Source organism: Suncus etruscus, chromosome 8 (genome assembly GCF_024139225.1).
Source record: "Suncus etruscus isolate mSunEtr1 chromosome 8, mSunEtr1.pri.cur, whole genome shotgun sequence".
In the NCBI taxonomy this organism is placed as follows: Eukaryota; Metazoa; Chordata; class Mammalia; order Eulipotyphla; family Soricidae; genus Suncus; species Suncus etruscus.
In genome coordinates this window covers 60,247,217-60,535,574 of record NC_064855.1, presented here as the reverse complement: position 1 = coordinate 60,535,574, position 288,358 = coordinate 60,247,217, and the positions used below count along the sequence as shown (strand labels likewise).

General features: G+C 37.3%; 3 protein-coding genes and 3 non-coding genes across 7 annotated transcripts; 4 read left to right on the top strand and 2 right to left on the bottom strand.

The window, feature by feature from the left end:
- Positions 1-53,488: 53,488 nt before the first annotated feature.
- RCBTB2 (RCC1 and BTB domain containing protein 2) lies at positions 53,489-110,380 on the top strand. The gene is made up of 13 exons (XM_049778790.1): positions 53,489-53,628; positions 63,897-63,992; positions 75,406-75,561; positions 75,814-75,964; positions 78,042-78,208; positions 79,073-79,231; positions 79,370-79,477; positions 83,417-83,559; positions 90,042-90,232; positions 91,230-91,356; positions 96,906-97,045; positions 103,432-103,562; positions 109,886-110,380. The coding sequence occupies exons 3-13, from the start codon at positions 75,436-75,438 to the stop codon at positions 110,024-110,026; spliced, it is 1,584 nt and encodes a 527-aa protein (XP_049634747.1). The 5' UTR covers positions 53,489-53,628; positions 63,897-63,992; positions 75,406-75,435; the 3' UTR covers positions 110,027-110,380.
- Positions 110,381-113,759: 3,379 nt separating this feature from the next.
- Positions 113,760-264,077, bottom strand: RB1 (RB transcriptional corepressor 1). 2 transcript variants are annotated; one of them, XM_049778764.1, is made up of 27 exons: positions 263,959-264,077; positions 258,276-258,402; positions 229,851-229,966; positions 227,310-227,429; positions 223,561-223,599; positions 223,131-223,198; positions 221,006-221,116; positions 219,040-219,182; positions 215,016-215,093; positions 213,851-213,960; positions 212,786-212,863; positions 203,652-203,739; positions 195,291-195,407; positions 193,743-193,799; positions 193,625-193,656; positions 193,466-193,542; positions 191,809-192,005; positions 140,231-140,349; positions 133,664-133,809; positions 130,362-130,507; positions 125,962-126,066; positions 125,054-125,167; positions 124,793-124,956; positions 122,218-122,248; positions 118,169-118,311; positions 117,485-117,534; positions 113,760-115,632 (listed from the first exon to the last, which is right to left on the bottom strand). In XM_049778764.1, exons 1-27 carry the CDS (start codon positions 264,075-264,077, stop codon positions 115,574-115,576), a joined length of 2,754 nt encoding a protein of 917 aa, XP_049634721.1. In that variant the 3' UTR covers positions 113,760-115,573. The 2 variants fall into 2 exon arrangements, with proteins under 2 accessions (XP_049634721.1, XP_049634719.1); XM_049778762.1 differs by having other exon boundaries at positions 113,760-115,613.
- On the bottom strand, positions 126,229-126,393 carry LOC126017114 (U1 spliceosomal RNA). Its single transcript, XR_007498785.1, has one exon. It is a non-coding gene; the product is annotated as a U1 spliceosomal RNA (small nuclear RNA).
- LPAR6 (lysophosphatidic acid receptor 6) lies at positions 166,261-168,139 on the top strand. The gene is given in 4 exon segments (XM_049778820.1): positions 166,261-167,344; positions 167,347-167,400; positions 167,403-167,467; positions 167,469-168,139. Coding segments are annotated over 4 exon segments (1,029 nt in total). The 5' UTR covers positions 166,261-166,917; the 3' UTR covers positions 167,952-168,139.
- On the top strand, positions 210,981-211,108 carry LOC126016479 (small Cajal body-specific RNA 4). The gene has a single exon (XR_007498276.1). It is a non-coding gene; the product is annotated as a small Cajal body-specific RNA 4 (non-coding RNA).
- LOC126017017 (U6 spliceosomal RNA) lies at positions 259,952-260,058 on the top strand. The gene has a single exon (XR_007498695.1). It is a non-coding gene; the product is annotated as a U6 spliceosomal RNA (small nuclear RNA).
- Positions 264,078-288,358: the final 24,281 nt, after the last annotated feature.

The following is a 288,358-nucleotide window of genomic DNA, read 5'->3' as shown; positions in this document are numbered from 1 at the left end:
GCCAGGAGTAACCCCTGAGCACCACTGCAGGGTGTGGCCCAAAAATAAAATAGAACAAATGCAAGTACAGGCCTGTAAAAGAAGCATCCCAACAAAGACTCCTGGGCACTGGTGGACCCATTTGCACCCTGTTTACACCATTCTGACTAAGCAGCTCAGGTTTGTCACCAACTGGGTCCAATCTGGAGACCTTGCTGGGCCTGTTTTCTCTTTTGTGAAATGAGTAAATGAAGAACTCAATGGTTGTGTGCTGAGAGCCCTTTTCAGGTCAGATATTCTCTCACCTCTGGGTCAACTATAAAACCTCAGTCAACTGATCTGCAACATTAAGTCAGTCTCTTTCATGTGGGACTGCTATATAGGTGGAGTGAAAAAAATCTATATCAATTTCCAATTGCTGCTTTAGCAAACTGCCACCAAGATTGGTGACTTAAAATTACACCCATCCTTTCTCAGGCCTTGCCTGCAACACATGATCAGTGGTGTCAGTCTGACCTTTCAGTAATAGAACAACAGTACTAGGGAGCTATCAGAGCTACAAATGGTAATGCTTGGAAACCATGCAATGTCGGGGCTCAAACTCAGGGTATCTGCATGCCAGGCATGTGCTTTAGCCCTCTGACCTCTCTCCAAACATTTTGCAGTTGCTTTATTTTTTTTGGGGGGGGGGTTGTTTTTGTTTTGTTTTTGGGTCACACCCGGCAGCGCTCAGGGGTTACTCCTGGCTCTATGCTCAGAAATCGCCCCTGGTAGGCACAGGGGACCATATGGGATGCCGAGATTCAAACCACCATCCTTCTGCTTGAAAGGCAAATGCCTTACCTCCATGCTATCTCTCTGGCCCCCATTTTCGATTGTTGTCATTCGTATTGTAGTTAGGAGATCTCAGGAGGTCATTCCTGACAATACTAACCTAACCAAAAGGGACAGTTCAGTAAATCTGAAAATGCATTGCTACTTGCACCCTATGGTGTCAGGGACACCAATGATGCTCAATGGCCTACACTCAGCCATATTTCAGGGACTGTGTGAAGCTGATATTCAAAAGGGCCCCACACATGGCAAGTATGTATATTAAGATATTCCTCATGATCCCTCATAGACATTTTTTGTTCTACAATTTTTCAGGTCAGACATCTACAATGGGTTTTCCTAAACAAACATTAAAGTGTCAACAGCTCTAGAGGATAATTCACTTGCTTGCTTGCTTCTACCTTCTACTCCTGGAGCATATGCCTTACTATCTTCTAAAAGCAGCAATAAGTGGTCAAGTCTTCATCTTGCATCATTATAGCCTCTGTGTCTGTCATCATATTTCCTTCTCAAGCTGACTTATTCTTTCACTTATAAAGTTTTCTGTGATTACATTGGGGCCACCAGATAATCCAGAATAATCTCCCCTTCTCACAGTCAGCTGCCTAGTAACCTTACTTCTATCTGTAGCGTAAATTGTCCATTACTTCTAATATAACAGTCATTGGCTTCACAGCCAGTGACAAGATATTCTTACATTGTTGTGTCTTTTAGCAGAAAGGGGTTATTGCTGTGCCTGGCAAGTAATCAGCTCCCAAATGTTAACTGATTTTATCCTGGTTAGAGACTGAAAATAGACTGTGTAGGAACTGAGCCATAGTCGGATAAATGTTGTGTGATGAAATGATTCTGATATTTTTCTGTAGAAGTTTTCTGGTTTTGCTTGTTTTATCCTTCACAGCTTTGACCCCAGGATTAGGACACACCTTACTGGCCAGGGAGTATCCCACATACTGACATGCAAAAATAGTGACCTACCCACCACCATCTCCCATCTAATGCTTGAGAACTTATATGCATGGGTGATTAAATGACAACCTTACAATGTGGTTACCCAATCCTCTGAAGCCGCGCTGCTGACTTCTCTCTCAAACATTACCTTCCTTTATCTCATTCACATACAGGTTCATTCAGTAAATGCTGAGCACCACTCCTGCACATTCAAGCTTGGGAACACAAAGATGGGTACTTCTCTGTGTCTTGGTGGAGTCCCAGCTTCCTGCAGAAGTTCTCCAAGCCTCACTTCTACAAAGCAACTAAAATTATTTCTGATTTGTACTCTGAGTTTCTGGATAATATTTTTGTTTGAGGGGCCGGAGAGATAGCATGGAGGTAAGGCGTTTGCCTTTCATGCAGGAGGTCATCAGTTCGAATCCCAGTGTCCCATATGGTCCCCCGTGCCTGCCAGGAGCAATTTCTGAGCATAGAGCCAGTAATAACTCCTGAGCACTGCCGGGTGTGATCCAAAAACCACAAAAAAAAAATTTTTTTTTGTTTGAAAGCAGAGTCCTCACCACTGGCAGGCTGTGTATAATCACAGAAGAAAAAGAACATAAATATCTAGGGATCTGAAAGCCTATAGTCTAGGAGATGTAATGCCTATAGCAATGTCTACATTGTCTACAGATTTGGACTATAGGTTAGGAGCTTCCCTGGCCCTTCACTCCTAAGCTGAGAAACCAGTTCACTCCTTACCCTCAGTGATGCAGCCTTATATGCTGACAGAGCATCTGCCTTTCCTCAGCCTTTTCTACATCCACTTTTTCTTTCTTTCCACTATTGGTCAATCTCTGGGATTTTCTGGAGCACTTTCTTGGCTCATACTACCATCATTTTGTCACCTTCACTAAATTCCTAGTTTATTATCAGTTGCATTCTCAAAACTCCTATGAAATGCCTTGGTTTTCCCCTTTAATCAGATGTGAAGAATGCACTGCAGAGGCCCTGCCCTGTATCCCCCTCACCACAGGGCAATAAAAATATTTAACACTCTCACCCAACTCTACTCACCTGGGGGCATTTGAAATTAGTCACATTAAGCTGCCTCATCATTTACTTTCAACCATTTCTAATAACACCCTATAGTTATAGTTCTTTAGAGTTCACAAAGCTCTTTGACTTTATCACACTTAATTTGAGCCTCAAACGCCTCAATGAGGTAAGCAAGGCGGTGACTTCTAGTTTTGTTTTGCAGAGAAGAAAACAGCTCAGAGAAGACCATGCTTTGCCCAAGGCCATGTAGCCCAAAGCCGCAAAACCAGCCGCAAGTGGAGATTTTGCCAAGCCTAGCATTTTCTCTGCACTGAGTGATGTCCTTACTTCCAAAGTTTATGAAAGTCCAGGGCCAGCTTCTTTTTCTTCTTCTTTTTTTCTTTTAGGTCTCAGGAATGGGTTTGGCAAGAGAACAAGGCAGTACAGTAAATCCTGGCACAGCTGCTGGAAAATGGACTATGTCCTCATCTTAGCTGGGAGCTGAATTTGGAACCTCAAACAAAAGGAGGCAAAAGGAAGACAAAAGAGGGCTTCTGTGCACACTTCATTTTGGTTTCTCCCCCTTTTTTTAATAGAGAAGAAAGAAGTAGGAACATGCATTTTTGTCATTGTTTTAGTCACATTAATTATGCAAAGTCCCTTGAAAATTAAGCTTGCTTTGTTACAAAAAACAATTCTCCTTTGATGAAATAAAGCCTATAAAGACACAAAGTTCAGTTACATTTTAGATAGCACACCCTTGACCTAAAAGGGAATAAAAATATCATGAATATGTTTTTATATTCACTATCTGGTATCAGAAATACAACTTACTCTCCCTGTTTCAGGAAACCAGATTTAGAAATATAAATGGAGGCAATTAGGTAGCCAGAGTCAGCCAACTTGATTTTGCTTTCTTCATCTCTGCTCTCCTTGGAAAAGATGATACAGTTTGATTGTCCTCAGAATCTTAAAGTAATTTGGGATTTGGGAATGTTTTCTTTTTTAAAAGTTTTCAAAGAAATAACAGATTGCATCTTCAGATCCAGGCAAAGGAGTCATGCATGAACTCCTTGAGAAAAGTAGTCACCCATTTCAAATGCCTTCAAATTGGTTTCATCCCTCACTCAAGAGCAGAATAAACAATTCCAAACTTGAATACAAACAAGAAACACTCCTCATGAGGTGACACTGATTTAAGTTAATGAACACACAATCCTTTTCTATTGAAATAACATTGTGGCTTTGGATTAGGAACAGAGAATTCAGCATGATTCAGCCATGATTTAAATAAACATGTTGGTGGCAAACCTAATAGAGCAAGCAAATATGTTGATTTATATATGCTATATATCTGGTGTTATAAACTAATATTACATTAATAAAAAGCTTATCATAGATTTATATAAACTCTATAACATAGAATTATATAATATGGAATATTATTAATATAATTTATATTATACTAAAAGGCCTAGCAACAATAAGTATACCTTTTATATAGATATTGGTTTCTATATCCCTTTCCATTGGTATCCTTGAGAAAAGCAAATGTTTTAGGACTTGGAGAAAAAAAGTACAAGATGAGAAAATATTCTATCAGAAATCAAAGGAAAACTCAAAAACATATGTGAAAATAAAATAGTTCTTCCAGAGATGAAACACTGAGACATGATTGGTAGAGGAACACTGACATTGTGAATATGGAGTTGGAACATCATATGCCTGAAACTCAAACAATAACACATAGATGGACTCCTCCCACTTCTTTGGGGTTTTTTTCTTTTTTCTTTTCCTTTTTATCTCCAACAGAACCACATAACTTGAATCATCTTATTCAGCCTCATAAATTGAGGGGGGAAAGACCAGGCAGTCGTATGAACTTTTAGTGGAAATAAAAAATGATCAGACTTGAACACCAAACCTAAAATCAACGATAACAGAATTGATACCCAATCTACAATAAGCTGTACCAGTGGGAACCAGTTACATTAGCTTCTGGGGGATAAAGGAGGGAGATATGAGATGCATGCTAGGAACAGGGGTGGAGGGAGGACAACACTGGTGGAATTGCCCATAATTTATTGTCACTATGTACCTTAAATATCACTGTGAAAAATTTGTAATTCACTTTGGCCACAATAAAAATTTTTTTTAATTGGAAAGAAATGTTTTCTCAATAAAATAGTTCTTCAAAGACACAAGTCTTACATGCATCTTTCTATATGAACAGAGTCAGTCTTAAAGGCCTATATAGCATCTGGTTCCATTTATATGACATTCTAGAAAGGCAAAACTATAAAGATCTGAAAGAAAAATAGTAGCCAAAAATTTGGGATAGGGAAGAGGAGTAAAAATCTAAAATGCAGTTGTTATCTTTTTAGGGATTAATAGTGGCTTCATTACAGAGGCATTTGTCAAAATTCATGCAACTTTTTTATCACATAATATAGACCTTAATGATGAAACTTTCTAGAAAAATATTTCTTAAACTTAAGAATATTTTTTAAAACTTTCTAGAAAAACAAATTCTTAAACAGTGCTCAGGAAGCTTAGAGAGCCACACCTGTGATTCTTAGTCAACCTAGTAGGGGGTTCAATGCAAGAGCCCAAGGATGTGATGTTGTTCAAGCTCCATCATACTGGGAATACAAACCTTGACAATGTTAGGGAGCCGCAAAACTACATCCAGTACTACCCTGGGACCGTATAGTGCCAAGACTCAAACCCTGGTCATATGCTTTTCATGCACCTCACCGCTGTACTATCTCCTTCTAAAACTATGCAAATTAAAAATAATTTAAAAGTTAGAGAATGCCAGAGTAGAATGTAGAATGCAACTCTAATCTAATTATATTATACACATATAGAACAACTTCTTTTAAGTTAGGACAGAACAAAGTTTCTACAAGTTAAAGTAATTTCAGAATTAGTTGTAAGATTCTTCCCCCAAGATCCTTATCTAGCCCCAGTAGTACTCAGGAGTAAGGCCTGAACACTGCTGGTATTAGCTCCTTTCCCCTCAAAGGAACAGTAATCTAGGACACTAATCTTTAGCTTTTTTTAATCTATGAACTGGCCTCATCCAAAGTGATTAAAAACCACTGTGTTGAGCCTCCATGACTTTCTCAAAAACCAGCAGAAGATGCTGTAGACTGAAACTGCTGCATGATGGAGCTATTAAAAATCACTACTCTAGGGGCCGGAGAGATAGCATGAAGGTAAGGCGTTTGCCTTTCATGCAGAAGGTCATCAGTTCGAATCCGGCTTCCCATATGGTCCCCCGTGCCTGCCAGGAGCAATTTCTGAGCATGGAGCCAGGAGCTTCCCCTGAGCACTGCCGGGTGTGACCCAAAAACCACACACACACACACACACACACACACAAAAATCACTACTCTACATAATAAAACTGTTTCCCAAATATAAGCTAACAATTCTGGACCATTATACACATAAATTGAAATAAAACAAGTAAATTCTGGCTGTAGGTTGGTGCCAAGTTTCTCACTGTTGTAGTAAGAGGTTTATCTGTTACAGATTAGCAAGGTGAGAAGCATAGAATGATTTGTGAGTGATGAGCTCAAGTTGGCAACATTAATATAAACTCATGTTTAGCATAATATAGGGGCAAACACAAAAATATACATGCAAATATACAAGATAATTATTGTTCACATGCTTTATTTTCCTCTGGAAATTGAAAGGGACCAGGAGCAATAATGCCAAAATAGCTGTGACCATACCTAGTACCCAGATTTTGGTTTCTAAAACTATTCTGCAATTATAAGGAGCTAGGGTTATATGGAGAAATGGCTGTTTCTAGGTTTGATGCAGGCAATATAAAAAATGTAATAATATATACATTATAATATCTTAAATTTTCTTTTCTCCTATCTCAAAATCTCTACTAACAGGCCGCAAGCATCCCATTTAGGTGACCTGAGACACTGATGTGATCATATTATTTCCTGTCATAAGCTCCCATTTCTTTCCTCCTCTGACTGTGCCCTTGTCACATTCAAATGCATCAATAGAATACCCTTGAGTCTGTCCTTTTAGACCATGACCTTCAATAAAGACACTTGCTCTCTTCCTTTCTTTATTCTCCACCTGTTCTAACACCCCTCATGTGACCCCTTGCAGCATGCCATCACTTACTCCCTAGGACCTAAATTATCTTTATTTGTTCCTGATTCTCTCTGGTGTCCATATCTGATGGATCACCACACACACACACACACACACACACACACACACACACACGTGCTCGTGCGAAAGTGCTCAAAACAAAACAAACAACAAAATACCCAATAATAATGAAGTATGACAATAGGAGACAGTAGTAAATGAAAAAACGTCTGGTGGCTAGAGATAGATGGGTTGGAACACTAAAATACATAATAGGATTAGAATAGAATTCAAAGGGAGCTCGCAATTGGACCCAGCAGAACGCACATGCCAGGAAAGCCATCCCTTTGTTTCTCTGGTATGTTAGGGTCGCTGGTCGGACAGCGGGCCACAGATCTCCTGGGCTGAACACTTGGTCCAGGAGACTGGGACACCCCCCCCCCCCCACATCAGGCGGGTCTTCATGGCTGGCCCTGGCAACTCGGGCCCTGGGGGGTGGGTGGAGGAGGGAAACTCCTCCTTTTCAATTTTCAAACTGGAGAGGGAGCTCACAATTGGACCCAGCAGAGCGCACATGCCAGGAAAGCCGTCCCTTTGTTTCTCTGGTATGTTAGGGTCGCTGGTAGGACAGCTGGCCACAGATCTCCTGAGCTGAACACTTGGTCCAGGAGACTGGGACCCCCCACGCCAGGCGGGTCTTCATGGCTGGCCCTGGCAACTCAGGCCGTGGGGGGCAGCTGGAGGAGGAAAACCCCTTCCCTAGGTATATTGGACCCCCTGTTTTGCTTGCTAGTAATATTATTTTTCTTTTTTTTTTTAATGCATAATTTTTTTTATTTAAACACCTTGATTACATACATGATTGTGTTTGGGTTTCAGTCATAAAAGGAACACCACCCATCACCAGTGCAACATTCCCATCACCCAAGTCCCAAATCTCCCTCCTCCCCACCCAACCCCCGCCTGTACCCTAAACAGGCTCTCCATTTCCCTCATACATTCTCAATATTAGGACAGTTCAAAATGTAGTTATTTCTCTAACTAAACTCATCACTCTTTGTGGTGAGCTTCCTGAGGTGAGCTGGAACTTCCAGCTCTTTTCTCTTTTGTGTCTGAAAATTATTATTACAAGGGTGTCTTTCATTTTTCTTAAAACCCATAGATGAGTGAGACCATTCTGCGTTTTTCTCTCTCTCTCTGACTTATTTCACTCAGCATAATAGATTCCATGTACATCCATGTATAGGAAAATTTCATGACTTCATCTCTCCTGACAGCTGCATAATATTCCATTGTGTATATGTACCACAGTTTCTTTAGCCATTCGTCTGTTGAAGGGCATCTTGGTTGTTTCCAGAGTCTTGCTATGGTGAATAGAGCTGCAATGAATATAGGTGTAAGGAAGGGGTTTTTGTATTGTATTTTTGTGTTCCTAGGGTATATTCCTAGGAGTGGTATAGCTGGATCATATGGGAGCTCGATTTCCAGTTTTTGGAGGAATCTCCATATCGCTTTCCATAAAGGTTGAACTAGACAGCATTCCCACCAGCAGTGGATAAGAGTTCCTTTCTCTCCACATCCCCGCCAACACTGTTTATTCTCATTCTTTGTGATGTGTGCCATTCTCTGGGGTGTGAGGTGGTATCTCATCGTTGTTTTGATTTGCATCTCCCTGATGATTAGTGATGTGGAACATTTTTTCATGTGTCTTTTGGCCATGCGTATTTCTTCTTTGTCAAAGTGTCTGTTCATTTCTTCTCCCCATTTTTTGATGGGGTTAGATGTTTTTTTCTTGTAAAGTTCTGTCAGTGCCTTGTATATTTTGGAGATTAGCCCCTTATCTGATGGGTATTGGGTGAATAGTTTCTCCCACTCAGTGGGTGGCTCTTGTATCCTGGGCAATATTTCCTTTGAGGTGCAGAAGCTTCTCAGCTTAATATATTCCCATCTGTTAATCTCTGCTTTCACTTGCTTGGAGAGTGCAGTTTCCTCCTTGAAGATGCCTGTAATGTCCTGTAGTGTTTTGCCTATGTGCTGTTCTATATATCTTATGGTTTTGGGGCTGATATCGAGGTCTTTAATCCATTTGGATTTTACCTTTGTACATGATGTTAGCTGGGGGTCTAAGTTTAATTTTTTGCAAGTGGCTATCCAATTGTGCCAACACCACTTGTTGAAGAGGCTTTCCCTGCTCCATTTAGGATTTCCTGCTCCTTTATCAAAAATTAGATGGTTGTATCTCTGGGGAACATTTTCTGAGTATTCAAGCCTATTCCACTGATCTGAGGACCTATCCTTATTCCAATACCATGCTGTTTTGATAACTGTTGCTTTGTAGTACAGTTTAAAGTTGGGAAAAGTAATTCCTCCCATATTCTTTTTCCCAATGATTGCTTTAGCTATTCGAGGGTGTTTATTGTTCCAAATGAATTTCAAAAGTGTCTGATCCACTTCTTTGAAGAATGTCATGGGTATCTTTAGAGGGATGGCATTAAATCTGTATAATGCCTTGGGGAGTATTGACATTTTGATGATGTTAATCCTGCCAATCCATGAGCAGGGTATGTGTTTCCATTTCCGTGTGTCCTCTCTTATTTCTTGGAGCAGAGTTTTATAGTTTTCTTTGTATAGGTCCTTCACATATTTAGTCAAGTTGATTCCAAGATATTTGAGTTTGTGTGGTACTATTGTGAATGGGGTTGTTTTCTTAATGTCCATTTCATCCTTATTACTATTGGTATATAGAAAGGCCATTGATTTTTGTGTGTTAATTTTGTAGCCTGCCACCTTGCTATATGAGTCTATTGTTTCTAGAAGCTTTTTGATAGAGTCTTTAGGGTTTTCTAAGTAGAGTATCATGTCATCTGCAAACAGTGAGAGCTTGACTTCTTCCTTTCCTATCTGGATTCCCTTGATATCCTTTTCTTGCCTAATCGCTATAGCAAGTACTTCCAGTGCTATGTTGAATAGGAGTGGTGAGAGAGGACAGCCTTGTCTTGTGCCAGAATTTTGAGGGAAGGCTTTCAGTTTTTCTCCATTGAGGATAATATTTGCCACTGGCTTGTGGTAGATGGCCTTCACTATATTGAGAAAGGTTCCCTCCATTCCCATCTTGCTGAGAGTTTTGATCAAGAATGGGTGTTGGACCTTATCAAATGCTTTCTCTGCATCTATTGATATGATCATGTGGTTTTTATTTTTCTTGTTGTTGATGTTGTGTATTATGTTGATAGATTTACGGATGTTAAACCAGCCTTGCATTCCTGGGATGAAACCTACTTGATCGTAGTGGATGATCTTCTTAACGAGGCATTGAATCCTATTTGCCAGGATTTTGTTGAGGATCTTTGCATCTGCATTCATCAGTGATATTGGTCTGTAATTTTCTTTTTTGGTAGCGTCTCTGTCTGGTTTAGGTATCAAGGTGATGTTGGCTTCATAAAAGCTATTTGGAAGTGTTTCTGTTTGTTCAATTTCATGAAAGAGTCTTGCCAAGATTGGCAGTAGTTCCTCTTGGAAAGTTTGATAGAATTCATTAGTGAATCCATCTGGACCTGGGCTTTTGTTTTTCGGCAGACATTTGATTACTGTTTTAATTTCATCAATGGTGATGGGGGTGTTTAGATATGCTACATCCTCTTCCTTCAACCGTGGAAGATTATAAGAGTCCAAGAATTTATCCATTTCTTCCAGGTTCTCATTTTTAGTGGCGTAGAGTTTTTCAAAGTAGTTTCTGATTACCCTTTGAATCTCTGTCATATCAGTAGTGATCTCTCCTTTTTCATTCCTGATACGAGTTATCAAGTTTCTCTCTCTCTCTTTCTTTGTTAGGTTTGCCAGTGGTCTATCGATCTTGTTTATTTTTTCAAAGAACCAACTTCTGCTTTCGTTGATCTTTCGGATTGTTTTTTGAGTTTCCACTTCGTTGATTTCTGCTCTCAGCTTTGTTATTTCCTTCTGTCTTCCTATTCTTGGGTCCTTTTGTTGAGCATTTTCTAGTTCTTTTAGCTGTGTCATTAAGCTACTCAGGTAAGCTCCTTCTTCCTTCCTGATGTAAAAGCTATAAATTTTCCTCTCAGTACTGCTTTTGCTGTGTCCCATAAGTTCTGATAGTTTGTGTCTTTATTGTCATTTGTTTCCAGGAACCTTTTGATTTCCTCCTTGATTTCATCTCAGACCCACTGGTTATTGAGCATGAGGCTGTTTAACTTCCAGGTGTTAAAGTGTTTCTTCTGAGTCCCTTTGGAGTTCACAAATAATTTCAGAGCCTTGTGGTCAGCGAACGTAGTCTGCAAAATTTCTATCCTCTTGATCTTATGGAGGTATGTTTTATGTGCCAGCATGTAGTCTATCCTGGAGAATGTCCCATGTACATTGGAGAAGAATGTGTATCCAGGTTTCTGGGGATGGAGTGTCCTATATATATCCACTAGGCCTCTTTCTTCCATTTCTCTCCTCAGGTCTAGTATATTCTTGTTGGGTTTCAGTCTGGTTGACCTGTCCAGTGTTGACAAAGCCGTGTTAAGGTCCCCCACAATTATTGTGTTGTTGTTGATATTATTTTTCAGATTTGTCAACAGTTGTATTAAATATTTTGCTGGCCCCTCATTCGGTGCATATATGTTTAGGAGAGTGAATTCTTCCTGCTCTACGTACCCCTTGATTAATATAAAATGTCCGTCTTTGTCCCTTACAACCTTCCTGAGTATAAAGTTTGCATTATCTGATATTAGTATGGCCACTCCAGCTTTTTTATGGGTGTTGTTTGCTTGGATAACTTTTCTCCAGCCTTTTATTTTGAGTCTATGTTTGTTCTGACTATTCAGGTGCGTTTCTTGTAGGCAGCAGAAGGTTGGATTGAGTTTTTTGATCCATTTAGCCACTCTGTGTCTCTTAACTGGTGCATTTAGTCCATTGACGTTGAGAGAAAGAATTGTCCTGGGATTTAACGCCATCTTTATTTCAAAATTTGGTGTGTCTTTTGGGTAGTCTTGTCTTAGATTAGGTCTTTCAGTTTTTCTCTTAAGACTGGTTTTGTGTCTGTGAAGTTTCTGAGCTGTTTTTTGTCTGTGAAACCATGTATTCTTCCATCAAACCGGAAAGTGAGTTTTGCTGGGTATAGTATTCTGGGTGAAGCATTCATTTCATTCAGTCTTGTCATAATATCCCACCACTGCTTTCTGGCATTGAGCGTTTCTGGTGACAGGTCTGCTGTAAATCTCAGGGAAGCTTGCTTGAACATGATTTCCCCTTTTGATCTTGCTGTTTTCAGAATTCTGTCTCTATCTGTGGGATTTGTCATTGTGACTAGGATGTGTCTTGGGGTGGTTTTTCTGGGGTCTCTTTTGGCTGGTACTCTTCGGGCATGCAGGATTTGATCACATATATTCTTTAGCTCTGGGAGTTTCTCTTTAATGATGTTCTTGACCATTGATTCTTCCTGGAAATTTTCTTCCTGGGTCTCTGGGATTCCAATGATTCTTAAGTTGTTTCTGTTGATCTTATCATAGACTTCTATTTTCGTCTGTTCCCATTCTTTGACTAATTTTTCCATTGTCTGCTCATTTGCTTTAAGTTTTTTGTCCAATCTCTCCTGCTGTATGGAATTGTTATGTATCTCATCTTCCACAGCACCAAGTCTATTCTCAGCTTCTGATACCCTGTCCCAGAGCTTATCCATTTTGTCATTCACTTCGTTTACTGACTTTTTCAGTCCTGTTAGTTGACATGTTATTTCAGTTTGGAGTTTTGTGATTTCTGCCTTCATATTTTCTTGGTTCTTATTAGTGTTCTGTTCAACTCGATCCATGGTTTCTTGGAGTCTGTTGAGCACCTTCCATATTGCTAGTCTAAAGTCCTTATCTGAGAGGTTGATTAGTTGTTCAGTCATTATCTGGTCCTCAGAATTGTCATCTTCATTCTCTATGTCTGATGCTGGCCTGCGTTGTTTCCCCATTGTCACACTTGTATTGTGGGTTTTTCTACGTGTTGTGGTGGTATTCATTGTCTATATGATGTAGGCAGCACACTCCTCTGGCTCCTCCCTTTCTGGATGGGCTGACTTGCCTCTAAGGGAGGGGAGTCCTCCGTGGATGAAACCTCACACTGGGTCAAATCTTAGGCCCGAGCATGCAACAGAGAAGACAGTCCAGAGAGAAATGTTTGCTTCTGTGATATAGCGCCGTTCTTAGTGTGATTTTTCCTTCTTGTTGCAATGGAGTTCTTTCCTTAGAAAGAGTGCACGGCCGCGTAGCGAAGCGGAGCGGCCGTGCTCCTCTGAGCCTCTTTTTGCCCCACTCGCAAGAGTTTCACGCAAGAGGACAGTAGACAGACATAGACAGGTCACACAGTCTTTCACAGCTGAGCCCCACTGGGCCGGTGTACTTTCGCGGATTTTCCCCGCCTGGTGTCACACACAGGGAGCCAGCTTTTGCAAAGGTTAGCCGGTTTTTATGCTCTGAAGTCCCTCCCTGAAAATGGCGTCTGGGCGAGCGAGGTTTCTGGAGGCTCTTTTTGCCCCACTCGCAAGAGTTTCACGCAAGAGGACAGTAGACAGACATAGACAGGTCACACTCACAGTCTTTCACAGCTGAGCCCCACTGGGCCGGTGTACTTTCGCGGATTTTCCCCGCCTGGTGTCACACACAGGGAGCCAGCTTTTGCAAAGGTTAGCCGGTTTTTATGCTCTGAAGTCCCTCCCTGAAAATGGCGTCTGGGCGAGCGAGGTTTCTGGAGGCTCTTTTTGCCCCACTCGCAAGAGTTTCACGCAAGAGGACAGTAGACAGACATAGACAGGTCACACTCACAGTCTTTCGCAGCTGAGCCCCACTGGGCCGGTGTACTTTCGCGGATTTTCCCCGCCTGGTGTCACCAGTAATATTATTTTTCAAAGGCAGGCGCATGCGCTTGCGCGACAAATATAATTTTTAATCATTATCCAAAAAACGTTCCTGATCCTAGATTGCTCCTAGGAATAGAATCAGGATGCTCAAGATTCTGACAAAACACTCAAATTGACCTTTATTGTTTAGTCTTTTATGTATTGCCTCTCCCTTCACCCCTTTGTCTCTCCTACCTCCTCATACCCAAACCCTGAACCATTACCTTCCCCTTATTCAACCCTCCTTATCCTAAGTTCCTAATTTGGTAGACACCAAGACTGACCTTCTGCCCAAACACCACCATCCAGCTCCTCATTGAATGACACCCTCTCGGTCCCCAGCTCATGCCTACGTAAACAACTACGACCAACACGCCTGTTGACCCATGCTTGGTGGCCCCTGATGTCACCATCAAACTCGACTGTTGCATGATACCGGAATCAGTTTCAGCATAACCCCTAGTTCAAGGACAATATAGGGCTCCGTAATGCTGCAAAACATGTCTCAAACTCAACTATCACCTGTTGTCTTCAAATACCCTTGTTTTTTTTCTCTTTTTAAAACATAAAAGGGTTACATGTATCTCTATTGTATATCTCAGATGTATTCCCTTAACATCTATAACTCTTTTAAAATATCCTCACTTGTGACAATTTTGCCCACTAGAGTAGTTATTTGATTGCTTGATTTTCCCCCTATGAGATCTGTTTTATACTGGTAGAAGAGTAACTCTGTATAGATTTCACGTTTATACCAAGTTACGGGAAATGTTGGAATTTATTCGTTGGCCCCCAGATGCACCAACAATATCTTGTGGCATTGCTTCTCCTTTGCATAGGTGCAACCCTCGGTGGGGGACCCCCGGCCCACGGGGGTGTGGGAATGAGGGTCACTAGTAATTTGTGGGTTTACTCAAGCAGGTCCGGTCTGTGAAGAAAACTTGAGAAGTTAGTAAGAAAGATCCTCAAGACAACTCTCGCTGTTCAAAAGGGGTTTATTGCCCGGGGAGATTAGCTTTTAAGGGCGAAATACGTCAGGGGGTGTTACAGTTTTCCACCAATTACAATTGCAAGCACTCATTAGCATAAGCTGGGGGCAGGTAATAGGGAGGGGTAAAGAGGTAGACCTGAGCACATGTTTATACCAAAAGCACAAGATCCAAACAGGGTCTTATAAATCTTACTCAGCAAGCATAAATAAAACATCAGCTGTAAACCTAATAATCTTTTGCTAACACAAAGGCAAGTTGCTCTATAATTTTCTTTCTGGCTGGATGTATTGGGCTGCTTTGAATTTACTTTAGTGTTTGTCTATTTCCTTTGTCCTCAGGGCATGGGTGCCTCTGGTCACGTGGGTAACAAGGTCAGGGATTTCTGAGGCACCTTTGCTCTAGGTTCCATTAGTTTGGCTCCCCACACATAGGCACATTAAAATGGGAAAATAATACATATACAAACAAGTTCTTATCTAATAGAGATGGGAACACAAATTTGGTAATGTAATTAGGCCTTTTACCCTGAACATTGGCATAATGATTTGGCTCAGGCCTCAGAAGAATGGGCATCACCCACACACACCTGAACTATGGAAACAACCACAATTGTCTTTAACATTCCCAGGATCCAAGCCTCTACCAGAGAATACTTACCACTGCTTTGGCATTGACTTACTCCAAAGAGTACTCCCAACACCCAGGTGACTCAGCAACAGTCTGCATGCAGAGCAGATCGCTCTGCATTTAATGATATGCTGAAACTAGAGGATGCTCCACATCAGCCTGACATCAACGAAAGAAATGCACAGAATCCAGAGTCTTTAAATATAAAAGTCTGATACCAACTATAGCTAAAGTATGAAAAAGTTTCACCGGGACCTTGAGAATGATTGGAGTTGGATAGACTGGTATGCCTGGAACCCAGAGTCTGTCTTATGCCAATAAACTTCTGGGGTGAGGCCTTTTTGTAATCAGGTCAAGGATTTTTTTCTCCCATTTTTTCCATTTTTATGGACCTATGAAAACATTGGCGATTGCCACTATCACACCTTTACTATATTTTTTTACTTTTATCCTTTAAGGAAAAAAAATACAACTTACTGAACTTAAAAACAAACTACTGTAGTAGAATGCCTGTCTCGAATACAGGCAGGGGATGGGAAGGGGGGAGGGGGTAGTGTTGCACTGCTGAAGTGGGTGTTCTGGTTATGACTGTAACCCAAATATGATCATGTTACTTAAATAAAAAATATATTTAATAAAAAAAGAAAATGAAAGAAATATAGCCAATAAACCTCACATCTTACCTAAAAAAAAAAAAGAATAGAATTCAAAGAATAGAATAAATATAAATTCATAGTAATTGCAGACTAAAAAATTAATGAGGAGATAGAAAATTTATCTATGGATAAAATTGCTAATCATTTATGTAATCTACTGTTAAAGAAGAGGGAAGTCTGGAGAGAGAGATCAAGGCTGAGTGCATGCCTTGCATGTGGAATGCTGTGTTCAGTGCCAAAACATGTTACTCAACCACTACCGGAAGTGAGTCCTCAGTACTAAGCTGAGAGTAGATTTCAGTGCCATCAGGTATTAGCCTCCTAAATATCAATAAAGAAAGGAATGACTCCATTTATTAGGTGTGAGCCATACATAGAAGGGAAGAATAACTTTCTTTTGGAAATCTCTCACAAATGTTAGCTGAAGCACCTTGTGTTAATGATAAGTAATACAACATTATGTCTCAGTATGAAATTATGAGAAAAGTATTTTTGACTTTGTGATCTTTCTTACAAACTACCATAACCTATTCTAACCATGAGATAAATAAACAAATTAATTCCAACCGAAGGGCATTCTAGAATATATCTGATCAATGTACTTTAAAATATAGCTAGGACAGTGGTCAGCAACCTGTGGCTCGCGAGCCACATGCTGCTCTTTACACTTTTAATTTGGCTCTTCTGTGTGCCAGTACACGCCCTGTGTGCAGCCCCAGCGGCTGGCTCCAAGATGATACCCAGTATCACCTAAACAAAGGTGTTCCCCCAATGTCATCCTTTCTTAAATCTCTTCCTTTGATATGTAAAAGCCCACTAAATATATACTTTTGTCTCTCTCTCTTGACCTGAAGCCTCCTGGTATTGGGAATTGGTTTTAATAAAGAGGTGTTCTAGCTTTTTGGGCTGGAGGCAGAAAGTACAAGGTAAAACGCCATGGACTCCATGATCATCCTTTCCTGGCTAGCTTGGTTTATTATTTCTTTCCTGCTACCCTGCTTCTTCACACCAGGTTGGGGGGGGGGTTAGAAATACCTGGAGTGATCTTAAAACGCATATTTTATTTTGCACAAGAGTGGGAATCTTCCATGAAGGGATTCTCAACCCAGAGTTTTCTTTTCCATGGATTCTTATGTTCAGGGTACTCATGATTAAAGTTGTGAGCTAATGCCCTTAAATGCAGTTTTTCATATTGATTATGACTTTTTGCATAATATAAGTGCCCATCAGAATTTTTTTGCAAGAGTGGAAACATTTCAATATCTCCTTCTCAGACACAGCTATCCCAGAATCAGATTCTTTTTTGAACACATCCATCTTATGTCTCACTGTAAAAACTACTTGTGAAACTCCCCTGCAGAGAAATATTAAATTCATAGAGAAAATGAACAATGTCTGCCAAATAAATACACAAGCTTAGCTACCCATTCCTTGTCCAACTGGGGATGTACAAAGTCAGAGTTCTGCTCTCACAGGAACTGCACTACTTCTTCCCTCTTGCCAACAAGGTGAAAGAGCACCCTTCCCCTGAACGGCCACTTCACTTCTTTATGGAGAAGATGCTAGTAGTGGGCATCCATACTCTCACCCAGCGTGGTGAATAGCCTGGATTTGATCACAATTGTGAATTTCACAAATTATCTTTACTGTGTCATTTGTCACAGAGTTTACTTCAACAGGGAGTTTTTTGAATTCAGTCTATCATACAATGAGTGGGTACAATGTACGGGTGTGCAACTTCTATTTCTTGTGACTACACAAAAACACTGAGCCATGCACAGTGCATCATCTGTGCATACATCAACACATCAGATTATTATTCTGAGTGAAATGAGTCATAAGGAGAGGTGTAACACGGAATAATCATTTGTGGCATATAAGAATAATAAATGGCAATATGGTAACAATATCTAGAGAAAATAGGGATGAGGGACAGGAGGACTAGTCCATGATAGAAAACTTGCCATAAAAAGTGGTGAGTTTGGGCCCGGAGAGATAGCACAGTGGCATTTGCCTTGCAAGCAGCCGATCCAAGACCAAAGGTGGTTGGTTCAAATCCTGGTGTCCCATATGGTCCCCCGTGCCTGCCAGGAGCTATTTCTGAGCAGACAGCCAGGAGTAACCCCTGAGCACCACCGGGTGTGGCCCAAAAACAAAACAAAAAACAAACAAACAAACAAAAAGTGGTGAGTTCAGTTAGAATAGAGAAAGGTATTGGGGCCAGTGAGGTGGCGCTAGAGGTAAGGTGTCTGCCTTACAAGCGCTAGCCAAGGAAAGACTGCGGTTTGATTGCCCGGCGTCCCATGTGGTCCCCCCAAGCCAGAGGCGATTTCTGAGTGCTTAGCCAGGAGTAACCCCTGAGCATCAAACGAGTGTGGCCAAAAAAAAGAATAGAGAAAGGTACATTATGACATTGATAGTTGGAACATATCACTCTGGACAAGAACTGGATGCTGAAAAAGGGTAAGTGACATGCATGGTACCCTTTAATTAACAATATTGCAAACCACGGTGTCATAAAGGAAGAGAAAGATAGAGAGAAAAAAGCAAAATGCCTGCCCCTGACATAGGCAGAGGAGGGTGAAGAGGAAGGAAACAAGGGACATTGGTGGTAGGAAAAGTGCACTGGTGAAGGGTGGTGTACATTCTATGATTGAAACTCAAGTATGAATAATTTTGTAACAAATATACTTAAATAAAAAATTATTTTTAAAATGTTTCATACCATAATTCCTTTATGATATATCATATGCCTTTAACAAAGTGCCGTTTTAGTTTTTGTGTATTTTAGTTTGGTTTCTTGCAGCACACACTAAAATGTCAATAGATTTTTTTCCTTTCAGTGAAATCACTACTTTTCTCTGGAACAGTGTCCTTGCTTTCAAAGATTGTTAAAAGGTTTTTCTCTTTTACCTGTTTCATCTCCATATTGTGGGTTTCAAATTTTCAGCACATTTTGGTTATCAAGAGGAAACGTTTTGCTTACTTATTATCAAAAATCAAAGCATTTTTTTTTTCGAGAAGGGTGTTCACTATCCAGAAAAGGAACAGTGGATTCAAAAACTGTATTTCATGGTGGAAATACTTCACATCTAAATCAGCTTAATCATAACTACAGGGGAAAGGAAACACAATTTTTCAATGTTAGAAGTTATTTCATTTGAAAGCAAATTATTTGTTTTTGCTCAAGATTTTGACAGAGAAACTTTGATTCACTTTTCAAGCCTGTTGAAACATTGCCAAGAAAATAATTCTGATATTGACATTACCTATTTTAAAACAGCACTTTTAAATATGAGGGAAGCTTTTCTCAAGAGGTTTTAGGATTTCAGAAACATCAAAGAGATGTTGGCCTTTGTTAAAAAAAAAAAAACCTCTGGATGCCACTGTAACGGAATTAAATTTTTCTCCCTTTAATATCAACATTGGCAACTTTGAAATGCAATTTCTGGATTAGAAAACTAAGAACTGTGGAGCTCGAAATTTGAACATCTTTGTGCTAATTTAGAAAGATTGGAGAAACACAAATGTGAACTTAGTCACAGCACAAGTGGTCTGCTTTGAAAGATCTGGAGAAGGAAGCTATGTTGATTTTTAACACCTGGAATAGTATTCCTAACTTATATAATCAACTAAAAAAGCTAGCGTTTGCTGTTCTTTCCTTGTTAGGGTCTACATACTTATGCGAACAATCATTTTCAAGCATGAATCTTATCAAGAGTAAATTGAGAAATCGTCTCATCGATGAGAACCTGGAATCGTGCCTAAAATTAAAAACAACATACAAACCTGACTTATTCAAACTATCCAAGGAAATGTAATGTTCACATTAGTGTTTGTGACTTTGTCAGTCATTATCAGGATGTAATTTTCTCTACATTGTAAGAAAAATTTTATAGAATTTAACATTATCAATAAATATCGTTCTAAAGTTTTTGTTTTATTAGTTGTGTTATTTGTTTCCTCCTGACCTATTTGAATACTTGCATGCAGAATATTCTCAATAAAAACTTATTGAAACTAAAAACAGTGTACCATCCTATGTATTTTCGGTTTTAAAAATATGGCTCTTGGAGCCGGAGAGATAGCATGGAGGTAAGGTGTTTGCCTCTCATGCAGAAGGTCGGTGGTTCGAATCATGGCATCCCATATGGTCCCCTGAGCCTGCCAGGAGCGATTTCTGAGCATAGAGCCAGGAGTAACCCCTGAATGCTGCCAAAAACAAACAAACAAAAAAAACAACAAAAAATACCCCAAAACTAAAAAAAAAAATATGTGGCTCTCAAAATAAATATCAATCGTGGTTTTGGCAAACTTTGGCTCAGTTGAAAAAAAAGGTTGCCAACCACTGTGCTAGGACATCAAAAACAAAGTGATCCTGAGAAATAGTCAAATAAGAGGAGTCCATCATGTTTCTTTAAAAATGATCAAAGATAGTACAGCTGGTAGGGCATTTGCCTTGCAAGTGGTCAATCCAGGTTTGATCTACAGTACCCCATCTCATCCCCAGAGCCTATCAGAAGTAATCTTTGAGTCAGAGCCAGGATTAATCTGGGTATGTCCCTCCCTCAAAAAAAAAGATAAATAAACACATAATGCCTAAATGATATCTTGGAACAGAAAAAAAAAAAGGAAATCTGATTCATGTAAAAATCTGATTGGAGTATGGATTTGAATGAATAAAGTGTATTGACAGTGAGGGTATTTTTTTATTGTAACAAATGATTAGGTTAATAAAAGATGGTAAAAATAGGAAAATTACAAAAAAAAAAAAAAAGGGGGGCCCGGCGGTGGCGCTGGAGGTAAGGTGCCTGCCTTGCCTGCGCTAGCCTAGGACGGACCGCGGTTCGATCCCCCGGCGTCCCATATGGTCCCCCAAGAAGCCTGGAGCAACTTCTGAGCGCATAGCCAGGAGTAACCCCTGAGCGTCACAGGGTGTGGCCCAAAAACCAAAAAAAAAAAAAAAAAAAGAATAGGAAAATTAGGCATGGGATATAGATATATTTCTATATCATCTTTGTGATATTTCTACAATTAAAATATTTTAAAATTAAATTTTCTCTTTTTGAAAAAGAAGTAAGAGCCAATATGAGTAGAGCTTCCAATGGACAGTAATTAATGGCAGAGGTACATGGTAGTATTTTGAATTTTTGAAAACATATTAGCTCAAACTAATCATTGAAAAACTGAAAGTATATAAAAGTATATATATTTATATATATGAATATATACTTATAATAATATAATATATTATATACTTAAAATTACATATAAGTATATAATTATATACTTATAATAATATAATATATACTTATAAAGTATATATATAAAGTATATATTTAGAGAGTGTAATAAAGCAAAAATTAAAGAGTACCAATTAATAAATATGATGATAGTGGTAAATATAGAAAAGTAATCATTTTAGAGTCACAAAAGTAATCATTGATTCCAGTAAGAATGATTATTGATGCTAAAACTATTCAGTGATGTAAATCAGAAACTGAAAACCTTTTCAAAAGCTAAAATTATACAACCAAAGCAAATGAACTAACAGAGCACACACACAAAAATAACTTAATAGTTGAAAAAAACTAGATGGGGTGATAAAGGGCAGGGAGTAGGGGGAAAGGTTAGATGGGATATTAGAACTTTGGGGTGTGGGGAGGAATATACATATATAGAAAGAAAAAGTGCAGCACCCAGTAAATTTTATTATAGCATTATACATGTTATAAATTTATGTAGTATTGATATAATTATAAATGAATGTTAAAAGTATCACATTAATGACAAATCAATAGTTTTAATTTGTACAAGAAATAAAACTGTTCTATAAAAACCTATTGAGAAAAGGACATTCATATCAGCCAAAAAGTCCATTCATAGATCACTTGATGATTTTAAAACAGAACCCACTTGACCCATGAGGAGCAACCAGTCAACTCTGTATTGAAGAAGACTTCATCAAAAACTAGGTGACACGATGCTTGAGGATTTCCCTTCTGGGCCCAGTCTGGCAGCCACTGGTCATGCATATGGGCTCAGGTGCAAGGCCTAGCAGCCCTGCGCAGCTAAAGAGCTCCTTTGCTGGTTCCAGAAGTCTAAAGTTCCAGAAGTCTAAAGCACTTAGCAAGGTACACCACCGAAGTTATCAATCCTCACCAAAAGTTCTTTACTCTTTTTTCTTTTTGGTTTTGGGGGTTTGGTCAGACTTGATGGTGCTCAGGACTTAATCCTGTCAGGGACCTGGGGACATATGATTGAAGTTGGATGGGGTGTCTTACTGCCATAAGTTGGATGGGGTGTCTTACATCCCTTTACTAGCCCTTTTCTCTCTGACAATGTTCTTTCACTTATCTTTATAATGTTCTATTACCTATGACATTACCTACACTAGTCTATCTACATTTTATACTTAGCAGTTATCTATAGGATCATAAAACAGGAGTCAACTATTTAAAAATTAAAAACAACTATTTTGCTACTGTAACAATATTAGCCATGGATATTTACTTCATTAAATTATATTTCTATTCTTTTATAAATATATCAGGCCAAAATTTTTGATAACTTCAAGTTTCAGGGTCAATAATTATAAAACCTCTAAAAGAGCCACTTATCAGTGCCATGAGGGCCCAGTGGTCCTCAAACTATGGCCCGCGGGCCACATATTGTATTTGTATTTGTTTTATTTCTTCATTGCAAAATAAGATATATGCAGTGTGCATAAGAATTCGTTCATAAGTTTTGTTTTTTTACTATAGTCAGACCCTCCAATGGTCTGAGGGACAGTGAACTGGCCCCCTGTTTAAAGAGTTTGAGGACCCCCCAATAAATCAAAAGTCCTAAGAGGGAGAGACAAGGAAAGATGGCCTTTGTAAACTGAGAAACATCTTTCTTTGCCATGATCTCTTGTAATCACTTTGACTTTGCTACAATAGCATAAACATCTGGTCTTATTTGCCAAATACCTAGAAATTGTCTAACACCAATTACTTATTTGTTATTTCCTACACATAAAAGCTTGAGGACATTAAGTTACTTTTGCTTTTACAGTGCTAACTATCTTTTCAATCGGTCTAAGATGCTTATTGGCAAATATCATATCATAACCTCTCTCTTACCAACAAGCAGTCTAAAACACAAACAGAATCTATTGCTTTTTTCCTTCCTGATGAGTCACACAGCTTATTAAAAAACATATCAAAGCCATCACAAGATTAGATGACTTGATAGTTGATGAAATAGACACAGGAAGTTTGTTTAATTAAATGAAGTTTCACATGGACTTATGTTAAAGTTCTTTGTACACAAAGCTTTGTACTTCAAACACATACTTTAAATGCAATAATTATCCTGAAATCAGTCAAGCAATTCAAATTTTCTCACAAAGCACCAGAAATGGAGTCAACCATTGAAAAGTTTATTAAAGAAGTGGGGGAAGGTTTACTGTATCATGATACTCTGCAAAATGGGCAATATTAGAACAAGAGGGAACATTGGGAACTAGTCCAATTTGTTTTATTTTACAAATAAGGAAGCTGTATTTTAATTACTAATCTAAGTCCAGCAGTGCTCTGAGGAACAGAGTAGTCTTGTTTTGATACTTTTCTCATTAAATCACTATCTTTATATTAAAGGCATGGGACATGTGGCCGGAGAGATAGCATGGAGGTAAGGCGTTTGCCTTGCATGCAGAAGGTTGGTGGTTCAACTCCTCGCATCCCATATGGTCCCCTGTGCCTGCCAGGAGCGATTTCTGAGCATAAAGTCAGGAGTGACCCCTGAGTGCTGCCAGGTGTGACCCAAAAACCAAAAACAACAAAAAAATTAAAATTAAATAAAGGCATGAGACAATAAATAAATATTAATGTAATTGCATCCTAATTACAACTGTAGTGCTAGTATCCTCCCCAAAAAAGAAGTTAAGAAGTTTGCAATGCAGAAATGTTGACAGAATAAGGCTGGACTCCTAAAATACTACTTTCTGGGAATATTTAGCTATTAGAAACACGTAAGTTTAGTAATAATTAATTAGAAGATAACTTCTATGTCTTTTGATTTAACTGAAGAATAAATTGCAATTGAAATCTTGTTAGTGAACTAGATAGGGAGTTAGATTTTTCTGAGAATATTTATCTGGTAGTTTGTTGTTCTTGGTTTTGGCAATAATTTTGCTTTATTTTGTTTATGTATTTATTATTGTTTAGGAAGTTACAATAGTGTTAAAAATATATGCAATTGACATACAAACTTACAACATCACACACACACACACACACACACACACACACACACACACACCCCAAAGTGCCCACAACCTTCCACTATTGGTTTTAGGAATCTTGATTCAAGTTACCACTGAGGAGTTCAAATGGAAAGAAATAAACCATTGTGAATGAAAGAACTATCTTAGAGATGTCATTGGCACTCCCTAATATCTAAGTTACTTTAGTTTAAAGAAATAGTGGACAGAAGATTCCTTTCTGCACCTCTCATTTTCCAGTTCCAATAAAAATCACCATACAATTAGCCTTACTTTCCTTCACCCACATTGCACCACTCACAATAGGTTCTCTCTCCCATTGATGCAGGTAAGGAATGACTTTTGTGGATGTGAATATTTAAAATTTCTTAATATTTAAATATTTAAAATTTCTTAATATTTAGTTGTCCCCAGCCTACTTTAAAACATGTTTTTCTTACTCTCAATCTTTCTTTTCTTTTCTTTTCAGTTAATAGTTTAAGTATCATTATTATAATAATTTCAACACTTAAAATTTTTATAAAATTACTGTACAAAAGTTACTGTACCTTCAACACCACTAAGTATCAAAGACTTTCCATTACTCTCCTAAGGTCACACCTAGTCCATCTCTTCACTCACCCTAATTATCTTCTTTCTGTTATCTTAGTTTTGTAATTTAAGGCTAAGAGTTTGTCATCCTTCAATATTGTCTATTTCCTTGTTTTATTTGTCTCTTTACCACAAATAAGTGAGATCATACAGTATTTGTCCTTCTCCTTCTGATTTAATTTTTACTTAACATCATACCCCCAGTTTCATTCAAATTGCAGCAAACCACAAGATTTTTATATCTTATATATTTATATATAAAACATTTTATATCTTATATATTTTATATATATACAAAACATATTCTTCATTAATCTGTCATTGCTTATACTAGCTCTTGTACTAGCTCTAATACATAGCACTGCAGTGAACAGAGGTATGCATATACCCTTTCAAATTAAGAGTTCATGGGCATGGGGCCTGAGAGATAGCACCGCGGTAGGTATTCAGCCAACCCAGGACTGACAGTGGTTCCCAGCATCCCATGTGGTCCCCTGAGCCTGCCAGGAGCAATTTCTGAGTGCAGAGCCAGGAGTAACCCTGAGCATCCTTGAGTGTGACCCAAAAAAAAAAACAAAAAGAAAAAAGACAGAGTTCATGGGCAAAGATAAAAACAAAACTAAACAAATGGAGCTGCATCATATTAAAAATAGTTTGCATGAATGGGGCCAAAGCAATGGGACAACTGGGCATTTGCCTTGCACATGACAAACCAGCATTTGCTCCCTAGCATACTATATGGTTCTCTGAATCTTCCAGGAGTGATTCCTGAGCACAGTCAGGAGTAATGCTTGAGCACCGCTAGTTATGGTCCAAAAAACAAAAACAAAATAAGGTTTTTCATGCAAAAGAAAATAGGAATAAAATAAGAAGATAACATACCTAAAGGAAGAAAATATTCTCCTACCATATAATAGATAAAGAGCTAATATACAAATTATTAGCTTAATAATATATATATGCTGATATACAAAATAACACACAACTATCAGCAAAAAAGTAACCCCACCAGAAACTGGAGAAAGGAAATAAGTGAACAGATACTTCCCTGTAGATAACATATTGACAACTATCAGGCATATGGGAAGGTATCCATAATCATTTGTGGTATCATGGAAATGCAAATCAAAATACAATGAGATATCATCCCATACAAATGAGAATGGCTTACACCAAAAAAGACTGAAAACAACCCATGTTGGGCATGAAGTGAAAAAGGAAACCTCACTCACTGTACTGAGCGAGAATGTTGGTAGGAATGTTGTTTGGTTCAGCATCTGTGGAAAACAGTAAGCACGCTTTTCAAAAGCAGAATAGAGTTTCCATCCATATGATCCCAGCCATCACTTCTTGGTATTTACCCTAAAAACATAAAGAACCATTTTAAAAAAGTTGTCCTCCTTTTACTTTGTCTATGTTTTTGATGTAGTAAACTCTTAATTTTGATATTATATTTTTAAGTTGATATGAATTATTTAGTTGATTTGAAGAATTTATTTCGAATTTGTGCCTGCAGCTTGTGACCATGAGGTCTATGGCAGAACAGAAACCCAGACTGTTGAAATGTGAAGCCACACTGCTGAATAATTACAACTGTGGCTGAGACTTAATTCTCACTGCCTCTTAGCAGATCTTTCTCGTGACATTTCTTCTTCCTGTTTCTCTGAGGCCAGTGGTGCTTCCTGTAGATAAGTAAGATACTAAATATATCACTTGCTCTATGAAGGTAACACTTAGCAAAGGCGATAATGGTCAACATAAACTCTATTACATTAGAATTGTTTTCTGATGTATCAGCAACAGCAGTGTAGATTGTTTGTTACCCCAGATTTGTGAGTACTTTGGGTCTATGAATGCATGTCAGTGCACATTTGCTGAACACTTTCACTAAATTTACTAGTCTGTCAAAAAACTATACAAAATATGATCTTTTGGGCAATGGCACCTATTTTATTTAACCTGGTCTATAACTGTATTTAGGTGTATTTTTTGTAAATTGCTTAATTACTTTCCTTTTCTCAAAAACATCAGAGCAGTAGATAGTGCTGTTAATACTTATTTCGATTTTTATGCACTTTATTCTCTGTTCAAGAGTATGACCTGAGATATAGTATGGGGATTAAGGCACTTACCTTGTATCTGTAGATCCTTATAGAAATCCCCAGTACCATAAATGCTCGTAACACCAGCACCACCAGGGGTCACCTCTAAACAGAGAACTAGAAATTCAGACTGGCTACAGGTCTGTGTTACATAATTTTAAAAAATAAACTTGAAAAAAGTAGTATCAATATTAATCAACATTTAATTGATGCAGCCCTACCTTGTTAAGATTTTCAAAATACTGGAAAGGAAAGATTACTATAAACAATGGAATTACAAAAACTTGAACCTTGGGATTAGATTTTTGAAGTTTAAAGGCTATCAGCATGTATCTTTAAAAACTCAAGGTATCTGGAGAAGAGCCAATAGTATAATGAGTTTGAAGCAAATTATCAAATTAATCCTTGTTGATGCAATGGCTGTCCTAACTTGTGAAGCCACCTGTCTCCATTTGAAGATGTCAACATCAAAAGCGAAACATTACCTGGTGCTCACAATGCTCCAGGCAGTGAGGAGGAAATCAAATGAAAAGCCTCACCCCAATGAGCTTATAATTACAGGGGAAGTAATGGGGAGGGTATTTTAAGGGAGCAATAAATAGAAACAACAAGATAATAGTGAGCAAGAAAAAAATTAAGATGAGCTCAGGAAAATAATTCCTATCAAACTTCTCAGGATAATCACTAGAGCCATTATACTGTATAATTTTGTTGGGGCTATTAGTATTAATAATGGTAATCAACATTTATTATGAGTGCAGCAAAGAGAACAATTCTGCAATAGTAGAAAGATAGCTAGATATACTTGAAGAGATAAGTCTCATTGCCATGAGGCTGTGGAAAATCAGAACTCCAAGAAAAAGTATCCAAACTACTTTTGTATAAAAACACTGATGTCTAAAGATATATTCTTTTAAACTTTTTAGGTCACACATGGCAGTTCAGAGGACCATGCAGTGCTGGGGATAGAACCCAAATCTCCCATATGTAAGTCATTTGTTCAACCTACTGAACTCCCTCTCCTCTCTCCCTGCCCACCCCCCTTGCCTTAATAATGTTTTGTTTTGGTTTTGGTTTTCTGGTTTGTTTGTTTGTTTGTTTGTTTTGGTTTTTGGGTCACATACAGCAGCTCTCAGAGGTTACTCCTGACAGGCTTAGGGACCACATGGGATGCTGGGATTGGAACCACCGTCCTTCTGCATGCAAGGCAAACGCCCTACCTCCATGCTATCTCTCCGGCCCCCTTCATAATGTCTTTTATCCTGGCCACAACCAAAGCAAATGTCTATTTTACAACTTAATTCTATGTATTAAAAAAGATGATTAGCATAGTCTATTTATTGGTTTATTTATTTGTGGACAAAATGCTTATCCATCTTATTCACTTATTTTCTCCTTAAGAAGCAACCCAGGAGCCAGAAATATAGCTTAAGGGTGAATGTCCTGCATGCTCAAGACTCTGAATTCAAAACCAGCACTTCATGTTCGCCGAGGACTGCCAGATGTGGCCCTGAAGGTTCCTGAGCACTGCCAAGTGTTCTGGGTACCAAGCATTGAAATATCTGACCCTGTTGGCTGACCCTAGCCTATCTCTGATATCCTGAATACTGTTTGTATCCCATCCTCCAAAAATAAGGCTATCTTCAAAATATATGTATCTAACAGTTATTTTCAAAAAGTGGGTAAACATTTTTAAAAAATTAATAGTATTTAGTAAAAAAGCATTTGGGGCAGGGGATATTGTTTAAGTTGTACCCAGGAGGCCTAGGATCCCCTCTCAGCAATTCTCAGCCAGCAGAATAATTTCTCAGGCCCTATTGCGCCAAAGATCAAACCCAGATCAGCTGCACGCAAGACAAGTTTTTTATTCCCCTATACTATCTCTCCAGCCATGCTACTGTATTTTTTTAAGCCATTCTAGTGAGTGCACATCTTATTGTGGTCTTGGGTATCCACTATATCATAAAACACCTTTCTTTTATTTCCATTAAGTTCTTTCTTACTAATAACTTTAAACACAATGGTTACAGGGTTGTTCATAATGTTTTTTAAAAATACAAAATTATGGGCCGGAGAGATAGCATGGAGGTAAGGCATTTGCCTTGCATGCAGAAGGTCAGTGATTTGAATCCCAGCATCCCATTTGGTCCCCTGAGCCTGCCAGGAGCGATTTCTGAGCATAGAGCCAGGAGTTACCCCTGAGTGCTGCAGATGTGGCCCAAAAGCCAAAAAATATGCAAAATTATTCATAATTGAGTTTCAGTCATACAAAGTATGCCATTCACCAGTGTACATTTCCTACAACCAATGTCCCAGTTTTTCTCCCACCCTCTTCTCTGCCTGTCTCTAAAGTAAGCCTCTCTCTCTCTCCTCTCTCTATCTATTTTACTTTTTTTTTTTTTCTCAAAACTGTGGTTTTCAATATTGTTACTGAGGAGTATCGTGCCTATCACTTTCTGGCCTTTCAGCACCCAATTCTTGTCCAGAATGATAATTTCCAACTATCATTGTCATAGTGGTTCCTTCTCTGCCCTAACTGCACTTTTCCACTATTTGTGGCAAGCTTTCTGCCATAGACTGTTCGCCCTGGCCCTGTTTTGTCTTTGGATACTATTACCATACTATCTTATTTTTTATCTCCAAAATGAGTGCAATTATTCTATGTCTATCCATCTCCCTCTGACTCATTTTGCTCAGCATAAGACTTTTCATACCATTCCATGTATAAGCAAATTTCACTACTTCATTTTTCCTAACAACTCTCTAGTATTCCATTGTGTAGATGTACCATAGTTTTTTTTAGCCACTCATCTATTCTTGGCACTTGGGTTGTTTCCAGATTCTGGCTATTGAAAATAGTGCTGCAATGAACATAGGAATGCAGAGGGTTTTTCTGCATGGTGTTTTTGGATTCCTAGGGTATATCCCTAGGAGTGGTATTGCTGGATCATAATGAAGCTCAATTTCTAGTTTGTTAAGGAATATCCATATTGTTTTCCAGAAAGGCTGGACCAGTCAACATCCCTACCAACAGTGAATGAGACTCCCTTTCTCCCTGCATCTGTGCTAGCACTGATTATTCTTGTTCTTTCTGGTATGCGCCAGTCTCTCTGAAGTGAGATGATATCTCATTGTTGATTTGATTTGCATCTCCCTAATGATTAATAATATGGAACATTTTTTCATGTGTCTTGGTCATCTGAATCTCTTCTTTGAGGAAATGTCTATTCATATTTTTCTCCCAGTTTTTCATTTATTTCTTATTAGGTTGATGATACAGATATTATTAATTAAAAGGAAAGAGAGTTGAAGTAAATAATTTACACACAAAAAAAAAACAATAAATCTAAAGAGCTAAAAAAAAGTGTTATAAATGTATAGGTAAATATTCAGAAACTGGAGAGTAAGGTGTCTTCCTTAAACTCTGCCATGCAGTTTTGGCTTCCCAGTTCCAGGGACCCTCAGAGGATCACCAGGAGCAATTTGTGAATGTTAAATCAGAGATAATCCCTCAACATTTCAGGATGTGGCTCCAAAACTGCAACAAAACAAAAGCAAGTATTTCATATATATGTATATATACAACATATGTAATAATTTTTTAAGACATTAGAAATGGCAAACTTATTTCTATTGTTTTCCTTTTCCCTTACTCATATGGCTTGTGCTAGTATATGCAATATTTTTTTTTTTTGTGATTTTTTGGGTCACACCCGGCAGTGCTCAGGGGTCATTTCTGGCTCCAGGCTCAGAAATTGCTCCTGGCAGCCACAGGGGACCATATGGGGCGCCGGGATTCGAACCGATGACCACCTGCATGAAAGGCAAAAGCCTTACCTCCATGCTATCTCTCCGGCCCCGTATGCAATATTTTTAATTGTGCTACAGTTTTTACTGCTATAAAGGGGAAAAAGCATTACTACGATGTCAATGATTTTTACCTTACCATTTTTCTTCCCTATACTTTGTTTCATATTATATAAAGAAAGCAATCTAAACTTCTTAAATTGGATTTCAAGACCTTTTCAATATGCCTTCAATATAGCAGATAAGAACATTACCAAATATCAGTTAAAGTAAATTAAGCTACAATAAGCAGATAACTCATGTCTTCTTTACATATGCTAGTATAATAATTCTGCAGTCATTAGAAACTCTAGGTCCTACCTGTTGCTCTTCCATTCTCAATAGCCAGTTTCCATCTCATGGTACTAGAGTCTTTCCTAGTTGTTTCTTAATCTTTTCCTGACCACTACCCCTTTCCAACTTTGTTTCCCCTAACATACCAGTTTCCCCACTTGACCTATGCCATTGTCCCCATCCACACAATTTTCATCTATGGCTTAATCCCCTGGAATATTTTAGTAAATGTCTCAACCATCTGTCCCCTGACTTTCAGACCAGTTTTCTACCAGTTCTCCATAAGATCCTGCAGTCATAGTCAGATGAGAAGGGGATGAAGGTATATCTCAAATATCTGGACATTTCAAGGAAAAGGTACATATCATCTTATGATTGCATTCACTTGTACAGAACTTAGCTACATGCTACACTTAGCTTCAAGCACAGCTGCTAGGTATGTTTTTTTTAGTCTAGAAGATCAGTGTCTAGGCTAAATGTGGGAATTTCTATTAATGAGGAAGGAAAGAACCAGTACTAAAGGAACCATGAGTAGCTGCTGCCACATCATCTTTCACCCTTCCTCTTTTTGATAACCTTTTTTTTTCTTTTACTTTAACACCCTTCCTCTTCTCCAAATGAGGGGGATACTCATTAAATGTCAGAATATTAACTGGATTGTGTTTATTCATGAACAGAAGCACTGTGTAGTGATTTTTCTCCTACATGGCTATATGAATGTAGCAATTTCTTAGATGTTTTGCTTTTTTTTTCTTGTATGCAATTGGTGAACATATCCAAATTTGACCTATTGGAGAATCCAAGCATCTTTGCCTTTGGTCCTTGCCATTGGTCTCTTTCTCTTTGAGTATATTGATTGCACTCAATATCACAGTTAGCTTTTGGTTTCTCTGGGGCCTAGTTTGCATGGGGTACACACAGTGGAATGAGAGTGAATCAGATACTAGATTTCATCTTGCCAGAAAGTTCTTCCTTTAGGGACTAGAAGCCTTAGATAAGGTAATACCTAAAATAAAATAATTGTATTAGTTTTCTAAAGAAAAAATACTTCAAATGGAAGTCAGAATCTCCAGGGAATGGCGAAATGATCACAGATAGAAGTAGAAGAGAAGGAAGCAGAGACCAGAGGCTGTGAAATAGAAGATATAAAAGAAAATCACTTTCAGTGAAAAGTCCAATAGAAATTCTTGAATAATTCACTGATAATAAGTCTTTTAATCTTCTTTTTTCCTCTTCTATAAAATTCTCACTTATTTTTACATTGTTCACAATATAAAATGCTTCAGATTCAAATATTCCTGGTTCAGCAACCCCAAGATAAAAGCAATTGCCTCCTCACATTTATGTGTTATTGTTTCCAGAGTCTGGCTATTCTAAATAGCACTGCAATAAATATAGGTTTGAGAAAGAGATTTTTGAATTGTATTTTTGTATTCCTAGGATATATCTCTAGGAGTGATATAGCTGGATCATATGGGAGCTCAATGTCCAGTTTTTTGAGGAATCTCCATATTGTTTCCATAAAGGCTGGACTAGATGGCATTCCCACAAACAGTAAATGAGAGTTCCTTTCTCTCCACATCCTTTCCAGCACTGATTGTGTTTTTTCTTTGTGATGTGTGTCAGTCACTCTGGCTTGAGATGGTACCTCATAGTTGTTTTGATTTGCATCTTCCTGATAATTAGTGATGTGGAGTATTTTTCATGTGCCTTTTGGCCATTTGTATTTCTTCTTTGAGAAATTGATTATTTCTTCTCCCCATTTTTGGATGAGGTTAAATGTGTTTTTCTTGTGAAATTCTGTCAGTACTTTGTATATTTTCAATATTAGCCCCATATCTGATGGGTATTGAGTGAATATTTTCTCTAATACTGTGGGTGGATTTTGTATCCTAGGCACTATTTCCTTTGAAGTACAGAAACTTCTCAGCTTAATATAGTCCCATCTCGGCCGGAGAGATAGCATGGAGGTAAGGCATTTGCCTTGCCTGCAGAAGGATGGTGGTTCGAATCCCAGCATCCCATATAATGAGCCTGCCAGGAGCGATTTCTGAGCATAGAGCCAGGAATAACTCCTGAGCGCTGCTGGGTGTGACCCAAAAACTAAAAATATATATATAGTTCCATCTCTGCCTCCACTTGTTTGGACAGTGCTGTTTCCTCTCTTGAAGATGTCTTTAGTCTCAATGTCATGGAGTCTTTTGCCTATGTGCTGTTCTATATACCTTATGGTTTCGAGTCTGATATCCAAGTCTTTAATCCATTTGCATTTGGCTTTTCTGCATGGTGTTAGATGGAGGTCAGAGTTTGCTTCTTTGCAAGTGACTGACCCATTGTACCAACACCACTTGTTGAAAAGGCTTTCCTTGCTCCATTTTGCATTTCTTACCCCTTTATCCAAGATTAGTTGATTTTATGTCTGGGGAACATTCTCTGAATACTCAAGTAATGCCACTGATCTGAGAGTCTGTCTTTATTCCAAAACCATGCTGTTTTAATATCTATAGGTTTGTAATACAATTTAAAATTGGGGAAAGTGATGGGCAGGATGAGATTTTAAATAGGCATGAGGAAGTTCTGTCAGGTAATAATATGCTCATTATATTGATTATGGTGATAGTTAAAAGAGTAGATACCACATCAAAATTGATCAGATTGTGATTTGGACAGATAGTATAATAGGTAATGTACTTGCTTTGCACGTTGCCACCAGAGTTCAATCACCAGTCCCCTGTCTCATCCTCTAAGCAATGTCAGGAATAATCTCTGAACACCATTAGGTGTGGCCTAAAAATAAACAAAAAACAAACAAACAAACAAGTCTAATAGTGTTTTGATACACTTTAAATAAATGTAATTATTATTGTTTGCCATTAAAGCAATACCTATATTATATGATACTATTTACATATAGCTATTTAATATCATTACAATGTCTTAATAAAGCCGTTTATATGTTTAATCAATATGTAACTATAAATTTTAATGCTTGTGCAGAAAAGATTGTTTAAGAGTTAAGGAATTTGTGTTATATGCATTCAACCCCAGTTTTATCTTTGAGCACAGGATCAAATGTAGTTCCTGAGCACCAATAGGAATGACTCAAAACTTGTCCCCCTCCCTCTGCCAAAATGAAAGTTTACTGTGTACCATGTAATCTTCTGTTGTTTGTTGGACATTCATCAGTGCTAACCAAATTCCCAACCTTCCAACCTCAAAGTTCCTACTTTCCTTATAGTGGGAAGATATTACCCACCTGCAGTAGAAGTAAAGTTACTTTAACATAATATAGAAATCAATGTTCCTACAATGAAGAACATAAATAAGAATGGCAAAATTAGTGTATTAGTAAAATTAGTATATTAGTAGTAAAATTAGTATCATTACTTTTTATAATTCCTAAAACCATATTATTACTTAAGTGTTACACTACTCAAGACTATATGAGATTAAGTATTACCTCCCTAGAATGTATTTATTTAAACTTCTGACTGTCTCTGATATAGCAAAGAAATCAGAATTCAAATCATATAAATTATAAAAATAAGTACAATGTCAAAATTACATTCAGACAAGAAACTATAGCTTTAAATCCAGGTAGTTTCACAGATGCAATAGAATATAAATGATATTAGTCATTGACTTAAGAATATAAATAATAATAAAATTAATTTAGGTAAAATTAAAGAATCGATCAACAACTATGAAAATAAAAAAACTAAGAAAAACATAATTTGACTGATAATACCAAAATCTTATTATTTTGAATTGATAATAACAAACTCATAAGAGGTCTAGTAATAAAAACAAAAATTAAAATACAGAACTTGTTAAGTCAGACAAACCTTGTTCTGAAATCCAGTTTATCTTGAACAAGTTGCTCAACCTTGTTAAGCTTAAGTTTCTCATTCATAAAATGAGGACAATAATATAGTAGGATTGTATCATGGGGTTGTCAGAAGGTTTAAATTAGGTCATATGTAAGGGCTTAGCATAATGCCTTACACATCATATGCATATAATAAATATAGTCAACATTACTATGATTAAATGTGCTGAGTACCTGTTACATAAATGTTATAAATAAATGTTACTTTCTCTTTAAAAGAATTTCTTGTTGCAAAGTGTCTGGTCCACACACTTAATTTATGCATATGTTTTATAATTATATAGAAAGTCAAATCAGGGGCCAGAGAGATAGCATGGAGGTAAGGCATTTGCCTTTCATGCAGAAGGTCATTGGTTCGAATCCCGGCGTCCCATATGGTCTCCCGTGCTTGCCAGGAGCGACTTCTGAGCCTGGAGCCAGGAGTAACTCCTGAGCACTGCTGGGTGAGACCCAAAAACCAAAAAAAAGAAAAAAGAAAAAAAAACAAGAAAAAAAAAAGAAAGAAAGAAAGAAAGAAAGAAAGAAAGAAAGAAAGAAAGAAAGAAAGAAAGAAAGAAAGAAAGAAAGAAGAAAGAAAGAAAGAAAGAAAGAAAGAAAGAAAGAAGAAAGAAAGAAAGAAAGAAAGAAAGAAATAAAGAAACAAAGAAAGAAAGAAAGAAATAAAGAAAGAAAGAAAGAAAGAAAGAAAGAAAGAAAGAAAGAAAGAAAGAAAGAAGAAAGAAAGAAAGAAAGAAAGAAGAAAGAAGAAAGAAAGAAAGAAGAAAGAAGAAAGAAAGAGAAAGAAAGAAAGAAAGAAAGAAAGAAAGAAAGAAAGAAAGAAAGAAAGAAAGAAAGAAAGAAAGAAAGAAAGAAAGAAAGAAAGAAAGAAAGAAAGAAAGAAAGAAAGAAAGAAAGAAAGAAAGAAAGAAAGAAAGAAAGAAAGAAAGAAAGAAAGAAAGAAAGAAAGAAAGAAAGAAAGAAAGAAAGTCAAATCAACTAAAGACAAAGGAGATACACCAAGACAGTGATTCAGGGAATAAAGCTGAAAACATGAATGAATCTAAAAATAGTTTTGATAGAAGGTTACATACTTTATTTATGGACAGGAAAGAATAACTCAACTTAGTGGCTTCAGCTTTGTCTCATTACCACAAAAACATAACTCTGCAAAGTATAAAGCCAGAAGTCCACACACTTATATCTCTGATGAGTGCTGAAGAGTATCCTGGGCATCAGTATAATAAACTAAAAATCCCAATCATGAAAAACAAAATAGTCAGTGGATCTGTCTATTTGGGACAGAAATTTCTCTGAGATTTTAGGGAGATTTTAGGAGGTATATGAGCTTAAGCTAATTTTCCCCAATGGAAAAGGCAGGAGCATTTGAAATCATGGGAACCAAGAAAGTTGGTTACACTATAGGCTTAACATTTTGATAAATTATGTAGAATGAATATCTTAAAAACATTGAACCAGAGATGAGAAACTGTCAAATTTTAAAACATAGGGAAGACCCAAAAAAGTTTGATCAAGTCCTGTAAAACAGTAGAACTAAAAGTGAATTGAGAAATTTGGAGGACTCACAACTTCCTTTTTTTTTTTTTTTTTTTTTTTTTGATAATATTTGTCCTATTTTACAACCTTTTTACAAACCTCTGGTTATTCTTTTTTTTTTTTTTTTTTTTGGTTTTTGGTTTTTGGGCCACACCCGGCAGTGCTCAGGGGTTACTCCTGGCTGTCTGCTCAGAAATAGCTCCTGGCAGGCACGGTGGACCATATGGGACACCGGGATTCGAACCAACCACCTTTGAACCTAGATTGGCTGCTTGCAAGGCAAACATCTCTGTGCTATCTTTCCAGACAAACCTCTGGTTATTATACCAAGTAAGCCTGAGTCTTACTATTCATTTTTCTAAAGGAAAACAAAAAAAAACAAAAAAACAAAAACAAAAAAAAAACCAAAACCATAGCCATGTGGGTGGTGATGTTAGGATAAGGGATTAGTACAAACTAAGTAGTTCCAGGGAATAGGGCCAGCACTTTTGTCCTGGCTGCCTTCTAATTTAATTTTGGAAACCCTGAAGCTAATCTTTTCTCAATCCATTCATTACACAGGTTATTATTTCAATGTACACAAGAGTGGAAGTTTCATTTGTTCCTTATTTTATTGTAATAATGTGAGTTTATCAACATATTATTCTATTGACTTCTAGACACATTTTATCAGACCTTGCAACTTAAAACAATGAACTGGTTTCCAATAGGGTCTGAAGTACCAAACCCTAGTTAGGAACTAGCACACCAGATTAAAAGGAGATAATTAAATATCCTGATACTAAATAATAGATCCTAATGACGTTTATTCTAGGTAAAACTTTCTGATGGATGCATTCCTTGCATTTTAATCAGCTAAGATCAGCTGTTACGATCCAAAGCAGCCCTGTGATCCTAAGTCTTGAGCAGTTTTATTGAGAAATAATTCTAGGCTTTCCTCCAGATTGCAAATTTATTTTTTTTTCATAGATTTTTCATAGATGCACATGGGTTCAGGCTAGAGTAGCAATGAGTTTTTAGTTCCTGCCTTTGCAGAAAAGCTTTAGGGAGACTAATGCTGACTAAGTTTTTGATAGTCTGAGCATATCCAGGCTTGTCTTGTCTCTTGTTTTCACTCTTGCAGTTTAATGGGAGGTTACTTTAGTATTGTATGCTAATTTTACTTTTGTTTTTAAATTTTAATTTATTTTATTGAAACCACTGTGATTTTAAAAAGTCCTTCAGAGTTGGGTTTCAGACATACAATGATTCAGGGCCAATCCCATTACCAGTGTCAACCTCCCTTCATCAGTGTTCCCTGAGTGCATCCTATGCCACCACCACCCCACCCTCAGTCTGCCAGTATAACAGTCCATTTTAAGTTTAGATTGTTAAAATTTGGTTCTCTTGGTTCCATTGTTGTTGCCTTTGTAATTTTACTTTTTTGATGATTAGAAAACGTCTTCCCAATAAAACTCATGTTTTCCTGATAGTTTTTTCTCCAACAGGAAGATTATATCCCAATGGGATATAAAGTATTGTTAATTATAACAATAAGATACACAAAGAAAAAAGTCACAAAATTTTTCAGATCAGGAAATGCTTAAATGTTTCTGAAAAATGTTTATCAGAAAATGTTATTCTAGAGTCAAAACATTTCCTGTCGGGGCCGGAGAGATAGCATGGAGGTAAAGCGTTTGCCTTTCATGCAGGAGGTCATCGGTTCGAATCCCGGCGTCCCATATGGTCCCCCGTGCCTGCCAGGAGCAATTTCTGAGCCTGGAGCCAGGAATAACCCCTGAGCACTGCCGGGTGTGACCCAAAAACCACAAAAAAAAAAAAAAAAAAAACATTTCCTGTCTGATAATTATGTCATGAAGAAATATATCACATCCCTTACAGGGTTTTATAAAAGATGTTTATAATGTGTAATATATAATTTGGAAAATAATCATTATATTAGCAGAACATAAATTGCCCAGAAGTTTTAAAACTTTATTGTCCAGGTAAACAGAATACAAAAATATAAAAAATAAAGTAAAATTTCTCTATTATCTCACTACTCAAAGATCACTGCTTTTAATATTTAGGTGAACATAATTCCAGACAAGTCTTAGTGTAAAGACATATACTTATATTCAATGTTATGTAAATTTATTCAACTATATAATTATACTGGTAATATAGCAAATCTTCAGTCCCAACTTAAAGTATAAATATTTATAGTTGTATATACATATTTTGTGTTCAGTGGGATGCTTCAAACATCAACAACTCTCCAAGTATCAAATCGTCACATAATAACCTGAAAAAAAAGTCAAAAGAAGGAGAAGGTAACTGAGCAGGGGAAGGAATCTTTATTAGAACCTTCCTACCAGAATTTTAAGAAAGTTTTCTCTGTGGTTACTACATATGTGGGCCATCCATGTATGTGACTACAGCCAGGATGAAACACCTGCTACCCAAACAGAACAGACTGGAAAGATAGGATTGTTTTACTCTATGATTAATTATATGACTCACCAAACAAAATTAGGGTGAGCAAGTAAATGGGAATGAAACACCAAGCAAATTTAAATCTATAAATTTAATTTTCTTTTTTTTTTGGTTTTTGGGTCACAACCAGCAGCGCTCAGGGGTTACTCCTGGGTCTATGATCAGAAACCGCCCCTGGCAGGCACAGGGGACCATATGGGATGCCGAGATTCGAACCACCATCCTTCTGCATCAAAGGCAAACGCCTTACCTCCGTGCTATCTTCCTGGCCCCTAAATTTATAAATTTTCAATGAAATCATAAGAATATTTGATAAAGTAATTGAAACTACTCATTACTTGCAATCCCTCTAAGGATACCCATGATATTTTTCAAAGAAGTGGATCTAGCACTCCTGAAATTCATTTGGAACAGTAAGTGTCCACGAATAGCTAAAGCGATCCTTAAAAAAAAATTAGATGAAAGACATCACTTTCCCCAACTTTAAATTGTACTACAAACCTATAGTCATTAAAACAGCAGGTTTTGGAATAAAGACAGACCCTCAGATCAGTAGAATAGATTTGAGTATTCAGAGAATGTTTCCCAGGCATACAATCAATTACTCTTTGATAAAAGGACAAGAAATGCAAAATGGAGCAAGGAAAACCTCTTCAACAAGTGGTGTTAGGACAACTGGTCAGCCACATGCAGAAAAGCAAACTCAGACCTCCATCTAACACCATGCACAAAGGTCAAATGCAAATGGTTTAAAGACCAGGATATCAGACCCAAAATACAAGGTATATAGAACAACACATAGGTAAAACACTCCATGATAGTGAGACTAAAGGCATCTTCAAGAAGGAAACAGCATTGTCCAAACAAATGGAAGCAGAGATAAACTGATGAGACTATATTAAGTTGAGAAGTTTCTGTGCCTCAAAGGAAATAGTGCCTAGTATACAAAGGCCACCACAGAATGGGAGAAACTGTTTACCCAATACCTTCCTTTTTAGGGACTACTTCAACCAATAAATAAAAAAGAAATAATAGGTAGGATATCATCATTTAAGACATCTCCCCTCAAAGGGGGGAAAATCTCCTGAATTAGGGGTTAATTTGTATTCAGTTAATAGTCAAGAGCTATTAACATGATAGAAAAGAAAACAGCTCAACATCAAATGCCTCCTGATGAAAGCATAAAGCACCATTAAAGAAATTATCTTGTCAAACAACAGCAAAAGAATCTGATCTAATCAAGACTTTATCTAGTTTATTAATTTATGAAAAATAAAAACATTCAGGAAAATCCTTCTAGATTATAGAAAAATCTAGAAGACTGATAACTCTATTTTTTTCAACAAACAAATTACAAAGGAATATAAGGAACTGGAAACGCAATCTATGAATTAAAAGAGAAATAAAGGGCACAGAAACCTGTTGTAATTGTCAGCTATTTTTTTGAATTCCAATTCACCCTGACTGCTAAAATATTGTATATAAAGTAATATTATAAAGAGTTGCATGCTCATGATCCAGGTTCAATCTCAGGCTCAGAGCGAAGAGCCAAGATTAAACCCTGATTATCATCTGATGTGAACCAAAAAACAAAACTTTTATGGAGGCCCAAAGAGGTAATATAGCAGCTAAAGCGCTTTCCTTGTACAGCCAAGCCCTATTCAATACGAATATTGCATTTGGTCCCTTGAGTACAACCAGGAGTGGCCCCTGAGCCTTCAGTATGGCCCCCAAACAAAAAACTTAATATGGTACTATGTATGATAGAATTAAAAATGTGTACTTTGGGGTTGGAATGATAGCACTGGGCGTAGGGTGTTTGCCTTGCACTCGAACTACTCGAGACTGACCAGAGTTAAATGTCCGGCATCCCATATGGTTCCCCGAGACTGCCAGGAGTGATTTCTGATAGCAGAGCCTGGAGTATACTTCAGAGCGCCGCTGGGTGTGGCACCCCCTCATAACAAAACAAAACAAAACAAATGTGAACTACTAGCTAAAGCCATAGTACAGCAAGTAGGGAACTTGCTGGAACGCAGTCATTCTACGTTTAATCCCCAGCACCACATGTGGTCTCTGGAGCATCGCCAGAAGTAATCCCTCTAACAGCAGAACAATCTGTAAATCCTGAACACCTTCGGTTGTGACCCAAAAATATTGAAGTTTAAAAAGACATTAATTGATGTTGTTGATAAAGTATTAGTATTTGAAGACTGTAGTGGTAGCATAGTGGGTAGAGTACTTGCCTTGCATGACGCTGACCAAGATTCAATCCCCAGTACCTCATATGGATCCCTAAACACCACCAGAAGTAATTCCTGAATGCAGAGCCAGATGTAACCCTTGAATATGCAGGGTATGGCCCCAAAAAGAATCATTATTAGTTTTTAAAATTAAATATTAGTGTTTTTCTTCATATTTTTTAAAAAGTTCTTATCCTTTAGAAAAAATTAATAAAATATTTACAGTAAGCAGTTATAAGAGAGAAATATTATAAAATAAGATTAAAATATTTGAAAATTTCCTTGATAAAAAATCAAAAATAAGGAAAAAGGGAGAGATTGGCTTTAGGTTTGCAACTCATAGGTTTTATTTTAATTTATATATGTAAATAAGTTTTCATAAATATATACTTTACTTCCCACTTTCCAATAATAAAAATGTAATAACATACATTCTTCTGCATATATATTCTCATTCTAGCAAATTCTTAAAAGGTGAGATTATTGTTTTAAGGAAAGCCAAATTTGTTATACAAAGTTAAACTGACTTTGGGCCTGGAGAGATAGCACAGCGGCGATCCTTGCAAGCAGCCGATCCAGGACCAAAGGTGGTTGGTTTGAATCCTGGTGTCCCATATGGTCTCCCGTGCCTGCCAGGAGCTATTTCTGAGCAGATAGCCAGGAGTAACCCCTGAGCACTGCCAGGTGTGGCCCCAAAATCAACCAAACAAACAAACAAACAAAAACAAAGTTAAACTGACTTCAAAGGATTCACTAAGTTATGCTTTCAAATGTACTTTACAATTGTTTAAATAAAATCATTGATATTTTAATTAGGATAACGTTAGGCTTAAAGTTATTTAATTTTAAGAAATTTGGCATCAGTAGGTTATTGAGCTTTTAAAAAATAGTAAACTTCTTTAGTTTGTTCTCTTTTGTCTCAGTAATTTTTCATTTTTCTGTTATTTTTATTTTTTGGTTTTGGGGCCATACCCAACTATGGTTAGGAGGTCAAGAATTACTCCTGGTGGTGCTCTAAGGAACTATATGGGCAAATTACCTGTTGTACTATCTCTTCAGCCTCTGCCACAGCAAATTTTTAGTTGTCTTCCTTTTAATTTTTGTATTTTGATTTTGTAACTGGTCACATCGCTCAATTCTATTGTTTCTACTGATTGAAAAATCTAACCTGGTCTTACATGTTTGTCTTCCAAGAGAAGTACATACAGACACATTCAAAACAAATCAAATGTCTTTTATTATTTAATGATTTTCCCTAGGAGCTAATGTTGAAGCCAAGCAAATTAGGTCACACCATTGCACTATGAAAGCATACTTGATTTAGAATTGAACAGGTCATGAAGCAGGCCTTGGCTTATTTGTTCCTTTAAATCCCATCTCAATTTTGCAACTCAGGAAAAGAATAATCCAGAAAAGACTTCTTGGGGTTGGGATAGCCTATGTAAAAATAAAATAAGTGCTCCAAGGTCTGGGGTAATTGCATTATCATGAGCCTAGTCTTGCTGTAAAGGCAAAGGTAATAAATGAAGTCACTGGTAGAGATCAGGGTGCCTGGTTTTCTAGAAACCTAGAAATTGGATAGATAAGGAAAGGCAATAAGCACAAACACCCACCAGAACCTTGGAGGTGCAGAAAGATTAATGGATGGTTTCAGTGGGAAAGAAACAAATAGAAAAAGAAAAAATATGTGAAGCAAGTTTTTAAGTTTTATCTGCAAGCAGTCCCACAAACGGCTCCTTGTAATGAAGACCTACATAAGTGCTGATTGGCCTCAACAATCCCTACCCTCTGCTCCTGGTACAGCTGCTTCTAGATTGTCAGTTCTAAGTTGTGCTGAAGCTGGTTGTGGTTTACCCCAGAAATGTTACCAGGTTCTGGGGAAAAGTGATGAGGAACCAGGACCCAATGGTTACCATACATGATGTGATTCTGAAACACCAATACCAAATTATTCCAGAACAGCTTTATGGCCATCTGCTTCTGCCATCTGGAGGTACCTCCAGAGCCCTCTGCTGCTACAGTCCATCCTCAGCCTGATGGTAAACAAGGGTTCATGGTTCTGATCAGTAACCAAGACAACCTGTTGGAGAGCTACAGGCAGCAGCAAAACAAGCCCATGTAGTCTTTGGGTTTAAAAACAAGACTAAAGCTTTTAAGTTAATAAGAGGACACATCTATATTGATTTCTCTGTATTTGAGACTTTTGCATAGATCCCTGTGGTGTGGTCTTAAATTCATCTGGCTATAAAGACTCAGAAGCAATAGATATTCTCCAGAACTTGTAATGCTTCAAATCTTTCCTATCTGTGGGCTATAAAGAGATCATTTGTAACTAGATTTTTCAAGCCCTCTTTCCTTCCTTACCTAGTGCTAAATAAGATAAATTTAGAAGTCTGTATGTCTGAACTAGAACTAAAAGCACTTCTTTAAGCATCAAACAGACTTGTTTTCATATGGGGTTAAAGCAGTGTTTTATAGGGACTGTTTTTCTAGGATATCCATAAGACCTTGTCACTCAGATCTGTGAATAGCTAAGTTCCAGTGCTGATTAAAGGGGCAGCTGCATGTTGTTGAATAAAGCATGGAAGGATTGTGAAAGAGATTTAGAAGAGCATGAAATAAAAGTTTTTTAAAAATGACTGATACAAATGATTCTGGAGGATCTCAAATCTTGGACATGAACAAAATCTGCAACTTTAAAACCAGTCATCTGTAAGCACAGAACTATATACCAAAAATGGTGGGATTGTCAGAGAATTCCCACATAAATTCTAAATATCATCTGCCCTAAAAATATCCCCTCCAATTTCTAAAAAAAAAAATAGTTATATGTGTATGTAGTTCTTCCAAGATGAATATGTCTCACACTTGAGGGACAATGCAAACATACTTTACTTAGTGTGGCTTCAGGAACAAACTATTAAGTAAGGAACCTTAGGGTATACCTGAGAAGGGGTATGGAGCTGCTCTTCCTGACTCCCATTTGACACGTCCTCTTTGTCTCTGTGATTTATTTTCTAACCAATGGGAAAGAGTGAAGATGGTCTAAAAACAATTGTAGCCAAAACTAAACTATGAAGCAAGATATATTTAAATATTTTATGTGGAAACATCTGTCATAGAAGGGAAAAAATTCAGTTCAATCTATGGTACTTTATAGTCTTCAGTGGGTGACCATCTGGCCCCCAGCATCACTGGACTCAAGCAGCACTTCATTACCCAAAGCCCACACACTATCAGTGACCCAGCTGGCTGAGTATCATTGGTAATGAATGGTCCCTGATATCATGAGCACTACTTCGTAGGTCCCTTCAAAAAGATAAACACTGAAGTATGGGGGCTGAAGCAATAGCACAGCGGTAGAGAGTTTGCCTTGTACATAGCTGACCCAGGACAGAACCGGGTTTGATTCCCAATATCTCATATGGCCCCCCCCCCCTACCCTGCCAGGAGTGATTTTTTAGCTCAGAACCAGGAGTTAACTCCAGGTGTGGTCCCCCCCAAACAAAAACAAACAAAACCCCACTAAAGTATGTTTGTTACATTGTTAAAGGATACTCTAAGCGATGACTCTGGTGCTCAAAATTGTGATATATACTTATTGGGGTTAGGGCTTGAGGCCACACCCAGCACTGCTGGTGATAAAAATTGTGATATATCTAAGTATAAACTGACCCTGGTGTAAGCTGACCCCCTTAATTTTACCCTAAAAATTGGGAAAACTTAGTGACTCGAGTATAAGCTGAGGTGGAAAATGCAGCAGCCACTGGTAAGTTTCAAAAATAAAATATATATATAACCAAAGCAATTACAATAGTTGAGGAATCAGTAGCTTAAATGTTTTTTCATATTTATTGCTAAACTAGCAACGATAACTTTAAAACTTTAAATAAAGTGCAGAAAACCGTAGCTTAACAGGTAATCAAGCTAAATCACAAAGGTTAAAATCCTTCAAAACTGGATTCCTCTTCCTCTTCCTCTGTATTCCAAACAGAGCTTCAGCTATCTCTGATGTGAAGGTATCAGCAAAGACATTGTCATCATCACTGAGTTCGCAGATATCATCATTACTGCTGTCAGTCTCTTACAAAGCGCAGAATATTGTGGGTTAAGTATTCAGTGGCATACAGTTCCGTTCAGCCACCTACTTCTTCAGCTCAGCCTCGACTTGTGGACTGAGTTGAAGCACTGCCCCCTCCAGCAGACGGCAGAAAACGACTGGAGACTACGTGCATTTGATTTGGTGCACGCACACCAAATCAAATAATCTGTATGAGACAAACATAAGCCTAGTTCAGGGTTTTGGGCAAAAATTTTGTGCCAGAAAAACTGGGCTTATACTCGAGTATATAGATACTTACTGAGGGTGGGGGGTGAGACCACACCCAGCATTGCTCAGGGTTTACTCCTGGCTCTACACTCAGCAATCACTCCTGATGGACTCAGGGGACCATATGAGATGCCAAGGATCTAACCTAGGTCAGTCATTTGCAAGGCAAGTGGTCTATTCCATGTACTATTGTTCCGGCTTCAAGAATTGTGCTATATATTTAATACATATTATTACCATGCCATTACCATACCATTATATCCATTGATATTACATGTACTTCTTTAGAATTATGTTAATGTTAATAACTTCTGTCCTAAAGAAATAGAAGGTCTAACTGCTGTTGCTTACAGGTGTAAAATCACAGGAAACTACAGGACCTTGGTAAGTGCTCTGTTTTGTGATTATTATTGAGACATCCAAGAAGACACAAGATGTGCTTTCTAATTTTATTTGAAATATAAATCCTAAGTTTCTCAAGTGTTCCTTCTATATGATAAATTGCAATCTTTTCATTCTTAGCTCTTAAAACTCTTTCCATGGCTCATGTTAAGAGTATTTTCACAGAATGAGCTGAATAAAACATGTCACAGCCTACAGATATTTGTGTTTTCATGGTTCCCCTGGTCGTACCAACTATGTGAGGATATAGTGCTGTATGCTAAGCCATATAACACTCCCTATCTATGACACAGTAGAATACCTTACCCACAAAGAGAACATTAAGAACATAATATAGGGGTGTGTAGGGAGTGTTAAGCCACAGAACTAGTTTTCTTTCTTTCTTTCTTTCTTTCTTTCTTTCTTTCTTTCTTTCTTTCTTTCTTTCTTTCTTTCTTTCTTTCTTTCTTTCTTTCTTTCTTTCTCTTTCATCTTTCTTTCTTTCTTTTTCTTTCTTTCTTATTTCTTTCTTTCTTTCTTTCTTTTTCTTTTCTTTTTCTTTATTCCCTTTTTTCTGCCCAAACCCACCCACCCTCTTTTTCTTTCTCTTTCTTTCTTTCTTTCTTCTTTCTTTCTTTCTTTCTTTCTTTCTTTCTTTTCTTTCTTTCTTTCTTCTTTCTTTCTTTCTTTCTTTCTTTCTTTCTTTCTCTTTCTTTCTTTCTTCTTTTCTTTCTCTTTCTTCTTTCTTTCTTTCTTTCTTTCTTTCTTTCTTTCTTTCTTCTTTCTTTCTTTTCTTTCTTTCTTTCTTTCTTTCTTTCTTTCTTTCTTTCTCTTTCTTTCTTTCTTTCTTCTTTCTTTCTTTCTTTCTTTCTTTCTTTCTTTCTTTCTTTCTTTCTTTCTTTCTTTCTTTCTTTCTTTCTTTCTTTCTTTCTTTCTTTCTTTCTTTCTTTCTTTCTTTCTTTCTTTCTTCTTTCCTCCCTCTGTCCCTTTCTTCTTCCTTCCTTCTTTCTTTCTTTTCTTTCTTTCTTTCTTTCTTTCTTTCTTTCTTTCTTTCTTTCTTTCTTTCTTTCTTTCTTTCTTTCTTTCTTTCTTTCTTTCTTTCTTTCTTTCTTTCTTCTCTTTCACTGGCATAATACTCTACATACTCATCTATTTATAAGCAGATTTTATAACTTCATTTTCATAACAGCTGCATAGTATTTCACCGTGTAAATGTACCACAGTTACTTAATCCACTTATCTGTTCTCAGGCATTTGTGCTTTACCCCCATTTCTGGCTATTGTCAATAGTGCTACAATTAACATAGCAGTGTAGAGGGTTTTCTGTATTGTGCTTTTGGGTTCTCAGGGTATATCCCTAGGAAAAGTACTGCTGGGTCATATGAAAGCCCAATTTCTTCTCCCCATTTTTTATGGGGTTAGATGATTTTTCCTTGTTAAGTTCTGTCAGTACCTTGTATATCTTGGATATTAGCCCCTTAACTGGTGGGTATTGGGTGAATAGTTTCTCCCATTCTGTGGATGGTTTTTGTATCCTAGGCACTATTTACTTTGAGGTACAGAAGCTTCTCAGCTTAATATAGTCCCATCTGTTTACCTCTGCTTCCACTTGTTTGGAGAGTGCTGTTTCCTCCTTGAAGAAGCCTTTAGTCTTAATGTCATAAAGTAGGAATGCCATTTACTCCAGATTTTCTGGAAATTATGGATATTCCTCAAAAAAAAAAAAAAACCCTGGAAATTGAACTTCCACATGATCCAGCAATACCACACCCTCTGAACATAAAAAGTACAACAGAAAAATTCCCTCTGCAGTCCTATGTTCATTGCAGCACTATGGATAATAGCCAGAATCTGGAAACAACCTAGATGACTGACAATAGATGAGTGGCTAAACTGTAGTACATATACGTACATATACACAATGGAACACTATGAGGCCGTTAGGAAAAATGAAGTCATGAAAAAATTTTTTATACATGGTTAGACGTGGAAACTATTATGCTGAGTAAAATAAGTCAGAGGGAGAGAGATATACATAGAATAGTCTCACTCATCTGTGCGATTTAAGAAAAATAAAAGACAGTATGGTAATAATACCCAGAGAAAATGGAGATCAGGGCCAGAGGATCATCCCATGATATGAAGCTTACCACAAAATGTGGTGAGTGCAGTTAGAGAAATAACTACACTAACAACTATCATGACTATGCTTGTGAGAGAAACAGAATGCTTGTCTGGAAGATAGGCAGTAGTGGAGATGAGGGAGATGGGGACATTGTCAATGAGAAGGATGCACTGGAGAAGAGGGTGGTGTACATTTTATGAATGAATTCCAAGTACAAACGTATTTGTAAGTATAATGCTTAAATAAATTATTATTTTAAAAAAGAATAGAAGAAATCACCAAAGGAATAGGGCTAGAAAATAGTACAACATTATTTACCCATGATGTCTCCTGTACTCTGCTAAGAGAGATCCCTGAATACAGAGCCCTGACCACCACTGGTACGGGCCAAAATATCAAAAATAAAGAAAATCACCATGAGAGTCTGAAACAGATGTTTAAAGATTGAACTCTGGGCATGCCAATGACTAGAGATGTAGAAATAAACAGCCAACTGAGTTGCCAGTGAGATGGAATAATTAAGAAAAATGCCCCTCCTCCTTCCACTCTCCAAATCCTGCCCAAGGTAAAGCACAGAGCAAAGAGTATTTCAAGGTAGCGGGTTTAAGTAATTCTTCCAAATGCTGTTGATAGTTCCAAGACAACTAAAAACTAACCATTGATTTAGCAATCCAAAATCATTGGTGACTTTGTCAAGAGTAATTTCACTGGAGGGATAAAGACAAAAGTGTTACTGGGGTGGAGTCAAGAATGATTAATTGGAAAGAAGAGGATACAGTCAATATAAATAAGTTTCTCAAGAAACTTAGTGGGGGCAGAGCAACAAGGGCAGAACAATCAGAGAGGACACAGTGTCAGGAAGTTTTTGCAACAATAGGAAAATGGTGTGCAGTGTTAATGTGCTTGGAGATAAAACTTAATATTGCAGGATTAAAAGGTGACAACTTCTAAAGTAACAACTTTGAGAATATTTGAGCACATAGAGTCAATACAAAAGAGGAAGGAGTTGGATTTAGTTAGAAGCATTAGTTTATTCCTAGTAACAGGAGGGAATATAAAGCATAGAAATCCAAGAGTAAGTGCAATGGACTGAATGCATGTATTCCTTCAAACGGTTAGCACATATTAATCCCATATGTGATAGTTTTAGGAGTTGGGTCTTTTGGAGTGTGATTAGGTTACAAGGAAGGTCTTCCTGCATGGCATCAGCACCCTCAGAGAAAGGTTTCCAGAGAGCTCATTTGCCTCCTTCCCACTATTTGAGAATACATGATGATACTCTACAACTTGGATGAAGGACACGACCAGATACTGTCCATACTCACACTCTTCCAGCCTTCAGAACTGTGAAAAACAAATTTTCATTGTTCACAAACTATCTGACCTATCAAACTTGTTCAAGTGATCAAAATTAAGATCATTGGTTAACTTGATAGAGATTATTATGAGAATTTTAACCTCTGAAACACTCAGAGTGCAATGGTTTTATTTATTTTTATTTATTATGGGGGGGGCGGACGAAACTGGGTGGGCCAGCAAGGCAAATGCTGACCCCACTGTATTATCTCTCTGGCCTCTGAGTACATTTTAATGCTATGCTAGTCCACTAGCATAGTGTGGAGTAAAAAGACTATAATATAAATTTTAAGAAAACTTATGTGATTTAATAATATTTCCTCTTGATTTTATATTTTGGCCTCTTGGAAAAATTGTTGGTTCCCAAATACAGTAAAAAATTTTAACAAAAAGGCCAAAGATATAGTACCGTGTACACTATTTAAGAAATAGTTTTAACTTCTGAATTTTTCACAGTTCTCAAAACAACATAGTAAATAAAAGTTATTATTAGGTAACAGTTAGGAATCAGATGAAATATAGTGTAATGAATTGTGAACTTTACCTGTCTTATATGTACAAGATAAAGGCAAATCAGGTGTTGGAAATAGAAATGAATTAATCTCTTAAACCTTGAATTGCTTTGGCTGTAAACTGAGGCTTTCCTCTGTCTAACAGGACTGTAGTGAGCTCCAAATAACTTAGAGCTCCTGGAATATAGTAGGTGCTGAAAAGTAAATACAGCTATTATTACCAAATCTATAGCCTTGAGCAAAAAAGTGATTAAGAAATCAAGCTCTGTGGATTGTGGACTGAAAAGATAACTCAATGAGCAAAGGAGACAGTGATAGCACTGAAGAATAAACATTAACAGTTACAACAAAGATAAATTATTACTTTGTTTCATGTTAAGATTATGCTCCAAGAATTAACTCTGAAGCATACTCAACATGTCATATACAAATCCAACTTTTTGTTTTTAAATTTTATGTTGATTGAAAAATATTAAATCTGATGCCTCTTTTCAGAGCTCTATGTTCACCAGCGAACTGGTCTCTAACTATAAAAAGTGGCAGAAAATAATGTGAACTGTTTGAATTAGAAAGTTTCTGTTTAAGGAATAAACTCTAAAGATATTTTAATAATAACAGCTTTATTTAAACACTGTGATTAAACATGATTGTAGTTGGGTTTCAATTATACATTCAGTTCACCAGTGCAACATTCCCATCACCAATGCCCCCCATCTCCCCTCTCCCTTTCCTCCCTGCCTGTATTTGAGACATTCTACTTCTCTCACTCATTAACATTGTCATCATATTTGTCAGTGTAGTTATTTCTCTAAAGTCACTCATCACTCTTTGTGGTGAGCTTCATATTCTGGTCAGTCCTTCCAGCCCTCATCTCTATTGTCTCTGGGCATTATTACAATGTCTTTTATTTTTCTTAAAACCCATAGATAAGTAAGACTATTCCGTGTCTATCTCTCCCTCTAACTTATTTAACTCAACATAATAGTTTCCATGTCTATTCATGTATAGGAAAATTTCATGACTTCATCTCTCCTGATGGCTGCATAACATTCCATTGTGTAAATGTACCAGTTTCTTTAGCCATTCATCTATTGATGGGCATCTTGGTTGTTTCCAGATTCTGGCTATTGTAAATAGCACTGCAATGAATATAGTTGTGAGGAAGGTATTTTTGCATTGCATTTTTGTGTTCCTAGGGTATATCCCTAGGAGTGATGTAGCTGAATTATATGGGAGCTCAATGTTCCGTTTTTTTTGAGGTTGTCTAGATGGCATTCCCACCAGGAGTAAATGAGAGTTCCTTTCTCCCCAAATCCCCACCAGCACTGATTGTTCTTGTTCTTTGTGATGTGTGTCAGTCTCTGTGGCATGAGATAGTACCTCAGAGTTGTTTTGATTTGCATTTCCCTGATGATTAGTGATGTGAAGCTTTTTTTCATGTGCCTTTTGGCCATTTGTATTTCTTCTTTGAGAAATTGTTTATTTCTTCCCCCCATAAAGATGAAATTTTTAATGTTAGTGATAACTAGAAGAAAGTGTTTTCTGAATATATAATTGTGTTTCTATATGTTAAAAAATTCCTCATTTTATATGGTAGTAAGATTTCCTCAAGTTTTTTTTATATGTTAAAATGATTCTTCAAGTGTTACCCTGCTTTACCACTTAGAGGAGAAAGCTGATCAGGGTTTTAAGAAAGGTGACTTTAAACTCTTTGGCATTAGATAGCAACTACTCTTAAGACAGCTATTTATGAAAGTTCAGAAAGTCAACAATAAGCCAGAATAAACTAGGCAATGGTGTTTATACTTATGCACCTTAAGAACTGAAGGCACGTAATCCACAATGCAAAAACTTGGGGTACAAAAATTAACGCCTGGGTTTTTGCTCTTTTTTACCCTATAAAAATCAAATAAAGCAAGCCTCCTTCTAATGATGATGCTCTGATAATAAACTTTAAGGTCTGACAAAACAGCAGTTGCCAGAAAGGCTGTCAGACATACTCGAATGGTACTTTTCAGATGACATGACAAAAGTCAAACCAAATAAAAGGTGGATTTGATCATTCTGGATTGAAATTCTGCTTCACTGTGCTACTTTTGGTCAATCATTTAAACTTTATGAACTATAGAATCCTGGTTTTAAAAAAATCAATACTATAGTAAATAACTTTATTTCATAGAATGGCCAATAGCCTTAGTTGTGGAGCATTTTACCAATACCCACGCAGGTATTGGTTTCATGCCGTATTGTGGAAGAAGCAACTGCAAGTTATAAGCCTTTTTACTATAAGTAATGCTAGTGAGGTCTTGTGTGGCTTGTGTGAAGTGAGACAGTAGCCTCAGAAGAAAATTCACTGCTTTCTCCCTCTCCACCTCTATCATCCAGGAAGTGGCTGGGGAAATCTAGGACTGATAAAAGTCTAGTCCTAGGCCTTTTGGGTCCTTCCACTCTCAGAAAAGAACTTCAGGAGGAGAGGAAGTTTAATATAACAAGTTTACTGGAAAATACAGGGAGATAAGAAGAGAGACAGCATGAACCCTTCACTGTACATAACAGCATTCAAGTATGAAAGCACACATTTCAAAAGGGGAGATGCAAGTGGCTGTTGCTTAAGTACATTTGCTGAGCAGCAACACATAGGTACCTCTCCTTTGTTCAAATTGGCTTCTTCCAAACAGCACTCCACCACCAGTTGATTCTTAGGGTGGTTACCAAGGGAGTTTGGGGCAGTAGATGATCTTTAGATATTCTTCACCTGGTCTTTGTTGCAATCCAGTCACCTCCACTTGGGATGTCTCCAGCACTTGACCTCAAATTTTGCACCTCAATGGGTCCTTTGGGTCAGAGGCCTCCAAGCTTCCAGGATTGTCCTGATTTCAGTCTACTTTCTTCAAAAAGCATTACCAGGTCCCCCAATCTTCCTACAGGCATCAAAAGCATTTTACTAAAACTCAGGAAGGCCCACCACAGTGCAAAGAAATCCAAGACACAATTGCAAAGAATGGAATGAGAGTTGTTTTATTCCAGAGCCTAGTCTCCAGGTTGCATGGGGATCCCCAACGCACATTTCTCCTTATCCCAGAGCTGGTGGCCCTACAGTAGTGAGTTGACAGCAGCAGGCAAAACAAGGGAGAAGTGACCTAGTGCTTGTAGAAGGGGCGACCCCTTAATAGGGTAGCAGAGACAGCTGGGGGTCAGGATTCCCTAGTCGGGGTGGGGCCCCTCCAAATTGCCCTGGCTTTTGAGTAACCAAAGTTGAGGGAGAGGAAGCCCTGGGTTGCACAAGGCGGAGATGGAGAGAGAGGGAAGGAGGCGATGCCCAGTCCTCCAGGTCAGAGCAGCCCCAGGGCCGAGGGGGAGCGGGTGGCAGTGGGCAGACGAGGGAGGAGCGGAGGGGCGAGGCGCCGTCACCAACCCCCTCCCCTCCCTTCCCTTCCCTTCCCTTCCCTTCCTCTTCCCGGCCGGCGGCGGGAGCTCGGGCTCATCCCGCCAGGGCCGAGGCCGGGCCGCTGCGCTCCAAGGGGAGGCGCCAACTCGTCGCGGCGCCAGGGCCCCAGACCGAGCAGTAACGGCGACCCAGGAGGCGGAGCGGATGCAGCTGGGGCCTGCGCTGAAGTAAGGGGCCGGGGGATGGCAGAGGAAGGAAAGAGGGGGACGCCGGGCGTGCAGCAGGCCGCTCTCTGTGGCCCCCATCTTACAGGCCGTCCCGCCCCGCTCCAGCAGCCCGCGTTCTGAGGCGCCTCCACCGCCGAGAAACTCTCAGAGGGGGAGCAGCCCCAACCGAGTAGCGGGCCCTGGCCGGTCTGCGCGTGCGCACACCACTCGGCGGGCCCTGACTGGTCTGCGCGTGCGCACATCACTCGGCGGGATGTAGGCGCGGAGTTCCGCGGCCTCACGCACACCTTCCAGGCGCTTCTGCACTTGCGCAAACCCGCTGGTTTGGGGCTGGGGCCGCGCCGCAGGGAACCATTCCCCGGACTGGGACCTCCGGCCGCGGCGCTTTGCGCATGCGCGCGGAGGTGGCGCGCTCTGGGAAGAGTCGCGCGAGGCTTTACGCGCGCTCTGTCGCCTGACTGGGGGCTGGCTTCCCCGCCTCAGGCGTCCGCCGGCCGGGCTCTGAGTGAAGGGGTTGGGCTCCGGGCTCTGAAAGGAACCTGGTTGGGTTCTCCGTAGGCCGCTGATGTTCTCCTGGGTGTCGTCCAGACCCTGGCTTGCGCCTGTCCCGAAAATTCACCCACCCCGCTTCCCGAGCCTTATAAGCTCATTATTGTTATTATGATTATTTGGAGCGACTGTGAAGGCAGGAGTCGAAAGCTCCCCAAATGATTGAGCCGGAAGACATAGTTCTTTCTCCTCAGCCCCGGAAATCAAGGAGAGTTTCAGACGTTGAAAACTTTCCAAGAGTTTCTTCTACCTTGTGGCCGAGAAAGAACTTCCTGCCTGATTTGGAAGGCGAGTTCAGAGTGAACCATTTGCTTTTTTTTTTTTTTTTTTTTTTTGCTTTTTTGTCTTTTGGGAAATGACATGCAAGGTCGGAAGCGTTGAGTGTGCAGGACTGTAAACATGCATGTCCGTGTTTGGAGACTTGTTCTTTTCTTTCTTTCTTTCTTTCTTTCTTTCTTTCTTTCTTTCTTTCTTTCTTTCTTTCTTTCTTTCTTTCTTTCTTTCTTTCTTTCTTTCTTTCTTTCTTTCCTTCTTTCCTTCTTTCCTTCTTTCCTTCCTTCCTTCCTTCCTTCCTTCCTTCCTTCCTTCCTTCCTTCCTTCCTTCCTTCCTTCCTTCCTTCCTTCCTTTCTTTTTTTGTCAGAGTCCAATAAACGTGGTTGAGTTCCAACAGCAAAATGCCTGGGGCACCCCAGACTCGGAAATGGGCAGTTACTACTTCTTTTTTGTTTAGTCTATTGGTGTCTCTATTCTACTACCAAGTTCCACTTGGCTTTACACCTTCTCATTTTCCTACTTCTCAAGGCTTGCAACGCGTTTAATGCCACTATTGTGTGCCTTTGTGTCTTCTGTGATGTGCTGCTGATGCAGGCCTTTGGGGCCTGCAATCGAGAAGCAGCACTTAGTATCTGAGAATCTGAGCACTCTAGCTGTGAAACGTGATCTCTTTACTGGGGCAGTCTGCAGTGTATACCTGTTACTGTAATAAAAGTAAAAAGCAATTGGTATACTACCTTCTTGCACACCCATCCCCACTTTGCAGACCTTATTGCTAGTGCTGAGCCTAATAGCTCAGCATTTGCTATTTTTCTCTGTGCACAAAATTGACTCCCTGCTCCACTTGAATCTGCCCTGCAACCAAGTCTCAACAACTGTCATCTCTTCAGAGAGGTGACTCCCTCTTCTAAAATAGTCTCTGCACTGAGCCAGTAATTTATTGCCCTGTTCTATTTGACTTTGTAGTACTGATCACTGCCGAAGCTATGTCTTTATGTGTATGATAGCCCCCCACCCAAACTGAAGCTTAGTAGATACTTGGTAATTGTATAAATGAAGTTAGAACCTAACTGACTCCAGTAGTAGTTTGTACTAAACTCTCAATGGAGCTATTTGCTATTTATTCATTCAACTGATAAGTGAATGCCTAAATTGTATGTATGTTCTGTTGAAGTGCATTGGATATGGTACTGAACCAAACATAGATCCCTTCCCTCTAAAACTTAATTTCTATCTAGGACTAATAATTGTGAATATAATTTATTATAAGAAAATTAAAGTGCTATAAAAACGGTAAAAGGGGGAGGATGCAAAAAAAAAAAAAGGTCTGGAGCTTGGGAATGGATGTAATTCAGCAATAGAGAATTTGTATGTATTGAGTATTGGATCCCAGGATCTTCCTCCAAAAGAGGGGGAAAGGGAGTGCAGCTGTGGACTGAAATGTTATTCATCATGATTATGGTGACTCTGAAGTATAAACTGAAGCTGTTCAAAATGAATCACTGGTTTTTTAGCATGTCCTATCTTCTGAGAGAACATGTCCTTTGCCACCTCTAATATCTTTTATTGGTATCCAGAGCCAATGAAACTGCCCAATTATAGAGTGTGGGTGAAAAATAAATCTTCTCAATAGAATTTTAAGTTACTCAGAATTTTACAATTTTATGTAACTTATCAAATGAGATTGGATTCTTTAGTTGAAGAGACAACAGAGGTGTTTGGAAAAAGCATATTTTCTTCACTTTGTACTGCATTTTCCAATTGCCTGCATGGTATTGCTCCTTCTGTGGATGACTAGTGAAGTTCTTTTCTAAGAATGTGAGTTGTTTTTCTTGATCTGAAACTGCATAGAAGATTTACCTAAGTGTGATATGCTTCAAATATTTGGATATTAGAGATTTATCAGTGAACCAGAGAAGCCTAATCAGTTTTTTTTATAATCAAGAATGTTTAGACAAAGAGATGGATAGTGAGAAACATTTAGAAAGTAAAATGTTTACCATGTGTTCTAAAATGAAATTCAAATGTTCCTAAAAGACTACTAATTTTCAAGATTCTTTTAAGTTGAAATGCTGTGTTAGAATTAACCAGGAAAGAGAGAGTTGAGACCAGGAATGAGATTATTGGTGTTGCAGTGTGACATCAGGGACTCCTGTTCAAGGCTGAAAATAGAGAATCTCATGGGGAGATCTAGTTCAAAGGGAAGGATAGCTTCTCTCCTTGAAAAGGATATGTGTAATATCCTTCAGTGGAAGGTTGTTCCAAGTCATCTCTCTTTATCTGGAAGGAATATGTGTCTAATTCACACTTGATAATTCCTTTTAACAATGCAATGTCCCAGGAAATATAAGGCATAGTTTTCTGAGGGCTTTTTTTGTTTATTTATTTTAAATCCAACTGACTGTGGAATGTGTTTTTTTCTGTCTTTAGTCTTAATAAACTAACGTGGGATGATTATCTTTGATATTTATCTTTTCTTGGAAGACCTTTTGAGTTAATTTATTTGAATTACTTTTAAACAAAGTAATGGAAGCTTAAGTGCCAATAAACACAAGTTCCAGTGGATGCTAGTGTGTGAATAAATCATAATGTCGCCACATTGTATGTTCTGTATTTTATTTGCTGAATGAATATTATGCTGCCAAATGAATCTTAAATATGAACCAAAGCAATAGCTGAAGAAATATTTATGTTGGAGAACAGAACCTTTAGTGAAGAGGATTCTATTTACCAGGCACATTAGGATATTTAAAAATTCTATTCAATCTCTAAGAAACTAAATTTAAAATACATTTCCCAAATTGTCTCAGTTTAGCTAGTTTAACTATTTAAAATCAGTATACTTTGTTTGGATTATCTTTTATATTTGAAAGTCACATGTTTGTGACTAAAAAGAACATTGACAAGCTCAGTAATCTCTGCAAAGTAAATAAAACTTGTTTTGGACTAAAGATTTGCTTGGTCAATCTTGTTAAAAAAAATCGGTTTTGTTTTTTGTTTTACAAATAGTGTGTGTATCCTGCTGTTATTCTCAACTACTAAAGCATCTAATTTAAGTGGAACTGTATTATAGCAGATATCCTTATTTTTTGCAGGTCACAATTTTGATAATATTTTATTTTATATTACATTTATACATATTTATAGGAACACTAAAATGTTATTGCAGATACCTCTCATTTAATGACTTTGCTAAGCATATAGATGAAAGTCATATTTGGTCTGGAGCTAATGCTATGTTAAGCTGTGCTGGTGATCTAAAAGATTCTGATTTTGTTTAATATCCTATTTTTTTAATTTAAAAAATCATCAACCGTATTACCCAAATAAGAGCATCTGTTAAAAATACCAAGTTCTAAGATCTGTATTGATAGTAATACGGGCAGGGCCTTTTCCTGCTTGCATGCATCTAACTAGGTTTTGCTCTATGTGGTATGACACTGTATATGTTACCCTGAGTTATATCAGGAGTCTCCTGAGCTACCCTGAGTACCACTGGGAAGAATGTGCTTTGTGTATGGGGGGGGGGCATTTCAAAAGGGAGAGATGGTGCAATAGTACAGTAAGTTGGACACTTGTCTTGCAGGAGGCTGACTCAGGTTCAGACCCTGTTTCATATTTTGTACTATGTAAGGAGTGATTTCTGAGTACAGAGGCAGGAGTAAGGTTAGAACATAGCCAGGTTTGGGAGGGAGGGGGAAAGGGAAAAGGGGGAGGGAGAGAAAGAGGGAGGGAGGGAGGGAGGGAGGGAGGGAGGGAGGGAGAGAGAAAGGGAAGGAGGGAGGGAAGGAGGGAGGTAGAGAGACAGAGGGAGGGAGGGAGGGAGGGAGAGAAGGAAAAATGATGGAAAGAAAAAGAAGGAAGGGATGGAGGGAGGGGGAGGGAAGAAAAGAATGAGGAAGGGTTATTTAGTTCTGCAATGGATTGGAACATATTCTTTACATATAGCTGACTTGAGTTTGATCCCAATATCACATGGTTACCTGAGTACTGCTAGTAGTGAACCTTGAGCACCAAACTGTAAACAGCTGCACTAAAAAAAAAAGAGTTAAATATTCCAAGAATATTTTTCTTGATTTTGTGGCCATGCCTGGGGGTACTCAGAAAGGGGCTACTTCTATCTCCATGCTGGGGGAGCCATGCGATGCCAATAATCAAACCTGGGCCTTCAGTCTGTTAAGCTAGCTCTTCAACTCAAGAAAATATATGTATACACACACACACACACACACACACACACACATTGCTTTTTAGGCTGTACCCAGCAATGCTCAAGAGTTTAAGAATGTTCCTGGCTCTACATTCAGGAACTAACTTCCGATGGTGCTTGTGGGACCATATGAGAGGCCAAGGATCAACTTGAAAGGCAAACACCCTTTTCACTAGCCCCCAGAATATATTTTTATTTATTATATTTGTAATATAATACTTTTATAGATACAGTGCTGTCTAGTTTATTAACTTTTAACATGAGTTAAGTTTCTTTGAACAAAGGTGATGTTGCCATAGCACCTAAAAACTGGATCACTTTTTTTCTTTCACATATTTGCTTTCAACTTAGTGCCTACTGTGGGCAAAAAAACTATTGTTCAATGAGCTAGGAAAAGTATTGCATGTCCTTAAATCAGCTTAACTCATTATAAAGGTCATCTGTATTAGCAGTAAGTATGATACTTTGTCATATTAGCAGACAAAATGATTAGCACTAATTACTAGTACAATATGTAGAGGCTACTAATTATATATGTTGTTCAAGAAGATGAATTATTTGACCTTCTGTGAGAGGATTAGTAGTGTATTTGTGGTATTACATTTTCAAAAGGTAGTGTTCTTGTGTTCACTAGTTTTTACTCTGTAATTATGTAGAGAAAACTCGCAAAAAATGCATTATAAAATAATGAATTTTCTGTCACTAAAACAGATAATTTGGAAATAAATTACCCAACTATGCAAGTTTAGAAATGCAACAAAATTATGCTATGTAAAAATTTTATTTTGGTTTAAATACAGTTGATTTTGAAAATTACACTTTCAAAAACCTCAAAACGTTGGCCTTGAAGTGTCTGTTTCATTTGATCTCTGAAGGAAGAGATCATTTATAGGGGTTCTGTTAGGAGAGGAAATTGACCTCTCATGTTATTTTACATTGTGAGGCAACAATACAATAATAAGACTAATAGCATAGATTTTAAAATTTAATTGAGGAAATGCATAAGAAATTAATTTGCAAAGCACAAGTGACTTTTTAAGATGAGTAATCAACTCTGAACTATGTTTTAGATTCCAAAATACACAAAAATGAAAAACAAATAAAATACACTATGTTCTGATATGAGCTTATGTTGTGATATGGTCACTATGAAGATCTTCCAGTACAACTGCCTGCCACAGACTTGGGGCTACAAGGAACATTGCCCTCCTGTTCATAAAAGGAAAAAATTTGTAACCAAATTCAGACTAAAAAAACTTTCTCCATTCTAATATGCTAAAAGTAAACTTTTGAAAATTATTCTTTCATAGCTTTTAGAATATTAAGTCTATGCTATTTATTATTTGCTATAGTACTTTTCCCAAGGCAAAATTGTGGTTTGAATTCTCATTATCAAACCTTTATTCATATACTCTAAGGTAAAGGCAAAATTAGAATAGTAGTATTATGATCCTAAGATTTTGTTTTGCTTAACATTTAATAACTTTATTTTTATTTAAACTTAAAGTCATGAAAGTTGTCAAGTAAAAAGGATAAATCATACTAATTCATTGATAGAATCCCATTGCAGATTTTTTTTTTTGGGCCACACCCGTTTGACGCTCAGGGGTTACTCCTGGCTATGCACTCAGAAATCGCCCCTGGCTTGGGGGGACCATATGGGACACCGGGGATTGAACCGCGGTCTGTCCTACGCTAGTGCTTGCAAGGCAGACACCTTACCTCTAGCGCCACCTTCCCGGCCCCTCCATTGCAGATTTTAATATTTAAAATTAATTACAGCTGTCAAGGTGGCAGGCTGATTTATGGTGGGGAACTTGGAAACACTGGTGAGGGAGGTTTACACTGGTGGTGGGATTGGTGCTAGAACATTATATACCTAAAATTCAACTAACAATAACTTTGTAAATCACATTTTTAAAAATAAAATTAAAAAATGTGTGCCAGAATGATAGTACAATGGGTAAGGCAGTTGCCTTGCAACCAGGTTTCAGACAACCCAGGTTCAATCTCCAGCATCCCATATGGTTCCTTGAGCACCACCAGAAGTAAATCCCGAGTGCAAAATCAGAAGTAACCCTGAGCACCACTGGGTGTGGCCTCCCAAAATAAACAAAAATACAAATCCACTATAAAATTTAAAAATATTTAAAGAACATAAATGTTAAGACTATTGGAGCCTGGTAAACTACAATAAATTACTTTTTAAAACTCAAGAGTCCAGAGGCTGGAGTGGTGGTACAAGTGGTAGGGCATTTGCCTTGCATGCACTAACCTAGGATGGACTTTGGTTCAATCCCTCAGCATCCCATATGGTCCCCCAAGCCAGGAGGGATTTCTGAGTGCATAGCCAGGAATAACCCCTGCATGTCACCAGGTGTGGCTCAAAAAAACAAAACAAAACAACCTCAAGAGTCTACCATGTAGATGGCAGTTCTCAATTCATAATTACATTAAAATATTATTTTTCTAATATTTTTAAACTTCATAGTATAACTCTGAATCATTGTGATTTTATTCTTAGAAATGTATTCTAGATCATTTATTTCATTTGTTATTTGATCTACACCTGCCTCAGTTTATATCTTCTGTTGATAAATCCTATTGATCAATTATATATGTTATTATTAGTTTTATTGCTATTGTAAACAATTGAGCATGTCTAGAAATCATTTAGACCTATATTTTCCAAACTATGGAGCATTTTTAGTGATCTTAAAATTATTGTAGCAGATTGAGACCAGCATATTTTTTTCAAAAATGAAGTACAATGAATATGTAGGGCAGATAGGTAAGATAAGTTAGCATAGAATCCAAAAATTAAAAAAGAATAGGCTGGCTCTTCAAGCTGTGATTTCCTTGAACACTGACCTTGTTTGCTTGTCTCTGTTTCTTTGTTTGCCTTTTTCCACCCTGGAGAAGGCAGTGTTCTCTCTTGAACACACACTCTACTTCCTCTACTTCACACACTCTACTTTTCTCTCCACTCACATCTTTTTTTGGTTTTTGGGTCACACCTGGCAGCACTTAGGGGTTACTCCTGGCTCTACGCTAAGAAATCGCTCCTGGCAGGCTCAGGAGACCATATGGGATACTGGGATTTGAACCACCGTCCTTCTGCATGCAAGGCAAATGCCTTATCTCCATGATATCTCTCCAGCCCCTCTAAATAAGTTTTAATAAAAGCTATTTTGCTTCAAAAATTAGAATAATCAAAAAAAATTAGAATAATCATATTTTGAAGCTTCTTTATGTAGTAAACTATCTTGTGAAATGGTTCTGATACATATAATATATCCTAAAAATAAACTGAAGACATTGATGATGGGAAATGTGTACTGGTAAAATGTGACTCAAAGAAATTATAAAATATTTAAATAAAACATAAAATAAAAAAAGATTGAAGACAAAGCTCTGGCATACTGTTGAGTTGATCTCTAAAGTAATTAATTGTACCAGTTTAAGTGAATTTTCTAGTGATTGGTGTTTATTAAATATTGTCATTCTTTAATCCTGTAGATCTGATGAGTTAGGTGTATTTCACTGTGACTGCATTTCTATGATAAATTCTATGGTTAATTTGAATATCTTTTCTGTCTGTTTGTTTTATTTTGGGCCACACCCAGTGATGCTCCAGGGTTATTCCTGGCTATGCAGACCTTATGGGCTTGAAGAGAAGGGTCAAAAGTGGGTCAACCGCCTGCAGTGCCAGCTTTCTACCCCTTTGACTATCCTTCCTGCCTCGAATGTGTTTCTTGTTTTGTTTTGTTTTTCTCTCTTTTTTTTTTTTTTGGCATTGAGGGGTTACTCCTGGCTCTGTACTCAGAAATCACTTCTGGCAGGTTTAGGGATCCATATATGATGTTAAAGATCAAATTCAGATTAGTCATGTACAAGGCAAACACCCTACTCACTGTGCATCGCTGTGGGCCCTCTTGTTTTGTTTTTGTATGTTTTTAGCCAGGCCAGACTTTGTTCAGAGCTTACCCAGGTATCACTCCTGGAGGGAACCAGGAATCAAACTCAGGTCAGTAGCATGCAAGACAAATGCTCTACCCATTCCTGCCCCAACATTTAATATCTTTATTCATTCCTTTCATATCTTGTGAATCTTTTGCCCATTTTTAAATTGAAATTTTTATTTATTTTATTTATTTATTTATTTATTTATTTATTTTTGGTTTTTGGGTCACACCCGGTAACACTCAGGGGTTACTCCTGGCTATGTGCTCAGAAGTTGCTCCTGGCTTGGGGGACCATATGGGACACCGGGGGATCGAACCGCGGTCCATCCAAGGCTAGCGCAGGCAAGGCAGGCACCTTACCTTTAGCGCCACCACCAGGCCCATAAATTGAAATTTTTTCACAGATATTCACTTTATTTTCTGAATAGTAATAGTAATCATTTGCCAGCTCTCACATTTTTTAAAATATTTTCTCCATTTTCTTCCTTATTTTGTTCATTTACCACTTATTATTTCAAAGCTTTATGCCTTCCAGTTAGTGTTGGCTGACCCTTAAGATACTTTTAATTAAAGTAAAGTTTAGTGCCAGAGTCAATGTGTCAATATGGTGAAATTTACTAGATTTTTCTTTGTTGGTAATGCTACTGGATCTTATTTAAGGAGTCAATCCATGCCCCGAGGTTAAAAAAAAAAGGATGTTTTCTAAAATTTGAAACAGTTTTGCTTTTATTTTTCATATTTCAAGTGGTTTCCTTATCATTTTCCATATTGAAATGCTATTGATAAAACCTTAGTATGCATTATTTCATGCTTCAAGTGTAGTAATTGTTGAAATTGTCTCAAGCTTATAAAGTATAATTTCTGGTTGTATTTTATAATATTTTTTATGAATTTATGTAATTTTAGAATGATTGAGTATGACTAATTTTTAGAATAAATGGAACTAACTAAATAAAAATCATTTTTATTTAACTTACATATTTTTCTTTGCTTTTGAGTCACACTTGGCAATTCTCAGAGCCTACTTTCAATTTTGTGCTTGGTGTTGGCTCTATGCAGTCAGTGCTTAAGGTACCATGCAGTTTTGAGAATCAACCGTGAAACTCCTTTATGCAATGCATGCACTTTGCTCTTGAGCTATATCTCTGATCCCCTGACATCAATTTCAAATTGTATTTTTCTTACGTAAATAGCATGAGCATATTACAATATGGCATGTCTTTTTTCCTTCTCTGTTATCTAATAAAATTTTATGTGTTTTATATTTCAGTCTCAATAACCTTTTAGAAGATAACTTTACAAGGACCTAGAAGAACTAAGATTAAAGATGACCAGATATTGGGCTTCAGAAATTTAAAACAATCAGGTACAAAAATTTTAAAAGTAAACATTTTTAGTCAGTATAAAACTGTTTAGAATATTTACAGAGAAACGTACAAGAATTCCTGCAATACAGGAGAGAAACAAATAGTCAGGGCTTGGAATTAACCTCATTTCAAATATTGGCACTGCTTTTGATTGACTGTTTATAATGTTATTGAAGCACGTCCATAAAATGAAGATAGTGATTATACCTATTTCATTTGGATATTATATGAATAAATAAGATAATATTAGGCTCTCATTCAGGGTAATATATAGTTATTATTATTACTGTTGCTATTTAGAATTCAAATTTCCCACATTATGGATGTAGCATTCTGAATTTATATTGTACATTTTGAAAATAATATTACCATAACACTGAAATTAATAAAATTCAATTAAGTAAGAAAGATAAGGGGCCATAGTGATAGCACAGTGGGGCTTTTACCTTATAAGGCTGACCTGAATTTTATCCACAGCATCCCATATGGTCCTCCAAGCCTGCCAGGAGTAATTTCTGAGTGTAGAGCCAGGAGTAATCCCTGAGTATCACTGGGTGTGGCTCAAAAGCAAAAATAAATAAATAATATAGATTAAAAAGTATATTCCTTAAGTAATATAAATTGGGGAAGCTATGTATTAAATTGAAAAAATAAGGGTTTTTTTGGGGTGTGTGTGGGGACTTTGGGATTAAAACTTGTGGTGGCCAGAGCTTGCTCCTAGGTCTGATCTCAAGGATCATTCTTTGGTGGAGCAGGGGCATCATATGCGATGCCAAGGATTGAAGCTGAATCAGTTGCATTCAAAGCAAGCACTCTACCTGCTATACTATTCTTCCATAAAAGAAAGTTAAAAATAAAAGTAACCTTGGAGCCGGAGAGATAGCATGGAGGTAGGGCATTTGCCTTGCAAAAGTTATGTTCACAGGGTGATTTTAATACATACAACATTCTATTCCAAGTCAGTCCTATGGTGTGGCTGTTTTAGCAATTGTTTTCTCTCTTGAAATTGTTTGCAAATTAATCAAGAAGGGAATTCTTTTTGTTGTTGTTCATAGTTGAGTTTTATATATTTTTTATTTTTATTGTGGTCAAAGTGAATTACAAAACTTTCACAGTAATATTTAAGGTACATAGTGACAATGAATCAGGGGTATTCCCACAAGCAGTGATGTCCTCCTTCCACCCCTGTTCCTAGCATGCATGCCATATCTTCCTCAAGAAGGGAATTCTTGTAAGAATCACTTTCACATAACATGGAGAAAGTGCCATCAGTAAAACATTTAAAAAGTGCCATGAAAATGCCGAGTAGTGATTCCAGCCCATCTGAATAATCCAGAAACTTATCAACTTTAAACAATGATAGTCATACTCAGTTTAGAGAATAGCTAGAATTTTAACAGATCTAATAAAAAAGTGTAGTGTTAATTAAATATGAAAAATTATCTTTCTATATTGGTAGCCAGATCAAGTTTCAAAAACTTATTAACTCTAAAATGGGAAGTAATATTCATTTTTTGTTGTTGTTGTTTTTGTTTTTGGGTCACACCTGGCAGCGCTCAGTGGTTACTCCTGGCTATATGTTCAGAAATTGCTCCTGGCAGGATTGGGGGACCATATGGGATGCTGGGATTCAAACCACCATCCTTTTGCATGCAAGAAAAATGCCCTACCTCCATTCTATCTCTCCGGCCCTTTATTTTTTTTAGTAATATTCATTTTTAAGTGCTCCTTTAAAAAGCATTAAAAATAATTATAAGTAATAACTACTATAATTTGAGTTTTAATTATTTTATATATATTTTATATATTCTAAGAGACTAATGTTTTTAGAACTGAGGCAAAAAATAAACAGTGCCTTTAAGGACATGTAAGACATATAATATAGAAAAATTGTCAAGACTTAATTTTTTTCTTTGCTTTTGGACCACAACTGGTGCAGTTCAGGAATTACTCCTCATTCTATACTTAGGGATCAATTCTGTGGCACTCAAGGGACCATATGGGGTACTAGGGATTGAACTTGAGTTGGCCATATGCAATGCAAGTACCCTACAAACTGTACTGTCTCTTGGGACCCAGACAACATTATTTTGATTATTGTTCTTATCTGTTAAATAACTTTAACTACTTATACTATCAGATAAAATGTTCTAATGGTAGCACTTGAAATATAAATTATATCTAAGAAATAGATTCCAACATAGTAAATTGGTAAAAAAAAAAAACCTTTAAATGCATTTTATTAAATTATTCTTGGTGAGAGAAATGATTTTGTGTTTCCCTTTAGTGCTGAAATAGTTAATTTTATAAGAGCTATATACAGCCTAGACATACTGTGTATTTTTTGTTAGAATTGCTTCTGCTAGATTATATGGTAGAAAGCAATTATTGTGGAAATGGCTATTATTTCTACAAAATGGTTATTACTATTAAAATGGTTAATAAGGCAAAAATATTCAGTGGTGATGTTGATACTTAATGGCAGTTGTTCCAGGTGTTTTGTTCTAGTCTAGAACAGTGGTTTTGAAAGTGGGCAGTATCACATCCCTCCACTCCTGTTGTGACTATCAGAACAATTCAGTGAGGTACAGTTGGAGTTTGCATTTTCTGTTTATTTAATTAAAGAAAATAGATTTCTGGGTGATTTGGAGTGTTTTAAAATTTTTTACTTTTGGATTTTGGACCATACATGGTGGTGCTCAAGCTGGGTCAGCCACAGGCAAAGAATGCATCTAATTGCCCATGCAGAATACATTTTCTTTTTTATTCTGACTTGGGGATTGTAGAATGATTAGTTTGGGAACCACTGTTCTAGAATTATAAAGTTATATTAATTCATTTTTATTTTTTCATTCTTTTTATTTCTTTTATTTTGGGGCCATACTCGGAGGCACTCAGGATTTACTCCTGGCTCTGTGCTCAGAAATTACTCCTTGTAGGCTCAGAGGACCACAGGGGTCGCCATAGATTAAACCCAGGTTGGCTGCATACAGGCAAATGTCCTACCCACTGTGCTATCTCTTTGGCTCCCATCCTTTTCAATCTTACTTTTTTTCAGTTTAGCAAATTAAATATTTTTCTGAAAACTGATAAGTCTGCTTTTCATAGTAATTTGGAACTTCCCAATCTCAGAGAAAAATTGACCAAGGTCTATGATTAATTTTCTTTTATCTAATGAGAAGTAAATTCTGAAATGTACTTTTTATTTTTATTGGATTTAAAGAATATTTGTTTATTTTGGAATTAATTTTCCAGATTTCAGCAGGAAAGTTTCCATAAGAGAACATACGGTAGTTTCTGCACAGTTAGCTTACCTTTTGAGTTTTAGGCCATTAACTTCCATATCTAAAACTAAATTCCCTTTATTTCTTTCATATATTTTAACTCAGCTTATTTTCTCTGTTAATTGAAGTAATTCATTTATTTATGGAGGTAATTAAAAAAAAAGTCTGCCACCTTTTCTTATACACCCTCACCTTATATTTTATCTTCTATCCTCTTCCTACAAGTAACCTGAGTTTTGTTATCAATGTCTACTGTTTTTTTTTTATTTCATTTTGACTGATCACCAATTTTATATTCTTACATTATACACACATGTGAAAGTATCCAGTTGTTCTCTCATTCTATTTATTTATTTATTTATTTATTTATTTATTTATTTATTTATTTATTTATTGGCTTTTGGACAACACCCGGTGACTCTCTGGGGTTATTCCTGGCTATGCACTCAGAAATCGCTCTTGGCTCGGGGGACCATATGAGATCCCAAGAGATATAACCGTGGTCTGTCCTAAGCTAACACTCACAAAGCAGATGCCTTACTGCTAGTGCCACTGCTCCAGCCCCACAGTTCTTCTCTTTTACGTCCTGGCTTATTTCTCTTTGTGTAATCTCTTTGAGATTATTTTATTCTGTTACAAATGGCAATATTTGGGGAGAAGTGTTGGGATCTTATACTTGTACTTTCAATGCATATACTTTGTCACAGCCCTCATCTTTTTTAAACAGTTGTGTAGTATTTCATTATGTAAATATACTACATTTCAATTTACTACTTTTTAATCTAGTCAGTAGCCAAATGAGTACTTTGATTCCATGTTTTAGCTATTGTCAATGATGCTACAATAAACAATGAGGTAATAATATTTCTGTTACTATTATTTTGTTATTTGAGTTTGTTATTTGTTAATTCAGTAGTAGGATTGGTGGATCATATGGTAGCTCAAATTTTAGCTTCTAGAAACTTCATATAACTTTTCAAAATAGTTGCATTAATTTTTATTCCTATCAACAGAGCATTAGAATTACTTTTTGTCTCTAGTCTCTCCAATAATTAGTATTATTTTTTTGTTATAAGTCAGTATCAAAGATATAAGCTGATACTTCATTGTATTTTGTTTTTATTTATTTATTTATTTATTTATTTTTGGTTTGGGGTCACACCTAGCAGCGCTCAGGGGTTACTCCTGACTCTACACTCAGAAATCGTCCCTGGCAGGCTCGGGACCACATGGGATACCAGGATTCGAACAAATGACCTTCTGAATGAAAGGCAAATGCCTTACCTCCGTACTATCTCTTTGGCCCCTGTTTTTATTTATTTGTTTGTTTGTTTATTTATTTATTTATTTATTGGTTTTTGGGTCACACCCGGCGGTGCTCAGGGGTTACTCCTGGCTGTCTGCTCAGAAATAGCTCCTGGCAGGCACGGGGGACCATATGGGACACCGGGATTCGAACCAACCACCTTTGGTCCTGGATGGGCTGCTTGCAAGGCAAACGCCGCTGTGCTATCTCTCCGGGCCCCTGTTTTTATTTTTTTAATAGAGATCTATCCCAGCAGTACTTGTCCCATTCAGCTAACTCAGTTCATGGTATTGGACATGGGCTAGGCATGTGATCTGGAAGGTCAAACTTAGGTTCTGGAGCACCCAAGACATGTGTTCTACCAATTGTACTATCTTCCAGATCCTTCATTGTGGTTTCAATTTGTATTTCTTAATAATTCAGGTTTTTTGTTTTTTTTTTTATGTTCATTGACCATCTGTTTTCTTCAAGAAATGCCTGTTCAAATTTTCTGCCCAGTTTTTGTTTGGGTTTGTTTTTGTTTCTGTTGTGTTTTATAATATTTTGTTTTAGCTATTAACATCAGAAGATTGCTGGAGAAAATACGAAAATATTTTCTCCCATTCAATGGACTGTTTAAAAATTATATTTGAAAATTGTATACTTTTATTTGTTCATATTTTCTTCTGCTATACAAAGCATTTCGATTTATTACTCCTAGTTGTTTATCTTTGCTTCCATTTTCCTTGCAATTCCTAAAGATATGTTATAATATGGTGATGATATGGACCATTTTACCTGTGTACTTTTTGGATTGGGGTGGGGCATTTTATCTAAAAGTATTTATTTATTTATTTTTTTTTGCCTTCGTTGGACACACATATTTTGTTCAGGATTCTGCCTTCCTGGAAGTACCAGGAGACCTTATTGGGTGCCTGGTATCAAACTCAGGTGCCCTACTTGCTACACTACAACTCTGGCCTAAAGTTAATTAATTTAAACCTGCCTACTTTCATTTGACAGTTGGGAGCTTGATTTCATCACCTACTTTCTCCTCAGGGACTACAAGGACTGAGTCCATATGGAAGAACTTCCCCTTTTCTATGGAGAAAGTAGCAAGGTTAGAAAAACTCATGCTCTTGGAGCATGTATTTCTGTAGCATGAAACATACTTCATCAAACATTTATTGGTCATCTGATAGGAAAATCAGTGAGATTGGATCTATCTTCATAGAGCTCACAGAATAGTGAATAGGGTATAGGCTAATAATTATTGTAGAGTTCAAAAGGTGCTAGGAGGGAACTATGACTGTTATCTCTTAAATAAAAGGTTTCCAGAATAGGTGACCTTGGAGCTATATCAGGAGCATCAGCTGTTCCTTTGTTTTCACAGATAATGCTGACCTGCAAATGTAGCAAAACTGAATGTTTACTCCATTTCCAGAGATAAGAAAAAATTATAAAATAACATTATATGACATGTTCTTAGTATATTAGAGATGAATTTTTAATTCATTATACATTAAAATATTTTGATATTTATTTGTTTCACATTATATCTAGATATTATGCCACCTTAAGTCCTATCAGTGTCCAATTGATGTTAAAAGTTTCATGTGTTTTGATTCCCATTTTTTCTTATATTTCTTTGCAAAACATCACTTTTCTAACAATAACTGCCATTATTAACTTTTGTAGTTTTTAACTCAGGAATAAAATAGAGTCAATATGCAATAAAAGTATAAATAATTATTCAAAGGCCAACATAGTGTACTTAGGAAACATCTCTGAAACTGAACTCTAAAAACTATGTGCTGACTTGAAGTATTTATTTATGAGGTCATATAGGAAAGTCTTAATACAACTTACAAAATGGGGATGTATAAAATGAGAATTCTACAAAATATTAATAGAAAAAAGCTTGATTTTTCCAGGGAACAAATTTTTTTTTTTTTTTGTGGTTTTTGGGTCACACCCGGCAGTGCTCAGGGGTTATTTCTGGCTCCAGGCTCAGAAATTGCTCCTGGCAGGCACAGGGGACCATATGGGGCGCCGGGATTTGAACTGATGACCTCCTGCATGAAAGGCAAACGCCTTACCTCCATGCTATCTCTCTGGCCCCCGGAACAAATTATTTTTACACAAATTTTTGATTATCTGTTATCAGATTATAATTTTTAAATTAATATATTTTTAAGCACTATAATTACAAACGTGTTCGTAGTTGGGTTTCAGCCATAAAAGAGCATACCCCTCCCTTCAGCAGTACAACCTTCCCACTACCAAATTTTGTAAAGTAAAATTATGCTAAAACAATTAGCAATAAGATTGTTTTTTTCACAATGAAAGTATTAATTATATTTCCAGGAGATCCTTTAAAAAAGTAACAATGTATTGGTAAAATTTTTTAAGTTTTGAATTTTGTGCTTTTGGATAGTCATGTCCATTATGTAATTTTAAATTATATTATTACATTCTATATTTTAAATTGAACTGTAACAATTTAGTGGGTTATTATATCTGATTCTTCATATTGATGGAGATATAGGGTTATACAGAAAAACTATAAATTACCTTTACTTTCTAACTTTATGGAGATATATTTATTAGCTAATAATAAATTTTTACTGTTTTGCATTATCAACTCAGTGAACAAGGGAGGTGGACTGGATGTTAGCAGAATATTAAAAATATGCTGGCTTGATATTATCCATATTGTTTGCAACACGGAGAATTGCCTACACAATGAGAAGGTGAATTCTAATTATACAGTGACATGAATATTGTGTTTTTATTCTGCAGGAGCACTTGTTTCTTCTATATAGTTATTCCTACTGTCCCCTTGGCTTCGGCTCTTGCTCAGTCAGTCCCTTTCTTACCTTTGGGCACAGAGATGATTCTGTCACACAGGGTAGCTATGGTGTGATTGAAGCTCCTAAGGGATACTATGTGTGAATATAAATTTATTCACACTTTCAATATAGATATGCAAACACACATGTACATATGTACAATGGTACATATATAAGCAGTGTGCATATATGTATATGGTATATACAATATATAACTATATATACACTCATGACTATACTGACAAAAATATATTTTTCTTTGTTGAATAAAGATACTGAAATCTTTAGAGACCTATATTAAATATTCACTTCAAAATTATAAACATGTATGTTTTATAAATTTATAAATCAGTTCTCTGTAAAAGTCCCCCCCCACAGAGTTAGCAAAATAAGTTACTAATCTCCAGTAGCCAGTCAACAGATTTTTTTTATAATTTTTATTGAGACCAGTGTTAATTACAAATCTTTTATAACTGTATTTCAGGTACATAGAGACAGTGAATTAGGGCCATTCTTACCACCACTGTTGACCTCCCTCTGCCATAGTTCCCAGCATGCATCCCATACCTCCACTCTTAACCGCCTAGACTACTAGTATGACAGGTCCCTTTTGTGTATAGCTTATTGTAGTTTGGGCACCTTGATTCTATTGTTGCTGACTTTGGTTTGGGTATTTAGGTTTGACCATTTTTTTTTCCACTCAATCCTCCTGAGATCAGTTGGCCCCTGGGCCCCATCCAGTTTTTTTTTCCTCAGTTTGTAAGAAGACAGAAATATGAGGCAGGGGCTGGAGCGATAGTGCAGCAATAGGGTGTTTGCCTTGCACACGACTGACCCAGGGGCGATTTGTGAACACATAGCCAGGAGTAACCCCTGAGCATCACTGGGTGTGACCCAAAAACCAAAAAAAAAGAAAGAAAGAAAGAAAGAAAGTAAGAAAAAGGAAATATGAGGCAGAACAAGATGATTCATGTTCTATGGTTCTGTAAAAAATGTATATAAATAAAATTAAAGAAGAAAGAAAAAGAAAGAAGAAAAATAAAATAATGAATAGGGGGAATATGTGGTGGCAAGCAAATATTGGGGAAATTCCCTTGGTCTAAGAGATACAGGATGTCTCTACTCTTGACGCATACTGTCATGAGACCAACTACAGGCTCCAGACATGTTAGTTGTCAAACCCCTAGGTCTTTCTTTATGGTGCTCAGTCGCGGTTGTCAAAGTCAGTCCTCTGTAATTAGAAATCTTGGTTTTTGCATAGATCCAAGATGAAGCCTAGAATAGTCTTTCTTTATGGACCCAGGAAAATTTCTGTTCAGTTGCAGTTGTTGTAGTCAGTCTTTTGTAATTAGTGGTTTTGGTTTTTGCACTGATCCTAGGACGGAAGGTTTTCTGATTTCATCTCAATGTTCAATGATAAGATAGGGCAATGTGCTCTTAGATCAATATTTCAATAAAAATATTTAAAAGAAAAGAAATGCCTTTATGACACTGTTGTATTACATTCATATGTTTTTTTTATTTAATGAGCTCTTTGAAGCAGGTGGATATCTCATTTTCGGGGTATCTGACACTCAATAGATGCTTAATGTTATTACTGCCAAGACTTTCTCTAGATAGAATTTGTTTCTACTTGAACAAATATATGACTGTAGGTGTCATTATCCATACACTGCAATTCTAATAGTCCATACACACACAGCTTGAGCACTATAGATTTTGTGTAGGGGATCTAAGAAGCATTTTTAGTACTAATGATTGTAAACAAGTGTTTTGGAGCTGATTGTATTCATAACTTGATTCTAGGAATCTAAGAAAAAAACTTGATATTTTAGTAGGGAAGTTTGAAATAAAACACCATGTTTGAAAGTTAAAAATGGTACGTTAGTAAACCATTGTATTGCTGCTTATTTTTCATTGAATATTGCTTTTTACCCTGTTTACAGAAGGCAATTAATGGTATTACTGCTTTATTCATTAAGAACTTGGGGGCTAATTACAAAAAAATAGAAGTAAACACAAGACTACCAGGAATATAATGTTTATGTGAATTTTTACTCAAATGATTTACAAAAGAGATCTGAGTTTACCTATTTAGAAACTAGTGGTTTTGAAGGATTGCTTAATTTTTCTGTACTTTAGTATCCTCAGATGTAAAATGAATATACCATATCAAAGTCATACAGTTGTAAAGATTCAAAATAATATTTAACAAAGCTTTTCTCTAGCCTAAGCACATTTATATAACATGTTTACATAAATATTCCAAATATTGTCCTTTAAAACTTTTTTTTTTTTAATTTTTGGCTAATACTCAGCTGTGCTTTGGGCTTGTTCTGTCTCTGCTCAGAGGTCACTCATGTCCTGACAGTGCTAGGAGAACCATATGTGATACCTGAGCATCATCAAATATGGCACAAAAACAAAGAAAACTTTTTACTTAATAGCTAATAAGAAAAATGGGTCTTAGAAACTCCTTTATTCCTTTAATGCAGGCAAGTTAACTGAGAAAAATGGCCAAGATGCCCATTTGATAGGTTTATTCTCTAAATATTGTGTTGTAATTCTTAGTTCTTGAATTTTGAATAGTTCAGAAGTAAAAATGCTTCAATACAGTCAATAAATAAAAATTTTCTTAAAAAATCCTATTATATCTACATTGAAAGCTCTTAGGGAGTGCAGATGCTCATGATCTTAAATATGAACTTCTGATGGGTTTGATTGTGTCTCAGGTGGGCTTTTGGGTGGTTCTTCAGTCATGATGGTAGAACCCACATAAGTGGGACAGGTGCTGGGATTCTTTTTAGTTCTTTTAATTGTTTATTATAATTTTCATTGTGATAGGTGCTATTGTTTTTAAGTTGTTTTTAAGTCATCTTAAGTCATCTTGTTGAAGCAGCTTCAATGGGTAAAAACATTTTAATATTTAATTGAAAATAGTATCATTATTGATAAAATTTAATTAAGGCAAATTTAGTTCAATTAATTCTGGAGACTAGAATGACTAAAGTTCATATAAGAAGGAAAATTTGTACACAAAACTGTACACTATAGAGGGAAGGTAATATAAAAACACAGAATACAACCATTTATAATTCAAAGAAAGGGACTTGGAATAAATATGTCTTTAACTATTCTCAGAAGAAGACAAACTAGTTGACCTATAGTTTTTAACCTTCTGCTTCTAGGCTGAGAAAAATGGTTTTGTTCTTAATCTATTCAGTTTGTGCTGCTTTGCAATGGCAGCCCTTACAAAGCAACACACATACTTTTCTTCTTACTAGTTCATAATCATAAATGGCCCTGTGGTGAGGAAACCCACTAACTTATCAAACTGAAGGTGAAATTTGACCCATGAACAGAACTTCTAGATTGTTTCTTTAGTATTACCCTTAGTTAATGGTGATGGCTTTTTTTGTTTGTTTTGTTTTGTTTTTTGGGCCACACCCGGTGACGCTCAAGGGCTACTCCTGGCTTTGCGCTCAGAAGTCGCTCCTGGCTTGGGGGACCATATGGGACACTGGGAGATCGAACCGCGATCTGTCCTAGGCTAGCACAGGCAAGGCAGGCACCTTACCTCTAGCGCCACCACACCGGCCCCAGTTAATGGTGATGTTTTGAAAACACTTCTTTAATTGAGATGTAAGATGTTGGATGAAATAAGCAGCTTTTCTATCTCTTTCCTTTCTTCCCTTCTTTCTCTCTTTCCTGCTTTACAACTAGTGGTTTTTGGAGCTGCATTTAAGACACAGCCAATGCTCAGCTCCTAAAGTTCAGCAGTGATTCGGTGATTCCCTTTTCCTGAGAAAGATTAATCAGTGAGATTTATTCTGTACTTAAGCAGTTGGACTTGTGTGGACTTTATATATCAAAAATAGATATAGCTTGTTTCTTAAACCTGCAATAACTCCTCTACAGAATATATGAGATTTAAAAAAACAGCACTTTAATAATCCCTTCTTGATTTAACCTTTTTTATTTCTATTTTTAGCCAGTGAAGGCTACTTTGTCATCTTTGAAGATGTTAGATGTGGGAAAATGGCCAATTTTCTCTCTTTGTTCTGAGGAAGAACTACAGTTAATTCGTCAGGCTTGTGTCTTTGGCAGTGCAGGAAATGAAGTTATATATATGACAACAAATGATGAGGTAATTTTAAAGTAAAAATAATCTGTTTGTATTTTCTGTGATGGATTTACTCTAAATTAAAATTTCTGGGGAAAATTATATATAATATATAGCTATATATAGTTACATATATAAGATGTTATATATTTCATTTATATCATAAAGTAGATTCTAATATAAATGAGATAGTTTTACTTTAAGGAGACTGTGCCTATTTTAATGTAATTATATAAATAGAACTATTTGAACTAATTGTGGTTTTCTTTTTCATAGATTTTTGTGCTTGGCACAAACTGCTGTGGCTGTTTGGGGCTAGGTGATATTCAGAGCACTATTGAACCTCGGAGACTGGATTCTTTAAGTGGCAAAAAGATAGCCTCCCTTAGCTATGGCAGTGGCCCACATGTTGTCATTGCAACAACAGGTAAGTAGAAATACAAAACAACATTGGCTTTAAGAAGCAAGGCTAGGATCACCCTTTAAATTAAGAACATTATTTTTGGTATAGGCAAGAGATCCAACTCTGGCTTATTAACTTAGCATTAAACAACACAAAATATGGGTATAACTGAATACCAGAGTAAGATTATTTAACAGATAGAATCTAGCAATTGCCAACGCTTTACATATATGAACAACAATGCTTTCAACTCAGTGAACCACTGTAGTTTATGATTATTTTGCATTAGAACACTGAACTCACTTTTGGAACTTGAAATTCCCTACTAAGAGCTGAGAGACTAAAACTGAGTGCCAAGATTTTCTTTGTTAGCATTCTGGGATTCTTATGTTTAATAGTATGTTAGAGTGGTAGTTTGTATAAGAAAGTGATATCCTCTTAGCTATCTCAGAAACTCATACTAATTAGATGTAATTAAAACATCTGGGATTTTTCTTAGGCTGGGTATTCATTTTATAAGTGTTCTTAAAAACAAAATTTTTTACTTTTTAATATACTTATTTTTAAATTTAAATAAATCTAGGAATTTTTTATTGCCAGTATAGAGAACTACTTCACTGAAAACAACTAAAACTTTTAGATAAACTATATAAAACTTTTATTCAGAAAAGCATCAAAGCGCTGAGGCAGCATAGGAATTCATCAGACCATAAGTGGGAGGTGTGAACTAAGAGATTAAAAGAGAACTTGAAACCAGTTTTACCTTAGAAGTATATGTTTATCTACTTAAAGTGAGCTGTGGTTTAATGTAATGAGTGAGTGAAAGGGTTATAAGTCAAAGACCTCACACATTATTAGACTTAGACCAGAAAGGACTCTATTCTCAGAACTAGGAAGAGTTAGTTCTTTCATCTCTAAGGGACTGAACTGAAAAATCCCCTGGCTCAGAGCAAGGCAGGATGGGTGGAGGGTCAGGTGGGGTGGGGGAGAAAGACTAGACTAGGGAATGGCATAGAGTCAGTAGTGGAAGGTTATGGACATTTGCTGTTGTTGGGGAGACAGTAACTTTAAAGCTTTCGATTTATTGCAGAGGTACTTTAAGTGTTCTAGAGGAGGCATGATAGAAGGTAATTCATATTCTTTTTTAGAGGAAAACATACTATCCTGTGTCAAATTTTCAATAGCAATTAACAATAGACGAAGAGAGTCAGAAAATATAAGGGAAATTGAAACATTAGTGAGGACCAGCAAACAAGACATCAAATTCTGACTAATAAATTATTAGATATTATGATATCAAGCATCAATTTAAGACAGATATGAGCAAATAGAAGAACATGCAGAGATAATGGAATATTTGAAAAAGAACCAAATAATACAATTACTAAAATAGAAAACTCACTTGACAAGTTCTACAACAGTTTGAACAAAACAAATGAGAAAATTAGTACAAAAGAAGAGAGCAGAATTTCAGAATGTAGCACTGATACAAATTAGTAGAAAATACAGATGATATGAGTTATGCAAATGATTTTCTTTGAAGTTGAAAGTTGTTATTCAAAATGTATATATATATATATATATATATATATATATATATATATATATACACAAAATGTGGGGAGCTTAAGAGTGATCATGCGGTTACATTTTCTTTACATAGACAGTAATATATGATGTTGGCTTTATTACCATAAAACTTCAATGAAGTTTTTGAAATTTACTAAACTGCAGTTATAAAAATTAAAATAATTTAGTGATGTAATACATAAAAGGAAATTAAGACTCAGAAAAGCTGAATGACTATATCTTTTTATATTCAGTTTAATGTTACTTAATCTTATTCTTATTTCTTACTAAGAACATTTTATCTAGTTATTAGAATTGTGTTTGTTTCAATATTTTATTGCTTTGAAGAAGAATGTGATTTATACTTTTAAATGTATTCTTTTGTAGAATTAGGGAAAGGAAACTAAGGAATTATAGAAATTGGAAATAGGAAAGTAGACTAGCTTTTGCACCTGATTATTAGGAAGTGTGCAATACTTGTGTTCATATACGGAAGTAGAGGTTTTAAAAGCTGGTATTTTCTTATTTTCAGAAGGTGAAGTCTTTACCTGGGGTCATAATGCTTACAGCCAGTTGGGCATTGGGACAACTAATCATGGTTTAATTCCCTGTCATATTTCTACTAACTTGTCAAATAAGCAAGTTGTTGAAGTTGCCTGTGGATCTTACCATTCTTTGGTGCTAACATCTGATGGAGAGGTGAGCATAATCAGGTTAAATCTCACTGATTTTAAGATTCATAATAGTACCAAAATAGGATCTTTTGGTAAAAATCATCACCTTCCTTATCAATCTCAAATTCAGTTAGCATTATATTTGTAGTAATTCATACACATGAGTTCATTATATAAAGTTGCGTTTTATGTGGTAAGGATATATATATTCTGCCACAGGGGTTAAGGCACTTGCCTTGCAATACAATCAACCCTTATTCAATATCTGGTACTAAATATGGTCCCCTAAGAACCTCCAGTAAGCATTCCTGAACACAGAGCTAGGAATATTTCTGAGCACCAGTGATTGAGCATCTAAATTCCCCTTTACCGAAAATATATTCTTTTTTTTCTATATCCCTATACCAAATAGAACATCTCTCCAAAGCTGCAAAATATGACTGAAAGTAGATTTTTTTAATAAATATTATGCATTTTCTACTAATCATTGCTCTTTTTAGAGGTAATTTGGGCCATAATTGGAGATTCTTTAGGGTTACTCCTGACTCTACACTCAGATATTACTCTACTCTTGTCTGTGCTCATAGAACTATAGAGGATGCTAGGAATGGAACCTGGGTAGGCTGCATCCAGGGCATATACGCTACCTTCTGGACTATCATTCTGGCCCCAACTATAATTCTTAATATAATTAGCACTGATAACCTGATTTTATGAATGAATATATTTATGAGTGAATTTTAAAAAACATTTTTCATGTATTATGAAAATCTGTGGATATCAAATACTTGGAAGAGCAAAAAATGAGGCATTATTAGTACATGTTACTATTCAATCGAAATATTTTATAAATGTTATGGGTTGTTTATTAATCTTCCCTTTCACATAGGTATTTGCCTGGGGTTATAATAACTCTGGACAGGTAGGATCTGGATCAACAGCTAATCAGACTATCCCTAGAAGAGTCACTGGTTGCTTACAGAATAAAGTAGTTGTGAACATAGCATGTGGGCAGATGTGCTCAATGGCAGTGGTGGACTCTGGCGAGGTAAGAATATGACATCATGTATTGTTTAAGGAAAACTATTTGCCCTATAAATTTTATATCAACACGACTTATTTCTTATAACAGATTATTTCTTTTCATTTTGTCTTTCATGCACATAGAATTTCTCATTTCCTTTAGGTATTTGTCTGGGGTTACAATGGAAATGGTCAGCTTGGACTTGGCAGTAGTGGTAACCAGCCAACACCCTGTAGAATAGCAGCTTTGCAAGGCATTCGTGTGCAGCGGGTAAGTACACTATTAGTATGTGTATGCCTAAGTCTTCAGTGTCCTCTGAGACACTAAAATGTTGAACATCGGTTTTTTTAGTAGGATGAAAACTTTAGCTATTGAATAACTTTACTGAAGTCGAGGTTAAAACTGTATTCTTAGAATTAAGATTTATAGATGTTCACCAGAAAGTTTGTTGTCTTACAATATTCTAATATATAGCTATTAGAACGTAAATTCTTAAAACATTATGCTTCATATTATGCATTAAAAGCCTTGAAGTATTTATACTCTGAACTGTAATTCCTCTTTCAGTGTTACCTTAACTATTTCTTTTTAGTTTAGGTAACATGGTTGAAATAGTATTAACTCTTGTTTTGATGTAAAAAATTGCCACACCTCTCCAACATCTGCCGAAGACTCTCCACCACTACTTATATTACTTGAAGTCTTCCCTCCTTCCCCCTCTCTCCCTCCCACCCTCCCTACCTCCCTCCTTCCTTCCTTCCTCCCTCCCTCCCTCCTTCCTTCCTTCCTTCCTTCCTTCCTTTCTTCCTTCCTTCCTTCCTTCCTTCCTTCCTTCCTTCCTTCCTTGCTTCCTTCCTTCCTTCCTCCTTTCTTCTTCCTTTCTCCCTTCTTCCTTCCTCCCTCCTTCCTTCTTTCCTTCCTTGCCTCCTTCCATCCCTCAGTCCCTCTCTCCCTCCTTCCTTCCTTGCCTCCCTCTCTCGCTCCCTCCTTTCTTCCCTCCCTTCTTCCTCCCTTCCCTCCTTCCTTCCTTTCCTCGTTCCTGCCATCTATTCTTCCCTCCCTCCTTTCTTCCTCCCTTTCATCCATCTTCCCTTCTATCCATCTATTCTTCCCTTTTTCCTTCCATCCATCCTCCCTTCCATCCATCCTTTCTTCCTCTCTCCCTCCCTCCCTTCCTTTCTTCCACCCATCCTCCCTTCCATTCCCCTTCCTTCCCTCCTTCTTTCCTACCTTCCTTTCATCCATCTCTCCTTCCTTCCTCCCTTCCTTCCATCCATTCTTCCTTCCTCCCTTCCATCTAGCCCTCCTTCCTTCCTCCCTTCCCTCCACCCATCCCTTCTTCCTTCTTTTCCTGCCTCTCTCCCGCCCTCCCTTCCTTCTTTTCTTCCTTCCATCAGCCTCCCTTCATTCCATCCATACTTCCTTCATCTCTTTCCTCCTTCCTCTCTCCCATCCTTCCTTCCTCCTTTCTTCCTCCCTCCATCTCTTCTTCCCTTCCTCCTTCCTTCCTCCCTCCCTCCCGTCCTCTCTTCCTTCCTTTCTCCTTTCTCCCTCTTTTCCCCCTTTCTTCCTCCTTCCTCCCTCCTTCCTTCCTTCAATCCATCGTTCCCACCCTCCACCTCTCCCTCCTTTCTTCCTTCCTTCCTTCCTTCCATCCATCCTTCCCTCCTTCCTTCCTCCCTTCCTGCCTCTCTCCTTCCCTTCCTTCCATTATCTTTCCCTCCTTCCTTCCCTCTTTCTTCCTTTCTCTCTTCCTTCCTCCTTCCTCCCTCCCTTTCTCCTTTCTTCCTCCCTCCCCTCGTCTCTTCCTTCCTTCCTTCCTTCCTTCCTACTTCACTCCTTCTTTCCTCCTCCCTTTCTTCCTCCCTCCCTTCCTCCTGCCTTTCCTCCTTCCTTTCTCCCTCCATCCTTCTTTCCTTCCTCCTTCCTTTCTTTTCTCCCTCCCTACCTCCTTCCTTTCTCCCTTCTTCCTTCTCTCCTTTCCTCCCATCTTCCCCTTCCTCCCTTCCTTTCCTACTTCCTTCCCTCCCTCCTTCCTTTCCTCCCTCCTTCCCTCCTCCTTCCTTTTCTCCTTTCTTTTTTCTTCTTTCTTTCCTCCCTTTCTTCTTTTTCTTCCTTCCTTCCTTCTTTCTTTTTTCTTTCGTCTTTCTTTCTTTTTCTTTTTCTTTCGTCTCTTTCTTTCTCTCTTCCTTCTCTCTTCTTTCTTTCTCTCTCTGTCTCTTCTTTCTCTCTTCCTTTTCTCTTCTTTCTTTCTTTCTTTCTTTTTCTTTCTTTCTTCTTTCTTCCTACTTCCTTCCTTCTTTCTTTCTTTTTTCTTTCTCTCTTTTTCTTTCTTTCTTCTTTCTTTCTTTCTTTCTTTCTTTCTTTCTTTCTTTCTTTCTTTCTTTTTTCTTTTCTTTTCTTTTCTTTTCTTTTCTTTTCTTTTCTTTTCTTTTCTTTTCTTTTCTTTTCTTTTCTTTTCTTTTCTTTCTTTCCAGGATGCTTGAAGGTGCTATATGTATGTTCTATGTGCTCAGGACTCAGGGGACCTATGGGATGTAGGGGAACAGCTGTGTGTAAGGCAAAGTTCCTTACTCCCTGCTATATTATTGTTCTAACTCCAGTCTGCCTTTTTCTTAGTCCAACCCCAATCATTCATATTCTCAGTTCTTCAATAAAAGGATACACATCAACATCTATTGCTGTTTATTCTCTTGATTTCTTTCTCTATATACCACAGATGAGTGAGATCATTTAACATTTGTTCTTGTTCCACTGATTTATTTCACTTACTGTGTGTGATAACCTCTGTTCAAGTTACAGCACTCCACAAGGTCTCATCTTCCTATAGCTGCCTAATATATATTGTGTGTTTCTAGCATAACTTTATTTATATATAGTTGGACACTTGGAATTGTTTCTGTGTCTTGGTTATTGTAATAGCACTACAATGAATATATATATATATATATATATACACACACATATGTATCTAGATAGATAAATAAATAGATAGATAGTTAGATAGATAGACAGACAGATCTTTTGAATTAGTGATTTTGTTTTCTTGGAAGCAATGTCATGGAATGGAATTGCTATGTCCTATGGAAACTCTATTCTTACATTTCTGTGATATCTCCATACTGTTTTCCATAAAGGTTGAACCAGACAACATTCCTACCAACAATGAATGAGCATTCCTTTTTCACCATATCCTCATTAACAATGGTTATTTAAAGTATAATTTTATATACACTTTAACACTGATATGAGATGTTGATGACTTACTACTGTTTTGATGCATATTTTCTGATAGCAAATGATGGTGAACATTTTCATATATTTAGTGGCTGTCCATATTTTCTTTGGAGAAATGACTGTTCATCTCTCACCAATTTGGACTGGTTATTGGATGTTTGTTGTTGTTGAGATTTGTGTGTGTTTTATATATCATAGATATTACCCTTTTATTGGATTTTCTCTCATCCAATAGTGTGTTTTTAATTTAATTCCGTTTTCACATATATATATATTTTTTTTTGTTTGTTTGTTTGTTTCATTTTGTTTTTGAGCTACACCCAGCGAATGGTTCTGCATTCAAGATCACTCCTACTGGTCTCCAGGGACCATATGGGATATTGGGATCAAACCTAGATTGGCCACATGTGCAGAAACTTTTTTAATTTGACCTTAAGATTTTTATTTTTGGGGGGTTGAGGGGGTCACATCCAGAGGTGCTCAATGGTTACTCCTGACTTTGTACTCAGAAGTCACTCCTGACTGGCTAGGGGCACCATATGGGGTTCCGAGATTTGAACCACTGTCATCCTGGGTTGGCTGCATACTAGCCAAATAAATGCCCTACTACTGTGCTATCTCTCGGGCCCCTTGAGATTTCATTTTTTACTTTTTTACATTTTTTCCACATTGCACGTGCTTTACCTTACAATATAAAATAAAATTTGAGAATGTATCTTTCTCTCTGATCATAATGAATGGCATCTAAACAAGGAATAAACTGGATTGTGCCTCTAAAGAACCCGTGCTGATCTTAAAGTGATTTTGGTCACATGTGAAACCTACTAACTGTTGGTTACCTAATGTCAGAATCTTTAAATGGGCTGTGTTTTCCTTTACCTTTTTAAAAAAAATCTACAGATTAACCTATCTTGTTAAAAGTATACTTTCTTTGTTTACAGACCTGAGAGCATGTGTTTTATCTCTTTTCAGGTTGCTTGTGGCTATGCACATACCTTAGTGTTGACAGATGATGGCCAAGTGTATGCTTGGGGTGCAAATTCATATGGCCAGTTAGGCACTGGCAATAAAAGTAACCAGTCTTATCCTACTCCTGTTGTTGTGGAAAAGGACAGGTAATATGTACATTTTTACATTTCCTCCGGTGATTAAACTTAAACATAATAAAGAATTGTGAGAAATTTATAGTCTTATTAGAATATTTGTGAATCATTCCTTTTTAAAGTTAATGTTTGGAGTTTAGTTAATTTTTAAAATTTTTCACTTGCTGAGATTTCATCTGTACTTTCAAAACTACTCTAGCACTATTGACTAGGTTCAGGGCAACATATGAGATGACAGGAATTGAACTCAGGTCAGCTACTTACAAGACAAAAGTCCTGTCCACTGTACTATCACTCCAGCCCCTAATATCTTTTTTTTTTTTTTTTTTTTTTTGGTTTTTGGGCCACACCCGGTGACGCTCAGGGGTTACTCCTGGTTATGCGCTCAGAAGTCGCTCCTGGCTTGGGGGACCATATGGGACGCCGGGGGATCGAACCGCGGTCCGTCTCCTAGGCTAGCGCAGGTAAGGCAGGCACCTTACCTCGAGCGCCACCGCCCGGCCCCATATCTTTTTTTTTTAACCAGTGTTATAATCATTGCAGAAACTAATACTGCTATTTCATTTTTATTCTACATTTTACTTTATTTTGGTTTTTGGGTCACACCCAGCAGTGCTCAGGGATTACTCCTGGCTTCATGCTCAGAAATCGCTCCTGGCAGGCTCAGGAGACCATATAGGATGCCAGGATTCAAACCAATGACCTTCTGCATGAAAGGCAAATGCCTTACCTCCATGCCCTCTCTCCGGCCCCTATTCTACATTTTAATTTGGGCTATATTTAACAATAAGGAGACAGATAAATAGAGATAATCTTACATTTGTATGCAATTCTTCTATATTTTTATGCTAGAATACTTAGCAGTGAAAGTGAAGATCTGGTTTGTCATTTTCTCAATCCTTGTTTTTCACTTGAGTGTTGTCTTATTAAATTTATGCTAAATAGGCTTAGATATTATTTTTATTTTACTTTATTATTTTCAAAATCTTAGAAAAAGACCCTAGACCTCTTAAGAATTGGGAGGGGAGGACAGACATTGGGGTCAGGAGGTGCACATTGGACATTTCCTCATTTCTTCTGGAGGTAATTGAGTGCTACTTAGTGAGAAGAGAACACTCTTAAGACTTAGGATAGTCACGAAATGCCTCAATATAGCAAAACTTTGAAAACATTTTGATGTGTATATGTTAAAAATTTTAAATAGCTAAAAATTTTTTTAAGTAACTACACATTTATATACTTAGTGTGGTCCATGTAAAACACTTGGAGAAATATTTTCAATGAGATATTCCTATTTTCATCAGTTTTCTATTCTTGAATTTTTCATGATAATTTCTGAGGTTGCAGGCCCTGGATTAATAGAATATTGTAAAGGAGAAAATTTTTAGTCTGCTAGGGCTGGTTTGTACCTCACACCCTTTTCAATGACAGAAACTTTGCAGATTTATAATGACTGATCCTTCAGGAATTTACTTCTACCTCTTGTGTCCTTTCACAGGAAAATGTGACTAATGAAACAACAGAATTGAATTAGGGTGGGGTGGATCTTCAGGTTCTAGTTTACCTCTTTAAGAAGTGAATTAAAAAAATAGACCCATATTTCTTTGCTGAAGCAGCCATTTAAGGAGAATCTTTTACAGTGTTTCCCAGAGAGATCTATTATTGATGGAGAATTCTTAGTCAGCAACTTAGTTTCATATTAAAGTATTTCTATCATAAAACTGATTTTCTTTTTTCTAGCCCAACTATTCCCAATCTTTCTAAAGTTTCATACTTTGATCTAATCAGCATCTGTGTCTTTGTACTTTAAGTTCCATAAAAGCATACTTCAAGTTCAATTGATTTGAAACTGACCTTACCTTGAATTTTTGCAAATTTTATGATTTATTGAGGTAGTTGGTAATATACTATTCTTATACAAAACCAATTTGAGAATTTCTGTTCTGTATATATTTTATTTTTAAGTACTATTTTTTTCTCTATTATATACTCTCCCATGTTAATCTTTCCCTCTTGATGGTTTTCTATTTTACTTTCTGTTACTTTCTTTTCTTTTTTTTTTCTTTTTTTTTTTTTTTTTTGAGCCACATATGCTTAGGAGTTTATTCCTGGCTCAATGCTTAGGAATCACTCCTGGCATTCTCAGAGAATCATATGGAGTGCTGGAGATTGAACTCTGGACAGCTACATGCAAGGCAATCTCCCTACCCACTGTACTATCTCTCCAACACCCTCACTTTTTTTTTTATTACTAAGTAATTGTTGAGCTTTGCAGTTGTGGATCATCTTGTTGAGATGACACAAACCTTTTCATCAAGAATATGCAGGATAGCACAGTGGGTAGGGTGTTTTCCTTGCACATAGCCAACATGGGTATGATCCCTAGCATACCATATTGCCTTGTGAACCTGCCATGACTAACTTCTGATTGCAGACCAGGAGTAACTCCTGAGAGCTGCAGGGTGTGGCCCAAAAACCAAAGGAAAAAAGAATATGTATGAGACTGTTTCATTAAGAATAGTTACAAAATGTGGGGCCGGAGCAGTGGTGCAGTGGTAGGGCGTTTGTCTTACACACGTCTGACTTAAGGGGGACTGCAGTTCGATCCCCTGACGTCCTATATGGCTCCCCCAAGCCAGGAGCAATTTCTGAGAGCAGAGCCAGGAGTAACCTCTGAGTATCACCAGGTGTGGCACAACCACCACCACCCCCCAAAAAAAAGAATAGTTATAAAATGTAAAATATGCCAGACTTCCTGACAGTAAATTTTAGTTCAGTTTATGAGAAGTGCTCTGTTTTTCAGGGAAACTTCACAAGGCTCTACTCAGGGGACCCAACTTGTACACACAGGTTCTATACCTTCACACTTTTGCTCTGTCCACCCACCCCTTTGCTAGGCAGCAGTGTTCCTGAAAAGACTGCTCCCTTCTTATGAAGGTGAATAATAAATCTTTTAGGAGTAAATGTAAGAATTAAATTTTCTGACAGTAGTTAGTTTAGCTTTGAGGGACATTATTGTAGTTCAGTTATATTTCTCCTCTGGGAGAAGGAGACTCATTTTAATTAAATATCAAAAATTGTTCAAAGAAATCAAAAAAACCCTTGTCTAGCAAGTTATGGATGTTCATACATTTGATTGTAAGAATACTAAGTAATCTTTATCTAAACATTGTTGAACTATTTCAACTTCCCTTTCCCTTTCCTGCAGAGAAATACCAGATATATATATATATTTTTTTTTTAACCAAAAGTGATTAAACTATATAAGGCCATTTTATTAACTGCTTAGATATCTGTATTTTGAGCAGCCACCCTCCATGACACCAGCCCTGCAATCTCACCCTTGCTCCAACTAGCACACTGTTCTTTTTTAGATTCATAGTCTTGGCACCATTTTTGCCTACTCTCCTTCTTCTGCATTGGTAGAAAAGGTCACTGATTCTTTCTTGGTCACATGAGATGCACATCCATTAGCTCCAAATCACCTTCCAGTGTTTTATTTCTCTCTTTCAGTCTATCTTGTGCACTGCTGTGAAATTAGTCTTTATCAGGATGCCATTTTCATTAGCTCATGGCCCTGTGTATGAGCTGTTTTCCATTTACCTCTCACATCAGATCAAGTCTAAAATCATCAACCTTGGAATTAGGACTGACACCACTGTTCCTAGTAAATCTTATTACTCTATTCCTCAAGTTTCATACTTGTACCAGTTATGTGTTAATATTGTACCTTCTTCCATATGACAGTTTCCACCCTCTGCCCACATATTTGTGTTAGCATTTCTTTCTGCCAGTACTTGGTTTTCATACTACTTTGATAAATTCTGAACTAATGTGGCCCCTGTGTACTCCCTGTGAAGTTCTTTGATTTTTCCTTTTTTCTAGAGATATTATAATTGATGCCATATCAACAATTTGAAAATTATTTACCTTTCACAGTTATGTAACTTTTCAGCTAAATTTTGAGTTCTAACTTCATACTTCCCTAAGCTGCTGTTAAGCACACAGAGGAAACCATTTTTGAATATACAATATTTGAAATAATGTAAGATAATTTTAAATATCATCTTTTAAAAAGAAAAATTATAAAAAATTAATTATAAAATTTATAATTAGCAGCCTATATAGTCATCTACATCCCCAGTCCATTACCTGGCTAATACACCAGTTCAAGTTCATAGTAGATGAACTTTTCTTTGAATATATATATATCTTCTATTTCTTTATCCTCTACACAATGTTCTTTTGTTTGTTGAGAATTTACTGAGAAGCCAAATAGTATTAAGTATTTTCTCCTTGTGACAAGATTCTTTTGTAAAGTTCTGTATACAAAATATGAGCCAATTAACTGACATACTCATCTGAATTTATTGTTATATATTTTTAATATCTACATAAAGGAGACTTTATCATTTAAAATGTTAATAGTAGGGGCCAGAGTAGTGGCAAAGTGGTGGGGTGTTTGCCTTGCATGCACTAACCTAGGGCAGACCATGGTTCGATCCCCCAGCCATATGTTGTGTTATGTGTTATGGTTAGTATTGGTCCTCCAAACCAGGAGAGATTTCTGAGAGCATAGCCAGGAGTTTCTGAGTGTCACCCTCAAATTTCATACTTGTTCCAGCTATGTGTTAATATTGTTAATATGTATTAATTTTGGGGTGTCGCCCAAAAAGCAAAAAAATGTTAATAGTAGAACTAATAACTTTAATAAATCACTAATACATTACCATTTTGTACACCAAACACTTGGCCTGTTACTAATTATTTTATCACTTAATTCTCATTAAAACTCTCTCATATAAGCCTTGTAATGTCCTGAAAGTTGATTCTGAGAGGCTAAGGCACATTACCAGTGTCCCACAGCTGTGTAGGACTAGTGTTCAGGTGCAGGCTTAAGCTTTAGGTGCTTTCCTATGGGAAGCATAATTACTTTTCTAGAATTCAAGGTTTGTTTTCAAGAGCTACAAGCTCTCCTTTAATAAAGCTGCCCAGCTAATCAGTGAAACTACTTGGGCTGCACATGATGTGTTAACTTTCTGGTTTTCGGGTCACACCTGGCAGCCCTCAGGAGTTTTACTTCTGGCTCTACACTCAGAAGTCGCTCAGGGCAGGCTCGGGGGACCTTATAGGATGCCAGGATTCAAATCAGGGTCCGTTCTTTGTTGGCTCATGCAAGGCAAAATTGCCTTACCGCTGTGCTATCACTCCGGCCTCTGAGGTGTTAACTTTTAAAGGAAGCCATCATTCATTCTCCAGGTTTTATGATGACCACCTCATGTCCTTGTTTTGGAATTAACTACTTTTAAATGAGCATTGAAGGAATATATCCATTTTTCACTTGCTAGCTTTGTGCCATGGGGTCTTGTCCAATCCTCAGTTTTTCTGTGTTGTTGTGTCCTAAGTAGTCAATATAGTTATCTACAAATTGTACTTAGTAAAATCTGTGAAATGACTTTGATATTGAAGTCGAGCTTGTCAGGCTCTTGTAATCTGGCTGATTGGTTCAAATTTTATACTCCCAAATAGAATAGGACCAGGCTGGAATGGTCAAATTACAGAAGGATTTTATCTATGTTTGGATTTTTTCTTGTGGGAAGTCACTGAAGGTTTGAAAGTACTGATGAAGATGATATTTCCATAGGACTATTTAACTTGCTAACATTCTGTGAGTTGAGTCAGAGGAGAGGTAGTATAAGGTATACCTTGGTGATATAAGATATACCTATGTGGCTTTTACATTTTTTCCTTTATAATGATATATTCCTGATCTGGTAAGGCAGATGGTCAGTAAGTAGTGGTTGAGAGTAGTGAGAAAGGATAAGTCAAAGATGACTCTGAAGTTCTAACCTAAGTCACTAAGGAGGCTGGTCCATTGCCTGTTGAGAAAAAAGTAAGAAAGTAACTTTATTTGGGATAAAATAGTTTACCATCTTTGAATCTGTTTGGAAGCTTTTGATAGAGAAAGGTAATTATTTGTAAATCAACAACAAATTTTCTAGTAAAAAGTTTTGTGACAACTTCCTGCTTGGTAATCATGAATTTACTTCTCTAATATAACTCATGAAGATCCTAGGAAATGCTCTGTTGAGCTTCAGATGCAATTGCCTGGTTGGTGAGAACTTGTGAACTTACTTTTTTCAGGGAGAATTGTGCTGACTCTTAGCAGCGTCATTTAACCCTGTAAGTGGTGAAATTGTGAAAATATTTGTCAACTTTGAGTCAGATCAGTCCAAGTCTTTATTATCTACTTCAGTGGGAATTTTTTAAATAACTTTTGGAGAGTATTGAATTATTCTTTAGTTTCAAACAGACTGAAACAAACTACTCTTCCTTTGTTGTAAGCCTCCTTGAAATATAGCTTATGTAAATTATTGTTGGAGGCCCCTACCTTTAGGATTTAGGTTTATAAATCAGGCTTACGTAAACTAACTAAAGGAAGGGGAAATCAATCCTTTCATCTATTTTGTCTATTTCATATTTTGTGAATTTAGGATTATAGAAATTGCAGCCTGCCACTCTACCCATACCTCTGCTGCCAAGACCCAGGGTGGGCACGTGTACATGTGGGGCCAGTGCCGGGGCCAGTCCGTGATCCTGCCTCACCTCACCCACTTCTCCTGCACAGATGATGTGTTTGCTTGCTTTGCCACACCTGGTGTCACTTGGCGCCTCCTCTCCGTGGGTGAGTTGGCCACTGGGGTTATAGCCTGTAAGCTGGGCCATTAGCGCTGGTGTTTTTATCTTAGTAAGGGTTTGATAAGCACACTATTTTATATTCTCTCTCTCTCTCTTTCTCTCAACCCACCCCCTCGCTAAGTGAAGTTAAATTTTTAATTTAAATTTTAATGTGGGCCCCCCCAGCAGTATCTGGAACCTGGGGGGCCACTTCAGGTTATAATAGGCCTAACTTTGTGGGCTTGAGGTTCAATGCAAGGGCCCAACAAGTGATTCTTTTTGGGCCATCAGGGCTACACCTATTGGTATGGGGAGGCCAGAGTGCTTGCAATACAAGAGATCTAACTTGGGCTTTGTGCACGCCAGACATGCACTCCAGCTCTTTGAGCTATCACCCTGAACCTAATTTGATTAAATTTTTAAAAGTATCAGAAATCAACACCACACACTAAAATATCATATAACCACTTACTGATTTAAATAAGAAAATTATATCTTCTATATTTAGCTAGTATATTTGCTCACACATTAAAAATTCATTTATTGGGGCTAGAGAGATAGCACAGCGGTGTTTGCCTTGCAAGCAGCCGATCCAGGACCTAACGTGGTTGGTTCAAATCCCGGTGTCCCTTATGGTCCCCCGTGCCTGCCAGGAGCTATTTCTGAGCAGATAGCCAGGAGTAACCCCTGAGCATTGCCAGGTGTGGCCCAAAACCCAAAAACCAAAAAAAAAAAAAATAATAATAATAATAATTCATTTATTAAGATGGCTTTTTTTAAGTTTATTTATTTTTTTTTTGCCAAATTTACAAGCAGAAGTGTGTGAGGTTCATAGGAGGTTCATAGGAGATGAACATTCATATTTAGAGGAGTTTAAAAACATTTTGTCAGTTATTTTGGGGAGCTGGTATTTTTAAGGGTATCAACAGAGTACTACCATATTCTAGCCTGCATTTTTTTTATTTTTTTAGTTAACTCTAGAAATGTGGGTCTTACTTTCTTAGAACCTGATGACCACCTTACAGTGGCTGAATCCCTGAAGAGAGAATTTGACAACCCCAATACTGCAGACCTCAAATTTCTGGTGGATGGAAAGTATATTTATGCACATAAAGTTCTTCTCAAAATTAGGTAAGGAATCATATGTCTTGGGAATTGAAATAAAGCACTATTGGGGTTGGAGCAATAGCCCAAAATTAAGGCTCTTACCCTCATGCAAATGACTCGGGTTTGATCCCCAGCATTCCAAAATATATTGGTCATTTTACTGATGTGTGCCTGGCTTGATAAGGCAGATGATTAGTAAATAATGGAGAATAGTGGAGAATTATTGGAGAAGAGCCAGATGAAGTTTCTGTGGTCTCTCAGCACCCACTCTACCTGAATCTTTTCTTTTCTTTTTCATTTTTTAAATAACAATATTTAAACACCTTGATTACAAACATGATTGTAGTTGGGTTTCATTTATAAAAAGAACACCCCATTCACCAGTGCAACATTATCACCACAATGCCCCCTATCCTCCCTCCACCCCCGCCTGTATTCAAGACAGGAATTCTACTTCTATCACTCATTAACATTATCGTGGTAGTTATTAGTGCAGTTATTTCTTAAACTGCATTTACCACTTTGTGGTAAGCTTCATATCATGAGCTTGTCCTTCTGGTGCTCATCTCTGGGCATTATTACAATAATGTCTTTTATTTTTCTTAAAACTCATAGATGAATGAGACTATTCTGTGTGTCTCTCCCTCTGATTTATTTCACTTAATAGTTACCATGAGCATCCATGTATAGGAAAATTTCATGACTTCATCTCTTGATGGCTGCATAATATTCCATTGTGTATCTGTACCACAGTTTCTTTAGCCATTCATCTGTTGAAGGGCATCTTGGAGTGGCATAGCTGGATCATACGGGATCTCATTTCCCAGGTTTTTTTTTTTGTTTTTGTTTTTTGTTTTTAGGAATCTCCATATTGTTTTCCATAAAGGCTGGACTAACTGACATTCCCACCAGCAGTGAATGAAAGTTCCTTTCTCCCCACATCCCTGCCAGCACTAATGGTTTCCTATTCAACATAGTGCTGGAAGTTCTTGCCATATTGATCAGGCAAGAAAAAAATAACAAGGGCATCCAGATAGGAAAGGAAGAAGTCAAGCTCTTACTGTTTGCAGACATGATAATATATTTAGAAAATCCTAAAGGCTCTACCAAAAAGCTTCTAGATACAACAATTCATATAGCAAAGTACAGGTACAAAATTAAAATGCAAAAATCAATGGACTTCTTGTACACCAATAGAGAAGACATGGAGATTTAAAAAAAAATCCCATTCACATTAGTGTCACACAAAGTCAAATATGTTTGAGTCAACTTAACTAAAGACATGAAAGACCTATACAAAGAAAACTTCAAAATCATGCTTCAAGAAATAAAAGAGGACACAAGGAAATGGAGACACTTGCCCTGTTCATGGATTGGGAGGATTAACATTATTAAAATGTCAATACTCCTGAAAGCACTATACAGATTTAATGCAGTCCCTCTAAGGATACCCATGACATTCTTCAAAGAAGTGGATCAAACACTCCTGAAATTCATTGGAAACAATAAACACCTATGAATAGTTAGAGTAACCCTTAGGAAAAGTAATATAGGAGGCATCACTTTTCCTAACTTTAAATTGTATTACAAAGCTATAGTCATTAAAACAGTATGGTATTGAAATAAAATTAGTCCTTCAGATCAGTAGAATAGACTTGAGTATTCAGAGAATGTTCTCCAGACATAGAATCAATTAATCTTTTATAAAGGGGCAAGAAATGCAAAATGGAGCAAGGAAATCCTCTTCAACAAGTGGTGTTGGAACAATTGTTCAGCCACTTGCAAAAAAATCAAACTCAGACCTCCATCTAACACCATGCACAAAGGCCAGATGCAAATGGATTAAAGACCTGGATATCAGACTAGAAACCATAAGGTATATAGAACAACATATAGGTAAATCACTCCATGACTAAAGGCATCTTCAAGGAGGAAACAGCTTCCAAACAAGTGGAAGCAGAGATAAACAGATGGGACTATATTAAGCTGAGAAGCTTCTGCATCTCAAAGGAAATAGTGCCTAGGATACAAAACCCACCCACAAAATGAGAGAAACTATTCACCCAATACTCATCAGATAAGGGGCTAATATCTAAGACATACAAGGTACTGACAGAACTTAACAAGAAAAAAACATCTTAGCCCAACAAAGAAGAAGAAATGAGCAGACACTTTCTCAAAGAAGAAATACAAATGACCAATAGATACATGAAAAAGTGCTCCACATAACTAATTATCAGGGCAATGCAAATCAAAACGATGAGATACCAACTCACGCCACACAGATTGGCACATATCACAAAGAACAAGAACAATCTACCTGACTGTGTTGGTATCCACCACTCTAGAAACTTTCTGAATATCCTCCTTTTGGATATTTATGAATACTGCATAAGGACACTCATGGGCCATTAGTGTTTGATTCATCCTCCATCTACTCTCATCTTTCCAGGAGCTGGTGGGGAGACTTCCTGAATATCCCCACCCCTTAATCACATGGTTGCTCCTTTTAGCAGCCCACCCACATTCTTAAGCAGAGTCCAAAAGTCACCTTATTTATATAACCAGAGAATAATTTTGTTATTCCCATCATGTAGGAGAGTGCACACATTAGCAGCTGTGCATCAGAAAAGAGGACAAGGAATATTTATTTCTTATAATCGCCATTATCTTTAGCAGTCCTTAGAGACTTGGCTAGTTGTCTGCTTATTGGGTACTACAAGAGCATGTTCTGTGTTTAGCACACATTGTGGAGTAAATTTCTTGGCCTAGAAACAGAAGTCATCATTGTCACTCTCCTTTATCAGTTAGGAAATACTGAAATTGCATTGCTTGAGAAAAGAGAAGATAAGACTTTTCTCAATCATCAAGGCTGGGAAGAAGATTTTCTTGGAAGAAGACAAATAAAATTTGATGTATAATTTTGAGTGATGAGCTGTATTCATGCAGTGGTTGCTAGCTTTTTTTCATACCTATAGAACAATTGGTAGAAATAGAAATGTGCAGACTGTGCAGATTGCTAAGGCAGAAATAAAAGTCATTATTTTAGATAAACTTATGTAATGATTTTATGATAATAATTATAAATGATATAGATATACCTTGAACTAAGTGAAAATTTATTTCAAAGCCTGGTAGAAAATTTCTGTGGACTTACAAAAGTCCACAACCTGCTACATCTGAGGCACTAGATAAATTTCTATTCCTATGAAATCACTTTCTGAAATCAAGAAACAGAAATCCTACCACCCATTAACATTCCTTTGAACTCATCTGTGGGGCAGTCACTGTCTTTCTGTTATCAATGTTCATTAGTACTTCTCAGTTTACAAAAATGGAATTATACAAAATGCTTTGTGTCTGACTTCTCTCTCAGTATTATGATTTAGTGTTGCAGGTTCACTGAGTCAGGCAGCACTGAGAAGGGTTTCAAGGTTATTTGATAGGAGGATGGGAGCAAGGAGTCGATGAAGAGTGGGTACTCAAGAGTTGTTAGGGAGCACTGTGGCATTTTGTTCTCAAGTTCATCTCTTACTAAGATCAGTCTGTGCAGCATTTTAAAAATTTTATAATTTTTAATGTTTTTAAATTACTTTAAACATTGCTTACAAGGTTGTTTCTTTTTGTTTTTGTTTTTTGTTTTGGAGCCATACCCGGTGATGCTCAGGGGCTACTCCTGGCTATGCACTCAGAAATTGCTCCAGGCTTGGGGGACCATACGAGATGCTGGGGGATTGAACCCGGTCCATTCTAGGCTAGCGCTGGCAAGGCAGAAACCGTACCCCTTGCACCACCACTCTAGCCCCACAAGCTTGTTTCTAATACAGTTGATTTTTATTATTCATAGTTACCAAGTTTCTCATGATTGAGTTTCTGTCATATGATTGAATTTCATGATTGAGTTTCATGTCCAGCACATTTCCCACCACAAATGTTCCCAGTTTTCTTTCCTGCCCTCCCTCCTGCTTACCTTTGGAAGCAAATATTTTTCTTTTCTCTTTTAGACATTGTGGTTTTCAAAATTATTACTGAAGGAGTATCAGGCATAAGACTTTAACACCCAGTTCTTATCCAGAATGATTGTTTTCAACTATCATTCTCATAGTGGTACCTTCTCTGCCCTTAATTGCACTCCCCAGCTATTTATGGCATGCTTCCTATTGCAGGCTTCTTATCACTGGCCCTCATCTCTATTATCTATGGGTATTATTACCATACTATGATTTTTATATCTCACAAATGAATACAGTTTTGTGCTCAGCATAATACTCTCCATTATCATCCATCTATAAGCAAATTTTAGAACTTCATTTTCCTAATTGCTGCATTATATTCCATCCATTGTGTAGATGTAGTTTCTTTATCTACTCATCTGTTCTCTGGCACTTGGATTATTTCCAGATTCTGGCTATTGTGAATAGTTGTGCATCATTTCTTTGACTTTGTCATTCACAAACTTTCACTAGAATGGAAGGTGGGCAGGGGTCTGTGCTGGAATTAGTGTGCTAGGACTTCTTTAATAATACTGCTAACTGGTAGCTTCAACAGAAGTTTGCTCTCATGGTTCTGGAGACTGCTGAGGTGTTTGGTGTTCTTGGCATGTGACAACATGATGCCAGTGTTCTGATGGCTTCCTTCCCATGTGCACATTGTATACAGTCCCTTTATTTGCAAAGTAAGATAGTTTTCTTTAGGCACCAATGTTAAAGGAGGGAGTGAAAGAGAAAAGAGGAGGAGAGAGAAGACAGAAAGAAGAAAAAGAAAATACACGCAGGCTTCTAAAGAGAGGGAGAGCCCAGTCTCTTTTTCTAAGGACCAGAGTCATAGCTTTGTCAGCTGAGCATAAGTGTCCCATGTGGCCCCAAACCCCATTCTCCATATTGGAATTGGAATAGATCTCACTCCAATGACTTTATTTTAACATGATAACCTCTATGAAGAGACTGTCTCCAAATGCTTTTACATTCTGAGATTACGATTTCCACTTAGAATTTGTAGGAGGTGTGGCTAGATACCATTTAATCCCATAATGAGGAGGAGTGAAAAAATATTACACAAGGAGCCAGAAAGATAGTACAGGGGTTAAGGCATTTTCTTTGGCCTCAGTTCAGTCACCAAGCACTGCATATAATTTGCTCAGTATGACCATGGATCACCCCTGAGCACAGAACCAAGAATTACCCCTGAGCACCACTGGTGTGACTAATCCCTTCAAAACAAAAATTTGACTCAGGAATTTGAAAAAATATGCCCATCACATTTCTCTACTTTCTGTTGAGTGGAGGTAGTGTGGGATGGATGCCTGGGGGGAGGGGGGTAGGGGAAGGTCAGAGTGTCCCAAGGCAACTAAACCACTGGATCTGGCATGCAGGAACTCTTGTCAGAGAAATTAATCCCACTGACTAAAAGCAGAAGTGAGGAACCAGGTAAGGGCATCCTGGGGAGAATCCAGAACAGTGGCCCATTGTACTTTTACCATTGTTTGTTTTTTTTCTTCCCTTTTACACTGTATAAGAGAGACTTGGTGCTTTTTTCAGGAGCTAAGACCTGACTTACTTTTTCTCTTTCTTCAGATGTGAGCATTTTCGTTCCTCTTTGGAAGACATTGAGGATGATATTGTAGAAATGAGTGAATTTTCATATCCTGTTTACCGAGCCTTCCTAGAATACCTGTACACAGACAACATCAGTCTTTCTCCTGAGGAGGCAGTAGGTAATGACCACCAGAAAGTGTAAAGCAGAATGCTGGGTGCATGGAATAGTGGTTTCTGAGGAACCTAAATGAAGTCACTGTGCCAATCATCCCCATGGTTTCCATTTGTGTGTTGAACCCAAACTCATTTCCCTTGTTACCTTTTAATACAAAGATTAGATAGAATAAGAAGGATGAAGTGTCAGAGCATTACATCTGTGCTGCAGGAGCTTTTTTTCCTCTACACATATCATCAGTGACTTACAAACTCCCACACTGGCTGCCCTATAGAGGTTTGCTCTGCTGGTCTTCTTAATGATGAATTTCTCTTTTTCCTGGTTTTGGGACAAACCACGAATTCATTCTATTCTGAAGGTAAAGAGGCACTGCTTCTCTTGAAACAATGAAAGAAAACAAACAAACAAAATAAAAATAAAATTGAAACAATGAAAAAACCACTGAGAAGTCTAGGAGGCACAGAATAAAAAGCAGACTGAATTTTAATCTGGAGCATTAACCAGCTGTATAATGATTTCTGTAAAGAAGTAAAGAGTTTAAGCCCTATCCCAGTTTTCAAATGAAACATTCATTTAAATTATTTAATTCCAGTAACACTGCTCCCTGTTAAGCATTAACTTTAGCTCAAATATGATTTTCTGAGGTTCTACAGTTTTTCTTCCTTTTCTCTGACATGGTTTTAGTGTCCAGGCCTGTGCCACAGCTCTCTGTGACTAACTACACAGAGGTGGCCCTGGCTCTGTACAGCTTGTAGTGGATCTCAACCCCAAACACATACATATATGGAGGGTCAGGAAGTGCCTTAAGAGTATTTCCCAGGTATTCACCCTTTAAATTAAAAAGCAACAGCTAAAAAGCAAAAAAAGTGCATTAGGTAGCACGAAGGACAAACCATGCAGATACCCAAGGAAGTGCCTCTGAACCACAAAACAGGAAGTGGAATGTTTGAGGGCAGGAACAGATTTAGCATGCTAAGCAAGAGGATGTTGACAGGGTAATTCAAGTGGAGCCTGCAGAATTGATGATGGTAGAAATTGAGGTCAGAATTGGCGCGAGATTATGCAGAATACACCATGGTGAAGGGTTCAAGTCTTTGTCTTGTGATGCCAGAGATTGAATCCAGGACTCCACTCTCAGAGGACATGAGCTCTGCCACTGAGACACATCCCTAGGGAGTTTATTCTTAGTGTGATAGAAATCTATTGAAGCATAAGGCCAAAGTTGTATTCTTTAGAATTTGCTTTCATTCTAAGAAAAAAAGAATGCTTAAAGAGTTTAAGCAAAGTGACTTCTTTCAGATAGACATATGCAGCATATCCCAGCATATGTTTCCTGCTGATGATCCACAAGTACATTTGTATTACAGATGGTAGGATGGAGAAATGAACAGTGATGAAGGACAGAATCAAATCCTAGGGTCTGTTAAGAAAGGGTTCAGTCTATGTTTTATTCTGTGCCTCACAGACTACTCAGTGTTTTTTGTTTTCATTGTTAGTAGCTTGAACAAAGAGAAACAGTGCCTCTTTACCTGTTAAGAAAGCCCAGTGAGAGCACATGGCTTTCTTGTGGGAAGAGCTGGATTTGATCCCCAGCACTCAGAGAAAGGATGGAGGTAAAAGGGTCTTTGCCAGTTCCTCTTATAGGAAATCATGGACCATAATTGATCAAGGCCACAACCAAACTGAATGCATAGAAAGTGGAAAAAAGGGGACTGGAGTGATAGTACAGGTAGTTAAGTGCTTGTATTGCATGGGACCCATCCAGGTTTGATCAGCAAAACCCCATGTGGTCCCCCAAGCCCATCATGAGTGATCCCTGAATGCAGAGCCAGGAATAAGCCCCGAATTTGGCCCCAATTCAAACAAAAAAGACATTTGTAATTTGTTTTAGCCAAGGTTTTGGAGCGGTGAATTTTTTCAATAAAGTAAGGGAGGGAATAGAGTTGAGGCAACTAGCAGATTCTAGTTGAGGTGATTAGTTTTTAAACATCAGTAATTATATTCAAGTGTAATGTGATGGTGCCCTGGGTTAGGGTGATGAGGAGTGGAGGTGTTATAAGGAGATTGGATACTTGATATATTTTAAAGATGGGTTAGGATACTGTATGTGAGGGTCAGGATGTCTGACTCAGGTATTTGGCCCAAATACCTGGGTTAATGGAAGTATAATTTACAAAAATAACAAAAATGGGGAGCAACATGTTTTGGTAAGTTAAAAAGTATTAAATGCCAAAGGAGTCTGGGCTGCTTACTGGCATTTTCCTTATTAGTATAGCATTTAATTTGCCTGCTCCTAACACTTGTAGGTTCCTGGGCAATCTCAAATGATTTATAAATGTTATTTTAAAAGTTATTTGTCGGGCCCGGAGAGATAGCACAGCGGCGTTTGCCTTGCAAGCAGCCGATCCAGGACCAAAGGTGGTTGGTTCGAATCCCGGTGTCCCACATGGTTCCCCGTGCCTGCCAGGAGCTATTTCTGAGCAGACAGCCAGGAGTAACCCCTGAGCACTGCCGGGTGTGGCCCAAAAACCCAAAAAAAAAAAAGTTATTTGTCAACATGTAAGTATATTCAAGTAAATAGTGATACTGGCATGAGGCTGGAGAGATAGCCCAGTGGTAGGGCATTTGCCTTGCATGTGTCCAACCTGGGAGGGACCCAGTTTGATTCCTGGCATCCCATATGGTCCCCCAGCTTGCCAGGGGGTGATTTCTGAGTGCAGAGCCAGGAGTAACCTCTGAAAGCCACTTGGTGTGGCCCAAAAACCAATCAATTAATAAAATAAAAATTTAAAAATATATTGATACTGGCAATATACTAGAAAAAATGTGATCAATACTCAAGCCTTGTAAAATATTCTTTCACTATGAAGTAAAAAGCCAGGTTTCGGGGCTGGAGAGATTACATGGAGGTAAGGCATTTGCTTTTTCCTGCAGAAGGACAGTGGTTCAAATCCCAGCATCCCATATGGTTCCCCCGAGCCTGCCAGGAGCGATTTCTGAGTGTAGAGCCAGGAGTAACCCCTGATCGCTGCCAAGTGTAACCCTCCCTCCCCCACCCTCAAAAAAAAAGCCAGGTTTGAATTTTCATTGGAATTTAGAACTGTAAGGCTCCTTGAACTCTGTGGTGGCAAACAAGGCTTCAAGTTTGCATCCTGCCTTATTTTCTTGCTCATCATTGCTGCTGAACTTTGTGTTGCCACAGTGTGAGCAACCCCACCTGTGTGTCCTATCTATCCCAACCCAAACCACCTGCTGGGACTCTGACGTTGCTAGTGTGATCTGGAGAAGAAATCCCATGCATGGCCTCAGGAAACCATGGTCTCAGGATACCAAAGTGTGATCCAAGAGTGGGTACTTGGCTGCTCACAACCCTGTAGTGAAAGGGATGCCCAGAGGAGGAACAGAGCTTGCCCTTTTGAATAGGAACTCAGGTCAGACCTTTTCTTAGGGCAGCACATATGAGACTACACAAATGTGAGTGCCCAGTCTTGTCAGGCTGGAGATTGGGAGTGTGGGGGCCCATTGATACCAACTTGGCAATTGAGAGAACTGATGAGTTGAGCCATTCTCAATTCTCAAGACTTCTGAAGTCCCTTGCCTCCAGGGTCTTTAAGGCCTTTCTTTCCTTTATAACTCTGCTAGTTTTTCATGATAGTGAAAGCATGACTATGCTTTCCATTTTTTTTACACACAAAATACCCTTTTCAGGGATATCAGAACTGTTTTTAAATCTGTGTTACCGAATGTGTTGATTAGCCTAAAGAATACTATATACGGGGGCTGGAGAGATAGCATGGAGGTAAGGTGTTTGCCTTTCATGCACAGTGGTTCGAATTTCGGCATCCCATATGATCCCCTGTGCCTGCAGGGGCGATTTCTGAGCATAGAGCTAGGTAGGAGTAACCCCTGAGTGGTGCCGGGTGTGACCCAAAAAACAAAACAAAACAATACTATATACACTTCATCATTGATCATAGGACCTCATCAGTGCTTTCTATTCTATTGCATACAAAATTGTGTCACATACTAAACTTACTAAAAGTTAATGATCTAAATTGCTCTCAGTCCCTTTGGGTCAAAGTTCCTCTGTATGAAAAGTTAGCTTGAAGTGGATGTAATAGTTTTATAATAGCAGGATTCAAATAACCTTTTGATTTTTACAGGTAAGTTCTGAATGCTGTCTTAATGAATGGACCTTTTCAGGGATGTAGGGCTACTAAGCACATATGTGCATGTAGAAAGTACCTCACAGTATTTTTTGAACAAGCCCTGTATCTCACACACCACTCATCGACCAATGATGAGTCATTCCTAGCATTCTTTAATCAAAAATCTGGTTACAAAGATTTAAATAGCAGATCTTATATCCCTGAGAAGGGTATTTTAAATGTCCACTGATATAGCTATTCTTGATAGAAATACTTCATATCATCCATGAAGTAGGATAAGTTAAAATTAATCTTCATACGACTATCACTCTATATTGAATTGAGTGTAGGAGACAGATAATATAATAGGAATCACCAGATTCTACAGATGGTGTCTATAACAGTGGGGGCTGCATATTGCTTAGTGAAATGATTAAAGTGGTACCTATGTATTGAACTATTGGATTTTCACATATTTGGCAATCAGGAAAAATGGTTCAGCAAACAGTACTAACTTAATAAAGAAGAAAAATATAAGCAAGAGTATTCCAAGCAGGGAATTTTGTGGTTAAGAACAACAAATTATGTATAAATGTTGAGTAAGATGAAACTGAATATAAACAGACCTTGATTTAAGCACTGTGGGTAGCCATTAGTGACAATTACATGTATGAGTCATGGAATTCTTCGAAATGGCCTGAGCTGAGAAGGTAGAATGGTAGGTCAGAAAATCTAGGCATCAAATAGGGGCAGCTTACCCCAAGGCAATTTTCCCTAATGAGAAGTAGGATAGAGTGATAGGAGTGTGTCCACAAAGGTTGCTCTTTCTGAAAACAATGGGCATTACTAGAGCATTTGCCAGTGGAAATGACCCAGGGGATGTTGGTAATCCAGGAGCAAGGATAATAGGAAGATTATATCTAATAAAACTATTATAGACATTCTGTTTTTCGGCAGCTATTGTAACTCAGTTCAGCAACATTTCTTTTTTTGAAAAAAAAAACTTTATTTAAATACTGTGGTGACAAGGTTGTTCCTAATACAGTTTTGGTTTTTTTCTTTTTTTTTCCATAGATACAAAGATAGTAATGATGGAGTTTCAGTTATACAATGCACAATACCCTTCACCAGTGTACATTTCCTGCCACCAATGTCCCGTTTCCTGCCCTCCCAACCCTGCCTGCTTTTAGGATACTCCCTCTCTATATCTTTTTTTTTTCCTTTTAGACACTGGTTTGCAATATTGTTACTGAAGTAGTATTATACGTATCACTTTATCTCTTGTCAGCATCAAGTTCTTGCCCACAGGGATCATTTCCAACTAGCATTGTCATAACGGTCTCTTATCTGCTCATATTGCTCGACTCCCCTTCTATTTGTGGCAAGCTTCCTATTATAGGAGGGTACTCTTGGCCCTCGTATCTATTGTCACAGAATATTATTATCATATTTTTTATATTCCACAATTCCCTCTCCATCTGACTCATTTAGCTCAGCATAATACTCTCCATATTCATCCGTGTATAAGCAGATTTCATTATTTCATTTTTTTCCTAACAGCTGCATAGTATTCCATTGTGTAGAGAGGTATCAGTTTCTTTTTTTGTTGTTGTTGTTTTTTGTTTTTTGTTTGTTTGTTTGTTTGTTTTTGGGCCATACCCAGCGGTGCTCAGGGGTTACTCCTGGCTGTCTGCTCAGAAATAGCACCTGGCAGGCACGGGGGACCATATGGGACACCGAGATTCGAACCAACCACCTTTGATTCTGGATCGGCTACTTGCAAGGCAAACGCCGCTATCTCTCGGGGCCCAGGTATCAGTTTCTTTTTTTTTTTTTTTTTTTTGGTATTTGGGCCACACCCGGTGATGCTCAGGAGTTACTCTTGGCTATGTGCTCAGAAGTCGCTCCTGGCTTGGGGGACCATATGGGACACCGGGGGATTGAACCACGGTCCATCCAAGGCTAGTGCAGGCACCTTACCTCTAGCGCCATCGCCCGGCCCCAGGTATCAGTTTCTTAACCACACCTGTTCTCAGGTACTTAGGTTGTTTTCAGAGTCTGACAATGTGTTAGCTACATTCTTAGGAAAAGCCTTACATTTATTGAAAGTCATATTTATTTATTTGTATAACCCTTCACGAAGAATTATATTCAGAATAATGTTTACATCGCTAAAAGGTTAGGTCAGTTTAAATCAGGATGTTTACTATCACTACCTCTAATGAACATTTCTTTCTACTAGGATTATTGGATTTGGCTACATTTTATAGAGAAAATCGTTTGAAAAAGCTCTGCCAACAAACCATCAAGCAAGGAATCTGTGAGGAGAATGCCATTGCTCTGCTCTCAGCTGCAGTGAAATATGATGCTCAGGTAAAAAAAAGGAGGGGGGCTTCTTCTACCAAGCTGATTTTCTGGGGGAAAGTTAGGTATCTACTTCAGACCTGAAATGAAAGTTGTAACCTCTAGGTAAAGATGTGTGTGTGTGTGTGTGTGTGATCTATATATACATATTACATGTATATGTATATTATACATGTATATAATGTGTATATTACATATAACTTATGTAGTATATAATGTAAATATAATCAAGTATGTTTGGATTTAACTTTTGGGCCATTCATAGCATTGATCAGTACTTATTCCTGACTCTGTGCTCAGGAATCACTCTTGGAGGTGGTTGGAGGACTATGTGAAGTTTTAGGGATGAACAAGGATTTGTGTGTGCAAGACAGTGCCTTACCCACTGTACTATATCTCCAGCAGCTAGGCAAAACTTTAAAACAAGCAAAGTAAAGTGCTATAAAAAATGTAAGTGAGGGGCTGGAGCTATAGCGCAGAGGTACGGTGTTTGCCTTGCACACAGCTGACCCAGGCATGACAGACCTTGGTTTCGTCCCCCAAGCCAGGAGTGATTTCTGAGCACATAGCCAGGAGTAACCCCTGAGCATCACCAGGTGTGACCCAAAAACAAATCAAAAATGTAAGTGAATATTTTCTTCAAATATTAGGGTAGACCTCAAATCCAAATCCATAGAAAATAATATTCTGATAGCAAAAAAGATAAAAAAAAATTTATACAAAAAATGCAGCAGAGAAAATTGGAAAGTAATGAGGCATTTTTACCATAGTTATTGTACTAAAAATAAATCTTTTGAAAAAAAGAACCAGAGCCAAATGGATTGGTGAACAAATAAAATATAGTGCAAGCAAAGTATGATTTTTCACCTTTCAAATTATATTTTATATTTATAAAATTGTATTTTAGTTTTTGTTTTTATAGGAAGCTAATATTTTAAGGGATATCTTATATATGGGTACTTGAATTAATCTCACCACAAGTTGATTATATATATATATATATATATATATATATAAATATAATTTAAATTCAGAATTATGGTGTTATCTTAAACAGCTAACGAGAGTGAAAACTGCTATACTTCTGGGGCTCATTCTGGTATCATAATTATTAAAAGCTTTATCATGCAAATTTGTGGGATGTCCCAAGCAGTGCGCAGGGGCTTGGGGTTATTCCCAAAGATTTTTGGCCTGGCTCTACCAGGCCAAAATCTGAGGTTTAATGCTTGGGGTTGGCAATACAGTGCTTCTTTGTTAAATATTGAATTACTGTGAAATAGAAAGTTGTTGATGGTTGAGTTTCAGTCATACAATGTTCCAACACCCATCCCTTCACCAGTGTTCATTTTTTGCCATCAGTGTCCCCAGTTTCCTTTCTGGGCTCACCTCCTCTCCTGCTAAACACCCTGCCTGTCTCTATGGCAGACACTTTTCTTCCCTGTTTCTCCATCTTTTTTCCTTTAGGCACTGTGGTTTGCTATATTGTTACTGAAAGCGTATCATGCATATCACGTTAGGAAGCTTGCAGGGGAATCCTGGGGGCTAGCAGGGCCACAAGAGAAATGCTTGGGGACATGGAGTGCAAGGAACTTAACCTAGGACCTCTAAATGCAGAGCATGTGCTCCAGCCCTTTGAGCTATTCCCTTGGCTCTGAAGATGCATTTTAAAAAAATTATAGGCATTTCTCTTAGGAAACCATGTTTTCTGCAACAATTTATTTTTACAGGTAGGAAAATTCAACATGAACAATAGATCATTTTAAACTACAGGTCAACATAGTGTAATTATATGTATAAGCAAGAAATATTACTAATTATAAAACTATGATCTAGCTTTTACTTTTTATAAGTAAAAATAGCTTAATTTAAAAAAAGACTAACCTTCATTACATTTAAAATAATTTAAATGCATTTAAACTATTAAATGAACAAAATACTTAGAAAAAGGCAGAAAGAGAAATAAATATTGTGGTTTTATTTCTGTATTTTAACAGAAAAAAAAAAGACAGGCTTTTATTTCCGTGTTTTGTTTTTCCTAAACTATCTACAGTGACCATGTATTGTTTTGCTATAAAGGAAAGAAAAGCTGTCCTAAGAGCTAAATCTTTAGGAAACAGGCTATACTTCTTAGAGTCAGTTTCCTCTTGATGTAAGGATATCCTCTCCTTTGGTTAAAAAACAGGGACCTTCCAGTGGTAGCAGGAAAAAAAAAAGTTACAGCTTCTCTTCAGCTTATATAAATAATATGTCTATTAAAGAAAATTTGGAAACAACAGAAAGCATAAGAAAGGAAATGACTCATCATCCTGAGAACATTAACATTTCCATATAGTTCCTTCTTTTTCTCCATTACATTATGTATGTAACTTTGAATATTCTACTTTTCTGCTTAACAGTAAAATTAAAACCGCAGGAAAACAACCTGATCAACCTGGACACACATTAAAAAGTTTAGTGAAGTGAATGTTTGTTTTTCATCAAAGGAATTTGACACCAGGCATATAGAGTATGCTGAAAGCTTCATGACAACCAAAATCTGCCTTTGGGAGAATTGTCTTGATGATAGTATTAGGTACAGGTGGGTTACCCCATATGATACAGTGGGCCACAGTGTTTCCATCTGTATATAGGCTATATAGCTGACTTTTCCACATTCCCTATTGATATGAATTATTTGTATTTTACCTTCCTTCAATTCCTTGAGGAATTTTTTTCATTCACAGTTAAATCCCTGGTTTCAGGGATAATGCCATACAGTAGGTACTCATTAAAATATTTAATGACAGAACTGGAGAGATAGTACAAGGGGTAAGATATTGGCTTTACACAGAGCCAATCCCCATTTGATCCCCAGAACCACATATGGGTTCCCTGAGCACTACCAGGAGTAAACCTTGACTACCACAAGGTATAGCTCTCCACCCCAAATGTTTAAGGAACCCCTTTACATCAGGGTATATCAGAGCGAATATTATAAGAAAAATAATTGGCATAGTTTTAACCTAATATAATAAAATATAACACAGCCTACATTTTACGTAGACATATTACAGTGCTTTGCGTGTACCCATAGAAAACTAAATTAACAAAAACTGAGGAAATTTTTGGAAATTGTACAATAAAATTATTTCTCACCTAGACTACCACTTAAATGCATAATCAGCAAGAGACAGTGATTACTTGAAGTATAGATTATATAGTGCTTAGTTCTCAAAGAACCTAACAAGACATATGTATTAGTAGTAGTTCCTTGTAAATGAGGATATTGAAGCTCAGAAAAACTAACACAAACCAGTAAAATACAAAGATTAATGCAATGTGGTATTGAATAAAAATTCTTTCTGTATTGCCCTTAATTGTGAGGTGAAACTAGAGGATACTCCACACCAGCCTGACTTCAATGTAGGATGTGCAGATTCAAGGATCTTTAATACAGAAACCTGATGCCAACAATAGGACTGCGTGAAAAATAAAACTGTATTGGCACTACAGACAATGACATGAATTGAATAAACTAGTTTGCCTGGAGCCTAGAGTTGGTGTTATGCCAGGAAACTTCAGGGGTAGGGATCTCCTTGTATTTAGACCAAGGCTTTTCCTTTCCATGTCCCCCATATTTTGGTGGGCCTATGCAAACAATATTTGCCACTCTAACACCGTTTTTACTGTGCCCTTTTGACTAACCCTTAAAAAAAAACCTCTTAAACTTTTGATGTTAACTTAAACTAATATGTATGTGCATGAAAATATAAAAAAAAAAACTATGTCTTCAATTTTTAAGGAGTCACATAAATCTCATGGCTTTAGGTTGCTTTGTGTACTGCTAAGAAATGTTATAATGTACTACAATCTGGGGACTTGTGGACAAAGTAATTGTACATGGGTTCTGCCTTATTTTTCTTAATGTTCTTTGACTGTAAGTTCAATATTTAGGCGCCAGCAAGGGGATTTCTTCTGAGAACTCTGTTTATGGGCGATTGTCCTTTCACTGTAACTATACCTTGTCCTCTTTGCATCATTGTTCTCATAATTAAAAAAAAAATCCAACTCAAAAAAATTCCTATTACTATTATCTCCCTCATTTTAAACTTAGCAGCTTATTAACTGATTGAACAAATATTCACTGACTGATTTTTGTATAATTGGCACTGCACTTGGCACTCAGGCTATAGCAGTAGGCAATAAATCGATTAATACAATAAATAATAGATATCAAAAGTATATGAGATGATAAATGGAATGGTGATAAATGGAAAACAAAGTAGGAACATGAGGCTGAGGATAAAAATTTAAATAAAGGTCCAGGAGGAGATATCACAAGAGGAGATTGGACAAAAAGTTGAATGGTTTGGAAGAAGCTCTGAAATCATGTGTTGGGAGAACTTAGGGCAAGATATAAGCAATAGGCCCAGCTATCTGATGATGTAAGAATGGAGGAGGCAGGAGTTGTAGGAAAATGGGTAAGGATGGGCATATCTATGAAACAGGACCAGAAGAAAGTAACACGCAAACTTAAGAGATCTAAATTCTAATCCATCCTTATGAGTCATTGGAGACTTTGGAGATGAGCACACATGATCTGCATTTGGAAAAAAATTGCAGTGCTGAGAAGACCATGAAGGCGAGAGAGGTGGTTGGTTAGGCTATTCTCACCAGGATGGAGAGGATCCATCCAGGCAGTTAGCAGAGAAAATGATGAAAAGTGAAGTTGGAATATAAGGTGGAATAGAGGAATTTTTTTTCTGATGACATAGTTGTTGGATGAAAAATCAAACAGATCATTATTTAGGAGCTTATCAGCACTTGCCAGACCCTGAATTCATTACCTCGAACCACTGGATGTGGCCCTAGTGACCCCCAAGCATCACAGGAGTAGATGACTTCAAAGTTTGTGGCCTGAGGACATGAACTGTAGTGGTTTTTGTTGTTGTTGTTGTTGTTTAGGCAACCACTATCCATATTCTAATTTTTACTTATTTTCAATTTAAGCATTTGCTATAATAAATGTGCCTAAAGAAGAAAGATTAGGGTTTACAATATGCATGCATAATTACTTAAAGATTATCTTGTTTTTATCTGGGAGTCTCCAAATCAGTTATCAGTATCCAGAAGGCCATTCTGGTGATAACTGGCCAAGCAAGTGGAGCTGTTCAGACCCTGTGGCACCAGTTGCCACCAGAGCCACTGAGTAGTGCTTGGGAATCACCAAGGCTAGATGTCACAATGTTCAGGGAAACATAAGGTGTTGGGGTTTTAACTCAGGTTCCTGTGTATCCTTGGCCACTAAGTTGTCTATGTCCCTAGCCCCTTTTGAGTTATTTATTTAAGAAATTACTTCAGCTTCATAGACAGGAATTGAGACTGGCCATCACCTAGCAATATGTTGTTCTTCTGAGCCAAGAGATAGCAGAATCCAAGGGCTGTTTGATTCTGCAGGCTGCTCTCACTCTAGTTCAATTTCTTGGGGAAATAAGGTAGGGAAGATGTTCAGCCATTTCATTCTATTTCTCAAATTTACAGATCTAATCCAGAAGAATATTTTTCTCTGGCCCCAAATGCATTGTAGTTAGCCAGAAATAACCAATCTATGGAGTTGCTCTAGACAGTGGAAAATCATTATTTAGTCAAAGCACTTTGCTAGTTAAAGAGTAATGAAGATGTGACTAGTGTGATAAAAATCCAGCTTTGTAAAGGAAAAAAAAGAAAACAGTTGTCTGTTTATAACTTCAGAGATTTTTTTTGGCAACATCTTTTATATGGCTTATATATATATATATATATATCTTATATATATATATATATATATCTTTTATATGGCTTACCCTCTCTTCGTAAACTGCAGGTAGAAGTATTTAAAGCCCCTAGGGAAATATATGACTATCCTTTTAACAAAACCTGAAACTTGAATGAGTAAAAATAGTATAACTAGAAAAAGGTAAAGAATCAGAAATAGAGAGAGAGAGAGAGAGAGAGAGAGAGAGAGAGAGAGCTCAAAGGTCTAGAAAATATGCTTTTTAAGTGTGAGCCCTGGGGTTCAATCCCTAACACCAACATGGCTGCCCAAGACCTATCAGGAAAAATCCTCAAACACTGCCAGTTAATCATAACCAGATTCTTTGCCTTAGTTAATGTGGAGGGATTTGGATGTTTATTATTTATAATTTTACAAGCATAGCTTCAAATAAGCAAAATAATTTTATTAAAAGTTATTACTATTTCTATGTATTGATCAATAAATTCTTTATCCTTATCATGTTTTAAGAATTTTCATGCTGTATTTCATCACATTGGAGAAATACAAATTTATTCAAACATTTTTGTTGTTTTCCTAGGACTTAGAAGAATTCTGCTTCAGGTTTTGCATAAACCATTTGACTGTAGTAACACAAACATCAGGCTTTGCCGAAATGGACCATGATCTCCTGAAGAACTTTATCAGTAAAGCAAGCAGAGTTGGAGCATTCAAAAATTGATCCTTACCTATAGGAAGGCATTTTCCTTGCAAGAGCCAGAGAATAAATTCTCCTAATTAATATCTGTGATTATCTATTGTTTGGCTACAAACTCATGTTCCATAAATATCAAGAGGATGGTAGTCAGTCCACCTGCTAACATCCTTTACTTAGAAGGTATTAAATGCTGTTATCAGACATGACAAAACTCAAGGTGGAAAAAATACTATGTCTTATATTTATTGTTTCTTCTCTTAAATCACTTAAATTGGACATTTTGGTCAATGATGTAAGTATAATGCTCTTCTGGTCAAGTGTTCCACTATTCAATAAGCTGTAGCACATGGTTAGCTGACAGAAAATGCTGTACTCCATTTTCTGTATTCCCTGGGAACAGCTTTATTTGTGAAATATTAAATGGAGTAAATTACCACAAAAACAATTAAAACAGCCTTTAACAACTGAGGTGTATATTCTTTCTGATACATTGTTCTGAGAGACAGTGGCTAAAATTCAGACCATTATTTGACTTCATAAAGGCCTTGGTTGTTAATTGTCATAAAAGCCAAAGGGTAATTTAAATTTTCCACTTACTTAGAGTCATTAATTTTCACAAGGGGATTATTGAGTATGAAGTACTATTTTGGAATGAATGTTATTTCTGGGCTCTTCTACCTTATATGAGTATATAGCATTATTTGCTCTTGTGTTGAGAGATTTGCCACCTTAAAAAGTGGCTGTGGGCCAGAATGATAGTATAATGGGTAAGGCATTTGCCTTCGTATGTGGGTGACCCAGATTCAATTCCTGGTACCCCATATAGTCCCCTAAGCCCTCCAGGAGTGATGATCCCTAAGTGCAGAGTCAGGAGTAAACTCTGAGTACTTCTGGGTGTGGCCCCAAAACCAAAAAATCAGTAATTTTTGGTTGTTGACTTTGTCTTCATAAAACAAAGTATAGTATGACCTAAAGTACTAGCTTAAGATGAAATAATATTTACATTTCATGTAAATATGAGAATGATATCAATTTTTACTTTAACTGCAAGTGAGAAACTGGAACATAAAAATAGCTTTAGTCTTCTAATCTATATTTCACAATGTTATTATGTAAGGAAACCTCTTTTAAAATTAGAAATCTTGTTCTAATACTAAATTTAATATTTGATAATAAATGCTTGTTTGCAGATATTATTCATATTATTGTCTGTATTTTGTTGAAGTTGTTTTTGAAGTAACTTCTTTTTGTATATCTTGAGAATCAAAATTGCTTGCATACCACTAGTTATTTTATTTAACACAGTGATTCCAAAGTTGTTCATGATTGAGTTTCAGTATTAAAATGTACACCACTCTTCACTCATGAACATTTCCTATCACCAGTTTCCGATTTCTCTCCCATCTTCCCCTTTGCCTGCCTTGGAGGCAAACATTTTGCTTCTCTCTCTCCTCCTCCCCCCCCTTTTTTAGACACTGTGGTTTGCACATTTGTTAATGAAGGGGTATAGTGCGTATCACTTTCTCTCCATCCAACATCCAGTTATTGTCCTAAGTGATCAGTTCCAACTATCATTGTCATTGAGGTCCCTTCTCTGCCCTAACTGCACTGCTCCACTATTTGTGGCAAGATTCTTACCATGTACTGTCTTCCTGGCCCTTCTCTCTGTTGTCATCGGATATCATTACCACACTATCTTTTATTTTTCTTATATCCCATAAATGAGGGAGATTATTCTGTCTATTCATTTCCGACTTTTCACTCAACATAATATTTTCCATATCTATCCATGTATAAACAAATTTCATGACTTCATTTTTTTCCCTAACAAATGCATAGTTTTCCATTGTGTAAATGTATCATAGTTTCTTTAGCCACTCATCTGTTCTCAGGCATTTGACCTGTTTCCAGATTCTAGCTATTGTAAATAGTGCTTTGATGAGCATAGGAGTGCAGAGGGGATTTTTGTATTGTGTTTTCTGTACTGTGCTTTCCTTGGGGTATACCACTAAATCTAAATAGGGAAACCAATCTTTGGAACTATCTAGTCTGAGTTGTTATTTTAAAAGTAATCCATGTTTGTTTTCATTTACTGTTTTGTCTAGCAGAGAACAAACAGTCCTCGGTAGTAGTTATTGCTATAAATTCTGCAGTTGGCCAACTTCCTTACCTTACTAAGCTAGACTTTTTTTTTTAACAAAGCCTTCATATAATTTTTCATTCACACTAAATATTAATAGTGTCTTGCAAAGTCTTCTCTTCCTCTTTCTTGCCTATTTGACAGTTCTTTGCCTTTTTCTTTTATGGCTCCTTTCACGTAAAAACTGGAACACTCAAATAGGAAGGAGTCAATTTATTCAGGGATGAAAATATGCAACCCCTTACCTAATTCATCATGGGTGATGAACCATACTTCATAGAGAAAAATTAAAAAAGGTTGAATAGATAAAAGGTTCATTGCAGGGTTTGGAGGACCATATATAGAGTAGGGGAATAAAACCAGAGATGGCTACATGCATGCAGGCCCCTAAATATTTACAATAATTTTGTTTAGCCCAAGAATGAGAATCACTGGTTTAGCCCTTATAACCTGGACCTCCATAATAGTAAGAGCACGTTTTAGGCCAGGCTGAATGAATTCCCTGGAGACATTACCCTGAAGGAAACATGCCCTCTCTAGTCTTTGAGGATAGGCTTGACACCAACAATCCCATGTAAAGAATATTTCTATGTGAGGAATGTAGAGCACCACTTTACCCTGAAATTCTGTTAAGGATATATGAGAGAATAGGTGCATTTTTATGACACAAAATCAGTAATTAAGGAATCCTTTTACACAAGTTCATATAGTCCATCCTTACATTTGTTTCTTCTCTTTCTCACATAAGGAAGTTCAGTACTTTAGTGCTTTACCTATAATTATACCCAACTTACACTGAAAAATTAAAGACTTTACAGAAATCAAAGTGTCCCCATCTACTGAGAGGTTTGTGAAGATATTTAATGCATTTTTTTTCTTTTTGAAAGTAAACCTTGCTATTCTTAGCTAGAACCTGAAAAATACAGACTGCAATTTGTAGTTACCTCCTTTTCATGATCATTGGGTCAAGAAAATTCTTTTGTCTTTGTTCATCAAATACAATATGTACGGAGAGATAGCACAGAGGCATTTGCCTTGCAAGCAGCCGATCCAGGACCAAAGGTGGTTGCTTCGAATCCCGGTGTCCCATATGGCCCCTTGTGCCTGCCAGGAGCTATTTCTGAGCAGACAGCCAGGTTTAACTCCTGAGCATCGGCCGGGTGTGGCCCAAACACCAAAAAAAAAAAAAAAAAAAAAAAAATACAATATGTGGCTTGTGGGCCATAGTTTGAGGACCACTGCAACTATACTATAGCTCCAGCCTAGGGTTTTTGTTTTATTTGGGGGATTCTCCCAGTGGGGTCCCTGGGGGACTGGGACCTCCCCCCCTTCCAGATATTTTTCAGTTGGAAAGATCTGAAAATGTGTGCTGCTCAGGCACAGTTCTTGGGATGAGATGCTAGGGATTAAAGCAGGGTTGACTGCATGAAAGACATAAAACCCAAAGGGGCCAGAGATAGTATAGGTTTAATGTATAAGATTCCTGACCTACAAGAGACCAAAACTGCATAAATAAATTTGGCTATTTCTGTCTATAGAGCCAAATAGATGGGAGAGTAGAAAATTGCATACACAGGTGCATATCTGAACATATGACATAAAGACAACATCAAACTCTGAAGACTCTTAACAACTAATTTATTTAAAATAGACAAACTATTGTAGAAAATAGTAACATACATTTTAAATGTACAATTTTAACCAATATAAAAAAGCAGTAAAGCAATTATTTGAGGCCTTAAGAAATCTCCATACATGATATCTGAAGCTCCTAAAATTCTGACACTAAATCTAATGTGTAGTTTTTAGCAAAATACCAAGAAATGTGGTAACTTCTTGGATGAAAGCGTATTCATATGATATTCATGCAAAAATTAATGAGACTGGAAAAAAGATTTCTAGTACCTTTGTTATTAAGATAACTACCAAAAATAAGTTTGAAACTTAAATGAGCACAAATTAAAATGGTTTTCTAACAAATAACATCAGAATTCTTTTTATTTTTAAGAAGTCAGAGTTCAGACTGTAGTTTTACTAAAATTCTACCTTAAATACCACCTATTTTAAATTATATCCTCTCTAAATAAGTTAGTCACACAGCTTAAATAAAACTTTAGGTTCCAGGGGGAAAAGCGCCTCTTTCTAATGTAGCTATTGAAGTTTCTGCAAAAATCAAATAGAAAATATGAATGCCTAGCCAAAAAGAAAACAAACTTTTGATTACTTTAATTCTTGTATTGGGAATAATGTGGCTTTGAATTTAACAGTGTTAGACCATACTAACTTGAAAAAAAAAATAAAGATAAATAGACAACTGCCAGTTCAAAAGTCATAAAATGGAAGGCAGGTACCATTTTGGAAAAAACACTCTTCAAATTTAGGAGGGCAGAATACCTGCTAAGATGCATTAGAGTTAGACAAATCTCTAAGAAAAAAGAAATTAAGGCTCCTAGAGTTAACAGTCCATAGAGTAAAATTGTTTCGTATCTTGATCCTTCAGGGCCCAGAAACATTAGAAAGTGCACTTGGGTTGTACTATTTTTAGGGTCCTCTGCAACAGCTCTAGCAAGAACACTTCAGCTTTCAAGTACTAAATGCGTGCTTTATTAATTCAGTGATCTGAATGGTATAAAAAACAAGAGTATTATTGACTACTCTCATTTTAAAATGAGCTGGATGAAGAAAAGAAATTATTACATGTCCTGAGGTATGAAATCTGTATCAGTAGTATGTTTACACTTTACTTTCTGCTTGTATTTAAAAGCTGAATTTATAAAACGAGCCTACAGAACATCAGATTCCATCAATAAACTAAAATCTAATGTATAAAAAATTAGTACATTTTCTCCTAGTTTCTAATAACCTGTTTTAACAGAAGGACTTAGAATCATTTTTGGTGAATGTTGGGGTAGGGTGGGGGTGGGGGTCAGCCAGCCAATTTGTATTTGGAAAACACGTTTTCTATGGTTCATGTTAAGTTAAAAAAATAAATATAAATTAATAAAGAAAATAGCAAACATCAAGCATATGCTACAAGAAAAGACAAAGTACTCAGTTATGTGGGGATTAAGATTCCCAGTCTGGGAGTATCCTCACCATTTGAAAAACAGAGCAATTACACTTTGGAAATGGAAACACCTGCTACAAACTTTTAAATGGTGGGATTTACACAAGACTTTCAATCTTGTACAATAACAATGTAGTCTATTGACCACAACATGGCAACTGGCTTAGGAATCAGATGCACAAATACTCATAGTGCATCTGTAATTTTATATCTACAAGTGAGCCCAAGATACATATTAAATATGACAGCAACCAAGCTGAGTTAATACAGTCAATTCAAGAAACCATACAGCCAGAGGTGTATGCAGTGCCCACCAACATCACATAGTCTTCACTTTTCTTCCTTGTTTGAAGTATCCATGCTGTCATTCATTTTCTGCTTTTGCATTCGTGTTCGTGTAGATGCTGGAAAATAAAAAAAGAAGTGTCAACAGCATTAATGGTGCCAATAAGTTGACAAAGGGCTGATGACTTCTTATTTTATGCTCTAGCCATGTCAATGAAGTGCAAGCCTTGAAAAAGTGATGGCCAAACTTTATATATATATATATATATATATATATATATATATATATATATATATATATATACATACATATATATATATACATATATATATATATACATATGTATATATACAGTGAATTTTTCCCAAGCATTTTAACACCAAAATGTGTGTACACATAAATTATAAAAATATATTCCAAAATATATTAAACAGAAAAATTAATACTTTCTCAATGTATCCCCCAAAGTGGTCTTATACAGACCTCTAGATGCTCAACTTTGTAGACCATTGTTCTAGAGATGATGATATTTAGTTTGGCACTTAAGCAGAGTAAAATATTAATAAGCTATCAACTCAGAATGATCAACTAAAGTATTGTTTACAGATCACAGCATTCCTTTGTGTACATGCTTTCTCTTGCAAATCCATGTTCTTTCTTAAACACGTCTCTCTGTCTCTATCTCCCTCCTACCTTCTACACCCTTACATCTTTCTAAATTTCTTTGAGTCAAAACTATTTTGTTTCACTAGAAAATTTATAACCCACAAATTTACAGTTTTGTATATTGAATTTAGATTTCTTAACATTTTATATTCAATGCTAGTATAATTAGAAATGTTTTGAGATAGTTTACTGAAAAAAGTTTTGTTTTAACTGGTATTGTACTTACTATTATATCTTCTGACCTAGAATGATATTTTTGAATCACTTAAAATCATATCTTTAAATTTTAATATTTGAATATTTCTCTTTTTTTCCATATCCTATATTTCTTTTTCCTAATATATATCCAGTACCAGACATCACTCACTCTCTGCTTCTCAAAAACAACCCAATAGGGCCTATATTGTGGTGCCAGGGATATGAGTCAGGATCAACTGCCAGTAAGACAATCATATTACCTACTGACGATCTCTTAGGACCCCAAATATCTTTAAAATGCATAAAGGGGCCGAAGCAATAGCACAGCAGGGAGGATATTTGCCTTGTATGAGACCCACCCGGATTTGATCTCTGGGATTCCATATGGTGCCCCAAGCATGCCACACGTGATCTCTGAGCTCAGAGCCAGGAGTAACTCCTGAGTGCCACCAGGTGTGGCCCCAAATTCTAGATAGATATAGATAGATGATAGATAGATAGATAGATAGATGATAGATAGATAGATAGATAGATAGATAGATAGATAGATAGATGATAGATAATTTTGCTATGGCCCAGCTTTACAGCTAATCTCAGAGGAAATGTGTGCCAAGCAGGCCACTGAAACTTATCAGCCCAGTTCTACAGATCCTGGAGCCTGCAAATTCCACACACCAAATTAGATGGGAAAGTAGTATAGCATAGAGGCCAACTAAACTCAATAAACAATAACAATAACATAAAAGGCTCAACTAGCAATAGTTTAATAAACCCTCAGATAACAATGATTTTAATGATGCTGTTGTGAGATAGAAAAATTTTCACAAATTTTTATTTTACTTAAGCATTTTCAATCATTTTAATAGCCATTTTGTTGTAACAAGCAATATAAAATGAATTATTTTGTGCCTGCTAAGCAGGCACTATTCTGGGTCAGTGGGAAACCAGGTTCAATGGTAAAGGGAAGGTCACATTGGTGGTGGGACTGGTGATTTAACAGTGAATTCTCAAAACAACCATATTATGGACAATTTTACAAATTATGGTGTTTAAATAAAGTTTTAAAAATATGAAAGGTCTGCTAAGATAAACAATTTCATTTACAGAGGCAAGTTAAATACTTACTCATTTCGGCCAGTTTTTGTTGGAATTTGGACTCGCCTGGGAGATGTTTACTGCAAATTAAATAAATACAAGGTACTTAATCTGTAATAATGGAAAACTCAAATTCCCAACACTTATAGAACTTGCCATGGCTTATTTATGCTTTTAAGTAATTTTAATAGTTTTATAAGCAACCCAAAATGTCACCAATTTATGATTCTTTAAAATTTATGATTCATTGTTCTTATAGAAAACAGTAGTTTTCAAGAGTTTTAAAATAGAAAGTTAATGAAAACAATAATAGTTTTGTGAAACAATGTTCAGACTACGTTTGTTTTGTTTTGTTTTGTTTTGTTTTTTATGAGTGAGTGCTGGGCCATACATAGCAATGCTTAGGTACTATTCCTGTGTTCAGAAGTAAAACAATGATCCTATTTTAAACATTAGATATTATCTCTGAATGCATATAGTTATATGATACCACTTACAAAATGCTTTAAACAACAGATATATATATATATATCTTAAAGCAATAATGTATTTACATCTACTTTAAATAGCAAATTGTAAAATCATCAATTATGTTAAGGAATATGCAATTTTCAAATAAAATAGGGATAAAATGGAGAGTCAAGATCAGAGCTGGTATTTTGTTCACTAGATGACCAATTCGGCTTCTGAAAAACATACAAGAATGGTTCCTACCTTCCATCTGCTTCATCAGTTCCATCGATATCAAAGCGCAATTTTTTCAGTGGCTTAGGAGGGTTGCTTCCCTCTGCACTCCTTTTGAGCACTCGGTCACTGTTGCACACCATCTGATTTATTTTCTGGAACTTCTCAGAAGTCTATAGATTACAAATTTCTCTTTTTAAGATAATTTAAGAACAGAATCTTTTAGTTATAAACCCTTAGCTATAGTTTGAGGTATATAAAAATGAGGCAAGTATAATAGCTTCATTTTTTATGCTTTATCAAATAAGAGTTATGAAAAATCTCAAAGTAAGAGTAATTCTACCTAACTCTGACCCAATAAAGTATCTCCTCTTAAAAATTCTCCTGTCTGGGGCCGGTGAGGTGGCGCTAGAGGTAAGGTGTCTGCCTTGCAAGCGCTAGCCAAGGAAGGACCTCAGTTCGATGCCCCGGCGACCCCTATGGTCCCCCCAAGCCAGGTGCAATTTCTGAGCACTTAGCCAGGAGTAACCCCTGAGCATCAAACGGGTGTGGCCTGAAAAACAAAACAAAATAAAAATCTCCTGTCTTGGGCTGGAGAGATAGCACTATGGGTAAGGTATTTGCCATGCACACACAGCAGACACAGGTTCGATCCCCAGCATCCCACATGGTCCCTTGAGTATGCCAGGAGTGATTTCCAAGCTCAGAGCTGTGCACCACCACTACTGGGTATGGCCCAAAAACCAAACAACAAACAAAAAATTTCTCCTGTCTCTTCCCATATGGATCCTCTTTAGTCTGTTAACTCTATGAAATACTTAGCTCCCTCAATTTTAGAACTCAGAGACAAAAAAAAAACCCCACTACTTCTCAGAAGCATATGAAGCTAGAACAGTTTGTGAAACCCTTCTCTGGACAGATTTTCTCCAGAGACCATAACACATACCTGGTAGATGGGCTGACTCTAACCAAATTACCTACTTCCTCCCACTAATCCTATCTACCAGTTTTTACATCAATTGTGTTTATTCCTCTTAACTAGGGGTTGGAACTAGTGTTGTGTTGACAAAAATAGCATGGCAAAAATGACTCAATCATTTTCAATTTTAGGTACAAAATAACTATGACATCCATCTAGCTCATTATCTTCTTCTATCTCTTTCTCTGAGTTGTTACTGTAGGAGATGAGGGGTGCTGTATTACAAGCCATATGACTTGAGCCAATAACTGTATGATTCTTCATTTTTTGTTAGTAACTCTCCCCTAGTTGGGCACTAAGAAAATTGCTGCTTGGGCTACAAAATTAATATGCAGAAATCCATGGCTTTCTATTCACAAATAAGGAAAGAAAAAAATATAGATTTTAAAAAATCACACCACAATTGTGCCTCAGAAAATTAAGTACCTTGGAATCAACTTTACTACAGAGATAAAAGACTAACCCTGACCTCAGGTATATGATCAATTAATCTTTAATAATGGTGCAAGAAATAAGAAGTAGAACAAGAAAAGCCTCTTCAACTGGTCAGCTACATGCAAAAAAAAAAAATATTAACTAACACCATGTACAAAAGTCAAATCAAAATGGATTAAAGACTTCAATAGCAGACCTGAAACCGTAAGGTACATGGAGGAAAACTTAGACAGAATGCTCCATGAAAGATGAAGGTAAGGTTATCTTCAAGGATAAAACACCACTGGTTAAACAAGTGGAAGCAAAGATAAATAAATGAGACTACATTAAAAAAGTAACCAGGATACAAAAACTGCCCTTGGAATGGGAGAAACTATTCACCCAAAACCCATTTGATAAGGGATTAATAACTAAGGTATATAAGGCACTAGTAGTGCTTAACAAGAAATAAACACCAAACCCCATCAAAAATGGAAATAGATGCACAGAAACTCCTTCAAAGAAGTAATGCAAATGGCCAAAAGGCACATAAAAAATGCTCACATCATATAATCTCACACCACAAAGACTGGAACACATCAAAAAGAACAAGAACAACCAGTCTTTGCATGGATGCAGAGAGAGAGGGACTGCTGGTGGGAATGTCAACTGGTCCAGCCTTTTTGGAAAACAATAATGGATACTCCTCAAAGAAACTAGAAATTGAGCTTCCATATGATCCTGCAATATCAGTAACTCTTAGGAATATACCCTAAGGATCAAAAACAATGCAGAAAAGCACTATTCACAATAGCCAGAATATGGAAGCAACCTCTGTCTGTCAACAGATGAGTAAATAAAGGAACTGTGATACATCTACAATGGAATACACAGCTGTTAGGGAAAATGACGACATGAAATTTACTTAAACACAGATGAAAATGGATATTATATTGAGTGAAAATGAGTCAGAGTGGGAGGGATAAACACAGAATGATCACACTCATTTGTGGGATATAAAAAAATAAGATAGTATGTTAATAGTGTCCTGAGAAGGAGCCGAAGCGGTGGCGCTAGAGCTAAGGCATCTGCCTTGCAAGCGCTAGCCTAGGACTGACCGTGGTTCAATCCCGGCGTCCCATATGTTCCCTCCAAGCCAGGAGTGATTTCTGAGCACATAGCCAGGAGTAAACTCTGAGCGTCAATGGGTGTGGCCTCCGAAACAAACAAATATAGTGTCCAGAGACATAAGAGATGGGGGCCAGGAGGACCAGACTATGGTAGAAAGCTTGCCACAAATAGTTGAGAGTACAGTAAGGAGACAGGGCAGAAAGGGACCACTATGATAATGATAATTGGAAATAATCACTCTGGATAAGAACTGGATGCTGAAAAGAGGTAAGGAGATATGCATGATATCCCTTCAGTAACTACTGCAAACCACAGTGTTTAAAAGGGTAAAAAGAAAAAGACAGAGAGACAGAGAGAGAAGGGTGGGAGGGGAACTAGGGACATTGGTTGTGGGAAATCTTCACTGGTCAAGGGTCTTGTATATTGTGTGACTGAAATGAAATCATGAACAACTTCGTAAGTTTGTAAAGAAAAAAGAACTGAACAGTTCTCTCCTTTCTACCTTCCTTCCTTCTCTTCACCCTCCCTCTCTCCTTTCTGCCCTCCTTCCATCCTCCATTCCTTCTTCCCTTCTTTCAGTCCTTCCTCCCTTCATCTTTGTTTCCTTCCTTCCTCCTTTTCTTTCTTCCTCCCTTTCTCCAGTCTTTCCTGCTTCCCTTCCTTCCTCCTTCTTTCTTTCCTCCTTTCTTCTCTTCTTCCTCCCTTCTTCCTTCCTTCCCTCCTTCATTTTCTCCTCCCCTCCCTTCCTCAAAAAAAAAAAAAAAAAACAACAATGAATAAAGAGAACTACTGCTTGGTAACTCATCTGTCTTGTGAATAGACCCTGCAGCTAGCTAAGTACTGGATTCCCAGGCTAGAATAAGTCTTCAAAGTAATCTATCTCATATCTCTGTGCAACAAAGACTATCATATAGCTATACTGTTTACATAAGGTAGAGTAACATGTAACCAATTTATAATCAGTTTCCAGATAAAAATCTGAGAGGAAGAACAAACAAAAACATTTACCGTATATGTATAAAACAGTAGGTAGACCGACTCATATGACATTTTAATATGGTATCTATCCATACAAAAATATGTATAGCAAGAAATTCTGAGATGATATTAATATAAATTTAATATCAGTACGCTTATAAAATAGTTTTATTTTATTATTAGTTATTCAAATATAGCAATTCTTATTGTTAATCTCTTACAGGGCACAATTTATAAACTTTTATATTAGGTATATATGCATAAATAAAATAGTAAATATAGGACTTGGTACTACTCTCAGTTTCAAGCAGTGAGATTACTATACATACTTTCAAACCTTGTTCATAAACAATTTTATAAAAATGCTTTCCAAATATTCAGGTAATAGAATTGCTTAGAATTATATGCTTTTTAAAAATTAATCTCGATTTTAAAATAAACTATAATGTTACATATATTTATAGCAAGCTATATAAATTAATTCTATGCAACATGCTAAATTTATACTATAGAAATCTTAAGCTTCTTTTTAGAGTACATTTTACTTTGTCATATGTTATAGAAAGAAAATACTCACCCCAAATGATTCACCAATTGATACTAAGATTCTGCCAAGTTAAGATAAATACCAATTAGTAATATGAATCACATACAACTGTGAATAAAATGAATATAGACACATCACTATTGAATGGTAATGAAATGTGTCCTCTACTCCCTGAATACTGATAAATTATACTCATTAGAGTCTTTCTAATGGTGCTAATCTAGTCATATATTGTGGTGGTCTTACTGATATTTATTTACACATCTGCAAAAACATACTCTAACACTACCCTTATTTTAAAAGGATAAAACAAATTTAGCTTTAGTCATACAAAATACTCCTTAAATCAAAGGGTAAATTCTCATCTGAAACTTCCTTCACATTTCTTATTAAAAACCAAGTGATGAGGATGTACTATAGTTAGGATGTACTATAGTTAGGGAAATGCCAAATATGCACTGAGCTAGGACTTGATTCCTGGAACCATATGATCCCTGGAGTATCAGAGAATGCAGTCCTATAGGTCCCCAGCACTGCCAGGGTGGTGCAGGTATTCTGAACAACATTGCATCCTCAGGCCCTTGCAATGAACTGCCAGCCCAATTGGCTGAGAATCTATTGGGCCAAAAAGATAGTTTGATGGTTACTTTGCAACCCAATACATACCTTATATGGTCCCTAAAGTGATCCTGAGTCAAGAAGCACTGAACACTACTGGGTGTGCCCCCAAAATAAAACCTAATAAAACATTTTAAATTTTGTGTATTCTCTATCCTGAAGATTCACTGCTTCTTCACCCAAGGCTGGGCTCTCAGCACTTTCCTCTCTTGAGAAGCTCATGTTCTCTTGAACATATATCTATCTCCTCTTACATTACTCTAAATAAATATCTCTAAAAACTGTTTTTATTTCACTACAGAGAATCACCAGTGGGGCCCCTGGAACTGCTAAGCATTACTTGAGAGAAATAACATACCTTCAAAAAAAAATCAAAATAAAAAAGTAATGATCAGATTTCTAATTGCAATTTGTAGTGGTAGAGAACAAAATAACATATCATATACCTAAAATTGGAAATAATGTCTAGTCAGTTTGTTTCATCTTAATCTATGTTTTTAAAAATAAAGCTGAAGAATATTATTAGACTGTCCTAATAGAAATTTAATCATATATATATATATATATATATAGACATGACACTATTATGTACAGACTTTTATTAGCCTCCAATCCCTTGATAGGCCATTACTATATTTAAAATAATTGGCCATTTTCTGCAATATATAGATATAGATATATACAATTAACCAGAATATGCTGTACAAAGTTAAAATGTTCTCCTACTACCGAGTCAAAGATTTGACAGGATTTTCAGAATGTGACCTTTTAGCTAGGGAACTTCAATCCAGAAGTGATTTCACCAAGGTCAGTAAATAGTGCCTATTATCAGCATAACATAGATTAATTATCATCCTTAAAAATTACCTAAATATATATTTCATATAGTGATGTGGGGCTATGCAAAATAAATAGATACGGTATGAAATCTTTGCAGCTTACAGAGTTGTAGATATCAGCATACAGATACTCAACTCTTCATACCAAATAAACAAAGGATGGTATGGAGTTATACAGGAGCACTTATATATAAGTGCTAATTATTTTCTACCGTATGTTTTTCTGTAATTTGAAATCTTTATCATGAGTATGCATTACTTATATAATTAAAAATATCACACAAATGCTTTCTAAGTAGTTAATATATCCTTTCTCCTCTGTTTTTCTTGCCCATTAAAGTACAACTATATGGGCTGACAATTTCTGAGATGAGACTACATTAACTGTAGTAGTTAATTTGCCTCCCACTTTAGTGAAATAAGATCAGTTTCAAACAGCCCATGATAACTTTAATAAGTCAACTGAAGAACTTCAAAGTCAAAGAGCACTTGTGGTAGGATGTGGAAGATAATATAATAATGCAGTTGTATCATTTGTGAATTTAAAACAACCTTTCACTTGAGAATTTAAAACAGTTTCACATCATTACTTCCCTGATCCACAGCTCCTTTTTGAAGAAGAGTTACAAGAAATCACAAGCAGAATTCAGGATGGACTACTGAAGATTTAATGTACAGTGTGCTAATTTTAATAATGAAACAAGGTGAATGGGTTCACATCTAATGAACTGCAGAATGAATTCATTATTCTTACTTTTGAGGCATCTGGAACTAAACCCAGGTCTCATTCATACAAGGCAAATGCTATATTACCAAGGCACATCCTTGGCCTAAAATAAAAATTCTTAAAGATAATATTTGGTTAGCAAGTTAATTACTTAAAGCTATTACCAAATTGGTTTTTAAAATGTCTACAGAATAACAGACCCAGAACTCACAGAAGTTGATGAAATATGCAAGCAAGTTCAAGAATATATAACATCCCACCCCAATCTCTGAAAAATTCTTATCATGTCATTTTACTTAGTATAAATAAGCAAATCAAGGACGTGAGTATAGTTTATTTAAATGAAGTTTCAAATGTTTATGTTTCAATCAAAATAATCCTCTTTTATTCTTTGCCACCTCCCTAAAAAGAAAACACTAACCTTGTCCTTGGAGTCATTTTTGTTGGTGTTGGCAGACCTTCTGAAATTTTATATGGGTTCTTTAGGGGTGATATATAGATATTCCCCCCAGGAATCCGCAAAGGTGAACTAGAAAAATTGTAAGGACTCCGAGGAATGTGAGGTATTGGAGACAAGGCAGGGGGCTAGGGAAAAAAACAAAGAAGTAGATTATTTAATGTTTTAGTAAAACCCATAGCTTTTTAATTAGGCTTTCCCAGTCAAAATATACTTTTAACATACCCTTGTAGAAGCATACTGTAAAATATTTGTTTTCAGTCTCTGCATGAAGACTGAATTATAGAATACTATAATGGAGTCATATTCCTCTTCTCTAATCAAAACACGTTTGAATGTCTAAGGAAGAGTAAAAACATTTGTTAAATGAATTTGGAGGTTTATTTAAAATTTTTCTTGTAGTGCACAAAGACAGATCATCTTTTTAAAAGTTAAAGTACATTTTAACAGAAGCAAAAATTACGCAGAAAAAAAAATAATCTGAAAATAAAAACTCTTCTGGGGCTTGTAACTGCTTTTACTAGAGGTGAAATGTCACAGACATATGAATACATGGATATATTCCTACTTATATCTGAACAGGGAAAGATTTGTCACAAATAACCCACTTATTATAGGGATATACTACTCCTTAATAGTTAAATAATGTTTATTAATATTAATAAAGTGCCTTAGCTTTCCAATTCCATTTAAGTTTCAGCAATAAACCAATAAAGGACTGAAGCAGTAGCACAGCAGAAAAGGCCAACCTGGAGACATTCCCCAGCATCCCATAATATGATGCTCCAGCCCTGTCAGTAGTGATTCCTGAGTGCAGAGCTAGTAATAAGCCCTGGCCTTTGCCAGATGTGGCACAAATACAAACAAATGAAAACCCCAATAAATGGCACAAAGTGAGAGTATACCAGATAGGGCATTTGCCTTTCAAAGAGCTGCACCCTTAGCCCTGTCAGGAATGACCCCTGAGCTCAGAACCAGGAATAAGTCCTACCAATTTTGGCCCAAAAATAAACCAACCAACCAAACAAACAAACAAAAAAAACTCCAATAATAAAATAGTTGAAAATTTCTATCACATGGTCAGATATGTTTATAACTATATTGAAAATATATTGTCAAGGAAGAATACTTACCTCCTGAACAGCGTGAGGAAGATCTTTGTATGCTGTTACAATAATTTTGAACTTAAGGTCTATATTCTTCACTTTGCATATACCATACATGGAACACATCATAATCTAGTAAATAAACAGGGTGTCAAAAATAGATTTTTGTTACATTCTTTTGTTTTAAAAATCCTATTATCTTTCTTTTAGCTCCATTATTAGCTCTATTATCTTTCTTTTAAAAATTAAAAAAAAAATTTTTTTACAGGAATATCTTTTCTTTTTTTTTTATTTTTGGGGAGAGCGCGAATGCAGTCCCCCACTACCACAAATTATGCAGTCGACTTTCCCACATTTGGGGAAATCGCAAGGGTCAGCACATCCGGAGTGCAATGGATAAGCCTCACCCTGGGAAAAACCACCTTCGTGATCATGGAATCTCCCCTGCCAGGGAAGTATGGAATATCTTTTCTTATCTACTGAGCTTAGTTTGTAAGTCCATGTTAAGTGTTTAGCCATATTATGTTTAAAAAAACAAAATGCAAATGTACAACTCTCAGTTTGGGTTTCTATTTCTTAAGTGTTAAAAATCTGACATTTGAAATGAATAAGTATAAATATAACTAATCATTTTTAAAAAGCCAGTTTCAAGTGATCCAATAAAAACAAAAATAACATTACATTTGGTAATATAGAAGAAATATAGAACTACTGGAAAGAAAAAGTGGGATTCTTCAGCATGTTAATAATATTTTGGTATCAAGAGCTGGATTTTGTTTCACATAAATTTAGGTGGTATATTTATGGCAAGATATATTTTTTAAATAATAACTTACTTTATTTAAAGAGCATGTATCACATAGTTGACATAGCTGATCATAAAGCATTTGTTTCCAGGTTAATGAGATATAAATTATTGTAAAAAAAAAAAGTTTCTCTGAAGCCATTATGTTCAGAAAAAAGTAACAGAATGGTCAATTAGCAGCAAGAGCTTACTAAATCTTCTGACAATGTCTTAATGGCCTCACTGGAGGTACAAGAATTTTCTCTTTTCTCTTTATTTCAAGACATATTCTTACAAGAAAATAAATTTATAACATTATTTAAAAGTATTTAATGGTAAAAAAGAAAAACACAAAAACTAAAAAAAGGGGGCGGGAGAGATAGCATAGAGGTAAGGTGTTTGCCTTGCATACAGAAGGACAGTGGTTCAAATCCCGGCATCCCATATGGTCCTTTGAGCCTGCTAGGAGTGATTTCTGAGAGTAGAGCCAGGAGTAACCCCCGAGCACTGCCAGGTATGACCCAAAAACAAAACAAAAAAACAACAACAACAACAACAAAAGTATTCAATGGTCCCTGTATATTTAAAATACTAAAATTAAAAAAATATTTTAAGAACCATTACAACTTAATAACAAAATGACAACTCAATGAAAAAAATAAGCCAAATATTCTAAACAGATAATTCTCAGAAGAAAATATAGAAATGGCCAGCAACTACAGAAAGAATGTTTAATCAACATTAGCCAATAGAGAATGTAAGTCACCTTTTATCCACTAAAATGATTGTAATTTTTAAAAAAGTAAATAACAAGTTAATGAGGACACAGAGAAACTGAAACTTCATATATTACCGGTAGAAATTTAAAATGGTATAGTCACACTGGAAAGCAATCTGGTAATTCCTTACAAGTTTAACACATAGTTATCATATAATCTAGTAATTTTATTCCAAAATAAATAGCCAAAAAAATATAGTCCCCTGAATACTGATCCCTGAGCATTGCCAAGACTAATTCCTAAATGCAGAGCCTGGAGTAACCCTGAACCCTGATGGTGAAGTAATCATCAGGTATGGCTCCAAAACAAACAAAAAATTCCACAGAAACCAACACATATAATGTCACAAAAACATATTTATAATACCAAAGTGGAAGCAATTCAAATATGTATCAACTGATGAATCACCATGTATAATATATTCATTCAATGACAGTAAAAAAGAATTAAGTGTTGATATAAATGTAACACTGATGGAAAAATGAAAATACTAATAGAAAATCAGAAACAAAAAATGACATTTAATTTAAATACAGGAAATAGACAAATCTACATACAGAAAAATAGAATAAAGTTGGCTGAGACTAGAGAATGTGGGAGTATAGGGAGGGATAACAGATACGAAGGTTTATTTCAGGTATGATGAAAATGTTTTAAAATGGATAATGGTGATAATTGCATAATATTGTGAAATATTAAAAACTATGAATCATGCATCACAAATGGATGAAATGTATAATATGTGAAGTATAACAATAAAATTGTTCCACCAAAATACTGTTCTTAACAAAGTTTCAGAGAAGAAAGACACATAGCTGTGCTCTGTAAATTAATTCACCATTTTCAGGCATTATTTTACAATTATTATTATATATTAATAGACATTATTATTCAATAGGCAATATTTTTATTTTGATAAAATTATTTAAATTTGTTTTATTTATTCCCACTAAAATGAAACCGATTTATCCTAACAAGGTAATAATAAGTAGGATCTTTCAGAATATTTTTTAAATAATTGTTATTGTGATCAAAGTGAATTACAAATCTTTCACAGTAATATTTAAGGTACATGGTGACAATGAATTAATGCCACCACCAATGTTGTCTTCCATCCACCCCTGTTCAGAGCATGTATCCCATACCTCTTTTTTCTTTTTTTTTTGGTTTTTGGGTCACACCCATTTGACACTCAGGGGTTACTCCTGGCTATGCGCTCAGAAATCGCCCCTGGCTTGGGGGGACCTTATTGGACGCCGGGGGATCGAACCGTTGTCCGTCCTACGCTAGCGCTTGCAAGGCAGACACCTTACCTCTAGCGCCACCTTCACGGGCCCCCATACCTCTTTTTAAGAATTTTTATAAGTAAAATATATTATGTTATTAAGCCAATAGTTACTTGATACATTTAAGTTCTAAAAGCTAACTTGTAACAATTACAGAAAAATATATAAAAGATAGTCAACATATGAATAAATATTAAATCTACTAAGCTGATTAAGCTTTGACTGTAATCTTTTCCTAAGAAACCAATACATGGGGCCTGAGCGGTGGCACAGCGGTAGGGCTTTTGCCTTGCACATGGCTGACCTAGGATGGATTGCTATTCGATCCCCAAGTGTCCCATATAGTCCCCCAAGCCAGAAGTGATTTCTGAGTGCAGAGCCAAGAGTAACTAACCCCTGAGCGTCACCGGATGTGGCCCAAAAAACAAAAATAAAAAAGGACGGAAGGAAGGATGGGAGGGAGGGAGGGAGGGAGGGAGGGAGGGAGGGAGGGAGGGAGGGAGGGAGGGAGGGAGGGAGGGAGAGAGAGAGAGAGAGAGAGAGAGAGAGAGAGAGAGAGAGAGAGAGAGAGAGAGAGACTACATCAGGGTAGTCAAACTTTTTAAACAGGGAACTAGTTCACAATTGCTCAGACCATTGGGGGTCAAACTATAGTTTAAAAAAAATGACGAACAATAGAGGCCCATGGGCCAGAGTTTGAGAACTCTTGCCCAAGATTGAGACAAGGGGCCGGGAAGGTGGCGCTACAGGTTAGGTGTCTGCCTTGCAAGCGGATGGACCGCGGTTCGATCCCCCGGTGTCCCATATGGCCCCCCAAGCCAGGGGCGATTTCTGAGCTCATAGCCAGGAGTAACCCCTGAGCGTCAAATGGGTGTGGCCCAAAAACCAAAAAAAAAAAAAAAAAAGATTGAGACAAGTCACTGAGAGACAGAGAGAAGGAGGGGAGTCATAGAGTGCGGTGCACATCCCACACATGTGCATTTGTGGGCTCAGGACAAGTCGGCTATGGCCGATAACCGGGACAGGCAGAGGCAGCACAAACACCCAGAGGGTCGGATAAATAACCCGAGGGAGCCGCATGTGCCCAGGGGGCTGTAGTTTGAGGACCACTGCTACTGAATCCAGAGGACAGCTCAATAACTAAAGTACCTGCTTTACACCAGAGGACAATTCAGCAACTAAAGTACCTGCCTTGCAGTTACTTGGTTGTGAGTTTAAACCTCAGTGCACCCACATGTACAGCCAGGTGTGTGTGTGCAAACTGCAACTGAAGTCGACAATTCTGGTGAACTCCTCAACTAATGATGTATGAACACTGTGGCCTGAATGCAGTTTCCTTTGAACATATATGTGAGTACTACAGTGATCACTGGTGAGTGCAACAACAAGAATGTGTGTGATTACCATAAAGTGGTGCAACCTCTGGCAAACATGTGGAAGCACTGCAACCTCAGAAGCCACTATGGCCCAGTGTGTGAGCATCACAACTAAGAATGTAAGATTCCCAGTCATAGCAGCAAAAATGAAAAAAAATAAGTAGTTCAATGGGTCGAAAGAAAAGGAAGTGAAATGTTATACCTGGTCCAAATGCCTGTCTTTCATGAGTTCATACTCATTTTGCAGGGTGTGCTGAAAAAGGGTCCAGATGATGTGTTCTAGTTCTGGGTGGTTGGAGAGAAGGCGTGCACACAAGGTATTGAGTCGAAGATATGCTAAACGGTAAACTGGACAGATAAGGAGAAATAGTCGTTTTATCATTCATTGTGATTGACAAGTGAACTTTTCCAAATCACGTAAACTATGATGCTATTAAACAGCACTTTAACAGTAACATCACCTTTACATTACTCTTCCTATGCATAAATGATCCCTAATCTCAGCAGTTAGAAACCTAGAAAGCATAATAGTACTTTTAGTGCTGGGGAGTGAACCACAGCTTCACACATGCAAGGCAAATGCTTTGCTGCCGAACTACATCCCAGTAATGGTTGAACTGATTATTGCTGCATGAAATAAGCAAACATAGGGAGAAAGAAAGGCGAGAATAATTTTCATTTTGCCCTTTTTTTGGGGGGGGGGTCGTACCCAGTGATGTTCATGGGTTATTCCTGGCTCTGCACTTAGGAATTATTTCTGGCATTGCTCAGGGGCCATATGGGATGCCAGGGATTAAACCCAGATTAGCTATGTGCAAAGCAAGCACCTGTTTTATCACTTTAGGCCCTACATAGAACTTTTGTATTTATGTTTTTTATATTCTCTGGACCTGAGTAGGATTACTAGATCAGTGAATGCATCTATTTTGGCTCATTTTTTAAATAAATAAATTTATTTATTTTTCATTACAAACATATCTGTAATTGGGTTTCAGCCATAAAATGCACACCCTTTTCACCAGTATACCCTTCCCTGCAATAATGGCCCCCAATTCCCTCCTTTCCCAACCCCTGCCTATCTTCGAGACAGGCATTCTATTTCTCTCATCACTATCATTGACATGATAGTTGTTGGTGTAGTTATTTCTCTCACTCACCAATCTTTGTGGTAAGCTTCATATCATAGGCTGGTTCTTTCAAGCCTCACCTCTATTGTCTCTGGGTATTATCACCATACTGTCTTTCATTTTTCTTAAATCCCACAAATGAGTGAAACTATTCTGTATCTATCTCTCTCCCTCTGACTCATTTCACTCAGCATAATACTTTCCAGGTCCATTTATGTATAGGCTAATTTCATTTTTCCTAATATCTGTGCAGCATTAGCACAATTTAGATATAGCATTGTGTAGATATAGCAAAATTTCTTTAGCTACTCAGACAACAGATATTTTGAAATTAGATAAACTAAAGTTTTGTTAGTTCTGTTAGTCCTAAGTTGTAAAAAATCGGGAGTTCTTACATTATTAAAGAACTATTACTTTTAAAAAAGAATGGAATTGCCAATATGTGTAAATTTTTCCAGTCCTAAAATCAAAAAGAATTTTCTTTATAAATACTGACAAAGTATGCTGAAAAATCATAAACCTAAACAGATTACCTAAATGATAGCATGACTATGATGTGAAACTTATTTATATATACTAAAAAGACTATTAAAATATAGGCCTGGAGATCAAGAATAATAAAATTGAACATTATCCCATCTACTTTTAATATACAAACCTTTGTACGTACAAGGTATGTTTTTACCACTTGACCCATATCTGCAATAAGCCCCTAATTATACTTTTTTTTTTTTTTAGTTTTTGGGCCACACCTGGCGTTGCTCAGGGGTTACTCCTGACTGTCTGCTCAGAAATAGCTCCTGGCAGGCACGGGGGACCATATGGGACACCGGGATTCGAACCAAGCACCTTTGGTCCTGGATCGGCTGCTTGCAAGGCAAATGCCGCTGTGCTATCTCTCCGGGCCCGCCCCTAATTATACTTTTTAAAAATAATTTATCCCACTGGTGTTCAACTATTAGCAAGCATCAGATTTACCTGCAAGTTTGTTTAAAAAGAAAGGGTTTCTGGACTAATCCTAGAGTTTCTGATTAAAATACTTTTAATGTGAGATGCAAAATATGTATTTTTCTCTGTAATGTTTCAGATGAAGTAATTCCGCTAGATATAAATCACACTTTGAAATCACAGTTCTAACTTCAGTACCACCTTAAAATGTATCTGTCAATTCAACATATTTCAATTGGAAAAAAAAATCAGAAAAGTTGGTTATCACAGGGGCTAGAGGGACAGTATAGCAGATAAAGCAATTGCCTTGCATGCAATTAACCTAGTTTTGATCTCACCCTGATGGTCCCCCCAATCCTGCCAGGAACAAACCATGATCACAGAGCTGGAAGTAAGCTCTGAGCACTGGGTGTGGTCCAAAACCAAAAAGATTTGAAAAGAAAAAACTCTGGCTTTTCATTTTCTCTCAAAGAGTTCCAAGCCCTTGCATGTACACTAATCTCTCAATCCTACAACACAAACTAGAGAAGCTACCGTATTTTTCATACCAAATGATGCACTTCCCCTCCAAAAAAAAGTGTGCCTTATGGAGTGAATGCCACATGGATGTGAAGCCTGAGTGCACGGAAGGAGAGCACCTAAAAACTATGTGTGTCTTATGGCCAGGTATGTCTTAAAGAGCAAAAAATATATTCTGGAAAACAAAAAAATGTACCTACACTAGACCACGTACAATAAAATCTAAAATGCTACATACACAAGCAGCAAAAGTAAGGTTAGGAGCAAATACTTCCAAAACATTAATCTGAAAGCACAACAGTGACAGCAGCAATAATAATTTCTGAATGCTAACTATATGTTAGGACCTGTTGTAAATATTTTTGTTTTATTTTGGGGGTAGGGGTCACACTCAAAGGTTCTCAGAGATAGTACCAGGCTCGTAGTCAGGAAAGTGCCTGGGACCATACAAGTTGCCAGGGATTAAACTGGGGTTGGCCACATGAAAGTGCGTTAACCCCTCAAACTATCTCTTCAGTCCACACAATAGTACTTTTCTTTTTGTAAAGGGATGTGGAAAGCATCATACCCAGTGGTACTTAGGTGCCATTTCTGCCTCTTTATTCAGATGGAGTATACCATACATGTCGTCAGGGATTCAAACCAAGTCATGGACACTACAGATGTCAACTGCCTTACTTTTGTTCTGTATAATCCTTGGAGCACTTTATGTATTATGTATTTAACTATATCAAAAATCCTATAAGGTAAAGAATCATTAATATGATTTCCATTTTATAGGTGAGGAAGCCAGGGCACAGATTATTAAGTGACTTGTCCAAGATCATACTTAGTGTGCAGAAGAGCCATGATTTGAACCCAGTTAGTCTGGCTTGAGAGTCCATGCTTTTGAAAGTAATCATCTACTAACCTTTTTTATAAAACAGTGAAAGGGAGGTAAGTTTCAATGGCTTCTGAGTCTGGGGAGTTGAAGTTGCTTGAGCCTCTGCATTTGCAGTAGAATTTTGATGTGTAGTTGACCCTTTTTTCTTTGGAGATTTTGAAGGAGAAAGATACCTGTAGATATTCAAAGAAAAATGCTTCATTAAATTTACTAAAAATCTCCATCTCTCTCACACACAAAGCTAAATGCATACATATTGCCCATGAAATATTTTTATAGAATTCATATAGCAGGTTATTAAATAAAAATTAGCATATGGAAAAGCAAAATTTGCTTTAAAATTTCTAAATCACAGACCAATATCCCTGATGAAGACAGATGCAAAGATCCTCAACAAAATTCTGGAAAACAGAATTCAATGCATCATCAAGAAGGTCATTCACGGGGCCGGTGAAGTGGTGCTAGAGGTAAGGTGTCTGCCTTGCAAGTGCTAGCTAAGGAAGGACTGCGGTTTGATCCCCCAGCGTCCCATATGGTCCCTCCCAATCCAGGGGCAATTTCTGAGCACTTAGCCAGGAGTAACCCCTGAGCATCGAACGGGTGTGACCCAAAAAAACAAAAAAAAAAAAAAAAGAAGAAGAAGAAGGTCATTCACCATGACCAAGTAGGTTTCATCCCAGGATTGCAAGGATGGTTTAACATCGTAAATCAATCAACATAATACAACATATCAACAAAAAAAAAATAAAAACCATATGATCATATCAAGAGATGCAGAGAAAGCATTTGATAAGGTCCAACAGACATTCTTGATAAACACCAACATCAAGATGGGAATGAAAAGAACTTGTCTTGATATAGTCAAGGCTATCTATCACAAGCCAATGGCAAATATTATTATCAATGGAGATAAACAGAAAGCCTTTCCCCAAATACCTGGTAAAAGAAAAGTCTGCCATCTCTCAACACTCCTGGAAGTACTTGCCATAGCAATTAAGCGATAAAAAGATATCAAGGGCATCCAGAGAGAAAAGGAAAAAATCAAGCTCTCACTCTTTGCAGATGACATACTATATTTAGAAAACCCTGAAGACTCTGCCAAAAAGCGTCTACAAACAATAGAGTCATATAACAAAGTGGCAGTCTACAAAATTAACATGCAAAAGCCAATGGCCTTCTTATATACCAACAATAATAGAGAAGAAATGGACATTAAAAACAAATTCCATTCCCATTAGTGCCCCACAAATTCAAATATCTTGGAGTCAACTTAACTAAAAAGGTGAAGGACCTAGACAAAGAAAACTACAAAGCCTGCTTCAACAAATAAGAGAGGAAACAAGGAAATGGAGACACATAACTTGCTCATGGATTGGCAGGATTAATGTCATTAAAATGGCAATACTTCCCAAAGCATTGTACAGATTTACTGCAATCCCTCGAAAGATACCTATGACATTCTTCAAAAAAGTGGATCAAACACTCCTGAAATACATTTGTAACAATAAACACCCACGAATAACTAAAGCAATCCTTGGGAAAGAAATATGGGAGGCATTACTTTCCCAATTTTAAACAGTATTACAAAGCAATAGTTAAAAAAAAACAACAGCAAAGACAGATCCTCAGATCAGTGGAATAGACTTGAATATCCAGAGAACATTCCCCAGCCATACAATGAACTAATATTTGATAAAGGGGCAAAAAATCCAAAATGGAGCAAGGAAAGCCTCTTCAACAAGTGGTGTTGGCACAACTAGTTAGCCACTTGCAAAAAAGTGAACTCAGACCCCAAGCTAACACCATGCACAAAGATCAAATCCAAATGAATTAAAGACCTTGATATCAAGCTTGAAACCATAAGGTATATAGAACAACACGTGGGTAAAACACTATATGACAATGAGACTAAAGACATCTTCAAGGAAACAGCACTCTCCAAACAAGTGGAAGCAGAGATAAACAGATGGGACTTTATTAAGCTAAGAAGCGTCTGCACCTCAAAGGAAATAGTGCTTAGGATACAAAAATCACCCACAGAATGGGAGAAACCATTCACCCATACCCATCAGACAAGGGGCTAATATCAAAAATATACAAGGTACTGAAAAAACTTAATAAAAAATAAACCTAACCATATTCAAAGATGGGGAAAAAAATGAACAGAGAGTTTCTTAAAGAAAAAGTACAAATGGCCAAAAGACACATGAAGAAATGCTCCACACCACTAATCATTAGGGAGATGCAAATCAAAACAACCATCTCAAGCCACAGAGACTGGCACACATCACAAAGAACAAGAATAATCAATGCTGGTGGGAATGTGAAGAGAAAGGAACTCTCATTCACTGCTGGTGGGAATGCTATCAAGTCCAGCCTATATGAAGATTCCTCAAAAGCTGAAAATTGAGCTCCCATATGATCTACCTATACCACTCCTACGAATATACCCTAGGAACATAAAAATACCATTCAAAAATTCCTTCTCATACTTATATTCACTGAAGCTCTATTTATAATATCCAGACTCTGGAAACAACCAAGATTCCCTTCAACAGATGAATGGCTAAAGAAACTGTGGTACATATATACAATGGAATATTATACAGCTGTCAGGAGAGATAAAGTCATGAAATTTTCCTATATGTGGATGTACATAGAATCCATTATGCTAAAATAAGTCAGAGGGAGTGAGATAAACACAGAGTAGTCTCAACTCATCTATGAATTTTTTATCTATGAATTTTAAGAAAAAGTAAAGATATTGTAATAAGGCCCAAAGATAATAGAGTTAAGGGCTGGAAGGAACGGCTCACAATTTGAAGCTCACCACAAAAAGTGTGAATGGTGTTAGGGAAATAACTACACTAACAACTAGCATGACAATGTTAAAGATTGAGAGAAGTAGAATGCCTGTTTCGAATACAGGCAGGGGTGAGGAGAAGAGTGGAGCATTGGTGATAGGAATGTTGCACTGGTGAAAGGGGAGTATTCTGCTTATGACTGAAACCCAACTACAATCATGCATGTAATGGTGCTTAAATGAAGATTTTATATATTAAAAGATAAATAAAATTTCTAATTCAATATCAATAAATATTTCTCAATTGGTGCTTATTAAAAATAGTTGTATATTTATACATGTTCAATAGGAATAATTATAGTAAGACTGAGACATAAATGACAGTTTAAAGGAGCAGCTCATTGACACTAAATTAGTATTGTTATATTTTTCTGATTCTCTTAAAATGTTTATGACTATAATAAGACTTAAAACATACATGTAGACCAAGATGCCCTTCAACAGATGAATGGCTAAAGAAACTGTGGGACAGTTTACATATACACAATGGAACAATGGAACATATACACCATGGAATATTATGCAGCAATCAGGAGAGATGAAGTCCTGAAATTTTCCCTATACATGGATGCACGTGGAATCATTATACTGAGTGAAAGAAGTCAGAGGGAGAGAGACATACACAGAATAATCTCACTCATCTATGGGTTTTAGAAAAAAAAAAGGCATTATTGAAGAATGCCCAGAGACCAATAGAGAGGAGGGCTGGAAGAACTGGTCTCATGAGATGAAACTCACTACAAAGAGTGGTGAGAGAACTGCTATGATGACAACTATGTTGACAATGTTAATGTTAATTATTAATTGATGATGGAAATGTTTGACTGATGAAGGGGTTGTTCTTTTTATGACTGAAACCCAACTACAATCATGTTTTTAATCATGGAGCTTAAATAAAAATATTTAAAAAAAAATATATATGTACACTGTAGAAAATATATGCCACTAAGTTACATAAATAGAATTCTGACTTAATAATTCAGGTATTATTATTTAGGTTTATTTATATTTATATATTCAAGTTTAAAACAAAGATATTAATGGATGTTATCTGGTAAGTCCTACTATTCTCTTGAACCTTCTATCTAACTTGATCATCCAGATCTACTTTCTTTTTTTTTTTTTTCAGATCTACTTTCTAATTCTGTTTCAGGAGCTAAAAAATATTCTGACCAGGAAGAAAGTTCTGGCTCTTAACATGGGTGTTTGCACTATATGTACTATGTTAAGTAATAATAAGGAAAAAGGGGAATCATCATAAAAATTATTTTGTAAGTAGAAGATTAATAGTTTATTAATCTTGACTTTCCTTTTATTCGCTAAACATGCTGCAGTAACAATACTGATTTACTTTGTAAAAGTCAGTCTTCCCTGAGTTATAAGTATAAATACTCATTTTCTTAAAGGAATAACTAATTGAATATCAAACTTTTTTTGGGGGGGGGCACACCCGGCAATGCTCAGGGGTTACTCCTGGCTATCTGCTCAGGAATAGCTCCTGGCAGGCACGAGGGACCATATGGGACGCCAGGATTTGAACCAACCACCTTTGGTCTTGTGACGGCTGCTTGCAAGGCAAACGCCACTGTGCTATCTCTCCGGCCCCGAATATCAAACATTTAAAATGCTCAAGACTGAATTTGTTCTCTCATGTTTCTTATCTCAATAAAAGGTAGCACAAATACATCTATTTTTAAGTTAAAATATAGATTTTAAATTTCTGCCAATTCTTCAAGTCCAAGACAATATTGTATTAAACCTACCACACATACAAAAAAAGTCCCAGACCTTTTATTTCTAATTTCTATGGACATAGATTGTCATCAATATCTCATTTAAATCATGAAAAAGCTTTCCCAAACATTTCCTTCTCTTTTGTCCCCTACATCTTTCCCTATTCAAACATCATCTGAATATCCAATAACAGCCAGAAAATTGACATTTAAAAATACAAATGATAGCAAGTTGCACCTTTGCTTAAACTCATGCTTTGCTACAACCCTTCTTAAATCCAAATTCCTTGCTGCAGACTAATGAATGTACAAGTTATTTTTCTGTTAGTTTCTCCAAACCTCCTCTTAAACCTTCCCTCCTCTGTCCTCTTGCTCACTTTTCTCCAGTCACTATAATTTTCTTTTATTACTCACACCAGCTAAATTCAGTGGCCCTCAGAGCAATACACTTCCTATTTACTACACCTGAAAATCACAACAACAGATTTTTTTCTCCTGGCCCAGTATCCAATCATTTTTGAGGTCTGAAGGAAAATATGAAAGCTGCTTATTTTATTATTCTCAATTTCTTTCCTTTTTTTTTTTCCTATGGGGCTCAGGGGAGCCACATTCAGCAGTGCTCTGGGATTATTCCTGACTCTGCACTTACGAATTACTCCTGGCAATGCTCATTGAATATATAGCACGCTGAGGATCAAACCCCAGGTGGCTTTATGCAAGTTAACTGCTGTTAAGCTCCACAATTTTCTTTCTTTCATATAACTATTTCCTTTATTAGAACATACTATGCTACTATTTGTTCACTATGTACTTCTATCTCCTTGCATATAAATTCTATAAGGGGATTTGACCTAATTTATTTCATTTGTCTTAGTATTTTCAATGTTCAGACAAACATTTTTCTAGTAATCCATAAATGCTCATTAAAAATTCAAGAAAAAAATAATGTTCATATATCACCCTGTAAACAACTATATACATAAAAACAGGGTTATCGTGGTTCAGTACTCAGGAATCACTCTGTCTGCGACCATGTGCAATGCCAGGGATTAAATTTAGGTTGGCTGTGTACAAAGCAAATATCCTACCCATTCTGCTAGAGCATTTAAAAGCATATGCTTTTAGAAATAAAGTCAGATTGCTTGGATCTGATTATTTTAACTTTTGGCAAAACGTCTTTCATTTGGCAGTAAGTTATCTATGTCTCTAATACCTATTCATTAAGTACTGAATTTAACAGCATATTACTAGCACAGAGCTAACATAAACATCAACTGGGGGAAAAAAGCTCAATTACCGAGGCACCTTTTCAGCAGCTGCAGAACTCTGAACCCTCAATAAACCTAAATGTTTTAGTTATTGCTTTGCTTTCTTCTTCCATCACTATCATTGTGAACTAACTATACCAGGTTAATATCATAGGAATAGATTAGTACTCCCCTATGCATTCTAAACTATATTCCAAATACTAGTCATTAATAAGGCTGCCCTGCTTTACTACTGGTTGTACTTTTTAGGACGTATGTTACTCTTTCCAGTTTCCATGTTAAAATTCTATTTAACTTTAAAGCTAATTGATCATCTATTTCTTAAAATCACACTCATTTTACGTGTGTAATATGTATAATTACACGTATTATTAAATGAGTAAATGTTTTCTGATTAAATAATTTCAGTAGCATTCCATAACAATTTATATGACCTTTATCTGAGTCATCTTATAGTCCTGCTTATTAAAAACAGGACTAATGTTTCACAAGTCTGTTCCCTATAGCTTCTATAAAGTAGCTGACATGTTTCTTATCTCAATAAAAGGTAGCATAAATACATCTATTTTTAAGTTAAAATATAGATTTTAAATTTCTCCCAATTCTTCAAGTCCAAGACAAAATTGTATTAAACCTACCACACATACAAAAAAAAGTCCCTGACCTTTTATTTCTATTTCATGCTCAAAATGTTTGCAGATCAAATATAAAATATAACATTTATGCTTACATATCTGCTGGAGTGTGGTTATTCTGAAAAGGAAGGGTGAGATTACAAGCAGATTCAAGGTGATCAGCTGGTCCCTCCCGGTCTTTTGCTTGTTTAAGGAGATCAAATAAAGGTGAATCCTACATGAAATAAATGACATAAAACATTAATATAAACTTGCATGTACATTTCAAAATCTATGTTGATTAGTAATCATATTTGATTTTTATTGACTATAAATTTAGTCCACAATGATAATAGCAGTAAGTTAGTCAGAATGAGGTTCTTTTCTCCATGTTGAAAGTACTATTTGTCGGGGCCGGCGAGGTGGCGCTAGAGGTAAGGTGTCTGCCTTGCAAGCGCTAGCCAAGGATCAGGACCGCGGTTCGATCCCCCCGGCGTCCCATATGGTTCCCCCCAAGCCAGGGGCAATTTCTGAGCACTTAGCCAGGAGTAACCCCTGAGCATCAAACAGGTGTGGCCCATAAAACCAAAAAAAAAAAAAAAGTACTATTTGTCAATTTTTGTGTAATACAAACAAAAATAGGACAAGAAAAGTATATAACTATAGATATCTATATTTTAAAAGAAATTAAAAGTAGGGGAGAATGACCTAAAGAGAATGACCACATATTAATGAAAATCAGAACAAGGTAAGGTATATTGTTTGATCAACAAAGTTATTTAAAATTACTAATAAAATTAAGCCAGTCATACTGAGAAAAAGAAAAGGATTATATAGAATTAGGAATGAAAGAAATGTCATCATAAATATTAGAGAATAGTTTTATATTTATATATGGAAACTAATAAAATTACTATAAAATATGAATGCATAAATCAGCAAAAAAACTCAAAAAAAATTTTGTTTTGGTTTCTGGACAATACCCAGTGGTGCCTTAGGTTTTATTCCGGGCTCTGAATTCAGGAATTATTCCTAGTCAGGACTGGGGATCACATTGGATGACAGGGATCAAATTTATGTCAGCCACATGCAAGGAAAGTCCTCTATCCACTGTACGATAGCTATGGCTCCAGTAAAATTCAATTTAAGAAATAAGATAATTAACAATTCTATGAAAATTTAAAGAGTATATGAATCAGAATTTTTAGAAAAAATATATTTAAGCACCATAATTACAAACATGTTTGTAGATGAGTTCCAGGTATAAAAATCAACACCCAACTTCACCAGTGCAAACTTCCCTCCACCAATGTCCCCTATCTCCCTCCTCTTCCACCCACTGCTGCCTGTATTTGAGACAGGCATTCTATATCTCTTACTCACTACCACTGTCATGATAGTTGTTGGTATAGTTATTTCTCTAACTGAACTCACCACTCTTTGTGTGGTAAGCTTCATATAGTGGGCCAGTTCTTCCAGCCCTCATCTCTATTTAACCAGAATTTAAAGTTTGTCTACAAAGAAAACATTGACTCTAATTGATTTGTTAGTTTTACCAAACATTTAAGGAAAAGAAAATTCCATTTTCACTTCAACTCTTTCTAGACAAAAAAGAAAAAAAAAATATATATATATATATACACACACACCATTTTAATAGGACTAGCATAACACTTATATTAAGTTTCCAAGCACATTACAAAATATAAATTATGGTCTATTAAAATTAATAAAGAAAAAATAAACTCCTAAATAAAAATGTTATCATTTTTAATAGTGTAAAATAAGTGAGAAAAGAGAAAGGAGAATCTATTATTATGATAAACTTATTAAGTTTATCCAGCTTGTGAGATAGGTTCAAAACTATAAAATCAATAAATATAAGGTGAAAATATTACCAAAAGCAAATGCAGAGAAAGTTCTAACTTTAAAGTCCAAATGTAATTTTAAATGAAAGTTTATATTATGAGTACTAAGTATCCAAGGCTGCTCCCCCGATTCACATCTTATAGTATGTACATCCATCATCATATCCCCAGACATGGACAACTGTTATAATATCGATAGACATTTATAACTTCTTTGAAACTTTAAAATTGCCTGAGAAACAGTACAATCAATCACTGGTAGAAGACTTTTGTTTTCATTTTCCCAGCATTTGAATTAAAGTAATAGTAGGGTAAGAAGACAGATTTTTGGAGTAATTTCATTAACTTTTATTTATGAGAACCAATTTGTGTGTGTGTGTGTGTGTGTGTGTGTGTGTGTGTGTGTGTGTGTGTGTGTGTGTGTGTGTGTGTGTGTGTTTTTTGGGTCACACCCGGCAGTGCTCAGGGGTTACTCCTGGCTTCATGCTCAGAAATTGCTCCTGGCAGGCACGGGGAACCATATGGGACGCCGGCATTCGAACCAATGACCTTCTGCATGAAAGGCAAATGCCTTACCTCCTTGCTATCTCTCCGGCCCCTATGAGAACCAATTTTTAATTACTTTATTTAAACACTGTGAGTACAAGGTTATTCATAATACAGACAGTTTTTATTTTCACTTACGAAGTTGTTCATGATTGAATTTCAGTCATACAAGGTACAATATACTTCAAAGTTCACATTTCCCTCCACCAATGTCTCCAGTTTCCTTCCTGCTCTCTCTCCTACCCTCTCCCCTGTCTACCTCTGAGGCAGACATTTTCTTCTCTCTCTTCCTTTTTTTTACACACTGTGGTTTTGCAATATTATTACTGAAGAGGTATCATGCATATCCTTTTATCTCCTTTCATCACACAGTTCTTGTCCAGAGTGATCATTTCCAACTACGATAGTCATAGAGGTCCCTATTCTGATCTAACTCTACTCCCCTGCAATATGTGGCAAACTTTCTACCACGGACTGGTCTATGAAAACCAATTTATAACTTTGTATTAAATCCATCAAAAATCTGGTGATGAACCAGGAGGGTACCTCACTATAAACAAGAATAACAACTATGACCTTCATTTCTATCACGACTAATTTTGATAACTATGATTCATGATTTAGTCATTACATACTTCACAATCCTATTATATTTCCTTTACTACCATAATTTTTTTTTGGTTTTTCGGGCCACACCCGTTTGATGCTCAGGGGTTACTCCTGGCTAAGCGCTCATAAAATGACCCTGGCTTGGGGGACCATATGGGACGCCGCGATCCTTCCTTGGCTAGCGTTTGCAAGGCAGACACCTTACCTCTAGCGCCACCTCGCTGGCCCCCACTAACATAGTTTTATCTTGTAATTTAATCATAGTCCTAGTTAATTCTTATTGAACATCTATAGTATGGTGAGTATGCTAAACATTTAAATATATTCTTATCTAATTCTCATAAGTCTTTAGAATATAAATTCATATATCTATATTTTACACATAAAGAATTTGATCTAGATTTTTAAAATCTGTCCTGTGTGTATGGTTGATATATAGTGGAGTAAGGATTCAAAGCTGTCTGCCTACTTCTAAATATATGTTGTATACCTACTCTATCTAGATTTTTAAAATCTGTCCTGTGTGTATGGTTGATATATAGTGGAGTAAGGATTCAAAGCTGTCTGCCTACTTCTAAATATATGTTGTATACCTACTCTAAAAAATTATCTACCTACTCTAAAACCTCATAATAATTTAATTAATTTTATTAATTTATGCTGCTTTTTTCCTTTCATTCTTTTTTATCACTCATAATTTTACCAGATTCCATTTTGCTGTCTTCCTTGAAATTAGTTTCATTTCCCAACAATTCTACCTTTATTCATTTGTTCAACTAAATACACTGTGACTAGAGACACTTAAAATTACACACTAGAGACACTGAGAAACAATAATATTAAAGACTACCTATAAAATAGAATTGTTGTGAGAATAAAACAATCCACATAAAACATTTCTGTCCTTTAAGAGTTTATTAAGAAAAACATACTGAATGGCAAACATTTCATATTGTTACATATTATGTTATATATTATTTCATTCTCATAAACTAGAGAAAAATAGTGTTTTTAAAATATCATTTTATAAGTAAAAATAATTTAAACTATCCAAAGTCACTCAGTCACAATTGCCCAAAGTGAGTAAGTAAATACTTTTCATAGACACTGCCTATTTTGTGTTAAGGTTAGTCTGTCTGACCAATGGCAGATAGTAGAATTAATGTCATGCTTCTCACATGCCTTTATAGACAACTTGCAACCCGGGGAACTCTGTAGAATCTCAGCCTTAAGGAAAAAAACACTAGTATGTAATAGTAAGTAGACCAATGAAATGGAGGATGTATGGCCAAGGGAGCCTCTGACCAACAGCCAATGAAGTAAGACCTGTCAGTAACCAGGTATGTGAACTTGGTAGCACATTTTTCAACTCCAGCCACACCTTTATTTCACTATAGCTCCATACAAGAACTTAGAAAGCTGTCTTAGAGAGCTATAGACTAAACTCAAACCACCTTCAGAAATTCTATGATAATAAACATAACTTGCTTTATGTTACTCAGTTTTGAATAATGTCTTACATATATAATCAAAGATAACTAATATATAGCTGAAGATATTATTTCATTGAGAAGATTTAACTGAATATTTAGATTCTGGAAAGTTTCTATTTTTATTTGACACATTACTTCTATCCAGGACTCAGAGGACAATTTTCTTGTGAATTCAGGCAAGATGACTCATTTCATTATTTATCGACTTAAAATAACCGTCCACATAATTGCTCTCTAGACAACACATTGTTTTATTCTAGCATGTGGCTATGCCCAACTATTGAGATTAGTATAAATCACATTCAAAAGTAGATGATTTATGAATCTTAAATAATTAACATATATTTCTAAAAAGAGCATAAACTTCTTCAAGAAAACAAAGGACTTACAGGTTAGATATTCCTAAAGGAGAATCTCATGATTCCTGTAAGTACAAGTTCTCCAGAGCTAATAGAAAAATTAACAATAGGGGAAGTAGAAGACAGGAATTGCTATTGTTTTCTGGGTATTTTAAGGAACATTATTGGACCCACGTTACAGGAAATGTTTTTGTACTATCCTAAGCCAAAACATTGTAAGATCATTTTGCCGAGCAAAAGAAAACAAGAATAGAAAAGAGCGAATTTGGAGCAACCTTGAACTTTCTTTCAGTTCTTTTCCAATTCACTACTTCTTTAATACCGATATTATCAGAATATTTTTGCATATATATAATTCATCACTATGGTTCTAACTAATCCACTTATTCCTAAATCTGTATTTCTAAAAATGCTCTTTCACAATCTTAGGACCATCAGTTCCAACTTGATACTTTAGATATCTAAATAAATATGTAATAAACATTTCAAATATAGACATGTTCAAGTAATAACATGAACCCATTACCTTTATAATCAATCAGCTATGATTCAACTAATATGATTCATCTTTGATTAATTTAATAAACAATCTAATAATTATTAATTAATTATTAAATAATAATTAATTTAATAATTTAATACATTTTGGTTATCAATTATCTAATCCCTGGTACAAATCTTAGAATTATCTTTGGTTCAACCAAAGTATGTAATCATTTGGTCCCTGCTTTCATTTTTTTGGGCGAGGGAGTCACACGGCAGTGCTCAGGGGTTATTCCTGGCTCTACGCTCAGAAATCGCTCCTGGCAAGCTCAGGGGACCATATGGGATGCCGTTATTCTAACCACCATCCTTCTGCATGCAAGGCAAATACCTTACCTCCATCAATCTCTCCAGCCCATGCTTTCATTTTTTAACATACTTATGTACTCATGTTGTAAAATGATTTTTAATAAATGACAGAGTTCATTCACTTTTTTTAACCTAATCTATCTCTGCCTTTCAGTTAGGTGCTCAGAACATTTATATATAGTGCAATTATTAATATGGCTACTTTAAATGCAATATTATTTTGTCCCATCTATACTATTTTCTTTCTGTCAAGGGTATAAAAATAAATAAGTGGGAGAACGGATCGATTTTTCAACAAATGATGTAAACTTCATGAAATAGCATTATTTTAAGTGCTTTAAAATAGCAAAATATACTTTGCAATCAAATTAAAAGTATTTTAATAAACAGAAAAGCACAAATTAAATTTTTTTAATTTAAAGTATAAAAAAGTGAATCTAACAAGGTGCATTTTAGATATGTAATTTCCAGTGTCTTTCTGGAAATATACTTTAATCAAGTGAATACACAGAAAGTACCAAAAGGCTATTATTGACCTTCTTATTTTTCCAGTGTACTCCAAGAGCAGTATCACTCTTTAGTCAGAAATAAAGTCATTTTTCTCGCATTAGAATAAATGATGGTTAAATTACTTTGAGTAATTCAGGGTAGATATAAAATCTTCTCTTAACTATGCAAGCATAACAAAGACATAAACTAAACCTGGAAAACTAGAAGCAGTTCATTTATTAAAGTAGTAGATTATTTTTCTCTTGTATGCTTAAAATCACTTTTATTATTGTTTTGTAAAAGCCTCAATAATCTTTTTCCTATTTAAATTTAAAAATGTTATTCCCAGGCCCTGAAGGAAAATGACTAGGGCTTAGAATATCTGTGCTGCAAGCATATGTTCATAAATTCAAATTTCCAGCATAGCACATGCACTAAGGGTGATCTGGGTAGTTTTGCTGTCTGTGACCCCTGGTGTAGCAATTATTCTGGCCATATTGCAGTCAGGTATATGTAAACACCACAAAAAATATATAATTCCTATCAAGCACACAGACTGATGTGTGAACATCACAGCCAGACATGTGTGCAACTTCTGCTCAATTAATAATAAAGGGATGGGCAAGTGGGAATATTTTTTAATTATAAAGTATTTATTTCTAGGAAAAATGTTTTAAAAACAAACTCTTGTAATGTTCTCATATGTGCCTAAAAAGTAGTAGAATTTTGTCAGGAAAAAAAATCATGATTCTAGGAATCAACCAATTGAATTATATGCCACATGACAGAACATGACAGTAAGGCCAAAAGTTGGCTCTTTGAAGGATAGACAGTGACACAAATCTAAAGATAGATACAAAATCAGGATACCGTATAAATGGAGGAAAAAAATGGCAAATAAAATAAAAGTACCTTTAAGATCCTAAATGCTAAGTCAAATTTATCTTTTGATAACTAATGGAAGTTAGCTGATCCAGATGTCACTGCTGCCAGGAAAAGTCAATCAGGAGAAGAAAATTTAGGCCCTGGATAGATCTAGTGGAACATCAAAGACAAATCTCATAACTATACAGGAAGAAAGAAGTCAGACTGGGACTGGGTACTTTTCTAGATCTATTGAGCCTAAGGAACTCTATTGTCAGTAGGCAAAAAAAAAAAAAAATCACATTCTCATATTCAGTGTCATGTCAAACCAAAGTTAGATTCAGATGCTAAATTTTATCAAATTGAAAACACTACTTAGATGGCAGTTTTCAATTGCCAAAAATCTTGAAGACATGAATCTGGCAAGAAGCTAAGAAACATGAGGCTGGGAATACAGATTTGGGGGTGGAAATCTACTTATAACTTGCTGTTAACCAATTAAAGGGTAAGGCCTTTAAGATTCAATCTTTCACTTTTTTAAATTATCTGTTTAAAAGTTCCTTACAACAAGGTCTTCCAAGAATTTCCTAAAGTGAACACCATTTCTCCTTTCTAAATGCTAGTTGTCTTTATATTAAATATTCCCAATTGAGTAAATGTTTATCAAGTGCCTCTCTCTCAAAATAAAGATAAATTCAGCGATCTTTGTTTTACTCACTACTGCATTCCTAGCACATAGAAGATCACGTGGCAGTTAGCATTCAGTAAGTATTTCTATAGAATAAACAAATACCAGCATACCCAGAGATAAAGGTAACACAAGCAGGAAAAAAAATGTTAAGTGTGCTTATCCTATTTCCCAATCTATATGAAAAAGACAACAGTCCAGTGACCTATTTTTTTTTCTTTTGATGAAGCTCAAACAGTCTTGTTAAATTGAAAACAATAACAAAGGCTGGGCTTTATCAGGAGACCTTTTGTAGAGTCAATCCTTCCAGTCTTTTGTTTCTGACCTTTTGGAGACAGCACCAGTAACATCTGTTGTTGATAGGAAACACTCAAATTTTTCAAGAATGCGAAATTGGTTGATCATCAGATCATCTCATAAGCAAACTAACAAAATAAGTGATCTTGGAAATTTTATTCTTCTACTCAATTACTAATAGCTAGAATCTTAGTGATTAATTTTGCCAAATATCTGAGTATCAGTAAATATCTTCTTTTATGTAGCCATTCTCATTCTTTGATTTCTGGTTAGGCCAAAAGCAAAACATGTACATAAAACTTAAATTCAAATATGTTTGTGGTTGTTTTTAATAAGAGCAGTAGTATTCATAAAAGTAAATCTTAAAAATCACCTGAAAAAAAAAACAACAAAAAAGAGATTAAAAAATCTAATCAAATATGAATTTGGATATTTAATACTGAGAACTACTTTTAAGTTAAGTAAGGAAAGATATGCTTGTTCAGAACCCTTATCTTTTTGAATTGGGTTGCAAATTTTTGTTAGCCTTATTTAATAAACTTCTGTTAAGAAATTCTGCCACTTAGCAATTACATCAATGCAATACAAAATTGACATTGTCTTTTTGTTCCTTACAACAGAATTTAAATCAAATGCATCTTTTTCTTTAAAACTGCAGACTTTAAATATGAAAAAACCCTTTGAACTCACTGCAATTTTAAGAGTAGTCAATATTTACAAAAAATATACAAATTTACCAAAAAATTACAAAAATAGCACAGCAGTAGGATGTTTGCCTTGCACCTGGCAGACACCGGACGGATCTGGGTTCGATTTCTGACATCCCACATAGTCTCCTGAGCCTGCCAGAAGTGATTTCTGAACAAAGAGCTCAAAGTTACCCCTGAAACCAGGAGAAACCCCTGAGCACCACCCAGTGTGACCCCTAAACAAACAAACAAACCAAAAGTCAAAAAAAAAACAAAAAACACTCTCCCTTAGGGGCCGGAGAGATAGCGTGGAGGTAAGGCATTTGCCTTTCATGCAGAAGGACGGTGGTTCGAATCCCGGCATCCCATATGGTCCCCTGAGCCTGACAGGAGTGATTTTTGAGCGTGGAGCCAGGAGTAACCCCTGAGCACCGCCGGGTGTGACCCAAAAAACAAAGTCAAAAACAAACAAACAAACAAAAACAAAAAAGAGTTACCCCTAAATGCTGCCAGGTATGGGACCCCCAAAAAAGAAAAAAATAAATCTATAGTCTATGTTTATATTAAATTATTGAACTGGATGGAGTTAATTTATATTTATATAAATATTAAATTCATTTACTTTTATTTTAAATTGTTATCTGATAAGCCAATTCATCCAATTTTCCATATTTTCTCCACTGATTTTGAAAAATTCACTTAACTAAAGTACAACTTTAAATGGCAAGCTACTCTATTATTTTAGGTAATATTCAAGAAGTCTGAAAATAAACTGGTTAAGTAAGAATGTGAGGAAATGGGTAATGGTGACAGGAACACAAAAGGGAAGAGAAGACAATTAAAAATAAGACTTAAAATAATATTAAAAATAAAATTTGTCTCTCTATTCTTTCTGGAAAATATATTATTTTTTCCTGAAATGGCACTAAATTTATAAATTTGCCCCAGAAAAACTATATGTCACATTATCACATATATCACATTTTCACAACTCATACTTATTCTGAAGGCATTTTTTTTATACCCCTTGCTATTGTTCTAACCAGTGATGGCTAACCTTTTTGAGCCCGAGTGCCCAAACTGCCGCACAAAACCAAAGAATTTCCTCAAAGTGCCAGCACGTCAATTAAACCTTAATTACAAGATTTTAGTATCTAAAAACTCTTTATAAGTTTCATAAATGTATTAATTGCGGACATTCCTGCGTGCCAGCTAAAAAGCATTCTAAGATGAATTATTTTTCCATAACATTTATTTGATGAGATCATAACACCCAGTTAGTCAATCACAAATTCATCAGAAAATCACTTAAAATGATAAATGTACTAAATTTACTTAAATTTAAAAATATATATATATATATATATTTAGATTTAAAGTTCTCTTAATGTGGGGAAAGGCCATTATTATTTTACCCGTCATTTATAATACCAAAGAACACCTTATACCACATTTAAGAAAAAAATGCTAATGGAAATATTTTTATGCTGTAGGTGTTTAACCTTAGTTAAAGAATATTATTTAAATTATTTAAATTTAAATTTTTTTTTTTGGATAGGAGCAGTGATTTCATTCTGCCAGGTGGTATATAATGACGCAACATTACTGATTTTTCTGTCCCTTTGACTTTGAGGTAAGAAAGCCTAAGGATTCAATTCCAAGTAAAGAGTAAAATTCCAGTTTCAAGAAGATTATTCAAACATGTTTACAAAAGTGAGGTATAGATTAAAAGCAACTGACATAATCAATGGCATTTGAGAAATAGAATTGTTTTAAGTACATTATTTTATTTTTAAAAACAATATATTGTAATTGAGTATTAAGATTTTTAAGTGGTGGGTTGATTTCCTGGTAAACAAACTGAAAGGCAGGTGGAGCACTCAGATCACCAGGAAACGTGAATGCTCACGTGACAAGATCAAGCCAGGAAGGTTTATTCGTGACACGCATATAGACTCACAGTTTATAATGAGAAATGCCTGAAAAAATGAATCGCTAAGAAGGCTTAAAAAATTTCTTCTGGCCACACCAAGCAGTTTTCAGGGTTTACAGCTAACATTGCATTCAGAAATTACTCCTAGTGGGATTGGAGGGGCAATAAGGGATGCCAGCAATCAAACCCAGAATACACAGGCGGCGAAAAATCCGCGAAAGTACACCGGCCCAGTGGGGCTCAGCTGTGAAAGACTGTGAGTGTGACCTGTCTATGTCTGTCTACTGTCCTCTTGCGTGAAACTCTTGCGAGTGGGGCAAAAAGAGCCTCCAGAAACCTCGCTCGCCCAGACGCCATTTTCAGGGAGGGACTTCCGAGCATAAAAACCGGCTAACCTTTGCAAAAGCTGGCTCCCTGTGTGTGACACCAGGCGGGGAAAATCCGCGAAAGTACACCGGCCCAGTGGGGCTCAGCTGTGAAAGACTGTGAGTGTGACCTGTCTATGTCTGTCTACTGTCCTCTTGCGTGAAACTCTTGCGAGTGGGGCAAAAAGAGCCTCCAGAAACCTCGCTCGCCCAGACGCCATTTTCAGGGAGGGACTTCAGAGCATAAAAACCGGCTAACCTTTGCAAAAGCTGGATCCCTGTGTGTGACACAAGGCGGGGAAAATCCGCGAAAGTACACCGGCCCAGTGGGGCTCAGCTGTGAAAGACTGTGAGTGTGACCTGTCTATGTCTGTCTACTGTCCTCTTGCGTGAAACTCTTGCGAGTGGGGCAAAAAGAGCCTCCAGAAACCTCGCTCGCCCAGACGCCATTTTCAGGGAGGGACTTCAGAGCATAAAAACCGGCTAACCTTTGCAAAAGCTGGCTCCCTGTGTGTAACACCAGGCGGGGATAATCCGCGAGAGTACACCGGCCCAGTGGGGCTCAGCTGTGAAAGACTGTGAGTGTGACCTGTCTATGTCTGTCTACTGTCCTCTTGCGTGAAACTCTTGCAAGTGGGGCAAAAAGAGCCTCCAGAAACCTCGCTCGCCCAGACGCCATTTTCAGGGAGGGACTTCAGAGCATAAAAACCGGCTAACCTTTGCAAAAGCTGGCTCCCTGTGTGTGACACCAGGCGGGGAAAATCCGCGAAAGTACACCGGCCCAGTGGGGCTCAGCTGTGAAAGACTGTGAGTGTGACCTGTCTATGTCTGTCTACTGTCCTCTTGCGTGAAACTCTTGCGAGTGGGGCAAAAAGAGCCTCCAGAAACCTCGCTCGCCCCAGACGCCATTTTCAGGGAGGGAATTCCGAGCATAAAAACCGGCTAACCGTTGCAAAAGCTGGCTCCCTGTGTGTGACACCAGGCGGGGAAAATCCGCGAAAGTACACCGGCCCAGTGGGGCTCAGCTGTGAAAGACTGTGAGTGTGACCTGTCTATGTCTGTCTACTGTCCTCTTGCGTGAAACTCTTGCGAGTGGGGCAAAAAGAGCCTCCAGAAACCTCGCTCGCCCAGACGCCATTTTCAGGGAGGGACTTCAGAGCATAAAAACCGGCTAACCTTTGCAAAAGCTGGCTCCCTGTGTGTGACACAAGGCGGGGAAAATCCGCGAAAGTACACCGGCCCAGTGGGGCTCAGCTGTGAAAGACTGTGAGTGTGACCTGTCTATGTCTGTCTACTGTCCTCTTGCGTGAAACTCTTGCGAGTGGGGCAAAAAGAGCCTCCAGAAACCTCGCTCGCCCAGACGCCATTTTCAGGGAGGGACTTCAGAGCATAAAAACCGGCTAACCTTTGCAAAAGCTGGCTCCCTGTGTGTGACACCAGGCGGGGAAAATCCACGAAAGTACACCGGCCCAGTGGGGCTCAGCTGTGAAAGACTGTGAGTGTGACCTGTCTATGTCTGTCTACTGTCCTCTTGCGTGAAACTCTTGCGAGTGGGGCAAAAAGAGCCTCCAGAAACCTCGCTCGCCAAGACGCCATTTTCAGGGAGGGACTTCAGAGCATAAAAACCGGCTAACCTTTGCAAAAGCTGGCTCCCTGTGTGTGACACCAGGCGGGGAAAATCCGCGAAAGTACACCGGCCCAGTGGGGCTCAGCTGTGAAAGACTGTGAGTGTGACCTGTCTATGTCTGTCTACTGTCCTCTTGCGTGAAACTCTTGCGAGTGGGGCAAAAAGGGCCTCCAGAAACCTCGCTCGCCCAGACGCCATTTTCAGGGAGGGACTTCCGAGCATAAAAACCGGCTAACCTTTGCAAAAGCTGGCTCCCTGTGTGTGACACAAGGCGGGGAAAATCCGCGAAAGTACACCGGCCCAGTGGGGCTCAGCTGTGAAAGACTGTGAGTGTGACCTGTCTATGTCTGTCTACTGTCCTCTTGCGTGAAACTCTTGCGAGTGGGGCAAAAAGAGCCTCCAGAAACCTCGCTCGCCCAGACGCCATTTTCAGGGAGGGACTTCAGAGCATAAACACCGGCTAACCTTTGCAAAAGCTGGCTCCCTGTGTGTGACACAAGGCGGGGAAAATCCGCAAAAGTACACCGGCCCAGTGGGGCTCAGCTGTGAAAGACTGTGAGTGTGACCTGTCTATGTCTGTCTACTGTCCTCTTGCGTGAAACTCTTGCGAGTAGGGCAAAAAGAGCCTCCAGAAACCTCGCTCGCCCAGACGCCATTTTCAGGGAGGGACTTCCGAGCATAAAAACCGGCTAACCTTTGCAAAAGCTGGCTCCCTGTGTGTGACACAAGGCGGGGAAAATCCGCGAAAGTACACCGGCCCAGTGGGGCTCAGCTGTGAAAGACTGTGAGTGTGACCTGTCTATGTCTGTCTACTGTCCTCTTGCGTGAAACTATTGCGAGTGGGGCAAAAAGAGCCTCCAGAAACCTCGCTCGCCCAGACGCCATTTTCAGGGAGGGACTTCAGAGCATAAAAACCGGCTAACCTTTGCAAAAGCTGGCTCCCTGTGTGTGACACAAGGCGGGGAAAATCCGCGAAAGTACACCGGCCCAGTGGGGCTCAGCTGTGAAAGACTGTGAGTGTGACCTGTCTATGTCTGTCTACTGTCCTCTTGCGTGAAACTCTTGCGAGTGGGGCAAAAAGAGCCTCCAGAAACCTCGCTCGCCCAGACGCCATTTTCAGGGAGGGACTTCCGAGCATAAAAACCGGCTAACCTTTGCAAAAGCTGGCTCCCTGTGTGTGACACAAGGCGGGGAAAATCCGCGAAAGTACACCGGCCCAGTGGGGCTCAGCTGTGAAAGACTGTGAGTGTGACCTGTCTATGTCTGTCTACTGTCCTCTTGCGTGAAACTCTTGCGAGTGGGGCAAAAAGAGCCTCCAGAAACCTCGCTCGCCCAGACGCCATTTTCAGGGAGGGACTTCAGAGCATAAAAACCGGCTAACCTTTGCAAAAGCTGGCTCCCTGTGTGTGACACAAGGCGGGGAAAATCCGCGAAAGTACACCGGCCCAGTGGGGCTCAGCTGTGAAAGACTGTGAGTGTGACCTGTCTATGTCTGTCTACTGTCCTCTTGCGTGAAACTCTTGCGAGTGGGGCAAAAAGAGCCTCCAGAAACCTCGCTCGCCCAGACGCCATTTTCAGGGAGGGACTTCAGAGCATAAAAACCGGCTAACCTTTGCAAAAGCTGGCTCCCTGTGTGTGACACCAGGCGGGGAAAATCCGCGAAAGTACACCGGCCCAGTGGGGCTCAGCTGTGAAAGACTGTGAGTGTGACCTGTCTATGTCTGTCTACTGTCCTCTTGCGTGAAACTCTTGCGAGTGGGGCAAAAAGAGCCTCCAGAAACCTCGCTCGCCCAGACGCCATTTTCAGGGAGGGACTTCCGAGCATAAAACCGGCTAACCTTTGCAAAAGCTGGCTCCCTGTGTGTCACACAAGGCGGGGAAAATCCGCGAAAGTACACCGGCCCAGTGGGGCTCAGCTGTGAAAGACTGTGAGTGTGACCTGTCTATCTGTCTACTGTCCTCTTGCGTGAAACTCTTGCGAGTGGGGCAAAAAGAGCCTCCAGAAACCTCGCTCGCCCAGACGCCATTTTCAGGGAGGGACTTCAGAGCATAAAAACCGGCTAACATTTGCAAAAGCTGGCTCCCTGTGTGTGACACAAGGCGGGGAAAATCCGCGAAAGTACACCGACCCAGTGGGGCTCAGCTGTGAAAGACTGTGAGTGTGACCTGTCTATGTCTGTCTACTGTCCTCTTGCGTGAAACTCTTGCGAGTGGGGCAAAAAGAGCCTCCAGAAACCTCGCTCGCCCAGACGCCATTTTCAGGGAGGGACTTCAGAGCATAAAAACCGGCTAACCTTTGCAAAAGCTGGCTCCCTGTGTGTGACACCAGGCGGGGAAAATCCGCGAAAGTACACCGGCCCAGTGGGGCTCAGCTGTGAAAGACTGTGAGTGTGACCTGTCTATGTCTGTCTACTGTCCTCTTGCGTGAAACTCTTGCGAGTGGGGCAAAAAGAGCCTCCAGAAACCTCGCTCGCCCAGACGCCATTTTCAGGGAGGGACTTCAGAGCATAAAAACCGGCTAACCTTTGCAAAAGCTGGCTCCCTGTGTGTGATACCAGGCGGGGAAAATCCGCGAAAGTACACCGGCCCAGTGGGGCTCAGCTGTGAAAGACTGTGAGTGTGACCTGTCTATGTCTGTCTACTGTCCTCTTGCGTGAAACTCTTGCGAGTGGGGCAAAAAGAGCCTCCAGAAACCTCGCTCGCCCAGAAGCCATTTTCAGGGAGGGACTTCAGAGCATAAAAACCGGCTAACCTCTGCAAAAGCTGGCTCCCTGTGTGTGACACAAGGCGGGGAAAATCCGCGAAAGTACACCGGCCCAGTGGGGCTCAGCTGTGAAAGACTGTGAGTGTGACCTGTCTATGTCTGTCTACTGTCCTCTTGCGTGAAACTCTTGCGAGTGGGGCAAAAAGAGGCTCAGAGGAGCACGGCCGCTCCGCTTCGCTACGCGGCTGTGCACTCTTTCTAAGGAAAGAACTCCATTGCAACAAGAAGAAAATATCACACTAAGAACGGCGCTATATCACAGAAGCAAACATTTCTCTCTGGACTGTCTTCTCTGTTGCATGCTTGGGCCTAAGATTTGACCTAGTGTGAGGCTTCATCCACGGAGGACTCCCCTCCCTTAGAGGCAAGTCAGCCCATCCAGAAAGGGAGGAGCCAGAGGAGTGTACTGCCTACATCATATAGACAATGAATACCACCACAACACGTAGAAAAACCCACAATACAAGTGTGACAATGGGGAAACAACGCAGGCCAGCATCAGACATAGAGAATGAAGATGACAATTCTGAGGACCAGATAATGACTGAACAACTAATCAACCTCTCAGATAAGGACTTTAGACTAGCAATATGGAAGGTGCTCAACAGACTCCAAGAAACCATGGATCGAGTTGAACAGAACACTAATAAGAACCAAGAAAATATGAAGGCAGAAATGACAAAACTCCAAACTGAAATAACATGTCAACTAACAGGACTGAAAAAGTCAGTAAACGAAGTGAATGACAAAATGGATAAGCTCTGGGACAGGGTATCAGAAGCTGAGAATAGACTTGGTGCTGTGGAAGATGAGATACATAACAATTCCATACAGCAGGAGAGATTGGACAAAAAACTTAAAGCAAATGAGCAGACAATGGAAAAATTAGTCAAAGAATGGGAACAGACGAAAATAGAAGTCTATGATAAGATCAACAGAAACAACTTAAGAATCATTGGAGTCCCAGAGACCCAGGAAGAAAATTTCCAGGAAGAATCAACGGTCAAGAACATCATTAAAGAGAAACTTCCAGAGCTAAAGAATATATGTGATCAAATCCTGCATGCCCGAAGAGTACCAACCAAAAGACCCCAGAAAAACCACCCCAAGACACATCCTAGTCACAATGACAAATCCCACAGATAGAGACAGAATTCTGAAAACAGCAAGATCAAAAGGGGAAATCATGTTCAAGCAAGCTTTCCTGAGATTTACAGCAGACCTGTCACCAGAAACGCTCAATGCCAGAAAGCAGTGGTGGGATATTGTGACAAGACTGAATGAAATGAATGCTTCACCCAGAATACTATACCCAGCAAAACTCACTTTCCGGTTTGATGGAAGAATACATGGTTTCACAGACAAAAAACAGCTCAGAAACTTCACAGACACAAAACCAGTCCTAAGAGAAAAACTGAAAGACCTAATCTAAGACAAGACTACCCAAAAGACACACCAAATTTTGAAATAAAGATGGCGTTAAATCCCAGGACAATTCTTTCTCTCAACGTCAATGGACTAAATGCACCAGTTAAGAGACACAGAGTGGCTAAATGGATCAAAAAACTCAATCCAACCTTCTGCTGCCTACAAGAAACGCACCTGAATAGTCAGAACAAACATAGACTCAAAATAAAAGGCTGGAGAAAAGTTATCCAAGCAAACAACACCCATAAAAAAGCTGGAGTGGCCATACTAATATCAGATAATGCAAAGTTTATACTCAGGAAGGTTGTAAGGGACAAAGACGGACATTTTATATTAATCAAGGGGTACGTAGAGCAGGAAGAATTCACTCTCCTAAACATATATGCACCGAATGAGGGGCCAGCAAAATATTTAATACAACTGTTGACAAATCTGAAAAATAATATCACCAACAACACAATAATTGTGGGGGACCTTAACACGGCTTTGTCAACACTGGACAGGTCAACCAGACTGAAACCCAACAAGAATATACTAGACCTGAGGAGAGAAATGGAAGAAAGAGGCCTAGTGGATATATATAGGACACTCCATCCCCAGAAACCTGGATACACATTCTTCTCCAATGTACATGGGACATTCTCCAGGATAGACTACATGCTGGCACATAAAACATACCTCCATAAGATCAAGAGGATAGAAATTTTGCAGACTACCTTCGCTGACCACAAGGCTCTGAAATTATTTGTGAACTCCAAAGGGACTCAGAAGAAACACTTTAACACCTGGAAGTTAAACAGCCTCATGCTCAATAACCAGTGGGTCTGAGATGAAATCAAGGAGGAAATAAAAAGGTTCCTGGAAACAAATGACAATAAAGACACAAACTCTCAGAACTTATGGGACACAGCAAAAGCAGTACTGAGAGGAAAATTTATAGCTTTGCAAGCACACATCAGGAAGGAAGAAGGAGCTTACCTGAGTAGCTTAATGACACAGCTAATAGAACTAGAAAATGCTCAACAAAAGGACCCAAGAATAGGAAGACAGAAGGAAATAACAAAGCTGAGAGCAGAAATCAACGAAGTGGAAACTCAAAAAACAATCCGAAAGATCAATGAAAGCAGAAGTTAGTTCTTTGAAAAAATAAACAAGATTGATAGACCACTGGCAAACCTAACAAAGAAAGAGAGAGAGAGAAACTTGATAACTCGTATCAGGAATGAAAAAGGAGAGATCACTACTGATATGACAGAGATTCAAAGGGTAATCAGAAACTACTTTGAAAAACTCTACGCCACTAAAAATGAGAACCTGGAAGAAATGGATAAATTCTTGGACTCTTATAATCTTCACGGTTGAAGGAAGAGGATGTAGCATATCTAAACACCCCCATCACCATTGATGAAATTAAAACAGTAATCAAATGTCTGCCGAAAAAACAAAAGCCCAGGTCCAGATGGATTCACTAATGAATTCTATCAAACTTTCCAAGAGGAACTACTGCCAATCTTGGCAAGACTCTTTCATGAAATTGAACAAACAGAAACACTTCCAAATAGCTTTTATGAAGCCAACATCACCTTGATACCTAAACCAGACAGAGACGCTACCAAAAAAGAAAATTACAGACCAATATCACTGATGAATGCAGATGCAAAGATCCTCAACAAAATCCTGGCAAATAGGATTCAATGCCTCGTTAAGAAGATCATCCACTACGATCAAGTAGGTTTCATCCCAGGAATGCAAGGCTGGTTTAACATCCGTAAATCTATCAACATAATACACAACATCAATAACAAGAAAAATAAAAACCACATGATCATATCAATAGATGCAGAGAAAGCATTTGATAAGGTCCAACACCCATTCTTGATCAAAACTCTCAGCAAGATGGGAATGGAGGGAACCTTTCTCAATATAGTGAAGGCCATCTACCACAAGCCAGTGGCAAATATTATCCTCAATGGAGAAAAACTGAAAGCCTTCCCTCTAAATTCTGGCACAAGACAAGGCTGTCCTCTCTCACCACTCCTATTCAACATAGCACTGGAAGTACTTGCTATAGCGATTAGGCAAGAAAAGGATATCAAGGGAATCCAGATAGGAAAGGAAGAAGTCAAGCTCTCACTGTTTGCAGATGACATGATACTCTACTTAGAAAACCCTAAAGACTCTATCAAAAAGCTTCTAGAAACAATAGACTCATATAGCAAGGTGGCAGGCTACAAAATTAACACACAAAAATCAATGGCCTTTCTATATACCAATAGTAATAAGGATGAAATGGACATTAAGAAAACAACCCCATTCACAATAGTACCACACAAACTCAAATATCTTGGAATCAACTTGACTAAATATGTCAAGGACCTATACAAAGAAAACTATAAAACTCTGCTCCAAGAAATAAGAGAGGACACACGGAAATGGAAACACATACCCTGCTCATGGATTGGCAGGATTAACATCATCAAAATGTCAATACTCCCCAAGGCATTATACAGATTTAATGCCATCCCTCTAAAGATACCCATGACATTCTTCAAAGAAGTGGATCAGACACTTTTGAAATTCATTTGGAACAATAAACACCCTCGAATAACTAAAGCAATCATTGGGAAAAAGAATATGGGAGGAATTACTTTTCCCAACTTTAAACTGTACTACAAAGCAACAGTTATCAAAACAGCATGGTATTGGAATAAGGATAGGTCCTCAGATCAGTGGAATAGGCTTGAATAATCAGAAAATGTTCCCCAGAGATATAACCATCTAATTTTTGATAAAGGAGCAGGAAATCCTAAATGGAGCAGGGAAAGCCTCTTCAACAAGTGGTGTTGGCACAATTGGATAGCCACTTGCAAAAAATTAAACTTAGACCCCCAGCTAACATCATGTACAAAGGTAAAATCCAAATGGATTAAAGACCTCGATATCAGCCCCAAAACCATAAGACATATAGAACAGCACATAGGCAAAACACTACAGGACATTACAGGCATCTTCAAGGAGGAAACTGCACTCTCCAAGCAAGTGAAAGCAGAGATTAACAGATGGGAATATATTAAGCTGAGAAGCTTCTGCACCTCAAAGGAAATAGTGCCCAGGATACAAGAGCCACCCACTGAGTGGGAGAAACTATTCACCCAATACCCATCAGATAAGGGGCTAATCTCCAAAATATACAAGGCACTGACAGAACTTTACAAGAAAAAAACATCTAACCCCATCAAAAAATGGGGAGAAGAAATGAACAGACACTTTGACAAAGAAGAAATACGCATGGCCAAAAGACACATGAAAAAATGTTCCACATCACTAATCATCAGGGAGATGCAAATCAAAACAACGATGAGATACCACCTCACACCCCAGAGAATGGCACACATCACAAAGAATGAGAATAAACAGTGTTGGCGGGGATGTGGAGAGAAAGGAACTCTTATCCACTGCTGGTGGGAATGCTGTCTAGTTCAACCTTTTATGGAAAGCGATATGGAGATTCCTCCAAAACTGGAAATCGAGCTCCCATACGATCCAGCTATACCACTCTAGGAATATACCCTAGGAACACAAAAATACAATACAAAAACCCCTTCCTTACACCTATATTCATTGCAGCTCTATTTACCATAGCAAGACTCTGGAAACAACCAAGATGCCCTTCAAAGACGAATGGCTAAAGAAACTGTGGTACATATACACAATGGAAATTATGCAGCTGTCAGGAGAGATGAAGTCATGAAATTTTCCTATACATGGATGTACATGGAATCTATTATGCTGAGTGAAATAAGTCAGAGAGAGAGAGAAAAACGCAGAATGGTCTCACTCATCTATGGGTTTTAAGAAAAAGGAAAGACACCCTTGTAATAATAATTTTCAGACACAAAAGAGAAAAGAGCTGGAAGTTCCAGCTCACCTCAGGAAGCTCACCACAAAGAGTGATGAGTTTAGTTAGAGAAATAACTACATTTTGAACTGTCCTAATATTGAGAATGTATGAGGGAAATGTAGAGCCTGTTTAGGGTACAGGCGGGGGTTGGGTGGGGAGAAGGGAGATTTGGGACTTGGGTGATGGGAATGTTGCACTGGTGATGGGTGGTGTTCCTTTTATGACTGAAACCCAAACACAATCATGTATGTAATCAAGGTGTTTAAATAAAAAAAAATTATGCATTAAAAAAAATAAAATAAAATAAAAAAAATTTTATTTTTACTAAAAAAAAAAAAAGATTTTTAAGTGGTGATAATACTGGCTGTGTTCTGTAATTAAAACTATATTCAAAAAAAAAAAAAGAACTAAAAAGATCATATTGGCTTACTGAACGAAAATTGCTAAAACATTAGGTATTATGAACAGATCCAAAAGAGGATGCCAGAAGTGAAAAATAAAAATAAATAATAAATTTATAACTAATAAATAAATTAATTAATAAGTAAATAAAATAAATAAAAAATAAATAAAATAATAAAAATAAAAAAATAAAAAAATAAAGAAATTGACAAAAAATTTACAAAGAAATTCCAACTGATCATTTATGATGAGAGAAACATTAAGATAGCTAAGAAACAAAATAAAATTAAACTTGATTCGGGGCCGGGCGGTGGCGCTCGAGGTAAGGTGCCTGCCTTACCTGCGCTAGCCTAGGAGACGGACCGTGGTTCGATCCCCCGGCGCCCCATATGGTCCCCCAAGCCAGGAGCGACTTCTGAGCGCATAGCCAGGAGTAACCCCTGAGCGTCACCGGGTGTGGCCCAAAAACCAAAAAAAAAAAAAAAATTAAACTTGATTCTATGAGTTTTACTTCATCAAATTTGAGGTATTGGGACTGGAGAGAGAGCACAGTGACTAAGATGCTTGTCTTGGATGGGCCAACCCATATCTGTTCATCAGCACCTAATGTATTTCCCAGAGTCCCACTAGGGGTAATCCCTAAGAGCAGAGTCAGAAGTAAGCCCAAAGCAGAGACAGGTATGCCCCCTAAACAAAACTAAACTAGGGGTCAGAGAGATAGGGCAGAGATTTTGCCTTTCATGTGTTCAACATGCGTTAGATCCCTGGCACCTCATATGATCCCCCAAGTACTGCCAGGAGTGAGAGCCCAAAGTATGCCCAGAGTACTGGTGGGAATGACCTCAAAATGAAATAAAAGTAAATAAAATTTGAGGTATTAGACATGATAGTAAAATTTAAACCATAATAGAAGAAAATATAACTGAATACTAGTAATTTGTAAATTACTAGTAATTTGGACAATTTAATTTGTTTTCATTTATTTGAGTGGGTGAGGGTTTTATTTTTCCACAATCAGCAGTACTCAGGGGCTATTCTTGACACAGCTACCACATGTATGGACATAGTGAGTATTATGCTCAATAAAATAAATCAGAATGGAGAAAAAAATAGGCACACTATATGCTTTTCACTCCTATATTATAAACAAACAAGTCAAATCAAAAAGAAATGAAACCTTAATACTACCAGGCCAAATTATTTGTTACCAAAATTATTTGTTCCTCTACCAAAAGGGTATAGGAAGACATAGACTCAGGTTAAAAGTGGGCGATTAATTCATCATAAAGTAAAGGACAGATGTGGATTTATAGTAAATTTAATGTAACATACACATTTAAAATAATGCACACCTGAAACTTCAATGTTAATCATATTTCATTGCATAACTGGTACCAGTACATCCTGATCACGAGGTTATCCCAAGTTTAATTCCCCACATCCCTTGTGATCCCCTAAATTCACTTTGAGTGGTCTTTGAGCCTTCTAGGAATGATACTGAGAACAAGAGCCAAGAGTAAACTCTGGGTGTGGTCCCCAAACCAAGAAAACAAAAATATTTTAACTCCATTTATGAAACTAATTCTATTTATCTTTTAGAAGTACACAAATATCCCATTAAAATAAGTTTCATGGGGCTGGAGCAATATAATATAGAGGGTAGGGTGCTTGCCTTGTATGTAACTACCCCAGGTTCAATTCCCAGCATCCTATATGATCCCCAGAGCACCATCAAATCTTGGACCACACCCACTGGTGCTCAGGGGTTAATTCCTGCCTCTGCCCTCAGGAATCACTCCTAATAAGCTCGGGGAGTATATGAGATGCTGGAGATCAAACGGTCGTGGCTGGCGCAAAGCAAATGCCCACTGTGCTATCTATCGCTCTGACCCCTCTAATTACTTTTATTCAGCAGAAATAGCTTCCAACAAAATTCAAGCTTCTATGATTCATACACATGCAAACATGTGATTAATTACTAAAAATTAAGTATTGTGAAGGAATTAAAGATTAATATATTTTATATTGTTTTTCTTCTAGATATTAATATATTCTTAACAAAAAGCTTATTTCAATAAATAATAATTTTTCCATTTTCAAGCATCATAACAAATAAAACTACAAATGTACAGTGATGTCAAGAAAAGCCAAATGATTGACATCAGTATCTTTGGTGGGAAGAATATTCTCAAGTATTATTATTACATTTCAATAACTGCTTGGGAAAATGTCATATTTAAAGTAAAAGTAGAAGTACAAAAGTTCAATTTATAAGCATGTTAATATTTAATTATTTAATAATGTCTAAAGAGATTATAGATTTGGAGGAAGATTACTACAGAACTATAATAAAATGTCTTCAATAATAATGTAAACTCTTAGTTAACACTTTAAAAGACCCACAGCTTTTCCATAATAATGTGAAATTGAAACATTCAGACCTTCACATTTTAAGGGTCAGAATATGAAATAGTGATAGAATATATATATGCCTTATATATAGAGATGTAGGTTTGATCTCAACAATAAAATAATGAATTTGTTGTAGTGTATATGTTTGTTCACAAAATGAAAAATTAAGTATACTGATTATAAATAACACTAACATTTTTAGTATCACTTACCTATAAATTTCTGAGTGAAATAATAAATATAAATAACAATATAAGTAGCTTCATCAACAAAAGCTAAGACAGTAGCTCAATTAAAATAGTATAAAAGTACCCAAAAATTTTAAATATAAGTTAAACATATTTCTTTTAAATTGGACAAGTAATTAATGAAAAGGTAATTACTCCTAAAGTACTCCACAGTTCCTTAAATACTATAAAATGGTGAATTTTAGTATAAATTGAATCAAATTAAAAATAGTAACTATAAAATGGCTGGTTTCTTCTGAATGATATTTTAAAATAAGAAGAACATGAGCAAGGGCCCAGAGTGATAGCACAGCGGTAGGATGCTTGCCTTGCAAGCAGCTGACCCAGGATGGACCTGGAATTGGAGGTTCGATCCCCGGTGTCCCATATGGTCCCCAAGTCAGGAGTGATTTCTGAGCTCATAGCCAGGAGTAACCCCTGAGGGTCACAGGGTGTGGCCCAAAAACCAGTAAGCAAAGGAAGGAAGGAAGGAAGGAAGAAAGGAGGGAGGGAGGGAGGGAGGGAGGGAGGGAGGGAGGGAGGGAGGGAGGGAGGGAGGGAGGAAGGAAGGAAGGAAGGAAGGAAGGAAGGAAGGAAGGAAGGAAGGAAGAAAGAAAGGAGGAAGGAAGGAAGGAGGAAGGAAGGAGGAAGAAGGAAAGGAAGGAAGGAAGGAAGGAAGGAAGGAAGGAAGGAAGGAAGGAAGGAAGGAAGGAAGGAAGGAAGGAAGGAAGGAAGGAAAGGAAGGAAGGAAGGAAGGAAGGAAGGAAGGAAGGAAGGAAGGAAGGAAGGAAGGAAGGAAGGAAGGAAGGAAGGAAGGAAGGAAGGAAGGAAGGAAGGAAGGAAGGAAGGAAGGAAGGAGAAGGAAGGAAGGAAGGAAGGAAGGAAGGAAGGAAGGAAGGAAGGAAGGAAGGAAGGAAGGAAGAAAGAAGAAGGAAGGAAGGAAGGAAGGAAGGAAGGAAGGAAGGAAGGAAGGAAGGAAGGAAGGAAGGAAGGAAGAAGGAAGGAAGGAAGGAAGAAAGAAGGAAGAAAGAAAGAAAGAAAGAAAGAAAGAAAGAAAGAAAGAAAGAAAGAAAGAAAGAAAGAAAGAAAGAAAGAAAGAAAGAAAGAAAGAAAGAAAGAAAGAAAAACATGTAGCAGAGGCTTCTATATTTTCAATCCTTGTTTGAGAAAATAAATTATATTGAACTACACCATCCCATACAAACTCTACTTTCCAATTTATTTGGATTTTTAAAAGTCAGTATACTGCATCATAGAGGGGACAATAAACTAACATGAGTTTGAAATTTAAAAAAACTATAATCTAATATATAGTCTGACTCATAGCAAAGGTGTAAGAGAAAAATAAACTGTGAAGCTAAAATGTAGTTAGTAGTAGAACATTTATTTCCTAAAATTTCAACATCAATACGAATAATTTCATTTTATGCATAGATTGGTATATCACATCAGACAGAAACATTGTTGAATTTACTCTTCAGAAAAGTAGTAACTTCAAAATCTAAAGTATTTAATAGTATAAACTCAATTTTATAGAAGAAAGAACATGAGAAAAATTGTTGAGCTGTAGATCCAGAATTGGAGCAATCATCTAATTAAATTAAATCCTAAGGAGCAATTACAGAAAACAGAAGCCAAGAAGCGTGAATCACTGGTCTGTCAGTAAAATTTTATTTATATCTGTATGAGGGAAATGGAGAGCCTGTTTAGAGTACAGGCGGGGGTCGGATGGGGAGGAGGGAGACTTGGGACATTGGTGATGGGAATGTTGCACTGGTGATGGGTGGTGTTCTTTACATGACTGAAACCCAAACACAATCATGTATGTAATCAAGGTGTTTAAATAAAATTAAAAAAATACTGAAAAAAATTTTATTTATATCTTAATATTAAAATATTAAAATGGTGTTCTTGAACACCATTTTATCAATAACAACTTGAATTTTTAAATACATGTGTTAAAATACATGAGTGTATTTAACTTTAAAAATTATATTGCAAACACAAAAGCAATCAATCACAGAGAGATTTTTTTCTTTCATTACTTAAAGAGAAAGGAAGGGAAAAAAAAAAACAGTTGGTGAGATGACCAAAAGCCCAGAAAGTATTTCCATTTAAAGAGTGAAGGGGACAGACAACTCGGCTAAACAAGTCAGTGATCATTTGCAAGCCTCCTAGGTACCTTCACAGCAGACACATTATCAGATTAAAGGAACTGCAAACAAACTGAGCTGAAACCTTTCTTTGTGCAAGCCCAGCCTCTTCTTCCTGTGACGTCACATTACAAATCTTAGTAAGCCTTTCTTTTTCCTTTCAGAGAAAGACCATCTCACTACACTGCTGGCAAGGAAGGAAAAGGTCTGCATGCAGCAAGCGCTAACATGCTTTGGAATTTATTTCGGAATCTTTGAAAGACTTTTGCTTACCACCACCTGGGATCCACTGCAAGAATATCAAAAAGAGAAACTCCGTTTAAAAGGAACATGAAGAAATGAAAACAAGTCGGTAATGTTTGAATCTTTGCAACTCTATGGAAAAGCCAAAGAGTGTAAATTTCAGCTTTATCATACTGAAATGTAAAGGAACCTTACTCGTGGAATATGCATGGTGATTACTGAAAAAGAACTTTCCAGAAGAGTCGTTTTACTACCGACTCAGGAAAGGTTTTCATTAATTTAAAAATCTAATGGATTGGCTTCAGACTGCACTTTAAAAAAATCACTCTTCAGTGAACTCTGTCCTGAATTCAAGAGTTTTTCTGAAAACTAGGAAATGAGAATATTTTCCTACTTGAAGAAGTACCTGGAAACTCTACAGCAACGAATTTCATGTTTCCTTTGAAGAGTTTGGAAGAAAGATTTACAAAACAATCCAAGGATCTGAGGAATTTACAAATACTTTGGAGGTTATAAAGTGGTCAGGATCTGAATACCAAAACGACTGCAGCTGCCCAAAGGACTTTGTCACTGTAAAGTGGACGTGCCTTTATAATGGTAAGCAATAACAGCTCCAACTGCTTTGATGACTCCTTTAAGTATACTTTGTATGGGTGCACATTTAGTATGGTGTTTGTGCTCGGATTGATATCCAACTGTGTTGCCATATACATTTTCGTCTGTACCCTCAAAGTACGAAATGAAACTACAACGTACATGATTAACTTGGCAGTGTCAGACTTGCTTTTTGTTTTTACTTTACCCTTCAGGATCTTTTACTTTACGACACGGAATTGGCCATTTGGAGATTTGCTCTGTAAAATTTCAGTGATGCTATTTTATACCAACATGTATGGAAGCATTCTGTTTTTAACTTGTATTAGTGTGGACAGATTTCTGGCAATCGTCTACCCATTTAAGTCAAAGACTCTAAGAACCAAACGAAATGCAAAAATTGTTTGCATTGCGGTGTGGTTAACTGTGTGGGAGGTAGTGCCCCAGCAGTTTTTTTTCAATCTACCCACCCTCAGGGTAATACCCTCAAAAAGCCTGCTTTGAAAATTTTCCAGAAGACACTTGGAAAACCTATCTCTCACGGATTGTTGATTTTCATTGAAATAGTAGGTTTTTTTATTCCTTTAATTTTAATGTAACTTGTTCTAGTATGGTTGCTAAGAACTTTAAGTAAACCAGTTACTTTAAGTAGAAGCAAAATAAACAAAACGAAAGTTTTAAAAATGATTTTTGTACACTTGGTGATATTCTGCTTCTGTTTTGTGCCTTACAATATAAACCTTATTTTATATTCTCTTATGAGAACACAGACATTTGTCAATTGTTCAGCAGCCAAAGCAGTAAGAACTATGTACCCAATAACTCTCTGCATTGCTGTTTTAAACTGTTGCTTTGACCCTATAGTTTACTACTTCACCTCGGATGCAATTCAGAATTCAATAAAAATGAAAAGCTGGTCTTCAAGGAGAAGTGACTCTAGATTCTCTGAATGTTCAAGGCTCATGAGAACTTTATTCAACATCGGTCTACAGACTTTAAAAAGTAAGATATTTGACAATGAATCTACAATTTAAGCTGCCTAAAATAAAAGCACTGGATTACACTGGGACAGACTTCCACATTCCTTCAACTGTGAAGTGTTTTCTTGAACAATTATTTTTCCATGTGTTAAGCATTAAAATGTATTTTATTCTTGTATATATTCCATTTTATTTTTGAATAATTTTGATGTGTATCTTCCTCTTCATTAAAGAAAAAAAAATATTGTTCAAAGTCTAAAAGTGACTGATTTAAACTCATGTGATAGCTATTTGTATTTCATGGATTTCTTAATTTTAGAATAAACTACTTTACAAATATTAAAAGTTTGATTTAAGTATTTAATATTTTATTCACTGCATATCTGATTACCATTTTAACTTCAGATAAAACTACTAGCCACATTTCAAAAGCTATATAGCACCAATGAGAAAACAGTAATTTGAAAAAACTGATAAGCATTTGGAAATATCTCTGGGGAAAATAATATAAAATTTTATCGTAACCAACTGTAAAAATAAAGGCTTGAGGATGCTGCAGTTACAGGCAACGCTTAGGTTTTTTTTGTCTTTGTAGGCAATTAAATAAAATGCCGCATGCCACATGATTTTTACATCTTAATTTTTTTTAACAAGTCCTAAAAACAACTTCAAACAAATACACTTGAGGTTTGAATTTGATCCTCATTTGGGCTGCAATGATCTCAAATCATAATAACTTGCTAGATAAAGTAAATTCAGTTTCAGTAAAATAGCAGTGGAGAGTTTTCTTTAGGAGTCAGTTTACTTTAGATAAACCTAAAGCAAAATAAATACTGAAAAAGGCAAACTAATGAAGAAATTAAGCAGGGCCTTAATTCTTAGACTTAAAGTCTAAGAAAAGTAAATTTGTCTTTTTCTTAAAACCTGAAGTACTAATTTTTACATCACTCTTCAGAAATCATACAGTAGTCTAATTTTTTGAATAATAATTTTGAATAAGAAAGTTGCAAGTTAATGATGTGGAAGAAAGAGAGGAGGCATCTGTAACAGATTCTTCAAGATTTCCTTGAATTAAATCTGTCAGCAAAATTTCCAAGCACAGGTTTTATTACTTAAAAATATAAGCAAACTAGTTCATTACTATGTTCCCTAGGGAATTTTTTACTGACCTCTACTCAAAGATAAATTTTAATTTTTATAATAATATTCTTTACAAAATAACATCTACAAGTAAACTATTAGTTTTCTATCATTTCAAATGCTGAGTAAATCTTGACTACAATGATAGAATAGTATTAAACTTTCCTTTGTTAGTGTTGCATTTTAAGTTGATTTATTTTCCCGAGGGTTTTCTATTTTCTCCTTTCCAGAAAACCCTGATTAATAAAACTAAAAAAAAAATTATAAGTTCTCCCTGCCCAAAACTAAGCTCACTGTTTTTAACATCTTTATTAAGAAAGTTGATAACTTTTCACTTTAATTCCCTTCAAAAGAGCAGTTGCAAAATAAAAAAAATTTGAGGTAAGTAAAACAGTTTCCCAGCATCCTAATGATAGGTTCTGAACTCAGAAAATATCAAGTATTAAACAAGTAAGTAGTTCACACAAAAAGAAAATACATGTATTAAAAATAATACAGCCACAGAAAAAACTTTAAAGAAATTTAAGACTATTGAGGAATTTCCAATTTATACTACATATTCCAAGTACTGAAGTAAATGAGGTAAGTTGGCATTTAAAATTAGTCATTTAGTTAAGGAATTGAAGATTTTAAAAAATGCATTATCAGCAAATTTCATTTCCTCAACTGAGAAACATTTAATCTATGAGTGGTATGTTGCAAGCAAAATCGCAAGTAACTGAAGCTTGATTTTTTTTGTTTTTGTTCTATATGTTTTGGACCCAATTAACCGGATACCTGGTCTTTAGTTAATATATTAAGTTAATATTGCCCAGCAGATTATGTACTATTTTCCAAAACTCAAAATTAATCCAGCATCCAAAATTACAATGAAGTAAGATGTGACCTAGTATACTTTGTTTTGAGTGATTTTTATAAAGAATATTGCATGAACAGAGTTAACGGGTCACTTTAAGGTAATTTTGTATAAATTATTTTTAAAACAGTTTTGTACTGGCCTGAAAACCAGTATCTATTTACAATATAATTTCTTAGAAATGAATCCCAAACTAAAAAGACTTAATGATAAACTAAATGACTTAATAATAAAGCTTAAGAATAAACTTAAAGATGCAAAACATTAATTTTGTTACCCAGGAGAGCTGGAGATCAAACAAGGACTCTCATACCAACAATGCAAATGCTGAGTACTGCTGAGATACATTCCTTGACTTCACAAACGTTTAAATCTACCAGAGTATTTAATATCCAACAATATTTAATTAGCAACATTTTCCAGGGAGAAACATACATATCCCTAAAAGCACTAATTCTCAAATTTCTATTTTCCATTTTCTTTTTTTTGGTACATGTATTCCCATATTCCACAGTTCAATTTATAAAAGGACAACATATAAAAGGCATTAAGTCAGAGGCAACCAAACAGAGCAAAATAGTGAAAAAAAATCACCCCCAGGGAACTGTATCTATTGTCTCCCTTCTTTCCCAAAGGAATTTTCCAGTTACTCCTTAAAGATTAGAGAATGATGATCTATGTCTTTCATCACTGTGTAAAACTGCAGGAGGTGGGGTGGGTGTGGGGGAACAATGGCAAAAAGAATTCAGAAACAAAGTACTAAAATTTTGCTTTCCTCGTTAAAGTATCTTACAGAGGACACATCTATTTGTTCCTGTTAAGCATCCCTTAAATATTTTATGTATTAAGGTATACCCTTTGTCTTTATGTCACCAGTAGCCAATTCTGTAGATCCAACTGGAAAAATGGAGACTCCCAGTACTTATCTGGGTCTCTCTAGGTAGGGTTGGTTCCTTGACCTCCATCAATGTGGCTGAAGAGCAAAACGTAACAAGCAATTACGAGACAGTCCTGTATAAAAAAGTCCTTGAAGACCTTTTTAAGCAATGTTTTTGGTAACTGTTCTCATTTAACAGAAAATATTATGGAAGTTAGGGAAAAGACTAAATTCTTACCAATGGTTCCTGTTACACATAAATCAATAAAGATTGCTTGAATATTTAAAATAAAATGCTTTGTGCAGAATTTCAACCACTTATATAGTAAGTATTAAATGAAAAAAATAAAGATCCAGGAAGATAGCTCTGGGATCAGACAGAGGCACATCCCTGAATGCACAAGTGCCTTTGAATCCATGCACCATGTGCCCCTGAGTATCACCAGCTCTAGCCATGTTAGCTCTCAGAACCACTGGGTCAGAGCTGTATTAACTTCATTGGGTCCTAATATTGAACTCAACCTTGCTTCAATTACTGATATGCCTCAAGACCCCTGAGCACTACTTGAAGGCCCCTCCACAACAACAACAAAAAGAATGAGGGGGGTTGGAATTATAAATAGTACAGTGGGTTCGATTTTTAGCACCCCATATGATCCCCCAGCACTGACAAGTGTTATCACTGAATGTAGAGCCAGGAGTAAGACTTCAGCACAGCCAGTGTGGTCCAAAAACAACAAAAAAAGATAAAAATATGTGTTAGATACTTTACAGCCAAGAGATAGTTAATAGCTATAACTATTGAAGAAACTAAAGAACCAAAAGACCAAAAAATATGCATAAGGTCACACAATAAGGTATAGCCAGGTTAAGAACTTGGTTTTTCTTAATAGTGTTAAGAGAAGCAGCATATGCAAAGGCCTTGTGGAAGAGAGTTTGGTGTACTGAAAGGAAGGACTGAACAAAGTATAAGTGGATGGAGATACAGAATTAAGATCTTACAAGTAATAAAGCAATAATAAAAAAAACAGGCTAAGATTTGAGAAAATGGAGACAAGAGATCTAAATACAAGGGATCAAAGTACTCACTAGCCCAAGTAGCACAAAATCTCTTAACTCTTCAAAGAACAGAGCTGGAAATAGAAAATGCTCTAGGCACCTCTGGGTGTGGCTCAAACCTCCAACTAAACCCCTCGTTCCAAGAACACACACCCAGACCTGAGTAGAAAGCTATTCAAATTTGCATTTCTAAAAAAATCCCCCCAGAATACACACACACACACACACACACACACACACACACACACACACACACACACACACACACACACAGTAGACCTGATTTGTCTTTGTCAATAAAAGGGGAAAGCGTCACAGTAAGTGGCCTCAGTTTAAATCTAGAGTTGTTCTTATCCTTGTCTTTCTCATTTGTCCATTCTCACACATTAAAATGCCCCTTTGAAGCAGGAGAGATAGCACAGCTGTAAGGTATTTGCCTTACATGCAGCTGACCCAGGAAGGGATTTGGTTCAAATCCCGACTTCCCATATGGTCCCCTGAGCGTGCCAGGAGAGATTTCTGAGCACAGAGCCAGGAGTAACTCCGCTGCCAGGTATGACCCAAAAACAAACAAACAAACAAACAAGCAAACCAAAAAAATCCCCAAACCCGCCTTTTTATCAAATGACAGATAAATGAAAAGAAAATTGCTAAATGATGTTGTAGTTGAAAATTAAGTGCAAAAAAAGCAGTACTTGAGAATGTATTGGTAATTTCAACTCCTAGTGGGAATAAAAAATGGTATGACGCTTATGAATGAATGGGAATTTAGCAGCATATAAAACACATACACTCTCACCTTGCCATTTGTGGAATTTACCCTGAAGACATTTCAGTAACACAAAGAAGAAGCATATTTGAAATGGCATAATATTATAAACTACTCAAATGTCTAAGCATAGAAGATTCATTGAATACATAAATAAAGCTATGCTGTAAAACAAAAAATAAGTAACCGGTCTGTTATAGCATAATAAAATTGAAAGTTAATAAGAATGGCAAAGACAAAACAAAACTACATTAATAGTGCTTAGCAATATAACAAATCTCAATAATTTTATTAGAATTAAAGAAAATTATCCATATTCTGCCCCTTCAATAAACATAATCATCAGGGCCGGAGTGGTAGCACAAGCTGTCAAGCATCTGCCTTTCAAGTGCTAGCCTAGGTCAGACCACGGTTTGATCCCCCAGCGTCCCATATGGTCCCCCCACGCCAGGAGCGATTTCTGAGCGCATAGCCAAGAGTAACCCCTGAGTGTCAATGGCTGTGGCCCAAAAACAACAACAAAAAAAACTAAACATAATCATCAACATCATCATGTTATACTGGGACTACCACAATTACTATCTCACGAGACCTGCTTCTTCATTTCCTTCATTCAATCCATACACAACAGATCAACTAAGTTCATGTATCAATCATTTGGCTGCACTCACTTAATAGAATTTTAAAAGTTAGCAAATGCATTGCCTACAGAGAAATGTCAGTTTTAAAATATGGCCCTGACCTCAAACTTTTTGTTTCTTTTCTATCTTCAAACAAGATTCCTGCATTCCAGAATTGTCTATTTAGACTGTGTTTAAAATCTTAATTATATATATATATTTTGGCACAACAAACTACTCGGCAAAACCTACACGCAATTAAGTTCATTCTGACCCTTCTCTCTAGGATGAAAATATCATTTATTTATTTCTTTTTTTGTTTGTTGGTTTTTGGTTTTTGGTCCACACCCGGCGTTGCTCAGGGGTTACTCCTGGCTGTCTGCTCAGAAATAGCTCCTGGCAGGCACAGGGGACCATATGGGACACCGGAATTCGAACCAAGCATCTTTGGTCCTAGATCAGCTGCTTGCAAGGCAAACACAGCTGTGCTATCTCTCCGGGCCCATTTATTTATTTCTTATGTTAATTAAGGGCTTTTTACATGACCTATGTCGTATCTTTCTAAACAGACACTTCAAGATCCTTGAAGAAAAGGATTATTTTTGTATTTCTCTTTGTATTCTCTATTATGCCCAAGAAAAGACTGAAAAGAAAAGAATATTGTGAAGAAAGAATTCAGAGTTAAGAACATATTAAAAAGGGGGCCAGAGCAATGGCACAGCAATAGGGCATCTGCCTTGACGCAGCTGATCCAGGACGAACCACAATTTGATCCCCCTCCCCCCCCCATCCTATACAGACCTCCAAGTAAGGATCAATTTCTGAGCGCATAACCAGGAATAACCTGTGAGCATCACCAGGTGTGGCCCAAAAGTAAAATAAAATAAAAAAAGAACATATTAAAAAGAATAAAGCATCCAATGCTATCAAAAAAAATCAGGAAGAAAAGGAGAATAGAAAATTTCTCAAAGAAGAAAATGGTAAAGAAAATAGTGGCAGCTATAGAGGCAGACTAAGGGGCGGGACATAAAATGGGGACTTTGGTAGAGGGAAGTGGACAATGGTGAAGGTACTGGTGTTGAAACACTGTATAGTTAAGTTACACCTTATTTTACCTAAAAAAAAATCATCCCTGGTTCCTTTGTTTTGTTTTGTTTTGGGGCCACACTCAGTGACCCTCAAGGGGTTACTCCTGGCTCTGTGCTCACATATCGCTCCTGGCTTGGGGGGATTATATGGGATGCCAGGGTGGAGAGTGGGGGTTGGGGGATGGATGGAACCACAGTCTGTCCTAGGCTAGCTAGAACTTACAAGGCAGACACCTTACCTCCTCTGAGCACCACTGCCCTAGCCCCATCCCTGGTTCCTTTGTATGTTTGTTTACAACTTGAATTTATCCCAAAACAGACGTTGGCTTACTTGTAAACCTGGGTGGGATTGGCTCAGAATAGCCTGAGCTATCTGTCTTTACTGCCCAACCCAGGGGTGGTCTCTGTACTCAATAAAAACAGCAGTTCTGCCAGGCAGCTTGCTATCCATACAAGGTAGAAGACTGCCAGTGGGTAGGGTGTTTGACTTGCATTTGGCAGACCCAGGTTCAATTCCTGGCATCCCGTATAGTCCTAAGCATTGCTAGGAATGACCCCTGAGTGCAGAACCAGAAAAAACTCTTAGTATCACCTGGGTGCAACCCAAAACTAGACAGACAGACAGACAGACAGACAGACAGACAGACAGACAGACAGACAGACAGACAGACAGACAGACAGAGGAGAGAGAAAAGAAAGAGAAAGAAGAGAGAAAAAGGAAAGAGAAAGGAGAGAGGCAGAGAGACAGAGAGAGAGACACACACAGACAGACAGACAGACAGACAGACAGACAGACAGACAGACAGACAGAAATTGCCTCAGTTCTTCAAATCCCGGAGTTCCTGATACTGCAAGACACCTCTAAATTCCATAATACTGACAGCCCATTAGGTACACACCAAATCATATGGGAAAGAAGCAGAAAAGCCAATTAGTAAAAACCAAAACAAGAACACAGAATGCTCAACTAGAAAGAATACATAAGATTTACTAGAAATATATCAAAGGAGACCCTGTGAGGCCAAAGAAAATTAAGTTTACTTTAATGTAGGCAAGAAACATTTAAATTTAACAAAATAATTTTTAAAGTTTTTTTAGGAAAAAAACAATCCCAGCTGTTCTTCGTGTGTGTGTGTGTGTGTGTGTGTGTGTGTGCTTTTTGGGCCACACCCAGCGGTGTGTGTGTGTGTGTGTGTGTGTGTGTGTGTGTGTGTGTGTGTGTGTGTGTGTGTGTGTGTGTGTGTGTGTGTGTGTGTGCGCGCTTTTTGGGCCACACCCAGCGGTGCTCAGGGGTTACTCCTGGCTGTCTGCTCAGAAATAGCTCCTGGCAGGCACGGGGGACCATATGGGACACCGGGATTCGAACCAACCACCTTTGGTCCTGGATCGGCTGCTTGCAAGGCAAACGCCGCTGTGCTATCTCTCCGGGTCCCCAGCTATTCTTTTATATTTCCTAATTATGTTCTAAATCTAGCACTTACAGGAAGATGCCAAAAATACTTTTAATATTTGGTTCTTTCTGGTAATGTTAAAATATTAAGAACCAATATTAGCACTAACATTAATTTTAAACATATTAGGTAGATGCTGAGATTTCAGAGTTTTAAGTACATAAGTTAACTAAGATGATTTAACAATTACCTTTGAGTGGTTCTAAAATGTAACTAAGCTTGCTAATTAATAATCACTTCCCTTTTTGCTGGAGAAGTTAAGAATCTACATTAATTAAAACGGAAACCACATAAGATAAATTTTCAATTCTTGCACATTCAGGTTCAAGAGCTCTTCCTCATTTAGAAATGAGTACAAGTTTAAAAATTAAAAAATCTAAGGCTATATTCAAGTGTCATTACTATCATATAGAAAACTCTCTGAACAAGAGTATAAATGCTCCATTCCCACAGGTTACACGCAAGAACTATTGCCATCTGTTTCAATGATTCTGCTTTTCTTCTTATTTATACTTGAATAAATGAATAATGAACTATGACACTGCCATCAAATTAACTACCTGAATGATTCATAACTAAATTATAACAAATTCCAGCCTTAGTATAACAGTGAAAACAATGCCCACATTTAATAATTCTAGAGTTCAGCTACACCTTTTTCCCCCCAAACCTTTTCAATTTTGTGAAGATAATGGGAGAGAGTAGGGGTAGGGTTGGAGTGGGGTGTACCTCAAGGAGAGAGAAAAGTTTGACATAGTTATATGTCAGGACCCAATATGGGGAAGTTTTCTTTTATTAAGAATGCACTATAAAGTAAAAGTAAAAGTGAACAAAGCTAACAAATAATGGTATTCTTTCTTTCTTTTTTTTTTTTTTTTGGCTTTTGGGTCACATCCAGCTGTGCCCAGGGGTTATTCCCGACTCTATGCTCAGAAATCACTCCAAGCAGGTTCAGGGGACCATATGGGATGCCAGGATTCGAACCACCAACCTTCTGCATGCAAGGCAAATGCTTTTACCTCCATGCTATCTCTCCAGCCTCAATGGTATTCTTTCTAAAATGTACTTTCTATTCTTCTATTAAAGGCTTATTTATAATCATTTCTTCACTATTCTAAAAAGTTTAATGTTATCATCTTTATTTTATGGGTAAGAAAATCTGAGCTACACCAAAACAACTTATATGATATCACTAAACTTTTTACTTTTCATCTGTAAAAAAAAAAAAAGGACAATATTTACACTCTGTGAAAATTAAATAATATCCAGTGCTATAAAACACAGGTTCCTACTGATTCAGCATCTACTACATTAGTGACATAAAGGGAAATATACACACAAAAATAAAGCATGAATAATAAAACTAAATAGGACAAAGCTTCCACCAAGCAGTAAACTCAATTTCTCTTTGCCTCAGTTCCTCACCTGACAATGGTATTAATAGTAGATGAGGACAGTGGAGATTCCCTGCTGAACTTTAAAGAACAGCTAGTACTTAATACTTTTTATACCAAAGGACTACCATAGTTTAGGGAACATTGTTAGGTGTAGCCATGGATGTTCCTAAATTCTACTAGGTGTGGCCCCGGAGTGTCCTGAGTTCTCCAGAAGTGACATGGACCTCTGGCACAAGAGATCTAGAGAAGCACTGCATTTTTTTTTTTTTTTGGTTTTGGGGTCCTACTTGGCAGCGCTCAGGGGTTACTTCTGGCTCTATGCTCAGAAATCGCTCCTGGCAGGCTCGGAGCACCATATGGGATGCCGGGATTCAAACTGCCATCCTTCTGCATGCAAGGCAAATGCCCTACCTCCATGTTATCTCTCCAGCCCCAAAGCTTTGCATTTTTGACTCCTCACACTGAACAACCTGCTGAGCTGTTCAAAAATTGCCAGGAGAGACACCATTTGGGAGGCCCTCCTGCAAAACCTCTAACTCCAAAAAGAAAACAGCAATCTCTCAAAAAACGAAATGGGTCATCCCACTACCCAATATATTCTCAACATGTAGAGACTCCTCTATATCCATTTCTCATAACAAAGCAAGAAAAAATATATGTATTTATACATATATATGCATATATATAATAAAAGCAAAAAACAGTGCCATCTACTGGAAAAGTAAAGTAAAAAAAGTTCAATTCTAGTCTCAGGAAAAAATTTAAGAATTAAAATATACGGTACTACAACTTGAACTTCAATAATAATAAATATGACATCACAGGAAAAAACAACTGTCTAGAATCCAACCTCTCCATTATCCCTTCTTTTTTATTTTTCCACTATCCCTTCTTTCCAGGGAGAAAGTGTTGTAAAAATACTCATAGATCACACTCATAGGCATGAAGGAATTTATTTTTTTCTCTTCTTTTATGGTAGATTTAAACATACATGCACAAGCGTGCGCACACACCACACACACACACACACACCAGTGCTCAGGAGTTACTCTTGATTATGTACTCAGAAATTATTTAGGGGCTCAGGAGACCATATGGCAAGCTAGAGATTGAACACATACAAGGCAAGTGCCCTACCCACCATGCCTATCACTTTAGACCCTATCAAGGAAGAGATCTTAACTGAAAAAAAATTCCACTTAAAAAAATAATTATAGGGTCTGAAGCAGTGGCACAGCAGTGGGCGTTTGCCTTGTATGTGGCTAACCTAGGACAGACCCCGGTTTGATCCCCCAGCGTCCCATATGGTCCCCCAAGCCAGGAGTGATTTCTGACTGCATGGCCAGGAGTAACCCCTGAGCATTCACCAGATGTGCTCCCCCAAAAAAGATATATATTCCAGACACCTTCCATCACTTTATCACTGGAGATATAATCTATCCAATAATAATCATTGTTTAAAATGGATGGTTAATAGTCCCTGTTGTTGACAGAACAGAGAGGAGACTGGAGCTCCTTTAGTTACCTAAATAAATGACAAAGTAAACATAAATCTTTATAATAAATAAAGATAAAACATGGCAAGAATTACAGAAAAGGAGCTGCAGAACTGTGAGAGCTTCCTAGTATTTCAGAACCTCAGTGGGACTCCGAAGAGGGAAGGGCATATATGGCCATCAGGTAAGACTTAGGGACATACTGATCTTCATTGCCAGGGAAATATAAATGAAAATAGATTTTTTTTGTGGTTTTTGGGTCACACCCGGCAGTGCTCAGGGGTTATTCCTGGCTCCAAGCTCAGAAATTTCTCCTGGCAGGCACGGGGGACCATATGGGACACCGGAATTCAAACTGATGACCTCCTGCATGAAAGGCAAACGCCTTACCTCCATGCTATCTCTCCGGCCCCGAAAATAAATTTTTTAATTATCTTTATTTAAACACCGTAATTACAAATATGATTGTAGTTGTATGATTACAGTCATGTAAAGAACACCCCCCTTCACCAGTGCAAGATTCCCACCACCAATTTCCCAGATCTCCCTCCTCCCCACCCCAGAAAATATATTTTTAACTTCTAATTATACAAATAAAATTTTTAATATCAAGACTACTAATTAATATAGAGGAAAATATTAAATTGCAAGCCTGAATGGCCTAAAAAGCAATGCAAAGAAATAGCTATTAGGAAATAAAATTGTATTAATATATATATATATATATATATATATATATATATATATATATATATATATATATATATATATATATATATATATATATATATATATTGGTTTTGGGGCCACCCTCAGTGATGTTCAGGTGTTACTCTTGGCTCTGCACTCAGAAATCGCTCCTGGCTCGGGAACCTTATGGGACACTGGGGATCAAACTCAGGTCCGTCATGGGTCAGTTGCATGTAAGGAAAATGTGCTATCGCTCTAGTCCCAAATAATACCAGTTTTGAGTGGTGAGTTCAACTCTTTTCTTTTTTCTTTTGAGAAACTACTAGCTACAGAGTGTTGGAATTAGGATATAGAATTATACTATGACAGAAAAATGTGGAAAACTTATATTCTCAGAAAGAATCTTATTTTTTAAAAACTAAATTTTTTCCTTTGTGTTCCAAAACAAGTATATTATTATTTTATATAACTCATGGAAAACTTAAAAAATTAAACAAAATATTCTCATTATGGTAGCATGGCTACCATGTAAAAATTATGGCATCACATTATTTCATTGTACCTATCCTTATTTCTTAAAAGAGCTGACTATGGCTTAATTAACTCACAATTCATTCCACTTCCTGAGACATAGTTCTTAGTAAGAAATGTCTTCAAAAAAATTTCCATTGATAAATACTAAGATCTTGCCAAAGTATAACTAAAAGGGGTTAATAATACACCATACAAATATATAATAAATGGGGCCGGTGAGGTGGCGCTAGAGGTAAGGTGTCTGCCTTGCAAGCACTAGCCAAGGAAGGACCACGGTTCCATCCCCCAGCATCACATATGGTCCCCCCGAGGTAGGGGCAATTTCTGAGCGATTAGCCAGGAGTAACCCTGAGCATCAAATGGGTGTGGCCCCCCAAAAAAACAAACAAAAAAAAGTAAAAAAAAATAAATATACAACAAATATATTTTTTTCAGAACAACAGGCTTTTCACCCTTTTGTGTTCACATCCTGTCAAGTTTGGCATTTCAAAGGAACACCAAAATAGTTTATAAATTTGTTTACCAATTTATCATCGAATCAGGATTCTAAAAATAGTTAATACAAATCACTTTGATGTATAAAATATGCCATTTTAGTTTATAAAAATATTTTAAGTTATTTTCTTATGTAAAAGCACTTTGGCTAGATATTTATGTAATTGAATAAAGAAACTTGCTAAATCTTTGGTGCTACAGAAAAACAATATGGCAAAATTCAATTTAAGAAAAATCTTCTCAAGTTGACAACAATTAAAGCAGATGACTTTGGTTGGAGAAATAGTACAGAGGTTAAGGCACTTAGCTTCGCATTCAACTATGGCTATGACAATGTAATCAACTCCCAGTACTGCATATATCTATCCCCTGAGCACAAAGCCAGGAGTAGTCCCTGAACATTGCAGGTGTACTTCCTCCCCTCAAAATAAAAGAGATAACTTTGACTTACTAAAATTTTATACAGAAAACATTTTAGTAAATAGTACTTCTATGTTCTCTATACATCTAAGTATCCCTCCAAAACAAAAACCTGATTAATTTAATACAATAAAATATAGCAGTGATATTCTAAATATTAAGTAACCACATTCACAGCTTGTCAGAGATGCAAAAAAACAAGTTGAACATCTTTTATGATAAAACCCTCATCAAAGCAGGAGTAACAGGCATACATCTCAAAGTAATAAAATTCATATTTGGCAAAGTCAGTCAATAGAATACTTAATAATGAAAATCTGAAATCTTTCCTCATGGACCAGGAAACAAGTATGCCTGCTCTTATTACTGCTATTCAATAAAGTGTTAGAAGTTCTGGCAAGAAAAGAAGATAAAAGATTTCAAATTGAAAGGAAAACATAAATATTTCACTACTTCTAATGACATGGTAATTATACAGACAATCCCAAAAAACTAGTGAAAAGCTATTAAGGATAATCAACAAAGGCAGAGAAGTAGGAAGATAAAAAAAAATACACGGGCCCAGAGAGATAGCACAGCGGCTTTTGCCTTGCAAGCAGCCGATCCAGGACCAAAGGTGGTTGGTTCAAATCCCGGTGTCCCATATGGTCCCCCGTGCCTGCCAGGAGCTATTTCTGAGCAGACAGCCAGGAGTAACCCCTGAACACCGCCAGGTGTGACCCCCCCAAAAAAAATACACAAAAATCTATAGTGTTTCTTTATGCAAATAATGAAATATGAGGACCACTCTACCACCAACGCTGCTAGGAAGAAAAATCAAGAAAACAGCCCTGTTCAAAAGCAATAATCTGCTTTTAGGGCAGGATTCTCAACCAGAAGACACCACACACCACCTGGTCTTCGACACAGGACCTGTACAGAAACCAGGATCTAAAATTACAGAAACCTGACAGCAACAACTGTGAGACTGAAGAACTAACCACTGAGAATGACAGGGGATTGGACAAATAAATAACCATTTAGTTTAGAATTTTAATTTAAATTTATTTTAGAATATTAGGATAAGCATTATTAAAATCAGTGAGATTTTTTTATTCTATGTTCTCACCTAGCTCTGCACTCTACTTTCTTCTGTCCCTTCTGGTCTTAAGTAAAGCCAGAAGATTATGATTGGTTTATTTCATTTGTTTGTTTATACTGTGCACTTCATATCATAATCTTCTGGCTTTACTTAAGACCAGAAGGGACAGAATAAAAAAATCTCACTGACATAAACATTAAAAGAAAACATCTTTTCTGATTAAAAAAACTAAACTACAAAATCACTGAAGGGGTAAAAGCTATCAACAAAAAAATTTTATTTTACTATCTTTATTTAAACACCTTGATTACAAATATGATTGTAGTTGCGTTTCAGTCATATAAAGAACACCCACCTTCACCAGTGCATCATTCCCATCACCAGTGTCTCAAATCTCCCTCCTCCCCACCCACCTACCCACCCCCCCACCACCCCCCCCCGCCTGTATTTGAGATAGGCTTTCTACTTCCCTCAACAACAAAAATATTTTAAGAAAATAGGTTCACTCTGAGGACTTCAGGGGAAACTTCTATCTCTGTCTGCCTGAAACTGTGCTTCTGAATCCCCGAAGGTTTCTTCAGAGGCCTAAGGAGCGCACCCCCAAAAAACTACATTTTGAAGTTGGTGAGTGCCTACATTCTGGGGCTGCAGAATCGCTCTGCCCTGCTGTGCCTTTGTTCACTCTGAGGACTTCAGGGGAAACTCCTATCTTTGTCTGCCGAAAACTGTGCTTCTGAATCCCCGAAGGTTTCCTCAGAGGCCTAGGGAGCGCAGCCCCAAAAAAACTGCATTTTGAAGCTGCTGAGTGCTTACATTCTGGGGCTGCGGGATCACTCTGCCCTGCTGTGCCTTTGTTCACTCAGGGGACTGTCAACTAGAGGCAGCAGAAGAGCGCTTCGTGGCCACGCACTCTTTCTAATCAATGAACCCCACCACAACAAGCAGGAAAAACCACACTACAAGCATGACAATGGGGAAGCCACGCAGGCAAACACCATCCATAGAGAATGAAGACGAAAGCTCGGTTGACCTAATAAATTACAACCACCTGATTAACCTTTCAGATAAGGAGTTTAGAATAGAAATATGGAATATGTTCGTAGAACTCAAAAAGAGCATAGATCGATCTGAAGAGAACACAAAGACAAAAATCAGAAAACTCCAAACTGAAATAACAGATCTGAAAAATACGGTTGCTCAACTGAAAACCACAATGGATAGCCTCGCCAACAGATATCAGCAGCTGAGGAGAGAATCGGAGTACTGGAAGATGTGATGCAGAAAAGCTCAACACAACAGAAGAAATTGGAAAAGAACCTTAAGACAAATGAACAGGCAAAGGAAAAGGTACTCAAGGCATGCGAACAGATGAAAATAGAAGTCTTTGATAAACTCAGCAGAAACAACATAAGAATCATTGAAGTCCCAGAAACCCAGGAAGGAGATCTCCAAGAAGAATCAACTGCCAAAGACATCATCAAAGAGATACTCCCAGAGTTAAAGACTACATGCAATCAAATCCTGCATGCCCGAAGAATACCAGCTAAAAGAGACCCAAAGAAAAACACCTCAAGACACATCCTCGTTACAATGAGAAATCCCATAGATAGGGATAGAATACTGAAAGCAGCAAGATCAAAAAGGGAAATTACATTCAAAGGAGCATCCCTAAACCTTACAGCAGACATGTCACAAGAAACTCTCAAGGCCAGAAGACAGTGGTGGGATATTGTGACAAGACTGAATGAAATGAATGCCTCACCAAGAATACTGCACCCAGCCCAACTCATGTTCAGGTTTGACGGAAGAATATACAGCTTCATGGATAAACAACAGCTCAGAAACTTCACAGATGATAAACCAGCCTTAAAGGAAAAACTGACAGGTCTACTCTAAGACAAGAGAGACCAACAAACACAGCAAACTTATCTACAAAGATGACATTAAATCCTATGACAATCATCACCCTCAAAGTCAATGGACTAAATTCACCAATTAAAAGACACAGCGTGGCAAAATGGGTCAAAAAGATGAATCCAACCTTCTGCTGCCTACAAGAAACACATCTGAATAGTCAGAACAAACATAAACTCAAAATCAAAGGATGAAAGAAAATTATTCAAGCAAACAACACCCTCAAAATAGCTGTGGTGGCCATATTAATATCTGGTGACACCAACTTTATACTCAGAAAAGTGGTAAGGGACAAAGATGGACACTATGTACTAATCAAGGGATATGTGCAACAGGAAGAAAACAGACTATTAAACATATATGCACCCAATGAGAGACCAGCAAATTATCTAATACAATTAATGACAAACCTGAAAGAAGAAATCAATAACACAATCATTGTGGGAGACTTCAACAGTCCTATCAACACTTGATAGGTCAACCAGACTAATACCCAACAAAAATATACTAGCCCTGAAAAGAGTTATGGAAGAAAGAGGACTAGTAGATATATACAGGACACTCCATCCCAAAAAACCTGAATACACATTCTTTTCCAATGTACATGGGTTATTCTCCAGAATAGACTACATGCTAACACATAAAACATACCTCCATAAAATCAAGAGAATAGAAATCTTGCAGGCTACCTTTGCTGACCACAAGGCTCTGAAATTAGATGTGAACTACAAAGCCACACAGAAGAAAAACTTTAACAATTGGAAATTAAACACCCTGCTACTGAACAACCAGTGGGTCCGAGATGAAATCAAAAAGGAAATCAAAACTTTCCTGGAAACAAATGATAATGAAGACACAAACTGTCAGAATCTATGGGACATAGCAAAAGCGGTCCTGAGAGGAAAATTTATAGCTCTATAAGCACACATCAGGAAGGAAGAAGGAGCATACCTGAATAACTGAATGGCGCAGCTTAAAAAATTAGAAAATAACCAACAAAAGGAACCAAAAACAGGGTGACAGACGGAAATAACAAAGCTGAAAGCAGAACTCAATGAAGTGGAAAACCAAAAAGCAATCCGAAAGATCAACGAAAGCAGAAGCTGCTTTTTGGAAAAAATAAAGAAGATTGATAGACCATTGGCAAAACTCACAAAGAAAGAGAGAGAGAGAAATCTGATAACCCGTATTAGAAATGAAAAGGGGGAGATCACGACAGAAATTGCAAAGATCGAAAGGGTAATCAGAGACTACTTTGAGAAACTTTATGCTACAAAACATGAGAACCTAGAAGAAATGAAAAAATTCTTGGACACTTATAATCTTCCACATTTAAGTCAGGAGGATGTAGCATATCTAAACACCCCCATCACTACTGAGGAAATTGAAACTGTAATCAAACATCTGCCCAAAAGAAAAGCCCAGGCCTAGATGGTTTTCCTAATGAATTTTTTCAAATCTTTCAAGAGGAGCTACTACCAATCCTAGCCCAGCTCTTCCATGAAATTGAAAAAACGGGAACACTCCCAAGCAGCTTTTATGAAGCCAACATCACCTTGATACCAAAACCTGACAGAGACGCTGCCAAAAAAGAAAATTACAGACCAATATCCCTGATGAATATTGATGCAAAGATCTTCAACAAAATCCTGGCAAATAGGATCCAATGCATCATCAAGAAGATCATACACTACGACCAAGTAGGTTTCATCCCAGGAATGCAAGGATGGTTTAACATCTGTAAATCTGTTAACATCATACACAACATCAACAACAAGAAAAATAAAAACCACATGATCATATCAATAGATGCAGAGAAAGCATTTGATAAGGTCCAACACCCATTCTTGATCAAAAACTCTCAGCAAGACGGGAATGGAAGGAACCTTTCTCAATCTACTTGAAACCATCTACCACAAGCCAATGGCAAATATTATCCTCAATGGAGAAAAACTAAAAGCCTTTCCTCTAAATTCTGGTACAAGACAAGGCTGTCCGTTCTCACCACTCCTCTTCAACATAGTACTGGAAGTTCTTGCTATAGCGATCAGGCAAGAAAAAGATATCAAGGGAATCCAGATAGGAAAGGAAGAAGTCAAGCTCTCATTGTTTGCAGATGACATGATACTCTATTTAGAAAACCCTAAAGACTCTACCAAAAAGCTTCTAGAAACAATAGATTCATATGGCAAGGTGGCAGGCTACAAAATCAACCTACAGAAATCAATGGCCTTTTTATACACCAATAATGATAGGGAAGAGATGGAAGTCAGAAAGGCAATCCCATTCACAATAGTGCCACACAAACTCAAATATCTTGGAGTTAACTTGACCAAAGACATGAAGAACCTATACAAAGAAAACTATAAAACCCTGCTCCAAGAAATAAGAGAGGACACACGGAAATGGAAACACTTACCCTGCTCATGGTTTGGCAGGATTAACATCATTAAAATGGCAATACTCCCCAAAGCATTATACAGATTTAATGTAATCCCCTTTAAAATACCCATGACATTCTTCAAAGAAGTGGATCAAACACTTATGAAGTTCATCTGGAACAATAAACAGCCTCGAATAGCTAAAGCACTCCTAGGGTAAAGGAAAATGGGAGGCATTACTTTCCCCAACTTTAAACTGTACTACAAAGCAATAGTTATCAAAACAGCATGGTATTGGAATAAAGACAGACCCTCAGATCAGTGGAATAGGCTTGAGTTCTCAGAGAACATTCCCCAGACATACAATTACCTAATTTTTGACAAAGGAGCAAGAAATCCTAAGTGGAGCAGGGAAAATCTCTTCAACAAGTGGTGCTGGCAGAACTGGTTAGCCACTTGCAAAAAAGCGAACATATACCCCCAGTTAACATCATGTACGAAGGTAAAATCCAAATGGATTAAAGACCTTGATATCAGACCAGATACCATAAAAGGTATATAGAACAACATGTCGGTAAAATACTCCATGACATTGAGACTAAAGGCATCTTCAAGGAAGAAACTGCACTTTCCAAACAAGTGGAAGCAGAGATTAACAGATGGGAATACATTAAACTGAGAAGCTTCTGCACCTCAAAAGAAATAGTGACCAGGATACAAGAGTCACCCACCGAGTGGGAGAAACTATTCACTCAACACCCTTCAGATGAGGGGCTAATATCCAAAATATAAAGGGCACTGACAGAACTTTACAAGGAAAAAACATCTAATCCCATCAAAAAATGGGGAAAAGAAATGAACAGACACTTTGATAAAAAAGGAATACAAATGGCCAAAAGGCACATGAAAAAATGCTCCTCGTTAGTAATAATCAGGGAGATGCAAATCAAAACAACGATGAGATACCACCTCACACCACAGAGATTGGCGCACATCACAAAGAATGAGAACAATCAGTGCTGGTGGGGATGTGGAGAGAAAGGAACTCTTATCCACTGCTGGTGGGAATGCCGTCTAGTACAGCCTCTATGGAAAGCGATATGGAGGTTCCTTCAAAATCTGGAAATTGAGCTCCCATTTGACCCAGCTATTCCACTCCTAGGGTTATACCCTAAGAACACAAGAATGCAATATAAAAACCCCTTCCTCACACCTATATTTATTGCAGCACTATTCACAATAGCCAGGCTCTGGAAACAACCAAGATGCCCTTCAACAGACGAATGGCTAAAGAAACTGTGGTACATATACACAATGGAATATTATGCAGCCGTCAGGAGAGATGAAGTCATGAAATTTTCCTATACATGGATGTACATGGAATCTATCATGCTGAGTGAAATAAGTCAGAAGTAGAGAGAGAGACACAGAATAGTCTCACTCATCTATGGATTTTAAGAAAAATAAAAGTCATTTTTGTAACAATCCTCAGAGACAATGAGAGGAGGTCTGGAACACTAGCTCACTCCATGAAGCTCACCACAAAGAGTGGTGAGTACAGCTATAGAAATAACTATACAGAGAACTACCATAATCAAGGGATTATGAGGGAACTGGAAAGCCTGTCTGGAGTACAGGTGTGGGTAGTGTGGGATGGAAGGAGATTTGGGACATTGGTGGCGGGAATGTTGCACTGGTGAAGGGGGGTGTTCTTTACATGACTGAAACCTAATCACAATCATTTATGTAATCAAGATATTCAAATAAAGAGAAAAAAATTAAAAAAAAATAATGACTGGGTCAAAGTGACAGTAAGGCTCTTGCCTTGTATACAGCCCACCTGGATTTGAGCCCCAGCATTCCATATGGTCCCCTGTGTATCATTAGGTGTAGACCCTGAGTGCAGAACCAGGAGTAAGCCCTGAGTACAGTCGGATATGGCACAAAAAAAAAAAAAAGAAAGAAAAGAAGGCAAAAACTTTCTGAATTTAACTGATAAAAACTTTTAAGTATATCCAAGCATAATTCCAAACAAAATACAGTATAATAAAATTGACTAAAACCAGTAATAAAGAGAAAATCTAAAAAGGAGCCAGAACAAAAAATATCATTACACAGAAAAACAAATAAAATACTTTATCAGAACTAGTGCAAGCCAGAAAAAATGGCATAGCATCATTACTCTTAAGAACTAAAAGAAAAAAACTATTAACAAATCTATATCCAGCAATATAATCTTTCTAATTTAAGGATGAAATAGTTTTTAATATAAAAATGCAAAAATCATGTATCCTAACAAATTGATACACAGCTTCTTTAACTGAGAATTGTTTTGGTTTAAGCCCAAAGCTAGGGATGTAGTCAAAAAAAGCTCTCACAATGGGACCTAGAGTAATTCTTCTCTATGTATTAATTTCCTCATATAAAATATTCTACTACACAATTATTATGAAAATATGTTAAACGTCCCCTGATCATGCCCCATGCAAGATTAAATGTCAATGAAGAATAATATTTCTTTTTTCTTTTTTTTTGGGGGGGGGCACACTTGGGCACATACCCAACCACACTCAGGTTACTATTCCTGGCTTTGTGGTCAGAAATTACTCCTATTTGGCTCAGGGACCATCTGGGATGCCAGGGAGTGTACCAGGTCGGCCGTGTGCAAAGCAAATGCCCTAGCTGCTGTACTATGACTCCAGCCACAACGGAGTACAATATTTCTTAAATTATCTGTGTTCTAGTAGGTTTTATACCAAGCAGAACCAAAATAGGTGAAGTTAAGGAAGAGAAGAAAACAAAAAAACAAGACTATCTATCTATCTATCTATCTATCTATATCTATATCTATCTATATATATATATATATAGATAGGAGACTACCTTACATTTGGGGATAAATAGATTAAGAGGTAGTATTATAGAGGTCTTAAACTTATAAAGGAAATATAGGTTTCCCATTGTCCTTTGAGATATTCTTGTGGGGGGTGGAATCCAGGCACATTTTCATCACACACACCCTGGTCTTGTTGAGTCTGAGAAGTGATTTGTGGCAGAAAAGGCTTGGGTAGAGTTCTTGCACTAGGGGTCCTTCTGGAGCTGAATCTGGTATCAAGCAATAGTCCACATTTGAGGGGGAGGGTGAGAAGGAGAGCCACAGAGCATGAGTCAGCAGGAGTGTTGGTTGTAGTTTCTTGCTAGGGGATGAGACTTGGGGCTGAAGGGTGTCCTTTTGCTTGCAAAGGTATACTAAAAAGGGGGAAATTTTACGTATAGAAACAAGCTCTTATCTACTAGGGATAAAAACTCATACATTTTCCAATACAAGGGTGCCTCCCACTTTGAACATATGTCATGTGGCCCCAACTTAGACTCCTCGTGATTAGACAGTGATCGTCCATCCCCGAACTCAGACATAGAACCGACACAGTTCTCCGCAACACCTCCAGGAACCAAACTCCCTCTGGGACATTCTTAATACTGCTCTGACACCAACATGCGCCAGCTTTGATATGACATCCTCACAATGAGGAAATGGCAACAACTTGATCTAAGAGCAGGTTGTCTTATCTCACCACTTAACGATAAGAGGAAATCTGAAGACACATCATTCTTTGATCTGTGCAAAAGCCAAGATCGCTAACTACAGTAGACTGTAACAATCATGACTGGGCAAAACTTATCCTGAGACCAATAAAAAAGACCCTAGTCTAGGCTCTGTCCTACAATTTGTACAACCAAGATCTCTAATTCCAGAGGTTTGACTGAGACAACTGCAACTGAGCAGAACTTCTGGAAACATAATGAAAGACTATGAAAGACTATCCTACGCTTCGTCCTAGGTTCTATGCAAAAACCAAGACCACCACCTACTGTGCTTATGCACAACTACTGTGCCTATGCAAAACAAAAAAAAAGCGAGAGAGAGAAGCACAAATCAATTTTTTTGTTATTGTTGTTGTTGGGTTTTTTTTTCTTTTTCTTTTTTTGCTTTGTTTTGTTTTTATTTCAGGACCGTGGTTATTGTTTGGTTGTTGTCTTTATTGCTGTGGTGCTTTTCGGAGTTTTTTTGTTTGATTTTTTTTGTATTATTGTTATGTTTTTCTTCCTTTTTCCCTTTCTTCTCTTAAAATGATATTTATAGCCTCTAGAAGAACTCCTCCCGTTTTTTGCTTGTTTGACTTTTTGCCACCCCCACTTCTTTTTTCTTTCCTTCAAACAGAGCCACATAACTTTAACCATATTGTTCTGCCTCATAAATTGAGGGGGAAATAATGGAGGGTACCAAGACCAGTCGTATGAACATTGAGTAGAAATAAAAAATGATCAAACTTAAACACCAAATCCAAAGCCAATGACAACAGAATCAATATTCAATCAATATCCAATTTACAACAAGCTAGATACAGATGGGACCACTTATATTAGCAGCCCAGGGGGCAAAAGAGGGGAGTATGGGATGATTGCTGGGAACAGGGGTGGAGGGAGGACAACATTGGTGGTGGGAATACCCCTGATTCAATGTCACTACATACCTAAAGTATTACTATGAAAGATTTGTATTCCACTTTGGTCAAAATAAAAATTATTTTTAAAAAAGTACAAAATAAAAAAAGTTGAGAATAAAAAAATAAAATAAAATAAAATTTAAAAAATTATCTGTGTTCTAGCAGCTTTCAGATACAGACTCTTTCCTCAACTATTGATGTACATATCTAAATACTATATGACACCACTATATAAAGGACCTACAATCACTTCAAATACAACATAGTCAAAAAAAAATCTTCCAAAGCAAATTATATCCATTTCTGAGTATCTTAATGACTTTCTTTCTCCATAAATCCTTAAAAGTAAAAAAGGCTTCTGACACTCAAAAGACAACTAAGCTACTTGAGCACAGCAATTTTCATTTATTTTTCACAAGCAATTTTTAAAATGTGCTACATTTTGGTTATTTCTTCATAAAATTAAGAGCACCATATTTTCCCAATAAAAATAGCAGATGTATGGGCCCGGAGAGATAGCACAGCGGCATTTGCCTTGCAAGCAGCCGATCCAGGACCAAAGGTGGTTAGTTCGAATCCCGGTGGCCCATATGGTCCCCCGTGCCTGCCAGGAGCTATTTCTGAGCAGACAGCCAGGAGTAACCCTGAGCACCACTGGGTGTGGCCCAAAAACCAAAAAAAAAAAAAAAAAAAAATAGGAGATGTATAATAACTGGAGTAAAATCTACTCTCTTTACAAAATGGAAGGGAATAGTCACTTCCCAGTGATATAATAATGTCTTTATTTTAATTGTTAGTAGAAAGCATATCAGTCTCTAAAAATTATCTACTGTTTTATTTCCTTATTTTTTCCACTATGATTTAATCCATTATCCATATTCTGAGACATTATACTATTTCCTTTCTTATAAAGTGAAAGTTACTCCTAAACAATTCACTATTATGTTAGGTGATCTAGAAGCTCAAAAAAAATTCCATTTTATTATTCTATAGAATTCTTGGGTAATATACTGAAATTACTTTATTCATTAAAATGTACATTCATTATTGACATACATTTTAACAAATACTTCTCCCTTACAACAAACTGCTAAGTATATGCGTAGGAATATCTTCAATAATTTTAGTTACTTACAGAGAGCCATGCAAGGGATTCCATGATTTGATGTTCACATCGTTCTAAATGTTTTATCATTTCTCTGGTCAAATTGGCTTCTGCTTTTATAAAACTTTCAATCACTTTGTAAAAATCAAAAGCTTTTAAATTAAGTACATTCAGAATCCATGGAAAGGACAAATCTGTTCCAGAATCAAGATTCTGAGACATAGTTCCTAAAAATGAAAGAAAAAGTATAACTTAGGTAAGAAGTGTTAATCCTGAATACATATTTTATCATGCAAAAAATTTAAACATAATAAAAGGGTTACATTAAAATTTTATTTTAAAACAGAATTTTCATTCTATAATTTGGACTCAAAAGATATAGTTTTTTAAAATCACGAGAATATATATTTTTCCAGTAAAAAGAGCCCATAGATTTTATCACATTTTCTAAGCTGCAAAGATCCTCAACTTAAATCAGGATAGATTAATATTTTAATATTTTTATCAACAATACATTAGCACCTCCATTTTAACTGCCTCACTCTCACTAATTCCTTTTGGAGGGAGAGGAAAATTCTTTAATATTTTGTATTTAATATCTAATATTACATTCTTTAATAATCTAATTTGATTAGTTAGAAAATTGTATCTTGGGGCAATAGGTAGTATAGGAGGTAAGACATTCACATTGCATGAAACTGACTTGAGTTTAATCTCCTGCACTGTATATCATCCTCTGAACACTGTCAGGAGTGATACCTGAGCAAAATGCCAGAAATAAGCCATAAGCACTACTATGTCCCTAACGCCATCCCCCCCTAAAATTGTATATTTCAAATGTGCATTTCATTTTATTGAGGCTTCTGTTTTTTGTATTTGTTTACTAATTTATTTTAATCTTTATTAATTGTGTACTTATATAACTTAATACATTTGCTTTTTTGCCATTGAAATTTAAATACTTATATTTTGAAAAATAATACATTTAAAAGTTGTATTTAAGAAAACAACTATAGGTGATGTAAAAGTACAGAGAGGAGGGCATTTGCCTCACAGAATTAACCCATGTTCAATCCTCAGCATCCCATATGGTCCTCACAGCTAAGAGTAAACCCTTGAGCACTGCTGGATGTGGGCCCCCACCCCTCAAAAAAGAAAATAAATTCTATATATTTGGTATATTCTACTTCCAAACTTTGGTCTCATGATCACAGACTGCCTTATAGTAGTAATAATGGCCATTAATACTCCGTTGGTATTTTATATTATTTGAATAGATTTCTTTCTTTTTTTTTTTTTCTTTTAGATTTCTTTCTTGGCACAGACCAAAATAGGAGATAAATGAAACAATATCACCTAAGTAACATAAATTAATTAACCTATAATCCACTTAAATGGCTTAATTGTAATTGATCATTTACAATGAGAAATATATAGTAATATAAAATGCATTTCTTTGCCTTAACCCTATACTCTTTGACCTCCAAATACACACCTTAGATAAACTGATTTTATCCATTTATTTTATCAGTTCAACCACATCCAGTAATGCCCTCAGAGTGGGGAAACAGGAGAAAAGAAGAAGAGATACTTTAAACAAGCGACATATGTGCTCTACTACTTGAATTATCTTCCTGGATATTTTTTAAACTTTTTTTAAAACTTTATTCACTAAAATTTAACTTACTGCTATATGTAGCCATTACGACTTCAAGAGCACACGCCAACAAAGACATATGAAAGATGCTGTCATTCAGGAGTTTGCTAATGGGGAAAAATAAAAACAACCAAATTTGAAAAACTTTTATAAAAATAAAAAATATTTTACTAAAATGTATTAAATTACCTAAAATTTTGAATGGATAATCGTTCTTCTTCCTAAAACAGATTTAAAAGATGCTTAATTAAAACCTTTCAGATGTCAGCATTTAATTTTTTTTCTATTAAGATTCTTTGTAACTTACTGATTTAAGCATGGATTCCATTACTCGATAATACAATCGTACTCCAAGTTTGTATCGCTACAAAGAAAGAAATAAGATATTTAGAAAATTATAGCTATTAATTTTAAAATGTTTTTCTATAAAATGCTTTCTGATCCTTTTAGGAATATGCCTACCAAAAGATCACAAAAATCTAGATTGCCTAAAATTCAAGATTTCCTATAAAATGATGATGGATATTTCCAGTAAATTAACAAGTGGGTAGGTGCAATAGCTGATTTCCTTTCATACTATGTCAGTCAACATCATTATCTCTTACGCTCTCTGTTTATATATACATAAGTATACACACACCCTTATATAAGTATAGATATGTACATAGATATAAGCATATAATACTAGGTCTAAAATATGTTCCTGGGGACATTTCAATCACTTTGAATGCCTATTGCAATACTTCTAACTTAGGGACATTTATTTTCAAAATATATGTCTAAATTAAGGGAAGATGAGTTGGAGAGATAATACAGTGGATAAGGCACTTGTCTTGCATTGTCTGATTTCGGTTAGATCCCTGGTATCCCATATGGTCCCCTGAGCATTGCAAGGAGTAATTCCTAAGTACAGAGCCAGGAGTAACCCTGAGAACTGCCAGGTGTGACCCCAAAACTAAAAAAGTTAATTAAGGGAAGAGTCTCTGTGTGGGAAAATAAAACAGATAAAATCAGCTCTAACTGTGCTCGTCAATAATAATCTTACTTTCTACCAACTACTATCAAATATTACTTACACTTGTCCAAAGTATAACTAAATCTTATAAGGACACATAAATACTAATAAGTATCACATTCCCTCATAAAAACTATAAATATAAGTTTCATACAAATTAGAAAGAACTTATAAACATAGTTGTTTAAAAACATTGATCCCATCAAAAGAGAAGCTCACTATACTAAAATATGTAGATTATAATTTCAAACATATTGTTACATATTCTTTTTTTTTTTTTTCTAATTTTTGGGCTTACTCCTGGCCTCGTGCTCAGAAATCACTCCTGGCAGCCTCCAGGGACCATAAGGGATGCTGAGAAGCAAACCCAGGTAGGTTCTGGGTTGGCTGAGCACAAAGCAAATATGCCCTACCACTGTGCTATCTCTCTGGCCCATACAAATTACTTCTTAAATAACATACAACAAAGAACAAAGCAGAGAAAATAGGAAGAAACTTAACCTTAGAAAATTTAAATGACAACTCATTATAGATAGAACCAATATAAACACAGGACTGTAACCCCACTTATATTCAAATAGTGTACAAATCATAGCAAATATTCAAATATTAATAATATCAAATAATTAAGATTTTTTTCTTGCTTCTATTTTCTAAAATTTCTATTTGTTCACTTATGACTTTTGTAACAGTATTAAACATAAACAGAAAGCCCAGATATAATGACAGTATTCTGTATTACTTGGCAAATATAATTATAGTATTTATACAATTTATATATGCTGCATTTGAAATTATTTACCATCTTCAATGGCATAAAACAAAATGAAGTAAAGTTACCTGCAATCCAATCTCCATACATCCCTGTCCTACTGCTTTAGCAAATTTTTCTTTAAAGATGTATCCAATATCCTTTACTCTTTTCAAGATATTTTCCTTTGGATTAACTGTGCAGTTCTTTAACAAGGAAAAGAAAAAAAATTAAGGCTGCTACTTCATCAAACAGAACATATTTTCAAAATTTTACAATCTAGAATTTAATTTTTAGATGTTAGGGAGCAAAACTATGGCAGTATAAAATGATCTAATGGCCTAAATATTCTGTCACTTAACTAGAAAACCAAAGAACAAATTAAAATTCCTCTTTAGATATAACCAAAGGGGGGCCCGACTATGAGAAACTGTGAGTGCTGCCTGTGTGTGTTTGTCTCCATTCCTGTCTCCTGAACCTCTTTGGAGAGGGCCGAAAAAAGCCCAGAAAATTCGCTCTCCCAGAGGTTCCAAAGAGCACTTTCTAAAGAAAGAACGCCACTGCAACAAGAAGAAAAAAATCACACTAAGAACTGTGCTGGATCACTGAAGCCCAGCATTTTTCCCGACTGTCTTCACTGCTGCGTGCTCTGGCCTAAGATTTGATCCTGTGTGAGGCTTCACCCACGGAGGACTCCCCTTCCTTGGAGGCAAGTCGACCCACCCAGAAAGGGCGGAGCCAGAGGAGCGTGGCCGCATACATCATTTAGCCAATTAATACCACCACAACACATAGAAAAACCCACAATACAAGTGTGACAATGGGAAAACAACGCAGGCCAGCATCAGACATAGAGAATGAAGATGACAATTCTGATGACCAAAAAACGGCCAAACACCTAATCAATCTCTCAGATAAGGAGTTTAGACAAGAAATATGGAAGAGGCTCAAAGAACTCAAAGAAACCATGGATCGAGTTGAACAGAACACTAATAAGAACCAAGAAATATGAAGACAGAAATCGCAAAACTCCAAACTGAAATAACAGGTCAAATAACAGGCCTGAAAAAGTCAGTAAACGAATTGAATGACAAAATGAATAAGTTCGCTTTTTTTTTCCTGGTATGTTAGGGTCGCTGGTCAGACAGCGGGCCACAGATCTCCTGGATTGAACACTTGGTCCAGGAGACTGGGACCCCCCCACGCCAGGCGGGTCTTTATGGCCAGCCCTGGCAACTCGGGCCCTGGGGGGCGGGCGGAGGAGGGAAACCCCTCCCCTATGTATATTGGACCCCCTGTATTGTTTACTACTAATACTATTTTTTAAAACCGCACGGGTGCATTTGTGCCCACACGACAAATATACTTTTTAAGCATTATCCAAAAACGTTCCTGATCCTAGACTGTTCCTAGGAATAGAATCAGGATGCCCACGATTCTGATAAAACACTCAAATTGCCCTTTATTGTCTAGTCTTATATGTATTGCCTCTCCCCTCACCCTTTTGTCTCTACTACCTGCTCATACCCAAACCCGGAACCATTATCTTTACCTTATTCAACCCTCCTTATCCTCAGTTCCTAATTGGGTAGACACCAAGACTGACCTTCTGCCCCAACAACACCATCCAGCTCCTCATTGAAAGACACCATCTCGGTCCTCAGCTCATGCCTATACAAACAACTACAACCAACACGCCTGTTGACCCATGCTTGGTGGCCCCTCATGCCCCCATCAAACTAGACTGTTGTATGATACCGGAATCAGCTTCAGCATAACCCCTAGTTCAAGGACAATATAGGGTTCCGTAATGCAGCAAAACATGTTTCAAACTCAACTATCACCTGTTGTCTTCAAATACCCTTGTTTTCTTTCCTTTTGTTTCTTTTTAAAACATAAAATGGTCACATGTATCTCTTTTGTATATCTCAGATGTATTCCCTTAACATCTATAACTCTTTTCAAATATCCTCATATAGTGACAAATTTGCCCACTAGATTAGTTATTTGATTGTTTGATTTTCCCCCTGTGAGATCTGCTTTATAAGCAATACTGGTAGAAGAGTAACTGTATAGATTTCACGTTTATACCAAGTTATGGGAAATGTTGGACTTTATTCGTTGGCCCCCAGATGCACCAACAATATCTTGTAGCATTGCTTCTTTTTTGCATAGGCACATTAAAATGGGAAAATAATACATAGGCAAACAAGTTTTTATCTAATAGAGATGGGAACACAAATTTGGTAATGTAATTAGGCCTTTTACCCTGAACATTGGCATACTGATTTGGCTCAGGCCTCAGAAGAATTGGTATCGCCCACACACACCTGAACAATGGATACCATCTATGGAAACAACCACAATTGTCTTTAACATTACCAGGATCCAAGCCTTTACCAGCGAAGACCTACCACTGCTTTGGCATTGACTTACTCCAAAGAGTACTCCCAACACCCAGGCGACTCAGCAACAGTTTGCATGCAGGGCAGATCGCTCCGCATTTGATGATATGCTGAAACTAGAGGATGCTCCACATCAGCCTGACATCGACGAAAGAAATGCACAGAATCGAGAGTCTTTAAATATAAAAGTCTGATACCAACTGTAGCTGAAGTGTGAAAAAGCTTCACCAGGACCTTGAAAATGACTGGAGTTAGACAGACTGGTATGCCTGGAACCCAGAGTCTGTCTTATGCTAATAAACTTCTGGGGTGAGACCTTTCTGTAATCAGGTCAAGGATTTTTTTTCCATTTTCTCCATTTTTCTGGACCTATGCAAATATTGGCGATTGCCACTATCACACCTTTACTATATTTTTTTTACTCTTATCCTTTAAGGAAAAAAATACAACTTACTGAACTTAAAAACAAATTACTGTAGTAGAATGCCTGTCTCGAATACAGGCAGGGGATGGGAAGTGGGAGGGGATAATGTTGCACTGGTGAAGGGGGGCAAATAAAACATACCTCCATAATATCAAGAGAATAGAAATTTTGCAGGCTACCTTCGCTGACCACAAGGCTCTAAAATTATATATGAATTCCAAAGGGACACAGGAGAAAAACTTTAACACCTAGAAGTTAAACAGCCTCATACTGAATAACCAGTGGGTTCGAGATGAAATCAAAGAGGAAATCAAAACCTTCCTGAAAACAAATGATAATAAAGACACAAGCTATCAGAACTTATGGGAAACAGCAAAAGCAGTACTGAGAGAAAAATTTATAGCTTTGCAAGCACACATCAGGAAGGAAGAAGGGGCCTACCTGAATAGTTTAATGACGCAGCTCATAGAATTAGAAAATGCTCAACAAACGGACCCTAAAATAGGGAGACAGAAGGAAATAACAAAGCTGAGCACAGAAATCAACAAAGTGGAAACCCAAAAAAATCCAAAAGATCAACGACAGCAGACATTGGTCTTTGAAAAAATAAACAAGATTGATAGACCACTGGCAAAACTATCAAAGAAAGAGAGAGAGAGAGAGAGAGAGAGAGAGAGAGAGAGACTTGATAACTCATATTAGGAATGAAAAAGGAGACATCACTACTGATATGACAGAGATTCAAATGGTAATCAGAAACTACTTTGAGAAACTCTATGCCACTGAAAATGAGAACCTGGAAGAAATGGATAAATTCTTGGACACATAATCTTCCATGGTTGAAGGAAGAGGATGTAGCATATCTAAACACCCCCATCACTATAGATGAAATTAAAATGGTAATGAAATGTCAGCCCAAAAACAAAAGTCCAGGCCCAGATGAATTCACTAATGAATTCTTTCAAACTTTCCAAGAGAACTACTACCAATCCTGCCAAGACTCTTTCATGAAATCGAATAAACGGAAAAACTTCCAAATAGCTTTTATGAAGCCAACATCACCTTGATACCTAAACCAGACAGAGATGCTATGAAAAAAGAAAATTACAGACCAATATCACTGATGAATGCAGATGCAAAGATCCTCAACAAAATCCTGGCAAATAGGATTCAATGCCTCATTCAGAAGATCATCCACTACAATCAACTAGGTTTCATCCCAGGAATGTAAGTATGGTTTAACATCCATAAATCTATCAACATAATATACAATATCAACAAGAAAAATAAAAATCACATGATCAAAATAATAGATGCAGAGAAAGCATTTTATAAGGTCCAACACCCATTCTTGATCAAAACTCTCAGCAAGATGGGAATGGAAGGAACCTTTCTCAATATAGTTAAGGCCATCTACCACAAGCCAGTGGCAAATATTATCCTCAATGGAGAAAAACTAAAAGCCTTCCCTCTAAATTCTGGCACAAGACAAGGCTGTTCTCTCTCACCACTCCTATTCAACATAGCACTGGAAGTATTCGCTATAGCGATTAGGCAAGAAAAAGATATCAAGGAAATCCAGATAAGAAAGGAAGAAGTCAAGCTCTTGCTGTTTGCAGATGACATGATACTCTACTTAGAAAACCCTGAAGATTCTACCAAAAAGCTTCTAGAAACAATAGACTCATATAGCAAGGTGGCAGGTTACAAAATTAACACAAAAAAATCAATGGTCTTTCTATACATCAATAGTAATAAGGAAGAAATAGACATTAAGTAAACAACCCCATTCACAATAGTGCCACACAAACTCAAATATCTTGGAATCAACTTGACTAAAAATGTGAAGGACCTATACAAAGAAAACTATAAAACTCTGCTCTAAGAAATAAGAGAGGGCACACGAAAATGGAAACACATACCCTGCTCATGGATTGGCAGGATTAACATCATCAAAATGGCAATAGACCCAAGGCATTGTACAGATTTAATGTGATCCCTCTAAAGATATCCATAATATTCTTCAAAGAAGTGGAACAGGCACTTTTGAAATTCATTTGGAACAATCAACACCCTAGAATAGCTAAAGTAATCATTGGGAAAAAGAATATGGGAAGAATTACTTTCCCCAACTTTAAACTGTACTACAAAGCAATAGTTATCAAAACAGCATGGTATTGGAATAAAGAAAGGCCATCAGATCAGTGGAATAGGCTTGAATACTCAGAAAATGATCCCCAGACATACAATCACCTAATTTTTAATAAAGGAACAGGAAATCCTAAATGGAGCAGGGAAAGCCTCTTGAACAAGTGGTGTTGACACAACTGGCTAGCCACTTGCAAAAAATTGAACTTAGACCCCCAGCTAACATCATGTACGAAGGTAAAATCCAAATGGATTAAAGACCTTGATATCAGACCCGAAACCATAAGATATATAGAACAACATGTAGGCAAAACACTCCAGGACATTGAGACTACAGGCATCTTCAAGGAGGAAACTGCACTCTCCAAGCAAGTGAAAGCAGAGATTAACAGATGGGAATATATTAAGCTGAGAAGCTTCTGCACCTCAAAGGAAATAGTGCCCAGGATACAAGAGCCACCCATTGAGTGGGAGAAACTATTCACCCAATACCCATCAGATAAGGGGCTAATCTCCAAAATATACAAGGCACTGACAGAACTTTACAAGAAATAAACATCTAATTCCATCAAAAAATGGGGAGAAGAAAAGGACAGGCACTTTGACAAAGAAGATATACAAATGGCCAAAAGACACATGAAAAAATGCTCCACATCACTAATCATCAGGGAGATGCAAATCAAAACAACTATGAGGTACCACCTCACACCACAGAGATAGGCACACATCACAAAGAATGAGAACAAGCAGTGTTGGTGGGTATGTGGAAAGGAACTCTTATCCACTGCTGGTGGGAATGCAGTCTAGTTCAACCTTTATGGAAAGCAATATGGAGATTCCTCCAAAAACTGAAAATCAAGCTCCCATACGACCCAGCTATACCACTCCTAGGAATATACCCTAGGAACACAAAAATACAATACAAAAATCCCTTCCTTACACCTATATCCATTGCAGCACTATTTACCATAGCAAGACTCTGGAAAACAATAAGATGCCCTTCAACAGACGAATGGCTAAAGAAACTGTGGTACATATACACAATGGAATATTATGCAGCTGTCAGGAGAGATGAAGTCATGAAATTTTCCTATACATGGATGTACATGGAATCTATTATGCTGAGTGAAATAAGTCAAAGAGAGAGAGAGAAAAACACAGAATGGTCTCACTCATCTATGGGTTTTAAGAAAAATGAAAGACATTCTTGCAATAATAATTTTCAGACACAATAGAGAAAAGAGCTGGAAGTTACAGCTCACCTCATGAAGCTCACCACAGAGTGATGAGTTTAGTTAGAGAAATAACTGTATTTTGAACTATCCTAATAATGAGAATGTATGAGGGAAATAGAAAGTCTGTCTAGAGTACAGGCGGGGGTTGGGTGGGGAGGATCGAGACTTGGGACATTGGTGATGAGAATGTTGCACTGGTGATGGGTGGTGTTCTTTACATGACTGAAACCCAAACACAATGATGCATGTAATCAAGGTGTTTAAATAAAATATATAAAAAAGATATAACCAAAGACTGACCTTATTTTTGTAATCCATTAAAAAAGTAATACAAGGTTAGAGAGATAGTATGGCAGGTAAGATGCTTCCTTATACACATCCAACTCAAGATTAATTCAAGTTACTGTATAAGGATCTCCAAAACCTGTCAAGAGTAATCCCTGATGAAGTGCCAAGGGTTATCCAAGAGCAGAGGCAGATGTAGTCCCCACAAATATTAGAGATAAAAAAGTTCTAAAATATGGTAATTTTTGAAATGTACACATTTTAAAAACTTACTTTATACCAACAATACTTCCTTCAGTGCATGCCCTTAGAACTCTAACAACAAAACATTTCCTGTCATAAATCATAGTTGTCACTGGTCAGAGCAATACTATAAGCAGGTAGGGGAATTTCCTTGCATGCAGCCAATAAAGATTCAATCCCTGGCAATCACATGGTTTTCATGAGCCTAACAGAATGACACATCACAGCTGTGGTCAAATAAATAAAAATGAAATGTTCATAACTTCTAACTCTTTACTTACACATAGAAGGATAGATGACAATATTTGCTTTAAAAAAAAAACCACTGTGAATTTAAATTGAGCCTGGAATTGGTTTGTGGCCACGTTAGTCATGCTCAGGGCTTACTCTAGAGTCTAGACTCTGTGCTCAGATACCATTCCTGGCAAGGCTCAGGGGACAATATTAGGTGCCAGGAATGGAACCCTGGTCAACCCCATACAAGCCTTACCCACTTTATTATATCTCTGTACCTCCTAATAATATTATATAAGCAAAATGCTGTGTCCAACTAAAAAAGCTTCAAAATAAAACTGAATTCCTAAATAATGCTTGTGCTAGAGAGAATATTCTAAATATATGAGAAGAAATAGTTTATTGTTTTTTTAACTTTTATCAGTATGCTTCCTTAAAATTCTAAGTAACTGCATAAGTTATATTTTGGAAGTATACTTGTACAAAAGATAACAAAAAACCCCACAGATTTGAAAGAATAATTCTGAGCCAATATAATCACTAATAGTTTCTAATTTCAGAAAAATGTAAGATAAAATAATGACAAAATACAAGCATTAACAAAAATATTAACTACTACAATAATACATAGCTCTGATATCAAACTCTTTAATCCATTTTGATTTGACTTTTGTGCATGGCATCATAAAGAGATCTAAGTTAATATTTTGTTTTTGTTTTTGTTTTGGGGCCAGACCCAGTGGCACTCAGGAATTACTCCTGGCTCTGTGCTCAGAAACTGCTCCTGGCTTAGGGAACCATATGGGATGCTGAGGATTGAACTCATGTCTGTTCTCAGTCAGCCGCATGCAAGGCAAATACCCTACAACTGTGCTAACACTCCAGCCCCCTAAGTTCGTAGTTTTGCGTGTAGACTAACCAGCTTTGTCAACACCACTTAAAGACTCTTTCCTTCCTCCACTTCATATCAAAGATTTACTCTCATTATCTGAGGGTCTGTCTCAGGATATTTCATTCTAATTCACAGATCTGAAGATCTGTCTTTATTCCAATACTGTGATGTTAATACCACTTCATAGTACAGTCTGAATTTGGGAAAAGTGATGCCTCCCATCTACTTTTTCTATTTTGAGTGGTTAGTCCTGGGAATATAACTGAGGGGCCCAAAAACAATGCAGAAAAGGCATCTATACACCTATGTCCATGGAATCTCCATTCACAATAGTCAGAATCTGGAAACAACCCAGGTGACCAAAAAGAGATGAGTGGATAAAGAATCTAGGGTACATCTACACCATGCATATAGATGGGGAAAAAAAGTTATAAAATTTGCTTATATATGGATATGCATGGAGAGTATTATGTTGAGAAAAATGAGTCAGAGGGAAAGGTGCAGATAAAGAATTATCACACTTATTTGCAGGATATTAACAAATAATATGAGAATAAATGCTCAATGATATATATATAGCTTACATTAAAATAGGAAATTAGATTTTCTGATGGTTGATCACTTGCTGAATTTAAGATCATCATTAATTGTTGAATAGTATTCATAACAGTTCTAGAGAAAAAAACAAAAACATATTAGTCAATAAATGAAAAACAAATGCATTTATCTTGCAAGTTAAATATATATTCAAACTCAAAGCTCCCATTTATCTCTAAAAAAATTATGGAAATAAGACTTTATCATATAACCACCAATGTACTGATGTTTATGAGAAATTACATTTTATTTAAATCCTTAAATATTTGTAGATAGTTTATAAATGAAATACTGATTAAAATCAGCAATATTAGGTGCCTCTTTAGTGCAGTAGGTAGCATGTCAGTCTCATAAAATAAGCAATATTTATGAAAATGTTATAATCATATTTTTTCATACAAACAAAGACATTTAATAACTCAAGTAGAGAACCAAGTAACTATTCTTTACAGAAATCTTTAAGAAAACATAATCTGGAGCCAGAGTGATAGCAAAGGGGGAGGGCATTTGCCTTGTATACAAATGACCCAGGTTCAATTTCCAGCATCCAATATGTGCACCCCCCATAAATGCCAGAAGCAATTCCTGAGCACAGAGCCAGGATTAACCTCTGATTTCTACTGGGGGTAGTCCAAAAGCCAAAAGCCAAAAGCCAAAAAAAAAAAAAAAAAATCTAGAAGAAACCAATATCACAGTGTAAAATTAGGACAACCTTTTGAGAGCTCCTTAATTTTATAAGTCTTCAACCCTTTGGTAAAAGAAGATGAGAAGCGTCACTTTCCCCAACTTTAATTTGTATTAAGAAGCAATAGTCTTTATAAAAGTATAGTATTGGAATAAAGACAGATCCTCAGGTCAGTGGAATAAACTTGAGTATTCAGAGAATGTTTCTCAGACATATAATCAATTAATCTTTAGTAAAGAGGCAAAAAAAAAAAGCAAAATTGGGGCCAGTGAGGTGGCGCTAGAGGTAAGGTGTCTGCCTTGCAAGCGCTAGCCAAGGAAAGGACCATGATTCGATTCCCCCCACCCCCCACGTCCCATATGGTCCAACCAAGCCAGGGGCAATTTCTGAGCATGTAGCCAGGAGTAACCCCTGAGCATCAAACGGGTGTGGCCCAAAAAACAAAACAAAAAAAAAAAAAGCAAAATTGAGCAAGGAAAGCCTCTTCAATAAGTACCTCATTGTTGTTTTAATTTGCATCTCCTTCATGATTAGTGATGTGGAGCATTTTTTCATGTGCTTTTGGCCATTTGTATTTCTTCTTTAAGGAATTGTCTGTTCATTTCTTACCCCAATTTTTGAGGGGGTTAGATTTTTTTTCCTTGTTAAGTTCTCTCAGTACCGGGTATATTGTAGATATTCGCCCCTTATTTGATGCTTATTGGGTAAATAGTTTCTCCCATTCTGTGGGTGACTTTTGTATTCTAGTCACTATCTCCTTTGAGGTGCAAAAGCTTCTCAGCTTAATATAGTCCCATCTGTTCATCTCCACTTCCACTTGTTTGGACAGTGCTATTTTCTTCTTGAAGATGCCTTTAGTCTCAGTGTCATGGAGTGTTTTACCTATGTGTTGTTCTATATATCTATAGTTTTGGGTCTGATATCAAGGGTTTTTATCCATTTATAATTGACCTTTGTGCATGGTGTTAGATGGAGGTCCGAGTTCACTTTTTGAATGTGGCTGACCTGTTATCCCAACACCACTTGTTGAAAAAGCATTCCTTGATCAATTTTGCATTTCTTGCCCCCTGTTTCAAAGATTAATTGATTGTATTCTGGAAAATATTCTCTAAATACTCAAGTCTATTCCACTGATATGAAATTCTGTCTTTATTCCATTACCAGGCTGATGTAATGACTACTGCTTTGTAGTACAATTTAAAATTTGGGAAAGTGATGCCTCCCATACTCCTTTTCCCAAAGGTTGTTCTAATTATTCGTGGGTGTCTGTTGATCCAAATGAATTTCAGGATTGTTTGATCTACTTCTTTGAAGAATGCCATGGGTAGAGGAATTGCATTAAATCTGTACATTGCTTTGGGGGTATTGCCATTTGCCTTCCAATCCATGAACAGACTATGTGTCTCCATTTCCTTATGGCTTCCTTTATTTATTGAAACAGTGTTTTGTAGTTTTCTTTGTATAGATCCTTCACCTCTATAGTTAACTTGACTCCAAGGTATTTGAGTTTGTGTGGCACTAATGTGAGTGGGATTTTTTTAATGTACATTTCTATCGTTATTGGTGTATAGGAAGGCCATTGACTTTTGCAGGTTAATTTTGTAGCCTTCCATTTTTACTGTATGAATTTATTGTTTCAGAAGGTTTTTGTTAGAGTCTTTATGTTTTTCTAACTATAGTAGCATGTCATCTGCAAAGAGTGAGAACTTGACTTCTTCCTTTCCTATATGGATGCCCTTGATATCTTTTTCTTACGTAATTGCTATGGTAAGAACTTCCAGCACTATGTTGAATAGGACTGGTAAAAGGGGTAGCCTTGTTTAGTAACACGTTTCAGAGGAAAGGCTGTTAGTTTATCCCCACTGAGAATAATATTTGCCATAGGTTTGTGGTAGATGGTCTTGACTCTATTGAAAAAAGTTCCCTCCATTCCCATCTTGTTGAGAGTTCTATCATGAATGAGCATTGGACCTTATTGAATGCTCCCTACACATCTATTGATATGATCGTATGGTTTTTATTTTTTCTTTTGTTGATATAATGTATTATGTTAATTGATTTATTATTTTAAACCATCCTTGCATTTCTGAAATAAAACCTACTTGGTCATGGTGTATGTAGAGGTATTGGATCCTATTTACAAGAATTTAGTTGAAGATCTTTGTATCTGTGTTCATCATTGATTTTGGTCTGTAGTTTTCTTTTTTGCAGCATTTCTGTCTGCTTTTGGTATTAGGGTGATGTTAGCTTCATAATAAGTGTTTGGGAGTTTTCTGTTCCTTTATTATCTTGAACCTAAAATATTGGTAGTATATGCTCTTGAAAATTCGTTAGTGAATCAATTTGGGCCTGGGCTTTTGTTTTGGGGAAGTTTTTTGATAAACTTTTTAATTTCTCAATAGTGATGAATCTATTTAGATATGCTAGATCATCGTGATTTAACTGTGGAAGATTATGAGTCCAAGAATATATCCATTTCTTCCACTTTCTCATGTTTTGTGGTGTATAATTTCTCTAAGTAGTCTTTAATTACCCTTTGAATCTCTGTATTATCTGTAGTCATCTCCCCTTTTCATTCCTAACTGGTTTATTAAGTTTCTCTCTCTTTCTTTGTGAGTTTTATTAGTGGTTTATCAATTGTGTTTATTTTTTCAAAGAACCAACTTTTGCCTTTGTTGTTCTTTCATATTGTTTTTTTGGATTTCTACTTCATTGATTTCTGCTCTAAGCTTTTGTTATTTCTTTCTGCCTACCTATTTTTGCTTCATTTTGTCGATCATTTTCTAACTTTATAAGCTGTGTTATTAAGTTTTATTAGGCCACTTCTTCTTTTTTTTTTTTTTTTTTTTGGTTTTTGGGCCACACCCGGTAACGCTCAGGGGTTACTCCTGGCTATGCGCTCAGAAGTCGCTCCTGGCTTGGGGGACCATATGGGACGCCGGGGGATCGAACCGCGGTCCGTCTCCTAGGCTAGCGCAGGTAAGGCAGGCACCTTACCTCCAGCGCCACCGCCCGGCCCCTAGGCCACTTCTTCTTTCCTGCTGTGTGCAAAGCTATAAAGGTTCCTCTTACTACCCATTTTTCTGTGTCCCAAAAATTCTGATATTTGCATCTGCATTTTCTTTTGTTTCCAGAAATCTTTTGATTTTCTCATTGATTTCATTTCTGACCCACTAGTTGTTCAGTAGTGAGTTGTTTAATTTCCAGGTTTTGAAGTTTTTCTTCTATGTCCTTTGTATTTCTCTTCTAATTTTAGTGCATTGTTATCTGAGAAGGTAGTCTGTAAGATTTATATCCTCTTGATTTTATGTAGGTATGTTTTATTTTCCAGCATGTGGTCTATCCTGGAGAATGACCGATGTGCATTGTAAAAGAATGTGTATTCAGTTTTCTAGTGATGGAGAAGCCCAGAAAACTTCCATTTCTCCTTTCAGGATTAGAATATTCTTGTTGGTTTCAGCCTGGTTAAGATATTAAGGAATAGAAGGGCGGTGTTGATGTCTTCCACTATTCTGTGTTGCTATTGCTGTATTCTGTCAGATTTGTCAATTTGTCAGCAACTGTTTTAAATATTTTGCTGGTCCCTCACTGGGTTTATATGTTTAGAAGCGTGATTTCTTCCTGTTTTACATATCTCCTGATTATTACTAAATGTCCATCTCTGTCCCTTATAAATTTTTGAAGTCTAAAGTCATTTGTTATTGATATGGCCACTTGAGTTTTTTTAAGGGAGTTGTTTGCTTGGATAATTATCCTCTAACCTTTGAGTTTGAGTCTAAATGTTTGCTCTGACTATTCTGAAGTGTTTCTTTTAGGCAGCAGAATGTTGAACTCGCAGAATGTTGAATTCAAGAATATTGGGGGCCAGGAAGGTGGCGCTAGAGGTAAGGTGTCTGCCTAGCAAGCACTAGTGTAGGACGGACCACAGTTTGATCCCCTGGCATCCCATATGTTCCCCCAAGCCAGGGGTGATTTCTGAGTGCATAGCCAGGAGTAAACCTTGAGCGTCAAATGGGTGTGGCCCAAAAACCAAAAAAAAAAAATGTTGAATTCAGTTTTTTGATCCATTTTGCCACTTTGTGTTTCTTAACTTGTGCATTTAGTCCACTGATATTGAGAAAGATAATTGTCATGGGATTTTGTAGGATTTCTGTAGGACTTTGTTGTGTTTCTTAGTCTGTTTTGTCTAAAGTAGACCTTTCAGTTTTTCTTTTAAGGCTTGTTTTGAGTCTGTAAAGTTTCTGAGCTGTTGTTTATCCAAAAGCTATGTATACTTCCTTCAAACCTGAAGGTGAGTCTGGCTGGGTGAAGTATTCTAGGCAAAGCATTTATTTCATTAAGTTTTGTCACTATATCTTACCATTGTCTTCTGGCCTTGATGGTTTCTTATGCTGTAAATCTTAATAGTCCTTTGGGGGCCAGAGAGATAGCACGGAGGTAAAGCATTTGCCTTGCATGCAGAAGGATGGTGGTTCGAATCCTGGCATCCCATATGGTCCCCCAACCCTGCCAGAAGTGATTTCTGAGCATAGAGCCAGGAGTAATCCCTGAGCGCTGCCAGATATGACCCAAAAACAAAAAAAAAATAAAATAAAAATAAGAATGGTCCTTTGAATTTAGTTTCCCTTTTTGATCTTTCTGCTTTCAGTATTCTTTCCCTATTGGTGGGATTCATCATTGTGACTAAGATGTGTCTTGGGGTGCTTTTCTTCAGATATTCTTTAGCTGGTACTCGTTGAGCATGCAGGATTTGGTTGCATGTGCTCTAACTCTGGGAGTTTCTCTGCAACGAAGCCCTTGATTGTTAATTATTTGTGAGGATTTTCTTCCTTGGTCTCTGAGACTCCAATGATTCTTATGTTGTTACTATTAAGTTTACCAAAGACTTCTATTTTTGTCTGTTTTGATGATTTTTTCCATTGTCTGACAGTTTGTTTTTAAGTTATTTAAGTTGGTTTTTAGGCTCTTTTCCAATATTCTGTTGTATGGAATTGTTATGTATCTCATATTCTAATGCACTGATTCTGTCCTCAGCTGCTGTTACTCTATTAGAGGCTTTCCAGTGAGTTTTTCATTTTGCCTAATGATTTTTTCAGTCCTATTATTTCAGTTTGGACTTTCCTCTTTTCTACTTCCGTTCCTCTTGATTCTTATTTGTGGTTCATTCAATTCATTCCATACTTTCTTTGAGTTCTATGAGGATCCTCCATATTTCTTCTCTAAAGTCCTTTTCTAAGAAGCTAAATAGGTGGATGGCTCTTTTTGAGTCATCAGAGCTGCCATCTTCATCTCTATGCATGTTGGAGGCCTGCCTTGTTTCCTCATTGTCAGGCTAGTAGTGTGGTGTTTTCTACATGTTGTGCTGGGGTTCAATGATGAGGAGTAGTGCGTGGCCGAGGAGTGGAACAGAGCAGCCATACTACTCTGGCTCCACCTTTCATGGGCAAGCTAGCTAAACTCTGTTGATGCACGTTCTGTGGGTTTTCAAGGTAGTGTGGGTCCCTGTGCCAGCAGCGGGTCTGGATGGGACCCACACTGACTTATGCATGGCCTGTAGGGAGCAGCTGATAACAGATTTTTTAAATGCTTATTTTAAACTCAAAACCAAAAAGTTAACTCAATGTACTGAGTGTTGTTTTACATTCCAAAGACCCAGATTGCATACCCTTGCATTATAGGTCCTTTGAGTATTGCAATAAGCAAAACACCATCTGAATACTGAGCAGGGAATAGGCCCTAAGCACTGTTGGGTTCCCTCCTTCATCCCAAAATGGTTCTAATCCTATAGTTTCATAGAGTAAAATAGTTATGATTCTTTTTTATTTACTAAAATGAAACCATTTCCATTCTAGTGCTTATTTATTAAGCATAGAAAGAACTAGGGCTACAAATTATATTTTTGGAAACATAAAATACCTAGCATAAAAAAAGATATTACATAAAAACATTGATCCAAAAGGATGTATGCAAACTGCTTTTCTCTGCAACACTCAGTACAATAGCTAAGAGTTAGAATCAATTTAGATGTCCAACAACATATGAGTAGATCATGAACATGTGATACAATATGATTCAATTAAATACTACGTAGCTGTAAGGAATGATGCAATTATGCAATTTGCTGCAACATGGATGAACTGAAAGAGATTATTTTAAGTGAAGTAAGCCAGAAGCAGAATAAATACAGAAAAATATCATTTATATGTGGTATTTAGAATAATTGCATGAAGAAATGAAATTTTTTAAATGGGAGTTGTTGAGAACAATCTAAGCCCCAGAGTATATTGAGAAGGAAAGAAATTGAGTGGAAGAAGAGATATACAAATATAAAAGGATGGAGCCAAGAGGTCTCAGGTGCACTGAGGTGTTAATAAAGGACAGAACAGCAGTCGGAGAGATAACATGAAGGTAAGGTGTTTGCCTTTCATGCAGAAGGTTATCAATTCGAATCCCAGCGCCCCATATGGTCCCCCATGCCTGCTAGGAGCAATTTCTGAGCATGGAGCCAGGAGTAACCCCTGAGCACTGCCGGATGTGACCCCCCCCCCCCAAAAAAAAGGACAGAATTAAATATCCAAATATCCAAGCCAGAGTCAACAACAACAAAATCATGAGACCCAAACTTTAACAATCAAAAATATAAATGAGGCAGAATCTGATGAAGCAAAGCTCAGCTGATACAATTCTCCTAGAAAAAGCGTCAGAGAGAGATGCCCTGCCTTGAGCTCCTCACAGAGCTGACTGTACCACCCAACATTCTGCTTTCACAGCAGATGTCTTTACTCTGGTTGCTTTCTAACCTACTGACCAGTTTAGAAGGGTAGGGAGGAGTTTGTGTGCTGACCTCCATATTAAAACTTGGGATCTTGGTGCCAAAGCTTTGAGTTTGAGCTCTGTTTGTCTGACTAGTCAGAAGTGTGTTTCTTGTAGTCAGCACAGGGGGAAGGGTGTTTGCCTTGCACACAGCCAACCAGGGTCCAACTGGGTTTGATCCCCAGCATCCCATATGGTCTCCTGAGCCTGCCAGGAATAACTGCTAAGCACAAAGTCAGGAATAATCCCTGAGCGCCACTGGATGTGGAAAAAAAAAAAAAAACACCAACTATAGATCTCACCAAGATTTTGGCTGAATTTTGCTGAAACAGTAGAGTTGGAAGATACATGGGTATCTGTGATTGTCATTAAATTTAGCTCCTTGATTTTATTTTTATTGGCTCAGTAGAGATTATAAAGATAATTCAGTGTGCCTGGTGGATTAAAATATTTTTCAAGACTTGCTCTATTTTGTCTTCTGCTTAATCTGCTGTGTTCTACTCTTCTCAGAAAAAAAGAAAAAAATATATATACATATGGGCCTATTATGCTGGCAGGTTGGGGGAAGGGGTGGTGGCATGGGATGCACTCTGCAAATATTGGTGGAGGGAGGTCGATACTGGTAGTGGGATTGGTCCTGAAACATTGATTGTCTGAAACCCAACTGTGAAGAACTCTGTAAATCACAATGATTTCAGTACAAAAATTTAAAAAAGCATCAATATGAACCATAAATATCTCACTTTTATTTGTTTCTAAAGAATACGAGAGCAAATGACCACAAATTAATATATTCTCTCACAGTATTCAAGTCCAGATACTTAAAATCAAGATATGACTAAAATCAAGATGTGGCAGGCCATGCTTCCTCCAAAGTCTCAAAAGAAGTTATTTTCCTTTCCTTTCTTAGCACCATAATCTCCTGATATTTATTGGCTAATGGTAACATTAACTCAAATCTTTGTCTCTCTTAGAAAGAAAAGTATAGACTTGGGACATTGGTGATGGGAATGTTGCACTGGTGATGGGTGGTGTCCTTTACATGACTGAAACCCAAACACAATCATGTATGTAATCAAGGTGTTTAAATAAAAAAAATTAAAATAAAAATAAATTAAAAAAAAAAGAAAGAAAAGTATCTTCCCCAGAGGTAGGCAGGCAGAGTAGGAGGGAAACTGGGAACATTGGTGGTGGGAAATGTGTAATGGTAAAGGGTGTTGTATACTGATTGACTGAAACTGAATCCTGAACAACTGCAATTTTTGGGGAAAAAAACCTAACTGCTATGAACAACTATGCAACCATGGTGTTAAATAAAGTAAATTAATTTTTAAAATGATATCAAGTACTTGTTACATGTTTAGACAAATAGGTAAAACAAATAAACTTGAATTACCATAAAGCACTGAATAAACAATTATAATAAAAATCAAAAATAAGAAAATTCATACCGAGGGGCCTTGCAAGTGGCCAACTTGATTTCAATTCCTAACATCTTGTTTGATCCCTGAGCACAACTAAGAGAAATCCCTGAGTGCAGAATCAGGAGTAACCCCTGAGCATACCCAGGCATGGCTCAAAAATAGCAAGCAAATAAAAAACTAAAAGAAAGAAAATTTATACCTAACTGGAGTCTGTGGAGGAATCAAATGCATATCTTCTTCGGGATTATTTTTGCGTGGTGTTCTCTGCATTTCTAAACTAAATGATGGTAAACAAAAACATTCAACCTGTTAGTCACTCAAACAGAAACCTTATCATTTGTGCAGTATGAATCTGAAAAACAAAGCTCAAAGTTTTCAATCCTGTTTACTAAGAAACTTAACTCAAACAAATAAACATTTGGCATTTAATTTATAGATTATATGTGTTTTTTTAGCTACAGGTTTAAAAGTTACCTAAAGATTAGGTAAAAGTAAAGCACTTGTCTTACATGTATAAAGAGGTCCTGGGTTTCATCCCAAGAACCACAAGAAGGGAAAAAATAAGATTTCATGCAAGGGATTAAGATGCATGCCTTGGATGTGGCAGACTCCAATTTGGTCCCTAGAATCTTATATATATTTCCCCTTGGTGTTGTTGTTACAATCTTGGAGGCCTAAAAATCTCCAAAGTGGTGCTGGCCCAGTTGACTGAGTTTCCCTAGGAGGGGACCCTGGGTTTCTTGAATATTGTTTTGGAACCACCAAAATTCCCTCCAAAAAAAAAGGAAAGAAAGCAGATAAATGTAAGACTTAAAAGAAACCTTACTTACAGTTATAAAAATGTGTAAGAATTTTAATCATTTAATCATTTTAGGATTCTCTACATAACAATTTGAAAGAAAAAATTTAACAAGTATTCAATTTTAAAAAATGAATCAAGTAAATAACAGTAGATAAAAAGATTAAAAAATAAAGACAGAGACCACTACTTATGAAAATTAAACACCTAAACAATTTTTCATTTGTGCATACCTTAAAATTACATTAATCTGAAAAACATATGCCAGAGAACAATTCAAAATAAATCTGTTAATGAAGTATAAGTTTAGAAGACTGTTCCTTATCAGATTTATATGAAAGCATCATATATGTCACAAATAATTATGGTTACAAAGTTCAATTTTTTTAAATCTATTTAAAATTACATAAAAATAAACATATAGCAAAAGTATATAAATAAATACAAAAATAGCATGTACTATACCTGTCTATGGGATCAGCCTGAAGTGTTTTATCATGATCCAAAAATAATCTTGCATCCAAATCTTTATTTTTAAGGTAAATTTCTTCATATTGTTTAGAGAGACTTTCCACCTTAAAAAGATAAAATATTGATGATCTCTTTCAAGTCATTTCACCTCTCAGAATACTGAAGTACAAATTTAAAGTGTTTATACAATGCATACTTTGTTTTATAAAATACATTGAGTGCATATGCAATACAATTTTTAAGTAAAAAAAACTACTTTGCAAAATTTTGTGGAGTTTTTTTTTTTTTTTTTTTCGAGACACATTCAGTAATGCTCAGGGGTTACTCCTGGCTTTGCACTTGGGAATCATTCCTGTGGGTGCTCAGGGGAGCACATGAGATTTTGGAAATAAAATCTAATCACCCTATCTGCTGTATTATTGCTCAACTTGAATATTAAACATATATTATTCATAAACTCCATCAGAATTTTATGTAAAACCACAAGAATCACAAAACTGTACTGAGACAGAATCAAGAACTAAAAATAAGCATTATCCATAATCACAGTCAAGATCTTCCAAATATTCATTTCTTTTATCATTCACTATTTATAGACTTATTAAAATATAACAATATTTTTCAAACACTGAAAAAGTCTTCTGATTAGATTCTATCTTTTCTTTTTTTTTAACTTTTGGTCTACACCCAGCTGTGCTCACGGCTTACTTATGGTTCCATGCTCAGGATCATTTCTGGCAGGATTGGGGGACCAGTGTGGCATGAGAGATCAAAACCTGGTTGACTTCGTGCAAGATAAGTACTCTAACCACTGTACTATCATCCCACCATCACTGCCTATCCTTTCAAAATTCTTGGGTTTACTCAGTGCCCTTCAGTTAAGGATCTGGGTATGAGAATTACCCATATTAAACTACTTACATGATTTATACCAACCACTAGACACTTTTAGAATTGCTATACATCATAATTCCTTTTATGAATTGATTCATAATTTTCTACTCATAATTCAAAAAGCAATACTCTACGGAAAACTTAGTATACCTCCTACAACATTCTAATATATGTACGATATAATTCAATTATTTAGATTTAATGAGGCCACATATCTACAAAAGTTATAAAGACATTAACTTTCTACTAAATTTTCTTTCATTACCTCTGGAAGTCCATTAGAAGGTACAATTCCAAGAGAATTCATGAAAGGTATAAAATTCTTGAAATAAACATTTTTCACCTAAAAAAGATAAAACAACAACATGACAATTAACATTTTTTAAAAACTAAATATTTGGGCCCAGAGAGATAGCACAGCGGCGTTTGCCTTGCAAGCAGCCGATTCAGGACCAAAGGTGGTTGGTTCGAATCCCGGTGTCCCATATGGTCCCCCGTGCCTGCCAGGAGCTATTTCTGAGCAGACAGCCAGGAGTAACCCTTGAGCACCGCCGGGTGTGGCCCAAAAAAAAAAAAAAAACTAAGTATTTGACATTAACGTCATAATTTAAATATCAGTGAGAATTTTAATCAATAACAATCTAGTATTGCATTAATTTTAAAAGGATTCAATTATTTCTTAATTAGTGAGGTCGATTTTAGGTCTTTAGATGGAAACAGAGTGAAAATTTTTCATTGAAATAAGATTTAAAAACCAACTTACAACCAACTTCAATTTCCACATTTAGAGGCCAGAACGATAGCACAGTGAGTAGGGTGTTTGCCTTGCATGCAAATGACCCAGGTTAAATCCCTGGCATCCCATATGGTCCCCGGATCCTGCCATGAGTGATTTCTGAGTGCAGAGCCAGGAATAATCTCTGAATGCCGCTGGGTGTTACCCAAAGCCAACTTTAAAAGTTAGGAATTTTCCCCATTCGATAGTTTTAAAAAATTTTTTTCTTGTGGGGTAAAACTGGGGAAATGATAGTGGATAGCCTCCAGCAATGCACCCAGAGCTGGCCATAGCAGGGAGGGCACCCATGTCTCTGCCCACAGCCTCTGTCTCCTCCTGCAGCTGGGGCCCATGGCACCATGGCAGCTCACCTCAGGCTGGTTAGAGATAGCTCAAGTAAGCCTATACTTTCTATGGGGTAGAGCTGAATTCAATCTCTCAGGAGCACTCCCTGAACAGAGAGTAGGAATAGCCTCTGATTATTGCTGGTATACTCCGAAGTAAAAAGCAAGCATCAAAAAAATCTACCAACATCAAAAACAAGATTCGTTTTATTTCCCTACCTATTATCTCTTGAAAACATTATTTTGGGTTACTTTACACTTGTCATTTGAAACTTGTCAGGAAATATGAAGTCTAGTCTATAACATAAACAGAAAAATATCCTGTTTATAATAAATTACACACACACACACACACACACACATGTCAATCCAAACAAAAGGCCTCAAAGAGCTGGTAGATTATACTCTTGAACCCTCACTACAACCCCTAGACCACAAATTCTCCCCCAGCACAAGTGCAATCCTTTAGGAACACAGCACTGTCCAGTACACTTGGTGGACTAACTCTGGACATGGCTTTCAGATCTCCCTTAATATTGCTTAGGAGCCTCCCCCCAAATAAAAATACAAAAATATTTTTGTGGAATTACATAGTTTCATTAAAAACATGCACTATATCATAAATTAAAAGAAATAAACTGGAGTTACAGTTTTAGCTAGTCTACATCAGCAATGTGCTATCATTTTTAACAAACTTACTTTCCTTCATTTATAATAAATGAAAGGTAGATGGGAAGGGAAGCTCCCAAACAGAGCTCAGGAAACCAGGAACTACTCCCAGCAATATTGACTCAGTTAAAGATGAAGTGAACTCGCTTAGACTCAGTAGTGTTTTAGGTGCCACTTGAGCTACACCTGGCAAATCTCAAGGATCGTATGTTGTTGGGGCTTGAACTTGAGGTCTTGTTCTTGCCAAGCATCACTCCTGCCCTTTGAGCTATTTCTCCAATCCCTATTTATCATTTCTTCATTTAATTTCTTTTATAAGGGACAGAGCAATATACAAATTTAAGTATATATTTATTAAGGTGAAAGTTCCTATAATCTACAAATAAATTTAAAAAATAAAATTCTAGCTTTATTTTCTTTTCCATTTTTTAATTTTCTTTTTATCTTTTTTGCCTTTTGGGCCACACTGGGAAGTGCTTAGGGGTTACTCAGAAATTACTCCTAGCAGGCTCAGGAGACCATCTGGATGCCAGGGATGGAATCCAGGTCACCACATGCAAAGCAAACTCCCTATCCACTACTGTGCTACTGTTCCAGACCCCAGCTTATTTTCTAATTAAATCTCAGTTATCTAGAATACTTAAATAAGGTATGTAGTTCTAATAAACTAATTAATATAATAATCAATAATTCTTTAACATATATATAACAAATCAATAGTTACACTAAATAGTTTTATCAACTTACAAACCTAGTCAAATGCTCATTAATGTCAATATTATCAAAAAGTTTAATAAAAACTATAACTTAGAAATCATTACTATATATTCTAAAATATAAAACTGTTTAAAATAAAAAGTAAAAATATTATTCCTGACTTTAAATATAAATGTTAGAGACTAAAAAGATAGTACAGTGGGCAGAGTGCTTGCCATGCACACAGCCAACCAGGTAAGAACCCCAGCACTGCATATGGTCTTTCTGAGAATCACCAGGAGTAATTCCTGAGCACTGCTGGATGTGGCCCCCAATTAAAAACAATTTATAATTAACTCTGAAATTAAAATCATTAACAACTAGAAGTTAAAAATGTTGGGCCAGAAAGATAGCACAGTGGTAGGGCTTTTGCCTTTCATGCAGCAGACCCAGGACAGATGGTGGGGCGAATCATGGCATCCCATTTGGTTCCCCAAGCCTTCCAGGAGTGATTTCTGAGAGCAGAGCCAGGAGTAACCCCTGAGTGCCACCAGGTGTGACTCCAAAACCATAGCTATATATTTGTTTAAATTAATAAAAAGCATAGTAGAAATCTAGGTATCTTAGTATTCCTTCATGCTGCTTAAATTTCAAATGTTCATTATTTCATATAAATTATCTAATAGCAGTGAACTGTGAATAGTCTATCAATGAGAGAAGCAGCACAGGAGTAGCTTTCAGTTTGTAGAAGTTGTTTACTATTTATTAGAAAATTGGAGACTTATGTACATCACTTGCAAGATTCCTAGAATTCTACGGTCTGGAACAATAGCATAAAAGTAGGGTGTTTGCCTTGCCCAAGGCCGACCTGGGATGGACCTGAGATGGACCTGCAAAGGACCCGGTTTTGATTCCTGGCATCCCATATGGTCCCCTAAGCCTGCCAGGAGTGATTTCTGAGCTAAGAGCCAGGAATAATCCAAGTGTCACCGGGTGGGGCCAAAAACCAAAAACCAAAACAAAACAAAACAAAAAAAAAAGATTCCTACAATTCTAATGTTCAAGATACTAAGAGCAGGTTAAACAATTCCTGGATATTTAGGTATATTTTCTATTAGCCATTAACATGTGGTACAATATATTTGGTATAAAATATATAGTAATTATAAAGTCTAACAAGATAGACATCAAATCACTTAACCAAAGCACCAGGGTTTTCTTTTTTTCCTTTGTGTTTTTTATTAATATTCCTTTTTATTTATAAAATCTTTATTTAAGCATCATGATTAAAAGCATAATTGTAGTTGGGTTTCAGTCATAAACAGAATGCCCCTCTTTACCAGTGCAACATTCCCATCACCAATGCCCCCCACACCCCACCCCTACCTGTATTGGAGATAGGCATTCTACTTCTCTCACTCATTAAGATTGTCATGATAGTTAGTGTAGTTATTTCCCTAACTGCACCACTACTCTTTGTGGTGAGCTTCATATTGTGAGCCTGTCCTTCCGGCCCTCACTTCTATTCTAATTTAAATATTTAGGGACATCAATTACAAGAAAAAAAATCAAGAACAAACATATTTACAAACTACTAATTTACTGATAACATTTCAGTGACTTTAGAGTAAGGAAGATATGTTCTTTAATATCAAAGTCAATGTATATAAAATTAAATTTTTTCTACTAATATAATACTATAAGTTGGCACTAATTATAAAAAGCAAGATAAACATGAAAACATACTACTTGGAATAACTTATATCTAAATCTAATTGTTTAAAGAAATCATGAAGATAGATTACCTCATCTATATTACATTCATGTTCTTTACAGAGAACTTCAATAATTCTTGTATCATTTTCTAGTTGTTTTGCTATCCGTGCACTCCTATTCTGACCTCTCCTTGGTGTCCGAGGTGAGCCATTAATAGGTATAACAGCTGTTTCTGTAAAAATGAGAAATCAGATAAAAATAATTGCATATTCCATTGTATATAGCAACTTCATATAATAAAATTTTGTAGGAGGGCTGGAACAGTGGCACAGGAGGTAGGGTGTTCGCCTAACATGCGCTAACCTAGGATGGGCCGTGGTTGGATCCTTGGCGTCCTATAGGGTTCCCCAAGCTAGGAGCGATTTTGGAGCACATAGCTAGGAGTAACCCCTGAGTGTCACCTGGTGTGGCCCAAAAGCCAAAAAAAGAAAAGAATTTTGTCAGAAATGAAGACATCAAAAAAAAATGCATTTAGCTAGAGAAATGATGGTCTGATAAGGGAGTAGAAAGGTAATTTAGGGATTCTTAATTTCTAATTACCCAAGGCCTGCCCCTTCTCCCAGAAGACAAAGATTTTGCATTAGTCCTTCCTTTGATATGTAAAAACCCACTTAAGTTATATTAGCATAGATATTTAACTGCCTGTTAGCATTTGTCCTTCTCCCAGTGTTTATTGACCCTGAACAATAAATACTGTAAGTAGAAGACTGTCAGGGGTCTCAGTCTACTAAAAAATTTTGGGGACCATATGGGATGCTGGGGATGAAACTGGGTTGACCCAAGCAAGGCAAAAGCCCTACCTACAGTGCTATCACTCCAGTCCTGTCTTGTTTTCTTAATCCTTGAGACACCCCAGCAGAATTTGAATTAAAAATTCTATATTGTAATTTGGAAAGTTGAAAATAATCTTGAAATATTCTTTTACTAAACTTCATTAAAAAGCTAGCACTTTACCTAATTTATTGACTATGATAAATTATGTACTTATGTACTTTTTTCCATCCTTTGTTTCTTCTGACTTCACCTAGTCCAAAATAAAACTCTAAAGTACTGTAAATTTACATAGACAAGTATTTTTATAAGGCAAAGGAAACAGGATGATTTATGAACTGATTCTAAGTATTTATTGCTTAATCTGCAAGTGATTTTAAAAATGCCTTTTGTTCTGGGGCAATACTCAGCAGCACCTAGAAATCAGTCCTGGCAGGATTGTGGGGGCTTGGGATCAAATCTAGGTGGATCACAACAAGAATAGTGTTTTCCCCACTGTACTATCACTGTTCTCACCATTTTTGAAGCAGAGAATAAATTCAACTTTAATTAAGCTTACTTTTTTTTTTCCCAGAAAATACTTTTATTTTGATATCTTACTATTGAAGCTACCAAGGAAAGAAATTCCATCCTAATAGGATTATCATTGTTGTTGAATGTTAATGTTTTAGGCAAGTTATCTTTATTCAGATAATACTTCCCATCTCATCACTTACTGGGTATGTAATAATTGACATGCAAAAAATAAATTACTTTATCATTGAGTATACAAATAACAGAAATTTGGTTAAGCTGTTTCTATGAAATGGACTGTTCTTTCTCATGCATTTTCATATTATCTTTTCCTTGCCTCTGCTCAACATAACACTATTTGTAACACTGACTACAAATACTATGGCCTTCCTTTTATATATATACATATATATGTATACATATAGCTTTTTCATATATATATGGCCTTCCTTGGCCTAAGCCACTTTCTTTTTCTTAAACATATACAATGTTTGCTGCATTTTAATCTATAACAGTTTCTATTATCTATATATCCCCTCATTACTTATGTCCTTTCTCCTATATTTTATGCAACCTGAGGCCAAGGTTCATAAGTAATTAAATTTTGACATCCGCTTGACTCCAGAACAATATTTTGGATCTAGTAGAGACAGTCGACAAGCAACTAATTTTAATTAAGTAGGATAGATATAAATTGCTTTAAATACTTACTATATGGTTCTTTGAGCAATGCAGGAGGAGAGAGTTTGATAAAATAGTCAAGGACACACAACATTAACTGAAAGGAGATCACAAGATCATCTTCCATTTGTAATACTTCCCCTGAAAAATAAAAAGAATCCTGTATTTTAAGTAAAGTTAAAGACTGAAATTTAGAACATTTAGAGTATGGGTATATCCATGTACTCATTTATCCAACAGCAATGGAATATTTAAAAAGTTTTTTAAATCACTAAAGATATTTTTGATGAAAATTCAAATCTTATTAAAATATATAAAATAATAAATGGCACATAAATTTACCAAATTGCATGTGTGAAACACAAAGAAACATAGTAAGAGAATAACGTTATGAGGAAAGGAACAGAACATGAGAACTGGTCTACAAAACTAAGTTAACCATGTGCAAGAGGATTTCATTGTATAAAGGAAATGCCTTTAAAATATTATAAAACAGTTCAAATATATTTAAAACAATAAATATCATACAGGGGAAAACATAAAATTTGATACAGAATCTCTCTTCTAATACTTAATAAAATAAAAAGGGGGAAATACTTATAAACAGCTAACTTTATTACAAAAAAACAAATATAAGAGATATATAACAAATAGAAATATTCTCATACTTCCACTTGAAAGGGTAGAAAATGCTAAAAAATATAAAGAAGAGTCACAAAGAAAATAAATAACCAATGGTAATGTCCTAAGAGACTTCAATATACTGAGCTGAACTGGGAATAAATCTGAATTCAACACAATCTGATGGAAATAAATAGTATAGAGGATAAAATAATGTATTTTAGAATTCAATCTGACAAAACTGTACATAACAAAGGCATCTATCATTTTATATGAACTCTCCACTTTTTACCTTGCTTTACTAAAAAAGTAGTTATAACACTGAAAGTAGTTATAAAAAGTCTATTCTCATAAGGCAGCTATCTGGGAAATAAGCTACAGTCAAAGTGAAAATCAAGTGAAAGAAGATTCACTCCTATGATACCAGAAACACAGAACTAAGGTCAGAATCATTCCATTAAATCTGAACATCAGGCTGGAACGACAGCAGAGCAGTAGGGCATTTGCCTTGCACGCAGCTGACCAAAGATAGACTTTGGTTCCATTCCTAAGCTAGGAGCGATTTCTGAGCACATAACCAGGAGTAACCTGAGCATCACCGAGTGTGGCCCAAAAACCAAAAACAAAAACAAAAATCTAACACCATGATCTGTTTTTTTCGAATAGGGCAAGGAGAAAGACACTGATTATACAAACATTAAAAAAAGGAAAAGCACAGGCATACCAGATGATGAAAAATCAAGTAAAGAATCTAATCTCAGAGACAGTTTAACAGAGAAAAATGCCCTATGAATCCTTCCAATAAGAATTTAAGGGCCGGTGAGATAGCATGCAGAAGGACGGTGGTTCGAATCCCAGCATCCCATATGGACCCTGAGCTACCAGGAGCGATTTCTGAGCACAGAGCCAGGAGTAACACATGAGCTGTTTGTTTTGTGACCCAAAAAACAAACAAAAATAACCATCATGATTATTACGGAAAATAAATAAAATAAATGTTATAATCATGAGAATGTGATACTAACAATAAAATGAGCAAATCTGTAAGTGGAGTAAAAGGAAGTGACTGAAAAAATGAGATTAACATTCCTTTTTTTCGAAGTAGATACATAGCTATTGCTTTAGATCAAAAAATGTCAAACTTCTTAAATTTTTTGTAATGTGTTTTCAGTCTTAGGAAAATGTTTTAGGATATAATACTGCTTAGTAATACAAGATTTTAATTTTAATTTTAAGCTATTTATTTTATTTTTCTTATTTATTTTTAAAAATTCATGCTAAAAATAATTTCTGTATTTTAATTGATGTTAGAAAGATATGCCTATATATGACTCTACTGACCCCTTTTTTAAATAAGAATGCATGCATGCCAATAAGCACAGGGACACAGGAATGGAACCAAATCATTTTAATGACTATTTCTTGTTAAAAAGGACAGTGGCAATATAAACTGAGCAAACTATTTAGAGTTTAACCCAAAATAATTATTCATTTTTGTACTAGAATTAGTATGTAATAGACAAAATGCCAGTACCTTTAGCTAGTAGAAATGTGATCCAAGAAACTTTCAGCACCAATACAGAGTTTATTTCAGTTGTTATCCTAGGAAATAAAAAAGAAAAAGTTTTATAGCAACAGTTTTCAAAATATTCTTTATCCCCTACTTTTAAAATATGAATCTGAATTAAATGCAGAATGAAGCACATTATATTTTTAAGTACTAAAACTCAATAAAGACCAAGTCAATATTTTACCCAATTGATTCTATGATACAATGAATCAATTTCCACTTCAGTAGTAAAAGGTAAATTTTGTTAGCAGCTATTAATCCTATGTATAGGATCAGATTTTTAGCTATTAAGTAACATACTATAATTAACTCTGATATTGCCAAGTTTAGGATAATTCTATAAATTATTAGAAAGCAAAAAGTAAAAAAAAGTAACATGTTTTGGATTACTTACGAACTGCTGGACTGTGTTAAGTAGATAAGCTCACACGTTCTAAAATAAAGAAATAACTTTATTAACATGATAGAATTTTTTAAAGTCACTTTGTTTAATAATTCTTTTTATAATTTACAAATTGTATTTTCTTCAAGAAGTATATATTTTAAAAGAAAATATGTATGAAACATTATACAATTAAATTACAACAGAGTTGAGATTTATCCCAATTTAAGATTTCACATACCATCACATCTAATTATAAAAGGATTGCATTTTATATGTGTATTTGTAACTCCGAATACTTTTTGTTTTTTTTGGTTTTTGGGTCACACCCGGCAGTGCTCAGGGGTTACTCCTGGCTGTGTGCTCAGAAATAGCTCCTGGCAGGCACGGGGGACCATATGGGACACCGGGATTCGAACCAACCACCTTTGGTCCTGGATCGGCTGCTTGCAAGGCAAACGCCACTGTGCTATCTCTCCGGGCCCCCGAATACTTTTTGTAATTGAATCTTTTCAGAATGTATATTTATAATACCCCTAAAAATGCTCACAGAAATAATAATTTAAAAGCTTACAAAATAATAATAGAAATATATATCTAATGGAAATACCAGAAAATTAGAGGGAAAAAAAGGAGAAATGAATAGAAAAATATTTTTAAAAAATGACAGAAAACTTCGCAGGGGCCAGAGAGATAGCACAGCAGTAGGGCGTTTGCCTTGCAAGCAGCCAACCCAGGACCAAATGTGGTTCGAATCCAGGTATCCCATGTGGTCCCCCATGCCTGCCAGGAGCAATTTCTGAGCAGAAAGCCAGGAGTAACCCCTGAGTGCCACTGGGTGTGACCCAAAACCAAAAAAAAAAAAGAAAGAAAGAAAGAAAAGAAAAGAAAACTTCACAAACTCTGATTTTCTTATACTTACCTGCATATCCAAGATACACAATAGACTCCAAGTAGTATAAATATAAATGCATAATTATACTTGATGCCTTAACACTAAATGATCATTATTTTCTATATAAGACCCTCCAACATAAAAGCATCACATAAAATATCTAGGTATCAAATTAACAAAAAAGATGAAAGACCTGGGGCCGGTGAGGTGGCACTAGAGGTAAAGTGTCTGCCTTACAAGCGCTAGCCAAGGAAGGACCACAGTTCAATTCCCCAGCCAGGGGCAATTTCTGAGTGTTTAGCCAGGAGTAACCCCTGAGCATCAAACGGGTGTGGCCCAAGAAAACAAAAACAAAAACAAAAAAGATGAAAGACCTTTATTATGAAAATGATGTTATTTAAGAAAGAGATAAATGAGACTTTAGGAAATGAAAATATATTCCTTGCCTGTAAGGTAAACTAGGTAAAAGCTTACACAAAGGTTTTCCCCTCAACTTCCTTTTTCCCTAACCTCTTCTTTTGGTATGTAAAAGTCCATTGGATAGTTGCTTCTGTATATGATTTTACCTTTCCCTTCCCTGGATTTGGGAGCTGGTTTAAATAAAGAAAGGAGTCTGGCTTTATACTGGGGAAAGAGAGCACAGAGAAGAGAGAGACACATGGCAGAGAAAGGCCATGAAGCAAAAAGCAGGCTGACTCTGGTTAATCTTTTGACTGGCTTATTTCTCAGCAGCTAACCTACTTCATCAGCCTAAGGGGTTAGAAACATAGTGCCTGGGGTAATCTCACCAACTCGTGGATATTTTTATTTTACACTGTCCACAGAATATAAGAATCAATATTGTCAAAATGACCATTCTACCTAAATTATTACTTAGATTGAACACAATTCCCATCCAAATTCAAATGAAATTCGAGGACTCAGAAAATTAATAACAAAGTCATATTGAATCATAAAGCATATGGAATAGCCAAAGTCATACTGAAAATAGAAAACTGGGAGGTTTCTGAATTACCTAATTTATAACTATACTATAAAACTATAGTGATTAAAACAGTATGATACTGAAATGAGGAGGAAGAGGAAGAGAAGGGGAAGGGAGAGAAGAAAGGAGAAGGAGGAGGAGAAGGATCAATATCTCAAACCTAACACTTAAGTCAATTCATTTGAATCAAAAACTTTAAGATCAGACCAGAATTCATAAAGGACATAGAGGAAAATAAAGGCAAAATGCTCCAAGATTTAAGCCTCAAAGATATTTTAATGTACGATTAAAATGGCAATGGCAATGATAAAAAGTAAACAAATGAAATTACACCAAATTAAAGACTTCCTGCATGGCAAAGGAAACACAGGCTAAAATTAAAGGCACCCAACTGAATGGGAGAAAATATCTGTACTTCAACACATCAGAAAAAGGGCTGATATCCAAGATATATACAATATATAAAAATGATTTCTATATAAGATACATATAAATAGATCTGAATATATTTATACATAAAATACATATTCATAAACATAAACCAAAAGATTTGCAAAAAAACTATTAATAATGAGAGAGGAAATTATCAGACACTTCTCTGAAGACAGATGAAAGGACAATAGGGGGCATAAAAAGTATTCATCATCAATTGTCAGGGAAATTTAAATCAAGACATAAATCATCTCCCATTGAAGAGTAGTACATATCAAAAATACTACTAACAATCTAAATTGGCAGGGATTTTAGTAAAAAGGAACTCTCATCCACTAATGGTGGGAACACTGGTTCAAAATCAATTTCCTGGGGGCTGAAATGATAGCACAGTGGTAGGGCATTTGCCTTACACACTGCTGACCCAGGATAAACCTGGGTTTGATCCTCAGCATCCCATGGTCCCCAAGCCTGCCAGGAGTGATTTCTGAGTGCAGAGCCAGGTGTGGCCAAAACAAAACAAAATGAAACAAAAACCCACAAAATTTCCTGGATCTCTCAGAAAAAAAAAAGTACTGAGATACTATAAAACCAGCAATCTCACTTCTGGGTATGTACCCCTACCCCACGATACTAAAACATTCATTCAAAAAAATATGCAGACCATTATTTGCTGAAGTACTTAGCATCTATAGAATCAACCAAGGTAGTCTATGATAGATGAGGGGATTATAAAGGTGTGATATATACAATGGAATACTATATGCTACAAGGAATGATGTAATTTCCTAAAACTTGAATGGAACTAGAATCTATCATCTTAAATCTTAAGGTAAGTATGTCAGGAGGACAAACACAGGAACCCTCACTTATCTATGGTATATAAATAACAGTAAGAGGAATTCAAGGGTTTAAAGAGTAGATACTTAGATCACCTTTGACCCAAGAATATAGAAAGGTCAAGGAATGAAAGATCCAAGGGAGCGTATGAACAGTTGAATGTCAGGGATAGGGGGTAGGGGCCCAGAGAGATTTGTAGGGTAGAGATATGCTGTATCTATAAAAAATAAACCACAGAATCAACAATACTGAAGGAATGAGATCCAAATTACAACAAAACTTGAAAATGTGCCTATCAAGGAGGCAGAATAGGAGGTAGGGAACCTGGGGACAATGGTGAAGGAAAGTAAGTACTCTGGTGATGAGTGTGGTATATCCTGATGGTTAAAAATAAGATGAAAATGAAAGAATAATAAAGCAATTAATTTTTCAAAAAGAATCTAGAATCACATATGATTGGATTAATAAGAAAACTAAGATTAAAAAATCAATAGCAAAGAAAAAATACTAAGATATAATAAGTTTACTCATGTAATAGGTCCAAATTGGCAATAATCATGGGTATCAATCAAAAACCAGGATGAAATCCTAATAAAACTTGTACTTTACCTTTCTAGTTTGCTGTAGAGTGCACACAATACATTGTACTTGTTCAACAGTCTTGACATTGCATTATCAACTTTGATACTGGTATCAATTTCTTTCAGTAAATCAAAGAATTTATAGACACTACAAAAAGATAAAATAAGAGAAAAGCTAAGTCAGTAAATTTTTAAATGTTTTTTCTTTAAAAAAAAATAACAATTTCTATTAAAAGACTTCACTCCACACCAAAAAAATATCATTCTTTGATATTTTACTGAAATTTAAAGATGAACAAATCAGTCTTACATTAATAAAATAAGTCCTAAAATAAATGAGTTAACAAGTATATGCCATGTTCCATGTCTATAAATGCTAAAGAAAAAGGTTTGTAAAAAGCTTTTATCATATAAAAAGACATTATATTATAGCCTTACTCTGTCCTATTTCTCTAGTGATCTATGGATATAATTTTATCTTTCCCACTCAATAGAATTTCTTGAGGACAGAAATCATTTATCTTTCTATCCTTAAAACTTCGAACAAAAGGGTCTGACATCAACCCCTAAAAAGAGACTTCCGTTTACACTGAGAAGACTCGACAACATCAATGACCTCCTCTACAGGACATGGTTCTCTCTAGTGCCCCTTAAGTGTGAGGTGAAACGAGAGGATGCTATGCACCATCCTGACTGCAATATGGGATATGCAGACTCCAGGATCTTTAATACAGAAGCATGATACCAACAGAGACTATGTGAGGAATGGAGGTGTATTGCCACTACAGACGATGACTTAAATTGGACAAACTAATTTGCCTGGAGCCTAGAGTCAGTCCTGTGCCAGGAAACTTCAGGAGTAGGGTCTCCTTGTATTTAGACCATAATTTTTCTTTCCATGTCCCTTATGTTTTGATGGGCCTATGCAAACAAATGCCACTTTAATACCATTTTTTACTATGTTCCCTTGACTCCAATCCTTAAGAAAAACAACCCACTAAAACTTTTGAGGTTAACTTAAACTAGTTAGTATGTACATGGAACTAGAGAAATGTACTTTGCCCTCAATGTTTAAGGAGCTACATAAGTATAATGTCTTTAGATTATATTGTGTGCTGCTAAGAAATAGTATGTACTACAACTGGGGATTTGAGGGACAAGAAATTGTATTGTACATGGGTTCAATTTTGTTTTTCTTAATGCTCTTTGGCTGAAAGTTCAAGACTGGGATATCATCGATGGGACTACCGAGAATTCTGTTTATGGGTGATTGGGCTTCCACTGTAACTTTACCCTGTTCTCTTCTTTACATCTTTGTTGTCATAATTAAAATAAAAAAAGAAATGAAAAAAAAAAAAAAACTTCGAACAAAAACCTAAAAATAATCTTTGCATTATCCTTTACTTTTCTCAACCTCTGTCATATCTTTGAAACTGTAGTGGCATATCATTAAAAAGGAATGGAAAAATAAAACCTTATGAGAAAATGTCTCTTTTCTACTCTATTTCCATACTTTTTAAAACTTTATTGATTGATTGGTTAGTTTCTGGGCCACACCCGGCAGTGCTCAGGGGTTACTCCTGGCTCTGCACTCATAAATTGCCTCAGCAAGCTAGGGAACTATATGGTATGCTTGGAATCAAACTGGGCCCCTCCCAGGTCAGCCACATGCAAGGCAAATGCCCTACCGCTGTACCATCTCTCCGGCCCCTCTATTTCCATATTTAATCTCCTCAGAATACCCAAGGACAGGCTTTATTTATTTCTTTTTTGGTTTAACTAATCTATTAAAACCAGTACTGGAGCTGAAGAGATAGTACAGCAGGTAAGGCCCTTCCTCATAGTCAACTAGGGTTTGATCCCATATGGAACCCTGTAGCACCGCCAGAAGTGATTCCTAAGTGCAGGGTCAGGAGTAAATCCTGAACACCACTGGGTGTGGCCCCCCCCACACACACACACACAAAAAAAAAACCTAATAAAAATAAAGCAAATCTTATTTAGTTAAAATATTAACTTAAAATTTTAATGTTGCAGTATCACAAGAACCTAATAATTTAGATCTTTTATTTTTCCCTGTGAAGGGAGGCTCTCATTGGTAGTAGGGGTTATGATTTAAAACTCTTCCAATTTTTCCATTTGCAATGCTTTCCCCTAAGATATTTTTCACAACCCTAAGATACATAGGGACATAAAATAAGTAAACAAATAGTTTAGTGATAACAAATCATACGATGTTTCTTCTAAATTCATTTAAAGTTATATAAATCTGAAAACCCTTGAGTAATAAAATCTACCAATTTACAACCCACTGTTTCTGATCTTTTACCCACTTCTTTAGACTCCATTTTAAGTCTTTTATGAAATCTCCTGCTATTTATTTAATAAACTAAAAGATTACCAAAATCAGTGGAGTCAGGGATAGTACAACAGGTAGGGCAAGCCTTACACATAGACAACTTACTTAGGTTCAATTTCTAGCAACATATAAGGCCTCCATAGCACCACCAAAAAAGCACTAAACACTGCTAGGTGTGGCCCAACACAATAAAAAGTTAGATTATTTTACCTGGTTTCTGTATTTTTCTGTAGTTCTGTGAAAGTGAATGGTATCTCATCTAGATCAACTGCTGCAATAAAGATACAGATTCCCCACAGTTCTTTTTTCTTCTGAATAGAATCTTCCTGGGAATAAGATAAGACAGTTTGAGTGCTACATTAAATCATTCACATATTGCTTCTACTGTTAGAACTGTATGCCGATCTCTTAGCAAATTGTTTTGAACAGTTAAATGGCAAAAATACACTTGTTATAATGCCATACTTATGATAATTAAATTTCATATGTAAAGCAAAAAATTATTATAAATATCAAAATTATAATTAAGAACTTCTGTAGAAAATTTAGGGATCAGTAAGTGTGTAACATTAACATTTCTGACATTTTTTTCACTACTGAAAGCTATAATCTCACCCAATCTTGAGTTCAGTGCACAGTCTTTATCCATATAAAATGTAATTTATGTATAATTATGTAAATTATATGAATACTGCAAAATAATTATCCTATAAAATACAACTAGTCTTCTATACTCTTACATTCTTTTTAGTTCTTGATTTCTACTTTAGATTGAAGAATCAGAATCTAAAGTCTCAGTGTCAAATAATTTCCAGCCTGCTCTTTGACCTTCTAATATTCCTAAAAATTACCACTATTCTTCTAAATTAGTCTTCTAATATGCCCAAAAATCAAAATGTCTGGGAAAAGTTCTGAGACCTCCAGCAGGGAAGAGACAGGGCCTGCAGTATCCCCATTAATCTGAACCTAGAGACTGAATCTATTAAATTTGGCATGACAGCAGCCAAAATCAGTCTCAGAAATCGGTCATGGGGCCAGGCTGTTAGATTGTTTTTTACTGTTAAGTTGTATGCATACTTTGCATACCACAGCTATTACCATTTATAAGATATATGATGTACAAATCCTCCTCCTCCATTCAATAGAAAGTTCTTTTGTTCTATTTACATTTTCTTTTGCTTTTTGTATTAATGTAGTTCTACTTATTTTCCTTTACTTTTGCTTCCCTAACAACTGGGTCTGAACCCCTGAGAATATCTCTTATGCTAAACTTATCTACTGTTTCACTTATGTTATCTTCTATGTACATTTTAGTCCAGGGTCTTAAATTGAGAACATAAATCCATTTTGAATTTGGTTTTGTGTAATCTAGAGGTCAAAGAGTAGGCTAGTTTAATTCTTTTATATGTGGCTCTCCAATTTTCCCAGCATCAATTGTTGAAAACTTCTCCTTTCTTTCCCCATTATATAATCTGATATCCTGTCATAAATATAAAATATCCAAAAATGTGTAAGCTTATTGATTCTGTTCTACTGTCTTGTGTATCTATTTTTATTCTTACACCATGCAGCTGTTTTACTGCAGTTGAGATGAGATGGTAATAATACTATTAATTTTATGCTACTGGTATAAAGTTATTTCATCTTACCACCACTTTTAGACAACCTCTTCAAAGATTTATGACAGTAAAAATAGTAGAAAAAATATCTCAAAACAAAATGTATAAGTTAATTATGATATAGCTGTATCATGAAATAATTTGTAACATTTTCACAGCTAAATGCCAAATTTTAAGTATATTTTGCAATGGAGCACTATGAATTTACAAGATAAAATAAAGTCATGTAATTTGGAGCAACTTGGATTGAGTTGAAGGGTATCATGTTGTGTAAAATAAACCAAAGGGAGAAGGATCAATATCAGATAATCTCACTAATCTGTAGTATATGAAGAAACATACCAAGGGTATGGAACAATATCAGTTAAAAATAATCCTTGGACTCTGGATTACGAAACTGAGAAGACGAGATTAGCAGGGAGACGGTGGGTAAAATGATAGGTATACAAAATGCAACACTGGGACATATGAGGAGGGGTTAGGAGCATAATGGAGATGGAAAAGTGAGTCATCCAATCAACATATTGTGAGGGAACAAGTTGGGAGGAAAAGAAGACTGGACCAGAGGAGGCATAAGATTGGAGGGTAATGGCAACTTCAGTGGTGATGATACACAGTAAATTCGTATATCAATATAAATGTAAACAATATTATAATCTTTATCAGTAATAAAGTGTGAGTAAACCACATGCAAGAAAAACACTTGGCCTTCTGTATTGCTCTGAGGCCTCAAAGTTGTTTTTGTTTTTTAATTTAAAAAGTTATATCAGGGCCCAGAGAGATAGCACAGCGGTGTTTGCCTTGCAAGCAGCCGATCCAGGACCAAAGGTGCTTGGTTCAAATCCCGGTGTCCTACATGGTCCCCCGTGCCTGCCAGGAGCTATTTCTGAGCAGACAGCCAGGAGTAAACCCCTGAGCACCGCTGAGTGTGGCCCAAAAAAAAAAAAAAAAAAAAGTTATATCAATAAGGGGCTGGAAGATAGCATGGAGGTAAGGCGTTTGCCTTGCATGCAGAAGGGTGGTGGTTCAAATCCCAGCATCTCATATGGTTCTCTGTGCCTGCCAGGGGTGATTTCTGAGCATAGAGCCAGGAGTAACCCCTGAGCACTGCCAGGTGTGATCCAAAAACAAAACAAAACCAAAAAGTTATGTCAATAAAAACATGCGAAATTTATATAAGAAGGAAAGGGGGCAATAAGGAATATATATGAAATCTTTGAAATATCTTTGGAACATTAAGACTTCAATTATATACATTAAGTCTTAAATTTTAAAATCCGGGCCCCGAGAGATAGCACAGCGGTGTTTGCCTTGCAAGCAGACAATCCAGGACCAAAGGTGGTTGGTTCGAATCCCAGTGTCATATGGTACTCCGTGCCTGCCAGGAGCTATTTCTGAGCACACAGCCAGGAGTAACCCCTGAGCACTGCCAGGTGTGACCCAAAAACCAAAAAAAAAAAATTTAAAATCCAATGTAATTGAGGTATCATTTAACTTTCCTAAACTATCCTAACAGAACTACCTAATTTTCATTACAGTACACAACCTATAAAAGAGCTCCACCAAGTGGTAAAATCATTTCAAAAATATATTGGAAATAGCATCAAAAAATTGCTATCTTACTACTCATGCTAATACAATATAAATTTAAACTGAGTTTTTCAAGTACACTATTATCTCTAATCTGTATTTTTTTAAATAATAGACACAACCAAACTGAAGATAAATGGTAATAAATTTACTCCATCTGGGTCAATAAAATCTTTGAGACCTTAATGAGTGATTAGTTTATTACATGTATTACAAGAATTTATTACAGGAATAAGAGCTGCCTTCATCTTCTATTCCTGGATTTCTTCAACATGACAACAGCCTCTGTTTAATGACCCCTCTGTAAATCGTTTTCTCTTCCACCCTCTCATCAAAGCAGTGGAATATCCAAGCTCATGCAGAAATACTGGCCCCACAACTTGAAGTTATGATCATCATGGTCACTCTCCCTAGCTTTCCCTGAACTTGACTTCCTTTTCCCTCTCAATTCTTGTCTTCCAGGTACCTACATCTTTCCTTTGTTTTCCCCCTTTATCTGTTCCTCACACATTCTCTAGTTTTCAATTTTTCTTTGGATGGCATTCTCCCAAATTTCTGACTCTGCTGCTGTTACAGATTATTGCATAAAAAACACCAGTAACACCATAACTGTTACTTGCATTGCTCCCCCTAGCCACATATCTTGTCTGGCACCACTTCTTATTTTTCTAGGGGCCAAAGACACAATACTATAGGCACTTGCCTTGCAGTTTGAATACCAAGTTTTTTGCCAGGAGTCACCTTCAAACTGAAAGCAAAACAGAGCCCATGAGCACTGCAGGGAATGATGCAAAAAGAAAAAGGAGGGAGTAGACAGATATCACAATAAGTACCACATGGTGTGGTCCAAAAACAAAATAGAAAACAAAAAAACTTCTATAGTACTGAGTGCACTGGCTTATCCAAAACCCTCACTAAATCGTGTTTTACTCACATGCTCATCTATCTACATCTCTACTAGCCTGTAAGATTGTTACGGGCAAAGTTATCTCTAAGACAGTGCTGTACTAGTAGCCAAGAACCTACTATCATATCCATACATGAGTGTAAGTGGGTGATTTTTTCCTTTATTTCCCATCTTCTTCCCCTTTGGTTTCCCAGAAAAATTAACAGTGGCAGAATCATCAGTAAAAAATAGGGGCCGGAGAGATAGCATGGAGGTAAGGCATTTACCTTTCATGCAGAAGGTCATCTGTTGGAATCCCAGCGTCCCATATGGTCTCCTGTGCCTGCCAGGGGCAATTTCTGAGCATGGAGCCAGGAAAAACCCCTGAGCACTGCTGGGTGTGACCCAAAAACCACACACACACACACACAAATATATATATATATATATATATATATATATATATATATATAGTTTATTGGTAGTAAGGTGCAGCAATTTTATTTTTTTCTGCTTTAGAGTTAAAATGGACAGAGCAATTTATTTTGCAGCAAGAAGAGAAACAGGTGGAGGCCAGCCAGCAGGAGTTTTTAAATAAAAATATAAGCAATTTTTTTATTTTTTATAAAAAAGGATATAGCCCAAGAAACTGAGGCAGAAAGACTGGCAAAGGGCCCTTTGATTCAAAAGAGCCATTTTCACCCCAGAAGCTAACGCATGTATGAAATTTCAAAGTAAATATGTGAACACAATATCTTTTATATTCTTTTCTACCATAAACTATTATTTTGGTTAAAAATATACTTTTTACATGAATCATTCCAGTCTTTCATTTGAAGGAAGACTATCCCTACTTAGAATTATTTAAAAAAAAACCCAATGTATTTTATTAAAGTCGAGCTTTATACAATAGTACTATAAAATATATCCAGTATTGATATTGAAAAATTTGAATAAGAATGATACATTTTATTAGACCATTATTTCAGAGTGTAAGAAGCAAGAAAAATTTTGTATTGTAATGTGATATTGTTTTAAAACTATTGCATATGGGGCCGGGCAGTGGCGCTGGAGGTAAGGTGCCTGCCTTGCCTGCGCTGGCCTAGGACGGACCGCGGTTCGATCCCCCGGCGTCCCATATGGTCCCCCAAGAAGCCAGGAGCAACTTCTGAGCGCATAGCCAGGAGTAACCCCTGAGCGTCACAGGGTGTGGCCCAAAAACCAAAAAAAAAAAAAAAAACTATTGCATATAATAAAACAGAATTACATTCTCAAAAAAGGATATATAGTAAGACTATTAATTTTATTATGATTATCAGCAAGAGCACCTATTTAAGGTGTTATTTAAGCACTTGTTTAAAGTACCATCATGGGCTAAGGAGATGAGTTCAAAGGCTGGAGCACATGCTTTGAAAGCAGAAGCTCTGGCTTAACATGATCCATCCTCTGCTAAGTGTAAGCCCCCTACTCAGTAACACGAGTATAGCAAGGCAAGTGGGGGAAAGGGGAGAGTAAAGGGAGAAAGAAGTACTATTCTAGACGTCATTCTCTAAATTAGAGATAAATAAATAACTTGGACATTGAATTCTAGTCAAGTTCTCTATTTAGTCAAAAAGATCCAAAGATATTACCAAAGAAATAATCATGGAGGAGAGAAAACTGCCACCATGATCAGCCAACAACTGACATTTTTCATAAAAGGTCTGCAAAACTGTCAAACTCGAAAAAAAAAAACAAGCACACATGGAAACAAAAGTTGACAAAAACTGCTGAACAATGTTGATATATTCCCATATGAATAAAAAAATGAAAGCAATTAATACCTAAATAAATAGTAAAACAGCCCACATTTATAAATTTGAAAATGCTTTATGCTACCTGTGTAAATAAATTCAAACAGTGTTGTAACTGTAAGATAGTTAAGTTAATCCCAGGGTACTTTCAGAAAGAATCTAAAATATAAGCAGAAAGAAAAATGAATCAGGGTCTGGAGAAAATAAATGTATTAGGGCTCACATCATACACATATGGGTACCGCCCTGGAGGCTCCCAAACATATCTGGTAGAGTGTACAATGTGTCCTGGTAACCACTGAGCACAGCCAAGATGGCTCTGGTGGTGTCAAGAATAGCACCACATGGGGCCAGAGAAGTGGCACATTGGTAGAGTACTTGCCTTACACGTGGCTGATCTAGAACAGACTGAGTTTCAATCTCCTGCATCCCATATGGTAACCCCTGAGCATCACTGGGTGTGGCCCCCAAACAAACATACAAAAAAGATAAAAAATAAAAATAAAAGCACCACAGGGCACAAGCACTTAAACCATCTGGGAGACCCTGCAGCTTTGGGACCCAGAAGCCACTGTGGCAGTGCCCAAGTGAGGGGCAGGATCTGAGGCGGGAACACAGAGCTGCAGAACATGAGCCCCGGAGACAAGAGGTAGCTGTGCCAGGCCTGTGGCTTTGGGATCCAGAAGCAATGTCAAAAATGCCCAGCTGAGGGGAAGTATCCAAGACAAAGAGACAGTAGAATGCAGCAGCTCCACTGTACTCTGCAGCCACATGCTCCTTCTAGTCAAGAAACGCCAGCACTGTACATAGAAAACATCATACTACACCCACTACAATGGTGAAATAATGCTTAGAAAACAAAGGTGGTAGCTCTGATGATTCAAAAACTACCAACCACTTATTTAGCCTCCCAGAAAAAGACTTTAGAGAAGAAATATGAGGATGTTCATAGAACTCAAGTAAGCATGAAACAAACTGAATGTTCATGCTACAAAGAAGAATCAAAAGGACCCAAGAGTAGAAATAAGGAAACTTCAAACTGAAATAACAGGACTGAAAAACTTGATATGAAATGAAAACCTCACTGGAAAGCCTATCAAACAGAGTAACAGTGGCTGCAGACAGAATCAGTGAGCTGGAAGTTGAGATGCATGACAACTCCATACAACAGATGAGGTTGGAAAAGAGACTCAAAACAAATGATCAATAGGAAAGTCCTCAAAGAATGTGAATGACGAAAATAGAAGTGTTGGATACTCAACAGAAATGTAAGAATCATTGGAGTTCCAGAAACATAGGGAAAAAATCCCCAGGAAGAATCAACAGTCAAGGACATCATTGCAGAGAAACTCTTAGAGCTAGACTGCATGCAACCAAATATACAGAAGCAAAGATTACCAGCCAAAAGAGATCAAAAGAAAAGCACTCAAGACACATCCTAGTCACAATGACGAACTCCATAGATAGGGATGGAATACTGAAAGTGGCAAGATCCAAAAAGGAAATTACATTCAATGGAGCATCCCTAAGATTTATTGCAGATTTGTTACAAGAAACCCTCAAGGCCTAAAGGCAGTGGTGGGATATAGTGACAACATTTGATAAAATTAATGCATCACCAAGAGTATTACCCACCAGACTTACATTCAGGATTAAAGAAAGAATACACAGCTTCATGGATAAATGCAACTTAGAAACTTTACAGGCTCAAAACCAGCCTTAAAGGATGAACTCTGGAGCCGGAGAGATAGCATGGAGGTAAGGCATTTGCCTTTCATGCAGAAGGATGGTAGTTCGAATCCCAGCATCCCATAGGATCCCCCGTGCCTGCCAGGGGCTATTTCTGAGCATAGAGCCAGGAGTAACCCCTGAGCACTGCCGGGTGGGACCCAAAAACCAAAAAAAAAAAAAAAAAAAAAAAAAAAAAAGGATGAACTTTAAGATAAGACAGACCACAAGACACACCAAACCCCTTACTAAAAGATGACATTAATATCATGACAATCATCATTCTCAATGTCAATGGACTAAATATAACTGTTAAGACACACAGAGTGGCAAAATAGATCAAAAAGCTGAATCCAACATTTAGTGCCTACAAGAAACACAACTGAATAGTCAGAACAAATACAGACTTAACTCAAAGATTAGAGGAGAATCATTCAAGCAAACAACTCCTTTAAAAGGGCCAGAGTAGGGGCCGGAGAGATAGCATGGAGGTAAGGAGTTTGCCTTTGCAGAAGGACGGCGGCTCAAATCCCGCCATCCCACATGGTCCCCCGTGCCTGCCAGGAGCGATTTCTGAGCACAGAGCCAGGAATAACCCCTGAGTGCTGCCGGGTGTGACCCAAAAACAAAAAAGAAAAAAAGAGGGGAGGGCCAGAGTGGCCATACTAATTTCAGATGACACAGACTTTAGACTTAAAAAAGTTATAAGGAACAGAGATAGACATTTCTTAATAATTAAGGGATATGTACAACAGGAAGAAATCACACTCCTAAACAAATGCATACCCAATGAGAGACCAGCAACATATTTAAAACAATTGCTGACAAACTTGAAGGAAGATATCAATAACAACGCAATAATAGTGGGAATCTTTAATACTGCTTTGTCACCACTTGATAGGTCAACCAGACTGAAAACTAGCCAGAATATACTAGCACTGAAAGGAGCAATGGAAGAAATTGGTCTATATATAAGGGTATTCCATCCTCAGAAAACTGGACATATAATCTTCTCCAATGCACATGGGTCAAAACAGACCACATGCTAGCCCATAAAAAAATATCTACATAAAATCAACTGGATAGAATTGTACATACTGGGGTCAGAGCAATAGCACAGTGGTAGGGTGTTTGCCTTGCACATAGCCAACTCAGGACGAACATGAGTTCAATCCCCAGCATCACATATGGTCCCCCGAGCCTGCCAGGAGCGATTTCTGAGCACAAAGCCAGGAGTGACCTCTGAGCTCCGCCAGGTGTGACCCAGAAACAAAAATAAGAAAGAAATTGTAAATATAACCTTCTCAGATCATACTACACTGAAATAAGAGAAGTAAATAGCGATCAGACACAACGGAAAAATTTTAACACCTGGAAATTAAACAGCTCCTACTGAACAATCAGTGGTCAGAGATAAAAATCAAAGAGGAAATCCAAAGATTCCTGGAAACAAACAAGAACAAAAACAAATTATCAGAATCTGTGGGACATAGCTAAAGCAGTAATAAGAGGAAAATGTATAGGTTTATTTTGGTTTGGTTTGGTTTTTGGGTCATACCCGGCAGCGCTCCTGGTTCTCTGCTCAGAAATCGCTCCTGGCAGGCTCAGGAGACCATATACGATGCTGGGATTCAAACCACCATCCTTCTGCCTGCAAGGCAAACACCCTACCTCCATGCTATCTCTCTGGCCCCCGAAAATTTATTGCTTTGTAAGCACTCATCATGAAGAAAAAAATGAGCCTACATAAGTAATTTAATGGCACAGTTTATTAAATTGGAACATGATCAACAAATGAACCAAAATAGGATGATGGAAGGAAATAATAAAGCTTAGAGAAGAAATCAATGAATGGGAAATCCAAAAAACAATCTGAAAGATCAATAAAGCAAATGTCGATTCTTTGAAAAAATAAACGAGATCAATAAACCACTAGCAAAACATACAAAGGAAGAGAGAGAAACTTACTAAAGCAAATTAGAAATGAAAAAGGAAGATTACTACAGATACTACAGAAATTTAAAGGGTAATCAGAGATTATTTTTGAGAAACTTTATGCCACAAAACATGAGAACCTGGAAGAAATAGATAAATTCATGAACTCTTATAATCCTCCATGGTTGAACCAGGATGACCTAGTATATTTATAACCATAGTGCTTAGATAAAAAAAAAAAAAACAAATTATTACTTAAACTGTCTGGTCTAGTTGGCAGAATATTGCCAGGAGTGGGTCCAGAGTCCCTGAGAATCACTTGAGTGGACCCTCCCCATGAAAAACAGAAGCTTTTACTCTTTTAAGGAAATAAGAAAGGAATTTAAATATTTTACTATGAACAGACAACTAAACAAAAATAACTATTGAAAACAAAAAATCAGCAGTAAAATTAAGTAAAACAAAAAGTGATTCTCTACAGAAGATCAATAAAACTGAAAAGGCTCTGTCAGACTAATTATCAAGAGAAAGAAGGGTTAAATTACTAATATAAACACATATATTATATATGCTAATAAATAATATATATACTAATATAGAAATACTAATATATAAGAAAACATCACTATATATTACATGAAAATAAAAAAGATAATAGAGTATATTATAACTAGTTCCATGCCAACAAATTTGAAAACCTAAATGAAACTAATTCAATAAGAAATAAACTTCCAAACAGCCAACAGTATATAATCTTATAAAATTATCATATTTTTGAAAAACTGAATAACCAACTTCCCAAATTAAAAAAAAAAAACTTCAAGGCGCACAAGGGTTCACTAGTAAATTCTAACAAAAATGCTCTATGACCAGGGAAAAACCTACTGCCGCTCTGACATTGACCTGCTCAAGAGACTTCCCTTAACACTAAGAAAACTTGACAACAACAGCCTGCTTACAGGACAGGGCTCTCTGCATTGCCCTTTAATTGTGAGGTGAAACAAGAGGACGCTAGGATATGCAGATTCCAGGATCTTTAATACAGAAACATGATACCAACAACAGAGACTGTGTGAAAAATAAAACTGTATTGGCACTACAAACAGTAACTTGGACAAACTAGTTAGCCTGGAGCCTAGAGTTGGTCTTATACCAGGAAGCCTCAGGGGTAGGGTCTCCTTGTATTTAGGTCAAGGCTTTTCCTTTCCATGTCCCTCATATTTTGGTGGGCCTATGCAAACAATAATTGCCACTCTAACACCGTTTTTACTGTGCTCCTTTGACTCTAATCCTTAAAAAAAAACCCACTTACACTTTTGAGATTAACTTATACTAATATGCATGTGCATGGAAATGTAAAAAAATACTATGCCTTCAATGTTTAAGGAGTTACATAAGTTTTATGGCTTTAGATTATTTGTGTACTGATAAGAAATATTATAATGTACTACAATCTGGGGACTTGAGGGACAAAGTAATTGTACATGGGTTCTGTTTTATTTTTCTTAATGTTCTTTGGCTGAAAGTTCAAAATTAAGATATCAGCAAGGGGACTTCTGAGAATTCTGTTATGGGTGATTTCCCTTCCACTGTAACTTTACCTTGTCCTCTTTCTTTGCATCTTTGTTTTCGTAATTAAAAATAAAAATTATAAAAAAATGCTCTATGATCTCTTCCAAAAAAGAAACAAAGGAGATACTTCCTAACTTCTAAAATGCAATCATTATAATGCAAAAGCTAAACATTACAAAAACCTACATTCTTTAGAAGAAAAAGCAAATGCTTCAAATACACATCTATAAATATCTATTCATAATAAAGAATCTATTAAGAGATATGAGATACTCAATAAAATATTAGTAATTTGAATCTAACAAATGTAAAAAGAATTATATAAGATAAACAGTATTTGTCTGAAGTATGCAAATCTGATTCATCATTCAAAACACAAGTAGCTTCAAGAGAAAAAAAAAGTCAGATCTAAATACTTAAGTTAAAGTTAACAACAATAGAATCAAGAAACCCAAACTATAACAAGCCAAACACAAAATGGAACTGTTACACTGGTAGTTCTGGGGTGAGTGGAGATAGGTATGGGATGCAAGCAGGGAACTATGGTGGAGGGAGATCAACACTAGTGGTGGGAATGGCTCTAATTCACTGTCACTAAATGCCTGAAATACAACTGTGGAAAACTTGTAATTCACAATGGTCTGAATAAAAAAATTTTTAAATAAATAAATAAAAAACAATTAGCTTCATATCATGCTTATAAAAAGTATAAAATCATATAGAAACAGAAAAAAGTCACAAAATTCAACACTCTAACATATAACATATAACTTTCAGCAAACAACAACTTAAAGGCAAAGTCCTCAATTTTATTAATATGTCCAGCTGATATCATAAATTATGTAAGTTGTCCTTCGAAAACCAAGAACAAGGTAAAGTGCCTCTCTTAAATAACAGAATGAGGGGCCGGAGAGATAGCATGGAGTTAAGGCGTTTGCCTTTCATGCAGGAGGTCATCGGTTGGAATTCCGGCGCCCCATATGGTCCCCCGTGCCTGCCAGGAGCAATTTCTGAGCCTGGAGCCAGGAATAACCCCTGAGCACTGCCGGGTGTGACCCAAAAACCAAACAAATAAATAAATAAATAACAGAATGAAACTCCTCAACAAAGCAAAAAGAAAAATAATAAAACTATCTGTTCCTAGATAACGCAATGCCAAAAAAACAAATAATTAAAGATAAATAAATAAATAAAATTTCTAGGCTTGGGAGACAGCTCAAAGAACAAGGGCACATGCTTTGCATGCATCTGTACCGGGTTCAATTCCATTTACTGGATAGTTCTAAAAGTACCTCTAGGAATACACTCCTGAGCATTACTAGATATGGGGAAAAAAGAAACAAAATATTTCTGGTATGATAAAGTAAATATAATTTTTGGGCCACAATCGGTGACACTCAGGGGTTACTCGTGGCTATGCGCTCAGAAATCGCTTTTGGCTTTGGGGAGCTGATGGGATGCCAGGAGATCGAACTGTGGTCCACCCTAGGCTAGTGCACGTAAGGCAGGCACCTTACCACTTGCACCACTGCTCCAGCCCCTATAATTTTTACTTTAATAAATTATTAGTATATATTAATCATTTACTACAAACAGCACGAGCGAATGAAACTTTAATTTTTAATCTCAATAGACCACACAAATAAAATACTTTGAAATAAACCTAGCAAAAATGGATGTGAGCTATCTGAAAAAAATATTAAATTCTGATAAATAAAATCAAAGATCTAAAGAAAATTATGGATAGAAAATTCAATATTCAGGGGTTAGAATGTGTACAGTGTATTTTCTTTGCATACCCAGGTGTATTTTTTTTTTTTTTGAATCAGGTTCAATCCCAGCACTCTGAGCTCTGCCCAGAGAGATCCCTGAGCACAGAACCAGGAGTAAGCCTTGAACTCTGCCAGGTGTGCCTCAAAAACAAACAAATACTTCTCTCTAAAAGACACTATCATTAGAACAAGAAAAACCAAAAATTAGGAGCAGGGAATATTTAAGAAGAAAACAGATACCTTTTTTAGGGAAATGCAAATATTCAGAATTCTATTTGATGTTACAATAGACTTCTTCATTACAAAATTAGTTCAATCCCACAGGATATATACGACCAGGAGTGAACTCTAAGTTAAGTTAAACTATAAATTTTGGGTGTATATTTCATGTCAATACATTGAACCATAACAAATAAACGACTTTAATACAAAGATGTTAAAAGAAAAGCTGTCCATACTGGTTAGTCAATTGCCAAAAAAAAAAAAAAAAGTGAACTCAGACCTCCAGCTAACAGCATGTATGAAGGTCAAATCCAAATGGATTAAAGACCTTGATATCAGACCTGAAACCATAAGGTATATAAAACAACATGTAGGTAAAACACTCCATAACATTGAGACTAAAGGCATCTTTAAGGAGGAAACAACACTCTCCAAACAAGTGGAAGCAGAGATAACATGGGAATATATTAAGCTGAGAAGCTTCTGCACCTCAAAGGAAATAGTGTCCGGGATACAAAAGCCACCCACTGAGTGGGAGAAACTATTCACTCAATACCCATCAGATAAGGGGCTAATATTCAAAATATACAAGGCACTGACAGAACTTTACAAGAAAAAAAACCCTCTAATCCCATCAAAAAATGGGGAGAAGAAATGAACAGACACCTTGATAAAGAAGAAATACAAATGGCCAAAAGGCACATGAAAAAGTGCTCCACATCACTAATCATCAGAGAAATGCAAATCAAAACAACTATGAGGTACCATTTCACACCACAGAGACTGGCACACATCACAAAGAATGAGAACAAACAGTGCTGGCAGGGATTTGGAGAAAGGAACTCTTATCCACTGCTGGTGGGAATGCCGTCTCGTCCAACCTTTATGAAAAGCGATATGGAGATTGCTCCATATCGAAATTGAGCTCCCATACAATCCAGCTATACCACTCCTAGGAATATACCCTAGGAACACAAAAATTCAAAAATCCCTTCCTCACACCTATATTCATTGCAGCACTATAGCTAGACTCTGGAAACAACAAAGATGCCCTTCAACAGATGAATGGCTAAAGAAACTGTGGTACACATACACAATGGAATATTATGCAGCCATCAGGAGAGATGAAGTCATGAAATTTTTCTATGCATGGATGGACATGGAACTACTATGCTGAGTAAAATAAATCAGAGGGAGAGAGGAATCTACTATGCTGAGTGAAATAAGTCAGAGGGAGAGAGATAGACACAGAATAGTCTCACTCATCTATGAGTTTGAAAAAAATAAAAGACATTTTTGCAATAATCCTCAGAGACAAAGAGAGGAGGCCTGGAAGGTCGAGTTCACGATATGAAGCTCACCACAAAGAGTGGTGAGTGCAGTTAGAGAAATATCTACACTGAGAACTATCATAACAATATTAATGAATGAAGGAAGTGGAAAGCCTGTCTAGAGTACAGATAGGGATGGGTAGGAGAGGAGGGAGATTTGGGACATTGGTGGTGGGAATGTTGCACCGGTTGGGGGTGGGGGTTACATGACTGAAATCCAACTACAATCATATTTGTAATCAAGGTGTTTAAATAAAGATATTAATATGGAAAAAAAGAAGCTGTGCATGAGTGAAAAAAGGAGGTATTTGGGAACTTTACTGTGAGCCTAAAATTGCTTCAAAATGTTAAATTAGAAATCCTTCCCATGAGGCCAGAGCAATAGCACAGCGGCAGGGCGTTTGCTTTGAATGTGGCTGACCCAGGACAAAGCACAGTTTGATCCCTGGCGTCCCATATGGTTCCACAAGCCAGAAGCGATTCCTGAGCGCCTAGCCATGAGTAACCTCTGAGCATCACCGGGTGTGGCCCACAAAAACAAGCAAACAAAAAAAACACCAAAAAAAGTCCTTCCCAGGGGCCAAGCAATAACACAGCAGTAAGGCATTTGCCTTGCATGTGGCCAACACAGGACAAATCCTGGCATCCCATATGGTCCCCTGAGCCTGCCAGGAGTGAGTTCTGGGCATAGAGCTAGGAGTAACCCCTGAGTGCCACCGGGTGTGACCCAAAAACTAAAAAATAAATAAATAAATAATAGAAGTCCTTCCCACAAATTTTTTTATAACTTCATATCACTTTAATCACTCCACGCATGTACATGGACTGCTGGGCATTGAACCCGATTGGTCCCACGTGGGCAGCTTGCTAGGCAAATGTTATTGCTCCGGCCCCCTTCACACAAAGTTAACATCTTAAATAAAATCAGAGAATATAACATAAGACATTTATTGATGTATAGTAAAAAAAACTTTTTTGAAAATATGAAAAGAAAAAAAAAGAAAGAAAATATGAATGCTCCTGTAACTATTACAGAAATTCAAAGTTCAAATGTTCCCAAAAATGAAAACTCTAGTAACAGTATACATCACTAGTAAATTCTACTAACCAACAGAAAACATAAGGCGAGTCATATAACAAGTCTCAGTAAATGTAAAAAGTCTAAAAAACAGTGTAATAAAGCTCTTCATCTTCATCTCTTTTGGAGTAAATACATATTTCTGCACTGGTAGTAATTATATCTTTTAAAATATCCCAGAATTATCTCCTTAATATCAAACTAAGGAAATAGTAATCTATACATTAAAGGACATTTTAAAATTCCAAATACAGGGGCCAGCGAGGTGGCACTAGAGGTAAGGTGTCTGCCCTGCAAGCCAAGGAAGGACGACAGTTCGATCCCCCGGCATCCCACATGGTCCCCCAAGCCAGGGGCAATTTCTGAGTGCTTAGCCAGGAGTAACCCCTGAGCATCAAACGGGTGTGGCCCGAAAAACCAAAAAAAAAAAAAAATCCAAATACAGAGGCCCAATGTTGATATAGCAAGTAAGGTGTTTCAGTTGCTGCCTCCATCACCCAGAATCACCATTTCCCCCAATGACTCTGTCTCAACACTGTTACTATATGAATTCCTCTGGAGACACCATTCTGACCAAACTTCAGGTACACAGTTTGGGGGCTGATATCACTAGGGCCCTTTTGAGAAAGTGCAGCCCCCACCCCATATCTTCCTTCTTCCAGGAAGCCTGGCAGCTATAACCACATGCACAAATGCTGTCACCATGATCAAACCAAACCAGCTCCATAGACTCACTCTTTTCTAGAACGAGATGTAAACTGAGCTGTGAAAGATCATGGGTACACCAACCCACACATTAGAAAGTTGGCCATATTGGGAGGAGAGGGTGAACCAAGATCCTACCCTGCTGAAGCCACACTTTCTGCCTCCAACACCAAGAATCATCATTTCCTCAATGGCATCATCACTGATCCTCTATGATTCCCTGTGAAGACACCTATCTGACCAAACTTTATAAATACTCCAATTTTGGAGCTGATATCATTAGGGCTTTTTTGGAGCAAGTACGGGCACCCTCCCCTTATATCTTCCTTCTTCCAGGAGCCTGTCAGCTAAGTACACGCCCCTAAAACTTGTATTTTCAGTTAAATTTCTGGACAACTTCATTTCCTTGATGCTGTCATCTCTAAAGAAACAACCCCCAAATTGGAGCCAGTGAGGTGGTGCTAGAGGTAAGGTATCTGCCTTGCAAGTGCTAGCCAAGGAAGAACTGCGGTCAGTTAGATCCCCGGCGTCCCACATGGTCCCCCCAATCCAGGGGCAATTTCTGAGCACTTAGCCAGGAATAACCCCTGAGCATCAAATGGGTGTGGCCCAAAAAAAAAAACAAAAAAAAAAAAAGAAAAGAAACACCCCCAATTTAACAGAATGGGCAGCTAACGAGAGCTTACTAAACCTTTTGCTATTATATTACTGACTTCATGAGAGACTCAATATGCTTGCTACTATACTTTTCCTTTTTCTATCTTTTTTCCCCTTCACTTACAATTGATTTCTTTTTTTCTATTTTTTCAATAACTTTGTTTTCACTTACCTGGAAATAATGTATTGTGATCAGCTATGTTAACTATGTGATGAATTTTCTTTAAATAAAGTAAAAAAAAATAAGAAGTTGGGCTGGAGAGATAGCATGGAGGTAGGGTATTTGCCTTGCATGCAGAAGGATGTGGTTCTAATCCTAGCATCCCATATGGTCCCCTGAGCCTACCAGGAACGATTTCTGAGTGTAGAGTCAGGAATAACCCCTCAGCGCTGCCAGGTATGACCAAAATATATATATATACATATATATACATGTATATATATATATATAAAGTTGTGGCATATACACAAAATAGAATAAAAAGCAGCTATAAGAAAAGACATATTCTTTAAGTTTGCTGTACTTCAATGGGACTGGAAGGAATCACGTTAAGCTAAATAAATCAGGGGAAAAGGAGAAAGACAAGATGGACTCATTCTTCTGTAGCTTACAGAAAAACATAACAAAGGAATAGACAGTATCATATGATGAAAAACCCTTGGCCTTAGACTTCCAAGCAATGGGAATAATGGTTGGAAGAAATTAGGTAGATTACAAGTAATACAAGGACATTTATAGAAGGCATTAGGCACACTAGTAATGGTAAGGTGCAGTAACTGTATATCAAACAGTAAATGTTACTACTATTGCAAACATGTTACCTAAGCTACAATTTTTAAATGGTGAAATTTCTTAAATAAAATGATGAACTGCCCAGGTTCTATCCTTAGCACTGCATATGGTCTCCCAAATCCATGTCACTAGGTCACGGGGACACACACACACACACAATGTGTTTCTAAGACCTAGAGAGGAAGTGCTGGGGTTAAGGCACTTCCCCTACATATGGCCAACATTGATGTAATTCATGGCACCTGACAAACACAGCCAGGAATAAGTCTAGATCACTGCAAAGTGCAGCCCCCATCCCCACACTAAAGGAAAAAAAAACAAGATAATAAAGAAAATAATAAATCTGGGGTAAGAGCAATAGCACAGTGGTACAGCATTTGCCTTGCACATGGCCGACCCAGGTTTGGTCCTCACCATCCCATATGGTCTTTCCCCAGAGTCTGCCAGGAATAATTTCTGAATGCAGAGTTAGAAGTAACCCCTAGGTGCCATAAGGTGTGTCCCTACACAAAAAGAAAAAGATAAATTTCCAGAGAGCAAACATAAAGACGAAGAATTACATAATGAAACAAAATTTAGAAATATGATCATAAGAAAACTTATTGTTAAAGAATCTCACTTAAATAAAGAAAAGTAGTCCAAGATAGAATACAAAAAAGAATGATAAAGTCACATATCAACTAAAGAGATTAAAGATATTTTTAAAATTTCAGAGATGCTGTGTATGACAGCAAGAAATGAAATTAAATCTAATACTAGAAGCAAACAAAAGACTATCTTACAAATGAAAGAACATCAGAAATTAATGACAAAAATTACAGTAACAGTGCAGGAAAGATAGCACAGTGAGTTAAGTGTGCTTACCCAAATGTAGCCAACCTGGATTCAATTCCCAGAACTACATATGGCACCAATGCAACCAAGCACACAGACCCTGCCTGGAAGAATGCCTGAGTGCAGAGACCAGAGTAAGCCCTGGGCATAGCTGAGTGTATACAGATTATCTCTCCTTACCAAAAAGAAAAAAGACAATAATGATAAAATGAAAGAAAATAAATTTCAATTCAAATGATGAAACTATAAAATTTATCAAATTCCATTAAAGCACAGGAAAAAAAGACAACGTTCAAAGAAATAATCAAAAACAAGAATTTCTCAAACCAAAGGGAAGAACACAAATTCCAAGAAGCTGGAAGAATACTTAAATTTCTGAATGCAAAAATAGTACACCAAAATACATCAGTGTTATATTATCAAAAGTCTGGGGCCAAAGCGATAGCACAACGGTAGGTTGTTTGCTTTGCACGTGGCTGATCCAGGACAGACCTCAGTTCGATCCCCAGTATTTCATATGGTCCCCCAAGACAGGAGCAACTTCTGAGTGTATAGCCAGGAGTAACCCGAGCGTCAGCATGTGTGGCCCAAAAACAAACAAACAAAAACAAAAATAAAATAAATTATCAAAAAAAATTATCAAAAGTCAATGGTGAAGAAAAAATAGTAAAAGCTACTAAGTGAAAAAATTATAAGAGAAACTGGAGTAATAATACAGTGTATAGAGCATTTGTTTTGCCTCAGCAGACCCAGGTTCCCAAAATCATCTTTATAAGTAATTCCTGAACACAGAGCCAGGAGTGATCCCAGAACATTCCTAAAAGTGGCAATAATAAACAAACAAACAAACAATGAGGCTATTATCTCTGATTAACATAAATACAGTAACCCTCAACAAATTCTGGACATATCAAATGCAGTGATAATACATCAAGAGAATTATTCATCATGGCCAAGTGCAAGTCATTCAAAAGATACAACACAGTATCAACAAAGATACCATATAAATAAAAGATAAATCTTACATAACTATATCAACAGATACTATATAAGCATTTACAGCCTTCAATATCCATTCAGAACTAAAAACTCTTAATAAATTATAAATAAAAGGAAGATACCCTAAATATATGAAAAGCCAATAACTAGCATATACTGCATGATGAAAAGCTGAAAACAAAATAAAGATGCCCACTCATACCACTACTGTTCGACATAAAAGAAATTCAAATTTCTTTTTCAAATTATAAAACTAAATCTATGACTATATATGACAAGACAAAAATTGAAAATTCTAAAAACTAGTTTAAAATATCAGAAATAGAGCTGGAGCAATGGTGCAGCACTAGGCTTTTGCCTTGCACATAGTTGACCCAGGCAGAATGGAGGTTCAATCCTCCGGTGTCCCACATGGTCCCCAATTTCTGAGTGCATAGTCAGGAGTAACCCCTGAGTGTTACTGGGTGTTACCCAAAAATCCCCCCCAAAAAAATGAAAAAGAAAAAGAAATAATAAAGTCAAAGGATGAAAAATGTCAATATATATATATATATATATATATATATATAAATCTATCTACACAGATATCAAAAAGAAAAAGTACTTGGAAATATGCTTAGTCAATGAGGTAAAAGGCCTGTATGTTGTAAATTATAAGGCACAGTTAAAGAAATAGAAAACAGACAAAAAGAGAGGGGGAAAAAAAGACATCTGCATTCATGGACTAGAAGAATAAACATTATTTGAGTAGCATATTGTCATAAGTAATTCACACACTTAAAGAAATTCCTACCCAAAAATACCAAAATCATTTTTTCCAGGAAATAGAACAAACATTCCAAAATTTGTATGAAAACACAGAAACCCTGAATAGTCAAAGAAATGTGGAGAGAAAGAACAATGAAGGTCATCACGGTCTTTAACTTTAAACTATATTATAGGCAACAATAATAATTAAAATAATATGGTATTATAAGAGAAACAGACAATGTCAATTGAGCAAAGAACCCAGAAAGAAATCTACATATATATGGACATATAATCTATGACAAAGGAGCCAAGACCCTACAAAAGAGAACAGTAAGAATCTTCCAGAAATTGTGCTGGTTAAACTGGACAACCATATATGTGAAAAATTAAATTAAATCAATATGTAACACCATATACAAAAATTAATTTGAATAAAAGATTTGAACATAGGCTCCCAAACCAGGAGGTACATAGAAGCATAAATTATATACTCCAGGATTTCAACCTCAGAGATGTATTTGGAAGCTTAACTCCAATGAAAAAGGATACAAAAACAAAAAAATAAATAACTGGAAATAAATCAAATCTAAAAATATTTTACACAGTGAAAAAGGTACTAAAAGAAAAAAATACCATACCAAATGGAATATTTTATATATCATATCTGCATAGGAAGAGATTTATATCCAAAACATATAAGGAATTGAAACATTTTAGCAACAACAATAAAAAAATGAGCAAAAGATCTAAATAGGACTTAATCCAAAGAAGAAATTGAGTTGGCCCAAACAGTAAATTAAAAAATGTTCAAATTCCATTTTAGGAAATGCAAATCAAAATAAAATATTACCTCACATTGATGAGGATGATTTATATCAATAAGACTGGAAACAAGTGTGTGCAAGAATGCAGAAGAAAGGAATCCCAGTACACTAGATGAGAATGCAAATTTGTTCAGCTTCTGTGAAAAATGGTATGCATGGAAATCCTTTATAAAAGTGAATTATCAAAGAGAAATATCATATGTTCCAGTAATACTACCCCTAGGTACTTATATGAAAGTTCCGAGAGCCTTAATTTAGAAAGATATATGCACCTCTTTATATTATGTCAGCATTATTCACAACATCCATAACATAGAATCAATCTAAAAATCTATTAACAGATGACTGGGTGTTACCCAAAAACCAAATTAAAAATGAAATTGAAATATTTTAATGTTACATCTGAAGATGAAGATGGAGAAATAGTACATAGGGTAATGTTTTGTATGAGCCCAACATAGATAGGATCCCCAACACTGTAAATGGTTCTCCAAGCACCAACAGGAGAACACAGAGAACACCACCCTAAACACAGGTGTAAGCCCTAAGCACCACCAATTGTGATTCAAAATCAGAAAGTTACATCAATAAATTCAACACATCATAAAAATTCCCTTAAGTGGGCCCGGAGAGAGAACACAGCGGCGTTTGCCTTGCAAGCAGCCGATCCAGGACCAAAGGTGGTTGGTTCGAATCCCGGTGCCCCATATGGTCCCCCGTGCCTGCCAGGAGCTATTTCTGAGCACACAGCCAGGAGTAACCCCTGAGCACCGCCGGGTGTGGCCCAAAAACAAAAACAAAAACAAAAATTCCCTTAAGAAACTCAAACATAGTATGGGAGCGAGCGGGAGAGCTCGCCTGGCCCGGCCTAGCTCTGGGAAGTTGAGCCGGGTGTCCCCTCCCAGGGCAGCAGTAGCAGCGCAGGACCCTCCCCTCTGCCTCCTCCTCCTCCCTGCGTGGAAAAAAAAAAAAGAAAGAATGATGAACTCAAACATGGAGCCATAAAGCTACTACAGCACATTAGGGACTCACCACATACGAAGCTGGTTCAGGTTTGATCCCGGGCACTCAATACAGTCTCCTAACACCGCCCAGGACCAATTCTAAAGCAAAGAGCCAGGAGTAAGCTAAGGAGTCGGGTATGAACCAAAAACCTCCAAAGAAAAAAATAAACAAAAAACATAAACTTGGGCCTGGAGAGATAGCACAGCAGTGTTTTCCTTGCAAGCAGCCGATCCAGGACCAAAGGTGGTTGGTTCAAATCCCGGTGTCCCTTATGGTCCCCGGTGCCTGCCAGGAGCTATTTCTGAGCAGACAGCCAGGAGTAACCCCTGAGCACTGCCGGGTGTGGCCCAAAAACCAAAAATAAATAAATAAATAAATAAAAACCACATAAACTTCCAGTGCTCACTAAAAAAATTAAAATAAGTTAATTGTCCAGAACTTAAAAAAAAAAACTGAATTTGTAGTTCAAATAAAACCACTCCCAAAAGAGGCCAAAAAAAACTGAATTTGTAGTTCAAATAAAAATACTCCCAAAAGGAATAGCTCAGTGGATAGGGTGTTTGCCTAGCACACATCTGACACAGGTTCATGACTACAGGGTCTTTCTTCAGAGCACCTCCAAGAATGATATCTAAGCGCAGAGCCAGAAATAACCCTGAGCACTGCCAGGTGTAGCCTCCAAAACACAAAAACAATACATAAGTAAATAAATACTCCAAACCTATAAGAATTTAAGAAAAAAATAATACTTATTTTACACAACTTCATAAAACAGCAAAGAAAGTATTTTCCATTCAGGAATCAAGTATCATTCTGTATCATTACAAAACCAGAAATCATAAAAATATGTATAAACAATATTCCTCATACAAACATAAGCAAAATACTTTTTTTGGGGGGGGGAGAGTTTTGAGCCACACCCAGAAGTGTGCAGGGGTTACTCCCGGCTCTGTACTCAGAAATTGCTCCTGGCAGGTTCATGGGACCATAGGGATGCTAGGATTCGAACCAAGGTCAGGCCCAGGGTCAGCTGTGAGCGAGACAAATGTCCTACAGCTATGCTATCACTTCGGCTTATATGCAAAATTCTTTTTTTTCTTTTTTTTTTTTTTTTTTTTTTTGGTTTTTCGGCCACACCCTGCTCAGGGCTAAGCACTCAGAAATTGCCCCTGGCTTGGGGGGACCATATGGGACACAGGGTGGGGATCGAACCGCAGTCTTTTCTTGGCTGGCGCTTTCAAGACTGACACCTTACCTCTAGCGCAACCTCGCCAGCCCCACAAAATTCTTAATAACAGATTAATAGATCAACTTTAATATATGAAATGGAAAGTATACCATGTTAATCCCAAGAATGTAAGCTTGCTTTAACATATAAAAATCAGCTAGTAATATTCATCATATTAAGTATAAAAAAGTAAAGTTACATCATCATCTCAATAGCTGGAGAATAAAGTACTTGACAAAAATGTAACATTTATTTCTGGTATGAATTTTTTCAACTCTGTGAAGTGGGGGTTGCTGGGAATAGGAGTAAAATTCTTTATTTTATTTATATTTATACCTATTTATATTGCAATGCAATAAAGCAGTGATTCTCACTTCTATCTACTCATGGCCCACTTCTGGTTTATTTCCTTCCTATATCTGCAGTATCCTTCTAACTGGCAGAGTCTAGAAATCAATGGTCCTTCCATTTACACATTTTCATCTGAAATGTCCTAGGTGCCCACAGGAGTGACTCAGGAAGGGGAGGAAAGAATGGTATAGGCATGGTTGAGAAATGCAACAGCAAAAGGCAACCAAAAAGTTTTACTCCAAAACCTTTCTTTAGGTGGTGCAAGACAAATTTATTTCCTCTATAACAATAGGAGCTCTCTCTACTTCTGATCAACACTGAAGTCATAACTAGTGCAATAGACAAGAAAATAAAAGTATAAAGAAGATAAAAAAGACTAAATTAAAATGTCATTATATGGGCCCGGAGAGATAGCATGGAGGTAAGGTGTTTGCCTTTCATGCAGGAGGTCATCAGTTCGAATCCCGGTGTCCCATATGGTCCCCCGTGCCTGCCAGGAGAATTTCTGAGCATGGAGCCAGGAATAACCCCTGAGCGCTGCCGGGTGTGACCCAAAAACCACAAAAAAAAAAAAAAAATGTCATTATATATAGATGACATAATTGTGTATATAAAAAACCCCAAGGAACCTTTCTCAAAATAAGTAAAATACTTAAGATATATTTTGCCAGTGATGATATCTATTTAATTATCTATAAATACTTTTGCACTCTGAGTGTTAATGATAGAACAATGTAAATACGTAGATATTAACATAATCATGTAAAAGTTGTTGGTAATGGAAAAACTAAGCAAGAAAAGAGATTAGGGGTTATATGAGTATCTGTACATTTGGCTTAATTTTGTTGTGATCAAAAACTATTCTTTAAATAAAAATTAAACAAAATACTTAATATCTGTAGTTATCTGAAAAATATGTAAATTAAAGCCATAAAAATCACTACATACCTATAATTGCTAAAATAAAAATAACAACAGGAAATGCTTGGCAAAGATGCTTGGAAAAGTGGATCATACATATAATGATGTTAGGAATCTAAAATGGTAGTCAATGTATACAAGTTTAATGGATTTTTATCAAATAAAACACAACTAAGCCGTATGATCATACCAACTTTACTCATATTAAATCTATAAGTGACTCAAAATCAAGCCTCAGAACAATTTGAACATTTTGTTTTGTTTTTGTTTGGGGGCCACACCTGACAGTGCTCAGGGCTTACGCCTAACTCTATATTCAGGGATCACTCATACGGTACCTAGAATTAAATTCAAGAAAGTCACATGCAACTTCCTAAGAACTTCAGAATGATGTATCTGAAGATCTGGAGAGGACCATGGGCCCTAATCCAACTTGACTGGCTTCCTTCTATAAGAACAGGAAATAAGGACACAAAAGATACCAGTGATAAGTACAAAGGAAAACCATTGGAGAAATACAGAAAAAGCAGACTACAAGTCAAGAGGGAAGACCTTGGAAGAAACAAAACTCATCAAAACCTTATTTTGTCTGTTCAGCCTCTGAAACTGAGAAAAAATAATTTTGTTACTTAAAGTCACCAGATCTTTAGTATTTTGTTATGACAGTTCTTGAAAACTACTATTATTACCAGTATACAAATTCAATAAATTTCCAGGAAATTGTGCTGAACTGAAAAAGCCAATCCTAAAAAATGAAATACAATATGATTCTATTTATAGAACATCTTAAAATTATAAAATTTGTCAGACCATCATTGAGTAAACATCTAATTACAGTCTAAGTAAATGGGCACAAAAGGTATAAGCCATATGGCATTTGCCTTGCACATGGTAACCCAGGTTCAATAACCTATGACCAACCCCTGCAGTTCTGTATGGTCCCTCTGAGCACAGCCAAGAATAAACCCTGAGCAGAAATCTAGAAATAAGCCCTAAGTGCCACCAAAGTATGACCCAAAAACTGAAAGGAAAAAGTTTATATAGAGCCATGCTGATCTCTAGGTCTTGTCAAACATTTACAAAGGTATCATGTTGAAGCCAACATGATAGCACAGTAGACAGGGCATTGTTTTGCACATGGTCAGCCCATAATCCATCACTAGCATCCCATATGGTCCTTTGAGCCTGCCAGGAATAATTTCTGAGCACAGAGCAAAAAGTAACCCCTAAGCACCACCAGGTGTGGCCCAAAACCAAAAGATAAATAAATAAATAAATACATAAATAAACAATAAGTCAATCATAACTTTAGTTAACTCTAAAGGATGCTACATTAGAAAAAACTCATACATTAAAAAAAAAAAACTCAGGCCAGAGAGATAGCACAGTGGTGTTTGCCTTGCAAGCAACCAACCCAGGACCTAAGGTGGTTGGTTCGAACCCAGCATCCCATATGGTCCCCCGTGCCTGCCAGGAGCTATTTCTGAGCAGATAGCCAGGAGTAACCCCTGAGCACCACCAGGTGTGGCCCAAAACAAACAAACAAACAAACAAAAAACCTCATTCTGCAATTCTTCTAAGGATTCCCATGACATTCTTCAAAGAAGTGAATCAAACACTCCTGAAATTCATTTGGAACATTAAACACCCACAAACACTGAAGCAACCCTTAGGTAAAAAGAAGATGGGAGGCATCACTTTTCGAACTTTAAATTGTACTACAAAGGAATAGCCATTAAAACAGCATGGTATTGGAATAAAGACAGACCCTTAGATCAGTAGAATAGACTTGGGTGTTCAGAGAAAGTTTCCCCAGACATATAATCAATTAATCTTTGGCAAAAGGGGCAAGAAATAGAAAATGGAGCAAGGAAAGCCTTTTCAACGACTGGTGCTGGGACAACTGGTCAGCCACACGCAAAAAAGTGAACTCGGACCTCCATCTAACACTATGCACAAAGGTCAAATCCAAATGGATTAAAGACCTTGATATCAGACCCAGAACCATAAGGTATCTATAAGAACGCATAGGTAAAACAGTACAGGACATTGAGACTAAAGATATCTTCAAGAAGGAAACAGCACTGTCCAAACAAGTGGATGTGGAGATAAAACAAATGGGACTATATTAAGCTAAGAAGCTTCTGCACCTCAAAGGAAATAGTGCCTAGGATACAAAAGCCACCCACAGAATGGGAGAAACTATTCACCCAATATCCATCAGACAAAGGGCTAATATCAAAAATATACAAGGTACTGACAGAACTTAATAATAAAAAAAAATCTAACCCCATCTTTCACCTCCCTCATCCCTTGCCTGTATTCTAGACAGGCATTCTATTTCTCTCACTCACTCCCATTGTCATGATAGTTGTCAGAGTAGTTATTTCTCTAACTGAACTCACCACTCTTTGTGGTAAGCTTCATATTATGGGCCAGTCCTTTCAGCCCTCATCTCCATTGTCTCTGTGTATTATTATAATAATGTCTTTTTATTTTTCTTCAAACCCATAGATGAGAGAGACTATTCTGTGACTCTCTCCTGATGACTTATTTCACTCAGCATAGTAGTTTCTATGTCCATCAATGTATAGGGAAATTTCATGACATCATTTTTTTCTGATGGCTGCATAGTATTTCATTGAGTATATGTACCACAGTTCCTTTAGCCATTCATCTGTTGTCGGGCAACTGAGTTGTTTCCAGATTCTATTTATTTTAATAGCTAGCAGATGAAAAATATTACTTTAAAGATTTTAAATATTTTATGGGATATACATAAACATACTCTGCTGTTCTGATCTGATTGGCAAAAAAAGGGTAATCACTCTTATACAGAGCTAATGAGAAAGTAAAGTTATTAAATGCATCTGGAATATAATTTAGCAATAATTTGAATGTTATAACTGTTTTGGCATGGTAATTTAGCTTGAAAAAACTTATAATATTTAAAGATTTCTTCATTAGTTTATTTAACAAATTAAGGACTGTGTCAAGCATTAATCAATCTAAAGAAAAAGGACATCCAAAGAATAAATAAGAGTGTCAGGAAATATAGCACAGGAGATAAGGCATTTGTCTTGCTTAAAGCAGAGCCAGGTTTGATCCCTGGCACCACAGGATTCTTTGAGCCCCTTGGGAGTGATCCCTGAAAGCAGAGCCAAGAGTAAGCCTAAGTATCACTCAGTAGAAAAACCCCCACAATAAAAAGAATAAGAACATCTACTGAATTATTTTATAGCATCAAAATGTTCAGAGAAAACACTTTAACATTAAGAACTAATACTTAAAATATACTAATAGGAAAAATATACTATCTCTTGAAACTATATTATTCAATATCCAAATTATTTACTAGTATTAAAAGTGTTCATATTAAAATTTTAGACCATATACAAAATAGATGTTAACTGGGTAAGACTTTCTAAATCTGCATATTAAATTAAATTAAAGCTTAATATCCAGGGACTTCTAACATCACTCTACCTCAGTCTTCATCTGTAAAAGGATATTTTACATTATAAAATAAAAATGCTATATTTCACATCTCAATGAACTATAAAATGAAGATTTGCAAAGAACTTATAATATTCCATCAGCAGCAAAGAAACACTGACATTTACTACTGATAACATAATTATGTTTATTCAGAAATATATGCAAAGAAAAAAATTAAAGAAATGTATTTTTTGAAATACTATCAGAGTCTGAATTCTAACAAATTTCAAATAATCAAGAAAAAAGAACATTTACTACATATGAAAAGTTATTTTATAAGGTAAGTATGTTTTTAACTCTTTATATTACTTTGAAGTAGTTTTTGAATAAAATATATGTAATGTTTGCATCAATAAACTTTAGTAGGGAGCTTAAATATAGATTATTTTTGAATTGTCATCACAAGTAAATCAGTTCTGTATAAGAAAATTATAAATAATAGCTTTCCAACTTATAGTTTCTATTTTCCAAATTTTCTAAAGTAATTTAAAATTATTTATATAAATAATAAAAATATTTCTAAAAATTTTAAGAAAATCCTTACCAATATCCCATCCACAGATGAAATTTTATCCCACGTTAACCAAGCTCTTTCTCTCACGTGATCTGGTATCTTTAGTATTTGACATAATGCAGTAAAATCAGGATCTTCGGTTTCTTCAAACTCAAGCCTACCAAATGAAAATACAGATAAAGTAGGCACATACTTTAATCAAACTAATTTAAACAAAATTTTCAATTATTTGTTTCAATATTCTGAGAGATAGCATCATTACTTTCAACTCTTACTTGTCAAAAATAGTTGCATTTAAAATTTAAACACATGTTCATCATTTTCATAGTATTTCCAAAATGCTATGAACACAAAAATATTTGCTATAATTAGGGAGATGACTCAAAGAGGGATATGCATGCGGGACCCCCATATTCAATTCTCAGCACCCGCATGAAGCTCCTGATCACCAGTAGGAGCAGCCCTGCCCCCAAGCACTAGCCTGCAGTGACTTCAAAAATACCACCGGCTCAGAGCAAAAGACAAAAAAAAAAAAAAAAATGTTTGTGCTCCTCTGGTGACCACATATCCTTCAGGGCAGCAAAATTGCTTTGTGAAGAAAAGTACAATAGCTAAAGCTATTTGGAAAACTAGAAATAATTCCAGCAAGAAGAGGAAAGCCATAGAATCAATTCAGTATCAGTGACCACTGATAATTTTAAAAATTAAAAAGAAACTACCTTTCTACCAACTATTATTTCTTACCTAATTAAATTGATATAAAATATCATTGCATATATTTCAGCTTTCTCCTCAAACTTTCTTATCAAGATAAGCAACTTATAAATTCTTATAGACTAATTCCTTTTCATTACTTTTTTTTTTTTTTGGATCACACCCGGCGGTGCTCAGGGGTTACTCCTGGCTGTCTGCTCAGAAATAGCTCCTGGCAGGCACGGGGGGACCATATGGGACACCGGGATTCGAACCAATCACCTTGGTCCTGGATCGGCTGCTTGCAAGGCAAACGCCGCTGTGCTATCTCTCCGGGCCATCCTTTTCATTACTTAATGTAAACTTGATTACCAGTAAAATAAGATTAGATAATTTTGAAATAGTATAGAATAACTTTGTTTTGGGATCACACCGGGAGCCACTCAGGGGTTCCTCCTGGCTCTGAGCTCAAAAATCACTCCTGGCAGGCACAGAGATGCCTGGATTCTAACCATGGTCAATCCGGGATCTTCTGCACGCAAACCCCCTACGGCTGTGCTATCTCTCCGGTCCCATAACTTGTAACGAATTTTAGAATAACGAAAAGTTAATACCCTGATTCTGTTACAAAGTAACCTTAAATCAGCGCTTCTTAAATTTTTTCCACTGGGACCCCTTTTCACAAAAAATATTTACATGACCATATATATAACGTAAGTATTCAAATAAAATGTTCTTAAAAACCATAACTGATTTTTGTTGTTGTTGTTTTAGGGCCACATCTGGCGGTTCTCAGTGGTTAGTCCTGGCTCTGCTCTGCGCTTAGAAATCGCTCCTGGCTGGATTGGGGGAACTATACGGGATGCCGGGATTTGAGCCACCGTCCATCCTGGGTCGGCTGCGTGTAAGGCAATCAGTCACCCTACCTCTGAGCTATCGCTCCGTCCCCAATTTTAATTCCTAAATTACGTGATTTCGTGTAGAACTGAAACCCAATTTAAGAAAATGGGCCTGTGCCCGTTTCAGCAGCACATATACTAAAATTGGAACGATACAGAGAAGATTAGCATGGCCCCTGCGCACGGATGACACGCAAATTCGTGTAGCATTCCATAAATTTAAAAAAAAGAAAAGCAAAGAATAAAGAAAATGGGCCTTAGAAGATCGTTTCTCAGAATCACCCAGTCAATTCTATTATGTAAATACTCTTGATGTCTTTGTTTTATTTTTTTTCTTTTTACTTTTTCTTTTTTGATGTCTTTGTTTTTTAATGAGTACCAAAGCAGAGAAGTTATCACCTGATTAACCAGAAGGTAGAAAACCTTGATAGCAACCCAACAAGCAATCGCAGCATTTCTCCATCACCCAAATCCCTGACCACTCACTCTTCCAACCCATGTCCAAAACATGAACAATTAATGAGGGTGTGCTGTTCTGAGTGTTTTCCTTCTTCACTACATCCCATAGTGGGAAGATCTGTTCTTCCCAGAAATAAGATCTGCTCTCAAAGTAAAAAAGCAAGATTTTTTTGTTTGTTTGTTTTGTTTTGAGCCACACCCAGTAGCGATCAGGGTTATTACTCCTGGCTCTGGCAGTACTTGGGGGAACCAAATGGAATGCCAGCGATTAAGATGAGGTTGGCCATACCCGACACAAACACCTTTCCGCACGGCGCTATAGCGACCAAGAAAAGAATTTTATTTTTACCTTTGTTTTGGGTTTTGGGCCACACCCGGTGACGCTCAAAAATTACTCCTGGCTAAGGGCTCAGAAATCGCTCCTGGCTCGGGGGACCATATGGGACGCCAGGGAATGAACCCGAGGTCCGTCGGGGATCAGCCCCGTGCAAGGCAAACGCCTCCATACCGTACCGCTGCGCTATCGCTCTGGCCCTATTTTTACCTTTTTTAAAACTACAAGTCAATCTGTTTTAAATTTTTTTCTTTTATCTAAACACAGTGGTTACAAAGTTGATTGTGTTTCAGTTTTACAATGTACACCCCCCTTCGTCCCTGCCCATTTCCCACTACCAATGTCGCCAGTTTCCCTCTCACCCTCGCCCTGCCTGCCGCTGGAAGCTTTCTTTTCGGTCTCCGTCTCTAAGTCTCTGAGTCTTTCTGTTTCTCTGGCCTGTCTCTTTCTCTCTCTCCCCTCCTCCCTCTAATCTTATCCCTCCCCCCTCCCCTCTCTCCCCTACCTCTCTCCCCACTGAGTCCCTCTGTCCCTTCCACAGTAGACACATTGGTTTGCACTATTGCTAAGGAAGGGGTATGGGAGTTATGTATGGGGTTATATGGGGTATGTAGGGCGTTTGCCTTACACGCGGCCAACCCAAGACGGACTCGGGTTCAATCCTCGGCATTCCATACGGTCCGGTCCCCAGAGCACCATCAGAAGTGTTTTCTGGGGCCGGAGAGATAGTTCAGCGGTAGGGCGTTTGCCTTAAACGCTGAAGGACGGTGGTTCGAATCCCGGCATCCCATATGGTCCCCCGAGTCTGCCAGGAGCGATTTCTGAGCGTTGAGCCATGAGTAATTCCTGAGCGCTGCCGGATGATGTGACCCAAAAACAGAAACAAAAAAACAAAAACGAAAAAAGTGATTTCTGAGCGCACAGCCAGGAATAACCCCTGAGCGAAAAATGAAGGGGTATATTCATATCACTTTAGTTCTGTTCAGCACCCAGTTAAAGCAGGCCCTGAATATATTCTCTTCTAAGCAATGCTTCAGCTTCCGAATTGTCATAGAACAGTTCTACTCCTTGCTAAGTGGTTTATCTGTAGGCATCTACGGCCCATGCTAATGAACTCTTAAGTGGGTTTGGATAATCAAAAGCAGACTGTTTGTTGTATGATTTTAACTAATAGAAAAAATTTTGTAATAGTTTCATCATTTTAATGTGTTGGGGAGAATAAAAGCAGCAGGGAACTGCTTTTCTTTGGTAATAATCAGCTTTTCAATATTTGTGAATACCCTACAACAATCTAGAATATTTCCAAAGCTCGGTGAATAAAATGAAATTATTTGCTACTTAAGATTTTCCTCTTCTCTGTAATGATACACTTCAAAGTAGTGGACACATCAGATTTTAATCAAAAACGAATGTCATCTCTGCCAACATTCCTAAGCTATTTTTTTTTAAAAAATTGTATGATTTTTGTAATTGACTCAAATACAGTCTATTTATATTAACAGTCTTCAAGAAACATTCCCAAAAGCGCATTTCATTTTTTTTAATCGCGTGGCCTAAATGTTTGCTAGTATGGGGAGAGCTTTAAAAATAAAAGACTTGGGAGAGAACTAGAATAGATTCTAGTTCTAGATAAGGTTGCTGGTGGGAGACAGACGGAAAAGGAGTCTCCGTGCCAGGTACAGTGTCAAATCTGGAGCAGTTGCTGACAATAATAACAACAATGATGTCCCTTCGATCTCTACTCCTTAAGCATATAGAGTATCGTAACTGAGCAAAGTTGCAATGAAAGATCCCCTTACGTTCTATTGCATCCGCATGAGCTGATATAAATTGAGATTCCACTGAGGAGGTGAGCAGGGGAAGAATGTTCTATGTGAGCACAAAAACATACCGACGAACAAAACCAAAATAAGGGGGAGAAGAAACACCAAGGATCCTTACAAACTCTAAGTCAAAAGAGAATAAGGTTTCGTTGAGAAACCAAATGACAAGCTAGAGTTTCATCGCAGGGGAGAAAGGTGGGAAAATGGGGGAGAGATTTAGAAACTTTTAAGCACCAAATCTAAAAGTCTTACGGGCTCCATGACTGCCCGTGAATTAATCCCTCAAAAAAATGTTATGTTCTAAGTCGGCCACGAGCGAATGCTCAACGTCCCCAAATCCCAAAGTTGTGTGAACCATTAAGGAAAGCCCGCGAAGCCCCATGGGCCAGAGGGAGCCCCAAAGGGCTACATAGGCACCCCAGGAGCCAGTTGTATGTGTGTGTGTGTATGTGTGTGTGGCCCGGTGTGTGTGTGTGTGTATAAGTGTGTGCCGAAGTTCTGTAAACTATTAAGGAGAGCCCGCAAAGCCCGGTCGTCCAGAGGGAGTCCCAAAGGACTCCAGGCACCCCAGGAGTCGGCCCGGGTGTGTGTGTGTGTGTGTGTGTGTGTGTGTGTGTGTGTGTGTGTGTGTGTGTGTGTGTGTACTAATTTCTGTGAACCATTAAGGAGAGCCCGCGAAGCCCTGTCGGCTGGAGAGAGCCCCAAAAGACTCCAGGCACCCCAGGAGTCGGCCGGAGTGTGTGTGTGTGTGTGTGTGTGTGTGTGTGTGTGTGTGTGTGTGTGTTCGCGCGCGCGCGTGCGTGAGTCAAAAGTTCTGTGAACCATTAAGGAAAGCCCTCGAAGCCCCGTGGGCCGGAGGGAGCCCCAAAGGACTCCCAGGCCCCCAGGAGCCGACCCAGAGTGTATGCATGTATGTGTGCGCCCCGATGGCGTCCGGCAGCAGCACCCGCGTCCACTCAGGTCGGTTTCTCTGAGGACCCAACTCCAGCGGCCGGCCGGGCTGCGCACACCGCCACGGGGACCCATTTCTTAATTGGCTCGCACCAACCCCAACCCGAAAAAGCGAAGGCTGGCCGCGTGACGCTCGGCGGGCGACCTCGCCACCACAGGCTTGCGGGCACGACTTCTTCGCCTTCGCCTTCTTCTCCTCGCGCGAGCCCCCCCTTCCTCCTTCCCCTCCCTCCCCGCCCCGAGGCGCGGCGCGGCGCGTCCCCTCGATGGCGCCTCACAACCCCCCGCCTGCCTCGCAACGCGCGCTCGCAAGCAGCTCGGGGAGGAGGCCGGGCAGCGGCACCTGTCACTTCGCGGCGACACCTGTCAAGCCAAGGTCTCCGTCGCCTCGCTCCCCAGGCCGCCCAAGCCGCCGGCGGCCTCCCCTGCAGGCTCGGCTCTCCGAGGCCAGGCGGCGGGGGGCGCCGGGAGGGACCCCCGTGGGTCGGCCGGGCTGCAGGGACCCTCGCCGGCCCGGGGCGGCCACACGCGCCCTCCGGCCCGCGCGCGCTCACCTGGCCAGAGGCAGGTCCTCGGGGCCGCTGTCCGGCTCCGCGTCCTCCTCGGGCGGGGGTGGCGGGGGCACGGGGGGTTCGGCGGCGGCGGCTGCTCGTCGGTGGCTTTTAGGCGGCATGACGCCCGCCCAAGGGCCGGAGAAGGACCGGACGAGCGCGCAGGGCGGGAGGAGGACGCGCGCGCCGGAGCCCGCCCCGTCGTCTCCGAGCCCGGGAACGTCCCCTCGGAGGGAACCGGCCCGGCCCTCTCCTCCCCCCGAGAGCCGCGGCCAATCGCGGGAAAACGTCACTTCCGCCGCGGCGTCACGTCCGCGAGGTTCCCGGGCCCGCCGGCCGCGGGAGGGAACCGGGGTGCGCGGGCCCGGGTGGGGGGGGTGACGGCGCGGAGGGCTTGCGCGGGGAACCCGGGCCCGGGCCAAGGCGCTCCTCCCCGGGGCCCGCCGCCGCCACCGCGAGGGAATTGGGTTCCACCCCCCGTCTGGCAGGCGCGGGTGCGGGGAGCACGGGCACAGCACCGAGGGCGTGCCCCAAGCTGCGCCCCATCTATTGATTTCGTGTGGGCCGGCCTGAGGCTGCGCTCGCGCCGCCCGGCTGGGACAATCGGGCGGGAGCAGCTGGGCGGTCACGCCCCTCCGGGCCGGCCGCGCCCTTCGCGCGCGCACACTCACACACACACACACACACACACACACACACACACACACACACACACACACGCACACGCACACACACCACGCCCCCCCCTCCGCCTGGAACACAGACGCGCGCGCGCACACACACACACACACACACACACACACACGCCCAGTTTTTAGCAGAGTTGGTCAAAACAAAAACACTTCTGGAATACTCTCTCTCTCTCCTCTCTCTCCCTCTCTTTCTCTCTCCCCCTCTCTCTTCCCCTCCCCTCTCTCTCCTCTCTCTCTCTCCTCTCTCTCTCCTCTCTCTCCTCTCTCTCTCTCTCTCCCTCTCTCTCTCTCTCTCTCTCTCTCTCTCTCTCTCTCTCTCTCTCTCCTCTCTCTCTCTCTCTCCTCTCTCTCCTCTCCATCTCTCTCTCTCTCTCTCTCTCTCTCCCCCCCCCCCCCGCAGGAAGCACCGTTGAAGAGTCTAAGGGGCATTGTCCGGGGTAGAGGTGCAGTTAGACTTCCCTGGTCAACTTAACAGTAGGGTTTCTTGTATGCCATTCTTTTTTATTTTCTTTTTGACTAATGATTTTTATTGTGACCGAAGTGAATTACAAATCTTTCACAGTTATATTTTAGGTACATAGTGACATTGAATCAGAGGCATTCCCACCAACCAGTGTTGTCCTCCCTCCACCCCTGTTCCCAGCATGCATCCCATAACCCCCTTCTTTGCCCCCCTGGGCTGCTAGCTTAAGTGGTTCTCTCTGTGCCTAGCTTGTTGTAGAATGGGTATCGATTCTGTTGTCGTTGACTTTGGATTTGGTGCTTAAGTCTGATTGTTTTTATATTTCTGCTCAATGTTCTTAATCCTAGCAAACAGACCTTTAAAATAAGGAATAACGCCTAAAGCGAGTTGGTGGAAAACAAGCTACTCCTGCAGCTGGATATCCTTTGAGCCCCACAACAACCACAATCCTGCCCAGCCACGCTTCATGGCCATCCCTCCCTTCCTAGGTCAGAGGCAGTAGTCGTTTTCTACTTTCTAGATGGGAAACAGACCCTTAACTTTTCCCCAGTATTACAGAGCTGATGAGTGGTAGAGGACTGGAACTTGGATAACACTTAACTCTTAACACTATTAGTATTGATAAGAAAACAGCAAAAAAGCAACGGCCTGCGAAAACACAAAGATATCTGGGAAGAACTTGCTAGAACTATCATCCTGAAACATTAGATTCCAGACTTTGGCTTACATTATTTCCCTCTGGAAAAGTTCGGGTTCTCTCTTGAACATGGTACAAAGGTACAACAGAGAAAACATGGTTCTCTCTATCTTTTTCTCTCCTTTTACATCTCTTGAAAAAAAAAAAAAACTTTGATAAAAACTACTTTGCTTCATTTTAGATTAGAGGTTGTCTCTCTGCCTGTTGGTATATACTTACAATAATAGACATGTCTGGTTTGAGTATAATTTTCTCTTTGGCAGAGGTTATGACTTGCTCAATCAGAGCTGTTATACTGAGGTGCTGTGTATAAACTACCTATGATTTTGCTCTGGTGGAAAAGGTATCCTTGGAACAACTGAGCTGAGTCTGAGGCCACAGAGTCTTCAGGAAAGTTATGAATTCGTTTCTGAAAGTAACACAATGGATTAATCATCCTAAACCTATACCAGGACAAAGGCTTAATGTAAAAAAGGTTTGATACATGGATATCAAAAGACCAGTCCCAGGTACAGAACACTAATCCATCCAAGGGTGACCCTTTTCATCTTATCCAGGATTTTTGAGGACAAGAACTCAGGATGTTCACTATGATCTTCATTTTTTTTGTTTGTTTGTTTTTTGTTTTTTTGGGCCACACCCGGCAGTGCTCAGGTGTTACTCCTGGCTGTCTGCTCAGAAATAACTCCTGGCAAGCTCGGGGGACCATATGGGACACCAGGATTTGAACCAACCACCTTTGGTCCTGGATGGGCTGCTTGCAAGGCAAATGCCGCTGGGCTATCTCTCCGGGCCCTGATCTTCTTTTTTATTATAGTTTTTATTATTACATAAGACTCCCACCACTATCTTACATCTATTACAGTCTGCCCTTGTTCTAGTTCCAAGATGGTCGGCTTGATAAAATGGAATATAGCAAAAAACATAGTATTGGACTCTTTAATTCTCTATACCCCCTTAAGCCTTTATTTGCCTAATAAAATATAGAAAAAAGCATAGTTTCTTCCCCTTAACTGTTATCATGAGAGTGTGACAATGTAAGAGAAACTATTACTACCTAAGACAAGCTGACATGAAGATAAGGTTGAAAGATTAAGGGTGATGAGTAAAAATACAAGAATTTTTTTAAAACCTTGGTCCTGGGGCCAGAGGCATAGTTAAGCAGTTTAAGACACACTTTGCAAACAGTCAACCTGCGTTTGATTCCCTGTATTCCAGATGGTCTTCTAAGCCCTACCAGGGATTACCACTAAGCACAGAGTCAGGAGTAAGCCCTGCGTGCTGACAGATGTAACATACACACACACACACACACACACACACACACACAAGTGCATATGTGTACACATCCACACTTTGGTCCTTGGTAACATAAATTAACCTTGCATTTGATGAACCCTAGTCTGACCTTGATTGGAATTGGTTTTTAATTGTCTACAACAGAAAATATGGCTGATAGTATTTCTCCTAGTAGGTCCTTCAGAATAGAGACCAAATCTTATAGTTATTATAGCCTTGGTACCTATTATAGTATTGGCCACACAGTGAGTACTTATTTCCTAAGGAAAATATCTAATGGGAGAAATATTCTGGAATCTAAAAAAATTGCAAGGGGGCTGAGAAGATGATTCAGCTCTTGGGTGCATGCTTTGCATGGTATGGTACCCAAGTTCAAACCCTGATACAACATGACTCCCCAGCACTACCAAGGGTAATCATGGAAGCTCCTCTGAATGAATCACTAAATGTGAAGCTGGAGGGGAAGACTTCATGGACACAGGCCACACAGCTTTGCATCCTCAAACCCAAGCTATCCTGCCTCGTTGTCCAAATATGGTTAAAGATGATTCCATAGACACAACACATTGCTTAGAAGACCCAAAAATATATATTATTTGTACATATTACTTGCTTTATGAAGAACCAGGATATTCAATATAGAATAGTGATATTAGAGAATTCAAAGTATCGAAGTGGGGGATACCTAGGTTACCCTGGACTTCTTCTAGAAATGAGAAGGATATGGAGAGAGAAATCAAGAGGGATAACAAGGGGCCTGAGTGATAGTATAGCAAGTGGGGCATTTACCTTGCATGCAGCCAACCCAGGTTTCAGCCCCAGCATCCCATATGATTCCCTGAACAGTGCCAGAAGTAATTCCTAAGCACAGAGAAGGAGTAACTTCTGAGCACTACCAGATGTGCAACTGTACCATCACAGCCCCCCAAAAAGGAGGGAAAGCAAGAAGAGGATGAGGGTCAGGGGCCTTGGGCATATTGGTAGGGTAGAGTTGCAGTATTTTTTTGTTGATTTTTTTTGGGCCACACCCGGCATTGCTCAGGGGTTACTCCTGGCTGTCTGCTCAGAAATAGCTCCTGGCAGGCACGGGGGACCATATGGGACACCAGGATTCGAACCAACCACCTTTGGTCCTGGATTGGCTGCTTGCAAGGCAAACGCCACTGTGCTATCTCTCTGGGCCCGAGTTGCAGTATATTTATAAGTCTAAAATACATCCAACAATGTCACGAGGCCCATACAGCACCGATAGCATGAGATTCAAACTACAAAAATCAAACAGAAATGTGCCTGCAAAGAGCAGGTTGTGGGGTAGGAGGGAATGCAGACACAATGGCGGAAAAAAGTTAGCACTAGTGGTAGGATTGGTAAAATGACCCTATTTTAATGACCCTATTTTAAAACTTTAACTTTTAAATAAAATATATAAAATTCATGTATATTTACTCATCAGCCTTAATCTTTCTGTCTTATCTTCATATCAACTTGCCTTAGGTAACAATAGCTACAGTTAGAGTGTCATATTCTTATGATAACAGTTAAGGAGAAGAGAAACTGTATTTTATATTCCATTTACAGAAAAAAATGTAAAGAAGAAAATGTAAGGTACTTAAGGAACAAAGTAAAGAGAAAGGGTTTACTCCCTAAATGTTCATGTAGTGTTGTAGATCAAACCTATTACTCCCATATGCAACACATGCTTATAAGCCCTTTGATTTATCTCAGTGGGTCCCATTTACAATTTTCATCCATTAGCAAATAAGTCCATCAAACTCTTTACTTTCACTATTAACATACATCTTTCTATTGCATTAGCTAAAAAATATTAGAAATTTGTCAGGTTCTTAAAGTTTTCCCCTGATCTTCAACCTTCTTGGTAGTTTTGGGTAAGTTATGTGAAGTGGGACAAGAAAAATAGAAGCCTCTAGAAGGGAGTCAATAGCCTTCCTCTGAATCTACCTTGGTCATCTGGGAAAGAACCTAGGGAAATTAAAGACTGGCAAAAGTCTACTATAAGCACATATGTGATATGGATGCTTTCATTCTACAAGCCTTACACAGTAGTCTCAAACCACCTGACTTTTATTTGTTCTACCCTGCATGGTTGAAGTCATCTGTTACCCAATTTCTTGGTGAGTCATGGAAATAAGGGGAGAGAAAGAGAGTTGCAGGATCAAGCATGAGCTTCTCCAGAATGGAGAGTGGACAAGTACACATCCCAAGTAGAGTCGCAGCAAATTCCTAAGATGGTGAATGAAAACCATAAAGGAAGAAAGTACAGATGTCAGGCAAAGATGTGAGGCACTTGCCCAAAAAGGGAAATAGAGCCTTTGCCTCTGTCAAGTCAGTTTATACACAATTTCCCAAACTTAGCCCCAAAGTCTGTTACCAGGGTGGTTGTCAAGGCTGAGACCTTAGAAGTGCTGGTGGTCTTCTTTTGACATTCCTAGAATAGTCTTTGTTCACAAAGTGGAGCCTGCTTTTTTTCTCTATTTACTGATTCCTTCTAAATCTTTTTTGAGCAGTATTTTGTAGCCTTCCATAGAGAGGTCTCATATTCTTTGCAGAATTTACTTCTAAGTATTTTAATTTTGTTTGTTTTTGAGTCAAACCCTGCTACTAATTATTTCCTCCTGGCTGTGCACTTGAAGATCACTGCTTATAGGCTCTGGGGACCATATGGGATACCAGGTATTGAACCTGGATCAGCTGTATGCAATGCAAGCACCACACTGTACTATTGCTCTGACCCAATCTTTTTTATAAATTGTATCTTGATCTTTGGTAATATTTAGAAATGCAACTGGTTTTTGATATTGAACTTGTGTACTACAACTTTACTAAATATACTTAAAAAAAAGGCTCAGCTGATGCCAGGGGGCTGGGGGCTCTTTGAGATGGAGCTTGCTGAGAAAAAAGTAATACTAAAGCTCCCCAGGTCTTTGATGTTCCCTCTGTCAGCTCCTTTATAAAGGGTATTTAATTTTCATCATGCCATTTCATCTTTTTCCCATTTCCCCCAGTTTGCCTACCTGGGGAGTCTTGCTCATGAGATTAGCTCTAAGTACTAGAGAGTGCATCCCATATGATTCCCCAAGCCAGGAGCAATTTCTAAGCGCATAGCCAGGAGTAACCCCTGAGCATCACCAGATGTGGCCCAAAAAAAAAAAAAAAAAAAAAAAAGGAAGGAAAATGTCAAGATGTACTACCACAATAAAAATCAACTCATAAAACTACAGAAACAGAAGAATGTGGTAAAAATGCTCCACATCACTAATCATCAGGGAGATGCAAATCAAAACAACAATGAGGTAGCATCTCAGGCCACAGAAATGGCACACATCACTAAGAACAAGAACAATCAGTTCTGGCTGGGATGTGGGGAGAAAGGAACTCTCATTCACTGCTGGTGGGAATGCCATCTAGCCCAGGCTTTATAAAAAATAATATGTAGATTCCTCAAAAATAAAAGAAAATTGATCCAGCTATAATACCATTCCTAGGGATATACCCTAGGAACACAAAAACACAATACAAAAAATATGCCTTTTTTTTTCTACACACCTATATTCATTCAATGCTATTTACAATAGCCAGAATCTGGAGACAACCCAGATGCCCTTCAACAGATGAGTGGCTAAAGAAACTGTGGTACATATACACAATGGAATACTATGCAGGAAAAATGAAGTCATGAAATTTTCTTATACATAGATGAAGGTGGAAACTATTATGCTGAGTGAAATGAGTCAGAGGGAGAAAAATAGACACAGAATAGTCTCACTTATTTGTGGGATTTAAGAAAAATAAAAGACAGTATGATAATAATACCCAGAGACAATAGAGATGAGGGCTGAAAGTACCAGGCCATGATATGAAGCTTACCACAAAGATTGGTGAGTGCAGTTAGAGAAATAACTACTCTAACAAATATCATGCCTCAGTTTCACTGCCTTGAAAGTGAACATTAGATTCAGTTCTTGCCACCACAACACACAGAGACATCAAAGCATGTCATATAATATGCTAATACTAAAGAAAGAGATAATTTCAGTAGTTTAGGAAAAAAGAACATATGTCCATTTCTTTTATTTGTTTATTTTTGTCACACCTGGCTATGTTAGGTGTGCACTCAGGAATTACTATCGGCAGTACTGGGGGAACCATATGGGATGCTTTGAACCTGGAACTTATGTAAGGCAAACGCCCTACTCATTGTACTATTGTTTGGGTGCCTATTCTTATCACAGGGCCCATATCCAGCAATGTTTAGGGATTACTCATGGCTCTGCACTTAGGAATTACTCTTTACAGTGCTCTGGGGACCATATGGGTTGTAAGGCAAACTCACTGCCCACTGTATTTCTCTTAGGACCCTCTTACTACTCTTAAACATTCTATCTGAGGCCACTGTCAGTGCAGAAAACAGTAAATAAAAGGCATAAAAATTAGAGAGGGGGGAAAATAAGTTTATATATATTCCCATAAAATACTGAGTATATAGAAAATGTAAGACATAAAATTTATTAGGTGTTTTAAGTTTTGTTTCTTTTTAAGGAATAGTCAAGTTCATTGGTCTCAGACCAGGAGTTCATGGGTATTGAGGACCTCTGTTAACTTTAATTTTCTTTACCACATTCTATTTACTTTTAATTTTAAAATATGCAAAAGTCAGTTTAACTTTATATGTAGCAACGAACAATAAAAACTATTTTTAAAATGCCACTTACAATAGCATCAAAGGCATACATCAAAAACCAAAATAAGTGGCTGACCTTGGGGACTGCCAGGTGAAGTGCTGATTGACTCACTTGCGGAGTCCCCGCCTGGCTGTGCTTCTTCTGAGGAAACTGAGGACCTGAAGGGAGCCCTGCCCTGTGCTTCTCTGTCTTTTCTGAATCCTTGGAGCTCTCCTCAGAGCCCTGGGAAGCGAACCCCCAAAAACTGCATTCTGAAGCTACCCAGTGAGCCGGTGAGTGAGTAAGAGGTGGCTGACCTTGGGGACTGCCAGGTGAAGTGCTGATTGACTCACTTGCGGAGTACCCGCCAGGCTGTGCTTCTTCTGAGGAAGCTGAGGACCTGAAGGGAGCCCTGTCTTATGCTTCTCTGTCTTTTCTGAATCCTGAGATTCTCCTCAGAGCCCTGGAAAGCAAACCCCCAAAAACTGCATTCTGAAGCTACCCAGCAAGTGGGTGAGTAAGAAATTGCTGACCCTGGGGACTGCAGGTGAAGTGCTGATTGCTCCACCTGCAGAGTCTCCGCCCTGCTGTGCTTCTTCTGAGGAACCTGAGGAAACTTAGGACCTGAAAGGAGCCCTGTCCTGTGCTTCTCTGTCTTTTATGAATCTTTGAAGCTCTCCTCAGAGCACTGGGAAGTGAACCCCCAAAAAACTGCATTCTGAAGCTACCCAGCAAGTGAGCGAGTGAGTAAGAAATTGCTGACTGAGTGGGGCCCGACTGTGAAAAACTGTGAGTGCTGCCTGAGTGTATCTGTCTACTGTCCTCTTGCATGAACCTCTTGGGAGTGGGCAGAAAAGAGGCTCCAGCAGAGCACTTAGCTCCACTTCGCTACGCAGCTTTGCGCTCTTTCTAAGAAAAGAACACCATCACAACAAGAGAAAAAAATCACACTAAGAAACGTGCTGGATCACAGAAGCAAGCATTTCTCTCCAGACTGTCTTCTCTGCTACATGCTTGGGCCTAAGATTTGATCCTGTGTGAGGCTTCATCCACGGAGGACTCCCCTCCCTTAGAGGCAAGTCAGCCCATCCAGAAAGGGCAGAGCCAAAGGAGAGTGGTGCCTGCATCATATAGCCAATGAATTCCACCACAACACGTAGAAAAACCCACAATACAAGTGTGACAATGGGGAAACAACGCAGGCCAGCATCAGACATAGAGAATGAAGATGACAATTCTGAGGAGCAGATAATGACCAACCAACTAATCAACCTCTCAGATAAGGACTTTAGACTAGCAATATGGAAGATGCTCAAAGAACTCAAAGAAACGAAGGATTGAGTTGAAAAGAACACTAATCAGAACCAAGAAAATATGAAGACAGAAATCACAAAACTCCAAACTGAAATAACATGTCAACTAACAGGTCTGAAAAAGTCAGTAAACGAAGTGAATCACAAAATGGATAAGTTCTGGGACAGGGTATCAGAAGCTGAGAATAGACTTGGTGCTGTGGAAGATGAGATACATAACAATTCCATACAGCAGGAGAGATTGGAAAAAAACTTAAAACAAATGAACAGACAATGGAAAAATTAGTCAAAGAATGGGAACGGATGAAGATAGAAGTCTATGATAAGATCAACAGAAATAACTTAAGAATCATTGGAGTCCCAGAGACCCAGGAAGAAAATTTCCAGGAAGAATGAATGGTCAAGAACATCATTAAAGAGAGACTTCCAGAGCTAAAGAATATATGTGATCAAATCCTGCATGCTCGAAGAGTACCAACCAAAAGAGACCCCAGAAAAAACACCCCAAGACACATCCTAGTCACAATGACAAATCCCACAGATAGAGACAGAATTCTGAAAACAGCAAGATCAAAAGGGGAAATTACATTTAAGCAAGCATCCTTGAGATTTACATCAGACCTGTCACCAGAAACACTCAATGCCAGAAAGCAGTGGTGGGACATTGTGACAAGACTGAATGAAATGAATGCTTCACCTAGAATACTGTACCCAGCAAAACTCACTTTCCGGTTTGACGGAAGAATACATGGTTTCACAGACAAAAAACAGCTCAGAAACTTTACAGACTCAAAACCAGTCTTAAGAGAAAAACTGAAAGACCTAATTTAAGACAAGACTAACCAAAAGACACACCAAATTTCGATATAAAGATGGCATTAAATCCCAGGACAATTCTTTCTCTCAATGTCAATGGACTAAATGCACCAGTCAAGAGACACAGAGTGGCTAAATGGATCAAAAAACTCAATCCAACCTTCTGTTGCCTACAAGAAATGCACCTGAATAGCCAGAACAAACATAGACTCAAAATAAAAGGCTGGAGAAAAATTATCCAAGCAAACAACACCCATAAAAAAGCTGGAGTGGCCATACTAATATCAGATAATGCAAACTGTATTCTCAGGAAGGTTGTAAGGGACAAAGATGGACATTTTATATTAATCAAGGGGTATGTAGAGCAGGAAGAAATAACTTTCCTAAACATATATGCACCGAATGAGGGGCCAGCAAAATATTTAATACAACTGTTGACAAATCTGAAAAATAATATTAATAACAACACAATAATTGTGGGGGACCTCAACACGGCTTTGTCCACATTGGATAGGTCAACCAGACTGAAACCCAACAAGAATATACTAGACCTGCTGGGGCAGGATTTTCAGCCGGCACGGGCTGGCTCCTGGCAGACCTCCGTATGTGCCAGGGGCCACTTAGCCCGGCCTAGGGTAGGGGGGCCCGGACCTGGGTCACCCGACCCCCCTCTCCCCCTTTCCTCCGGATCTCCAGGTGGGTTTCTGGGAGGACCTGATGGGGCACCCTGGGTTTTCCCCACCCCCAGGCCAGCTGCGGATATTGGCCTAGGGTGGGTCTTGAGCTCTGGTCCTTGGGGCCTGGGAGGGCTTTCCTCCCTTCCTGGGGCAGAATTTTCAGCCGGCACGGGCTGGCTCCTGGCAGACCTCCGTATGTGCCAGGGGCCACTTGGCCCGGCCTAGGGTAGGGGGGCCCGGACCTGGGTCACCCGACCCCCCTCTCCCCCTTTCCTCTGGATCTCCAGGTGGGTTTCTGGGAGGACCTGATGGGGTACCCTGGGTTTTCCCCACTCCCAGGCCAGCTGCGGAGATTGGCCTAGGGTGGGGCTTGAGCTCCTGAGATTGGCTTGGGGGGTGGTGTTTGATCTGTGGGGTGGCAGATAGTTGTTCAGTTATACTCAGGCTATCACTGGCAATTTCATACTAGTCTACATGATGCAAACCGCGCGGGGGCTAGCGCCCACGCACAAACATATTCTCCTCCCAACCATCAGTACCCCCGATTTACCCTTCTTAACTTCAATGATACACAGTTCTAATCTCAGACCAAAGACATACAGTGGATCTAACAATCCCAGAACTATTTAGAAGGACATAAATTGCACACATATATCTTTTGAATATTTTATGTATATTTTCTTTAACGGCTGTAACTCTCTCTATATTCTTCTACCATGGTGTTTCTATCCACTTTTCATCTTTTCTTTTCTTTGTAAGCTGTTCAATAAGGATTGTTGGTGGAACTGTCCCTCAGTTTAATGCCTATGATTGAACTATGTCATGGAAATTGCTGGTCTTGTTCCTATTGCCTCCAGATGCACCAATAACGCTTCATGGCATTGATCCTTCTTTGCATAGACACATTAAAATAGGAAACACTATACCTACAGATAAGTTCTTATCTAATAAATCTCAGTACAATGTACCTTACACCCTGAACATTGATATAATGCCCTGGCACAGGCCTCAGAAGAATGGGCATCCTCCATTCACGCCAGAACCAGGCAAGCTATCTACGAAACATCCAACGTCTTTTATAGCAACAGCTGGAAGCAGTCCTCTACCAGGAAAGACACTACCAAGGGTCTGACATAGACCTCCTAAAAAGAGACTTTCGTTTACACTGAGAAGAAGAGGAAGCAGTCCTCTACCAGGAAAGACACTACCAAGGGTCTGACATCGAACTCCTAAAAAGAAACTTCCGTTTACACTGAGAAGAAGAGGAAGCAGTCCTCTACCAGGAAAGACACTACCAAGGGTCTGACATTGACTTCCTAAAAAGAGACTTCCGTTTACACTGAGAAGAAGAGGAAGCAGTCCTCTACCAGGAAAGACACTACCAAGGGTCTGACATCGACCTCCTAAAAAGAGACTTCCGTTTACACTGAGAAGACTTGACAACAACAATGACCTGCTGTACAGGACATGGTTCTCTCTAGTGCCCCTTAAGTGTGAGGTGAAACGAGAGGATGCTCTGCACCATCCTGACTGCAATATGGGATATGCAGACTCCAGGACCTTTAATACAGAAACATGATACCAACAACAGAGACTATGTGAGGAATGAAGGTGTATTGCCACTACAGACGATGACTTGAATTGGACAAACTAGTTTGCCTGGAGCCTAGAGTCAGTCCTGTGCCGGGAAACTTCAGGGGTAGGGTCTCCTTGTATTTAGACCATAATTTTTCTTTCCATGTCCCTTATATTTTGGTGGGCCTATGCAAACAAATGCCACTCTAACACCATTTTTTACTATTTTCCCTTGACTCCAATCCTTAAGAAAAACAACCCACTAAAATTTTTGAGGTTAACTTAAACTAGTAAGCATGTGCATGGAACTAGATAAATGTACTTTGCCCTCAATGTTTAAGGAGTTACATAAGTCTAATCTCTTTGAATTATATTGTGTGCTGCTAAGAAATAGTATGTAATACAACTGGGAATTTGAGGGACAAATTAATTGTATTGTGCATGGGTTCAGTTTTGTTTTTCTTAATTTTCTTTGGTTGAAAGATCAAGGCTGGGATATCATCGTTGGGACTACCGAGAATTCTGCTTATGGGTGATTGGGCTTCCACTGTAACTTTACCATGTCCTCTTTCTTTGCATCTTTGTTGTCATAATTAAAATTAATAAAAAAAAAAAGAGAAAAAAAAAAGAAGAATATACTAGACCTGAGGAGAGAAATGGAAGAAAGAGGCCTAGTGGATATATATAGGACACTCCATCCCCAGAAACCTGGATACACATTCTTCTCCAATGTACATGGGACATTCTCCAGGATAGACTACATGCTGGCACATAAAACATACCTCCATAATATCAAGAGGATAGAAATTTTGCAGACTACCTTCGCTGACCACAAGGCTCTGAAATTATTTCTGAATTCCAAAAGGACTCAGAAGAAAAACTTTAACACCTGGAAGTTAAACAGCCTCATACTGAATAACCAGTGGATCCGAGATGAAATCAAGGAGGAAATCAAAAGGTTTCTGGAAACAAATGACAATAAAGTCACAAACTATCAGAACTTATGGGACACAGAAAAAGCAGTACTGAGAGGAAAATTTATAGCTTTGCAAGCGCACATCAAGAAGGAAGAAGGAGCTTACCTGATTAGCTTAATGACACAGCTAATAGAACTAGAAAGTGCTAAACAAAAGGACCCAAAAATAGGGAGACAGAAGGAAATAACAAAGCTGAGAGCAGAAATCAATGAAGTGGAACCCCAAAAAACAATCCGAAAGATCAACGAAAGCAGAAGTTGGTTCTTTGAAAAAATAAACAAGATTGATAGACCACTGGCAAACCTAACAAAGAAAGCGAGAGAGAGAAACTTGATAACTCGTATTAGGAATGAAAAAGGAGAGATCACTACTGATATGACAGAGATTCAAAGGGTAATCAGAAACTACTTTGAAAAACTCTACGCCACTAAAAATGAGAACCTGGAAGAAATGGATAAATTCTTGGACTCTTATAATCTTCCTCGGTTGAAGGAAGAGGATGTAGCATATCTAAGCACCCCCATCTCCATCGATGAAATTAAAACGGTAATCAAATGTCTGCCCAAAAACAAAAGCCCAGGCCCAGATGGATTCACTAATGAATTCTTTCAAACTTTCCAAGAGGAACTACTACCAATCCTGGCAAGACTCTTTCATGAAATTGAACAAACAGAAACACTTCCAAATAGCTTTTATGAAGCCAACATCACCTTGATACCTAAACAAGACAGAGATGCTACGAAAAAAGAAGATTACAGACCAATATCGCTGATGAATGCTGATGCAAAGATCCTCAACAAAATCCTGGCAAATAGGATTCAATGCCTCATTAAGAAGATCATCCACTATGATCAAGTAGGTTTCATCCCAGGAATGCAAGGATGGTTTAACATCCGTAAATCTATCAATGTAATACACAACATAAACAACAAGAAAAATAAAAACCACATGATCATATCAATAGATGCAGAGAAAGCATTTGATAAGGTCCAACACCCATTCTTGATCAAAACTCTCAGCAAGATGGGAATGGAAGGAACCTTTCTCAATATAGTTAAGGCCATCTACCATAAGCCAGTGGCAAACATTATCCTCAATGGAGAAAAATTGAAAGCCTTCCCTCTAAATTCTGGCACAAGACAAGGCTGTCCTCTCTCACCACTCCTATTCAACATAGCACTGGAAGTACTTGCTATAGCGATTAGGCAAGAAAAAGATATCAAGTGAATCCAGATAGGAAAGGAAGAAGTCAAGCTCTCACTGTTTGCAGATGACATGATACTCTACTTAGAAAACCCTAAAGACTCTACCAAAAAGCTTCTAGAATCAATAGACTCAAATAGCAAGGTGGCAGGCTACAAAATTAACACACAAAAATCAATGGCCTTTCTATACACCAATAGTAATAAGGAAGAAATGGACATTAAGAAAACAACCCCGGGGCCGGGCGGTGGCGCTGGAGGTAAGGTGCCTGCCTTACCTGCGCTAGCCTAGGAGACGGACCGCGGTTCGATCCCCCGGCGTCCCATATGGTCCCCCAAGCCAGGAGCGACTTCTGAGCGCATAGCCAGGAGTAACCCCTGAGCGTCACCGGGTGTGGCCCAAAAACCAAAAAAAAAAAAAAAAAAAAAAAAAAAAAAAAATAAAAACCAATAAAAAAAAAAAAAAAAAAAAAAAAAAACAACCCCATTCACAATAGTGCCACACAAACTCAAATATCTTGGAATCAACTTGACTAAAAATGTGAAGGACCTATACAAAGAAAACTATAAAACTCTGCTCCAAGAAATAAGAGAGGACACACGGAAATGGAAACGCATACCCTGCTCATGGATTGGCAGGATTAACATCATCAAAATGGCAATACTCCCCAAGGCATTATACAGATTTAATGCGATCCCTCTAGAGATACTCATGACATTCTTCAAAGAAGTGGATCAGGCACTTTTGAAATTCATTTGGAACAATAAACACCCTAGAATAGCTAAAGCAATCATTGGGAAAAAGAATATGGGAGGAATTACTTTCCCCAACTTTAAACTTTACTACAAAGCAATAGTTATCAAAACAGCATGGTATTGGAATAAGGACAGGTCCTCAGATCAGTGGAATAGGCTTGAATATTCAGAAAATGTTCCCCAGACATACAATCACCTAATTTTTGATAAAGGAGCAGGAAATCCTAAATGGAGCAGGGAAAGCCTCTTCAACAAGTGGTGTTGGCACAACTGGCTAGCCACTTGCAAAAAATTGAATTTAGACCCCCAGCTAACATCATGTACGAAGGTAAAATCCAAATGGATTAAAGACCTCGATATCAGACCCAAAACCATAAGATATATTGAACAACACATAGGCAAAACACTCCAGGACATTGAGACTACGGGCATCTTCAAGGAGGAAACTGCACTCTCCAAGCAAGTGAAAGCAGAGATTAACAGATGGGAATATATTAAACTGAGAAGCTTCTGCACCTCAAAGGAAATAGTGCCCAGGATACAAGAGCCACCCAGTGAGTGGGAGAAACTATTCACCCAATACCCATCAGATAAGGGGCTAATCTCCAAAATATACAAGGCACTGACAGAACTTTACAAGAAAAAAAAACATCTAATCCTATCAAAAAATGGGGAGAAGAAATGAACAGACACTTTGACAAAGAAGAAATACAAATGGCCAAAAGACACATGAAAAAATGTTCCACATCACTAATCAGGGAGATGCAAATCAAAACAACGATGAGATACCACCTCACACCCCAGAGAATGGCACACATCACCAAGAATGAGAATAAACAGTGTTGGCGGGGATGTGGAGAGAAAGGAACTCTAATCCACTGCTGGTGGGAATGCCGTCTAGTTCAACCTTTATGGAAAGCAATATGGAGATTCCTCCAAAAACTGGAAATCGAGCTCCCATACGATCCAGCTATACCACTCCTAGGAATATACCCTAGGAACATAAAAATACAATACAAAATCCCCTTCCTTACACCTATATTCATTGCAGCACTATTTACCATAGCAAGACTATGGAAACAACCAAGATGCCCTTCAACAGACGAATGGCTAAAGAAACTGTGGTACATATACACAATGGAATATTATGCAGCTGTCAGGAGAGATGAAGTCATGAAATTTTCCTATACATGGATGTACACGGAATCTATTATGCTGAGTGAAATAAGTCAGAGAGAGAGAGAAAAATGCAGAATGGTCTCACTCATGTATAGGTTTTAAGAAAAATGAAAGACATTCTTGCAATAATAATTTTCAGACACAAAAGAGAAAAGAGCTGGAAGTTCCAGCTCACCTCAGGAAGCTCACCACAAAGAGTGGTGCATTTAGTTAGAGAAATAACTACATTTTGAACTGTCCTAATAATGAGAATGTATGAGGGAAATGGAGAGCGTGTTTAGAGTACAGGCGGGGGTCGGGTGGGGAGGAGGGAAACTTGGGACATTGGTGATGGGAATGTTGCATTGGTGATGGGGGGTGTTCTTTACATGACTGAAACCCAAACACAATCATGAATGTAATCAAGGTGTTTAAATAAAATAAAAAATAAAAAAAAGAAATCATGAAACTTTTCTATACATGGATGTACACGGAATCTATTATGCTGAGTGAAATAAGTCAGAGAGAGAGAGAAAAACGCAGAATGGTCTCACTCATCTATGGGTTTTAAGAAAAATGAAAGACATTCTTGCAATAATAACTTTCAGACACAAAAGAGAAAGAGCTGGAAGTTCCAGCTCACCTCAGGAAGCTCACCACAAAGAGTGGTGCATTTAGTTAGAGAAATAACTACATTTTGAACTGTCCTAATAATGAGAATGTATGAGGGAAATGGAGAGCGTGTTTAGAGTACAGGTGGGGGTCGGGTGGGGAGGAGGGAAACTTGGGACATTGGTGATGGGAATGTTGCATTGGTGATGGGGGTGTTCTTTACATGACTGAAACCCAAACACAATCATGAATGTAATCAAGGTGTTTAAATAAAAGAACCCAAAATAAATAAATAAATAAATAAATCTAGGGGCCAGGATATAGTACAGTGGTAGGGTATTCACTTAGCATGTGGCCAACCTGGAATGGACGCAGGTTCAATTCCCGGTATCCCATATAGTCTCCTGAGCCAGCCAGGAGAGATTTCTGAGCATAGAGCCAGGACTAATCTCTGAGTACTTCCAGGTGTGATCCCAAAACCAAAATAAATAAATGTTTAAAAAAATGTGTTTAAGAGTTGTAAAGTGTGGATGAGAAAAATTAAAGACTTACGTAAATACATTGATGTACTATACTATGTCTTTTTAATTAATATATTTATTTAAGTACCATGATTACAAACATGTAGTTTGTAATGTTGGGTTTGTAGTTGGGTTTCACTTATGAAAAAGTGCACCTTAACCAGTGTAACCTTCCCACCATCAATGATCCCCATCTCCCTCTTCTTGTATTCAAGACAGCATTCTATTTCTATCTCTCTCTCTTTCACTGAACTACTTTCTCTCTTTCTCTGAACTACTTCACTGACCATTCTCTGATTTTTTAGAACTATTTTATTGAGATATAATTAACAGCAAAATATTTATTCTTAGACCATATGGTTTAGTAGCTTATAGTATTTTCACAGAATCATACAAATATCCAATATGAAATTCAACAAAAAATTTCATCTAAAGAAACTCTTAAAGAATGCAAAGAATCAAAGGGGAGATACCAAGATTGCCCTTGACCCTAGTTTATTAAAAGGAGGACAGGGAAAGATAAAAGGGCAGACAGATGGTAATAAGGGTCATAAGGAGCTTATGGCATGTTGGTGGTGGAGAGGTCTGTTATATGTATATATTGAAACCACAAAGCCAGTAACACTGCAAGCATGAGATCTAAACTATCACAACCAAAGTTTTTTAAATGCCTGTTGAGGTAAAAAAGATTGCACAGTAAGGTAAGGTTCCTATTTTTATCATAGGAGAACCGGATTCAGTCCCTGATACCTCATATGATCCACTAGCCCCAGCAGGAATGTTCCTTGAGCCAGGAATAAGTCCTGAGCACTGCCAAGGTCATGTGACCCAAAAACTAACAAAACACCTGTCAAGAAGTCAGGCTGCATGGTGGAGAGAACCTGAGGACACTGGTGGAGACAAGTTGACATTGGTGAGCAACTATGAATAACTTTGTAAATCACTATGCCTTAACGTTTATGAATTAAAAATATATTAAAATTGAAGAAAAAAGGTCAATGTGCCAGATGTATACTTAATAAGATATGTCACTCGTATGGCTGAGTAACATTTCAGCACTCATAAAATGGCTGTTACATTTTATTGTATATATGCATTTTTTCGCTCATCAGTTGATGACACTAGTTGTTCCCTTATTTGTACTATAATAAATTATGCTGTCATAAGCACTTATACACAAAATTTACTGTGAATGTATGTTTTCAATTATTTGAAGCATGTCCCTAAGAGTGGAAATTTTTTACTCAGAAAATGCCGATTTTCCATAGTGGGCTGCTCCATGATACACTTTCAACAGTGACATAGGAGGATTCCCATTTCTTCACATCCTCAACAATCAGCACTTGTCTTTGTCTTTCATTTTCTTTTTCCAACTTTTGAAAGAATGTGGTTACAATAGTGCTGACTTCAATACTTTTAGTGTATAACTTTACTATATATATTCCACTGCTCCCACCAAAGTACCAAAGACCCTTCACCACAGGACTTATTTAAACCATCTTTATCATTGTGAAGTAGTATTTGTGGCTTCTTCCCTAAGGGCTAATGATGATGGCAATCTTTTCTTGAGACCATTATTCATTTGCATACCTTCCTTAGAATACTGTCTACTCGGGCCGGGAAGGTGGCGCTAGAGATAAGGTGTCTGCCTTGTAAGCGCTACCAAGGAACGGACCGCGGTTCGATCCCCCGGCGTCCCATATGGTCCCCCCAAGCCAGGGGCGATTTCTGAGCACATAGCCAGGAGTAACCCCTGAGCGTCAAAACGAGTGTGGCCCAAAAACCAAAAAAAAAAAAAAAAAAAAAAAAAAAAAAAAAAAAAGAATACTGTCTACTCAAATTTCTATGAATATGCAAAGATTTCCCTACTTATATTTTATTTATTACTGTATTTTTTCTTTTTTTCCTAATGTAAAAAGAGCTTTATTGCTTTCATCTTTCTCTTATAAGAACCCAATTTTTGGTTTGTATTTTGGGGAAGGTCACAGCTGGTGGTGCTCAGCACTTACTCCTCCTGGTTCTGCATTTAGAGATCACACATAGTGGGGCTCCAAGTGCCAGAAATTAAACTCTGGTCAGCCACAGGCAAGGAAAGCACCCTACCAGCTGTACTATTGCTACAGATGTTGTAAAAATTCAACTTTTACTTTGCTTAATATTTATATTTTTTGGTTCATTTAATAATTCTTATTGTTTGCACCCAGTAACAAATTTTTTTCTTATTTTCTACCCCTTACTCATTTTCACTTCTTAATTTCAAACTGAAAGCATTTTAATTCTTTTTATTTGGGTGGGGTCACACCTGTGCCACTCAAGGGTTACTCCTGGCTATGCACTCAGAAATTGCTCCTGGCTTGGGGGACCATATGGGATGCCAGGAGATTGAATTGAGGTCTGTCCTGGGCCAGCCACATGCAAGGCAAATGCCCTACCATTGCACCATTGTTCTGGCCCTAAACTGAGAGCATTTTAGAACTATAAATTAATTCCTATAAATTTTAGTCTAAGCATAGATTAAGCTGCATTTTACAAATGTCAATTTTTTTAATAACCACATACTTCAAATTAGTTTCATTTCCCTTGTGATTTCTTCTTTGGTTATGAGTACATAAGGATATATATACACATATACATTATATACAATATATTATATATCTATATCAGTTATTGAGTTTTCTTACCAGGACAATAGTAACCCTCCCCTAGAAAAATTAGTGATTTAAATCCTAAAGACTTTACAAAAAAGCTTCTAGAAACATTAGATTTGTATAATAAAGTAGGAGGCTACAAAATTAATATGCAAAAAACTATGGCTTTTCTATATACAAGTAATAAATGAAAAGACAAAGATTAAAAATAACAATCCAGGCCTGAGAGATAGCACAGCGCTAGGGTGTTTACCTTGCATGGAACCAACCCAGGATGGATGGTGGTTTGAATCCCCTCATCCCATTTGGTCCTCCATACCTGCCAGGAGCGACTTCTGAGTTCAGAGCCAGGAGTAACCCCCGAGCGTGCTGAGTGTGACCCAAAACCAAAAACATATATAAATAAATAAAAATAACAATCCCATTCACAATTGTGCATCAGAAAATCAAGTACCTTGGAATCAACTTAACTAAGTAGGTGAAAGATCCATACTAAAAAACACTACAAAACACAGTTTCAAGAAATAAAAGAGGACACAAATAAATGGAAACACCTCCCCTGCTCATGGATTGAGAGGAATAACATCATTATAATGCAAATACTTCCCAAAGGTTTATAGAGAATTAATCCCTATAAGGATACCCATGTGATTTTCAAAGAAATAGATTAAGCACTCTTGAAATTCATATGGAAAGCAAACTTCTATGAATTGTTAAAATAATCCCTGGGGAAAAGAAAACAGGAGGAATCACTTTCCCCAACTCAAACTGTACTACAAAGCTATAATTATTAAAACAACATGGTATTGGAGTAAAGTAAAACATGGTATTGGACCCTCACATCAATGGAATAGACATGAATATCCTGGGCAGATCCTCTAGTATATGATAAATTAATCTTTGGTAGCAAAGCATGAAATAGAAAGTGGAACACTTCAACAAGTGGTGTTGGGTAAATTGGTCAGCTACATGCAATAAATAAATAAATAAACTCAAACCTCACTTTAATGCCATGCACAAAAGTCAAATAAAAAATTTGAATTTAGAGGCCAGAGATAGCATGGAGGTAAGGCATTTGCCTTGCATGCAGAAGGTCAGTGGTTTGAATCCCGGCATCCCATATGGTCCCCCGAGCCTGGCAGGAGCAATTTCTGAGTGTAGAGCCAGGAGAGACCCCTGAAAAAATGTGAAAAACCCAGTAAATATCTGATAAGAGGTTAATATCTAAGATTTATAAGGCACTGGTAGGGCTTAACAAGAAAAAATATTTAATCCTATCAAAAAAGAGATGAGAAGAGATGAACAGAACTTTCTCAAAGAATAAATACATGGGTAGGAGTGATAGCACAGCAGGTAAAGCATTTGCCTTGCACACAGCCCACCTGGGTTAGATACGTGGCATCCCAGATGGTCCCCTGAACCCAACAGGAGTGATTCCTGAGCACAAAGCCAGAAGTAACCCCTGAGCACAGCTGGGTATGGCCCCCAAAACTAAGATAAATAGATTAGATTAGATAGATAGATAGATAGATAGATAGATAGATAGATAGATTAAAAGCAGTCTTTAAAAAAGTTTTTAAATATGAATAAGTGCTGGGGCTGTAGTGGTGATGCAAGTAGTAGGGCGTTTGCTTTGAATGCAGCTAATCTAGAATGGACTGTGGTTCGATCCCCTAGAGTCCCATATGATTCCCCCAAGCCAGGAGCGATTTCTGAGTACATAGCCAGGAGTTACTTCCCCTGAGCATCACCGGGTTGTGGTCCAAAATTAAAATAAAAATGAATAAGTGCAAATGGCCAAAAGCACATTAAGAAAAATCTCCATATCAACAATCATTAGGGAGATGCATATTAGATTAAATATCTCACACCACAGAGAGTGACAAACATCGAAAAGAAAAGAACAACTATTGATGGTGTGAAGGTGGAGAGAAAGAGACTCTTATTCACTACTGGTCAGAATGTAGACCAGTCCAGCATTTTTTGGAAAACAATATGGACATTCTTCAAAAAACTAAAAATTGAACTTCTGTATGATCCAGCAATAATGCTCCTGGAAATATACCTTAGGAGCCTGAAAACGCAATGCAGAAAAGCCCTCTGCACTTTTGTGTTCATTGCAGCACTATTCACAGAGCCAAAATCTGGAATCAACGCAAGTGTCAGAGAACATTAGAGTAGTTAAAGAAACTGTGGTACATCTACACAATGGAATACTATGAAGCTGTTAGGAAAAATGAAGTCATGAAATTTGCTTATACATGGATGAATATGGAGAGTATTATGCTAAGCAAAGGAGTTGGAAATGGGATAGATATAGAATGATTGCATTTATTTGTGGGATATAAAAAAGATGACACGGGGGCCGGAGAGATAGCACAGCGGCGTTTGCCTTGCAAGCAGCCGATCCAGGACCTAAGGTGGTTGGTTCGAATCCCGGAGTCCCATATGGTCCCCCGTGCCTGCCAGGAGCCATTTCTGAGCAGATAGCAAGGAGTAACCCCTGAGCGCCGCCGGGTGTGGCCCAAAAACAAAACAAACAAACAGAAAAAGATGATATGGTAATAATACCCAAAGACAATAGAGAGGAGGGTCAGGAGGACCAGTCCATGGTAAAAAGGTTGCCACAAATAGTGGGGGAGTATAGTTAGAGTAGATGAGGCATTGAGAGTAGAAAATGATCACTATACACAAAACACTAGTGCTGAGAGGAGGTGAAAATTATATACATGCTACCCCTTCTGTAACAAGATTGCAAACCACGTTGTCTTAAAGGAAAAAAGGGAGAGAGAGACAAGAAAAATGCAGAGTCAGGCAGGGAAGAGGATAGGAGGGAGGGTAGTAGAGAAGCTGGGTACATTGGTGGCAGGAAATTTTCACTGGTAAAGGAATCGGTATTGGACATTGTATGACAAACTCAATCATGAACAACTTTGTATCTCATGGTGATTCAGTTATTTAGTTTATTAAAAAATACAATCTATTGTATCACTACATAAAAATTAATTTAAAATAAGAAAAACAAAGAACCAGGAAATGTACACCAATGTAAGAAATTAGTAATAGAAAAAACTGCAGCAGGCCAGGGAATACATAGACACACATAAGGCCATTTTCCTAGTTTTTCTGTATTTTTAAAACTGCCTAAAAATAAAATCTATTTTTCAAAAAAATCCTTGAAAACAAGTTATTTATATCTTGGTATCTCCAGGAAAGTTAAAAAAAACACACTGCAAGACACTTATTGTATACAAAAAGATCCAAGAACAGAATTTAAACATGAAATAAGAATAAAGAGGGCAGCATCCAGGATCAGAAGACATGGCTTTCAATGAGTCTCTGTTACTGTCTCTACAAAGCTCCATTGCTCCCAGTGATGGCTTTACATGCTATACAGTGTCAACCAACTTCTGGAATTCTCTTCTCGGCAGTTTCTGTGTTTCTGTTTTAACACTCTGACAATCCAGACATAGGAGGCATTTACAATTTTTTTCCCAAAAAAATTTGCTGGAAAATTTTTTTAAAAAAGACTAATGAGGGCCCGGAGAGATAGCACAGCAATCCAGGACCAAAGGTGGTTGGTTCGAATCCCGGTGTCCCATATGGTCCCCCGTGCCTGCCAGGAGCTATTTCAGAGCAGATAGCCAGGAGTAACCCCTGAGCACCACCGGGTGTGACCCAAAAACAAAAACAAAAACAAAAACAAAAAAAAAAGACTAATGAGAAATGTGTTTTGAAGATCTTGTAGAAAAGTGAAAAAGACATTTACATTAAATATGGCAAGAATTTATTTTTAAATTTTAGACTTCTATTTGTTTCTGGGCTATACCCAGCAGTACTGGGGGCTTCTCTTTGCCTAACGTTTGGAGGTTGCTCCTTGCTCCCAGTGGAGTCTCAGAGACTGTTCAGTGCTGGTGACCAAACCTAGGAAGCGAGCTTGCCAAACATGTACTCCAGACCTTGAGTTCCCAAGTCCTAAATTTAAAATTTATAAGACAATTATTAGGACAATGAAAAAACTAGAATCCAAACAATATTTGAGTCACTACTTAACTAAGGGAAAAAAGAAATTATCATGAAAACTAAGTCAGTCTTAGATGCAATTTAAAAGGCCATGAATGGGAGCTACAGTTTGTTTTGTTTTGTTTTGTTTTTGCAGAAAACAAGAAAGTTTCAACAGAATTTGAGTATTTAATTATAAAGTATGCATAAAATATGTAGTCATATTTCTGAGAAATTTGAGAAAGGTATATAGGCAGTTTCAGAGGCTTATGGCTCCGTTTAACTGACCTCTCATATACGCACCCTTTTTTTGTTT

Coding starts and splice junctions, on each gene's coding strand:
- RB1 (XM_049778762.1), bottom strand. CDS start 264,077: ATGCCGCCTAAAAGCCACCGACGAGCAGCCGCCGCCGCCGAACCCCCC. Junction 229,967..258,275: donor CATCTGTGGATGGGATATTG/GTAAGGATTTTC, acceptor TCTTATTCCCAG/GAAGATTCTATTCAGAAGAA. Junction 117,535..118,168: donor ACTGATGAAGCAGATGGAAG/GTAGGAACCATT, acceptor TTTAATTTGCAG/TAAACATCTCCCAGGCGAGT.
- RCBTB2 (XM_049778790.1), top strand. CDS start 75,436: ATGTTAGATGTGGGAAAATGGCCAATTTTCTCTCTTTGTTCTGAGGAA. Junction 75,965..78,041: donor TGTTGTCATTGCAACAACAG/GTAAGTAGAAAT, acceptor TCTTATTTTCAG/AAGGTGAAGTCTTTACCTGG. Junction 90,233..91,229: donor TTGGCGCCTCCTCTCCGTGG/GTGAGTTGGCCA, acceptor TTACTTTCTTAG/AACCTGATGACCACCTTACA.